General features: G+C 44.1%; 2 protein-coding genes across 7 annotated transcripts; one reads left to right on the top strand and one right to left on the bottom strand.

The window, feature by feature from the left end:
* Positions 1-42,884: 42,884 nt before the first annotated feature.
* ADCY1 (adenylate cyclase 1) lies at positions 42,885-214,751 on the bottom strand. 6 transcript variants are annotated; one of them, XR_009558355.1, is made up of 21 exons: positions 213,912-214,751; positions 156,381-156,530; positions 120,785-120,903; positions 113,908-114,019; positions 106,265-106,392; positions 102,748-102,906; positions 101,744-101,885; positions 89,145-89,300; positions 87,792-87,986; positions 86,466-86,563; positions 83,824-83,908; positions 80,622-80,711; positions 77,962-78,218; positions 77,134-77,260; positions 73,521-73,637; positions 70,820-70,966; positions 66,177-66,275; positions 64,842-64,956; positions 62,672-62,796; positions 48,756-55,473; positions 42,885-48,602 (listed from the first exon to the last, which is right to left on the bottom strand). XR_009558355.1 is itself a non-coding variant. In XM_035101384.2 (20 exons), exons 1-20 carry the CDS (start codon positions 214,659-214,661, stop codon positions 55,135-55,137), a joined length of 3,510 nt encoding a protein of 1,169 aa, XP_034957275.1. In that variant the 5' UTR covers positions 214,662-214,751; the 3' UTR covers positions 42,885-55,134. The 6 variants fall into 6 exon arrangements, 5 of the variants coding, with proteins under 5 accessions (XP_034957275.1, XP_060136520.1, XP_060136522.1 ...); XM_035101384.2 differs by having other exon boundaries at positions 42,885-55,473; XM_060280537.1 differs by lacking the exons at positions 42,885-48,602; positions 48,756-55,473; positions 62,672-62,796; positions 64,842-64,956 and having other exon boundaries at positions 66,177-66,294.
* A 41,183-nt stretch (positions 214,752-255,934) lies between these two features.
* On the top strand, positions 255,935-257,373 carry LOC118077664 (small ribosomal subunit protein eS21-like). Its single transcript, XM_060281083.1, has one exon. It carries the CDS (start codon positions 256,557-256,559, stop codon positions 256,818-256,820), a length of 264 nt encoding a protein of 87 aa, XP_060137066.1. The 5' UTR covers positions 255,935-256,556; the 3' UTR covers positions 256,821-257,373.
* Positions 257,374-281,088: the final 23,715 nt, after the last annotated feature.

Raw genomic sequence — 281,088 nt, 5'->3', positions numbered from 1 at the left:
AATATCGAGGGCGAAAGCAACAATTGGACTTGCTGGTAGTTAAGGGCCCCTACGTTAGCTTACTGGGACTGGCATGGTTTGGACCTCTGGGGCTAGCCGTTACCGGGGTGAACCGCACTAGCTTACAAGTGGACGTGGACGCCATATGCAAAGAGTTTCCAGGGGTTTTCGATGGGGCATTGGGACGATATACAGGACCCCCCATTGCCCTACAGCTGGACCCCGCTGTACGACCCATCAGGCACAAGGCCCGCCGGGTCCCGTTCGCCCTGAAACCCCGCATAGACGAGGAATTGGACCGGCTCGTGGAGCAAGGAGTGCTGGAGCCGGTGCCCAACGCCCCCTGGGAAACTCCAATTGTCACACCCGTCAAGCCTAACGGTTCGGTCCGCATCTGTGCAGACTACAAATGCACCATAAACAAGGCTCTCACGGCCCATGCATACCCAGTGCCAGTGGTCAGCCATGTCCTCGCCACCCTGGCTGGGTCAAAAATCTTTGGCAAACTGGACTTGGCCCAAGCGTATCAACAGTTGCCTGTGGACGAAGCCACAGCAGAGGCTCAGACGATTGTGACGCACAGAGGGGCATTCAGAGTTAAGCGGCTGCAATTTGGCGTTAGCGTGGCACCAGGCATATTCCAGAATCTAATGGACTCTCTCCTTAAAGGGATTCCTGGCGTCACCCCCTTCTTCGATGATGTACTGATCGCCGGGCCCACACCAGAGGAATTTGAGGACCGCCTCCGCTCCGTCCTGCACCGTTTCCAGACGGCGGGCCTCAAGGTGAAGCGGGAAAAGTGTTTACTGGGAGTGCCGCAGGTGGACTTTCTGGGATTTAAGGTGGACGCAGAAGGGGTCCATCCAACCGGTGACAAGGTACGGGCCATTTGTGAGGCCCCAGCGCCCAAGAGCAAGCCCGAACTTCAGTCATTCTTGGGACTATTGAACTTTTACCATGCCTTCCTTCCCCATAAGGCAGCGGTAGCGGAGCCCCTACACAGACTCCTAGATAAAAGGGCCCCTTGGGTGTGGGGCCAGCGACAAAGGGCCGCATTCCAGGCAGTCAAGGACTTGCTCGTCTCGAACTCGGTCTTAGCACACTTCGACGAGAGGCTGCCAGTGGTGCTGGCATGCGACGCCTCTCCCTATGGCATCGGCGCTGTCCTGGGACACCAACTCCCGGATGGAAGAGAGGTGCCGGTGGCATACTTCTCCCAGACGCTTGCTGCAGCCGAACGAAACTACTCACAGATTGACAAGGAGGGTCTGGCAATCGTGAAGGGCGTAAAAAAATTCCATGATTTCTTGTACGGGCGGCCCTTTACCATAGTGACTGACCACAAGCCGTTGCTTGGCCTGTTTGCCCCTGAGAAGCAGACCCCCCAAGTGTTGTCTCCACGTGTCCTCAGGTGGTCAATTTTCCTTGCCGGCTACCAGTATGCACTAATCCACCGCCCTGGGAAGGCGATGGGCCACGCAGACGCCCTCAGCAGGCTACCACTACCAGAAACAGGCCCCGACCCAGCGCCTGCGCAAGAGGTTATGACCCTGGAGCTGCTTCCCGACCGACCCATTCAGGCACAAGAAGTTGCGCACCATTCCACAAAAGATAGGGTCATCTCCCGGGTCCTGGACTGGGTGTGGCGAGGATGGCCCAGCAGCAGCCCCGGGCCAGAATTCGCTGGCTACACAAACCGCAAACATGAACTGTCGGCCCACAAGGGGTGCCTGTTATGGGGAAGCAGGGTTGTTGTTCCCCAGCCCCTCCGCAAAAGGGTCCTCACAGCCCTACACGAGACACACCCAGGGGTAGTGAGGATGAAGGCCCTTGCCAGGAGTTATGTGTGGTGGCCGGGGATTGACAGAGAGATAGAGGCCTGGGTCCAACACTGCCAGACCTGCCAAGAATCCCGCCCGGATCCCCCAAGGGCCCCAGTCCAGCCCTGGGAGTCCGCCCGACATCCATGGTCACGCTTGCACGTGGACTTCGCTGGCCCCTTCCAGGGAAAAACATTCTTCATAGTGGTGGATTCCTACACCAAATGGCTGGAGGTCGCACTGGTACCGTCCACTTCTACGGCGGCAGCCATCCGGGTACTACGTAAGCTGTTTGCAACCCACGGGCTCCCTGACACCCTCGTCTCGGACAATGGAACCGCATTCACGTCAGAGGAGTTCCAGACCTTCACAGCGCAGAACGCCATCCGCCACATCCGCTCAGCACCATTCCACCCTGCCACCAATGGCCAAGCGGAGCGCATGGTGCGGACCACCAAGGACAGCCTCCGCCGCATAACACAAGGGGACTGGGAATACCGCCTTGCCGCATTTCTTCTAGCACAGCACAGCACCCCAAGCACAACGACGGGCCGGAGCCCAGCTGAACTACTCATGGGCCGGCGCCTTGCAACTAGACTGGACCGACTTCACCCCGACAGAGCTCAGGATGAGGTAGTGGTGGGGAAAGGCAGGAACCCCCGGACATTTGTGGCCCAGGACCCAGTGTATGCAAAGAATTTTGGGGCAGGCCCAGCATGGGTACCCGCCACAGTCACCAAGGTGACCGGTCCCGTGTCGTACGAGGTACTAACGGAAGGGGGGCAATGTTGGCGCCGCCACTGCGACCAGCTACGACGACGATTCCCAGGAGGAACCCGGGAGGAGAGCGGGACAGAGGGGTCCCAAGGGGACAGCAGGGCAGTGAGGCCTGTAGAGCGAGAGGGGTGGGCAGGGGAAGCAGAAGCAGTAGGCACAGAGGGGCGCCCCGAGGCTGGAAGGACACCGGAACCAGAGCTACAACCTAGTGGTTCAGTGGCGCCAGACCAGACAGCCCTGGCACAGCCAGCAGCCTCGGAACACGAGCCAGAACCAGAACCCCTGACCAAGGAACACCCCAGGCCACAACGCACACGGAGGCGGCCAGCAGACCTTGGGGACTACGAATGCAACTTCCCGGGCAGGACTGGAACTTAGAGGGGAGGGGTGTTATGTACTGAGCTGAATCCTAGAACAATAGGATTCAGAATCAGCGGGAGCTACCCAATCCAACTCCAGGTGGAAGTGAATCCGCAACCTGATTGGCCTGCTGGAGCAGCCAATCAGGCGGCTGGCAGAAGTGAATCTGCTACCTGATTGGCCTGTAGGAGCAGCCAATCAGGCTGCAGGCAGAAGTCAATCCATAATATAATTGGCCCACAGGTGTAGCCCTGAAGTAGCCAATCACGCAAGGCCCATTGTGTAAATAATGTATATAAGCAGATGGTTTGGGGAAAAGAGCCATTCGTCTTCTCTTCTCCTCCTTGATGATTATGAGCTGAATAAAGAGCATGAAATTCACTCTTGACTCCGAGTATATTTCATGCACCTTTGCAGCATCTTTGCTGAGGGGGGCACAGAATTGCAGAGGGTTCCAGGCGCTCACCCAGGGTTGGAGGCTGTAGTGTCATTACCATATATGGTTTAATTGCACATATTTGCTCCTGAGTTTAGATAAAGGGGGTGCAGATCTCCTTGCATTGATATCTAAAGAGCAGATTATTCTTCACAGCAGCCCATCATTGCAGACAGAGCCGTCCTAAGTCCCATCCCTTCTGCTGCCCTCCAGCCCCTGTCTGGTGTTCTCCCCAACTCCTCATCCTTCCTCCCAGAACCAAATGCCGCTCCTCCCCTTGGGCCTCAGCCATTCCAAGCTTGGTGCAATATGGACCATTTTCCTGTGGCATCAGGCCTGTAACCTTGACAACTTCCCCATCATCTTCCACACTTCCTAGCCAGTTCCATACAACTGTAGTTCTGCTGATGGTTTCTCTCTGGGACCCCCGTTAGGTTCATTGCTTCCTGCTGGTCCTTCCACCCAGTGGCTTCCTGGTCCCAGACAACCACTCTCACCAATATTGTAGCACATTGAATTCTGCCCTCTGCAATGCAGGAATCTCAACTAGATCATACATGACAGGGGACGGGGGGGGGGAGGACTCAACTGGAAAAAGAACCACCCCCTGCCTGTCTTTTGCACCCTGGAGACTCTCGGTGGCAGGGAGAGTTCTGGGGTGCGGGAGGAGGGAGGGAGTGGAAATGATAATAAAATCAAAATTAACAAGAGTATATAAATATACTATGGGTAGTATATAAATATAAGTTCAATGAGATTGGAAAAAGGTTTGGAAAAACTATAAATGAAAACTGTTAAAGGTGATTTGAAAATGAAAATCAGTATGGGGAGGTCTGAGTAAGCCCATGAGACAATGTTTAGGAAAAATGATAAGGTATATAATTTTTGGTGGTTAGTGTTTGAAGTGTGTTAGTATTTAGTGTGTATTGTTCGGTTTGTTTATTGTTATGTGTATATATTCTTACAAAATCAATAAAAATTATTGGGGGGGAAATAGATCATACATGACAGGTGATCTGCAAAGCTCTTCCTGTCAAAGCCGGCACATGGCTCTACTGTTGTGATGCTCTCTCTCCACGTCCTCACATTTTAGCAATAACCAGCCCAGTTCCTTTGAGAGTCATTACTCTAATGAGGACGAAAGTAGACAATTCATCCCTCCTGGGCATCCTCGGTTTAGGAGGACATCAATTTATATTTGACCTCATCTTTAAAAGTTGTTTTGTGGACCTTCTTTAGCCTCCCACTCCCATCTGCTGAGTGGGTGTCCCTGCGATCTCCGCCCTTCATGTCTCATAGAATCATAGAGTTGGAAGAGACCACGAGGGCCATCCAGTCCAACCCCCTGCCAAGCAGGAAACACCATCAAAGCATTCCTGACAGATGGCTGTCAAGCCTCTGCTTAAAGACCTCCAAAGAAGGAGACTCCACCACACTCCTTGGCAGCAAATTCCACTGCCGAACAGCTCTTACTGTCAGGAAGTTCTTCCTAATGTTTAGGTGGAATTTTCTTTCTTGTAGTTTGAATCCGTTGCTCCGTGTCCGCTTCTCTGGAGCAGCAGGAAACAACCTTTCTCCCTCCTCTATATGGCATCCTTTAATATATTTGAACATGGCTATCATATCACCCCTTAACCTTCTCTTCTCCAGGCTAAACATACCCAGCTCCCTAAGCCGTTCCTCATAAGGCATCGTTTCCAGGCCTTTGACCATTTTGGTTGCCCTCTTCTGGACACGTTCCAGCTCGTCAGTATCCTTCTTGAACTGTGGTGCCCAGAACTGGACACAGTACTCCAGGTGAGGTCTGACCAGAGCAGAATACAGTGGTACTATTACTTCCCTTGATCTAGATCCTTTTCACATGTACTTCTCTCAAGCCAGGTGTCACCCATCCTGTATTTGTGCCTTTCATTTATTTATTTTTGCCCAAGTGTGGTACTTTACTGTTAAAATTCATCTTCTTTGCTTTGGCCCAGTTGTCTAATCTGTTAAGGTCACTTTGAAGTGTGATCCTGTCCTCTGGGGTATTAGCCACCCCTCCCAATTTGGTGTCATCTGCAAACTTGCTCAGGATGTCCCCAAGTCATTGATAAAGATCAGGGCCTGGCGCCGTGGTGCGAACTATCCCTCTGGCGCCCCCCCTTTCCGAGCGCAGCGCCCCCCTGGCAACCCGGCACCCTGGAGCATTGCGCCACCCAGCCTTGCCTTAGGGCTGGCCCTGATAAAGATGTTGAATAAGACTGGGCCCAAGACAGAACCCTGTGGCACCCCACTAGTCACTTCTCTCCAGGATGAAGAGGAGCCATTGATGAGCACCCTTTGGGTTCAGTCAGTCCACCAGTTACAATTCCACTGAATGGTAGCATTGTCTAGCCTGCATTTTACCAGCTTCTTTACAAGAATATCATGGGGTATCTTGGCCACCTCATGAGAAGAGAAGAATCCTTGGAAAAGACCCTGATGTTGGGAAAGATTGAGGGCACTAGGAGAAGGGGACGACAGAGGACAAGATGGTTAGACAGTGTTCTCGAAGCTACGAACATGAGTTTGACCAAACTGTGGGAGGCAGTGCAAGACAGGAGTGCCTGGCATGCTATGGTCCATGGGGTCACGAAGAGTCGGACACGACTAAACGACTAAACAACAACAACAACAACAACAATCTTGTCAAAGGCCTTGCTGAAATCAAGATAGGCTATATTAGGCATCCCCAAACTTCGGCCCTCCAGATGTTTTGGACTACAATTCCCATCATCCCTGACCACTGGTCCTGTTAGCTAGGGATCATGGGAGTTGTAGGCCAAAACATCTGGAGGACCGCAGTTTGGGGGTGCCTGGGCTATATCCACAGTGTTTCCCTTCATCTACCAGGCTTGTAATTCTGTCAAAAAATGAGATCAGATTAGTCCAACATGACTTATTTTTCAGAAACCCATGCTGACTTTTAGTGATCACAGAGTTTCTTTCTAGGTGCTCACAGACTGTTTGCTTAATTATCTGCTCTAGAATCTTTCCTGGTATTGATGTCAGGCTGACTGGGCGGTAATTGTTTGGGTCCTCTCTTTCCCCCTTTTTGAAAATAGGGACAACATTTGCCCTCCTCCAGTCTGCTGGAACTTCACCTGTTCTCCAGGAATTTTCAAAGATTACTGCCAGTGGTACTGAAATCACCTCTGCCAGTTCTTTTAATACTCTTGGATGTAGTTCATCTGGCCCTGGAGACTTGAATACATCTAAACTAGCCAAGTATTCTTGTACTACCTCCTTACTTATTCTGGGCTGTGTTTCCCCTGCTGAATCATCTGCTCCATATTCTTCAGGTCGGGCGTTGTTTTCTTTCTTGGAGAAGACTGAGGCAAAGAAGGCATTGAGGAGTTCTGCCCTTTCTCTGTCCCCTGTTTGCATTTCACCATCTTCTCCTCTAAGTGACACCACTGTTTCCTTGTTCTTCCTTTTGCTACGGACATACCCATAAAAGCCCTTTTTGTTGCTTTTAACCTCTCTAGCAAGCCTGAGTTCATTCTGTGCTTTAACTTTTCTGACTTTGTCTCTACACATGCTGGCTATTTGTTTGAATTCCTCTCTAGTGGTTTCCCCCCTTTTCCATTTTTTTGGTACATATCCCTTTTAAATCTTAACTCCGTTAAAGGTTCTTTAGATAGCCACCCTGGCTTCTTTAGGCCCCTTCCATGTTTCCGTCTCATTGCTATTGCTGGAAGTTGTGCTTTTAATATCGTCCCATCCGAGAGACATTGCTTTCACTTTCTACAATTTGGAGCTGAGAGGTTTTACTGAGATGGTGCGACAAAGATAACTGCCAAAAGTGACTATAGTGAGGTCCCTTTTATTTCTTCCTTTGCCAATATCTTTCCTCACACGAACATTTACTTCATAGGTTATCACTTTCTGAGCCCATGTGTATCTGTGCGAGATTCTTTTGAAAGACAGAGGGTGACCAACTCTAGGTCAGGATGTTATTTCTACTGATCTAGAAGATGTCATTGCAACCTTGCTAGAGGCTCTGGGGAGTCCATTCCCTGGAGTACCCGGTTACTCTGGTATTTCTATGGATGCAACTGCTGTTGATTTGTGTGTGTGTGTGTGTGAATGGTCTGTGCACAGACTCATCTTTTTCTCTTCCAACCAATCCCGCTCTCACACTTTGCTGTGCTGAGTCTTTCTCTCTCTTTGGTTGCCTGTCAATTGACTGGGCCTGTTCCATGAGCTCAGTGACAGTGATCCGCTTCTCTCTCCTGCCACCTGCCAGCTGCTCCTTTCCCCTCTCCACTGCTCTTGGCGCCTCCTAGGGCTCCCTGTTCCATTTCCATAGGAACAGAAGAATTGCCTCCTGGATCAGGCCAATTGCCCACCTGGTCCAGCATCCTCTGCCCACCAGATGCTTGTGGAAACCAGCAAACAAAACATGAGCAGAAACTCCCCTGCCAGGGTTTCCAGCAACTGGTGTTCAGAATCATTGCTGCCTCCAGCTGTGATGGCAGAACAGAGCCATCTTGGCTAGGAGCCATCAATCGCCTTCCCCTCCACGAATTTGTCTAGTCTTCTTCTAAAGCTATCCAAGTTGGTGGCCATCGCTGTCTCCTATGGGAGGGAGTTCCACAGTTTAACTCTGCACAATGTGGAGCACTTCATATCCTCCAACATTCCTCAGATGAAAATAGGAACTCACTCCCCCCCAACTGACCCTCCTCAAACCCCTTGTTGCCCCTCCCCCATAGAGCATCTCCTGTCAGAAGAGGGACGAGTGCCACCACCACAACACCAACAGGACCCAGCACACACGCCCTCCACCATCCTGAGAAAACTCCTTAATCCCAATTTTATTTCATTCTTTGGTGGATTTACAAAAAGAAAAGCACACACATGTTAGAAAGGGGCAAGATTAGATGTGGATACACAGAGCTCAGGGCGGCCCCATACTCCCCACTCTGCGGCCCTTACTAGAGGGCAATTGCATCTTATGCACCATTCAGCCAAATGCAGTTGAAGTCTGCTGATTGAAATCCTGCATGATAAATGCAAGCCAAGCACCTCAGCAACACAACCCGTATTTATTTAAGTCTATCTGTCTAGTGGTCATTCCCATTCACCGACACACGATGGTTCCCACCTTTTAGCCCGTTGAGTGAAACCCAATTAATGTGTCACAGAACTACTTTCCATCACTAACTTTCTGTGGGTTTTTTAAAGGTGTGTTTACAGGTCAAGGTCCGAAACGGCTATTTGCTTGATGTATGAGTTAGGGGCTATAGTTTCCACATTCTTTTGCTTAATTTGGAGCTATGGGCTCAAAGTGCCTGAAGACGTCCAGTTTATTTTATTTTATTATTTTAGTTTCCAACAAAATAAGAACCACCAGATGAATAGAGGGAAAATCTATAAATGCACTGTGTCATTAATATTTAGAAGGGTACAATATTTGTTTAAAATATTTATATGTCACTTTTCCTGACATGATATGATCAATGTTCCTGTAAATCTCAGAGTTAACAGCTACAGACAACTCTTTTTAGATGGCATCAGCACTGAAAAATGATGGTTCAATTATCAGTAATTGCTAAAGGGAACTTCTTGAACGAGGCACATTTTAAGAATAGTCATATATACAGTATGTGGTCTGAAATGATTGCCCAACCTTAGACTGTACTTTCATGTTTGGAGAACATTTTTAAAGTAACTGAATGATCAATTAATTTTAAGCATGTCAGCAGGGTTAGATTTTCTGAACAGTGTTGCACTTTATAGTATAAGAAAGTTTGGGATTTTGAACACACTAAGATAAATCTCTCTTGTCTCCTGTGGCTAGATATTTAAAACAATCATTTACTTGTGAGGACAGAGATATTTTGTAAATCAGAGCCCATTCGTAGGCCTTGACCCTTCCTGAGGAAAGATGCGCCAGCTTCAACATCTGCTTTGGGGGCAAAAGATTAAAACATCATTCATGTTTTAGTAAGTCTTTGCCTCCATGCTCCCTGAGAGCGGGGAGCAGAAGGTGATGACAGAAGCAGGCTCTTCCCATTGGTGGCTCTCCATTTATGCAGGGGTCTTCCTAGGGAGGTCTGCCTGCCTGCCTGCCTGCCTGCCTGCCTGCCTGCCTGCCTGCCTGCCTGCCTGCCTGCCTGCCTGCTGCCATTACTATCTATTTTTAGGTGACAGGCAAAAATAATCGTAATTCACCCAGTCCTTTGGAGGTGGAGTCTGATCTCTTTTTACATATATTAACTGTGCATTTTGGTTGCTTAACCTGGCTAAGCAAATCAGCATAATCAGGGGTCCATTTCCAAATCTATAGTCCCATAGATCCCTTTTCAATGTGGTCTGAGGGCTGCAACGTCACTGCATATTAAAACTGGAGGCAGCCATGTTTTCTGCCTAATTATCCCTGAGATATGGCACACATTGTCATCAAGTCCCATTGTTCCCACTGAGACTTGCATGCGGCAGCAAGGAGCCCCACTTGCTAACCATTTCAGATTGCAGGAGGCTCCACGGCAAGAACCAGGTGGTGGCTGTTTGCCAGAGCAGAGAAAGCACTCCAGCCCTTGGACCCCTGAGCAGCCTTGTAAGTTGTTGTCTCTGACAGCCAGGCAGGCCCCAAGAGGGAGACGCTGTGGGCCAAAGGGGCCGGCTAGAATTCCCTCCAGATAGTAGCCGTCTGCAGGGCCAAGGGGAGCCAGTAACTCAAGGCTTTGGGGTTTCTTGCTGCTGGGAAGGATACACTGTTCTCAGGGCCGGCTCCCACCCTGCACCCACCCACCCGAAGCAACAAGAAACGGGGGGGGGGGCGCTGGAGCGATCTCCACACCACGGCGCCCGGGCACCCGACATGGTTGAGACGGCCCTGACTGTTCTACTGGTGCCAGTTATTTTTTAATCCCTCTCTCATAACACTAGAACTTGTGGGCAACCCAGGAAGCTAAAGATTCAGGGCAGATAAAAGAAAGCCCTCCTTCACACATAGTCACTATGGAACTTCCTTGTCCAGGAGGCCACGATGGCCAACTGAGATGGCTTTAAAAGAGGACTGGACAAATTCATGGAGGAGGAGGAGGAGGAGGAGGAGGAGGAGGAGGAGGAGGAGGAGAGGAGGGCTATCAGTGGCTAGTAGCCAGGATGGCTCTGCTCTACCTCCACAATTGGAGGCAGCAAGGCTTCTGAATCCCAGTTGCTGGAAACCATGAGTGGGGGGTAGGGCTCTTGTGCTCATATTCTGCTTGTGGGTTTCCCGCAGGGATCTGGCTGACCACTGTGAGAGCAGGATGCTGGACAGAAGGGCCACTGGTTCTTTTTTGAGGAGAAGCATGAGTTGGAGATCCCCAAGAAGTACTGAGTTCTCAGACCTCATGGAATCCCTGAAGGGGGTATTGTCCACATAAAGGAGAGGAGACCAAGGGGATAAAAGCTCTTCATACTCTGAAGCCCAACCACAGAGGCCACACTGGGCCATGAAGTAACAGCCAGTCAGACCTGAATATAAGGACTGACAGGACACTATTGGTGTGCTTGTTTTCACAGCTGCTCCACTGGAAAATTCAATCCGTGTTTGGATTCAATGGAAACTGGGTCTCCTGAGGTTCTCCTAGTGCCAGAGCGGTTAAAAAAGAGAGACATGTGTGTGTGTGTGTGTGAGAGAGAGAGAGAGAGAGAAGAGAGAGAGAGAGAATCCTCCCTCACACTGGCAGAGCTTTTCATGAAGGAGGACAGATTGTGCCCTACACTATTTTACTAAACTGCTTGTTAAGTCCATTTAATAGCATTCTCCACCAAAAGAAACCCAGACACACATTACAGGGTTACAAATTTATGAAAGTTTTGCCATTATTTTTAGTGGTGCCATATTCAGTATCCTAATGCGAGATTTAGAAAGTATTATTTGTTTTCAATTAATTCACAACTATGTCTCAAAAAGCACAGTCATCTTCACTCCAGAATCCCTGCTTAAGTCACCATTAGCAGTTTAGATCGCTTACAAAATGTACTGAAATATAATACTTGGGTCAAGGTCACCATTTAACTTATGGTATAGAAAAGCTGTGCAATGAAGTGGACTCGCCCTCGGGAGAGCTGTTTTGAACCACAGAAAAGAAATTAATGTTCAATAAACCAGTACAGGGGTGTGAAGCAAGAACTTGTTAAAATAAAGATTTTGCTCAGACCATATGTCAGGAAATCTTGCAACATGGAAACATTGGGCCAAAGAGTACAATTTTCACAGGGTCCCGAGGCAATGAAATCACTGACCTTTGAGTTTTGTTAATGAAAATACCAGCCAGAATTTTGTGGGCACTAAAAACTGAGCCTTAAATACGTATGAACACATCTGACTGCTGATCCACAGTACTTGGGTGGTGAAATACGACAGAATCATTTCACCCCATGTCATGAGTTTCCCACAATTATCACCGTGCTTCCCAGAAGTGCTTTTACTGAAATCCCACCAGAAACTCTTTAAATTCTAGCATATTACTAAAACTAGCCCAGGACAGGATGTATACCAAAGAGAGATGCCTTGAGAAAATTTGCTAGTTAATAAATTTTTGTTTGCCTCCTCCCTTCCCCAAATTCCTTACATGTTCATCCCAAGCAGGAATCTCAAAATGTTGCTCTAGGTGAGGTAGAGTGGCCATGCTTGTCTTGGTCGTATAAGCTTTGCTTATGGTCTAGGCTAGGGGTAGCCAACCTGATGTGGTGCTGGAGACTCCTAGTTCCCCTCAGAGACCCACCAGGCAGCTGGTCACCTCAGCACATCTGCAGCCCAAGCCCTCGGATCTATGTCCTTGGACTCCACAACCTCCTTCTCCTATAAGTCAACAAGATATTGAAGAACCTTAGCCAGGTCAGATTACGGCACACAGATGTCTGGCTCCTTGTCACGAGGCCTCATAGATACTAAGGCAGCACCTTCTAGTCAAAACAGTGTCGCTGGTAACTCTGCAAGGTCATACACTGTGGATATATGAAAGCCACCAAACTGGGAGGGATGGGGAGACAGGAAGTTTAAAACAGGGCAAGTTCAATGGAAAACAACCCAGCCTTAAAGTATGCCAAACAAGGCCATTAATTAGTAATCCACCAAAGGTTGTCCTGTTGCCGGTGCCTCTTGCTCTTTCCCCATGCTAACAGCAAAAACATTCCCCATTGCATCATTTGTGATTACTCTATAGATAAAGATAGTTTTGCCAAGAGAGGTTATTTTGCAAGCAGCCCAATGGATCTGTGTTAATTGTCACAGCCATTGATGATTCTGCAAGTGAAGTACATTGTGGGTAGACACTCAGCAGGTAGCTGCATGCACAGGCTACAATGTCACGCAGGATCAGGATGTGTGAATCTTACTTGCCCTCACTTGTCATCGTCTTGTTACGCTGCCCCTCCCACCTATCATTTGTAGAAGTTGCAGGTAATAGGTAGGGAGCTTGCAAGTTCAAATATCTTCAATCGTAAGTTCATGGGTACTTGCTTCTTCAATGTTTTTTAGCTGACGCAATTCCCACTCTCTTAGTCTATTTTTCTGAAATATAGAGAGAAAAGGGGTTTTTCCCTCCCCATAATTTCATAAATAAATAAATGTGCAAAGGGTTTGGGGTCAGCATGCAAGCATTAGGCAAGAATGGGTCATATGCAGCAAACCTTTTAAGGAAACACATCTCTCAGGGAAAAAACATTTTGAGGAGTGGATAAAAGGAGGGGTTACATCTCATGAAAAACCAAAACCCTCTTTTGGGGGTTTGGGCAAAGATCCCTCAACATATCAACCAGTATCATTGTTGCTGCTGTTGCTCTTATTGTATCTATTAATTAGATTTCTTACCTGCCCTTACCAGCTGTGAGGGACAGGGGATATCGCGAAGTCCCTCCCCTCCTGAGTTCAAGCCCATCCCCGAGCACAGGGGAAAGCAGAGAGAGTTCCGATTCCAGTGGGGAAGCAGGAAGTCGTGTCCGAGGCTCAGGCAAGGTAGCGGAGCCAGGGTCCCAGGTGGGACAGGAAGGGGCAAATAAGGGGGGGAGACCCATCCCCCCAACTCCGGAATTGCGCAGAAAGCGGAGAGGAAAGAAGATGGGTCTACCCAGGCTTTTGTGTTGGAGAAAGACGCGCCAAAAGCCATTCGGAGGTTCTGAACCCGACTGAACACATAGCTCCGTGTAAATAGTAATGACTTCAGCACTGTAAATACGCAGCACCAATAAAAGAATAAAATGCAGAGCTGTGTAGAGTCGTTACTCTGAAGTAGCCCGCTCCGACCACTGTGACAGCAACCTCCGAATCTTTTTTGGGGCTACTTTGGAGTTGCCGGGATGAGTGCGTCAGAGGCGGAGAAATGGCGGCAGATCGCGGAGAAAGCCCAACAGGACCTGCAGCAACTGGCGCTGCAGGCACAGGGGGAATTAAAGGCAGCTAAAGAAGAAACCAAGAAGGTCCAGGAGGACCGGCTACAACTTGCGGAACAGGTGAGAGCGCTTCAGGAAAAAGAGCAGCAATTAAGGGCGGTGGCGGTAGAGCTCCAAAACAAGTTGGATGCCGAGAAAAACAAGGCGGGAGGGGCCCCCCAACTCCAAGTGCTGCCAGGAAGGAGAGCGGGGACCCTAGTAAGCAAGTTCAATGGAGACCCGAGGGAATATCATGGCTTTGAGACTGAGATCGTGTATGCTCTTGAGCTGCAGCATGATGAGTTCCCGGATGATGAGCACAGGGTAGCGTTTATTGTGGAACACCTCACAGGGGCAGCCAGGGAGTGGCTAAGACCGTTAATCGCGACAAAAAATCCTTGCATGAAGAATGTCAAACTATTTCTAGAGGCTTTAAAAACTATGTATGCGTCCGATAGCCATATGGACCAGACCAAGGAGGAACTGCATAATTTAAGGCAAAGAACAATGACAGTTCGCGAATATTGGGCGAGATTCACCATGCTAGTACACAGACTGGGGTGGGAACTGCACTCGCCTCCGATGGAAGCGGCGTTCTACCTGGGGTTGAATGAGGATGTGAAAGATGAGCTCTCGAGAGGTCCAAAGCCCAGTAATATGGATCAGCTGAGCAAAGCGGCTCTGGCGGTGGGGGTGAGACAGGAATCCCGGTGGAACGACAAGCAAGCAACGTGCGCAAAGCGGGCTTGGTTCCCATGGTCGCAGGAGAAGCCACTCCCCCAACAACCCTTCCAAGCCACGCCTGGGGCCAGCCAGGACCAGGAACCCATGCAAATTGATAGCGCGCGCGCGCGGGCTTTTCAAACCCCAGCGGCGACAAGACGCAAGGAGGGAAGGGGCGGGAATTGCTTTCTCTGCAACTCCCCCCAGCATCTCGTCAGAGACTGCCCACATCGCAGAGAGTGGCAAGGAAAGGCGGGAACGGTTGTGCCCTCCCCCACTGACGCAGCACCACAGCAGGGAAACGGGAAAGCCTGGTTGCAGGAGACAAGGGGCAGCAGCCAGGCGCAGTCAGCAGACAACAGCCCCAGCCCGCCCACCCGCACAGCGCGGAGCAGAGCCAGCCCACCCCTCCCAGAGCAGGAGTGGTTCTAGAAGTGACACTAACGCTCCCAAATGGCTATCCCCTGACGGTCCTCGCCTTAATTGACAGTGGTGCATCAGCCAACTTCTTCTCGAGAAACTTTGCAGAGGAGCACCAGATCCAGCTTCTGCAGCTGGACTTTCCCCTGCACGTAGCCACCATTGACGGCAGGGAGTTGCTGGGAGGGGCCATCACTCATCAACCCCCCCCCCCATGAGAATGACGGTGGGAAGGCACTCAGAGACACTGGCATTCAACGTCACCACCATCTCAGACCCCCCCATCGTCTTGGGCATGAGCTGGCTGGCGCGCCACGACCCCTCCATCAGTTGGCACCAGAGATGCATCACGTTTGGGTCGGACTTTTGTCTGGAACATTGCATGCAGCACCAACCAGGGGAGGGGCCTCCAATAGCCACGGTGGCCACCATGCACGTCAAAGGGGGTGAGGCGATACCCAAACCATACTGGGACCTGCAGGAGGTCTTCAGCGAAGCGGAGTCCGACCACCTACCCCCACACAGGTCTTTTGACTGCCAGATCAACCTGGTGCCAGGGGCAACGATACCCCCAGCCAAGCTGTACGCCATGTCAGACCAGGAACTGGAGGATCTGCGTGCGTTTATAGACAAGAACCTCAAACGGGGGTTCATCAGAGAAAGCAAGGCAGCAGGGGGCAGCCCGGTCTTCTGGGTGGACAAGAAAGACACGCAACAGCGCCGTCTTGTGGTGGATTTTAGACGGCTCAATTCAGTGACAGAGCCAGTGGCTTTCCCCATGCCCAGAGTGGACGATCTCCTGACAGCGGCACGCAGGGGCAAGATTTTCACCAAGCTAGACCTGAGGGGGGCGTACAACTTGATCAGGATCCGGGAAGGCGATGAGTGGAAAACCACGATGTTCACGCCTCTGGGCTCTTTTGAATATCTGGTGATGCCCTTCGGGTTACAAGGCGGCTCAGCATGCTTCCAGGCCTTCATGCACCACGTCCTGGGGTCCCTCCTCTTCAAGAACTGCTTGGTCTTCCTGGATGACATCCTTATCTATTCCAATGACCCAGTGCAATATGTGAAGGATGTCAGGGAGGTGTTGCAGCGCCTGAAGGAGAACCACCTGTATGTGAAGCTGGAGAAGTGCAAGTTTCACACCAGGGACATAGACTTCCTGGGCTACAAACTGTCAGACAAGGGGCTAGCGATGGACAAGGACAAGGTGCAGGCCATCCTGGACTGGCACAGCCCCAGGACGCGCAAAGATGCCCAACGCCTCCTAGGCTTCGCCAAATTCTACAGGAAATTCATCAAGAACTTCTCGCGGGTTACGGCTCCCATCACGGACTGCCTGAGAGGCAAGCAGAAGTTCAGGTGGACACCAGAGGCGCAAGCAGCGTTCGAAAGCCTCAAGAGGGTGTTCGCTTCCGACCAGAACCTGTTCCACGTGGTGCAGGATGCGCCCCTACGTGTTGAAACCGATGCTTCAGACAGGGCTTTGGGAGCGATCCTGTTGCAACTGGACGCCAACAGAGAGTGGAGACCTTGTGCCTTCTTCTCCAGGAAGCTGACCCAGCCGGAGCGCAACTACACGGTGTTTGATAGGGAACTTCTTGCGATCCACGCTGCTTTCCAGCACTGGCGACACTTCCTGGTGGGCGCCAAGCACCCCATCCAGGTGTGCACAGACCACAAGAACCTGGAGTTCTGGAGAACAGCCAGGGTGCTCAACCAGCGGCAGATACGGTGGGCAGAGTTCTTCTCGAACTTCAACTTCTCCATCCACTACATCCCGGGGGAGCAGAATGTCAGGGCGGATGCCCTCTCCCGCAAACCAGAGTACATGGAGCAGGAGTTGCCACCAGCACCCAGGCACATTTTCCCCCCATCAGCATGGTCCTGCGGAGCAGCAGTGGTGAGCGAGGCAGAACTCACAGCACTGACAGCAGCTGATGAGTTTGCCACCCGCATTTTCAGAGAACTGAGAGGGGGGAGGGAGCAGGCAAAAGACTTTGCAGAACGCAGGGGGCTGCTTTTCTACAAGGGGGCACTGTACCTGCCCACCACCCAGCTTAGACGTAAGGTCCTCAAGCAGATGCACGACAACCCAACGGCGGGTCATTTTGGAAGGGACAAAACCGCTCACCTAGTCATGAGACACTTCTGGTGGCCAGGGGTGCAGGAAGATGTTAGAGACTATGTACGGGGCAGTGACACCTGCCAGCGGGCAAAGGTAGTCAGAGCAGCCCCAGCAGGATTGCTGGAGCCCTTAACCACACCACACAGGCCGTGGGAAGTGGTGTCCATGGACTTCATCACGGACCTGCCTGCGTCCAGGGGCAAGACCGCAGTGTTGGTGGTGGTGGACCTTATGTCCAAAATGTGCCACTTTATACTGTGTGCCAGGGCGGTCTCTGCAGAAGAGACAGCCAAACTGTTTGTGGACCACGTATTCAGACTGCATGGATTACCTTTAAGGGTTATTTCGGATCGTGGCCGCCAATTTGTTTCCAGGTTCTGGAGGCGGCTCATGAACCTCCTGCAGGTGGAGGTCAGCTTATCGACGGCTAGACACCCGCAGACCAACGGACAGGCGGAGAGGGTCAACGCCATTCTGCAGCAGTACCTAAGATGCTACGTCAGCCAGAGACAAACGGACTGGGTGGATCGCCTGCCACTGGCGGAATTTGCCTACAATAATGCAGTGCACGTCTCCACAGGGGTGTCGCCCTTTAAGGCCAATTATGGGCGCGACCTCAGATCTTTCCCGGAGAGGGAGGGGGAGGAGGAGGAGGAGGGCCCACTGGCAGAGGATTGGGCAGAGGAACTGGAGACGGTGCACCAGCAGCTCAGAGAACACTTGGAGAGGGCCAAGGAAGCGTACAAGAAGTGGGCAGATCGCCACAGGCGACAAGGGGAGGTCATCAGGGTGGGGGACAAGGTTTGGTTGTCCTCGGAGGGCCTTCCCATTAGAGGGAGGTGCAAAAAGCTGGCGCCCAGACGGCTGGGCCCCTTCACGGTCACGCAACAGGTCAATCCGGTGGCCTTCAGATTGGCACTACCAGAGGACATGAGGGTGCATCCAGTGTTTCATAGATCGCTGCTGTCGCCGTACAGGGAAAGCAGCAGGCTCCGAGACAGCGAACAAACCCCCGAGGGAGGGGGGGAGAGGGAAGGCAGGGAGCAACTCAATGAGGCCACGGCCACCCTTGATTCACGGAGAGGGGTGGGGGGCCTGGAGTACCTCATGGCATGGGAGGATGCTCCACCGTCACAGAATAAATGGGTCCCAGCCACTCAGATACAGGAGGAATTCTTGGTGGAAGAATTTCACGCCCTCTTTCCCCACAGACCCAAGCCCTGGCACATGGAAAGGGAGGGGGAGGGGAGGGGGAGGAAGTACTGGAGAGCAGTTCACCATGGGGATGGGAAGCGGAGTTTGAGGAACCAGAGGAAGAAGTATGGGCGTCGCCGAGATCCACCCAGTCAGAGGAAGAAGCAGACTGGCAGCACATTTTTACCCCCACCAGCTCTGACGCCACGGACTTTTTGGGATTCCAGTCCTCCCAGGCGGAAGGGGGGGGCTCGCAGGACTGGGGGGAGGTGTTCACACCAACGGGCTCGGAAAGTACTGAGTTCTTAGGCTTCCAGTCGTCACCGACACCTGGGGGGGACCTGGGGAGGGGAGAAGGGGAGCTTGGGAGGGGGGTGGATGTGAGGGACAGGGGATATCGCGAAGTCCCTCCCCTCCTGAGTTCAAGCCCATCCCCGAGCACAGGGGAAAGCAGAGAGAGTTCCGATTCCAGTGGGGAAGCAGGAAGTCGTGTCCGAGGCTCAGGCAAGGTAGCGGAGCCAGGGTCCCAGGTGGGACAGGAAGGGGCAAATAAGGGGGGGAGACCCATCCCCCCAACTCCGGAATTGCGCAGAAAGCGGAGAGGAAAGAGGATGGGTCTACCCAGGCTTTTGTGTTGGAGAAAGACGCGCCAAAAGCCATTCGGAGGTTCTGAACCCGACTGAACACATAGCTCCGTGTAAATAGTAATGACTTCAGCACTGTAAATACGCAGCACCAATAAAAGAATAAAATGCAGAGCTGTGTAGAGTCGTTACTCTGAAGTAGCCCGCTCCGACCACTGTGACACCGGCATTCAAAGAAATTACACTCAAGAGAACAGGGCTTTTAGAATCATAGAATCATAGAATCATAGAATCATAGAGTTGGAAGAGACCACAAGGGCCATCCAGTCCAACCCCCTGCCAAGCAGGAAACACCATCAAAGCATTCCTGACAGATGGCTGTCAAGCTTCTGCTTAAAGACCTCCAAAGAAGGAGACTCCACCACACTCCTTGGCAGCAAATTCCACTGCCGAACAGCTCTTACTGTCAGGAAGTTCTTCCTAATGTTTAGGTGGAATCTTCTTTCTTGTAGTTTGAATCCGTTGCTCCGTGTCCGCTTCTCTGGAGCAGCAGAAAACAACCTTTCTCCCTCCTTTATATGACATCCTTTTATATATTTGAACATGGTTATCATATCACCCCTTAACCTTCTCTTCTCCAGGCTAAACATACCCAGCTCCCTAAGCCGTTCCTCATAAGGCATCGTTTCCAGGCCTTTGACCATTTTGGTTGCCCTCTTCTGGACACGTTCCAGCTTATCAGTATCCTTCTTGAACTGTGGTGCCCAGAACTGGACACAATACTCCAGGTGAGGTCTGACCAGAGCAGAATACAGTGGTACTATTACTTCCCTTGATCTAGATGCTATACTCCTATTGATGCAGCCCAGAATTGCATTGGCTTTTTTAGCTGCTGCATCACACTGCTGACTCATGTCAAGTTTGTGGTCAACCAAAACTCCTAGATCCTTTTCACATGTACTGCTCTCAAGCCAGGTGTCTCCCATCCTGTATTTGTGCCTTTCATTTTTTTTGCCCAAATGTAGTACTTTACATTTCTCCTTGTTAAAATTCATCTTGTTTGCTTCGGCCCAGTTGTCTAATCTGTTAAGGTCATTCTGAAGTGTGATCCTGTCCTCTGGGGTGTTAGCCACCCCTCCCAACTTGGTGTCATCTGCAAACTTGCTCAGGATTCCCTCAAGCCCATCATCCAAGTCATTGATAAATGTTTTAATGTTTAGGCTGCTGTTAAAAAGCTGCCAGAGCCTGCTCACTTTTTCCAATGTGGTTGAGAAGCCTCCAAACTGCCCACGCATCCGGAGGTGGGTCCAGAGATCCCACAATCAGAAGGGGGAGGAGAGTCCCACCAGGATTCCCCCTTCAGTCTAGAAGGACTCCTGAACCACAGGGGCAGGGTCACAAGGGGCTGGGGGAGAAAGCTGGGGGAAACCACCACTGCCCCCACAAGCAGGGGTCTCCACTAGGTGGCAGCTCTTTCTGAGGAAGAAAGAAACCCTTCTCCACATGGAAGGGCTACTGTGGACCTAAGGGATTGTCTTTGGGGACATGGCTGTCCTAGCTGAGGGCAAGGACCAAGATTCCAGATCCCACAGGAAAGCACTCTGCAGGGGACACTTGAACCTCCATGGAAAGGGGTGCTGGGGAGCTAATATTGTGCCTTGGTTTGCATGGGGATACCCAAGCTCTGAATCCGCAGTCTGCCATGACACTCCCTGGGACACCCTGGACCACTCAATTTATCTCAGTCCAACCTACCTCAGCCAACTCAGCCAAGAGCATTAGGTCAAACAGATTCCTCACTGGCCTTGCAGACAATTTCATTGTCCAGAAAGTGGGAGAAGCAACAAGAGGATCAGCCATTTTAGATCTGGTCCTAACCAATAGTGATGGCCTGGTTAGTGGGGGAGAAGTGGCAGGATCATTAGGTGGGAGTGACCATGCTCTTCTGGAGTTTATTATTCAGTGGAAAGGAGCAACCAAGCATACTAAGACTCAAATTCTAGACTTTAAGAAAGCCGACTTCAGAAAACTTAGGGAAACGCTGGGTGAAATCCAGACAGAAATACTAAAAGGGAAGGGAGTTCATGATAGTTGGGAGTTTGTTAAAAGGGAGATATCAAAAGCACAACTTCAGGCAATACCAATGAGACAGAAACATGGAAGGTGCCTAAAGAAGCCAGGGTGGCTATCTAAAGAACTTTTAACTGAGTTAAGATTTAAAAGGGATATGTACAAAAAATGGAAAAAGGGGGAAACCACCAGAGAGGAATTCAAACAAATAGCCAGCACATGTAGAGACAAAGTCAGAAAAGCTAAAGCACACAATGAACTCAGGCTTGCTAGAGAGGTTAAAAGCAACAAAAAGGGCTTTTATGGGTATGTCCGTAGCAAAAGGAAGAACAAGGAAACAGTGGTGTCACTTAGATGAGAAGATAGTGAAATGCGAACAGGGGACAGAGAAAGGGCAGAACTCCTCAATGGTTTCTTTGCCTCAGTCTTCTCCCAAAAAGAAAATAATGCCCGACCTGAAGAATATGGAGCAGATGATTCAGCAGGGGAAACACAGCCCTGAACAAGTTAGGAGGTAGTACAAGAATACTTGGCTAGTTTAAATGTATTCAAGTCTCCATCCAAGAGTATTAAAAGAACTGGCAGAAGTGTTTTCAGAACCACTGGCAATAATATTTGAGAATTCCTGGAGAACAGGCGAAGTCCCAGCAGACTGGAGGAGGGCAAATGTCCCTATATTCAAAAAGGGGGAAAGAGAGGACCCAAACAATTACCACCCAGTCAGCCTGACATCAACACCAGGAAAGATTCTAGAGCAGATCATTAAGCAAACGGTCTGTGAGCACCTAGAAAGGAATGCTGTGATCACTAAAAGTCAGCATGGGTTTCTGAAAAATAGGTCATGTCAGACTAATCTGGTCTCATTTTTTGACAGAATTACATACCTGGTAGATGAAGGGAATACTGTGAATATAGCCTATCTTGATTTCAGCAAGGCCTTTGACAAGGTGCCCCATGATATTCTTGTAAAGAAGCTGGTAAAATGCGGGCTAGACAATGCTACCATTCAGTGGATTTGTCACTGGCTGACTGACCGAACTGAAAGGGTGCTCATCAATGGCTCCTCTTCATCCTGGAGAGTAGTGACTAGTGGGGTGCCACAGGGTTCTGTCTTGGGCCCCGTCTTATTCAACATCTTTATCAATGACTTGGATGATGGGCTTGAGGGATTAGACAACTGGGCCAAAGCAAACAAGATGAATTTTAACAAGGAGAAATGTAAGGTACTACACTTGGGCAAAAAAAATGAAAGGCACAAATACAGGATGGGTGACACCTGGCTTGAGAGCAGTGCATGTGAAAAGGATCTAAGAGTCTTGGTATTCCACAAACTTGACATGAGTCAACAGTGTGATGCAGCAGCTTAAAAAACCAATGCAATTCTGGGCTGCATCAATAGGAGTATAGCATCTAGATCAAGGGAAGTAATAGTACCACTGTATTCCGCTCTGGTCAGACCTCACCTGGAATACTGTGTCCAGTTTTGGTCATCACAGTTCAAGAAGGATACTGATGAGCTGGAACGTGTCCAGAGGAGGGCAACCAAAATGGTCAAAGGCCTGGAAACAATGCCTTATGAGGAACGGCTTAGGGAACTGGGTATGTTTAGCCTGGAGAAGAGAAGATTAAGGGGTGATATGATAGCCATATTCAAATATATAAAAGGATGTCATATAGAAGAGGGTGAAAGGTTGTTTTCTGCTGCTCCAGAGAAGCAGACACGGAGCAATGGATTCAAACTACAAGAAAGAAGATTCCACCTAAACATTAGGAAGAACTTCCTGACAGTAAGAGCTGTTTGACAGTGGAATTTGCTGCCAAGGAGTGTGGTGGAGTCTCCTTCTTTGGAGGTCTTTAAGCAGAGGCTTGACAGCCATCTGTCAAAAATGCTTTGATGGTGTTTCCTGCTTGGCAGGGGGTTGGACTGGATGGCCCTTGTGGTCTCTTCCAACTCTATGATTCTATGATTCTATGATTCTACCTCACCGGTAAAATGTGTTGATATAATATGATTGACTAAGGAGCTTTTTGCATAGCTGCCAAGTTTTCCCTTTTCTCGTGAGGAAGCCTATTCAGCATAATGGAAAATCCCTGAAAATAAGGGATAACTTGGCAGCTATGTTTTTGTGACAATTTGGTACCTAGCTCTTGCAGCAGGTCTTCAGGGCTGGGGCAGGGGAGGGTCATCTGCCTGCCTGCATGATTTTGATCACAGCCATTTTTGTTGTGGTTTTGCTACTAATCCCGTTTGTGAAAGTATTGGCCACCAAAGTGTCCTGGCAAAGTGGTCTGCCAAGCTTCTGGCATCTCTTGGTAGGATTTTTTTTGTTTTGGTTTTTAAAATTAATTTCCCTTTCATGCTTTTAAAAAAAAATAAAATAAATAGATGCTTAATACTTGACTGCTATTTGACAACATTTGGCCAATCAAAAAAGCTGTCAGTTTTTTTACCACTCAAATGGCAATTCTAAGCACTCTATAGAGATCCAAAGCCAGGGTCTGAGAAAGGTATTTACCACAAGTTGTTTATCAGTGGCTCCTTTTCTTCTCCTTTTCAGAGCTGATTTTTTAAGAGGTGTTGCATCTTGCCCTTTGCATCCTTCTTCTGCAATGGCTTCCTTGCTTTTGCCAGGCAACTCTTCAGGCTCTCTGGTTCTTTTGACTGGTGATGTGGGAAGGGTGGCAGTTTGGTCCAGTTCTCCCGGGGATCCCTCTGAACCAGTTATAGTGGAGAGTCTTCTTCTAATAAAAGCAAACCGGGAGCTGCTGCCAGGTTCTTTGCTGGGGAAAGACATGACAGGCAGCCTCCCCTGTAGCAAATCCAAAGCACTCTGTGTCTGGGGCTGCCAAGGCAACTCCTCAAAGGATGGTATAAATTCAAAGGACTTCTTGGACATAGGAAATAAATCCCGTGTAGAATTCTGAGGCAGCATTGACAGCTCTGATGGGGTGCTCTCGCTTGGCAGTCTCTTGACATTTAAGGAAATGTATTTTTCTTCAGACATCCTAGTAACAAAATGCCACCTATGGAGAAAATATAATTAGTCCGGGGAATCTGTCAGAAGTATTGTTTGCAGACAAGATTTAAAGCTATTCATGTCTTTAAAATGCTGTTGCAACATTTCCATCAAGCCACCTTCTCCTCTGTGTTTGGCCACCTAGCTAGAAAACGATCTTTTGTGTTCTTCAGAAGCCTGGGGCTCCTTGGGAGGCCCCCCGCCCCCTATATGGAGAATGACAGTATTGGTGGGCTAGGTTCCCTGAAAAATGGCAGAAAAAAACCAACCATTACTGAGGTTTCTCTGCAATACATGGCCATAAAGTGCCCTGTTGGGTGAGCACAGCATGAGCAGAGGATGATGATAATAATGATAATGATAATAATAATAATAATTTATTGGCCAAGTACCAACATATTTGGAATTTTGCTTCGGCTACATTGCAATGTAAACATACCTTATACAAACATTGTTCCACATACAATACAATAGCACGGCAAACCCCACCCATAACTGGGCTCCCCTTCCGCTACACAACTACGAATTGAACAATTTGATGGCACAAGGGAAAAAACTGTTCCTGTGCCTAGCCATTTTTGTGTATAGAGACCTGTAGCGATGTCCAGATGGAAGTAAATCAAACAGATGATGAGCGAGATGCAAGGGATCTGCAACAATTTGCACTGGTCTCTGCCTAGCTCGGATAGTATAAAGTGTCTCTATTGTAGGCAAACTAGCACCAATTACCCTTTCTGCAATTCTTACTGCTCGTTGGAGCCTTTCCTTGTCCATCTTGGAGGCTGTGCCATACCAGGCAGTAAGAGAATTACAGACAATGCCCCCCCCCCCGAACATGCTCTGGAATCCTCGCTCAGCCTGCACAATGGCGGTGCCCTCCTAGGACCTGGCAACCCGGGAGGAAGTGCTGGAACTTCTGCAGAGGGCAGCCCCACAGATGACACCACTTGATCTCCAGCACAAACTGTTATAACTCAGTGAATCCGACCCAGGGCCGTCTTAAGCATATCTGGCGCCCTGGCGACGTGGTGCGAAGATCCCTCTGGCGCCCCCCTGCCCCATTTCCCAGTGCCCGTTGCGCGCCCCCCGGGCGCCCTGCGCCACCCAGCCTTGCCATAGGGCCGGCCCTGGAGCTACCATTACAAACTGGGGCTATTCCGATGGAATGGAATGGAATGTAAATCCTGCAGCATGGGTTTCCTGTACAAACTGGGCTGCAATAAAATAAAGATAAGTCATGCTGCTTTGCCCACAAATCTTTCCCTTTGCCACCTACTAAAAATGGAATTTGTTTTTTTAACTCCTGCTCACTGAATATCTCCATGTAGCTACAGGCAGCCCCTCCATGAAGCCTGTCTTGTCTCTAGTTTAGGGCTAATCCACCCTTCCTCTTGATCCACTGCTTCTCAGGGGGAGGGAGGAGGCTGCTCTTTAGCGCTCAATCAGAGCATTAAACATTTCCCCCAAATTGAAGTTTGTTCCAATTTACAACTGGCAAAGGGGGAACTGCTTGGACCATGCTGAGAAGGTGCAATTCAAGCAGAAAACCACTCAGACCCATGCTTTTTAGGCATGGGACAAGTGGGAGTGTGGATGAGGCCTTTGTCTGATTTGCTTTTAAAATTGATCCCACCTCTGAATTAGATCTCACCAGTGTTGCTCTAGTAAGAAAGAGGCAGACCCTCAAGCACACTCTTATCGCATGGTTGGTCTCCCCTCTCTCTCGCCTACTTATTTTCATAACACCTGCCCACAAAACAATACAAGAGATTGTGTAATGCCTTTTTTTCAGCCGCTGCAAAATTATAAAGCTGCCCTGACAGAAAAAATACCGTAGCAGCCTTCTGATACTTGGTAGGATGATCTACCATGTCTGGAAATCTCACCAAATATTTATTCATCAAATAAAGTTATAGAAAGTCCTTTTAAAAAAGGTCAAATTTTAAGGCGCCCAGCACAAAAGTAGGGGAAACCACTCTGAAGCAAACTGCAATGCACTTTTCCTCTAGTTTGGCACTAAAGAGTGGGTTTTCTCTGGGAAAGGAGCAGGGAAAGGGGGAAACAAGTGGAAATGAGAACAAGTCCTACATTTGCAAATTTAATCCACTTCGTCAAAATGTGGATCTTATTTTCTGCATAATGGATTGACTTGGTTTTTCCAAATCTATTTCTGCTTCTGCCCTGAGCAGCATCCTAAGGACCTCTGATGGAGGCAGGTTTTTCCCCCAAAGCACAAATCTGGAATCTGAACCAAATCTTGTGATCACTGGACACCTCTGGGATTCAATTATTAGTAAATGTGGTTATGCATTTTGGGGGAGTGACTCCTTCAGAATATTTACATCCAGGTACTGTAAATAAGGATGTGACTGAGTTGCGAGGCTGCAGTTCTAAGCATGCATACTCTGGGCATGAGTAAGTCTCAGTGAGCATGAGGGGACTTACATCTGAGCATGTCTATATCATGCTGCAGTGCTACAATTTTGCTGTTAAAACCAGTAGTAATTATGCTTTTGTTTTCGCTAGGAACAGGATTATTGTTGGTTTTAGGTACGGTATTTGGTAAGACAGAAAGGAGAATTCCCTGGATGCCTAAATCCAGGTTTGGGCCAAGTACTCTTTAGTGGGACAGCTCCAGAAGAGATTTAACGTCACAAAACATGCAAGAAAATAAAGCATGGAAGTATTTCTTTAAATATCTTTAAAATATCCCCTTCTAAGTTGTTTCCAAAATTACCCACTCCCCTTAGCATAGAAAGAGGCCACATGCTTACCAACTTTTCAAAGGCCAGATTCATGAACTTTTCTATACAGCAGCAAGAAAAGCCAGACAGTTTAACTTAGTTTCAAAATGGTGAGTGTTTCTAAATCATTTGTATAGAAACACAAAGATGGTTTGCTAAAGCCAGGTGGTCTAAGTTTGGAGCAATCAGCTTAGACCTCCTTACTGATTGGGTTCACCTGGTGGAAGAGTGAGAGAACAAAGAGTTGAGTAACCCTTCCTCTCAAGGTGGGGAGTAGTAGCCTAGTGAAGCCTGGCAAGGCAGCTTATTGGATGGTTTTAATCCCTTCATGCATTAATTAGTGTTAAACATGTTGGTGAAAGGAGGCTGGGTATCCCACAATTACTACTGAGTGATTACTTTTTTTCACTGGTCCTGTACCTGCCTCTAACAGCAGCATGATACTCAGAAATCTCACAGGTGCTGCATTTGGTTCCAGATTAGAAAAATCTTCACTTCCTTCAATTTCCAGACACCCTTTTCAGGTGGTTGCTCAAGACCTACAGGACGAGGAGGACCAGAAAGAAACTCCCTTCAGCTCCCCAATAAAATATTTGAGCCCCACCCCCAAGTTAATGGGCATTGTTATTCAAAAGGTGTGTGTTTGCCATGTCATGTGATTCATTATGTGGGGCAGGGCTTACCTGTGTGTGGGGGGGTGTATTTTATTCAAGTTGGCCCCCCTGGTAACCACAGCCTTTCTGGTAAGCCCCCCAACCCCCCAAAAAAACCTCAGTTTTCTGCTGCCTGTAGAGAGAAAAACTGGGAAATGTTCTCCCACTGTGGGGGCCTGTGGGTGGGGCTGGGGAAACTGGCATGGCAATCTTTGCTCTGCTCTCTTTAATTTTTAGTTCCTTGGCAACTAATACAAAAGGGCAGGCAATTTCTGCTTTTACATTTCACTGTGGGTGGGGTGGGGGTAAAGGTAAAGGGACCCCTGACCATTAGGTCCAGTTGCGAACAACTCTGGGGTTGCGGCGCTCATCTTGCTTTACTGGCCGAGGGAGCCGGCGTACAGCTTCCGGGTCATGTGGTCAGCATGACAAAGCCGCTTCTGGCGAACCAGAGCAATGCACAGGAACGCCATTTACCCTCCTGCCGGGGTGGTACCTATTTATCTACTTGCACTTTGTTGTGCTTTCGAACTGCTAGGTTGGCAGGAGCAGGGACCAGACAACAGGCTCTTACCCCGTCACAGGGATTCAAACTGCCGACCTTCTGATCAGCAAGCCCTAGGCTCTGTGGTTTAGACCTTGGGGGTGGGGTAACCAGGTACTAATTCAGCAAAATTAAAAAGTTCCCTTTCCCCCATTGTCCTCCTTATTATTTATTTATTATTATTAAAGGTTCTCTTGGTTTACAAAGATATGTGCAATGTCTCTTGTAACATTTTTACAAATCAGTTTCATTTGTTGAGACATTGGGAAGTGTTATGTACTGAGCTGAATCCTAGAACAATAGGATTCAGAATCAGCGGGAGCTACCCAATCCAACTCCAGGTGGAAGTGAATCCGCAACCTGATTGGCCTGCTGGAGCAGCCAATCAGGCGGCTGGCAGAAGTGAATCTGCTACCTGATTGGCCTGTAGGAGCAGCCAATCAGGCTGCAGGCAAAAGTCAATCCACAAACTGATTGGCCCACAGGTGTAGCCCTGAAGTAGCCAATCACGCAAGGCCCATTGTGTAAATAATGTATATAAGCAGATGGTTTTGGGAAAAGAGCCATTCGTCTTCTCTTCTCCTCCTTGATGACTATGAGCTGAATAAAGAGCATGAAATTCACTCTTGACTCCGAGTATATTTCAGGAAGAAAAGAGGAAAAGAGGTAGATGGGGGGAGGGTGTATGGGGGGTGGGGTCGGGTGACAATGTTTCTGTTTTGCTTAATATATGTGGGGTTTATTGTCAGCGTCGCTTGTGTAGGTTCTCTGCTGTTCGCTTGTGTTCCTTTGGTGGTGAGAGATGTTGGGGTTGGCCTAGGATATGGTTGTTCATTTGTGGTCTTTGTTTCATGTGTGAGTGGGGTGGGTGGATGTTTTGGATCAGGTTAGCCATATTGAATTGTATGCTGTTGGTGGATTTTTGTCATTGTCTTGTTGGGCTGTGATATGTGATAAAGGGGAACCATGCTGGTCCTTATTTTGAGCCAGCTGTTCTCTGTGTTGTCTTGTCTGAGCATCTGCAGCAGTAAGGTTTCACAGAGCTCTGTTCTGCAGGACAAGGTTTGTTTTGGTGCTTCCTGCCAAGGCCAGAAGTTGTGTTCTGCCGTCCCTGCCTTGTACATTAAAGCAGTCCATAGAAGGAGGGGTCCTCCTGTGGGTAGAGAAGAATTCACACAAGGAAGGGCCCTTCCTGGTGGGGTCTCCGTGGTGGGTGCATTAGTAGTGCTGTCTGGAGGGGCTAATAGCACAAGGAAAATGGACTTAGTGGGACTTACACTGCAATCTTAATCATTTTTACTCAGAAGTAAGACTGCACAGCCTTTGCTCAGTTACCTGGGAGCAAGCTCCAGACGTCCCAACTTCCAAGGAGTGAAGCTTGTGAATCGGCCCTCGTGGTCTCTGAGCCTTGATTTAGGAAGTCCTGGTTGTATTCCTGGGCCTTTACTCACACAAGAGTGTGCATAGGGTTCAAAACCTCTCTACTCATTAGGAAATGGCTAGGAAAAGGTAAAAGGTAAAGGGACCCCTGACCATTAGGTCCAGTTGTGACAAACTCTGTGGTTGTGATGCTCATCTCGCTTTACTGGCCGAGGGAGCCGGCGTACAGCTTCCAGGTCATGTGGCCAGCATGACAAAGCCACTTCTGGCGAACCAGAGCAGCACACGGAAATACTGTTTACCTTCCCGCTGTGTTGTTGTTTAGTTGTTTAGTTTTGTCTGACTCTTCATGACCTCATGGACCAGAGCACTTCCCGTTGTAGCGGTACCTATTTAACTTCTTGCACTTTGACATGCTTTTGAACTGCTAGGTTGGCAGGAGCTGGGACCGAGCAACGGGAGCTCACCTCGTCGCAGGGATTTGAACCGCCGACCTTCTGATCAGCAAGCCCTAGGCCCTGTGGTTTAACCCACAGCGCCACCTGGGTCCCTTAGGAAATGGCTAAGCTTTCCTAATTAGCTGTTTAACTATAGATAGACAGTGATATATTTTGCCTTGCCTATGAAATGTAATTTAACAGAAAACAGCTATTGTAATTTGAAAGAGAAGGCAGGAAGGAAGGATCAGGAAATGAGAAAAAGAATGAAGGAAGGAAAATGGGGGAAGATGAGGAAGAGAAAAAAAGAAAAAAAGAGGAAAGGAAAAAGAAAGAGAAAGGGATGAAGGGAAGGGGGGAATGAAGAAGACAGGGAGAAAGAAAGGGGAAATGGGAGAAGGAAAGAGTAAAGATGGGGAGAGAAGGAAGGAGAAGTGAAAGAGGAAGGAAAGGGACTGGAGAAAGGAAGGAAGGAAAAGCAGGGAGAAAGGAAGACAAAAGAGAAAGAAATGAGAGGGAAAGGAAGAGAAAAGGAAGGGACATTGGGGAGGTGAGAAGGCTTGGGGGATAAGGACACTTTTGGGAAAAAGGCAGTGAATTTACATTCAGCACCAAGTGCAAGCTCTGCAAGATGGGCTTTGCTTGGCAGCTCCTGGCAGAGCTGCCAACTGAACAGACCCCTTTCCCAAGCAGGGCTGGCTTTCTTCACAGTCGAAGATGCTGCTGGACCAAAGTCCCCTCCTTCCTGAACACTGGCCAGGCTGGAGCCCGATATTTGGAGGGCCACAGCAACCACCCCCACCCGGCTTTGCATTTACAATTCTGTGCCCCCAAGGAGCTGAACTTAAACTTGGGAAATGGAAATCCTCTACAGTCATTTTTTTTAAAAAAAACACGCCATACAAGTAAACATCCTGGAAATAGTCTATCCAGGGAATGTTATTTATTTGCTATGCACCTAATGGAGGCAAAACATTGAATGAACTTAAACTATTTAAAGATATTTGTGGCCAGACTCCCCCCAGCCACCCAAAAAATCAGCCTGAAACCCTCAGTCCTTTGTAAACACAGAAGAGGTAGACCAACCCTTACCTCATTTGGAGTATTAGTAGTTGGTTTGTCATTCCAGAGTCGCTGTGGCTTGAGGAAACAAACCACGCAGCTCCATTATATGAACCACTTGCATAGCTGACTTGCTTATTCTTTATATAGCCCAGAGCAGGGAGCAATGGCAGGGAGCAAGAGGAGATTTGCAATGTCATGCTGTGTCGCCAGGCTGCAACATCAGGTCCCAAAGCAGTCTCTTCCCCTCCATTTCTAATGAAAGGGCATTGCCAGCTCCATCAATTTGAATCCTTCAAATTCAACCTGCCTGCCACACACCATATCAAGGTATATTATTTTGTAAAATGAGTCTGAAGATTTTGTGAATTTATGGATGTAACACTACAGTGGTGGTACCTCATGTTACGTACTTAATCTGTTCTGGAGGTCCGTTTATAACCCGAAACCACCTGTAACATGAGGCGCGCTTTCACTAATGGCACCTTCCGCTGCTGTCGCACTGCTAGCGCGCGACTTCTGCTCGCATCCCGGGGCAAAGTTCGCAACAAGGGGCATCTACTTCCGGGTTAGTGGAGTGCGTAACCCAAAGCATTGGTAAGGGGTATGGTACGTAACATAAAATACCACTGTATTTGTAATAGTATCAGTTCAAAAATTGTATGAATGACAATGAATGAGTGATAATATTGGGATGAATGGGAGCTCTTTGCAAGGATTACCAGAGAGAAACCATTGTTGATAGCTATCTTAAATAAATAAGGAGATATGAGGAAAAAAAACCTTCCTTGGAGGAAGAAGAATGTGGCCTCTTTGCCTGGAGGCCTCTAGGGGAATCTGGAAGGCTTGCACTTCCAAGGCCTGGAAGCACGAAGAGGGGAGGATTGATGCAAAAGGGCTTGCAATCCCACCTTGCTCTGTAGTCCTTGAAATTGAAATGAGCGTCTACAATGGACAAAACGCTGAGCAGAAATGGTAAGAACTGTGGTGTCACAGCCACCTTTTGGCAAGCCTGTGCAACACCCCAAGGAGCAGGATGGAGCTCGGACCTCCTTCCACTCCACCATCTCTCTGGGCCACTAGACTTACCGCCAATCCATCCCAAGTGATTGTAGCACTGGCAGAGCAGGTGTGAATGTGTTGCATGACTGAGAGCTCTTGAATAAATGAAGGGAATAAATACTTTTGGAAATGGGCCCCAGTGCCTTGACTTCTGTGGCTCCTTGCTCCAATCATGAGCTGTGTCTACTGCACCATGGAGCGCAGAGCATTGCTGTGGTCTCAACACAGCTGGGTGGTGAGGGCTGGTCCAAAACCATGCAGGATCTCTTTTGAGAGCTGGATGGGATTTGAATCTGAATTCACAAAAACCAAATCAACCACTCAAGAGAGACCCTGAAGACCACAAGTGGGCAACCTTACCCCTGTGCCACATGCTGCCCTCCACACCTTTGGGTTGAGGCCCCAACCATCGGTGCAGCTGGGGGGGGGCAGGAAGGGGCTGCTGCCCCCCAATCAATAAAAAACAATAAAATACACAGCAAACTGAGGTTCTGGTTCTCCCTAACAAAAGGCCTGCTCCCCCAACCCTGAGGAATGACAAAGACAAAGACGAAGGAAGGAAGGAAGGAAGGAAGGAAGGAAGGAAGGAAGGAAGGAAGGAAGGAAGGAAGGAAGGAAGGAAGAGTGACTGGGTGAGGGTTGCAGCTGTGCATAGATTAGTGTGTGTGTGTATAGATATGGATGCAGGTGGCGCTGTGGGTTAAACCACAGAGCCTAGAGCTTGCTGATCAGAAGGTCGGCGGTTTGAATCCCCACGACGGGATGAGCTCCCGTTGCTCGGTCCCAGCTCCTGCCAACCTAGCAGTTCAAAAGCATGTCAAAGTGCAAGTAGATAAATAGTTACCGCCACAGCGGGAAAGTAAACGGTGTTTCCGTGTGCTGCTCTGGTTCGCCAGAAGCGGCTTTGTCATGCTGGCCACATGACCCGGGAGCTGTACGCCGGCTCCCTGGGCCAATAAAGTGAGATGAGCGCCGCAACCTCAGAGTCGGTCACGACTGGACCTAATGGTCAGGGGTCCCTTTACCTTTATGTATAGATATAGATATAGATATAGGAGGTTGCATGTGTGTGGCTGGATAAGAGTGAAGGGAAGGAAGAGTGAAATAGGTAATCCGTGATGTTCATCCCACTTGCAGCTCTACCCCACCTGCTGCCACCACATTGTGTCTCTTGGCCACTTCCTCACAAGGGGCCCCAGACCCTCAAAACATTACCTCCCCTTGCTCTACACCCACATATGTCCCCACAGAAGAATGGGCAAAAAGGTCCTGCCTTATTGTGATCTTATTTCAGGTAATCATTTTTGTTGAATTTGGGGGGTCAGGCAAAATCTGGGGATGATAGGCAGGAAGTTAATTTGAACAGAATATTTTATTTTATTTGTATACTGCCCCCCAATCCCTCAATCTCATGGGCTGGACACTTTGGCTGCCCTAACCCTAACCCTAACCCTAACCCGTGTGCTGCTGGGCACCAGAGATCTTCTCTTCGTCCAGATAGGGGAAATGTGGAAGCCGTGCTTAGCACAGATGCGAAACTGCTAATGCAGACGAGTATAGGCAGTATGCAGAGCTGTACGTCTGTGGTTCTGGTCAGATCACGGACAAGAGCATATTTGAAGGGAATGCAGAATAGGCTGCTGCTTTGGACGTGTGATGCTGGGAGCTCTGTGGATGCAGCTGTGTGCTGCATGGTGGCCTCTCTTCGTCAATCTTTGCTAAATGTACAAAGTCTTCAGCATACTGTGAGATACAAGCCTTATGAGGAATGGTTGAAGGAGCTGGGTATGTTAGCCTGGAAAAGGCCAAATATCTCAAAGGCTGTCACATGGAAGAGGTAATATACTTGTTTTCTTTTGCTGTGGAAGGTTAGGACTCGAACCAATGGCTTCAAGTTACAAGAAAGGAGACTTCAATTAAGCGTTAGAAATAAGTTTCTGAGAATAAGAGCTGTTTGGCAGTGGAACGGTTTCCCCCAGGAGGTTGTGGACTCTCCTCCTTCAGAGGTTTTTAAGCAGAGGGTGCTTAAGTTGAGATTCCTGCATTGCAGGGGTAGGTGCGCCATCTCCTAGGGGCTGAGCCGTGTGCTCCGCTCCCCGATATTTTTTGGGAGGGGACTGCACCCCCAATGCTCAAAGCAGGTGGAGGAGGCCAAGCATGGAGCTGAGCCTGGCATGGCTTCAGTGGCCAGCTCTTTCCCTTCCTCCTCCTGCTGTGGAGGGGAAGGGGTGGGGAAGCAGCCCCCAGCTACCATCGGTAGCAAGAGGAAGAGGAGCTGTGGCCACTGAGGCCTCACTGCCACCACATTGCTGCCATGCTTGGCTCTGCTCCCAACTCCTACTGATGCCCTGACATCACACACCATGCAACACCACGCCCCCCATTCTCCCTTGAGAGTTGGGACCTCTGGCACTGGGTTGGACTAGATGACCCTCAAGGTCCCTTCCAAGTCTAAAATTCTATGATTCTATGAGTCGTGTCCAAGGTCCTGGTTTGAAGGCATATGATATAGCAGCACTGCTGAAACTAAGCAGGTCTGTGGTTTTTTTAAGACCTGGGTAGATCTTTTAGGAAAGTCATGTACACTGTTTTGGTTTCCTAGAAGAAATTGTGGTTATCAAAAACAAATAAAAGTATAAATAATTATTGAATTATTTTTCTACCCTCACTTTATAGATCATAGTTAAAGCAGGAAAATGGTGACAAAGTATTGGGAACTAGTGAGAAGTTCTCATGCGTGAAGCAGGATTTTTATTGCACAATGTTCCCTTGGAGTGTTTGCTAATCAAGGAAAAACTGCATATATATCTCTGAATACCAATTATAAATGTTCCCAAAATGTCCATTTCATGAACAATAATAAACTAGGTGTGTTTTAGCAGCTGTGGAGGTCAATAAACTTTGCAATAGCAATAGGTTCCCTGCTTGTGCAATGACGTCAATAACTCCTTTGCATAAAAGTCAGCCAGCTAGTACATTGCTCATCCATTACTGCTGTAGCCCAGTGCCACACTGTGTTCTGTCTTCACAGTGTTTATGCATTCGCTGGCCTCCTATGCATTCTGCACACGCAGAGTTCTACATCCATTTCAGTTAATATTCAACAAGGAAACCTTCCTCAAATGTGCAGCGTATGTTCTTTTTGACGGCTTCAATCCCTCCTGGGGATGTTGGTGTGCTGGATGCTACTGCCAACGTTTGGCATGCACAGTAGCTACAAGGCTAGAAAGAGAACAAGTGATGGAGAAGGAAGAGAATAGGCATTCAGGCACAAAGGTATATGCTAGCAAGGCACACCTGGTGTTCGCTTTAAAGGTAAAGGTACCCCTGACCGTTTGGTCCAGTTGCGGACGACTCTGGGGTTGCGTGCTCATCTCGCCCTATAGACCGAGGGAGCCAGCGTTTGTCTGCAGACCATTTACCTTCCCGCCAGAGCAGTACCTATTTGTCTACTTGCACTTTGACGTGCTTTCCGCGTCACGGGGATTCAAACCGCCGACCTTCTGATCAACAAGCCCTAGGCCCTGTGGTTTAGACCACAGCGCCACCCGCATCCCGGTGTTTGCTTTACTGGGGCTGAATTTCCATTAGCTCCATTCAAACTATAAAATTAGTGAATGAAATGAAAAATGCCCACAGATGCAGTGCACAAATGCACTCTTTTTTTCATCTAAGGCATTTGCTTAAAGTGAACAAGAGTGCAAACAGGAGCTGGACAAAGTTTTATTGAATGAAAATATAGGGGGCTGGTTTTATCACAGGAATTTCTTTGGCAGTCACAAATTCTTTTGCGTCTCCTTCCTCCACTCATGACTCCTCATTAACTTTTTCTCCCTTGTTTTTGAGAAACCCATGCTGGGTCTTAGTAGTCACAGTAGTCACAGCATCCACAAACCAACTGTTGAGTTATCTGTTCAAGGACCTTTCCTGGTGTTAGTGTCAAGCTCACTGGTCGATAGTTACCCGGTCTTCTTTTTTCCTCTTTTTGAAGATGGGGACAACATTTGCGCTCCTCCAGTCTGCAGAGACCTCACCTGTTCTCCAAGGATTTGCAAAGATAATAGGCAGAGGTTCTGAGATTACATCCACAAGTTCCTTTAGTACCCTTGGATGCAGCTCATCTGGCCCTGGAGATTTGAATTCATTTAAAGTAGTGAGGTCTTCCATTACCACCTATTTTCCTAGCTTGGGCTGGAGCTCCCTCTTTCCATCATTTATTCTGTTACCATCGTTTATTCTTTTATCAGCATTGCTTTCCTTTTGGGTGAAGACAGAGGCAAAGTACGGTAGGTGTTGAGTAGTTCTGCCTTCTCTCTGTTCCCCAATAGCATTTCTCTGTCTTTTCCATGCAGAGGGCCAAACACTGGATTATTCTTTCTCTTGCTTTGAACATAGTTGAAGAAACCTTTATTATTATTATTCTTAACCTCTCTTGCAAGCCTGAGCTCATTCTGGGCTCAACCTGCTTGACCCTATCATTTGTCCATTAAGACATTATGCACAATCATAGTTAAGCTTCCTCCATCATCGCATGTCATTATGCCTGCAGGGACTGTTTGCTGACATGCAATTTATTTATTAAATATAAACTGCTATTCACCAAATATTAGAGTGGTTTACAATAACCATACAATAAGAAGCATAGTAAAAAGTTGAAATCAGAAATCAGCTAAGTATTGTAGGAAGGTATCTTCTTCATTGCTCACATAAGTCTCATGGAGTGGGAACTTTGGGAAGTTGTGGGCTTTGAAGCAGAGGTTGGGTGGCTATCTGTCATGGAGGCTTTAGCTGAGACTCCTGCATTGCAGGGGGTTGGAATGGGCATTCGTTGGGGCCCCTTCCAACTCTGCAGTTCTATCATTCTACGAATAGAAAAGTTTTCAGTAAATGTTAAACAGTTTAAAAGTGTTTAAAAGTTGGAATAGCTGAATCTCTATTGGCCAAGTATTCCACCATACTGAGCCAATGGCATTTAAAGGTTTGGTTTCCTGTTGTCAAATGAACCTCCCCAACTTGGGGAATGACCATTGATGTTCCTGCAGACTGTGTCCGTGACTGAGCTGGGATAAAAGTGCTCAGGGGGTCCAACTTTGGACCCAAGTTGTTCAGGGCTTTGTAATACAAGGCCTTGCCCCTGGCTCCATGGTGGATGGGCTGCCAGGGCAAATGCTCGCACAAACAGTGTCCCATATGGTCAACCAGATGCACCCACCAGCAAACTGGACACCACATTCTTCATCGCCAGGTCCAAGGGCAGCCCCACACAGAGTGCATTGCAGTAGTCCGTCCTCAAGGTTAAGAATGCATGGACTACAGTGGTCAGTCTATCCCTGTCCAAGAATGACGGTAGGTGAGTCAGTCCAGGAGGGCCCCATGCCAATGGGATCAAAATCCACTGAGAGACGGAGGAGAAGGAAATGGATTGACATTGGTGACCTGCAGCTCTTTTCTCAGGGATGGCAAGAGCAGCATCAAACCAGAAAAGGGAAAGTGCTGTAAGATTCTCAGATTCTTTTGCGTCTGAACATTGTGTTCCCAACCAAGGGCAGCAAGGCTTCAGAAATGGCTGCTGTTATCTGGATGGAACTGGCCTGCTATGCTTTGGATTTGGCCCACAGATAGTCAAGTGTACATAATGTTCTCTATTATTCAGTCAGAACACTTTCATAATCATACCAATGTGTTTGACCTTCCGTTGTGCTATTCCACACCACTGTTGATGAGGCCTCCCCATTCTGAATAAATTACCTGGGGATATGAACCTCTTGCAAATCAGGCTCCTGCCAGAAGGACCTCATACAGGGGCAGACGAAAGAGTGTGATATTGTACCATTGATGCCATTCATGGGTGCAGTGAGGCAGAAATAAGCTGTTTCAAAGTAGCTGAGCAACAGCAGCATGCAATCTAAATCCACCCCCCAAAATTGCAGCTTTGAAAATGTGGAAGGTAGAGAGGTGAAGGAGAATCGACTGCAACATCCAATTCAGTTAAGGTTAGCATTACCTGGACTTTCCATTGAGGACATCCACTCAGCAGATTTTGTTTTCATTTTGGGACTTATTCACCAAGCCTCATTAGACTGGGTAGGCTGTGATGTTTCAGAGAAGGACATCTGATGGACAGGCCTGGGAAAAAACTGGGGAAAACCCAGTTTTTTTCCTGTTTTTTCCCCAAAGCCATTTTTTTTCCTGGAAAAATTGGGGGAAAGTGTGTGGAATATTCAAACTATATTATACAGCGGTACCTCGGTTTATGAACACAATTGGTTCCGGAAGTCTGTTCATAAACTGAAGCGTTCATAAACTGAAGCGAACTTTCCCATTGAAAGTAATGTAAAGTGAATTAATCCATTCCAGATGGGTCCGCAGCATTCGTAAACCAAAAAATCGTAAACCGAGGTGTTCGTAAACTGAGGTTCCACTGTATTTTCCTCCAGAAAAAAAAAAGGCATTTGGGAAAAACTGGAAAAACCTGGTTTTTCCAACTTTTCCATCCCCCCCCCCAGGCCTTCCCAAAAAGCAAACACTTCTTGGCAAATCAAGTTTTGCTATAGAGAATGAGTCCAGGAATTCCCTGTGGAAGACTGATGCCATTTCTGCTGGTGAGAAAACCCTCTGATGCTCCAAAGACCTTCTCTCTGGCACAAAGGTAGTAATGACACAATTGAAAACCATTTGGTTTGTGGTGAGGTAAGGGATGTAGACGTTCTGTTGCCATTATGAAAAGATGAGTTTGCCCTTGTTGAAGGGGCTAAACAACAGTGTTTCTCCAAGGTGACTTTGGGCCATTTGGACTGTAGTGAGACCCCAGTGAAATTGCAAAACATTTCTAGAGCAATTTTTCAGCTTTCACAAAAGTAAAAAAGTACCAAGAATGGGAGGTGGTTGGATTTTGTGCACACAGAGCAACAGTTAAGAAAGGACAAGATTTACTCTGTTCAAGTTCTGCAACAACAGAGTGCTATTTTGGGCTGCAGGCTCAACAGGGTTAGCAAGCACAATGTTGATAAAATAAACTTCAGCCATATTTATTCAAGCAATTTGTTTCCTTTATTAATTAAATTCCAGAAATGATAATTGTGCAAACACTCAGTATAAAAGTTGCAGTAAGAAATGTACATTCACAAATTTAACATTTCAATCCACTCACTTCTCCCCCCCCCCCAACATAAAAACAGGGCAAATATTCCATTGCTCTTTTCAACTCAACATTCCTGAAAAAGACTGGAAGATACTCTACAATGTTTTATATACATAAAAAGAGACCCGTATTATTTATGCAAATTTCTCATTCCAAGTTACCCAGTGTTAAGTTATTGTACTGAAAAGAATATATTTTCCCCTCTTTGATTAAAAAAAGCTGTTGGGGGTGTGCACATTTAAGTGGGAAAAGTGACACCGAGGAAAGATTTCAGCAGTGTTTGCCTTACTCCAAACCTCTGCTTAACTCTTGGAAGATGCTTTTCATTGCTGGAAAAAAAATATACAAGTCACTGTGCTGCAATTAGCATAGGCCTGAAGCAGTGAGGGTTTCACTTTTTGTTTTTAAAATCTATTAGGATATTTGTAACATAATGGACCAGATCTCAGCACATCAAAATAAATGATAATTGTCATCCATTGAATTCAGAGGGAAGTAGACCCCAGGATCTAAACCTCCTTTATCAAGATCAAGAATGCTGAAAGAGCATGATGGCATGAAACAAGTTCACACATAACATGAAACTGAGCCATGGCTCAAGGGGAAGGGACTTGCATAGAGGGACTTGCAGTAAAGCCCATGGCCACTGCATTCCTCCTCCAAACCTGCTGCCGCCACGCTGCCTGGTTTAGCAAACGATTTCATCCTGTCTCCCTTGGCAAGCCAAGAACAAAACTTTGTTGCAGATTGTGGTTTGTTTGGAGAGTGGCAAACCATGAGCCCAGATTCAGGCATAACGCTGCGGCTGCATGCACAGCACACTGCGCCTCTAAAGCACACACAGAGAGATTCCTTCCCTCAAAGAATCCTGAGCACTCCAGTTTGTTAAGAGTTGCTGGAAACTGCAACTCTCTGAGGGGTAAACGACAGGGCCCAGAATTCTTTGAGGGAAAGAAGGTGTTTTGAATATGCTTTGATGTGTCCACAGCCCTAAGCCATGGCTTGGCTCTGCGTGGTGCAGCAGGAGCAGGACTGGGGAAGGGGCACCCCAGGGGACAAAGCTTTCCCTGAGGGGACTCAGGCATAGCTATGGCTCACTTTGTGTGCCAAGGAGCCAACTCTCAGTAAGACCAAATTCAGCAAGACGGTTTATAGTATATCCTCAGCAGAATCAACGGCTCATCCATGCTTCCACTTGTCCTGCTGCTCCCCCCTCGGGAGAAACCCGCTTTTCCTGCAGAACAAACATCACTGAGTTTTTCTGCAGATTGATGCTTGTTCCAGTTCAGCAGTAAACAGAGGATTTTCTCAGGGAAAGTGGCGGCGGGTCAAACAGAAAAGCTCTTGGAGATCTGTGGTTTCTAGCCAGGGGGCATGCAGAAGTGGGGAGAAGCCCCAAGTGGTAAAACTTTGTCTGAATTGAGCCACTCGGGCAGTGGAGGGAGGGGGCCACCTGCACGTTTGAAATCTCCCACATCTAAAACAAACATCACTTAACATACAAAGCTACCTGCAAGCTGAAGTGACACCTCCAAGACAGGTTTGCTGGTTGGTTCTGTAACATAAACTGCCTCTCAACTTAACCGGATGCTCACTGCTTTGGTGCAGACACATCCTTCCAGCTGCCCTAGGAATGTCAATCTGGCAAATATGTTTTACAAATCAAAGTAAGTCTTCAAAACAATGCCATTATTTTCTTCAGAAATCTAAAGGTGCTTGTGCAGAAGCTTTTTATAGTGCCTTCTAAAAGCTTAAGATCTGGAGCTCACTTCTTTCAAGTTTATAATTATGGAATTTTAATTTTTTCATACCTTGAATGCACACAGTCAACTCTCTGTATGTTTATGTGTTTATTATTTAAATGCATGTATGGATTTACATGGAGCTACAACCACCTGCAATTCACATGCCCTTCGGGCTCCTCATTTCTTACTACTATCTTAAGAGTTTTGTAAAAACTAATGGGGGGGGGATGAGAAGATGCCCTTGATTTCCACCTGGACAGACAGGCTGGGATTCCTCTCAGTGGCCCAGGCAGGTAGTTTTAGACCTGGGACTAGACAGCCTTATTGATGTTGGGGGGCACAACTTTAGACCCTCTGGCCCCTAGGAGTTGGATCCTGTGGTTGTGAAACACACAACTGACTTTTCTTGTCTATGCACCTCCATTCCCTACTTCACAGCAGCTCCTGCATTCCTGATATGCTGGAGCAAAAATCTAAAAAAGATCAATCTTGTTGAAGAAATACTCTGAGCATGTGCAATTCCTGATTTTAAAAACTCACTTAGATCATAGCACCAACCTGACTGCTGGCGTAAAACAGAGCTTCTTTCTGGTAACCTGCTTATAAGCACATTTGCTGGGAAAGAACGAATTATTGGTTTTAACTACCGTACACTGTTCTTAATTATTCTGTATTTTATAACTGATGTTTTTAAATGCTGCAAGCTGCTTTGAATCCCAATTCCATGTGGGGAGGGAAACCAAGCTTTATATTACTTTTTACAGCCTCTTATCAACACCCCCTCTATATTTTATATTATCATAGAATTATAGAGTTGGAAGGGATCCCGAGGGTCTTCTAGTCCAACCCCTTGCAATGCAGGAATCTCGGCTGAAGCATCCATGACAGATGACCACTCAACCTCTGCATAAAAACCTCCAAGGAAGGAGAGTCCACCACCTTCCAAAGGTGTCTGCTCCCCTGTTGAACTGCTCTTACTGTCAGAAAGTTCTTCCTGAGTTTATTCCTTTCCATGTCTCTTCTTCCTTTCCCATCCTCTCCCTCTAGACTAGTTCTACCAGAACCATTAGCTGACCTCATTGTGGCCATTCTGACTGTCCAGGCCTCCATTGTTAAATGTTCTGCAGATGGAGGCTGCAGCGACATGTGACTGGCTGATTAGATTATCTGTCTGGAAACTGTAGAAATGGCTCCCTTTCCTTTCCTAAAGAAAATGCAGAACTGTGAGTTGAACCCCATAAAACAGGATTTTTTTTCTTTGCAAGGTAAGCTCAGCAACTTTGAGCTGATCCTCAAAAATGGAGCTTTCCCCCTTTGCAAAAAAGCTGCAGAACTGTGAGCTGATGCTCAAAAAATGGAGCTTCCCCCTTTGCAAAAAAAACTGCACAACTGAGCTGATCCACCCAAAAATGGGGCTTTTCTCATTTGCAAAAGAAGCTGCACACCTTTGAGCTGATGCTAAAAAAAATGGAGCTTTTTCCTTTGCAAAAAAACTGCACAACTGTGAGCTGATCCCCCCAAAATGGGGCTTTTCCCATTTGCAAAAGAAGCTGCAAGAAGCTGCACAACTTTGAGTTGATCCCCAAAAAAACAGGACTTTCCTCCTCTAAAAAATTAGGTGCGTCTTTTGGTCAGGTGCATCTTATGGAGTGAAAAATACGGTAACTGTTGTCAGAATGGTGCAGATTGAGAGAGCAGGGAAGTGGTAATGTTAGAATATCCCTGTGTGAGCTTGGGAAAGCTTTTAATCGTTGCTCTGTCACTATAGGTTGGTATGTTCTGATGGCCCTAGCATGTCACATTTATACAAGAAAAAGAAAATAATATGTTATATAGCCATTCTTCAAGGGAACAGATTTAGCTAAATTTTTAGGCTCCCATTATAGTAAGTTTTGCAAATTCACACTCTCTGGCTGTTATGCCTCTGGGTATTAAACAGGCTTTCCACCTGCATTCTGTTCTGGTCACATTATATTACTGACATCCTAATACATTTGTTATTCCATACTAGATTCAGATATTCAGATACTACCATTTTAATAAATTGGGCTTGCTTTGCTCTTTTTGCATTTTTCAAACAAAATAAGCAAACAAAACAAGCAAGTTGTGTAATAAAACTTAAAATTTAAGGAAATAATATCCATCACCACAATTAACGGCATATTTGCATTTGTATATCATACTTCTGGGTATCCAAACCCTCCTTGTAAGAAAATGAATGACAACTTTTGAATAGCAAAATTTTGTTCATCAGGACATCCTGCTATCATATTATCATTGTAAATGACATTAGGAGGAACCTCAGGAGCAATAACTGGAAGTGTTGTTTCTGGTTTAACTGGAAGTGCTTGGGACTATAGCATGCCCACTTACTGAGACATACATGTTCAGAAGCATGACTGAGATTGAAGTCCTGAAGTTTATTTAGAAAACTCCCAGAAAGCAAAGGAAAGAAAAGGCAAAATGAAAATCTGGTATTATTTTTAAACCCCCCAGTTCAGCACAGCGCTTCATTTTTGGTACCACAGTTCATTTTGGAACTGTATGAATCAAAGAAATAAGGCATTGACTCAAAAGTATATTCAGCAATCTATAACATCCGAAAACAATTTCTTCATATATTTTGTATCGCGGATACAACAACTAGTAACAATTATTACCACTTACACAAGCATTTGGGTAACTTAAATGGAGCTATTTCTCCCCCTCCCCATTTTCTTCAATGCAGTTCTGCCTGCTTGCAGCTTGATGGAACTAAGACCTTGACCTTCCTACCTCAAGGTCCGTCTTGCAGGACCTGCAAGGCCCACAGCCTTGGAGGGCAAACTCGCCATCTTTCCATGGGGGTGGGGGGAAGCCCATAGCTTAGTGGTAGAGTCCATGCATTGCATGCAGAGGCTACCAGGTGCAATCCTTGACATCTCCAGGTAAATGTAGGTAGCAGAGCTGGGGGGAATCGGAGGCTGCTGCCAAACATTGAAGTGAATGACCTGACCTGCTGCAGGTCAGCTTCATTTGATCCAAAATTCCTAACTTGAAGGGCCGAGGGAGCAGCACGAGAAAAGACTCCTGCTTGAGAACTTGGGGGAATTGCTGCCAATGAGAGTGTTTGGGATAGACAAAACAGTGGTCTCAGTCCAAGGCTTCACCCACACATCCTCTTGTCCCACTGCTTCTCACCCTGAGGCAAACCGCTCTTTATCACTCAAGTGGAGCAAAATGGCAATTGGGGTCCCCATCTCCCCAACTGCCATTTGTTCTGGTCTATCCCTCAAGAGCAGGTTTTCCTTGGGAAAGGAGCAGTTGAACCCAGGCTTCCTAGGCACGGGACCAGCAGACGTGGGGGCAGACCCCAAAGCAGCCTCATGACTACAGACAGAGACAATTGTGTGCTCTGGCATTTGGGGATTTCCCAAAATCAATCAAACATTTACTTATACCATCAAGTCAAACAAGATAACAATCAGTACTGAATGTGTATGTGTGTATGTGTATATATACATATACACATACACACACACGCACACACACACGCACACACACAACAGTATATGGAGTTTAGTTTATTGCTTCTAATAAACAAAGGTAGCATAGATGCTGAGAGCACATTTTAGATACTGTATACTGTAGACAGAGCAACACTGAGGTTGGCAGAACATTGCAGGTGGTGTTGCTTTGTAATTTTACGTTTGCTTTGCAGTATACACATGCAACTAGTAGTGCCTTAGAAACAATGTGTTAAACTGATATGTCAAAAACATCTAGAAAGATACTTACTCTTTCACTTTAAAAAAAAAACTGAAGTCAGGCATGAGTGGCATGCAGTAAGTAGGTTGCAGAAGAGAAGCAAAAGTGTTTATAAACTTCATGCACAGGTAAAACCTCTGTTTACAAAAAAACCCATTAGCATCTGTTAAAAGTGTGCCTTTTTAAAGACTCGTAGTTTACATGCAACAAACTTGTCATAGCTAAGAGTATTTACAAAATTTCATACATCCTTTAAATAAAATATTAATTAATAAGACTACATGAAAGGCCAATATGTAATAGTGTACAAGATTAAAAATAAATAAGGCGTTATAATACAGTTTTATTTTAAATTTGAAAAGTTACTTGCCACTACAATATAAAACTGTAACTTGAAAGAATATTTATGGCTAAATAGTCCTCTGGTTAGGACTGGAAATGAAAAAGAATTTGGATTCCTAATGCTGGGTTAATGTTTTAAGGCTGGTTCAGATGAGACTCTTAAGAGTACAGAGAGCATGTACAGTGAGAAACTGGAGCTGCTCCTGCCCTGCCCCGCTTGAATGGGCTTATTGCCTCTGGGTGGGGCGTAGGTCCAGGCATTGAAGGCAACATTTGCACAGGGCCTCCCAGGCATGACATCCCATACCCATAAACCCTAAATGTGCAGCTCTGAACACAAATAAGGTCCACTGAACAATTACCGCACACGGGGGTCTCGTGCCCCTAGGCTAGGGGTAGGAGGTGCTTCCCAGGTGCCCTGAGGCTGCCAGTCACTTGAGCCATGTTTTCCTTTGCCCATGTGGTTAGAAATCAATGCATGCCTTTGCCCAGCAATCAAACCACCACTGCAAAGGCAATGGGCCTGCAAGGGATGAGGATCAGCTTATTGCACAGAAGGAGAGTGTGGAATGAAGACCCCACTGAGCCCACCTAGTCCCACAAACAGGAGCTTCCCCACTGCTGCCCTACGCCAATGCAGTTCAGGGACCTGAGACATTAAAACTTTGGGTCCATAGGGTGGAAGGGACCCCGGAGGTCATCTAGTCCAACCCCCTGCAATGCAGGAATCTCAACTAAAGTATCCATGACAGATGGCCATCCAGCCTCTGCTTGAAAACCTCCAAGGAAGGAGAGTCCACAATCCATAACCTCCTAGTCTTCTCTCCCAAACCCCTTCAACTGTTCCTCATAAGGCTTGGTTTCCAGACCCCTGATCATCTTTGTCACTCTCTGCACATGTTCCAGTTTGTCCAAGTCCACCTTAAATTGTGGTGCCCAGAACTGGACACAGGACTCCAGTTGGGGTCTCACCAGGGTAGAAAAAAGTGGTACTTCACTTGATCTGGACAGATCCCTTATTTTGATTTGGTTACCATTTTATGTGATTAGAGATCCAGTTTTGCTCTGAGTTCAAGGCAATGGAAGTTTCCTCTCCAAGCCTTTCTTGTGTGTGTGTGTGTGTGTGTGTGTGTGTGTGTGTGTGTGTGTGTGTGTGTGCATGTGTGTGTCCTATTCGCATTCTATTTGATTCTGTGATGTGAACATTACATCCAAAGATTGGACTTGGGGGCAGTGCAGTGCAGGAACTTCCCGTGGAGGCATTGCACTCCATTTCACATGCATTTTGTACCCTTAGAGTCTTGCTCAAATTGGTACATACACTAACTAAAGTCAAGCAATTGAACGAGTGACAGCGATTGAGACTGGATTGTAGAGTCACAACCATGCAACTGCTAGGATACCACTTTAAGCAGCCAAGGCTTCCCCAAAAGAATTGTGGGAACTGTAGTTTGTTACGGGTGCTGGGAGTTGGTATGAGACCCCTATTCCATGCTCCCCAAGAGCTACAATTTATTTCCTGAAGGGGGGTTGTGGAAGCACACTGGGAATTGTAAATTAGCAGGGGGTGGGTCCTAAGAACTCTCAGCACCATGACTGTTTAAAGGGACACTATGGTGCTTTAAATGCAGGGGGGGGGGCTTACTTCACCTACAGTGGTACCTTGGTTCTCAAACACCTTGGTTCCCAAACGCTGAAAAGCCAGAAGTACGTGTTTCGGTTTTTGAACATTTTTCGGAAGCCAAACGTCCAATGCAGCTGTCGGCTATTGTTTCCAGGGCACTTGCACCAATCAGAAGCTGCGCCTTGGTTTTCAAACATTTCGGAAGTCAAACGGACTTCCAGAACGCTTTTGTTCTGGCGCTTTTGTTTTTGTTTGGCGCTTTTGTTTTTGTTTGGCGCTTTTGTTTTTGATATTTATTTTGTGTTTTTGTTTTTGAAGCTTTTCCGGTTTATTTCTTTTTGTGACTGTGTGGAACCCAGTTCAGCTATTTATTGATTGATTGATTGATTGATTGTGTGACTGCAGAAATGGATAAAAGCCCGCCACCCAAACAATGACTATCATCAGTGCAGGTAAGAAAAAAAATAATTTTAATTTTTATCATCTACAATACTGTCTTATTTATTTTATAGGGCAGTACATTTATTATTGCTTTAATTTATGGATTAATGGTCTTGTTAGATAGTAAAATTCATGTTAATTTTTTAAGGGTTGTTTTTTAAAGTCTGGAATGGATTAATCTGTTTTGCATTATTTTCTATGGGAAAGCGTGCCTTGGTTTTGGAATGCCTTGGTTTTGGAACGGACTTCAGAACATATTAAATTTGAGAACCAAGGGGCCACTGTACTTAGGACCAATTCACATAAATGGGGCTCTATTTATGTGGTGGCAGAATGAGATTGTATAGCGCACACACACACACACACGCACACACACACCATGCGAATAGATGCTGGGCATTATGTAATTATACACTTGGGTTATGTTTTACACATGTTATTGGCTCTTGTGGGAGACCTGGTTTGTCATATCAGTCTTTTGCTCTTTATACGTTTAGAAGTATAGATCCCATTTGTTTACCATTAACTTGGAATAGCCTAGGGCTAAACAACAATAAGGATTGATTACCACATGATTACTCATGTAATGTACAACATGAGTGCTTAAGCCAAGGTGCAATTTGTGCTATTAAGAGGTGGCGAGGTGGAAGCTGTGCACAAAGGGAGCCGACATGTGGATGGGCCCAGACAATGCTCTTCTTTCTCATACTGCTTCCCCTACCCAGTGGGGAAGGAAGGCACACACCCTCCTCCATTACATGCACAAGAGCTTTGAGGAGCTTGTGTGTGAGCCTGGCCTCTGAGGCGGATGGCATGGCACACACCATAGGCTTTCTAAATAACACTGTTATTTCCTCGCGTTATTTCCTCATCTGTATTGTCAAGGCAGAAGATGTGAACCCAAACCTGCCTTTAATGCATACTCTCACCATTCAAATATAAGACCAACAGCAGATTTTGGAACTCCTTGGAATCAAAACTTAATCCTCAATATCCCCAGCACTGGAATCATTTTCTTTTTTAATGTGTGGCTGATTCAAATGTGCAAGTACTTAACTAATAATGCAACTCAATGTCTGTTCAGAATCTCCAAGATAAGAATACAAAAAAGTTACCACAGGAATGTTTGCAATTAGTTTCCCCAAAGACCTCCAATGAAAGACTTTTAATTATTACAAATACCTTATTAAGAGAAAAATTGTGCAACTCATGTGAAATATTGTGCTTGCTATTGACAGACCCCTAATAAATAGCTTGCCAAATGACAGTATTTTAAAACAGCAGCTCACATGATTCCATATTCAATGAAGATGGCTGCTCTCATTATGAATCTATTTGCTCTGACTTCATTAAAATGGGAATCACATCCATGCACTGCAGGAAAGAACCAGCTCCTTTATGAGGCATTACAAGCTTTCTCTTAGGACATGGACCGGAGAAGCACACACACACCAAGTCATCTTTCCCATTAGAAATGAGCCAAATGGGGGAAGCAAACATTTTCATGCCACTTTGTGAGGAGTCTTGATCCATTAAGGGTGCGTGGGTGGGTGGGTGTCAGTTTTGCCCCTCAGGGCCTCTAAAAATTTAAGCCATGCCCACCTGCCAATCACTTGGATGGGGGCTGCAATGACAACTGATGGGTGGGGGTGGGGCTTGATTCTGTGTCAGCTGCGAGCACAACTTTCCCAGCTGGGAACTGATACATGTAGTCAAAGCAGCAGGATTTAACCACTGCTGATTAACTGGTTACATCCTGCTCAGTTCTCCTGCTGGGATCAGGTACATGCAGCCAATGGCCAGCCCTTTTGCAAAGAGCCTCATGCTGCTCTTGAAACCTCTGGTTTTCATAGGTTCCACGGGGAGCTGTTTGCAAAAGGGCTTTCCAACAGGCCAGTGCTGCTCTTTGGACCTCCAACAACTGGAGGTAGGGTCTCCTCACCAGAAAAGGTGCCCCACCACTAAGCCAGTGCCATTCGGTAGTTTGACTGGGTGGAGCCTGGTGATGTTGTTTTGATCTTGTTATTGTCTAGCTTCCTAGCTGATATGTTTTCTATGCCATCCATGACATGTGCCCAAAGCCAAGTTTTAAACCCACAAATTCCTAACAAAACAAAAGGTATTGGTATAGTTCCCTGCAGCAGAATTCTTCAACTTTAATAATTATGCATCATGCCCTGAACTGGGGCGGAGGGGGAGGGATGGGACGGGACGGGACGGGACGGGAACAGGACCACATTTTCTTGCTCTCACCGAGTTATAAATCTCCAAATGGAGAAAGAAATAGTACAAGTAAGTTCATCATTTATATAGTGAAGAAAGAAGTCAGCAGGAATGTACTCCCACAAAGCTCTCAAGAAATAAGGGAAGAATTTGCAGAGTTTTATCAATCTCTATATAAAGAAGAAAATAAAAATATTAGTAGGGAAAGCTTGGAGTCTAAAATTGAAGAAAGTGATAGATTAAGACTGAAGGAGGAAATATCATTGGAAGAAATAGAGAACGTAGTGAAATCATTCAAGAGTAAGAAGTCACTGTAGACTTTTATAAGGAAACAATTGATATCCTGGGTTCAGAAATGAAAAAAAAAGTATTCAACAATATCTTAGAAGGGGGGAAAGCCCCAGACACCTGGAAACTAGCTGAAATAGTAGTGATTGAAAAACCACAAAAGGACCCTACAGAGGTGGGGTCATACAGACCAATCAGCTTATTAAATCAAGACTTTAAGATATTTACTAAGATCCTGGCAAGACGACTGGAACAGGTACTACCCAAAATAATTAAGGAAGATCAATATGGATTTGTCAAGGGTAGACACAGAGACCATCCTATAAGAAATGTCCTAAATGTGCTAACAAGTAGGGACAAAGGCCTTAAAATTGGTGGTCTTAAAATTGGATGTGTATATGTGGAATATCATGCGGGAGGTAGGATTAGGAGAGAATTTTGTGGAAGCAATTCGAGAATTGTATAGAGAAGGGAAGGCAGTAGTCAGTGTGAATGAGGGGGTTTCAGTTCAATCAATATACAAAGAGGAGTTAAGCAAGGATGTTCACTCTCACCACTGCTATTTGTATTGCGGATGGAGTATCTGGCAGACAGGATACGAAACTCTGTAAGGATAAAAGGATACAAGAAAGGGAAGGAAGAAATTAAGTTAAACATGTATGCGGATGATATCCTGTTATTATTTACCAACCCCCTCAAGGGTATAAGAGAACCTATGATAATCCTAAAGGACTTTAAAGAGGAGTCGGGATTGGGAGTAAACTTGGAGAAGTTGGAAATTTTATTTTGGGATGTAAGAGGAGAAGAAGGAAATTGCAAAAATGACAAGGATGGATATCAACAGGGAAAAATTTAAATACTTGGGGGTAAACATTATTAAAAATATTGCAAGGATCCCAGATGTAAATTCAAAGAAGCTTGGAGAAAGATTAAGAAGGATATAAAATCATGGAAACATAAGAATTTATCCACCCTAGGGAGGGTGAGAGCAGTGAAAATGTTTCTAGTACCGAAATTGTTATACTTATTTCAAGTAATTCCACTACCCATCAGGAAAATACGGTTTAAAACATGGAATAAGGCATTTAAAAATTGGATATTTGGGAGCAAAAGAGTGAGAACCCCAGACATAGTAAATTATGCACCGCAAGATGAGAGGGGATGGGGAATACCGAACTTAGAACTTTATTTTGAAACATTCCAATTAAAAAACTTAATAGATATTGGATATAAAGATGGGATTAAATGGATCAGGCTGGAGAACGAAATAAACGAAGGAATAGGAAGAGAAGGGATATTTAATAGAGACATCAACACGGCTTGGAAGAAGACAATAGGCCCAAGAAAAACTGGGTTAGGAATTTGGAAAAAATGGAACATGGAATGGATGCCATTATATTCAAGGTGGATGCTATTAAAATATATGCAGAAGGGTCAAAGGGAATCCGGATGGTGGAATAAATTAGAAGACCAGGGATTTTACAAATTGAGGAAAAATTGATACAATGAGGACAGAAATGAAAATAGATATGGTGTTAAACAAAAGACAAATAACAGAGAAAGGGATAGCAGGGCTGATATATAAACAAGACAGAATGGCAAGGATAATCCAGATCAAATGGGAGCAGGAAGGTACGATCCATTTAAACACAGTAGAAGAAATGATGAAGAATATAAACAATATTAAAATAGGAAAGTATAAGGAATTAAGTAGAAGTTTTTTTTACTAAAATGGTATAGAACATCGGCACAAATGGTGTATATAGTGAAAGGGTTTAGCCCAGGCATCCCCAAACTGCGGCCCTCCAGATGTTTTGGCCTACAACTCCCATGATCCCTAGCTAACAGGACCAGTGGTCGGGGAAGATGGGAATTGTAGTCCAAAACATCTGGAGGGCCAAAGTTTGGGGGTGCCTGGTTTAGCCCCAAATGCTGGCATTGCGGTCGTGAAAAAGGACTATACTCACACATGTGCTGGGAATGCAACTTGGTTAAGGAATATTGGCAAAAGATCATAAAGGTAATTTCTGGACTATTCCAAATGAACATAAAAATTAATAGGGACTTGCTATTTTGGGGAATACTGGGAAATAATAAAGTAAAAACTAATAACCAAGAGCTGTATAAGATCATGATTTTAGCTGGAATGGCAGTTGCTCTAGGATGGAAGATGGAAAGAAAAAACTAAATGGAATATGGAAAAATGGAATGACTATGTTTTTGAATACGTGCAATCAGAAATATTTGCACAGATAATGGTAGAGGATAGATGGGGAAATAAATGCCAAAAAAAATCACAAATAAGTGGGCATTTTACAGGAACTGGCTAGAAAGGGGGGAAGCCAACCCGAATATACAAGCACGAATGAATAGACTGTGTACACGGCTAAAAATCTGAAGAAGGAAGGCCTGACCAGGGAAGAGGGTGGGAAGGGAGGGGGAAGGATTCGGGGAGAAAAATGGACTTTGTTATGTAAGTTTTTGTTATGTAAGCCTTTACAGGAACTATATACAATAATGTTATATTGTTATGCATTGTATGAAAATTATTCTTTTTTAAAAAAAAGAACAGAAAAAAAGAAAGAAGTCAGCAGTGCAATGAGAGGAATGTCACTGCTTTGTTGTGACTGGAACAGATGAATGCCCCACCTACATGAGAGTAGTGGAAGACTTGCCACAGCAACATTTCCTACCCCTCGCTGGATTTCATGCCCTCTTTGAGGGACTGAGCAACACCACCTGCACATCCTAGGGAGCTCATATCCAGAGAGAGACATGTTCTACATTAATGCCATCCTCTTAAGAACATCTTGGCTGAGAGGCTTCTAGCATTTGTGTGTAAAGATATATACTGTATAGACAGAGTCTATCTTCTGTTGCCTGTGATCTGTAGTGTCTTGGCTGCTCTGAATTACTATCCCGTTCCCCTGCACTATCAATGTGAAGTTCTACACTTCCCCCATAAAATCTTTGACCCAAGGGGGGAATTTATTCCAAACTGGGGAGAAAAGGAAACATATTTTTGTGGGGGGGCGATGACGACAAATTAACCTTTTTTGAAGTGAAAATGTTTGCTCCCCCAAATCCACCATATAACAATTTTAAATAATGTCAGAGGTGTGATATTGGCTCAATGGAACTAAGACTTGATTTGACAACAGATCTTCGTATTAACCCCCAGGTAACAGTTGTCATGTCCTAGATCACGGATGTGGAACATGGACTCCCCTGAGCCAGCCTAGCCAATGGCCAGCGATGAGGTCAGTTGCAGTCCACCAGCATCTGGGGGACCAGATATTCACACACCCCATCGTAGAGCTCAATGAAACAGGTGTCAGTCGTTCTATCCAATTGTTATAAGCCACTTCAGAAGTCTGTTTGTGCTAGCAATAGTGACGTACGCATTTTGAAATTAAGATGAACAAGATGATGACCAGACTGAAATGACTGTTCTAAAAGTGGGCAAAAGCTGTGGATTCACCCAGAACTTCTGGAAAAGCTCCAATGAAATGAATGGAAACCAGGCAAGAGAGCAGTTTGGTGGTGCCCCTAGACTATTTTGAGACACCAAATTATTGCACCAAGCTCTCCAACATCTTTTAGCAGCTTTAGCTAGAATTCTACTGGTTTTAGCACATTGTTGCTTCCAACTTCCTGTGCATACAAGAAATAACTCACTAAAAGTCAATTAAGAAAGTTTCCCAAAGGTTGTTTCATGTAGCTGTTCTTGAGATGTGCCAAACTACAACATGAGGCATTTCCTCACAGTAAAAAAAGAAAGTGGTAGTTGTTTCTAACCAGACTATAGTTCCTGTAAGTACCGTAATGCTGATGGGGATTAAGACAAATGCAGTTCAGGGGAGGAGGAAATATAAACAACAACCTCTGGATATTCTCCTTGCCAGGTTGTCCGCTGGGGAAAACGGACTCTAGCAAGGGAAAGCTGGCTCAGGAGAAATTGGCACTGGGCAAGGTAAGGGTTGAGCCCCTTCCCCTTGCTGTTTCCAAATCACTCTCTAGTCACACTTTAGCAGGGAAGCTGGTTCTGGGCTCCCAGACCTTGCACCTCCTGCTGGTATTTGATCTACTGCAACCATCTTACTGAAGAGCAAGCGCAAAAACAGGCCAAGCATGGGTACTGTGGCAATAAGTGTGAGCTGCAAAGGAGAACTTTTGCTCTTGTGCAAATCTCTCTCGTATTAATAGGGCTTCCCAGGTGAGCCGCACCCAATGGCATGAAGTAATACTCATGAGATCAGAAAATGGGTAAAGTATGCATCCATGTGCAACACACAAACATACACAACCCATCCTGTGGGCTGACATTCCCCTAAATAGGTCAAATTTGCAATGTTATTATGAAAAGATATTACTTCCATTCAAGACACCCGGATCAATATTGTGCAAAAAGATGTGCTGGTACATTATTGAGTCACCCAATGAAAATATCAGGTTAAACATCTGATCTAAAAAACAAACAAATGAAGTCTCCACTCCAAGTTTGCCAGTGAGAATCTCCAGATGGCAGGTGAGAGGAACCCTTGCGCAGAAACAGAGTTCTGCAAAACTCTGGCATCAAACAATATGGAGAGATCCAAATGTTCCAAATTCTGTTCATGAGCAGAATTCTCCTATTCAGTGGAACTGAATCACCTAAATGCATATGTTGGCAAATGCTTCCAATGAAAGACTGTACCAATGGCCAGCTGTTTGACCTGCTGAAAAGGCATAAACCCTCCCTTAAGACTCTCTTGGCATTCCTGGGCCTGCCACTTTGCAGCATTTATCCAGAGGCAAGTTAGGCTTAGCCCAGAAATCACCTGGAAGCTCCAGTCACACAGACCACCCCTTAAGAGCGCAGCAGCTGCTTCTCTAGAGTGAGGATGAAGTCTTACATAGCTAGATTCTGATTTATTACAATAGATTCCAGTGAATCGACCTGTAGCCTGATCAAAGACTCATTGTTAAATACTTGAAAAAACACATATTTTAAAGAATTAGATTTGTTTACCTGAGGACTTGCTACTTCCTATATTAAATTGCCAAAAAATTCTTGTCCCCCCCCCCCAAATGTTGTGCGAAGGGACTCTACACTGCTTCCTTAAACCTCGGATATGTCTCATTTGCCCTTACACGCCCTCCCTCAAACATCAGCTACAGACATTTTAGATGCAACCACACTGGATATGATTATAAGAGCATTCTCTCTCTTTGCCATTGCAGGACGTCAATTTTCTATAACTATAAACCTCTCCCATTTTAATATAGGAAATATATAAATACTTTTATATAGATGTGTGCATTAGATGTCTCTCTCACCTGTGCTGTGTCACTATTATTTCCAGCATTGCTTTTATAGTTTTCTGAATGAATACTGACAGTCACCAATGACAGGATTTGCCAAAATTTGACATTTTCTGTCCGTCTGTCTGTCTGCCTGCCTGCCTGCCTGCCTGTCTGTCTCTGTCTCTCTCTCTCTCACACACACACACACACACAGCCAGTCTCACCATGACTTTTTCTGATAATTCATTTACCCTTTAGATTTGCTGATAAAATATTCCTTTTCTTCAGAAAATCAGCAGTAGACTTTTCTTAACAGAATTGCTAGCCCTTATTTGATCCACAAATTCATATATGGTGTTCCCAAGTTCTCTTTGGTTGGATTGTAGACATCTTAGTTGACACCAAATCCTGTAGTCTTCAGCTTCCTTGTGAAAATCCAGGTGACTCTGCTCTCTGTGATCACTGCAATGGCCCAGCCACAATCCTCATGGTTCTCATGCCTCTTTTATGGCTGGCACAGAGGGAAGATAGTGCAGCGTCAGATTGGCGTGGGTGGGCGGGGCTTGAAGTGTCCCAGCAACGGCATTTGCTGAAAGGCTGGGAGACGAGGACATAGATGGGCTAATGGTGCCCAGTTTAGTCTGAATGTTTGCTCGCCCATAAGGGTACATTTTCCGCTCTAAGTTTATTGACCGTGTTAGCGAATTGCTTACATTGGCCTTTCCCTCAAGGAAATAGGTCAGCATTTCACCTTTGCCTTTGACACTGACTTTACCCCGACATACAAAGTCATAACTGCACCTCTTCAGTATCCTCTGGACTTCTTCTGTAACCTGTGAAGAAAAGGAACAAGAATCATTTGTGACATATTACACTACGGTGCACTGAAGCTTGTGGCCCATATGTTTTTTTTGCAAGGTGGCAAGGACCCAGGTGGTGCTGTGGGTTAAACCACAGAGTCTAGGGCTTGCTGATCAGAAGGTCAGCGGTTCGAATCCCTGCAACGGGGTGAGCTCCCGTTGCTCAGTCCCAGCTCCTGCCCAAATAGCAGTTCGAAAGCACATCAAAGTGCAAGTAGATAAATAGGGACCGCTCCGGCGGGAAGGTAAACGGCGTTTCCGTGTGCTGCTCTGGTTTCCCAGAAGCGGCTTTGTCATGCTGGCCACATGACCCGGAAGCTGTCTGCGGACAAACGCCGGCTCCCTCGGCCTATAGAGCGAGATGAGCGCCGCAACCCCAGAGTCGGACACGACTGGACCTGATAGTCAGGGGCCCCTTTACCTATGCAAGGTGGCCAAGATGCTTCCATCATCATTTTTACTTTGAACAAAAAGCTTTCTTTCCTATTGCTCCTAGTGATGGTGGCAAGACACTCCTCTGCTTCCTGGCTAATGATGCTGCAGGAGGAAGATGTGCTTTTTCCCAGAGGGATTCTTGGGCAAAGAATGCCCTTGCACCTACAGGGGAAAGAATGCCCTTGCACCTTCACATTGTTCCCGTGGTTATTCCGGGGGGGGGGGGGGTTTGGAGCAGCTCTGGTATTTGAAGTCTGAATTCTATGGCACATTCTCTCTCTATAAAAGCGAATTCCCCAAAGAGGGACTTTTCTGTGGTACACCCTCCCAGGAGAGCTCTGCTTGCTGCCTTCATAGGTAAAGGGGTAAAGGGACCCCTGACCATTAGGTCCAGTCGTGACCGACTCTGGGGTTGCGCGCTCATCTCGCATTATTGGCCGAGGGAGCCGGCGTATAGCTTCCAGGTCATGTGGCCAGCATGACAAAGCCGCTTCTGGCAAACCAGAGCAGCACATGGAAACACCGTTTACCTTCCCGCTGTAGCGGTTCCTATTTATCTACTTGCACTTTGACATGCTTTCGAACTGCTAGGTTGGCAGGAGCAGGGACTGAGCAACAGGAGCTCACCCCGTCGCAGGGATTCGAACCACTGACCTTCTGATCGGCAAGCCCTAGGCTCTGTGGTTTAACCCACAGCGCCACCTGGGTCCCTGTTGCCGCCTTCATAGTTAACCCTAAAGGGCCAGAATAAATATATCTCAAGCTTTTGGTAATATATTAGTTGTAAAGGTTTATCTCTGCTTTTAGTATTATTTTCACCCTTTGCCTTGGTGGTAATAGAGAATTATTTTCTGCTGCTGCTTGCTGTAGTATAACAGCACTCTGGGCGGCTTCCAACAAAACAGAAATTCTAAAATACAGAATGGATGTAGCATATCTTGATTTCAGCAAGGCCTTTGACAAGGTGCCCCATGATATTCTTGTAAAGAAGCTAGTAAAATGTGGGCTAGACAATGCTACCATTCAATGGATTTGTAACTGGCTGACTGACGGAACCCAAGGGGTGCTCATCAATGGCTCCTCTTCATCCTGGAGAGAAGTGACTAGTGGGGTGCCACAGGGTTCTGTCTTGGGCCCAGTCTTATTCAACATCTTTATCAATGTCTTGGATGATGGGCAAGTTTGCAGATGACACCAAATTGGGAGGGGTGGCTAATACCCCAGAGGACAAGATCACATTTCAAAATCACCTTAACAGATTAGAAAACTGGGTCAAAGCAAACAAGATGAATTTTAACAGGGATAAATGTAAAGTACCACACTTGGGCAACAAAAAATGAAAGGCACAAATACAGGATGGGAGACACCTGGCTTGAGAGCAGTACATGTGACCACAAACTTTGTAGACCACAAACTTGACATGAGTCAGCAGTGTGATGTAGCAGCTAAAAAAGCCAATGCAATTCTGGGCTGCATCAGCAGGAGTATAGCATCTAGATCAAGGGAAGTAATAGTACCACTGTATTCTGCTCTGGTCAGACCTCACCTGGAGTACTGTGTCCATTTCTGTGCACCACAGTTCAAGAAGGATACAGACAAGCTGGAATGTGTCCAGAGGAGGGCAACCAAAATGGTCAAAGGCCTGGAAACGATGCCTTATGAGGAATGGCTTAGGGAGCTGGGTATGTTTAGCCTGGAGAAGAGAAGGTTAAGGGGTGATATGATAGCCATGTTCAAATATATAAAAGGATGTCATTTATAGGAGGGAGAAAGGTTGTTTTCTGCTGCTCCAGAGAAGCGGACATGGAGCAATGGATTCAAACTACAAGAAAGAAGATTCCACCTCAACATTAGGAAGAACTTCCTGACAGTAAGAGCTGTTCTGCAGTGGAATTTGCTGCCAAGGAGTGTGGTGGAGTCTCCTTCTTTGAAGGTCTTTAAGCAGACACTTGACAGCCATATGTCAAGAATACTTTGATGGTGTTACCTGCTTGGCACTGGATGGCCCCTGTGGTCTCTTCCAACTCTATGACTCTATGATTCTATGAAAATTTTGATTAATAAGAGATTAGGGAGTCAATATATTGCATCAGACATTTTCAAAAACGTGGAATTGCTTTGTACATAAAACATGCACTTGAACCACAATTAATTCAAAAGGATGAGAAGAGGAGAAAATTGATGGTCCGAATTAAAGTTCCATGAGGAAAAATAATTTTGGTAAGGATCTATGCGCCAAATGAGAATAAATCATTCCCCCCCTCCAAGAGTTAGAAACAGAATTACTAGATTTTGCAGATGAGAAAATGATAGTGATGGGGGACCTTAATGGAGTCCCATCACTAGAGAAGGATAGGGCGATCAAGAAAAAAGACACGAAAGAAGGTAGGCTTCCCAAAACTTTTTTTGAAATGATAGAAACAGTAAAATTGATGGATATCTGCAGAGTTAAGCACCTGTTTGAAAAACAGTTCACTTTTTCCTCTCATGTTCATGGAAGCAGTGCCAGACTAGATGCGGTTTGGGTTTCTAAGGAATTGGAGTCAAGAATTTAAAAAAATTGAAATAGATCCAAGAACATTGTCAGATCATAATTCTATAATTATGGAAATACAAAAAGACACTCACAAAAAGTCCACCTTTCGATGGAGACTGAATGAAGAAATATTGGATGACAAAGTTTTTTGGGAAAAGATAAAAAATACAGTAAGAGAATATTTTGAACAAAATTTGAATAATGAAACTAAACTCTAAATAGTCTGGGGTGCTAGCAAGGTGGTGATGAGAGGCCTAGTCATCCAACTAAATTCAATTAAAAAGAAGATAAGAGGGAAGAAAAGGAGATCTTAAATAAAATAGCAGAAAAGGAAAAAGAACTTAATAAGAGTACCAAATAAAGAAACAGCAAAACAGGCGATAAAATTATTGCAATCACAACATGCTACGGTAATTAATGAGGATATAGCATGGAAAATTAAGAAAACAAAACAGATTTTTTTTTTGAAAATGCTAATAAACCAGGGAAACTTTTGGCACGGCAATTGCGAAAAAGTGAACAAAACAATTATGTGACTCGGATAAAGCTTAACAGCAGAACAACTGAGAAAGCAAAAGGTAAAAAAGACCAGAAAATTTCACGATGATAGAAGATTATGTTAAAAATAGTAAGCTACCAAAGATAACAGAGGAGCAAATGAGGATATTAAATATGAAAATTTTATCCCAAGAAGTAATTGAAGCAATAAACCAAACAAGGGTAGGGAAGTCCCCAGGGCCAGATGGAATAACAGTCAAATATTACAAAAAACTGAGTGAGCACCTTGTGAACCCTTTGAAAGATACTATGAATGAGGCCTTGAAAACGGGGGAAGTCTGGGAAACATGGAAAGAGGCCTATATAACTTTGATACCAAAACAGGATTCAGATGTAACATTGGTAAAAAATTATAGGCTGATTTCATTATTAAACAATGATTACAAATTGTTTGCATTTGTTTGGCCAAAATGATTTTAAAAATTCGAAAAGATTTTATTCATCATGATCAATCTGGATTCCTTCCAGGCAGACAAATTAAAGATAATATTTGAAATGTACTGAATATTATAGAACACCTGGAAGTGAGAAATGAGGGGAAAAGCAGCATTAATGTTTATAGATGAAGAAAAAGCATTTGATAATGTTTCTTGGAGCTTCATGAGGAAGGTGATAGAGGAGATGGGGTTTGGAGTAAACTTCAATAGGGGAATGCAAGCTGTTTATTCAGAACAAAATGCAAAAATAATTGTAAATCGGGTGATAACGGATGAATGCAATATCCAAAAAGGAACAAGACAAGGATGTCCATTGTCACCACTGTTGTTCGTTCTGGTACTGGAAGTTCTGACAAGAAGAATAAGAGGAGATAGAGAATTAGTAAGAATAAAAGTAAAGAAAAATGAGCATAAATTGAAAGCATTCACGGATGATTTGGTAATAACTGTGGAAGATCCAAAAAATGCTCTCCCAAAAGTAATGAATATAATACAAGAGTTTGGTCAAGTGGCAGGATTTAAATGAAATAAAAGCAAAACCAAATTGCTATTAAAAAAACCCCTAAAGAATCGGAAAGGAAAGAAATAATAGAGATGGTAGGGATAGAAGCATACAAAAAAGCAAAGTATCTAGGAGTATGGCTAACAACAAAAAAATATAAACATTTTAAAAGATAATTATGTAAAAAACTTGGCATGAAATTAAAAGAAATTTGGAAATATGGAATAGGATGAATCTCTCTCTAATGGGAAGAATTGCAACTATAAAAATGAATGTACTTCCAAGGATGTTATTTCTCTTCCAAACTTGATGGCAGGATTTAAACACTCACACCTTTACTAACAAAAAATATGTAGAAGATAAAGAAATAATATAGTGTATTTTTTAAGAAACAGCAGTGTGTAATAAGGGAAAAACAAAGCAGAAGTGGAAGTTGGGGGAAGCCCAGGAGGGGAGGGGAGAGGGAATGTAATATAAATGGTATGAATATGAGATGTATGTAATGATAGAAAAAGAAAATTGAATAAAAATTGAATAAAAAAAGAAGAAGGTGCATAGCACCTGGACCAGTGGAACTGAAACGTGTTTTGTTGTTTAACGTGTTTTTCATTCCAGGTCGGAATCGCAGCATGTGGATGGCATTCCAGCTGACGCAGTGCGACTGTTCTATTTCAGGCTGTAAACAGAACGCAACCATCCAGAAGAACGAGAGCGACATTTTGCATTATGATGTTTATTGTGTAAATGGCTTGTTCTTGCTATGTTATAATGTAAACATAGGGGGTGGTGGAATGGTTCAAAAGACATGTAATGTTTTGTCTGTCAACCATGTTTTTCATGCAGGTTGTAAGCATGAAGCTCCCAGATTGCTGGTGCCTAACACGAAGATGGGCAGGTGTTCTAAATGTGTTCGAGGACAAAGCAACGGGGGAGACAGTATGGGTATCCTAGAAAGGCACCCTATTGGTGACAATGTTTCTGATGGTAAAGAAACAGAGTCAGTGTCAGAAAAGTTTTCTGATGGGAACTGTGACAAGATAAACCCGGAAAAAGAGGCAGGGAGCATAGATTCTTCCTGTGGTATGGAGGCTTGTACAGAGTACTAAGGCCTCATACCAAGCTGATGTTGCTCACTAAAGCTGTTGAGAGCAGTGAAACAAGGGTATTTTCCAAGGCTACCCCACTGCAGAAGGCTCTGCTGCTGATGCTAACACTGAGGTGAGTTCCACTGATAAAGTGGAGGAGATGCGCCAGATGCGCAGATCAGGAGGGGTGAAATGCCTGCCTGGTATGCTCAGGAGTTTGCTAAGATAGCTGTTGCAGATTTAGCTGTGGTTAGTGGCTCGACACAGGTCTTGGAGCCCAAAGTCTTGAAAGGGGTACAGGGTTTGTCCTCAAGGGACGGGAAACCACACCCAAAGGCTGTTTCCTTGGAGAAGGAAGCTAAATCGCATCCAAAGGCCATGTGTGCTAACACTGATTCCTCAGAAAGGAACACGGCTAGGGTTCAAGTTCCAACAAAGCCAAGTGTGAGACTTCCTGATAGTCAGAAGGGCTATGGCGCCAAGACTAGTCAGAAGTGCAAGATGGTAAGGCCCAAGGCCAGGCCAGTTGCAGGTAGTTCCAAGGGTGGAACGGGCTATATAGGGGTATACTGTATGTATGACATATGTATGGTTGTTGCAGTTACACTGATGACTGCAACACAGTTCATGAATTGGGAGAGGTTGTTGGAGATTCATTCCCCGCGTCTGCAGTCATGGGATTGTTGTTTATCACATGACGCTGTATGTTTTCATTCCACAGAGTGGGACGTGACGGAGACAGGATGTTTGTGTTACTGTGTTCTGTGAAGTGTGACTATTGAGATCCAGCACCGAGGGCCTTCTGGAGGTTCCCTCATTGCGAGAAGTGAGGTTACAGGGAACCAGCCTTCTCGGTAGTGGCACCCGTCCTGTGGAACACCCCCCCAGCAGATGTCAAGGCAATAAGTAACTATTTTACTCTTAGAAGACAACTGAAGGCGGCCCTGTTTAGGGAAGTTTTTAATGTTTAATGCTGTACTGTTTTAATATTCGGTTGGAAGCCGCCCAGAGTGGCTGGGGAAACCCAGCCAGATGGGCGGGGTATAAATAATAAATTATTATAATATTATTATTATTATTGTCCTTTGTTCTTTCTTTTTGCTGTCTGATGCTAGAGAGGGAGCCATGTTGCAATGCTCTGTGGTGTTTATATGTAAATGAAGTAGATTAGCCAAATGCTGAGTTGCTGGGGTCTGTAACGCAAACTGCGAACACTCTGCAGATCCCTGAGTGTGCTGATGTCTGTTGGCATCAGTTGCTGTGATGTTCAGACAGAAGAAAGCTTTTGAAGCTCCCAAATGATTAACCAGGTGGGAGAGGACATGCCAGTCGGGCATGTGTCTCTGGCCAGGGTCCTACTTGTAAGTAGTATGACTCCTAACAGTGGAACCTCACAAGTAGCCTGAAAAGGAAGCCACTGTTTAGCTCTTCTATATAGACCAGGCATCCCCAAACTGCGGCCCTCCAGATGTTTTGGCCTACAACTCCCATGATCCCTAGCTAACAGGACCAGTGGTCAAGGATGATGGGAATTGTAGTCCAGAACATCTGGAGGGCCGAAGTTTGGGGATGCCTGATATAGACTGATGTAGTTTTGAAGGATTATGAAAACACTCACCTGAATTTTACCTTGCACTCCAGTACTATCCATTCTACTGGCAACATTTACAGTGTTACCCCAGATATCATACTGCGGCCTTCTGGCACCAATGACCCCAGCCACTACAGGGCCCACGTTAATACCTGGAAAGGGAACAGTGGCCATTCCTTTATTTAATGTTTGCTCCAATATCTATTTCATATATCTACAAAGCATAGCCGGTGCTAAACAGAATGTTCCCCATTTGTACACTTCCCTTTCCTGCAGTGTTTTTTTAATAAGATGTGCTAAGGCTCAAGATTTCTTAGAAGATAAACCATCAGACTGGAAGCTGAGCTACTTACTCCTAAGTAGACCGAACCTGGAGAGGGTAAATGAAATGGCACATGCTCACAGGCATTTTCTTTGCTACTATTTCACACCTTCCAGGAGCTTGGCCATAGATTCTGGGACAGACAGAGACATCATTTGGTGCCGTAAATTACTATACATATTTTGATACCACAAATTGTTTATTCACACAATTAAGCTGTCACTTTGATAGCTACAGGTAGAATCATAGCATCGTAGAGTTGGAAGGGACCCTGAGGGTCCTCTAGTCTAACCCTCTGCAATCAGGAATCTCAACTAAAGCATCCATGACAGGTGGCCCTCCAGCCTCTGCTTCAAAGCCTCAAAGGGAGGAGGGTCCACCACCTCTCAAGGGAGTCTGTTCCACTGTTTAAGAGCTCCTACCGTCAGAAAGTTCTTTCTGATGCTTTGTCAGAATCTCATTTCTTGTCACTTGTGAATGACAATTCATGTCACATTATTATTATTATTATTATTATTATTATTATTATTTAAATTTGTGTACTTCCCTTCTGAAGATCACAGTGCAGTTCACAACATAAGAACAAAACAAAATGGAATCACAAAACACATAATTCATGACACAACCCCCCCCCCCCAAGCAGACCAATACCTCCTTCCCACCAACACGTTTCAAAAGCCATCAAATGCCCCTATTCTCCCACTTGGGATGGTCCTTCTGGTGTGTCTGCATTGGGGGGGGGGGGCTGACCTCACTACCGCCTCTCCCTCCTGGCCAATAAGCAGCAGAGGGAGGCCAGAGCACGGCTTCTGCCCCATCTAGCAACTGCCTCTGCTGCGCTGGGTATCCATTTGTGAGTGGCATTGTCATGCGACTAACAGAGGGTGGTGGCTGTAGCAGAGGGAGGGAAATGACATGAGAGCGGATTCGTGTCTGGTGCTTCTTCAATGAGAACCTAATATCTTAAAAAGCCAGGTCTTCAAAGCATTTAATAAGAGAGCATCTAGGGAATTTGTTTATTGAAAAGCAATTCTGAACGGCTTAATGTTTTTTAAGATGTTTCTAAGTGATGCCCCTTTCTTTGCTGCTTGTGAACTTCTCCCTATCTCTGGATCCCTGTCCCAGCCATGTGACTAAGTCTGAAATTCCTGTTCTGAGAAGTGATTTTCTTCTAATTTTCCCTTCCTTGTTTCCAATTAAATTATCAGTAGCTTGTTTATATTACAGATTTATAAACTCATGCACACCCAAAGCTGTGTAGGATTGTTTCCCAGGAGTCTAGACATGCAAAAGAACATAGTTTAGATTGTGCTGCATAACACTTCAATATTATTTCAAAAGTTCTTCTGTTTGTACACCTCTGCCGTGAATTCTGGCATCAGCCCCAGCAACAGCAGCCATACAGAATTAGGGCCCACCCAGACATCATTTTTATTGAGCATTCATGATCAATATAAAATCACTCTTTCAAAACCAATTGCTCCTGTAAAAGTTTCAGGGTGGCCATACTGCTTTGTCAGAAGTACATTTATGTCCTGTCACTTTTCATACCACAATTACTGTATATTCCTGCGTATAAGACTACTTTTTAACCCAGGAAAATCTTCTCAAAAGTTGGGGGTCGTCTTATACTCCAGGTCGTATTTCTTATACGACGAGTATATCCCAAACTCTATATTTTAACTGGAAAAGTTGAGGGTCGTCTTTTACGCCCAGTCGTCTTATCAGGCTCAAAAAGAGGGGGAGCATTGCAGAACAACAAATACAGCAACAGTGAGTGTGGGTGGTCCAGTATAAATTCACCACTAAAACATCATCAAGGGCATGCTACAAAACCAACCACTCAACCCCTAATTCCTGAAAAATATGACTTACCAACCCGAAGAACGAAGTCATTGTAAGACTGATAGTTAATTTCATCGAGAACATCAAACATTTCTACTGCAAAATCAGCCAGTGTACTGAGATGGGAATAAACTGATTTCTTTGCCTAGATTTTTTTTATAAAAAAAGGTTAGACATTATTTATTTGTTCATGTGCTTTCCCTGTCATTCTCTGAAGTGAAATCAAGTGGCTTAAAACACAATAAGCTATTAAGTTAAAAGCACATTTTAAAACAAAAAAATAAACAAGAAGCACATTACTATTTTTGAAAAATCATACAAAGTGTCTGTCTTAACAACATTTTCTCTGAGACCTCCAGATGGCTTGAGAACCCCTTCCTGTTCCACAAGACCTGCCCCACTATGGATAAGGATGGTGGCCATGGGCCCCACACATAGAGGCCTGATTTACCAACAGCTAGACTGCCTCACCCCACAGGGGCCGACTCAACCACTTTGACTGGAGGAATTGCTGCTGCTGCTGCTGCTGCTGCTGCTGCTGCTGCTGCTGCTGCTGCTGCTGCTGCAGGTCCCCATAATGCCCCTTCCTGATCTTTTCACCTGGTGACCATTGAACTCCCTGCCAACGGAGAGAGTACACAGGCCTCATGGCTAGTAGCCATTAACAGTTATATCTTCTTGTGAGGATATCTATTAATGATACTCCACAATCATAAGATTAAGTGAGATGCATCCCAAATGGAGCCTAATAGCTTGTTAGGTGTTACATTCGTGGAGTTGTGTTTATTTTCACCATTTAATGCTATTATTACTCTCAAAGAGTTCGTGGGTTTCCAATATTAGTGGTACCACTGAAAAAATACACCATTAATTGAGAACCCCCAAATCCTCAGAGGGAACTAAGGGAAGGATTTTGAGGATATTTACCGAGAAAGGTCTCAAATAGTTCAGGACAGTCTCACTCTTTTCTGGCTGGTATCTGAAGGGTTTGGCCAACTTTTGGAAGGGGACCATCAAATATTCAGGGTGGAAGAAGCTGCTCTGAGTCTATCTGAACACTGTGCACTCGGACCAGGCCATTGCCCTCATTTCCTTTGGACAGCAGCACCATATAAAACCTCAGGTTCTTAGGGGAAATCTTGTAGCCTCCTGAACTGGAACAGGTCTCTGTTGAAAAACTCACAGGCCAAACAGACCTATGAATTCTCCAAGAGAGGCTTCCTGCCTTGCTTCCTGTTTCCGGTTTCCTAAATCTGAGCAATCCGTTAGTATAAAAGTATACCAGCCTAAATGAGTTCTAATAGCATTCTTAGCATCATTTGTGAAAACGCTTAGAGAAGGCATGAAGAAGTAAAAACACATTACCTTGGTGCCAGTAGTTGGTACAAGTCCCACAGCTGCCATGTATGTGCTGCCAATCGTCTTGATTTTTTCAATGTCTTTATAATATTCTTTGTCCATAAGCTTTGTTTAAAACATAAAACTGTTAAACATTACATAATATTTTAGGCAAGAAAGAAAAGTTTTGTGTATCATTTCCAAGCCTTTGTGCTGTCTCACATTTACAACTAATTTCTTAAGGACTTAAGTGAGCTCATAATGAGACGCTAGGTCATTTTCAAGATACCTGATAAGATTTTCAATATCCTGATGTGATTTGTAATAGGCCTAAATTGTAAGAATTTGTTATTTTTTACTGCACAATTAATCTTACAATTAATCGTGCTCATGGAAGACGAGAAACAGACTCCACCTGAGGATCTCTCCCTCATCACAGTTGATGAGGAATATGAAGACGAGCAACCAAGTCAGTCCTCTGGGAATATGCAGGTAACCTTGGAAGGGACAGCACATGGAAGAATCCCAACCAAGCCTATGAAGAGGCGAGTAGTGGTGATTGGGGATTCCCTACTGAGGGGTACAGAAGCAGTAATCTGTGGGCCTGACAAGATGTCTCGAGAGGTGTGCTGTCTACCTGGGGCCAAGATCAAAGATGTAACAGAACGGCTGCAAGGAATCATAAAACCCACCGACAAATACCCCTTCCTTTTGGTGCATGTGGGAACCAATGACACTGCAAGCCATAGCTTACAGAAGATCAAAAATGATTATGAGGCTCTGGGCAGGAAGTTGAAGCAATTAGATGCACAAATTGTCATCTCTTCTGTCCTCCCAGTTGAACGACATGGCCCAGGGAGAGAGGGAAAAATAGGGGAAGTGAACAACTGGCTTCGCAAATGGTGCAAACAGGAACGGTTTGGATTCCTAGATCACGGTCTGCAGTTTCTTGAAGATGGACTTCTGGCAAGTGATGGACTGCACCTCACAAAAGTTGGGAGGAATGTTTTTGCCACGAAACTCAAAAACCTCATCAGGAGGGCTTTAAACTGACTTATGTGGGGGAGGGAGACAGTGGTCCTGAAGGTAGGAGTCTATCAAATGCTGAAGATGATCATCCGAATGTCAAGGACCAAATGGAGCAAGCAGCATGCAGACCTAGTGGTGGGACGAAAATATCCTTAAATAAGAGACATGGGGGAATGATCAACGGTCTTCAATGTCTGTATACTAATGCACAGAGCATGGGAAATAAACAAGATGAACTTGAGCTCTTGGTACAGCAAACTAAATATGACATAATAGGCATCACTGAAACCTGGTGGGATGAGTCTCATGACTGGAATGTAGTAATAGAGGGATACAATCTATTTAAGAGAAATAGACCAAACAGGAAAGGAGGAGGAGTAGCTTTATATGTTAGGGATATGTATACCTGTGAAGAGATCCAGGATTTAAAACTTCAAAGCCAAATTGAGAGTATCTGGGTCAAAATTAAGGGAGAGAAAAACAACAGTGATCTCATTGTGGGAGTTTACTATAGATCCCCAAGCCAAACTGAGGACACAGATGATGCCTTCCTGGAACAGATGGCCAAGCATTCCAAAGGAAGTGAGATAGTAGTAATGGGGGATTTCAACTATCCTGATATTTGTTGGATGTCAAACTCAGCCAAGAGCATAAGGTCGAACAGATTCCTCACTGGCCTTGCAGACAACTTCATTGTCCAGAAAGTGGGAGAAGCAACAAGAGGATCAGCCATTTTAGATCTGGTCCTAACCAATAGTGATGACTTGGTTAGTGGGGTAGAAGTGGCAGGATCATTAGGTGGGAGTGACCATGCTCTTCTGGAGTTTATTATCCAGCGGAAAGGAGCAACCAAGCATACTAAGGTCCAAATTCTAGACTTTAAGAAAGCCGACTTCAGAAAACTTAGGGAAACGCTGGGTGAAATCCCATGGACAGTAATACTAAAAGGGAAGGGAGTTCATGATGGTTGGGAGTTTGTTAAAAGGGAGATATTAAAAGCACAACTTCAGGCAATACCAATGAGACGGAAACATGGAAGGTGCCTAAAGAAGCCAGGCTGGCTATCTAAAGAACTTTTGACTGAGTTAAGATTTAAAAGGGATATGTACAAAAAATGGAAAAGGGGGGAAATCTCCAGAGAGGAATTCAAACATATAGCCAGCACGTGTAGAGACAAAGTCAGAAAAGCTAAAGCACAGAATGAACTCAGGCTCGCCAGAGAGGTTAAAAGCAACAAAAAGGGCTTTTATGGGTATGTCCGTAGCAAAAGGAAAAACAAGGAAACAGTGGGGTCACTCAGAGGAGAAGATGGTGAAATGCAAACAGGGGACAGAGAAAGGGCAGAACTCCTCAATGCCTTCTTTGCCTCAGTCTTCTCCAAGAAAGAAAAAAACGCCCGACCTGAAGAATATGGAGCAGATGATTCAGCAGGGGAAACACAGCCCAGAATAAGTAAGGAGGTAGTACAAGAATACTTGGCTAGTTTAGATGTATTCAAGTCTCCAGGGCCAGATGAACTACATCCAAGAGTATTAAAAGAACTGGCAGAGGTGATTTCAGAACCACTGGCAATAATCTTTGAAAATTCCTGGAGAACAGGCGAAGTTCCAGCAGACTGGAGGAGGGCAAATGTTGTCCCTATTTTCAAAAAGGGGAAAAGAGAGGACCCAAACAATTACCGCCCAGTCAGCCTGACATCAATACCAGGAAAGATTCTAGAGCAGATCATTAAGCAAACAGTCTGTGAGCACCTAGAAAGAAACTCTGTGATCACTAAAAGTCAGCATGGGTTCCTGAAAAATAAGTCATGTCAGACTAATCTGATCTCATTTTTTGACAGAATTACAAGCCTGGTAGATGAAGGGAACGCTGTGGATGTAGCCTATCTTGATTTCAGCAAGGCCTTTGACAAAGTGCCCCATGGTATTCTTGTAAAGAAGCTGGTAAAATGTGGGCTAGACAATGCTACCATTCAGTGGATTTGTAGCTGGCTTACTGACCGAACCCAAAGGGTGCTCATCAATGGCTCCTCCTCATCCTGGAGAGTAGTGACTAGTGGGGTGCCACAGGGTTCTGTCTTGGGCCCAGTCTTGTTCAACATCTTTATCAATGACTTGGATGATGGGCTTGAGGGAATCCTGAGCAAGTTTGCAGATGACACCAAATTGGGAGGGGTGGCTAACACCCCAGAGGACAGGATCACACTTCAGAATGACCTTAACAGATTAGACAACTGGGCCAAAGCAAACAAGATGAATTTTAACAAGGAGAAATGTAAAGTACTACACTTGGGCAAAAAAAATGAAAGGCACAAATACAGGATGGGAGACACCTGGCTTGAGAGCAGTACATGTGAAAAGGATCTAGGAGTTTTGGTTGACCACAAACTTGACATGAGTCAGCAGTGTGATGCAGCAGCTAAAAAAGCCAATGCAATTCTGGGCTGCATCAATAGGAGTATAGCATCTAGATCAAGGGAAGTAATAGTACCACTGTATTCTGCTCTGGTCAGACCTCACCTGGAGTATTGTGTCCAGTTCTGGGCACCACAGTTCAAGAAGGATACTGATAAGCTGGAACGTGTCCAGAAGAGGGCAACCAAAATGGTCAAAGGCCTGGAAACGATGCCTTATGAGGAACGGCTTAGGGAGCTGGGTATGTTTAGCCTGGAGAAGAGAAGGTTAAGGGGTGATATGATAACCATGTTCAAATATATAAAAGGATGTCATATAGAGGAGGGAGAACGGTTGTTTTCTGCTGCTCCAGAGAAGCGGACACGGAGCAACGGATTCAAACTACAAGAAAGAAAATTCCACCTAAACATTAGGAAGAACTTCCTGACAGTAAGAGCTGTTCGGCAGTGGAATTTGCTGCCAAGGAGTGTGGTGGAGTCTCCTTCTTTGGAGGTCTTTAAGCAGAGGCTTGACAGCCATCTGTCAGGAATGCTTTGATGGTGTTTCCTGCTTGGCAGGGGGTTGGACTGGATGGCCCTTGTGGTCTCTTCCAACTCTATGATTCTATGATTCTATGATTCTAACTTTTGCTTTACCAGCTTGCTACAAGGAAGTCTGGGGGGATGTAGAAACAGTTTAATAACTGCAGCAAAGAATATCTGACCCGCCATGCTATATAAACCCAAATTCCTTCCCTACCAGAATGTTGTAGTGGTGTTTCTGCCTGGCTGGATCCTGTGCTACTCTGGGAGATACCAATTTGCACTAAGAGGGAGGAACACTTTGGCAGGCAGATAAAATATTACAGCTTGGGTACAGCCAAAATGGTGTTTAGGACAGTATGGAATAAAAAATGGTACATAATGTGATCTCTCTCTGACTTGGTCAGCTACTGAATCATTGAGGAGGCTTGGCTGGAGAAAAGGGTCCCCAATGGAGAAGGGGGGTCAATGTATGCCCCTTCAATCAGAAGCTAAGATGATAGTTAGTTTGGCCTAATTATGAATAATTTTCTGTCTTCATAAAACTAGGAACATTTCCGTTTTTGCCTGGATCACTTGGTAATGCCAACTCAATTAGAATGAACTGTAAACTGAGAGATAATTGTTAAGAGTGTGACCTTCTCAACATGATGAGGAGCTTACACAAGTATTCCTGAAAAGGCAGACTGAATGAAAGAATGCTTACCTCATCAAAATCTGCAATAATTTCATTTAAGAGGCGTAAACATTCAACTCCCATGTTATTGCCATCCAGTTCAATGTAAAAATCGTTGAAATTTGGGATGGAAGCAAACATCACTCCCACTTGTGAATAGGACTGGTAATACAGGTCCTGAAATTTTCAAATTATATTTTCTGTTATAGCAAGCTAATACTTGGATCCAGCCTAAATAAGCACTTAGTTTCCAACGAATTTAATCTAATCATAATAACTTTTCACATCAATTTCAATGGGACCTGTGTAACTAAATTAGACTGGATAGGTAAGGTAAAAGGTAAAAGACCCCTGGACGGTTAAATCCAGTCAAAGGCGACTATGGGGTGCGATGCTCATCCCTCTTTCAAGCCAAGGGAGCCAGAGTTTGTTCACAGACAGCTTTCTGGGTCATGTGGCCAAGCAGGACTAAACCACTTCTGGTGCATGGAGCACAGTGACGGAAACCAGAGCGCATGGAAACGCCATTTACCTTCCCGCCTATTGATCAACTTGCCCTGGTATGCTTTCAAACAGCTAGGTTGGCAGAAGCTGGGACAGAGCAATGGGAGCTCACCCTGTTTACCTTTATCTTTAGACTGGAAGAAGCCCAATTCAAGACAACACTGTCAGCAACAACTTTAAGGTTGTTGTGAAAAAAAGGAAGTTGTAAGATTTTGAGCCAGGGTGCTCAATTGAGGGGAACAGTTTGGCTTAGTGTGAAATTGTGAAGAAAGAAAGAAGCTAGTTAATGTTTTGAAGTGAGATATTTATTTTTGTCTTTTGGAGAGGCCCAGGGCTGTTGTGGAGGCGGCCTGGTTCGTGGGGGTGGTTTTATCAGCAGTGGCAAGATCCGTGGGGGGGGGGGATCGGTGTGATCTCCGGTGTGGGGGTGGGTCCCGCGAGGTGGCAGGATCAGCGGGGGTGCGATCCGTGGGGTGTGTGGGTGTGGAGTGGGCTTGCTTGGGGGGGGCGCGGGAGGTTAAGGGATCGGGGGCGGGATCTGTGTAGTGTGTGTGTGTGTGGAGTGGGCTTGCTCAGGGCAGGAGGGGGTCGCGGGAGGCGGTGGGATCGGCGGGGGTTGGATCCATGCGGTGGGGTGTGTGTGGAGTGGGCTTGGTCGGGGGGGAGGGGGTCACTAGTACGTGATCTCCTGGGCGGGCGCAGGTCCCTGGGGAGCGGCCTGGTCTTGGGGCGGTTTGCTCTCTGTTGGAGGCGTGGTCTCCAGGGCGTGAGAGATTGTGAGAGTATGTTTGTCCATTGTTCGTTGAATGTCCACTGGGGGCGCGCAGTTTTTTTGATCACAAATCCAGGTTTATACCTGTCTTAGGTGTGTCAGCTGGTCAGTATAAGTGCATGATTACATGCTCACATGTGACTCTGAGGTTGTGGCCAAATTTCAGGATGATCGGGTAAGTGCTTGTGGGAGAAAAGTGGGGAATAACACACATGCACCTTAATAATAATAATAATAATAATAATAATAATAATAATAATTTATTATTTATACCCCACCCATCTGGCTGGGCTTCCCCTGCCACTCTGGGCGGCTTCCAACAAACATTACAATACATCAAATATCACAGATCAAAAAACTTCCCTAAACAGGACTGCCTTTAGGTATTTTCTAAATGTCAGGTAGTTGTTTATCTCTCTGACCTCTGATGGGAGGGTGTTCCACAGGGCGGGTGGAATATATATAGATTATTAAATTAATTTAATTTTATCCTGCCCCTCCTCCCATTGGAGTCAAGGCAGCAAATGATTTGTATAATCTGCCTCTGTTTTGGAGCAGGATAAAAATTAAATCAACAAGCAAATATATTCAAATACATTGTGTATGTTCTGACTTGCTTTAATCAGGGTGGAATATTATTCTTTAATGACTACAACAACCCACATCCGTCATGAGACTGTGATCTTCACAAAGCCACATTTTAAGAATTATTATTCAGCACATCTACGCATAAGCTGATTTTCCTCCCAAGAGGGGAGGGTGGCAAATCCCACTTTATATTGTCTATACGCCTGTGAAGTTGGCCAGGCTGAGACATGATGATTTGCCCAGACCATGCTGTGAGCTTCATGGCAGAGCAGATGTGAACCTCGCTCTCCTCATTCCAAGATCAACTCTAGACAGACAACAGGTAAACTGGCTTTCTCACAAATAATGCAGCTGACACTGTAAGTTTTTTTAGAGTTTTACTGCAGATTTAAAAAAGGTTTGATAATGGCAACAGCACTGACAGTTAGGTAGTTTTGGGCTGCAATTTGAAGAGTTAGTCATCGCTTTTAAAGCACTGAACAATTTGGGACCAGGAAACCTCAAGGGATGTCTCTAATAGGATTCTACTCATCCACTGAAGTATGCAGACGAGGCCCTTTTATGTGTCTCTGCATGGCTGGTGGGAACAGCATCAGGGCCTTCTCTGTGTGGCACCCAGAACCCTGCTGCCCTTGGATATCCATGCCAGGCATCCCTCCATCTTTGTGTGTGTCTTACCCTGTTTCAGTATGCCTTGAGCATGGTTCCTGTATGATTCCTCTCCCCCCCCCCCCCCCCCGGAATTTATATGCACTTTTCCCTTTGCTGTTATTAATATGTTTTAAAAGTTTGATTTTGATCTGATTTGTGCTTTCAATCTATTGTTGTTTGTTGCAGGACACAACCCGGAAAACTCATATTCCTTACCATGTTCCTTGGATTAGACATGAGAAAATGCTGTGCAACATGTGCTGGCAAAAGATTGAAGAGAATTCTTTTGTTATCCAGTTTCACTCTTTCCATATCATCTCTCTCTTCTTCTGCCTACGAAAATAAAATGTGCTTTAAATAATAAAAACTGCAGTCCTGAACACACTTTGTAGAGAGGAAATACCACTAGAGAGAGTTCTGGATCTGGTTCACATAACTTGCTAAGTCAACTGATGGGTTACTGGGACCCTGTCAATTTGTTGGCTCCCAAGCGAGGAGCAAGAGGCTGCACTGCTTCTCTCCAGCTTCTTCTTTTCCCCTACTGTGCTCAGCCAGTGCTCACCGTCATGCTCTTTCTTCACCAACCACAAGAATTAATGAACAAAATGGAAGAAAGACTTATGCAAAATAAACCTGCTGTGGTGGAACAGAAAATTCTGGGTGAACATGCAAAGGGATGTTGGAATAGATTTGGGTATGTTCCTACATCTTTATTCTTCATAAATCAAACTGTAAGAATATAAGAAGAATCAGAATCATATAAGAAGGCCAATGGCTCATCTAGTCTGGCATCCTGTTCTAAAGTGACTGGCCTGTGGGAAACCAGTCACTGGAACAGTGGACTGGGTATCTGGCTGCTAACCAGAAGGTTGGTCTCAACTAGGGCCAGGGCCTTTTCAGTGCTGGCCCCAACTTGGTGGAACACTCTCTCACAGGAGACCAGGGCCCTGCGGGATTTGACATCTTTCCGCAGGGCCTGCAAGACGGAGCTGTTCCGCCTGGCCTCTGGGTTGGACTCAGTCTGACCCCTATTTTTTTCCTCCCTATGGTTTTGATTTGGGCTATTTTAAATATAAGGCTGCATTTTTAAAATTTTAAACTTAAGTTGCATCTTAACCTGTACTTTAATTAATTGTTTTTTTTCTGTCTTATTGTAATTTTACTGTGTCAGCCGCCCTGAGCCCGGCTTTGACTAGGGAGGGCGGGGTATGAATAAAATATTATTATTATTATTATTATTATTATTATTATTATTATTATTAGGTTGGTGGTTCACAGTTGTATCCAGGGAGGACTGTGGGGAGCATTCCTGCATTGCAGGGGGTTGGACTAGAATGGTCCTCAGGTCCCTTCCAAATCTACAATTCCATGATTCTGATTCTATTTTGTTGGTGCTGAAATACACACAGAAGAGGAGTAGAGACTTCAAGATCCTCTCCTCTCTGGGAGCCCACCTAGGAATACGAGAACAGGTCTGTTACTGCTAGTCCATGAGCACGTATGTGAAATTAAGATTTTATTGCCCTGGCAAACATCTCTGCAATACATTAAATTGACTTTGGCATTTTACTTCCCATTCACTTAGTTTGGAGAGATCCTTTTGGAACTCTTCACAATATCTTTTTCCTGTAACTTTTTGGTTATAGGAGAAAACAATTTTACAAAAGGACCACATTCTACTTTACAAAGTCATCATTTAAAATAGAACGACACGGTTGTTGTTTTAACTGCAAAGCTACATTGCTTAGCATATTGTGCCAAACTTTTTCAACACTTTGGCATTTTACTGACTAGAAATGCAGATCCCTTAAATATTTATTTCTGCCCTCATCATTTACTTTTGAAATAAGCTTTTAGTTCTTGCTGTAATTTAGACAGGAGATCTCAGGCAGAATCAAAAGGTGCACCACAGGGTTAGATGAATAAGAATGTTATTTATTTGTATTCTAGGCTAAGGCCATTGTCTGCCATCTCATAGATGTTCTTGACATTTTGTTTGTTTATAGTTTGCTCTCATTCTTCCTACTCAGTTTCCAGAGATGCAAATGTTACTTTTCCTTCCGTTATTGGGAGTGGGGGGGGGAGCATTATTGGAGGTCATGTGAAATGATTTTTTAAAATAAAAAAATACAAAATTCAGATGCTCAGCAGCAAAAGGGAAACCTCACTTGGCAGACTGTCAAAAGCTGGCTTCTACGCTACTGTCTAGGATCTAGGAGTCTTGGTAGACCACAAACTTGACATGAGTCAGCAGTGTGATGCAGCAGCTAAAAAAGCCAATGCAATTCTGGGCTGCATCAATAGGAGTATAGCATCTAGATCAAGGGAAGTAATAGTACCACTGTATTCTGCTCTGGTCAGACCTCACCTGGAGTACTGTGTCCAGTTCTGGGCACCACAGTTCAAGAAGGATACTGATAAGCTGGAACGTGTCCAGAAGAGGGCAACCAAAATGGTCAAAGGCCTGGAAACGATGCCTTATGAGGAACGGCTTAGGGAGCTGGGTATGTTTAGCCTGGAGAAGAGAAGGTTAAGGGGTGATATGATAACCATGTTCAAATATATAAAAGGATGTCATATAGAGGAGGGAGAAAGGTTGTTTTCTGCTGCTCCAGAGAAGCGGACACGGAGCAATGGATTCAAACTTCAAGAAAGAAGATTCCACCTAAACATTAGGAAGAACTTCATGACAGTAAGAGCTGTTCGGCAGTGGAATTTGCTGCCAAGGAGTGTGGTGGAGTCTCCTTCTTTGGAGGTCTTTAAGCAGAGGCTTGACAGCCATCTGTCAGGAATGCTTTGATGGTGTTTCCTGCTTGGCAGGGGGTTGGACTGGATGGCCCTTGTGGTCTCTTCCAACTCTATGATTCTATGATTCTATGATTCTATGATTCTACTGTGACATTCACAGCTCATAGGCTGTGTGCTGTTCAGTGTGCTGTGGGATCAGGTACAAGAAAGAGGACCCACTCTCAATCTGAAAATATGAACATACTGGTTTTTTAAAACAGCAACTTTTCAAGAACTCTTTTTAAAAAAAATGAATTTTAATTGATTGGTGCTGTCCTTCATTTTGTGATTTTTGGTGGTGGGGGAGAGGAAGGCTGGACCCCCAGCTTCAAGCAGTACTTTCCCTGAGATCTCCAAGAAGGCTGCAAAATGCTCCTGCTGAAACCCTGGCATGTCATTTCTGTAGAAGGCATGTTCCTCTCTTATGGGGATTTGTGGGGAGGATCCTAGGCACCCAGCCAGCCTCTGGTACTAAAAAAATCTGCTTTGTACTAAATCTCTGGTACTAAAAAAATAACGGCTTTGCTTCATTGAAGGGAGGCAGTAGCATCTTTACAATCACCTGAGGCTTATTTGCATATTCAGCAATGAAAGCATGTCATACTGAGTAAATGGGCAAAACCAACTATGTTGAATAGGATTGGAAACAAAGGATCGAGAATAAAAGTGGTCACTCGCAGATGAGCAAAAACCAGCACAGTTACTGCTGCGAGTGCAGGACTCCAGGAAGCAGAAGACCAACATTAATGGAAACCTAATCCAAACAAACCCCCTCTTGACTAGGCCCGTGGGGAAGGATGGAGCAGCTGAGGCTTCTGGTAGAGGTCAGGCTCTCCAATGGCGGGAGCAAAGCAAAGCTACCTGGGAAGGCAACTTGGGGCTGGCATGCAACTACTCACGCAGGTACAGCCTAGGTCTATTGCCACATTTCCACACCCATTTCTTGCTAAATTAAATGGTTTTTAGAGCCTTGTATACAGTAAGAGGCAACAGTAAAGAGGGACTTGACATTGTGCTTTAGAAAGGGGAAAGGTTTCCTTGCCTGCATAGCCCAGAGGTAGTCGAGACGTAGCTTCAAATCCACCTGCCTGGAATGAAGTGCCAAAGCACAGGCAAAGAGCAAGATGGCCAAGATGGGTTCATAGCCACGAATATAAAAGGAGCCACCCCTTGAGAAAGAAAGAAAATGTGCACATAAGCTTCCCTTTTCTTTTACAAAAAAACCAATGCCATTTTCAAAAAGTGCTTGAAAACAACGAACCTCCATAAAATCCTTTGTACACTACAAGTCTTGAATGCCAACCATCTTAGAGGGAGGAAGCAGGGGCAGCAGCCATCAAAGAAGGCAATTTGTGGAGAAGGGAGTAGGAACCCCCTCACTTCTCCCAAGTGCGCCTGCCTCTCTCCTGATTCCTCTCCTGTCATCTTTCGCTTATGCTAGGTTGAAATGCAGGAGGAAGGAAAGGAGGAGCTGCACTGAAGTCTTTGACTTCAACAATAATCCCAGCTTAAAGCAGTGCTGGAGGCAGATACCAGACACACAAAACCATTATTAAGATTATTCATAGAGTGTCGTCAGTATAAAGGTGCTTTGCATAGTTAATACATGAAACAGAGAGCTGCTTTGCACCAAGGACCTTACAACCCAAATTTAGACAGAGCATGGGGGGAGGGGAGAGGCAAGGGCAAATGCAGTTTGCATTGATGTGAACTTTGTTTTGGTTATGAATGAGGATTATGCACATAAAGGCTAGTTTAGGCCTGGACTTCAACATCTCCCACATCCATTAGAATCTCTACTTTGCACTGAAGGTGTGGGGGCAAAATATGAAAACAACAAAACTCTTCCTTAATTATGCAATGAACTTACCCCACTGCTTTTCTGTATCCGCTGAGTTCCAAAATGACTATGTACAAAATTGTAACAAAAAGCAGGAGGATCATTTTTGGCAAGGAAGATACGCGTAGAAATATTGCCAGGGTCAGAGTCCCCACAACGCAGGAGAGAAATGCATAATGGGCTGCATCACATGGAAGCTCACTCATTGTCTTATTTGTCCCACCCACAGAAATGATAACTATGGAGCTGCTGGAATTAGTACTCCAGACCCAAGGCATACATCCAACCTAAGGGAGAAACAGAGTTGAGAGCTGAATGAAAAGTTCACACAAAAACACATGTCCTGCATTTGATGACAACAGCATTAGGGGTGAATCTAGAAGTGATGCTAAATGTGTCATTTGCTATCAAGTCTTTTAAAAAACCAGTTAAATTTCTATAGCACCTTTCATCTGAAGATCACAGGGCAGTTTACCAATACAAAAACACAAAAATACATAACATGGTAGCAAACAAACAAAAAAAGGTTTTATGGACAGTTTAAAAGTTGATAAAGGTAAAGGACCATTAGGTCCAGTCGTGACCGACTCTGGGGTTGCGGCGCTCATCTCGCATTATTGGCCAAGGGAGCCGGCATACAGCTTCCAGGTCATGTGGCCAGCATGACAAAGCCGCTTCTGGCGAACCAGAGCAGCACACGGAAACACCGTTTACCTTCCCGCTGTAGTGGTTCCTATTTATCTACTTGCATTTTGACATGCTTTCGAACTGCTAGGTTGGCAGGAGCTGGGACTGAGCAATGGGAGCTCACCCTGTCGTGGGGATATGAACCGCCGACCTTCTGATTGGCAAGCCCTAGGCTCTGTGGTTTAACCCACAGCGCCACCCATGTCCCTTAAAAGTCCATAGATTGTTTAATTAGCCAAAGGCCTGGGAGAAGAGGAATGTTTTCACCTAAAGATATGTAACAAAGGAGCCCGATGAGCCTCCCTGGGGAAAGCATTCCACCAATGGGGAGCCACTGCAGAAAAGGCCCGTTCTCATGTTGCTGCACTCTGGACCCCAGAAGGGCCTCAGAGGATGATCACATCATGTTTATTTCTTTAATGGAGGACATTCACAAGGTTGGATGCAAATCAATATGAATTTAATTAATAGATTACATTCATTTGTGAAGCAGAACCTTTGAAACAAGATCCTCAAAGTTCCTCCATTACTAAAACTATGAACCCTTCAATTCACAAACAAATTTAGGAAATGTAGTGACTGGCTGCACAGGATGATGAACTGCACTCCACCCCAGAGGTGAGATGCACCCGCATTTCAGACTTCCAGGTGCCACCAGAATGGCAGGCGGAGCATGAGCCTGTTCTCTCTGACAGGCTTGATCTTCGCTAGGGCTTAGGGGAAGCGCAAAGGTGATGTGCACCCCTTAAAAAATCTAAAAGGGGATTTTTAGGTTCTTCGGGGTCCTGCTGCCTGAGACGCAAGCTCTCTTGTGCTCCCCAGCCACTCTGAAAGGGGGGGGGGGAGAGATTGAGTTGCCAGGTAAAGGCTCCATTCCAACCCAGTGAAGAAAAGGAACTTCCTGCAGCCAATTGGAAGCCGTGCCTTGGTTTCCGAATGCTTTGAAAGTCGAACGGACTTCTGGAATGGATTCCGTTCGACTTCAGAGGTACGACTGTACTAATTAACACATTTAGTGTACTACTGGATAATACAAACAAGCGAGCAGAGATAACAGAACCTTTCTTCTAACTTTGATCATATTCTACATGGAAAAGATTTTTTTCTTATAAAGCAGCAAGTAAACACATTAAGCAGTAAATGAAAAGAAGTCTTGCGTACATCCTTGCTGCCCCATTGTACTGGCACTTGCACACATTTATGAACAGGCGTGTGTGTGTGTGTGTGTGTGTGTGTGTGTGTGTGTGTGGCACCCATGTCTTTCACATGCAATAAACCAGTTAATTTAAACCTCTGCTCTATGTTTGTGAAGCAACTAAAAAAACAAAAAAACCTTCCATCATTTCAGTGATCACTTGTAATACCCACCATAGAGGCAGAATCCCCAGTATTTATGACTCAAGGTCAGTAAAATGCAGCAAAATCAACTGATTGATTGATTGATTGATATAGCACCCTTCATCATAAGATCTCAGGGCAGTGCCCAGAATAAAATGCAGGAGAATGTGGAGACGTTTGACTGTGTTGAGGCTACAGAGTTGCATGCTTATATGTTTCCCATGAAATAAGTTCCTTATGTACAAAAAAAACAGCAAGTCAGGATGAAAGCCTGGCATCATGCTACTTTTCTAGTTGTAGGGAATCTTCTTCCATGGTGAAGCATTCAAAAGCTTGCAGTGCCCACTTCCATGTGAAATGACATTACAAGTCCAGGAAAAACATTACAACCAGATTTTGCTGCATATATAAACTGGTTCTTGGCAGCCAAAGCCAAAGTGAGGAATAAAATGTAGATTGATTTAGCTTTCTTGGACTTAGAAGAATATAGGTTTTCAGTTTCAAAAAGAAACAGCAATTATAGTCAGCTGTTTATATGATGAGGCAATTATATATGAGGCGGGGGTTTGCATGCTAATGGAAATGATCTAAATGACTTAAATCAGAGCAAACTGAGGGAACAGTAGGTCTCTCCATGAATTAGGCAACCATTCCTATACACTCACCACACAGCCTTGTGCCACTGAATAAATTAATATTACAATAAAAACACATAAAATTGTTCGAATTTGTATTGTCAGGCACCCTGGAAAACACTGAAAGACAAAAACAATAGAGTCTTTGTTAATTCAAAAACAAGGTAGGCATGTTATTTATAAAATAGTAAAAAACAACAAAAAATGAAACTGATGTCTTACATTTCATTTGGCGCAATAAAATTTGTTTGTTGTACGTTCACACAGATATATCTTCACATTCAAGCAAGCTAATTCTTATTTCAGCAGACTCCTATTCATAATAAGTTTGACATTAGCGATTCATTCTCCCACTTGGAAAAGGAGTCTGGGGAAAAGCCTCAGGACTGTGATTAAAAAACAAACCAACTAACTTAGGTCTGCAGTAAAACTGTAAAGGGTGAATGCAAGAAACGTGTTTGCAAGTATGTGAACATTAGGATAATGTTATAAACCTTTGGCTTTCCGGATGTTGCTGAACTACAACTCCCATCAGAGCAAGCAAGCATGACCAATGATCAGGGATGATGGGAGTTGTAGTTCAGCAACATTGGGTTAGCCAAAGGTTCCCTTGACCTCCTATAAAGGTTGCCTCTGGAGCCTCCTTCTGCTTTGGAGAAATGTGAAACATCTCTCTCTCTATGAATGTAAAAAGGGCATGTGGGTTTGTGTCCACTTTTCACCAAAACCACTTGACCGATTGCGTTCAAATTTTGACACAACGGCCCAAGCGAATGTCCGAAGGTTCTTATAAAGTTTGCTAAGACAGATGTCACACATGTGGTAGGTAAAACACCAAAAAACCCGTGTATCAAAACACACCACTCAGACGAAAGTGCATGTTGGGAAAATAACTAGGTTGCAAACCATCGTCCTCTAGTGGTGGCTACACTGGTACTACACCTATAAAACTTTTCCTCTCAACAGCACCTTGGCTCCCGTTTACATACTAGGCTGAAGCCTTTATAGACTAGGCTGAATAGAGGTACTGACTTGCCTGGGTGGGGGTTAGGGAGAGGAGGGCACGGGATAGCTCAGGACACGGTGGGACCACTCCAGGGATAAACCGAGGGTGGGGGGAGAAGGGGGTGTGATACGTCATGGGTCAGGACAGGGAGGGGGGAATCACAGGGATAAGCCAGGGAGGGGAAGAGGGGCCGGGGAGGGGAAATCACAGGGATACGCCAGTCTAATAATAATAATAATAATAATAATAATAATAATAATAATAATAATATAATATACCCTGCTCATCTGGCTGGGTCTCCTCAGCCACTCTGGGCGGCTTCCAACAGAAATATTAAAATACAATAATTTATTAAACACTAGCTGGCCCGGCCACACGTTGCTGTGGGTTTTTGTGTTAAATGGACCTTTTTCTGTTAAATGGACCTTCAGAGTCTCCCTTCAGAGTCCCCTCACCTGCCCTGTCCCAACCCTGACTCCCCTACTGTAAGTTTCAAAAATAAGACTCCCCCACCCACGCGTGTTCCTGAAAATGTCCCCACCACCCACTGTTTTGGCTAACTCAGGGTCCTACCTCCCCCCATGGCTATGTGTCCCCCCTCCCTTTGTTGTGCCTCATCCCTGTGATTCCCCCACCCTGTGAAAGGCCCATACAGTGGTACCTCTACTTACAAATAACTCTACTTACGAATGTTTCTACTTATGAACGGAGCTCCGTCCGCCATCTTGGATGCGGTTTAGATAGGATTTTTTCTACTTACGAAATTTTAGATAGGGTTGCTTTGACTTACGTTTTTTTTTGACATCTGGTGAGAGCCCAGGGGTCCGAACACTCACCCCCCCCCCCACTTTCTGAACACGGCCCAGGTGGAAGGAGCAGAACCACTGTATGGCAGTGCGCCCAGCTCCCAACCCCTCTAGACCTTTGTCCCTAGCCCGCCGGAGATCATCGACCAGTGGGACCAAGGCAGTTTCAGTCCCATGATGAGGCCTGAATCCCGACTGGAAGGGATCCAAATGGTCTGCTTCTTCCAGGCGTGCCTGGAGTTGTTCAGCAACCACTCGCTCAATCACCTTGCCCAAGAATGGAAGATTTGAGACTGGGCGATAGTTGGCCATATTGGCTGCATGTAAAGATGGTTTTTTAAGAAGCGGTGCTGTGCATAAGAGAAACCTGGTGGACAAGCAGCAGTAAGGGCAGGCCCATCTGCTTCATCCAACCAAGTCTCTGTCACACATGCCAGGTCAAGTCCTCCATCCACGATCAAGTCATGGAGGGCAGTGGTCTTATGAATCATTGACCTGGCATTGCACAGCAGCACCTTCAGGTCATGTGGGTATCCCTTGCTGATTCCAATATCCTTCCAGTCTAGACCAGACCCGGAGGCAGGGATAGTCCTCAGACAACGACTAAACCTGCCTCCTCGGTAATGACATGGTCTGGTCTTAGCGTAACTCCTCCTCCTACCCATGATCATGGAGATCGGTTGACCCAGTGCATCCCCCCCCCCGTGGAACCTCCCCCAGGCATTCTGTTGGCCAAGACCCACTCCCAAGCAGCCCTGACCCCTCCCTTAAGAACAAAATAAAACCTATATAAGCACAGACACAAAAAACCACAGTAAAACAATAAAACCAAAAACAATAAAAATTACAAAGGTGCCAAAATTAAACAAATTCCCAAACTCAACTAAACATCCCTCCCACCACCCACACCACAAAGAATTAAAAAAGGTTTAAAAGCATTTATTTATTTATTTATTTATTTATTTATTTATTTATTAAAAAACATTTTAAAAAGAACTCTGCTGCAGCAGTCCTTTTGAGGCCTGTGAGGCCCCGCCCTGGGCCAGATGGTGAGAGGCAGGGACAGGACCTGCAGGCACTCAGGCAGGGGAGTCCTCCTGGGCAGCAGCAGCGTTAGAAGCAGCAGTCCTTTTGAGGCCCACCAGGCCCTGCCCTGGGCCAGATGGTGGGAGGCAGAACCCGCATAAAACAGGGGGACTCTGAAGGTGAGGGGAGTCTGAAGGGGGACTCTGAGCCTCCATTTAACAGACTGAGCCACAGCAACACGTGGCACGCATATAAACCTTGCGCTATGTTAGGTGCTGTACACTAATAAAATGAAACAGGTTCCTGCCTGGCGGAGATATCAAATGAACACGTATGCAATGCTTAGTAGATCTCTTGCAAGAATCAAGAGGCCACGGCATTTGAGATCACTTACTTGTACTCGGGTGACATGCAGGTACATGATACATGCCACCAGGAAGCATATGCAGAACACCAGAAGGACAAGCACGATGGTACTCCTAGGAGGAACACGCAGAAACCGAGTCATTGAACATACAGAAAAGCACCATCTCCTCACTGGAACTTGGCAGGTGGATTCTGGTTAACTATCAAGCATTTCCCCTTCTTGTTCAAGCATGAGACATAGGCTATGTACACCCTAGGGCAGGCATGGCCAACAGGTAGATCGGGATCTACCGGTAGATCCACAGGATGTTTCTGGTAGATCGCGGGTAGATTGTGGGTACCTTAGTGATCGCCAGCCTAAAAGAAAAGAAAGAGCTCTCCCCCTAAAAAAAACCCCTCAATAACTCTTGTCTCTCCCCCACAAAAAAGATCAATAACCATGGGAAATTGCAGGGAGAGCTCCTTCCCTCTTCCCGATACTGAGCTTACCAGTATGTGTGTGACTGTGTTAGTGCGTTGCACAGAATAGCTGGATTGCTCCCTGTCCCTCTTGCCTGCCTAGAGCTCCCCGGCTCCTCCTCCCTCATGCCGGCAGAGAGGGAGGGTTGTGTGTGAGTTTTCGTGCGTGGGAGGAAAGTGGGAGCCACGACTCACAGAGGGATTTCCCCCCGTCCCTGTCCCTGTCTCATTGAGCCACTGGGAGCCAGAGAGAGAGAGAGAGAGAGAGAGAGAGAGAGAGAGAGAGAGAGAGAGAGAGAGAGAGAGGTGGGTGGGTGGGTGGGTGGGTGGGTGGGTGCCCCTAGTTGAGGGGGTGGGGGAGAAAGAGAGAGAGAGGGAGGTGGATGGGTACCCCTAGTTGAGGGGGTGGGGGATAAAGAGAGAGAGGGAGGGAGGTGGATGGGTTCCCCTAGCTGAGGGGGTGGGGAAGAAAGTGGGGGGAGGGAGGTGGATGGGTGCCCCTAGCTGAGGGGGTGGGAGAGAGAGAGAGAGAGAGCAACATTCAAACATGGCAGATGAGCACCTTAAGGATTCCCTGAAGCTGGCCCTGACACAGTACTCGTCTGATATTGAACAGTTGGTTACCAAAATGGTGATGCAGGTGTCACACTAACAATGGATGAAGGCATGTATTTTTTAAGAATTCTTGATAGGTAGGTTAATGGAGTGGGTAAAGGAGTTTGTGCAGCGTACAGTTTTGTGAGTGCTTTTATGCAACTCTCTCCCAAGAAAGCTCTAAAAGTTTCTGTTGTCTCCCGTAAGAAAAGTATTTGGGCAGTGCTCCCCCCAAAAACAAAAAGGCTACCCCCCTTTCCTTCTCCCTAAAAAAGCTCAACAACTTTGAGCCGAACCCCAAAAAATGGGGGTAGATCACCGCTAGATTTTGATTCTGAAAGTAGATCTCAGTCTCTTGGGAGTTGGCCACCCCTACCCTAGGGCATTAAGGTGCCTGTGGCTCATTCTTTCTGGGTGTGCCTTTTCCCACCTTCATCCACAGAAAAGTGCTTTAAATTTTATGACTCTGAAATCAATCTGTCCATGTGGGTGGTGCTTGGGGAGATGCATTTGTGCTGTATGTTGTCTCCTCCTTTATTACTCCCTGACCACCATAAATTGTGTAAATCTGAGGTTATTTGCCTACCAGTGTATGCACACCTTTTATTTTCACTGCATAATAAATACATCTAGGAGCTGCAGTTCCTTGCAAAATGACCAGGGTCTGGAACAACCAGCTTGTGATGAAACATACAACATTTGTGATTTTTTTAAAAAAAAAATTAGGAAAAAATATACAACAGAAGTGTATAAACTCTGCATGGTGTTAGGAAAGCAGGTGGAGATAGGCTTTTCTCCCTCCCTCCTAGTACTGCAACCAGGGGCCATCCAATGAAGACAGACAACAAAAAGGAATTCTTCATTCATCACAAAGTGAAGCTGTCACGGAGGTTGCTGGCTACCCTCGAGCAATGACACTCCAAACCATCTTGTCTTTAAGACTTTTATTGTGAAACTTATTTACAGTGCAAGAGCTTCATGAAAACCTGTCTACTCAGTACTATCAGATTCTCCCAATGGCTCTTTTTGGCTCCTCCACCAGCAGAGTAGTTTGGGGACCCCAAATCTCCTCCCCCTGAGTTTGCGAGCCGCTGATCGCCTCAGTTCCGGGGTGAATTTGAAAGGACGCCCCTCTGCTGTTTCCCCGCTAGAACTCTCTGCTGGCCCGTAGGGCTCTTGGATGCTGCCTGAGCCCGGCCCCACTCCGCTCACTTCCTCCTTCCTGTCTCCTGCCCCTCCGCTGTTGTCTGAACCATTCGAAGAGCTGGATTTGATGAGGGGTGGCTGTTCCCTGTAAGCCACCCCCTTACAGAAACTATGGGATTCGCTAGTGCGGGATGCCATGGGGGCCACTGATAGAGACAGCTTGGAGAGGCTCTTAGACCAACGCAGGGTGGGGCAAGACAATCCATGGCTCCTGGTGGATCTGTCCTGGTGGATCTGAGCTCCTAGGGTGGGGGAGGAGAATCCAGTTCTGAACCTGCTCTCTTGATTTTGGGGGGTGAGTAGAATGTAAGAAATAAAGTTTTCTAATGAATCCAAAGTTTGCCCAAGACACTCCAATTTCATAAAAAAAATTACTTGTCATTTAATTTAAAATACTGAGAAAGCACTTACTGTGGGATTATTAAAAGGTAGACGAGGCCAAATAAGGCAGCTAGAATCAGTGACAAGACGACAGCACTGGTGAAATATTCATCCTGAAGCTGGTGATACTGTGGGAAAAAGAGACATAAATACAGTTATTGATCCATACCCGTCACACCTCCTGGTTCTAAAGACAGAAATACAGCATGCACAGCAGTAATCTGTAAATGGGCTCACCAGATTAGCCCCTGATGAGCACATCATTTCTTTCTGAGTTTTCAAAGTCAGTGTATGGTCAGGAAAAGTAGCCAGAGTGCTTGCAAATCCAGCATGCGCTCCCTCCCCACCACCCTTCAAAATTTGGAGCTGGGGAGGAAGCGTGCTGGCCTTGGGACTGCTAGAGTGGTGGGCCTGGGCCTCCTTCCCCAGCTCAGAAGTGGAACCAGGAAAGATTGGAGGGGCCTCATCCTGAGGTTTGGAGGTATTACAATCAGTCCTTTTCTTCAGCCTCAGCATAGTTCCATCATCTCTCAGGTGGGTGCCATTGCAGGAAAGCACTCCCTCACCTGCGTCTTGCCTTTACGTACTTCTGAGATTCCCAAAACGAACATTTCCAAGTCAAAACGGAAACTGGCCAGTGTGTGCAACTCCACACTTTTTATAAGATTGATGACTCCACCTAGTTCCTAGCTGCTCCTAGCCATGATTGGTCAATTCATATTTCCTTTGCCTGGATCCCTCTCCCAGGTAGTGGTGGTGGGCTTTAAGCTTTCCAGGCAGGCCTCTACCTTTGCGCACATGCGCGTTTGCGCAAGGGCCCTTCTGTGCTGAATCAAAGAGAACGAGGGAGGAGGGGGCACCCCAAAACCAGCTGCTCTAGCACAAGCACTCATTTACAATTACTACTGCCATTTATTTACAAAACACTTTTCTATTTCTTTTTTAGAAAAGTACAAAGCTTTATACAATATAATAAAATACTAAAAATAAAACCGACCTGGGGGGAAAGCATCTCTACACAGTAGGAAAAAAGCAAAAACAGCTAATAGGTTCCGGGTAACCTGCAGGAAGAGGAGTGCCTTCTGATTTTCAGTGTTTGAAAGGAACAAATTACCATTTGCTGCATTTAGACATAATGGGAAACTTCATGTGAGCAGTACACTTCCTCCCTTAGCATGCGAACGAGGAGGGAAGGGGACCTGGGGCAATATATTGACAAAGGCTCCATGAAAACGGAAGCCAATACTTCATTAAAAATATAAGAAAATGAAATCCTGAATGGGGGAAAAACAACAACAAGCAAGTGGTAGTTTCTCTTTTTATTTGACTGATAAACTTAGCAAAAGCCTCACTTACTTTTTGCTCGCGCTCAATCTGTTTGTACCTCAGGGTGAAAAAATGTAGGTCTGCCATCTCCGACTCAGTTTGCCGGGCCTCTATTAAACGGCCAATGTATCGATTCACTCGAGTTCCAGGAGTGTTATACACAACATTTGTAGAAAAAGAGGAACGGTTCCTGAGTTTTTCTGATGCTGTCCTTAATGCCCTCCTCTGTCAAAACCAAAAAACAGTAGGATAAGCTTTTTTATATATAAAAATGTTTTATGTAAGATTTCTTGTATTACAAAATACTTTAGGTGTGTTTTGTTTAATTGCATCTTTATTTTTAGATCTTAGTTTAAATTTGGTTGTACTTTTTGATGTGTTTTACTTATTGTTTACAATTGCTTCTGTTGTGTTTGTTATTATGTAAATGTTTTCATGTTGCCACTTTGAGCATGGTTTTACCATGTGCTTATTTCCTAAAAAACACCCCCCCCCCTGATTCAAGAAAATCACAATTTTATAGTTCAAATCAGGGAAAATAAATACAGTAAATGGACAAGAGTTCAAAGATTCACAAAATGTTTAGGGGTATGTGTACCCCTGCATACCCCCCAAAAAACTTCCATGGGTTTTACCCATGGAAAGGCACTATACAAAGAAGAGGATGGTGATCTGCCTTAGATGCTGTGCAGCCCTTTCTGGCACAGCTCTTCTCCTCAAATGAGGCCAAGTGGGCAGTCCTGGGTGGAGGAGTCCCAGGCTGGAGGCAAGCGCAAATGAAGGCAGAGAATGGCTTGCATGGCACATTTCTTAATGGGGGGGGAATAATAAACTGGCCACCAGGGTAATTTAGAATTAGTGCATGGATTGGGTGCAGCCCAGGGACATGTGGAGGGATCAGCACCACTGCTCCATTTCTTGAAAACTGCATGTCAGAGTTAGGGAAAGGAACAGATCACAAAGAGGATAGTTTTCTGCAATGACACTGTGTGTGTGTGTGTGTGTGTGTGTGTGAGAGAGAGAGAGAGAGAGAGAGAGAGGTGGAAATTTTGGGTTGAAGATGTTCAAATCAGGACTCTTTCACCCTCTTGTTTCAGCAAGAGACTGAAACCTGCAGATGTGTTTTAAAAATACCAGTGAAGTGAGCTTTTTTTTTCTTATGGAGTAACCATAGAACAGCACCATCTAGTGGCAAGGAATATATTGTACTTTATTTAATGCAGCCCCGGGCTCAGCCAGACTTCCTTGTGTTTCTGGGCACAGCTCCGCAGTTTGAAGCTCTGCCCAGGAGTACCTCTTTATATACCAAAAGGCCCAGTGAAATGTGAGGTGAGGGTAGATACCACACATTTCGACAAAGGACCTTGCTTTGCCATACACTACCTTGTCGTCGTCTTCACAAGTCATCACATTGGAGAAAGGGATCTCAGCTTTGAACATTTTGCGACAATGCATAAGTTGAACCAGCAGATAACATACAGTCTTGAACTTCATTCTTTTGGCAGGCTTTATGTCAGAGAGAATGAGACCAGGAAATATCTGTAAGGATAATAATATAAATATATACCTTAGAATAATTAAATATATAAAGCAGCTGTAGTTTATGTATTACAATCAGAATAAAGGTTGGATAGGTTTAATGAACACAAAACAAATATTTGGGACACATACCTTGGGTTTTCATAAAAGAGCAAAATAAAACCATAAAAGATCACAGGGAAGTTCACAACATAACAATACAAAATGCCTGCCCATTGACAGGACCCCCCCCTATGCCCCCAATAAATGGAAAAGCAATAAATCCCCCCACTTCTTTGACAATCAACTTCAACTGCATTTCCAACTGTATTTCCCTAAAAATCCCAACATGCCAAGAGACAGATGATAACATTGGACTATGCTGCAGGCCTGCCATATACTGGGGTGGTGAACCTTGAGCCCCACCTCTCATGGGCCAAATGTGACAGGCAGGTGGGGCAGCCTTGCTCCAGGATCACAAAGGGGGCTGCAGCAAAAGCCCTGCCAAGACAGAACCTGGTGCACACCCTGGGGCCTCTTATTGGTGGCAAAATATCTTGTGTTGGTCCAGCTGCTGAAATTTTACTGCCAGTACAAAGCTGACTAAATATCCACTTCCTATAAGCACTTTCTGATGAACCTACCAAAGTCAGTCATGGGAACTAGTTCATTTAGAGCAGCACTGCCAGTTCTAAGTAGCAGAAGCTCTCCAAGGACTCAAGCTGAAATCTTGCCCAGTCCTGCCCCCCCCATCACCCTCTAACTGGGAATGCCTTGGTTTGTACCTTCACACACAAATCATGTCAAGTCTTTGTCCATACAAAAATGCTGCATATATTAGCCTGCTGCTGTTTATACAGTTGTGACTGTGGAGTTTTATGGGGAACTTCTACAATAATTGTTTTATTGTTTAAATTTTGGGTTAATTTTGATGTGGTTAAATTTGTTACTAGAAGCTGTCATCAGCTTGGTTTTATCACAGAAAGGAGGCATACATATGACCAGATAAATGGGATCGCCCACCAACTTATAACCCCTCTCCATAGACAGGTTCCTGCGCAAAGGAATAACTCCATGAAAGCGAGAGGGGTCCTTCTGTGGAGACAGCAGAGAGAGAGAGAGAGACGTTCTGAAGCGCAGCCTAGTGTCATCACGTGTTTGTGATCAAAGATGAGAAGCCACTTTATTTAAGTTGGTCTTACAGGATCTGTAACTCTGCCTCCTGTCTGAATCAGTGATTAACTGAAGAGTGCGCCTAGACTGAAGAGGAGGTGTGCATTTCTTCATTTAAGGACTATACTCATGAATGATCAGAACGGCCCAGATCCAAAAGCAGCCTCTCCCAGTCTGAGGTCCCGTAGATGTTTGGGAGTTCAATTCCCATTGGCCTCAGCCATCATAGTCAACGTTCAGCCCCAGGTTCAGCACCACCAGGCCTCAAATAAAATATTTAAAAGTGGTGAATATTTTAGAATCTGTCCTCATTTCAAAGTGTAAATGGTACATGAAAAAGCTTTTATACCTTATTGTGTTCACTCTAGATTTAATGAGCCTGCCTTGATGAAGGAGCTTGTTGTCAGAGCCGATTATAAGAAAATGGGTGTTACATATAATCCTCCTTTAAAGCAATTGTGGGGCTTGGAAATAAAGGGAACACATTCCCTGCCATCTGTTGCTGCTAACATTGAGTTTCATTCTTGCTGAAGCCAGTTCATGTTAACATCAAAAAGAACAATGCACAGAGAATACAGTGATTTGGCCACATTTCAACATTTAGAGGCTCATGGGGAAATAATGCTCTATTAAATCAGCAAGAAATGTGAATGTTCAGGCCATGGCTGCTGTGTCTTGCTCAATATACAGTAAAGGAAGAACAGTTCGGTCTCCTACTTCTCGTGATATGATGAGGTAGAAGAATAATTAAAACAGATTACATAGAAAAACTAAGGAAGTTTGGAAATCGGTCCGCAAGAGAAAAAAAACTATGAAAAGTCTTGGTGCACTGGAATGCACTGCTAAGTGACACTAAGGCTCAGTGGAAAAGCCAGTCAATAGACCAGTAGAATTCAGGCAGCATCCTGCCTTGCCAGCTTCCCAGACACTTCATTGATGCATCCCAGAGATCTAATGCTGTTAGCCAAGCTGCAAAGGAACATCTGTCGCTTCAGTAAATCAGTTGCTGACACACTAATGGAGAGGCTGCTCTTTGCTTTTCTGCAGTGATGAGAGATGACAGCAGCAGCTCCTCTCTGGGTGGGGTGTGCATTCCTCAGAAAGAGGAAGAAGCTCAGGCACAGATCATCAGCCCTTTGACCCGTGCACAAATAACAAACATGGGGGGGGCCCTTGGTGGTGTCTTCTCATGGTGCATCCTAAGCTATTTCCTTCAGTCCCACACCATTCAGTCTCTTTGTCTTCCTTCTTTCCATGAGTTTCTTGTGGCTCCCTTATTCTTCAAGTCTCCTCTGCTTTTGTCATTTGCCTCTCATCTCTGAGACCCCCAAAATAACAGGCATATAATTCCAACTACTAGCCTGGACTAGCTTTGTACTGGCCCATCTGATTAGGCCCATAGTGGCCAAACTTGGTCCTCCAGATGTTTTGAGACTACAACTCCCACCATCCCTAGCTAACAGAACCAGTGGTCAGGGATGATGGGAATTGTAGTCCCAAAGTATCTGGAGAACCAAGTTTGGCCACTACTGGCTTAGGCAAATCTGTGTCAGCTAAAAGAAAATTGGAAGCATTTTTTTGAAAAACTCCTCTGTCTGACCACTTGAAGGTGATTCCTACTTGCTGTAATCAATCAGGAAAGCAACTGTTTACAGACCTTGATATAAGATAGGATCAAAAGCGAATAACTTAGGCATTCTACATAAAAATACATGGCAAAATTAAAACAAGGCCTCTGTCTGTCTCCACTGACACCTACAAAAACTGTGTTGTCTGCCCTACAGCAGCTTATGCATAAACCCAGCCAGATTACAATGCAATACAATACAATACAATACAAATACCTTTATTGGCATTACAAGTTGTTGTTGTTGTTGTTAATTATTAATTATGGAAAATTTTGCAATGCAAAACCTCAGATAGTCAATATTAGAATTGTACGTCCCCATGAAAAAAGCTTACAGCCAGCCATATAGTATCTGAAATTGCAAATGTGCTTGCCAAAAAGGGCTGGAATTTCAGAAGTACAACTCCAATCTTTCTCAAGGAATGCACTTCAATTAAGCTTTAGTACTGGGGAGACAAGGAAGTTAGTCTAGTTATCAGTGCTGCCATTAGGGATATAAGAAGACATCATTTTTCATTCTGCCCTGTATTTGACACATGTAGCACTGTTTTATTCCACCAAAGTTCATATATCACCCAAAGCTATATTATTTGACACACTCTTTGTTGTGGAAAAATAATGCAACTTTGTTGTTGTTTAGTCGTTTAGTCGTGTCCGACTCTTCGTGACCCCATGGACCATAGCACGCCAGGCACTCCTGTCTTGCACTGTCTCCCGCATTTTGGTCAAACTCATATTCGTAGCTTCGAGAACACTGTCCAACCATCTTGTCCTCTGTCGTCCCCTTCTCCTAGTGCCCTCCATCTTTCCCAACATCAGGGTCTTTTCCAGGGAGTCTTCTCTTCTCATGAGGTGGCCAAAGTATTGGAGCCTCAGCTTCACGATCTGTCCTTCCAGTGAGCACTCAGGGCTGATTCCCATCAGAATGGATCGGTTTGATCTTCTTGCAGTCCATGGGACTCTCAAGAGTCTCCTCCAGCACCAAAATTCAAAAGCATCAATTCTTCAGCGATCAGCCTTCTTTATGGTCCAGCTCTCACTTCCATACATCACTACTGGGAAAACCATAGCTTTAACTATACGGACCTTTGTAGGCAAGGTGATGTCTCTGCTTTTTAAGATGCTGTCTAGGTTTGTCATTGCTTTTCTTCCAAGAAGCAGGTTTCTTTTAATTTCGTGACTGCTGTCACCATCTGCAGTGATCAAGGAGCCCAAGAAAGTAAAATCTCTCACTGCCTCCATTTCTTCCCCTTCTATTTGCCAGGAGGCGATGGGACCAGTGGCCATGATCTTGCGTTTTTTGATGTTGAGCTTCAGACCACATTTGCGCTCTCCTCTTTTACCCTCATTGAAAGGTTCTTTAATTCCTCCTCACTTTCTGCCATCAAGGTTGTATCATCTGCATATCTGAGGTTGTTGATATTTCTTCTGGCGATCTTAATTCCAGTTTGGGATTCATCCAGCCCAGCCTTTCGCATGATGAATTCTGCATATAAGTTAAATAAGCAATGAGACAATATACAGCCTTGTCGTACTCCTTTCCCAATTTTGAACCAATCAGTTGTTCCATATCCAGTTCTAACTGTAGCTTCTTGTCTCAGGAGACAGATGAGGTGATCAGGCACTCCCATTTCTTTAAGAATTTGCCATAGTTTGCTGTGGTCGACACAGTCAAAGGCTTTTGCGTAGTCAATGAAGCAGAAGTAGATTTTTTCTGGAACTCTCTAGCTTTCTCCATAATCCGGCGCATGTTTGCTATTTGGTCTCTGGTTCCTCTGCCCTTTCGAAATCCAGCTTGCACTTCTGGGAGTTCTCGGTCCACATACTGCCTAAGCCTGCCTTGTAGAATTTTAAGCATAACCTTGCTAGCGTGTGAAATGAGCGCAATTGTGTGGTAGTTGGAGCATTCTTTGGCACTGTCCTTCTTTGGGATTGGGATGTAGACTGATCTTCTCCAATCCTCTGGCCATTGCTGAGTTTTCCAAACTTGCTGGCATATTGGGTGTAGCACCTTAACAGCATCATCTTGTAAAAATTTTAATAGTTCAGCTGGAATACCATCACTTCCACTGGCCTTGTTATTAGCAGTGCTTTCTAAGGCCCATTTGACTTCACTCTCCAAGATGTCTGGCTCAAGGTCAGCAACCACACTACCTGGCGTGTACTAGACCTCCATATCTTTCTGGTATAATTCCTCTGTGTATTCTTGCCACCTCTTCTTGATGTCTTCTGCTTCTGTTAGGTCCTTACCACTTTTGTCCTTTATTATGGTAATCATTGTATGAAATGTTCCTTTCATATCTCCAAGTTTCTTGAACAGATCTCTGGTTTTCCCCATTCTATTGTTTTCCTCTCTTTTTTTGCATTGCTCATTTAAGAAGGCCCTCTTGTCTCTCCTTGCTATTTTTGGAAATCTGCATTCAATTTCCTGTATCTTTCACTATCTCTCTTGCATTTTGCTGTGTATTCATAAGAGATTTGATTTAGATTGTGTCTTACTAGATGTTAATTTGTTTATGTATGCCACCACAGCTGCGAGGATTTTAATTGCGAAATATTGGAAAAAAGAGGAAATGCCCTCTCTACAGGAATGGCAAATGAAAATGTTGGACTTTATGGAACTGGCAGAATTGACAGGAAGACTCCGAGATCAAGCAGATGTAAGAATGGAGGAAGATTGGAGAAAATTTAAATTATACTTAGGGAATTATTTTTGAGAGTTGAAAGTCTGAACATCTAGGGAAACACAGAAGTTAAGGCAATAGGGAGAAAAGAGGAGATTATAAAGTAGGAAAATTGAGACATCAGGATGATGAAAATTAAATGTAACGAAATAGAAACTGTTACAGATGTACCTAAAATGAAAATCAGATAGAGGGGAGTTGGGGAAGCAAAAGGGACAATGAGTTAAAAAGATGATATAAGATGATGTATGTGTTTTTTTGTTTGTATTGGTGTGTTTTTGTTTTCTTTTTGGTTTTGGTATATTGATGTTTTTGATGTTTTGTTGAGCTATTTTGGTATGTTTTTATGTTATAAAAATTTTCAATAAAAATATTTATATATAAAAAAAGATTGTGTCTTACTGGCCCAGTGGTTTATCCTACTTTCTTCAGCTTAAGATTGAATTTTGCTCTAAGAAGCTGATGATCTGAGCCACAGTCAGCTCCAGGTCATGTTTTTGCTGACTGTCTAGAGCTTCTCCATCTTTGGCTGCAGAGAATATAATCAATCTGATTTCGATGCTGCCCATCTGGTGATGTCCATGTGTAGAGTTGTCTCTTGTGTAGTTGGAAAAGAGTGTTTGTGTTGACCAGCTTGTTCTCTTGACAGAACTCTATTAGCCTTTGCCCTGCTTTGTTTTGAACTCCAAGGCCAAACTTGCCAGTTGTTCCTTCTATATCTTGATTCCCTGTTTTAGCATTCCAATCCCCTGTGATGAGAAGAACATCCTTCTTTGGTGTCATTTCTAGAAGGTGTTGTAAGTCTTCATAGAACTGGTCAATTTCAGTTTCTTCAGCACTGGTAGTTGGTGCATAAACTTGGATTACTGTGATGTTAAAAGGTCTGCCTTGGATTCGTATCGAAAGCATTCTATCATTTTTGAGATTGCATCCCAGTACAGCTTTCGCCACTCTTTTATTGACTATGAGGGCCACTCCATTTCTTCTATGGGATTCTTGCCCACAGTAGTAGATATGATGATCATCCGAACTGAATTCGCCCATTCCCGTCCATGTTAGTTCACTGATGCCCAGGATGTCAGTATTTATTCTTGCCATCTCTTTTGATCACCACCAGCTTACCAAGGTTCATGGTTCTTACATTCCAGGTTCCTATGCAATATTTTTCTTTACAGCATCAGACTTTCCTTTCGCTTCCAGGCATATCCACAACTGAGCGACCTTTTGGCTTTGGCCCAGCCACTTCATCAACTCTGAATCTACTTGTACTTGGTCCTCCACTCTTCCTCAGTAGCATGTTGGACGCCTTCCGACCTGAGGGGCTCATCTTCCAGCGTCATAACTCTTATATGCCTGTTGTCTTTGTCCATGGAGTTTTCTTGGCAGGGATACTGGAGTGGCTTGCCAGTTCCTTCTCCAGGTGGGTCATGTTTAGTCAAAACTCTCCACTATGACCTGTCCATCTTGGGTGGCCCTGCACGGCATAGCTCATAGATTATCTGAGTTATTCAAGCATGACAAGGCTTACAGCCAGCCATAAAGCTTACAGCCAGCCATATAGTATCTGAAATTGCAAATGTGCTTGCCAAAAAGGGCTGGAACTTCAGAAGTACAACTCCAATCTTTCTCAAGGAATGCACTTCTCAATTACCGTAGTACTGGGGAAACAAAGAAGTTTAGTTATCAGTACTGCCATTAGGGATATAAGAAGACATCATTTTTCATTCTGCCCAGTATTTGACATACTGTATATTCCTGCGTATAAGACTACTTTTTAACCCAGGAAAATCTTCTCAAAGGTCGGGGGCCGTCTTATACGCCGGGTCGTATTTCTTATACGGCGAGTATATCCCAAACTCTATATTTTAACTGGAAAAGTTGGGGGTCGTATTATATGCCCAGTTGTCTTAAATATGTACGTAGCATAAATTACATTGCCATTGTGTTATTCAATCCCATTCAATTTGATGCAAAGGAAATTATGGAAATAGGATGGGGAAAATACTAGATTTATTTCTGTTCCCAGGTTACGTCTTTACCATTGAGGGTAGTGGCACAGTGCCAAGGTCCGGAGGGTGCCAGAGACCTTGGGGACAGTGTGGGGAGGTAAGCGAGGCGGAACAGGGGCTTGGTGCCTGCGCGCCTCCAGCGCCAGGGTCATCCCTGCCGGTGGGAAGGCTCCGGATGCTTTCCTGCAGTCCGGAGCTCTCCCCGCTGGCTCCGCGGTGGTGATCTGGCCACAGGTTGGGGCCGCTCTCTCTCTCTCTCTCCCCTCCCCCCACCCCTCCGAGCTCCTTCCACAAGAAAGGATGAAACGGAGCCTTGTTGTGTGCATCCGTCAGAAATTGGCAGGAGGCGGAGAAGGTGAGTGGAAGGGGGAGCCGAGGTGAAGAGGGAGGATGTAAAGGAAGAGGTGGTCGCAGGGCGCTCAGGTGCTGGTGGCAGCCCCGGCCTGGCAGGAGGCATGGAGGCTGGTTCCCCTCGAGGGGCTTCCCTTTGCTCTTTCCTAGCCAACTTCGCCTCAGAGGTGCAGTTTGGAAACTCCCACCCTGGCCACCGTTCCTTGGGCTGCCCTCTTGCCTTCCCACAGCCCCCTCAGTGTACACTCAGTTTCTCCCCTTTTCCCCCAACCATAAACAGGAATGCCATAGGTATGGGGGGGATTGTTGTGTTGGCTTACTGCATGTATTTCAGGGGAATTCCCACCTCACAGTACACAGATCTGTTCTTGTCCATACAAACATGCCGAAAGCAGGAGTGGTTTTTCAGGCAAGGAGGAAGGAGAAACAGGCTTGCAATTTGAATGGCAACCTGTGCCTTGATGCAGCTTGGTTTCAGGCCATTTGAAAACAACAACAAGGCCCGTTTTCATTTGGGTGCCTCCCCATTGCTGCCTCCCCCTTGCTCCTGACTCAGCCAAATGAGGGAAATGTGGGCTGTGGAAAGGTGCACATGTTTGCGCTGGTCATTGGTTACCACAGCAGCCCTGTTGGGTGGTTGGAACTAAGCAGCAACTGAAACGTAGGGAGCGGAGGAGTTTGTAAGCGCAGCAAAAGACACCAACTTAGAGCCAGCAGGAGATGTACTAAATATCCCCGGCCGGTGTTCTCTGGTGTGTGTACATAAGGAGGAGGCCTGCTGGCTCAGATCAATGGTTCATCTAGTCCAGCATCCTGTTTCTCACAGTAACCAACCAGGAGCCTATGTAGCCCAGAAGGGGGGATGTGAAGGGGGATCAGAGGCACAGGTGGGATCTGCAATGAAAGGTTCCAGTGCTTAATGCTCCTGCTCACTATTCCATTCAGTTAACTATGCCCTTTTCCATGATAATTTAGGCGACAGGTGAAAATGTTATATGAGATGACCCTCGGGGTCCTTTCCAACCCTACAATTCTATGATTCTAACAAGGCCTTTGGCTGATTAAACAATTTATGGCCTTTTAAATGTGTTTGTGAGAAGGGCATTATCAGTTTGTTTTTCTGATGTGTATTTTGTGTTCTCATTTTGTATTTTTATGCTGTAAATTTCTCTGTAGTAGTAGTAGTAGTAATAATAATAATAATAATAATAATAATAATAATAATAATTTATTATTACCCCACCTATCTGGCTGGGTTTCCCCAGACACTCTGGGTGGCTCCCAACAGAATTGATGATGATGATGATGATGATAAAGCAATAGAACACCAGACATTAAAAACTTCCCTAAACTTCTCTGTGATCATATCTATCTATTCCATTCCTCTTCCAATCTGATCTTCTGTTTCCACTTCATCTTTCAGCACTGCAGCTTCTCAGTATTCCTAGTCCTCTCTGCTTTTGGAGTTTCTTTAAGGTTTTTTTAAAAAGGAAGAAGAAGTTTTTTTTGTATTTAGGAAATCTGAGGATACCTCTATCCCTCTTGTATGTGGGTGCTGGTGATTTTGCTACAAAAGCAATGACACTGACATCTGAACAATGAAGATAAAGGAAACGGGGTGGTCCTACAACAAAATGTTATGTGTTTCTGGGGGGAGCCTTTGAAAGTCTCGCTTCTTAGGCCTACAACTAAAAAAAGGGTCAACAACTCGGGGAAATTGGGGGGGGGCAGAGGGATCTTTGTTTAAGACAGCCCTGTCTGTTCTAAACATGGGCAAATAAGCAGACACTGCCAATTTCCATGGGCAATTTCCTGTTTCCATTTTCTTCAGAATTTTTTGACATCCCTAACTACAATAACAGCCTTGGTTCAGAAAGAAAGTACCATACATGTTCAGCATCTCAATGTGGGTATCTGTGAGTTGTACTATACCATTTCAGGTAGGGGAATCAAATATATCAAATGCATTTCGGGGGCAGTTTCTGCTGCTGCTGCTTCAGCAGCCAGAACTTCCACTACCGTATTTTTCGTTTTTTGTTCCATAAGACACACTTTTTTCCTCCTAAAAAGTAAGGGGAAATGTATGTGTGTCTTATGGAGCAAATGTGTGGTACCTGGAGCCGAATTGCCCAGCAGATCGTGTGTTTTTTTAAAAGAAAGAGCTAACAAGAGGGAAAGAGGAAGGTGCTCAGCAGCTGATTGCAAGAGATCAGGGAGGGAGATAAGGGACGCTAGCTCCCTTCCAGCCCGCCCCCTTGCCCAGGCCTCCATTGTTGAATGTTCTGCAGAGGGATGCTATTTGTTTCCCTAGCATCATGTGAGTGGCTGATTGGATTATCTGGCGGATTAGATTATCAGAAGCTGCAGAACAGTGAGTTGAAAAGAATTTTTCCCTTTGCGAAGTAAACAACTTTGAGCGGATTGATCCTTTAAAAAATGGGGCTTTTCCTCTTTGCAAAAGAAGCTGCACAACTGTGAGCTGATCCCCCCCAAAACTGGGCTTGTAGCGCAATCCCACGGACACAGGGACTGGACGCAGAGACACTTGCACTTTATTATAGAGGATGCATCTCTGGGTTATTTGTGGGGCATGGGAATCCGTTCATTTTCCCCTCCAAAATATAGTCCAGCCCACCACATGGTCTGAGGGACGGTGGACCGGCCTACGGCTGGAAAAGGTTGCTGACCCCTGATCTAAACTCAGCAATATACATTGAAAGGCTCTCTTGGGCCCTTGTTATGTTTGCAGAAAGGATTACATTGTGCTGTCTCAAATGGTTTGGGGGAGAAATACCCTTTGTAAGACAGCCAGGACATCATTTAAAGGTATATTAGCAAGTTGTGCTGGTGCTATTTGATTGAATGTGATGCTGAACCCAGGTTTCCTAACCCTGCAACTCCCTTGGAATGCTAATACAGGGGTGGCATTTGCGTTTGAGAACACACATTCCTCAAATTAAGGTAGCTTTGTCCTCAACCACAGGGGAGCTTTGTGTTCCCCCTCCCACACCGTAGTTTCCTATGAAAAGGCGTCGCTTAGCAGCCAGATAACTGAGAGAGGATCACATAGCACATAACTGACTGCCTTTTGGGGGCTAGGCATATTTCTACCAGGGGTGAAACTGGGCTTTATTTCACCCGGGTCAAAGACCCAGTTTGGTACCCCCTCCCCACAACTGTGCATTTGCACACAGGCTGGGAGCCTCAATGGTGCCCCCTGTAGGCTTCACGAAGGGCAAAAAGCCTAGCTAGCCCCCCAACAGCTACAGCCCTGTTTTTACACATCTATGTTTACCCAAATCTTTTCTCATCATCAAAGCAGAATTTACACACACCTCTAAAAGTTTTCCAAACCATTAGATAGCTAAAGATATGAAAAATAGCATTGTAAAGCACGGATGAACAGAGCAACTTCCAGCTGAAAGACAGGGCCATCCAGGCCAGGCAGCATTGCTTACAGAAGCCTCAAAGGAAGCTCCCCCCCCCCCCAGGGGCAGCTATCAGAACACTCATCACCCCAAAGGTCAGTGGTCCAAACACAAATATTTATGCAATACAAACAGCCAGTCTGCCCAGTTCCTTACTCATAATTGTACATAATTGCTGCAGATGAAACATCATTTTAAATGTTTTATGTTCTCTATCCTTACAAATATCAGAAAGACTTGAAAAGACACCATGCTCGCATGCTGAAATGTAAAAACAATGGTAATGATAATGATGATAATAATTGTTATAATAGTTTTATTATTTGTACCCAGGGCCAGCTCTAAGGCAAGGCTGGGTGGCACAGGGCGGCAGGCCACCTGGGGCGCGCTGCGCCCACCCGCCAGCCACAGTGGGAAACGGGGCAGAGGGGGCGCCGGAGCGATCTTCGCACCACAGCACCAGGGCGTCCAATATGCTTTAGACGGCCCTGTTTGTACCCCACTTGCCTCAGCCACTCTAGGTGGCTTCCAACAGATATAAGAACACAATAAAACAGCTGCCTTCAGATGTCTTCTAAAAGTTGTATATTTATTCATCTCCTTGACATCTGATGGGAAGGCCCGCTGCCTGGTTCCCTGTAACTTCACTTCTCTCAGTTTGTAAAGATATGAAGTCAACATTTAAGGGCACAATGAATGATTTCAGTGTGGTTTGCACAAGAGAACTTTCAGGTAAAGTGTTCTGTAGAATACTAGTCTAATAAAAAAAAGGAAAATGATGGATGAATGTTAGTTACTAGCATCATGCTTATTTTTTATTTACATTTCAAGTATTTATAGACCGCTTTTCATCAGAAAAGATCACAAAGTGGTTCACAAAGAAATCAAACAAGTAAAACACAATATATACTCCCACTCACCCAATAATCACACAAATTCCATGCCATTTTATTTTAGACTGAATACTTTTTTGTTCAAATGTCCCAGTTCTCTAAGTGTCCACAGTGTTCACAGTGAAATAGATTGACCATCTATCTGACATGGAGTGTTTTAGCTCAGCATTTCCTGTTCAATTCAAGTAGAAGTTCAGCTCATAGATGAAAATGCACGTGAATCGTCTATGATGTCACAACACCATAGAAGAATCAGACCACAAAGCCTATGCAGTTAGCAGCCAGAATGAAAGACATACCTTCCTCCGGTGAGATGGCACAATGAAAAAGGTCTCAATATTATGCTTCTTCAAAAAACTGTTCCTTTCATGGCCAAAGCCTGGTTCGACCTCGTAGTCCCCATTGAGGCACTCTAAGGTGGTCTTTGTAATATGCACTTTCCTAGAGATTAGGTGGGAGGAGGCAGGAAAAAAGACAAGTTGTCAGTGCCTTGAAACATCTGCTAGGTCACCATTTTTTTCTAGCCTATGTGTATACACACACACACACACACCACACACACAGGGTGAAGAAGGGTGTTTGCTAAACCCCAATCCAAATCCTCAACAGGTTTGGCTGGGGAAATCTTGGACATTCCCAAAAAGATTGTCTCATCCAGTTTGGTCCTAGCACCAAATCAATAAATGTTTGCAATGTATGCCCTTTCAACAGAGTTGGTGGCATATTAACACACTGAGTGGCATGAAGTCTTGCCATGGTGCTGACAATGGAGCGACCCCTCTGACATTTGCAGATGCCACAGGCTTTTCCTGCAAGAATTCACCACCCTTCACTGGGGCCCTGAATACCCTTCAGCAAAGGCGCAGCATGTGTCAGTGGTGCCTGGGGTGCATACCACTGGCGCTGCTGGAGTGACTCCCTGCCACCCAGCAGAGCTGCGCTGCACACCTGCCCAAAGGGCATACCCACACTGCCCTGCCAACTCTGTGCTGTTTTGCAAGGTTGCAAGGCTGCGTGAAGAGGCTGCAGGAGGCATGTGCCATTCTGGTTCTTTTCATGCAGCCCTGCAGCATCGCAAAACGGTGTGGGGCTGGCAGGGCAGCATGAGTGCGCTCCTTGGGCACATGTTTGTTGTGCCCATCAAGGGCCATGGGGGGCAGGAGCACAGTGGAGCAGGGCTGGCAGGGCAGTGAGGAGCAAAATCACCCACCCCCAAAAATGCACCCTCCCAGGGCACCCGCCCCTCTGCCCCCCCCCCCCCGACACCACTGGGTGGGTGGCAGAACTTCAGGCTGAGACTTACCCAGGCAAACCTCCAGCCTCCATGACATTAGCCAGAGTCACATCATTTGACCAAACATCATACTGCCATTTGCGAAGGCCCAGGACACCACAAAGCACCCTTCCTGTGTGCAGGCCGACCCTCATGTTGAGATCTACTTCAGTGGCTTCAGCTACTGATCTAGAAAACACAGAATCAGAATGCAGTACATTAGAGAACATTTATTATCATCTTTCCTCTTTCTGTTCCCCACAAGGGTAAAAGCTCCAGTGTATACAATACTGTAAGGCCAAAACACCCGGCTTATTTTCAATTCCTTGGATGTGGACCACTTAGTCATGAAGATTAAACTTTGTGTTATCTTTTAATCTTTTTATGATGGCCACAGCATTTCAAGACTTGATTACTGCAATGCACTTTATGTGGGGCTACCCTTGTGCTGCATCTAAACGGTTGATAGGGACAGAAACCTGGCTCCATGATAGTACCACCTGAGCCCTTTTATCCCTTTGGGGGCATGTCTGTTGGTGGTCCTCCAACTAGAAGCTGTGCATGCAGGGTTGTGGGTCTCTTGATTGGGATTAGACAGACACTCTCTTTGCAGAACTTCAGCTGCATGGCAAGGACTTTCTTCTCCCCGTGGGCATTTTAAGGTCGTGTTCCATCTGAAGGCAGCCCTGTTTAGGGAAGTTTTTAATGTTTGATGTTTTATCGTGTTTTAAATATTCTGTTGGGAGCCATCCATTATTGTTATTATGTCTCTCTGTTGCTTTATTCTCTGTATGCTTTGTTTTTATGCACATTGCTTAGAAATGCTAATGGTTAAGTGGTATATAAATGGCATAAACAAATAAATGACATCACACCAAAGACAGCAAAAAGCAGCATGATCTTGTAACAGAATGGCTGAGGTTTTTTCACCTGAAATGTATGAGGTTACAGCACTTCTTCATTGTAAAGCTGTTTTTAGGGCACCTGTTGATATCCTCTCCTCTCTTGCACAGGCTTCTCAGGTTGCTTTTGGTCAGTGCACAGGGGGTCCAACTTGAATAAAATGGGAGGTAAGCCCCACCCTGCATAATCGATCCCGTGATATGGTGCATGCACACCATTTGAAAGGCAATGCCCATCAACTGGAGGGGCAGCCCCCTCAAATATTTTATGGGAGGAGCTGGCTCATATGCCAGTGCAGCATTGTCTGCTGAGCCGCCTCACTCAGGAAACAATGCTTCCAGGCAGAGGACGAAAAGCAGGACCTACAGGCAGAAGAGCAGCAAGATCTGTGGTGGAAACCGCAAGCAGCAGCTACTGGGGGTGGGGGCATTTGGCAGCAGGGGCAAGTACACAGGGGATTGCCCTCCAAATTTTGTTTTAAGAAATAGCAAAACCAACATATACCTTGAGTACAAGCCCTTGTGCAGCCAGCTGCATTTGCCCCTTTCATATCACTTTGGCAGCTTCATTATAAAGCAATCTGAGGGAAGAATTCCTCCTTTACTCTCTCAGTGCCCATCACTATAGGAAGACACAGTGAAGGCAGGCCTACATGACCTGCAACTTTCAATGCCAAATACAAATTTGAAGGATGCACAACCCTCCCCCCCCAACATTGGCTAACCAATATGATCTTTTGAATTCATATCCTGAATTTCCTTTATTTGGACTCCCAGGTACCACCTGTGATTCATGGGTGTCCCATGATCCCTTACACCAGGGATGTTGCTGAGCTACAACTTCCATCGACCCCAGAAGGACATCCCCAAGGACCAGGCATGATGGGAGTTGCAGTTTAGCAACACCTGGAGGGTCAAATGTTCCTCAGACCACATAAGAATGAAGGAAGAGCCATACCAGATAAGACCAAAGGCCAACAGCATCCTGTTCTCACTGGTGAACCAGATACCTATTGTAATGATTTCCAGGCAGGCTTCCAAGCCCAGAAAATAATTAACGAGTCTCTGGCAGTTTTAATGATTTCATTTATTCACAATACAATCAGAGCGGTAGCCTTCGGCTCCATAGATATCAATTGGTCACTCTGAGAAATCACTTGTGTCACAACAGGAAAAAAAGCCTTCCCCCTTTTGCACTTCTGTTGCAAATCTACACTGCCCAAGGACAAGCTCCCAGTCCTCTGCCTATCTGATTGTTGCTTAGTAACCCCCCCCCCCCCGTGCCCCTCTTCCCCTCCCTCCTCTTGCGAGCTGTCTGTGTCTGCTCTAACTAACTCAATGAACTCTTGGGGAAGGGGGGCTGAGCCCACTTCCTCCTGCTGCAATTAAAGAGTCAGACTCTTTTTCTCTTCCATCTCCTTCATCAATCACTTACCGTATCTCGGCATGCTCCTGACACCTATAGGAAGCCTGCAAGGAGGACCTGAGTGCAGCCCCATTCTCCGCACTTGTAATTCCCAGCAACTAGTTTTCAGAAGCCCATTGCCTCTCTTACTGTCAGGGAGTTCTTCCTAATGTTTAGGTGGAAACTTCTTTCTTGTAGCTTCAACCCATTGCTCTGTGTCCGCTTCTCTGGAGCAGCAGAAAACAACCTTTCTCCCTCCTCTATATGACATCCTTTTATATATTTGAACATGGCTATCATATCACCCCTTAACCTTCTCTTCTCCAGGCTAAACATGCCCAGCTCCCTAAGCTGTTCCTCATAAGGCATCGTTTCCAGGCCTTTGACCATTTTGGTTGCCCTCCTCTGGACACGTTCCTCCAGGTGAGGTCTGACCAGAGCAGAATACAGTGGTACTATTACTTCCCTTGATCTAGATCAGACATCCCCAAACCTCGGCCCTCCAGATGTTTTGGACCACAATTCCAATCATCCCTGACCACTTGTCCTGTTAGCTAGGGGTCATGGGAGTTGTAGGCCAAAGCATCTGGAGGGCCGCAGTTTGGGGATGCCTGATCTAGATGCTATGTATACTCCTATATTTCTACTGTGTCAGACCAAGACGGCTACCTACCTGAATCTGGAAGATAGTTTACATTCTTGTAAATAGGAAAGGATGTAGCATATATGACCCGTTTCTTTAAAAGGTTTGGAAGCTCTCCTTCCTCCTTGGATGGGTGTTGTTTCCTCCTTAATCCAGTTAGAATTGGCTTGGCCATGGGTGCTTCTGTGTGTGTTGTTACTGAACATTTCTGAAGCTCCTTTGATCCCTGCTCCTTCTTGGTCTTAGGGTAGGCATGCAGAAACAACATCTCTTTCCTCTGGACCCACATCAATCAATAAGGAGATGCTACTGCAGGGGGAGGCAGGCTATAGTTTCCCATGGCTTCTGAATGGGAGCAGCTCCCAGCTCTGCTGTATCAGCTGGCGAGGGTGGAGAAGGAACTTCTCACTCCCCTCCTGGAGACCCTGAAAAGGGCTGGGTGTGTTCTGGTATGCGTGGGAGTGTGGGGTGTGGGGTGACCACACTCACCACTGACATGTGGCCCCTGGGCTGCTTGCTATGAAACAATGTGGCCCTTGGGCCAAAAAAGGTGAGCCACTCCTGCTATGGAAGCATGCAAGCCCGTGAAGAACTTACGTGATAGTGTCAATCATATCCAATCCCATTTCCACACAGCAGTGGGCGTGGTCTGTTTTGGGCTGGGTCAGTCCTGACACACAGTAGTAACAGTCCCCTAAGATTTTTATCCTTCTGCAATGATTTTCCTAGAAAGAGAGAGAGAGAGAGAGAGAGAGAGAGAGAGAGAGAGAGAGGTTTTTACTGCGGCAGTACATGTCTCTACACTTCTGCATAACATGTTCTCTAATAGTATTTCCATAGCTCTATCACAACCCCCCCTGATGTGTGCAGCCTTTGGCTTAACACATTAGAGCTCAATTACTACTGAAACTAACAGACAGGTTCCACATACTGCAGTGTCATATGGGTACCGGCACCTGTGCATATTCAACCTACGAATTTTAGGATTCATGTTTGCCTTCCCTTTCTCTTCCTCCTTAATTTCCCTTTGGTTGAAATTTAAATTGTGAGCTGTTTGGAGCAAAGTATATGTACACAAAAACTTTGGCTGTGGCTCTTTTTTAGAGTATGGGGCTATTCCAACACTCCTCTATTTTTCTACAAGGATTGAGGAGGAATAGCACAAAACTTCTCCCCTTTAGGCTCACTTTGCAAGTTTAGCAATGACAATACAATTTTTCTGTATCAAAGTAGTTTATTGCATTAGCCATATGACCATAGCACATGTACAAACAAACAGGTCACTGTCACACAGCAATAAAATCTAACAAATACAGTTAGAACATTAAATATAAAATCCAGGAGAATGCGACTGATTAGGTAAAGGCGAAAGCAAGGCATGTTGGCTAAAAGTTTAACAGGAATTTACATAGGACTGGGGCTGGACTAGTTAGCCAAGAAAGCGGCTCTGAGTTTAAGGGCCTGTAGAATGTAGATAGCTACGTCACGTGAAACCAGGGGGTTGGCGTCCACCAGTAAGTACTTCATGTGATCGATGTCCCGTGCGATGGTCGTCGGGATTAAAGGAAGAAGCCTGGATCTTACAGAATCATAAGGAATGCAAAGTCTGGAATAATTGCATTTGCAACAATTCGTTTCTCACTGCAAGTTCACATCTTTTTCAGGGCAGTTCTAACATCTTTCTCGTTGCTGATACCATGCATGGAACTAAGTAGCATATATTCTGATGGTATATAGAGATCTCTGACTTTGATATGCTTGACCTACCTTCTGAGTCAGGATTGCCAGTGCTCTCAGTGCTATGTTTATGCCAGCATGTCATTATCCTGCCAAGGGCAGCTTGGTAGCCACATGTGAAGGGAACAGAATGTGCCACACTAGGAGGACAATTGTGAGAACTGGAGATCATTCACATCCTATTACTGCGGTATTAATTTGTGTCAAGAGCTTTGGAACAATACCAGGAATCTGTAAATGCACTGTTGCAGAACTGGAGATGATTCCAGTTTGAAGAGGTGCAAACCTCCTTGCTGCAATGCATAGTTCTTCAAAAATGTGTAAGCAGATTTTCCTATTTGTCTTGGGAAAGGCAGTCTACCGTCCTCTTGCCCTCCTACTCACAAGTCTTTTTGTTCCTTCCTGAGTATGGAGACCATTTTTGCATTTTGTGCAATATCACTGCATGGCTAGGGTTCTCTCCTCCCATTCTAATCTGGAATTTCCAGCAATAATTTGAGCAAGTACAACACCAATTACCAGTAGTTCCAGGTAAAAATGGAGAGGAGCTAATTTTCTTAAATTAATTTTTATGTTCATTTGTATTTTTTGTACACCACAGAACTGTTTGTCTTAGGTGGTTTAGAAATACTTTTCAATCAATAATGAATAAATCAAAATGTCGACAAGCAATTCAAAGTAGTAAACAACCAGATTTGGGGAATTTATATTAGAGAACAGATATTCTTTTCATGTAGTTCTTTTGGAAGCACTTCAATGTGAATATCAGAAAATATTTATTTATTTATTTATTTATTTATAACCACCCATTTGGCTTCCAACAAAATACTAAAATACAGTAGTCCATAATAATAAATTAGAATTCTATAGAAATTGGAAGAGAAACTATGGGAATTCGAGAATGGTAATATAATACTAATGGGAGATTTGAATGGTGTTGTATCTATTGAAATGGATAGAACCAATAGAGAGAAAGCATTGAACTCAGGCAGACTACCACTCTCCTTTTTTCAGTAGACAGACAATTTTAACTTGTATGATACCTGGAGATTAAAATATCCTACTGAGAAGGATATTACCTATTTCTCCAAAGCTCAAAAATTCAGGAGGGAGAATTGATGCAATCTGAACCTCGAAAAAACTGACTGAGTTTGGTGAAAGTAGAGATTTTGAATAAATCATTGTCCAGTAATGATATATATGAAACTTAAAAAACAAACCAAAGGAAGGTGGAGAATGAATGATAATTTGTGGAGAGACGAACAAAAGGTGGATAAAATAAAAGAAATGCTGAAGGAATTTTTTGATATAGAATCTATAGATGAGAAACAAGGGACAGACAGGAAAATAATTTGGGACGTGAGTAAGGCATACATGAGAGGCATTGGAATACAACAAATGGGGACAATAAGAAAAAATAAAGAAAATAAATAAACGAACAGATAAGGGAGAGAAAAAAATGGACAAAAAATCCCCAAAATGAGAGAATATTACAAAATATAAAAATTGTACAATCCCATCTAAGCAATTTAATAAATAAAGAGGTAGAAAATAAGATTAAATGAACAAGGCAAAGGTACTTTGAATCAGCTAATAAACCCGGTAAAATGCTATCCTGGCTAACACAGGAAAGACAAGCAGAAAGAGTTATAAATAAGATTATAGAACAAGGTAAGGAAACCACAGGCCCAGATCAAATAAAGGTAAAGATCAGAAATTTCTATTAAAATTATATGAATTTGAACACAAAAAAGAGACTAAAATTAAAATAAAAAATTCCTTCAGTAGCACCTTAAAGACCAACTAAGTTTTTATTTTGGTATGAGCTTTCGTGTGCATGCACACTTCTTCAGATACCGAAAGCTCATACCAAAATAAAAACTTAGTTGGTCTTTAAGGTGCTACTGAAGGAATTTTTTATATTTTACTTCGACCCAGACCAACACGGCTACCTACCTGTAACTAAAATTAAAGACTATGTCAGAAAAAAATAATTTTCCGGAAATTGAAAGTAGTGAATATAGTTATTTAAATTTGTGTATAGAGACTGAAGAGATTTTAGAGGTAATTGAAATTGAAATACTTTATTGTCACTTGTACAACTTGTATACAGTGAGATTACACGAGCACCCCCACTCAGCTCTCTTAGTCTTAATTCCCCTCATTTACTGACGCACACCTACCAAACCCGAAAGTCAGTTGCCCTGTTGTTATCTTTTCATTCAGCAGCCTAATAGCCCATGGATAGAAGCTGTTCTTTACCCTGTTGGTGCGTCTAATCACGCTTCTATATCTTCTGCCCGAGGGCAGGATATTTTAAAAAGTGCCGGCCAGGGTGTGAATCATCCCTAAGAATTTTTCCTCACTCTCCTGAGGCAACGGTCTTCCACGATGTCATCCAGCTGTTTCACGGGGCAGCCCATAATATCTTGTGCTGTATTCACCACCCTCTGTAGGCACTTCCTATCTGTTGATGTCAAGCCAGCGTACCACACCGTGATGCAGTATGAAAAGACACTATTGTAGAAGGAGATCATCAAATGTTGATTGACATCATTCTTTCTCAATATTCTAAGGAAATGGAGTCTCTATTGGGCTTTCTTAACCACCTGGGTTGTATTGATTTTCCAAGTAAGGTCTTCACTGAGATAAACTCCTAGGAATTTAAAGGAAGAGACTCTCTCCACACAGCCCTCCCTGATGTGCAGCGGGGCTAGTTCTCCTCTCTTCCTCCAGAAGTCCAACACCATCTCCTTTGTCTTGCTGATATTAAGGTGCAAGTTGTTCTCTATACCATGTAGATATTTTTGGGACCTCCCCTCTATACGCTGATTTGTCTCCACCTGTTATTAAACCCATTATGGTGGTGTCATCTGCAAACCTAATAACTGCAGTAGACGGGTCAGATGATACACAATCGTATGTATACAATGAATACAGGTAGGGACTTAGCACACATCCCTGTGGTGTGCCAGTGCTGATTTTTTTAAGGAATTAGATGTTACTTGTTCAATCCTCACTGTTTGTGTCCAATATATCAGAACGTCTTTAATCCAGCCACATATGGTAGAAGAAAAGTTCGTGTCAGTCAGCTTTTTAATGAGGATGTCCGGAAGGATGGTATTAAAAGTCGAGCTATAATCAATAAACAACATCCTGACATAGTTCTCCAGTTTCTCTAGATGACTTGCTGCAAGATGAAAGGTGGTAGCTATTGCATCATCTGTGGACCTATTTCTTCTAAAGGCAAACTGATGTTTATCAAAGTCTGGTGGAAAGCAAGTTCTAATGAGTTGAAGGACCAGTCTTTCGAAGCATTTCATCACTACAGATGTTAATGCAATAGGTCTGTAGTCATTCAGGCAGGTAATTGCCATTTTCTTTGGAACTGGGACAATAGAAGTTGCTTTCATGCTGGAACACAAGCCGTTTGCAGGGAGATGTTAAAAATCTTTGTCAGGACCCCTGCTAGTTGATCAGCACAATTTTTGACCACTCTCCCAGCATCCCATCTGCGCTAGCTGCCTTCCTGGGATTCATTGCCTTCAATGCAGCTTTCACTCGATGATCATATAGAATGAGTGGCTGAGAGTTTGAAGGCTGGCAGGCAGGGGCTAAAGTGTTCAATCTTTTAACCTCGTAGCGAGCAAAGATGATGTTCAGCTCCTCTGCCAACGTATCATCAGCCTTAACCATGTTCCTCATATTGCCCTTGTAGTTGGTTAGGTGCGGCAGTCTTTGCCATACTTGTATCATGTTGTTATCAGCTAAATAATTTTCCACCTTAAGCTTATATTGTTCTTTTGCTGCCTTTACTGCCTTATGAGATTTGTTCCCTGTCTTAAAGGCAGAATCCTGGGTTTTCAGGAGTGTTCTTACCTCAGCAGTCATCCAGGGTTTACAGTTCCCATAGACTCCAATGCATCTCTTCGATGTTAGGTTATCGGCGCACACTTTAATATAGGAAAGTGTAGCATCTGTGTATCTATGCAGATTTTGATCTTCAAACACATTTCAATCAGTGCTCTCAAAACAATCCTGGAGCTGACTAAGAGCACCTTCTGGCCTTCTGAAATTTGCAGGTATGCATGTGTTGAAGGACAAGGTTCACGGGAGTAGGAAGAGACAAGAATGAGACATTAATTTGGTAGGAAGCGGAAGAGACTTGGGGCACAGGTAGTCTTTTCATCACTCCTTCCCGTTGAAGGTTGTGGCCCAGGAAGAGAGAGGAAAGTAGTTGAGTATGAGTATACCACTGGCTGTGAAGGAAGGGTTTGGCTTCTTGCAACATGGTCTCCACTTCCTTGAAGAAGGACTTCTGGTGAGAGATGGGCTGCATCGCACAGCAGTTGGCAAAAATGTGTTTGCTAAGAGTCTCATGAACCTAATCAGGAAGAGTTTTATACTAGATCTTGAGGGGGAGGGAGACAACGTTACAAACAACAGAAGAACACCTAGTACTGGGGAGAGTAGCTTCACTGATGCACAGTAAATTGAGGTGGTATTCCAGATACCTGCTAAAGGGCAAGAAGAAAGCAGCTTGAGGGAACAACTCATGGTTTCAGTTTTCTCTAAATACACAGAGACAAGCAAGACAAATTGGAGCTTTTAGTACAGCATGACAAATATGACCTGGTAGGTATTACTGAAACCTGGTGGGATGAGACTCATGACTGGAATGTAGGAATTGAGGGGTATAACCTGTTCAAAAGGAATAGACCAAACATGATGGGAGAAGGAGTAGCATTTTATGTACGTAAAGGATGTGTACACTTGTGAAGAAATTCATGACTTGGAGCATGGAAAGCAGATTGAGAGTATATGGGTAAAAATTGTAGGAGAGAGAAACAACGGTGACCTTACTGTGGGTGTCTACTTCTTCCACCTTCTGGGCAATGAAATTGTCAGTGAGACAATGAATGAATTTGTTGGACCTTACATTCATAGCCAAAGAATTGATGCTTTTGAATTATGGTGCTGGAGGAGACTCTTGAGAATCCCACGGACTGCAAGAAGTTCAAACCTATCCATTCTGAAGGAAATCAGCCCTGAGTGCTCACTGGAAGGACAGATCCTGAAGACTCCCTGGAAAAGACCCTGATGTTGGGAAAGATGGAGGGCACAAGGAGAAGGGGATGACAAAGGACGAGATGGTTGGACAGTGTTCTCGAAGCTACTAACATGAGTTTGACCAAACTGCGGGAGGCAGTGCAAGACAGGAGTGCCTGACGTACTCTGGTCCATGGGGTCACAAAGAGCTGGACATGACTAACAACTCAACAACAACATTATTGGCAGAGTTTGAGTTCCAACAGATATTGGGGAAGGTGTAATCTCCCATGACTTCTATTTCTCTCCTTTTTTCATGTTTGGTAATCTGCTCTAAGAAGACATCATCCAAATCTTCCGTTTAGCTTGGCAGTCTATAGCAGACCCCCACTGTATTCATGCTGTAGAGGGCTGGGAAATGATGCAACTTCTCACAACGTTATTCCAGTACTTTGATGGGGATGATGACACTGGCCAGTAATTGTGCTGCCTGATGACGGGCTCTTGGCTCTACACCTTGCCAAACTCCATGCGCTGCAACTAATGCAGAATGAGGTCACTAGAAATCCACTTCAGCCTGCAAGATTCATTACTCCCACATACCACATCCCCACTGTGTGCTAAACGCACAACAGGGAATTCATAGAATCCTCGTAGAGTTGGAAGGGACCATCATGCAGAGATGAGAAAATCCAGACTTGCTGAAATCCTTGCTTCTACACTACTGTTACAGGAACAGAGTGCTTCTCCTTGATCTGGTCACACACACTCAGCTGCACAACATATGAAGTATTTTACCAAGCTTGTCCTGCGTCTTGTGATTTTCATCTTCCATTCATGAGGTGGTGAGTACAGAACTGGCAAAGATTACTTCACCCAGTTCCTAACCTTAAACTCTACCAGGTAGCCTAACTTGCAGGCTCCTAAGACTTGGTGAGGAACTCACCTCAAGAGGCAAGCTGCTGGGAGGAGTGGCAGATCTGGTTGCCATATTTCAAAACCAGGACACCCCCAAAGTTGTTTTTTATTTTCATTTTTTTACAATAACGCCCCGAAACCATGATTTTTCAATTGAATTGCCTAGGATCCAATACAAAACCTGTTGGAATTTCCCAACAGATACCAATTTCGTCTTTGAAATCCCATTAATGGCAGCCCTACTCTATCTGAGACTGGTGATGATGAAACAGTTCGTGATAAATTACTCGTAAAATGCCAGCTCTAGTTTTTTCCCCTTTCCACTTTTTTACCACTCTGTTGCTGAAATCCAAAGCTATAAATGATTTCAAGAAACCTCAGGAATGTGTGGTGATTCATGGGCCTTATTGTGGGAACAGGATTAGCAATCAGTCTAATTCATGCCTTAGATGTGCATAATCTCTGACATACACACAAACCACATGGTTAAAAAATCAATTCAAAATAGTTTATAGAAGGAAAAAGTACATGCTTACAGTGGCCAATTCATCAAACTTCCCAAAGAGTTCATTCAGAAGCTTCACCAATTCTTGAGCAGTGCATTGCGATGCCAAACTGGTGAATCCCACAATGTCCGCAAACAATATGCTACAAAGAGAAGAAAGGAAATGCAGAGGTGAAATGTAAGGCTGAGTAACAGCGCAAATCCCTTTACTTAATTTGCAGTCTTCAATGACTTCTATTGGGGCAAGCCAATGCAATGGCCCAGAGCAGCCTTTCCCAACCTGGTGCCCTCCATATGTTTTGACTGTTGCTCCCAGGATCCCCACCTGTGGGCTGGAGGGAGCTGTCTGAAGTCCAGGAAGGATGGCAGGCTGCCTCATGGTGGCAAACCAGTTGGTGCAAATTACTGCTTCATTATGTGTTACATGTAGCATACACAGATATAGAGACAGAGGTCTGTCCTGGTTCTGGGCTGGAGCCAACTTTCCTGTCCCTTGGTTAATTCCAAAAACAGAGCTGAACAAGCTTGCCATGCCTCATCTCAAAATAACTAGGGTAGGAGCAGGGCAAGAGGGAAACCATTCGGATCAGGGCCATGGGACAAGCAGAGGTTTCATTTAGACAGAGGTTTTTATGTGGCCATTGCTTATAACTTGGGCACCAAACCACATTCCCAGTCTTCTAACGACAGCAGTGAAAGGGGGCTTCCCAAATCAGAATCATACAAATGTCCTCAACTCTCACCACCCTGCTCTCATCTAAAGTGAAAAGGGTTTGCATTAAAAGGATACTCTTTAATCTTCAAACTAGTTTACAGTCTGAACGTCAATCCAAATTTGCCTCCTTGAGCATACCCCTCGCACACAGTTCTCTCTTTTCACCTCCTAGGCTCCCTCCTCTCCTCCAGGTCTCTTCCTGCCTCTTCCTTGAGGGACACGTGAGCCACAGCTCTTCAGTTAAGGAGCAAGCCCTGATCAGATCTCCCTGATCAGAGAGTGGGTCAGCACGAGGATGTCCTCTTTCCCCCAGATAAATCTTAATTAGTTTTCAATTACATTCCAATCAGCCTCATTATAACAATGTCAATTTATAATACAATTATTAATACCAATCATTCAAATACCAAATTATATAATTTAATTAAAGTGGCCCACCAGATGCTAGATTTGATGGCTTTCTGATTTTCTTTATTTCTGCATTCCAAAATCTTATTAGTTTCAATTACATTCTAGTTATAATAACAATCCCTTATTCAACAACTGCAGTATTAGTAACTTCTATTCGTGTTGACACACTAAATGATTTATGAAACTTCAAGTGAGGGGCTTAAACTATATCCTTGTTCTTCCTGTGTGTGGCAATTATTCTGTCCATGATATTTCTTTCTGTCCTTGTAAGATGTTATGTCTTTCTTTCCCCTGTTTGTTACTCCTATCCATTGTGCCTTGGGGGGGAGATAATATTCCATTGTTGTTCTCCATCGCTCCGTCCTGTGCTTCATTGTTTTGCACCGAGAACTTTAACAACAGCTGCAAAAGTTGCTCTGTCCCAGGAAATACACTGTTGTCACTATTTTTTCCCCTCAGCCTGGGAAGAAGAGCGGTCTGTCAGATATATTGCAGACAACTCAATATAGAACCTGATCAGTTCCTTGGCAGCTCACAGAATCCTTTCATCCTTCCAGGTGGAGATATGTGGCTAATTATCCTTCCAATTAAATTAAATTCCAAGTCCTCTTAGCGTTATTCAGTTCACTTTATAGATAATAATGGATGGGGAAGAGTCAGCTCTATGTTTCCATTGTAAATCTTTTGCAAAATAGAGGTTCCCTCTCTTTTCACCTTCTTTACACACACAGTTCCATTTGATGTTACAATCCATATTTTTAATCCAATTTCTTCCATCCTCACTTGTACAATTTGAACTAACATTCAGGGGAGGGTTGCCGAATCATAAATGTAGAGATAAAAACTTTAAATAAACAAACCGTAGGCTCCCCACCCCCATTGTATTTTGCACCAAATGAAGTCTTATCTCAAATTCAAACCTTAAAATCATTGCAGTTGGTTTGTTCCACAGTTTGTGATCTCATCTCTTCTAGCACACACCTGCATTCTAGTCCAATTAAGCTCTAATTAGCAGGGGAACCTCTGCTTCTTAATGGTGGCAGTGGAGGGTTTTTGGCAGGCGAAGTGTTTTTGCACTCAACGCCTCCCTGGCCCCCGCATTCCATGCTGGAGCGGGAGCCAGGTATCGAAATGAACTGCAAGTGAAGTGAAGCCCGTACGCCATCCCTGGGGGCAATTTGCAAGGATAATTACCCTCAATCATCCTGGTTTCTCCATCACCTACGCTCTCCTGCTGTCATGGGGGCTGCCTCCACTAAGGCAGAGCGGAATCAGAAGCCAGCACGAGGCTGTCCTGCAGTGCTGAACATCAGAGCACCTTGCAGCAGGGATAAGTTGCATACCATCCTGAAGGACACTTTGAAGGAGAGGAGCTGGACTTGCAGACTAAGGGCCTAGGTACACATTACAGTGGTACCTCGGTTAACAACACAATTGGTTCTGGAAGTCTGTACTTAACCTGAAGCGTACTTAACCTGAAGCGAACTTTCCCATTGAAAGAAATGGAAAGTGGATTAATCTGTTCCAGACGGGTCCATGGAGTACTCAACCTGAAGCGTACTTAACCCGAGGTATGCGTGTAATTGGTTCCGGAAGTCCGTACTTAACCTGAAGCGTACTCAACCTGAAGTGAACTTTCCCATTGAAAGTAATGGAAAGTGGATTAACCAATTCCAGACTCAAACCGAGGCGTACTTAAACCGAGGTATGACTGTATAATGCAGCCATGTGTAGCACTAGCCAACCACCTCTGTAGGCAAGACCAGGTGGGGGTGTCACTTGCAGCAATTTTATTTCTTCCTGCCACTTTTACTGCAATCCTTCCTCCAGGCACTTTTACCCCATTGGTGTTCCAGACAGATAAATGCTCACCTCGTAAACATGAGTCTGGGAGCCCATAGGGGGAAATAATGTGAGAGAGATTTCAGGGGGAAAGTGGCAGGCCATATTTTCCCACTGCAAATCTCTCACTCTCACTGCAAAAGGCTACTTTGTTTGCATTGAAGAAGCAGCTACTGGGCAAAAGCTACAGAAATGGTACAGAAGGCTGTGCTGCAACATGCAATTTTAGCCCTTTAGCTGCTTAACAAAAGTCCTCTGGTGAGGGAAAATTAGAGAGGAAACACATTTTAAAATATGCACAGTAAACTCGCATTATATATACTTATATAGCATTGGCAAAGAATCCCAGCAGAGAGGTTAATAAAGTTCACCACACACATTGTGGAAATAATCACATCTTTCTAGTTTTATCCTCTCAACTATCAAGATGTGGGTTTGTGTAATTTATGATTTGCCCATTATTGTAGCCTGCTTAAATCCCAGCTATGCAGCTCTTACATGTTAATGATGAATATTATCATGGACACCGAAGAGAGGAGTAGTTTTCAAAGTTTGGAAAACCATCACATCATGGTCAACCACAAAAATTCTTCCAGAGCATAATCTGCATCCTGTTTACATAAGTTCCGCTGTGGGAGAAACCATCTGTTGTATGTGATTTCACCTTTACTGCTGCATCTGTTCCTAAGAGAGAGACTTCTACCACTATTTTGATTTCCTGGGAGTCAGGAAAGAGCTCCTTGCATCCTCTAACTGAAAAGAAGGTAGGAACACTGGCCGCAATGGGACTTACTTTGAAGATTGCCAGCATTTCTTTACTGGTTTTGCTGCTGGGCTTAAAGGAAGCAAAACATACAGAAATTAAACAAGCGTACTGTATCTCAATGCAAGACTTTTAACTCCATGCAAGGAAAAGCTCCATCTTCTTTCTTTTGTATGTCAAGCTGACATTTAAGCCATGGAACATCAACAGCCAAGTGTTAATTCCTGGAGGTGGACTACAGTAGTTCTAAACTGTTTTGGATGATGCATTGCCCAGCCCTAGACTCAGTGACATGGTGAGGTCGGGCGGGTGGCACTGTCCTTGGCAGAGCACATCAGTCATGGCACCACATGCAAAAGAGGAGCCCCAGGGCACTGCTGGCCTCCCCAGGCATCAGCCTCCTCAGAGCCAAGGGCATTTGCACCCTGGCCTCTCCCCTTGGCTGCCTACCAGCAGCCCCCCTCCAGAGCACTGGCTCCCACTCATGGGAGGCACCAGAGGCTGCACCATTCCTCCTTAGCGCTGTGGTGCTGCTCCCCCCTGTGCCAATCAACCACAGAGGCAGCTGGGGGACTTGCAGGATGCAGCCATGCCTCCACTTCCCAGCAACCGATGCAAAGAGGAAGGGAGGGAGGGAGGAGGCAGGCCACATGCTTGGCCAGCAAAGGAAGCGACGGCACTGGCAGGTAGGAGGGTGGGCGACAAGCAAGCAAGCAAGCCAGCGCACACAACTGGTAGGTGCAAGCATGGCTGGTGGAGGCAGGCAGGGGCAAAGCTCCTTTTCGGGCTCCTGAGGCCAATGGCTGTGCTGCACAGGGAGGGAGGGAAGGAGAGAGGGTGGTAGTATTGGGTGGCTTTTCAGGACACAAACTGTGAGGAGAGCTGAGTAGGCCGCATGTGAAATGCTGGCGACAGCCGAGAATGAAATGCATGGTTCTGGAGGCAGCTAACAGGGTGAGTGGGGATTCACTATATATTGCCAGTTCAAAAATTCTGAAATAAAACAGGGTCAATCTAAAGGGTCAATTTTACAGCTAGCCTCTATTATCTGATAAGGTTCCTGTGTATAATACCAGTAGAATAGGCAGAAATTCAGCAGATAAAAGTTTTACACAGTGTGTTTGCAAACAAGGAAAAGAGATCCAGCTTCTGAATTCCTATGTTCCTGGACTTCCCACCATTGCACCCGGAGTTATTACTTGCTGCTCTCGAAGAGCCATTATCTCAAGCAGAGAACTGCTGGTGATCTGGGTTCCTGTCATGGTGGTGGTGGTGGTGGTGGGGGACAGCTGCAAACGGTCCTGGAAACTTGATCAGCCCCAGAATCTATTTGCAATACCAGGACTAAATTCTGGAAGATAGGAAGGGATTGTTTTCAGACTGTTTCTCCGCAGGTTCAGAGTGTCTTTTCCTCCCTGTTGAGTAACTACACACTTCGGATTAAGGAGCACAGCTTTCAGAGGTGATTGCTTGGGGGTCAGATGGACTTCAAGTTCTCTTCAGACTGATGTTTTAAACCAATTCCAAATTTGTTTTATGTGCATAGACATGTGAATCTCTGACACACATATTCATGATTAGATTGAAATATATAGGCTCCTGTCTAGAGCTTCTTGGGCAATTATTCTGGCTCCAGTTTTCATGTCAGCTTTTAGCTCCTTGATCTTTCTCTTTGAGAGCCAGTGTGGTGTAGTGGTTAAGAGCAGTAGACTTGTAATCTGGGGAACCGGGTTCGCGTCTCCGCTCCTCCACATGCAGCTGCTGGGTGACCTTGGGCTAGTCACACTTCTCTGAAGTCTCTCAGCCCCACTCACCTCACAGGGTGTCTGTTGTGGGGGGGGAGGGGAAAAGGAGATTGTTAGCCGCTTTGAGACTCCTTCGGGTAGTGATAAAGTGAGATATCAAATCCAAACTCTTCTTCTTCTTCTTTTGATATGGTGCTCTGAGGCTTTCATGGTCTTTGCAGCTTTACTACTGAGAGCAGAGGTGATTATAAGACTTCTTTCCTGTATTCTTTTTGCATAAAACAAATAGATTTGAGTTCAAAGACATTGAGAACCAAACCACAGAGTTCGTTTTGAGTAAACAAAACAACAGCTGCAAATAATTCTAATTGGGAGCCCTATGCAGCCATAAAGTGAAATTCAGCAGAACAACCTTCATAAAAAGAACTTTAGGAAAACCAAAGAAAGAAGAACTCAAATCCTGTGTACAGAATAGATGGGTGCTTTGATACAGAAGTGGTACATATCAGGATTGTTACCTACAGAGAGTTACACAAGGGCTGTTTCAGTTTATTTGTTTTTGCAGAGATAGGAATAATAATAATAATAATAATAATAATAATAATAATAATAATAATAATTATTTATACCCCGCCCATCTGGCTGAGTTTCCCCAGCCACTCTGGGCAGCTCCCAATCGCGTGTTAAAAACAATACAGCATTAAATATTAAAAACTTCCCTAAACAGGGCTGCCTTCAGATGTCTTTTAAAAATAGGATAGCTGCTTATTTCCTTGACATCTGCTGGGAGGGCATTCCACAGGGCGGGTGCCACTACCGAGAAGGCCCTCTGTCTGGTTCCCTGTAACCTCACTTCTCGCAATGAGGGAACCGCCAGAAGGCCCTCAGCGCTGGATCTCAGTGTCAGGGCAGAATGATGGGGTTGGAGACGCTCCTTCAGGTATACAGGACCGAGGACCGTATACTGTATATGCCTTTGTATGTGAGCAAAAACGCTCCACCGGTGCTGCTTGGCATGGGGACAGGGTGCGTTTCTATTCCAATGGCACTTGGGATCCAAAACAGGGCCAGAAGTGTTTTGTAGTGGGTTTCTGGGCTATTTCCAGAGATGGTCTGCGAGGCTGGAGCTGCACTAGGGCACGGTGTTGCATGCTCTATGGCATGCACAAAGTGAGGTTAATAGCTTTGAAAGAAAACTTATTCCCCTATTCCCCTAATAATATTTTTTTTTACTGATTCAGACCTATTCTGCAGCACCTCAGCTTGTGCCTGTGCCTTCACTCCTCCCCCTACAATGAATTAGAAGCAAAGCCCCCACTCCATCTTTTGCACTCTTGCAGCCCCAGAAGAATCAGGTAAGACAACCCTTCACTCTATGTGCGTGTGAGATGTCTGTTAGACTTTACATTTTGCAAGCTTGCATCAGTCCTACCTAACATTGTCATGTCTCTGAATGTAAATTTTATGGAAAATCCTTTCAGGTGGCTTCAGGAAATCTTCCTTCATTTCCATGGCAACATTCCTGGGCAAAAGACTCATCAGAAGTCGCTCCTAAAAGTTAAACAAAAACAAAAGCATAGTTGTCAAAACTGCTATTAAACTGGAATAGTTCATCTGATCAAATTTGTATGCAGGATAACATCGACACAAGGAATCCCAATTAGAAAAAACTCAAGCATCTAAAATGTTGAGCATAACACTGAGGCATTTAATATTTCACAGTTCCATCTAAAGATCTAGCTTAGTGTGAACCCCCAGTTTGCTGGGGAGAAGAATGTTTTAGTGATTTTTCAGGGTATAGAGACAATTACAAACTGCCCTGGAGAGGAGATTGTTACTGCTGTGCGCCTCCCTTGCATAGCTGCCAAGTTCCGGCCTGAGAAATAAGGGACTGGCCAAAAGTAGCAGGCCAAAAGTTGTGCTGCCGCCATTTTAGAACTGGGCGGAGCATGCTCAGAAGCTACTTTTGATGCTGCTCTGCCCTGTTCCAAAATGGCCACCGCACCAGAAGTCGCGCTGCAGCCATTTTGGAACTGGGCAAAGCAGCATCAAAAGTCGCTTCTGAGCATGCTCTGCCCAGTTCCAAAATGGCCGCCGCGCCAGAATAAACTGGGGAAAAACAAAAAAATCCGTTTTTTCGGCTGGGAACAGCCGGGAAAACAGGGGTTTCCCGGGAGACTTGGCAGCTCCCTTGGTCCTGCTGCCTTGCTACCTAAGTCTCAGTCCATCATCTGAACTTGGGGGCTCCAAAATGTTTTTGCACTGCTACTGCTATCCTTTCTAGCTAGCGGGATTAGTGGTCAGGAATTATGGAAGTTGTAGTCAAACATCTGTGGACCCAAGGTTGAGAGAGTTTGCTCTAGTGTCTGGTCTGATACTGTCTCTTAGGAATATGAGGTTGTGACCTTGAAATTAAAAATTACATTTCCCCTCCCGCTAGCCCTACATAATGTACTTCTCCTTGTGTAGACTTGTTTACACATATATATGACATAACAGATGTATGAAATCTGATACACAGTAGTATCCAAAAGCTCCAAAGACAAAGTGCCAAATACTCATTTTTACTGATGACATGGTGCTGTCTTTCACTGATACATGTTGCGGTAAGTATCAGAAAATTAACCCTTCTGGCCTGGACATGGCACCATAAGCATTGACCCCTCTCCTGTCTGCTAAGTATTTGGTATCTGAAGAAGTGCGCATGCACACGAAAGCTCGTACCAATGACAAACTTAGTTGGTCTCTAAGGTGCTACTGGAAGGGATTTTTTTTAAAGCATTTTCAGGACAGCTAAGTTTCCAGACTGTGTGAACAAAGACTTTCACTAATTGGGTAAATATTTTATTTGCTATTCCACGCTACCCCTAATCTTGAAGAGGATTAATTATGAGCACTATGAATACCAGAGTTAAGTAAGAAACGGGGGGGGGGGGGGGGAGAGAGATATACTTCAAACCCAACTGCGCAGGAAATGGCTGAGCCAAAAAAAAGATGGTGGGGAGGCTGGAACGGATATAAATCCCAGTGCCTTACAAGAGATTAAAAAAGAGATATGGCTGAAGTAAAAACAAAGCTTTCAGAGTTGCATAAAAAAAGAATGAATTTGAACAACATTTGAATATGCATGAGAATCAGAGTATTGCAGATAAGCAGATCTCACTCTTGGAATCCCAAATACAGAGTAACTGGCGTCAGATACACTCCTTCACAAAGAGAAGCACTTGAATTTATGGAAGACTTCTTTCTCTGCCGGAAAATCAAAGCATTGAAATCAAACAATCAAGGAGTCTGATGGAGTGTGGAGGAGAACTAAAAGCCTTCTGGAACATAAAACCTCCTTATGGTTATCACATAAACAAATATGCAACTCAAATGGGTTAAATAGAGCGATTTAAAGCGTTTTCAGGACAATGAATGTGAGCTTTAAAAGTTCAATGAAATATAAAACTCAGTGGGTAACTGGTTCCAATATTATAAATGAAATGAAATATATATTTTAAAAAAGATTTTAAAAATGGATTTGCAGAGCAAAGGTCAAACTTTGAAGTAGGTTTATGTGAAATTTATGAGAAATTACTGTAATTGGAAAGGTAAGGAGTCATTCTATCATAGATATGTGGTGGACCTGCGGAAAAGCAAAGACCTTTGGGGACATGATATTAATGAAATTGCAAGGGGGAAAAATCCCCTAAAGCCAGCAGGGCCGTCTTAAGTATATTTGGCGCCGTGGTGCGACGGATGCCTCCGGTGCCCCCGCCCCGTTTCCCAGCGTGGCGGGCGGACGGAGCTGCGTGGGCGGGCTGGCGGGCGGGCACAGCGCACAGCGCAGCTGCCGGGGTGCAACTCTGTGGTGGGCGGGTGGGTGCAGCTGTGCAGCGGCCCCCTGGCAGGTGGGCGCCCTGGCACCCTGCACCACCCAGCCTGGCTGTAGGGCCAGCCATGAAAGCCAGGCAACTGGAAAATTTCACACTGTTCCCAGCAAAATTTTGCATAAAAATATCAGGATCAAGCTCATAGGTTTGAGATTTCTGAAAATGCAGAAGCATTTCTGAATACAATCAAATCTACAATAGGTTAAACATCCCCTGCAGAATGCGAAAACATTGAGAAATCTCTTGCAGCAGCCCCCTTCTCTCTTTCCACTTTGCATCGCAAACAAGTCTTCACCATTAGGGAAAATATATCCACAGACAGAAAAGAGAAAAGAAAGCAAAGAAAATAGGCAAACTTTGAAGCGCTCTGCCATTACCGTATCAACTTATCAAGATAGTCCGGGAAGAATTCCAGAACAAGCTTTGTTTAAGTATTTTCAAGGACTGGACAATATTGTATCTAAATTATTGCCAGCTAGGGAACTTATCCTTAAGGCTCAGAATTACTCTCAATATTTTGACATCGAAGAGGCGACACATTCTGGAAGTCATATATTTATTTTTCATTTCTCTATTAAATCCATCACTTATTTAGTTTTGTTCTATTTTTCATTGTTTAGCTATAATTAAGTTTTTAGTTTTCCTTTTAAAAATATTTTCCTTTCTTTCTCTTACTTTCTATTTCCTTCTTTTTTATCAAGTTTGTTTTAGCTTTTCTATTTTTTCATATATAATTATTTTGCATTAATTTAATATATAGTTGTGTTTCTTATTTTTTATTATTTTACAATTGTTATCTCAGACTTATTGGTTGATTTGGAAATAGACTATATACATAGGTAATATTTACTGAACTAGGATTTAAATACATATGATAGATTCTTATCCACAAATATGATTGAATATGATCCAGACTTGAATTGATTAATAGATTGAAAGAAAAAAGTAAATATGAAGTTTGATATACGGACGTTAAGAAATGATTGGAACAAAGAACTGGAACTTTCAATATTATCCAGACAGTGGGAAAGAGTTTTAGCCTCGGTATCAAAGGTATCAATGGATTTTAAATTAAGACTTCTATAACAGAAAATAATATTTAGAATTTACTGGACTTTGTGTTTGTATAAAAAAAGGAGTAGCTAAAGTAGCTCTTTGTTGGAGATGTAATAAGGACAATGCCTATTGGAAACATATGTTTTCAGAGTGTTCCATACTTACTAAGTTCTGGGAGAAAGTGTTGGATATTCTTTTGAATGGCTTTGCAATCTAGCAAAGATATCTGGTTGCTCCATTTTGAAGAGCGAGAAAAACTGAAATAAAGGAATAATGATCAGACCTACCAGGGGGCCTAACAGCATCTTGAGCTCCCTGTAGAACAGTCAGGTACCGTTGTGATCACACACACACACACACACACAGAGTTAGGCTTTGCTTGGAAGGAGAAGGGATGAAAACAACCTTTTTTCCGGAGTAGGGATGAAATCCTTTCCCCCCCTTTATGCTCAGCTTTAGCCACCCAGGTGCTGACATGGGCTGTCGCTATTTCCTTGTGAGCAGAAGGCAGGCACCAGAGCAGCCCCCCCCCCCTGGAGAAACCTCAGCCTCCACCCTTCCTTCCCTGCCACAGTCAATCAGGCAAACTTCCCACTTTGCACTGGCTGCTCCATCACAGCCAAGGCAACTCATTCCCAGAAATGGAGAGTGGATGGGAAGGAGAGAAGGAATCTGGGACATGACTGGAAGGCAGAAAGCAGGAGAAGGTGCAGGATTCAGGCTGGGGGGGGGGGGAGAGAGAGAGAGATTTGCAGATATCCAGGGTGGGTGGCTGGCATGAAGAGGGAGAGAAAGAGGAGAGCTGTCCCACGGCTCCCCCAAGGGCGCTGAGGCACACAGGTTGAAAACATCTGGATTGTACTAATTGTATTACACTGTACTTTCTGCACTTTTCTTTTCACACCTTTTTTTCTTTTTCTATCATTTTATTTCCTTATAAATAAAATTATTTTAATAAAATATTAATAATCAAGTACCAGAAAATTAAATAAAAAAATTCCTTCAGTAGCACCTTAAAGACCAACTAAGTTTTTATTTTGGTATGAGCTTTCGTGTGCATGCACACTTCGACAGATGCCCACCCCAAGCATTTCTGTTATTTCCCACTGAGCTTCCTGTAAATGTCAACATTCTCCAGGTTTCTGACATTTATGAACTACACACACCATCTTACAGCCTGACTGTAAGATGTAAGCAAGCAGAGGCATCCTTTGCCCTGGTGGTTCTTTGCGCCCACAACCAAACGTGGGACCTCTGAGCTACAGCCACAATGCCTGACTTCCTCTGCACAGCACAAAGCATTCTGCAGTAATGGAACAGAGATTTCAAGAGCATGCAATTTCCCCTAATTACGGTTGCCATCATAATACTATGAATAATAGCTTATTGTAGTACCTGTAATATTTGAATGTGAAAGAAAATACGGGATCATTTCCTTTCCTTGTGTCTGCTGCTTGAGAATTATTCAAGATGCTTTTTTGCTTCGCCTACCAAGGCAGGTTACGAAACAATGAGATGGATCTCTCACAAATTTATTTGCTCACCCTTAAATCTGCTGTGTCGACCACAGCAAACTATGGCAAGTTCTTAAAGAAATGGGAGTGCCTGATCACCTCATCTGTCTCCTGAGAAATCTCTATGTGGGACAAGAAGCTACAGTTAGAACTGGATATGGAACAACTGAGTGGTTCAAAATTGGGAAAGGAGTACGACAAGGTTGTATATTGTCTCCCTGCTTATTTAACTTATATGCAGAATTCATCATGCGAAAGGCTGGACTAGATGAATCCCAAGCCGGAATTAAGATTGCCGGAAGAAATATCAAGAACCTTTTAATGAGGGTGAAAGAGGAGAGCGCAAAATATGGTCTGAAGCTCAACATCAAAAAAAACAAGATCATGGCCACTGGTCCCATCACCTCCTGGCAAATAGAAGGGGAAGAAATGGAGGCAGTGAGAGATTTTACCTTCTTGGGCTCCTTGATCACTGCAGATGGTGACAGCAGTCACGAAATTAAAAGACGCCTGCTTCTTGGGAGAAAAGCAATGACAAACCTAGACAGCATCTTAAAAAGCAGAGACATCACCTTGCCGACAAAGGTCCGTATAGTTAAAGCTATGGTTTTCCCAGTAGTGATGTATGGACGTGAGAGCTGGACCATAGCTGCCAAGTTTTCCCTTTTCTCGCGAGGAAGCCTATTCAGCATAAGGGAAAATCCCTTTAAAAAAGGGATAACTTGGCAGCTATGAGCTGGACCATAAAGAAGGCTGATCGCCGAAGAATTGATGCTTTTGAATTATGGTGCTGGAGGAGACTCTTGAGAGTCCCATGGACCGCAAGAAGATCAAACCTATCCATTCTTAAGGAAATCAGCCCTGAGTGCTCCCTGGAAGGACAGATCGTGAAGCTGAGGCTCCAATACTTTGGCCACCTCATGAGAAGAGAAGAATCCTTGGAAAAGACCCTGATGTTGGGAAAGATTGAGGGCACTAGGAGAAGGGGCGTGCTATGGTCCATGGGGTCACGAAGAGTCGGACACGACTAAACGACTAAACAACAAAATCTGCTGAACATTAACACTGTCTTCTCTGCTATGAAACACCTAACAGCAACAAACATTGCATTGTTAGGGCAACATGTTAGACACCACTTCCGTCTGAAACTGATCTTGTAGATGGAAAAAAGACTCAAATGGAAATTCCAGCTGTGAGTGAAGATTAAAACCAGCTAAAATCTAGTCTGGTCTATCAACACTGGAAAGCAAGGTGCCACTTAAAACAAAGGGATAATTTAAAAGGGATTTGTAGCCAGTAAGCAAAATAAAAACAAAGTAAAAGCTAGTTTGCCTCTTTTTAGTTGCATTAGTAACAGTTTTAAAAGAGGGCTTTCAGGAAGAAAGAAGAGTGGCCATGAAATCCCACGAAATCCCTGCCCAGTGGACTCACCAGCCATTCATTGCTCCCTCCCACTTAGGACTCGTCCCCAGTTCCGCATGTCCCATGTCTTTAAGCGGAGGCTTGACAGCCATCTGTCAGGAATGCTTTGATGGTGTTTCCTACTTGGCAGGGGGTTGGACTGGATGGCCCTTGTGGTCTCTTCCAACTCTAGGATTCTATGTCCAAGCAGTTCTGCCTTTGCCCCATTGCTTTCCCCCAGAAAACCCGCTCTTTCACACTAAATTGAAGCAAATGACTATCTGGAGAAAACCCCAATTGATGTTTGCATTGATTCTGCAGTAAGTTTCCCGGGGGGGGGGGGGAGGAGGGGAAACCTGAAGTGTGGATGAGCCCTTCCTCAGCTCCCATTCTCCACTCCTCAGTGTCCAGTCCAGGGTTCAGCAATCTTTTTCAGCTGTGGGCCGGTCCACGGTCCCTCAGACCATGTGGTGGGCCGGACCATTTTTTGGGGTGGGGTGGGGTGAATGAACGAATTCCTATGCCCCACAAATACCCCAGAGATGCATTTTAAATAAAAGCAAACATTCTATTCATGTAAAAATACCAGGCACGCCATACAAATAACCCAGAGATGCATTTTAAAGAAAAGGACACATTCTACTTATGTAAAAACACGCTGATCCCCGGACTGTCCGTGAGCCGGATTGAGAAGGCGATTGGGCCCACGGGCTTGAGGTTGCCTACCCTGCTCCAGTCCAAGGGGCTAAAATGGATGTGATCTCTGCTAAGCTCACCAGTAGCTAAGAGGAACAAACTAGCCATGTCACTTGAGAGCAATGGGGCAAAGGGAGGTCAGGAGCAGCAGGAAGGCCCTGCTGATAAAGTATCTGGGTCCCAGCACACCACTCTGCCCATCTTTTCTTTCACTGAAAGAAAACAAAAAAAAATTCAATAATAAATAAAAAGATAAATTTAATAACTAACTTCTCCCTCAGATCGACCCGCATACTTGAGAATTAGAAAGCAGTCAATTTGACACCAATTTTTTTAAGGGGTCCTGAAAATTACAGGTTAGTTAGCACAACATCTGCCAGAGGGAAACTGGCAGAAAGTTTTGTTAAAGACAAAAGTTCTACGCTTATAGATTAGAAGAACAAGGACTGAGTAAGGGTTAGGGCTAGAGAAAAAGAGTCAACCTGATAGAGGTTTATAAAAGTATGCCTGGCATGGAGAAAATGGACCAAGAACAGTTTTTCTCCCTCTCATACATATAACACTAGAACTCATGCACACCCAGTGAAGCTAAATATTGGAAGAGAAAAGAAATTAATTTTCTTTTAATTATCGAAAGGAGCGATAAAAGAAATATATTTTCTGTGTACCACATAGTTAAACTATGTAACTCACTATGCAGGAGGCAGTGGTGGCATTGGATGGCTTTCCAAGAGGATTTGACAACTTTCTGCTGTCATCTATGTTCTGATAACCTCAAGGTTAGATTCTGCAATGTGTAATACCTAGCGCTGCATCTGAAGACGGTTCAGAAACTTCAGCTAGTGGCAGAATTCAGTGTCCAGGTTGCTCACCAGAGCAAGACAGCTTGAGCATATTTCACCGATTCTAGTCTTACTGCACTGGCTGGCAGTTAGCTTCCAGGCTCAATTCAAAGTGCTGGTTTTGACCTATAAAGCCTTAAACAGCTTAGGACTGTGTTGTGTGTTGAGTCAGAGGATTTTATATATGTATTACTATTGTCTGTATTTGCTTTAGGGCAAAGTAACTGCCTTTTGGTTCCAGAAGGTACAGCTACTATTGGTTCATTGAAGCTGCTGTATTTGGATCCTCTGTCTTATTGGTTCCCTCCAAAAGGCAGCACTGGGATTGCCTGATATTGTTCCCTCCAAAATGTCTCCCTTTCTAGCTAGTCCCCTGTCCCTATAAATGTAGCTTTCCTGTCCTCAGAGTCAGTCTTGTCTTGTTGCCTTAAATAAAGAGCTGTTATCATGAAGATGTTGTCACTGAATGACTACTATTAAGAAACCCACGACACAACAGACTGCAATACCTCTAGGACTGCCTCTTTCCATATAAACCTACCTGGACCCTAAGACCAACTTCTGAGGCCCTTCTTTGTGTGCCTCTGCTACGAGAAGTCCGGAGGTTGGCAACACGGGAATGGGCCTTCTCTGCAGTGGCTCCCCATCTGTGTAATGCTCTCCCCAGAGAGATTCAGCTAGCATTTTCATTATGCACCTTTAGGCGCTAGGCAAAAGCATTTCTCTTTAACCAGGCCAGTGTGATGTAGTGGTTAAGAGCAGGAGACTCATAATCTGGGGGACCAGGTTTGCATCTCTGCTCCTCCACATGGAGCTGCTGGGTGACCTTGGGCTAGTCACACTTCTCTGAAGTCTCTCAGCCCCACTCTGTCACCGCAACCAAACCTGGTGGCTGCCTCTGCCTCCCCACCATCATGCTTGGTTGTGCCCGACCCGCCTTCCTGCGATGCTCTCGGGTGCATTTAGAGCCGCGGTGACACTGGTGAGCGAGCGTGAGGCTGAGCGGTCATCGGCTGCCTCAAATGTAAATACCTCAGCTAAACTACACGGGGAATGTGGCTTGCGTTTTCAAATTGGATGGAAGTGGCTACTCACTTCTTTCTTGGGTGGGCGGCGGTTGTGGCCCCTCACCCTCGGCCACTATCTCCAGCAGCCAGAATACATGTGTTGGGCCAGCCATTTGGGAATTTCTCTGGTTGGCAGGCTTTCTGCCAAAAAGTTAAGTTCAAATTGGGCCAATCAGAGACCCCACTGATGGACTGTGCCTGGCTGGCTGACCAGGCATTGGGTGCTATCAAGCTGGGTCCAGCAGCGATGCAGAGAAGCCAGTTGCACATGCCTCTTGCACCACAGTCAGCAGAAGATCAAACCCTCCTTCCCTCCCTTATCATTCATCATTTGCTACATGCTAGGTCAATTCTTTATCATGTAATTTAAGCCTCTTTTGCTTTCCTGGTTGCTGCTTTATCCTTGCTTTATTCCCTAGGTGTTCTGCTTGGCGATGTCAGTAGATCAGAGTCTTGGGGATGGCCATAATCCCTGGCATGACCCTGAAAAAGTTCCAGCCCTCCAATAGGAGGCGAGGCTGAAACAGATATATACTCAATGCCTGAGCCAAAATTCCACCTGCATCAATCAAGTTTTCACCATCTTTAATCAAGATTGTTGTCTGCTTGAGTTTATTGTATCACACCTGACTTTAGTGGCACTGTGACTGGGATAGCAACTGGTTTGACTGAGGAGGCAGCAGCAGCAGCATTTCTCAAGAAGCTACAGGGTGGATAATATAGAATCATAGAATTGTAGCGTTGTCCCATGCTGGGATTGAACCTGCAGCCTGACATAATCAGCACCAGGCTCTAGCCAACTGAGATATGGATTGTGGTTGGCATCAGGACAACTGGGGGTTAGGAAGATGCTCCGTCCACCACCATGCAGGAATGGCATTAGCAAAAAGCAGCTTCCCCTTCCCAGTCTGCTCTCCCAGTCTTTGGTCTTGTAGAAAACTTTTGTTTGTTTGTTTAGTCGTTTAGTCGTGTCCGACTCTTCGTGACCCCATGGACCATAGCACGTCAGGCACTCCTGTCTTGCACTGCCTCCCGTAGTTTGGTCAAACTCATGTTCGTAGCTTCGAGAACACTGTCCAACCATCTTGTCCTCTGTCGTCCCCTTCTCCTTGTGCCCTCCATCTTTCCCAACATCAGGGTCTTTTCCAAGGATTCTTCTCTTCTCATGAGGTGGCCAAAGTATTGGAGCCTCAGCTTCACGATCCGTCCTTCCAGGGAGCACTCAGGGCTGATTTCCTTAAGAATGGATAGGTTTGATCTTCTAGCAGTCCATGGGACTCTCAAGAGTCTCCTCCAGCACCATAATTCAAAAGCATCAATTCTTCGGCGATCAGCCTTCTTTATGGTCCAGCTCTCACTTCCATACATCACTACTGGGAAAACCATAGCTTTAACTATACGGACCTTTGTCGGCAAGGTGATGTCTCTGCTTTTTAAGATGCTGTCTAGGTTTGTCATTGCTTTTCTCCCAAGAAGCAGGCGTCTTTTAATTTCGTGACTGCTGTCACCATCTGCAGTGATCAAGGAGCCCAAGAAAATAAAATCTCTCACTGCCTCTATTTCTTCCCCTTCTATTTGCCAGGAGGTGATGGGACCAGTGGCCATGATCTTGGTTTTTTTGATGTTGAGCTTCAGACCATATTTTGCGCTCTCCTCTTTCACCCTCATTAAAAGGTTCTTTAATTCCTCCTCACTTTCTGCCATCAAGGTTGTGTCATCTGCATATCTGAGGTTGTTGATATTTCTTCCGGCAATCTTAATTCCTGCTTGGGATTCATCTAGTCCAGCCTTTCGCATGATGAATTCTGCATATAAGTTAAATAAGCAGGGAGACAATATACAACCTTGTCGTACTCCTTTCCCAATTTTGAACCAATCAGTTGTTCCATATCCAGTTCTAACTGTAGCTTCTTGTCCCACATAGAGATTTCTCAGGAGACAGATGAGGTGATCAGGCACTCCCATTTCTTTAAGAACTTGCCATAGTTTGCTGTGGTCGACACAGTCAAAGGCTTTTGCATAGTCAATGAAGCAGAAGTAGACGTTTTTCTGGAACTCTCTAGCTTTCTCCATAATCCAGCGCATGTTTGCTATCTGGTCTCTGGTTCCTCTGCCCTTTCGAAATCCAGCTTGCACTTCTGGGAGTTCTCGGTCCACATACTGCCTAAGCCTGCCTTGTAGAATTTTAAGCATAACCTTGCTAGCGTGTGAAATGAGCGCAATTGTGCGGTAGTTGGAGCATTCTTTGGCACTGCCCTTCTTTGGAATTGGGATGTAGACTGATCTTCTCCAATCCTCTGGCCATTGCTGAGTTTTCCAAACTTGCTGGCATATTGGGTGTAGCACCTTAACAGCATCATCTTTTAAAATTTTAAATAGTTCAGCTGGAATATCATCACTTCCACTGGCTTTGTTATTAGCAGTGCTTGCTTACCTCTATTCATGGTTCTTACATTCCAGGTTCCTATGCAATATTTTTCTTTACAGCATCGGACTTTCCTTTCGCTTCCAGGCATATCCGCAACTGAGCGTCCTTTCGGCTTTGGCCCAGCCGCTTCATCAGCTCTGAATCTACTTGTACTTGTCCTCCGCTCTTCCTCAGTAGCATGTTGGACGCCTTCCGACCTGAGGGGCTCATCTTCCAGCGTCATAACTTTTATATGCCTGTTGTCTTTGTCCATGGAGTTTTCTTGGCAGGGATACTGCCAAGTAGAAAACTTACAGTAGGCCTAATGCCCTGAAATGCTGCCATCTTGTGGGCACTGAAGTAAATTGTGACATTTATGTGCAGTTGCTTTGTTACTGCTGTGCAATGGGTGTATGGTGCTTTTATTTGTTTTCCACACATTAGTACATTAGTTTATATTGGAAACTGCAAAGTTAGACTCCTCAAGTATCCCTTCAGAAGAAACACATTCATCATTTTAAATGAAAGGTTTTTGGATATTAGTTACTCAGTCTGCATTAAGATCATAAAAGATTCTTGTGTGTGTGTTCTGTTCAATAACTGGAGAATAAAAGAATCTGGAGTTTTTAGCTATAAAGCTTACATGCAACATAAGATGGGTCAGGACATTTGCTCATCTAGGGCAGGATCCTGTTCTCACAGTAGCTGGGCGTCTGGAAAGAGTGCAGGCTAGACATGAGCACAAAAGTACGTTGCCCATATGTGATTCCCAGCAATGGATATGCAGAGTTATCTTGCCTCTAACAGCAGAGAAAACATAACCATCATGTCCAGTAGACATTAAAAACCATTATTAAAAGTTGTTGTTGTTGTTGTTGTTGTTGTTGTTGTTGTTATTATTATTATACTACGAGGTGTGCCCAGAAAGTTCGGTGAATGGTCACAGAAATCGGACAGCAAGAAATATTCAAACCTACATGCCTTACAGATCGTCAAAGGAGGCCCCCTCTGATACAATGCACCATTGACAGCGTTCACAGAACTGTTGGGAACTTCTGGAGAAGTCCTCTTTTCGTACTGCTTTCAGTTTCCTCGTCACAGCAGCTTGGACGTGTGAAATGTTGGAAAATTCTGTGCCCTTTCAGTGCAGATTTCAGTTTTGGAAAAAGAAAGAAAACTGGTGGGGCCAGATCGGGAGAATATGGAGGGTGGGACAACTCAGTAACCTCAGTAACGATTTCATGCGGAATATGCAATTCTTCTGCCATCATTGGGACGGACAAACACCGATCCTGCATCAATAACTCACAAACTCTGCTGACATTTGCTGCCGTTCTGCTCATTGACGGTCTGCCAGACCAAGGGTCATCTTCGATGGTTTGCTGCCCTTCACAGAAATGCTTAAACCACTCATACACTTTGTTTTGAGTTACAGCTTCATCTCCGTAGACAATTGGGAGCATTTGTGGGTTTCCTATGCTGATTGTATGTTCAAATATTTCTCACTGTCCAATTTCTTTGACCATTCACCGAACTTTCCAGTCACACCTGGCATATATACCGCCCCATACCTGCAGGTATGGGGTGGTTCACAGGATAAAATCAGAATATAAAACCTCAAAGTACGTAATCAAAATAACAACATCATCATCAACAACAACCCAATAACCCCTCCCCACATACAAATAGATTTTAAAAGGGCATAGGATGTCAATCAAATCAACCAAAAGAAGAAGAAGAAGAAGAAGAAGAAGAAGAAGAAGAAGAAGAAGAAGAAGAAGAGTGGGATCTGCTACATAGCAGCCATACAGGAAAGAGTCCTGAGGGCAGTGCATCTCGCTTTGGGAATGTCCAATCCTCTGAGATGCAGTTGGTGCTGACCATGGCCGTAGCTAGGGGGTGGCGAAGTGGGCCGCCTCCAGGGGCACAGGCAAGAGGGGGCGCAAAATCAAAGTCAGTGCCTTTCCTGAAACTGGCACCCCAGAGCTGCAGGAGGCTCTGGGCCGCTTCCGGCATAGTTGCAGCGCTGCTAGGGCACCATTTTCACTCTCGGGGCTGCACTAGGGTGTGGGGTGGGTGGCGGTGGAGGAGAGGAGGGCTCACGCCAGGCAACCGCCGCTCCGTCCAAAGCCTGCAGCATAGCCCCAAAAGCCAGGGGCTCACACCAGTTTGTTTTGTGTGTGTGTGTGTGTGTGTGTGTGTGTGTGTGTGTATATATATATATATATATAGATTTTACAATTTAATATTCAACACATTTATCATATTAAAAAATGAAATGAAATGAACCCCCACCACCACCCTGTGACTTCCCTCAACTTCCTCTTCTGGTTCTTTAACAATTTGCTACTTCTGCTTAATTCTATTTATCGTACTTTTTGTCTTTTAGCTAAATGCTCTTATATTCATATCATTTTTATACCAGATTTTCTTCAAGTTACATTTTACATTGCATTAATTTCCATACTGTTATCTCTTAACCTTTACACTTGTTTTCTTAGTTGTGTTTACTTGAACCCTGCTAGTGAGTCCATTTCTTTACAGTATTTTTGTAAATACAGCATGTACAGTTCCCAGACTTTTTTAAAAGTTTGTCTTGTCATTGTCTCTGAGTCTTCCCATGAATTTGACCATTTCCATGAGTTCAACCTGCCAATCTTCCATGAGTTTAACTTGCCAATCTTCTTTCATTGGTATCTTATCTTTCCATTTTGGGGCTAGTAAAATTCTAGCCGCTGTTGAAGTGTACATGAATAACTTCTGCTTTTTTGGTAATTCCTGCCTTGTAATACCTAACAAAAAGGCTTCAGGTTTTTTTTAACAAAAGTTATTTTAAACTCTTTTTCAATTTATTATATATCATTTCCCAATAATTTTTGGTTACTTTCCAGTTCCACCACATATGATAAAATGTACCATCTTTCTCTTTACACTTCCAGCTCTTAGTGGAACTTTTTCTGTCCATTTTTGCGAATATAACAGGAGTCATATACCATTGATACATCATTTTCATATACCGTCATTCTCTTTCAAGCTTATACAATCAGTAAATTTTAAATCCACTTTCCATAATTTCCCCCAATCTTCCATTTGTATATTGTGTCCTAAATCTTGTGCCCATTTAATCATTACATATAGAATAGAATAGAATAGAATAGATCTTTATTGTCACTGTCCCCTCGCAGGAACAATGAAATTCCTCAGTTGCTATATCAACTCAAATAAGACATATAATTGTATAATTGTAATATATAACTGTATTTAATAAACCAAAATCTATTTGACCAAACCAAACCAAAAACCACTTATTTATCACAAAGTGCCCAGAGTTGTTGAGCTTTTGGGGGGAGCTGCTAACCAAAGTTTTGGAGGTTTTTTTGGGGGGTGCAAAAATTGCTTTGCTTTTGGGGGGGATGCCCCAAAGCTGCTGAGCTTGTTTGGGGTGAAAGAGAAGAGAAATAAATGACGAATAATACCTTCGCTGGAACTAACATGCAGCACTGACATAGTTTGCCAAAGTGCCAAAAAACCCAGCACAGAACAGGTTAAAAACGAATGCTGTTACACCCAATCATAATCTGCCCAAGCGCCAGAAAAAAACAGCACAGAAAGGGTTAAAAAACAATCTTTGGCTACTAGCAACAGCGGAGACAAGCTGTAACAGAGACAATCTGGAGGAGCGGGAGAACAAATGGGGGAAAACAACAACAACAGCGTGAATGGGCCGATGGGGCGCATGCCAGCAGTGAGGGCTCTGCGTGTCACGTCTGACACGCGTGTCATAGGTTCGCCATCACTGCTCTAATACAAACACATTCATTTACTGGAATGCCTCTGTGTCTCCCATCTCTATAAGCAGAGTTTATTGTGTTTAATCGTAACTCTGTAAAAGCTTTCTGGAGTTGTTCAAAAGTCAACTCATTAAAATACGTATGTTCGTGGGCCTCTCTAAGTTTAAAATATAATGGAACGTATGTGAATGAATACATGGAATCTACAGTGGTACCTCGCAAGACGAATGCCCTGCAAGACGAATTTTTCGCAAGACGAATGTGTCTTGCGATCTGATGGTGACTCACAAGACGAATTCGTTTTGCGAAAAATTCATCTTGCAAATCGCGGTTTCCCATAGGAATACATTGAAATTTAATTAATGCGTTCCTATGGGCAAAAAAGAAATTTCAATGCATTCCTATGGGAAACTGTGATTCGCAAGATGAATTTTTTGCAAAACGAATTGACTCGCGGAACGAATTAAATTCATCTTGTGAGGCACCACTGTAAGTCGTTTTCACGAGACAGTGTCCTTACGGTACATTTGAAAAAAAAAATTTGAGCATGTAGGGAAAGTTCCTTAAGCTCAGACATTGAGAGATCATATTTGCCCATCAGTTGTGCAGTGTGATGTACCCAGTTTTTGAGGGGTAATCCATTCACAAGCTCAATCAGGCATTTTTTGGGTAACCTATTGTTGTCCATCTGTTGAACCAGTAGAAGAGGATTCTTTTATCTATTTGGCTCTCTATGCTCAGCATACGAGTTTCCAGCCTAACCATGGCAGATTGGGCATCTTTGGGAAGGCCTAAAAGGGCTCTTAAAATTAGTTCTGTGCGGGTTCCAGACCAGAAACTTTTGAAGTACCCCAAACCTCTGCACCATATAAAATCTGGGCCATTGATTTTGCTTTGTTATTTCCATTTTGCTTTGTACACTGATAGAGCTGGATTGACTAGGTCATAGCTGCCAAGTTTTCCCTTTTCTCGCGAGGAAGCCTATTCAGCATAAGGGAAAATCCCTTTAAAAAAGGGATAACTTGGCAGCTATGGACTAGGTTCCCCCCATTGCAAGCAGCAAATTTCAAAATAGCTTTTGCCAATTTAAAGGCTTGCAATTTAATATTGGACAGCTGTGCATTCCAAGATGCCGTTTCTGAATAAACCAGTCCCAGGTATTTGAACGTCTTTACTTGGTTTATTATGTGTTCGTCCAGGTGCCAAACATGCTTTTTAGGGTGCTTCCCAAATACAATGACCTGTGTTTTATCGTAATTTATGGATAAGGCATTCCTCGTACAATATTAGCTTATTTTTGCAAGCAATCATCTCAGACCCACCTGGGTTCTAGATACAAGTACTAGGTCATAGGCGTACATTAAAACTGAGAATAAAAAAATTCCTTCAGTAGCACCTTAAAGACCAACTAAGTTTTTATTTTGGTATGAGCTTTCGTGTGCATGCACACTTAAAACTGAGAGTTTTTGATCAAGAATTGTGACAGGGGCAAACTGCAGGCCCGCCAGTTCTTTAACTATGTCATTAATATAAAAATTAAACAAGAAAGGCGCCAAAATACATCCCTGTTTAACACCAGTAGTGGTCTTAATTCTTGTAGTGAGATGGCCGGCAAGATCCACCTTTACTTGTATCGATGTATCAGTATACAATGTTCTGATAAGAAATAATAGACGGCGATCTATATTTGTCTTCCCCAATTTCTGCCACAATGCGTGTCTCGGAATCGTATCAAAAGCTGATTTTAGATCAATAAAAGCAACATACAGTTTTTGCTTCAAATTATGGATGTATTTACATAGCAGAAAGTTCATCACAAAGCACTGGTCCAATGTGGATTTCCCTCTTTGGAAACCTGCTTGGGCTTCAGATATCACCTTATTTGTATCTGCCCATTCTTCCAGTCTCCAAAGGAGGAGTCTGGCATACATCTAACAAACTAATAGGTCTATAATTAGCAGGATTTTTCTTATCACCCTTTTTATATATTGGGGCAGTTATGCTCAGCTTCCACCCTTCTGGTATGCGACCTGAACTGTTAATATACGAGAACAGCTTTGCAAAAATGGGTGACCAGAAATCCAGTCTTATCTTATAAATCTCCACTGGGATCATGTCTTCTCCTGGGGATTTATTGGCTGGTTGGCTTACGATTAGCCTCTTAATTTGGTTGGGCGTGACGTCTGGCCATTCTGGCAGTTCTGATAACTGAATGTGGTCAACTTGTGAGGGTGAGTCGGAATCGGGGGCCATATATTCCTGTAAAATATGTCACCCAATCCTTTCCTTGGACTGATTCTTCTAGCAAGTAGCCCAGCCCATTTGTACCTTGGGTGACCATATGCCAAAATTTCCATGAATCATTTTGAAGTGCTGCATCTCCCAATGCTTTCCACTGTTGCTCATAATATATTTGTTTCTTGCTTGTAAGTAAGTAGTAATTGGGCTACCTCAGCTTGTATAACAAGATTGTGCTTATCATGTTTTAACTTCAATTTTCTGAGTTCCCTAGATAAGCTTTTTTAACTATTCTGACACTCCTTATCAAACCAGGTATGTCTTTTAAACTTTTTATTTTTATCATACTAGTTGTGGTCATCAATGGGCGCATTCTGTTAATTATGTTCTCATACACACCAATTACGTTTCCTGTTTCTAACAACAATTCCCCCTTTAATGAAACAAATTCATGGGAATCCAGGATCTGAATCATTTTTTCTTGGTCCTGTGCATTCCATTTTCACCTCTTATTTCCAAGTATCAGATATTCCATTTCATCCAATAATTTAGGAAAAGCAGGAGAAACAAATGACGTCAGAGATAACTCAAGTGGGAAGTGGTCACTTTCAGCTCTGGGAATTATCCTAAAGGTGTCTCGGTTAATTGGCACATTATTAGATGTTAGAATATAATCTATGTTGCTGGTAAATCCTCTGGGGGAGATAAAAGTAAAATAACCCTCTTGATCCCCTTGACTGTGCCTATTGCATAACAAAAGGTTAAGCTTAATTATAAGTTCACAGATATTTCCCTGCGCGGTTAGAGATGGTATCCATTGCTGCCCTCTGGTAGATTTCGGGTTCATCCTCCAAGTTTAGTCCAGATCACGTATTTTGTGGGGAAACAAGGCCAATCTGGGCATTGAAGTCGCCTCCCAAAACAAGCTGAGGGTTGGGAGACAGAGAGTCTATACTTTCAAGTAGTTGGTCAAGTTTTCCCCAATATGATCTCAGTTCCCCACAAGACTTTACTGGAGGTATGTACACACAGATACAATAAATATTTCTCTGGAGACTATCAGAAAGGACAACACTAAAAAATTAGGGGTGGTCAGTGAGGGACACTTTTGAATTGATACATGTTGATGTTGAAACCAGCAGCACCAGCCCCCTGGTAGGCCTTCCATACTTTACATTTTTAAGAGCTGGTTGAGTGTAACTTGTAAAACCCTGTAGCCTAGTAGAGGAAAAAGTTAACATAATTTTTTGGATTTGATTTGTGATGTTCAAGGGTTCAGTTCCAACTAAGTCGATCTCTGTGAGTCCAATACCAAGTAAGTCTGATAAATGTTGTTTGGAATGCTGGACACCTTTCCAATTAGGGGTTTGATCTAGTCTACCAAGAATTATCATGCAGATCTTTTTTGGTTGGAAGATTAAATAGGAAGATTTTGTTTTAAAGGCCTCTACGCGTTCTCCGTTGAGCTTAGGGGTCTGCTCTTCTTGTAGCTGTTTCACTTTGGTGCTTTGGTGTTCTGCTAGTGCCTGCTTGTTATTAGTTGATAAACTGTGGACCTCTTTAGATAACTGGGTTATTTGAGAGGCAATACTCTAATTTGTTGGAAGATATGCTCAACCATTCTTGCAATTAGAGTTAATTGGGTGCTCTCCCAACTTGTTATTCCTTCCTCGCTTAAAGGCACAGGGTCAGCTTGCCCCATCGTTGGATCCAGTTCTGCGCTCCCACCCTGAGTATTCTCCTCATCCTCACAATCATCTTCAAGGGGAGAGAAATGGTTTTTTGTTGGGACTGTAAAAGCAGATTTGTTAAAGAAGTCCTCCAATTTAGATTTCTTGGAAGCGGGTAATGAAACTGCTTCCTCTGAGTCCCTGTTGTGTTTACTAGCAGGCATAGTATTGCAGTGGGAAATAAACAAGGAAAAGTTTCCTTAACCAAAGAAAAGAAGAGGTAGAAAGCACTCAGTTTGTTCAGTTTAGGAGCTTCACTGTGGTGACTGCCAGGAGCAGCTGTCGGCCTGCCCAGGATACTTCACGGAGCTTGCCCAGGGTGTTTTTCATAGCATAGATAAGAGCGTGCTGATAAAATCTTAGTAGGCTGGTGAATTTAAAAGTTTAAAAATAGAAAATAAAAGAGGAAAATTTACTTCCCTGGGTGGCAGTTGATACTATTTACAGTCCTATTATCAGCAGAGCTCTGAAGCCTGCTTGCTACTCCGTTGCCATCTTGACTCCTCCTCCAGAAGACATCTGAAGGCAGCCCTGTTTAGGGAAACAAAATAAAAAAAAATTCCTTCAGTAGCACCTTAAAGACCAACTAAGTTTTTATAAAAACTTAGTTGGTCTTTAAGGTGCTACTGAAGGATTTTTTTTATTTTGTTTCGACTCAGACCAACACGGCTACCTACCTGTAACTGTTTAGGGAAGTTTTTGATGTTTGATTGTTTTTTAAATATATTTTTTTGAAGCGGCCCAGAGCGGCTGGGGAAACCCAGCCAGATGGGTAGGGTATAAATAAATTATTATTATTATTATTATTAATTATTATTATTATTATTATTATTATTGGTTTCGTTAATTCTCAGTAGCCAGGTATCCAAGACCTACAAAACCTGCTCATTCTCAAGAACGCGCTCAGCTGTTTCTTTGTTTGGTGCAACAGTGCCCTTTCTATAATCTCTATTCTGTCTGACATAAGTGATCAGGTGCCAGTTCCCAAGACGTGCCCTAAATACTTCAAATTCTGTTGGCAATACTGGAGCTTTTTTGGAGAGACCTTATGCCCCTTGTAAGCTAAAGAAGTGAGGAAGTATTTGGTGTCCGCCTGGCTGTCATCGTGGGTCTTATGACATATCAGGAGGTCATCAATACAAATCAAAAGGAAGCAGGTGGTAGAACTATATATTGCAAATCCTTGTGGGGGATTGAGGAAAAATAGTGTGGCTTTCTTCATATTCTTGGGGCAAATGGCTTCAGGTTAGTTGACTGGCATCCCAAGTGAAAGCGAAGAGGAATTGGTTTTCTTCTGCGATGGGGATTGATAAAAATGCAGAACACAAAACAGCTACTGAATACCAGGCGGTGCCAGTGGGCCCTGCACTTGGAATACTGTGGGGGTTGGGAACCACAGCCTGTCTGGAGATGACAAAGTCCTATGAGTCTTAAATCTTGCACCAGCCTGTACCTGACAGGGTTCCCCCGGACCCCACAGGTTTTTTCATGGGCAATAAGGGAGTGTTGCAAGGTGAGGCACAGAGCAGCAAAATCCCCTTGTCGTCTTCTTCTTTGGCGATCCCTCGTAGCCGAGTAAGATTGTCTTCCATAAACACGGTTTTAACAATGAGTCCGTAAGTGACTGTGGAGGCCAATTCCGGATCCCCACATTGGTAGCACCCTCTCAGGGGGGGGTCCACTTCTTGGCATCCCTTTCTATGTCTTCTACCTTCCCTTCCTCCCCAGGTGGTGGATGTGTGTGGGGTCCATTAGGGCTAGAGCAAAGACAGGTGATTCCTTTCTTTCCTTGTTTTGCCTTTTTTGAAGACTTTTTGGTGATGGCCAAAATCTGTAATCTCACCAATTTTCACCTCCAGGGAACTGAGACAATTTTCTATATATGAAGCATTACCACATACAATTCAAAGCATGGACATACGTGTCAGTATTCAGATAATATATTTTCTATGTAGTTCAAGGGCCAGCAATATCACACACCAAGTCACATGGAAACAAAGGGAAATCTGTTCAGTGATACTTGCCAGACTTTGATAGTAGATGTCTATAATTTATATGAAGCTGATACTGGCAACGACTATTGATCATCATATGCTGTTAAGATATTTTCACATTGGTTAGATGGGATGTTCCTCTAATTAATGGTTCTTATATTCATTTAGTTAGCCGACATGGAAAGCAAACATTTAGAGAGTGTTCCTGGGCTTCATCATCTATAATCAAATCTAGAGACAAAAATTAATTCAACTCCAAACATCACAGCTTTTCAGAGAGCAAATTATGAAGCTGCTTCAGATTGTGTGAAGGTGTTGATGATATGCTAATAATTGGGTTCTGCAAAAAGAACTCCCTGATCCTAAGAAATTATGAAGCTGCCTTACACTGGATCAAATCATCTGTTCATCTAGCTAAATATTGTCTACTTTTACTGCTATTGACTTTCCCAACTCTCGGGCAGAGAGGGGTGTTTTTTTTTTATCTAAGAGCCATTACCTCATTGCTGGGAATCTCCAGTCTTTGGGCCTAATTTGGCCTACAAAGCCCTTTTACCCAAACCATGGAAAGAAGCACATTCCTTCAAACTACTGTCCAATTAGCCTACTGAATATAATTAGCAAATTTTATGCCAGACACTCCAAACTTGGGTGGAACATGGAAATATTGCAGCTGATGAACAGGCTGGATTTAGAGCAGGACAATCCACTATGGATCAGGCATTAATACTGCAGCATTTGGGGGAGAAGCATACCAGCAAGCCCAGAACACCTCTGCTTGCACCCTTTGTTAATTCAAATCCATCAAATGACGACAGACTGCAATCCCACTCCACATTTGTTCAACTTATTGGACAATGCATGTGACCACCCTAACAGCCATCCATCCAAGCTGTCCAATAGGTGCCTGCCTACAGTATGCTATTATACGCTGCAATCATGATTATCACACCCCCATATCCTATAGCACAGGTGTCAAACCCAAGGCCCGCGGGCCAAATGCGGCCCGCCAGACCTCCTCATGTGGCCCGCCGAGTGCCCCAGCCAGCAGGACCCAGCAGCGGGACCTTGCTGCTGAAGCGCCGCACCGACAAACAGGCCGCTATCTGGAGGCGCGCGGGGAGCGCTCCGCTTGGAGACTACAGCTCCCAGGGGCTCCTTTCGGGAAACCGTTCTCGCCTCTTACTCTCGCGAGATGGCCCGCCGCCGCTCCCTTCCCCAACCCCACCTCTCGCAACTTCGCGCTCGCTTTCGGCGCGGTGGTTGAATGTGGGGCGGGGCGGTGGCAGCGATGACAACGCGCTCCGCTGCCGCGTCGTCTCCTCCGATGAAGCTGTCCTTGTCGCCGTTCGTCCGGAAGCTCCGCAAGTCCTCCAAAGTCCCTCTCCCTTTCTGGCTAGAGGAGACAAGCGCGCTGCAGCCGCAGCTGCGGCTTCCAGGGGCGCCGAAATGAGCGGCAGAGGCAGGGCTGGCTGCTGCTGCTGCTTCTCCCTCTCGCTCGCTTGCTCGCTCGCTTGCTCGCTCGCTCTGAACTACCCAATGAAGGGTTGCTTCACTGGGAGGGATCAAAAGAGCAGCAAGGGGTGTGGGAAGGGAGAGGGTGGGAGAAATGCAACAGTGGAGAAACTGAGGTCGGGCTGCCTTTAAATGGGAGTTTAAAAAAAAGGTTTCAATCCAAGTGGGGGGGGGGGAAGAGAAGGAAAAAATCAACTCCTCCTGATTCCCGAGGAAATCAGAAGCAGATTTCAAGACATTTAATCACACACAGGGTGTCACTCTTGTGCGTGTGTGTGTGTGTGTGTGTGTGTGTTATGCTTTTCAAAATCTGCTTCACCCAACAAGGACAGCGAATTTGGGTTTCCTGTAAATTTCCCAAATGGAGAAGGATTGATTGGCGAAAAAGGGGAGGGGGAAGGGGTGGGCGGCTAGCAAAGGAGCGGAGAAGAATGGCATATTATCTGGCAGGGGAGGGGTGGCAGGAGGGAGGCAGCCCTCCATTCCTCCCTGGATAGTTTATATAGATCAGGGGTGGCCGACTCCAGAGAGACTGCTTGAGTTGTTGAGCTTTTTTTAGGGAGATATATGGTCCGTTTTCTGAGGAACGAACAGAAGCAGCCACTAACGTTACGGAAAGGGTTAAACTCCGACTTCACTTCTGCACAGGGAGAGGGGGCGGGGCCAGAAGGGCAGAGCCTCGCAGGGATCGACCAATAGACTAACTTGCAGGCTGCAGCTAGCTGCAACAGAATATTCTAAAGTAGAGCGGTTTGAGAATTTGTTGAATATAAAACATTTTTACTTGTCCTAGATACCTGCGTGCTTTGCTGATTACTGGATCCATGGTCCCTTGTGTTCACATTAATGTTTGCATATCGTATGACTTATGAGGCTCAACCCAAGGCTGCACTTCCACACCCATTTATACAAACCTATGCTCCATTGGGTATTAAAGATACATAGGCTTGCAGTGCAGAGAATTCTTACATTTGCCCTCTGCTCCATGAAGCGCCAGAGCAGGAGCCCCACCCAGCCCCCTTCTGCCCCCCCCCAACCAGCAGGAATGAGGAAGGGCTGAAGGCTTCCTCACTCAGCCCCACACCCAAGCCCCTCTCCCCAGAGAACCCTGTGAGGCGCAGGGGAATGATGGGGGACCCTTGTAAATCCATCTTCCTGAACAGCAGCTCCAAGCGTTTGGCAATATTTGTATGTTTAAAAAAAATACTGTCTGTTACCAAAAATCATTTTTCAATAAATTGTACAATAATTGTACATTTGAATATCTACTTGCCATTATTCTGACTATTTTTCTGCTTTCAGAGCTAGTTATTACTTACATTATTACAAAAAACAGTAATAATTGAATGCAGTGACAATAATTTATGATAATAAAGAGTGGACACATAGTCCTACAGATGCAACCGGCCCTTTGAGGGTGACCAAACTACTGATGCGGCCCCCGATGAATTTGAGTTTGACACCCCTGTCCTATAGCATACCCTCTAACATTTCTCCAATTAAAATAGGGATGTCCTTTTCCATAATAATAATAATAATAATAATCCAAAATAATAATTTTATTATTCCAAAATAATAATTTTATCATTTATACCCCACGCATCTGACTGGTAGCCCCAGCCACTCTGGGTGGCCTCCAACATATATTAAAACATAATAAAAATTAAACAAAAAAACTTTGTTATTCAGGGCTGCCTTCATATGTCTTCTAAAGGCTATATAGTTACTTAGCTGTTCCTTGGCTGTTCAACAGTGGAATTTGCTGCCAAGGAGTGTGGTGGAGTCTCCTTTGGAGGTCTTTAAGTGGAGGCTTGAAAGCCATCTGTCAGGAATGCTTTGATGGTGTTTCCTACTTGGCAGGGGGTTGGACTGGATGGCCCTTGTGGTCTCTTCCAACTCTAGGATTCTATGTCCAAGCAGTTCTGCCTTTGCCCCATTGCTTTCCCCCAGAAAACCCGCTCTTTCACACTAAATTGAAGCAAATGACTATCTGGAGAAAACCCCATTGATGTTTGCATTGATTCTGCAGTAAGTTTCCCAAGCACCCTGGTACGTTCCAGAGAACGTGCTAGTGCTTCTGTATCAGTCTTATAATTCTGCCTGTATAGGGTGAGTACTCTGATAGGTCTCAGATGTACGATCTGCGAGTGAAGCTCACTCCCCCCCCCCCCCGTCCTGGGGGGAGCTTGCAAAGACAATTATCCTCAAATCATCCTTGTTTATCATTTGCAAACAATCTCCACTAATGTGGGAACAGCAGCCATTAAGGCAGATCAGCACCAGAAGTCGATTATGTACAATAAGTTTGATGCTACAGGTTAAAATTGTTGCATTCCAGAGTGCAAATAACCTTTTGTGAGATTTTGCAGAAATGAGCAAACTTCATCATATAGCATTTGAATGCAGAAAAAGTGTTTTAAGATACACTAGTATCTTGTTCTGATATGATTCCCCCCATCTTCAAAATTGTCCCAAAGAGGGAGGAAGAGCAGGTTGTGCTCCTGCTTCACTCTCCACTTCATTCATCAGGAAACAGAAAGGGTGACATCTTGAAAGAGAATTTTATCACAGGGACACCCCCCACCCCCACCCCTGGGAGCAAGGTCTGGGCCAAGAAGAGGAACTCAGTGGACAAGACAACGTTATGGAGTTTAAAATGGGCACAACTTTATTCATTCCAGATGTAGGTTGGATTTGGCTCAGGCATTGTGTGTATACCCCTCACAGCCCCTGACTCAGCCAGATTGGCCAGAATTCAAATAAACCAATGGTGGGAAAGCGCGCCAATCTCCAGAAGCCAGCCTGGGAATTTCCCATGGCCCGCAGCCTAGCCCCGATGTTGCTTCCAAGGGCGAGGGGCCCAGCATGAAGGGTTGAAACAGCCCTCCACTCTGTGTCTGGGTAAGCAGACATTATTCAGAGGAATGTGAGATAACATGTTTAAAATAAATATATTCACCTTTTTCCATGGGAGGAGAAGAATCAGGACAAAACCAATCACAATCTCTCCCTCATGATGATCTGCTGGTTGAATAAGGTCTGAACAGGCTTCAGGAAACGTCAGAAAAATTGCCCTTCCCATGGAATAATGAAGGCTGAATCCTCAGCATGGTGGCGCACCATCTGCTCTCCGACTCACTCAGCTGCTGTCACAGCAATCAGATTGTTGCATGCATGCATGGACAGGCCTGACAAATGCACTTCGCTGGCAGGCTGGGTTTGCTATCCTGCACAGTTATGTCTCATTGAGCTTTGTACAGAACTGTAGCCAGTGGGCACAATTCTGTAACTGTGTTCAATATCCATGTGTGCTTGTTTACTTAGCTATCATACTACCAACTTTACTGTACGCTTGTGAAACATGGACCACTTATAAGCGCCATCTCCAACTCCTTGAAAGATTCCATCAACAGTGTCTCCAAAAAAATTAACACATTATTTTGGAAAACAAGCGAATAATGCCAGTGTACTGGAAGTAACAAAGATCGCTAGTGTCAAAGCAATGATTCTTCAACTTTGTTGGGACTAGTCATGTGGTTCAGATACCTGATTATCATCTTCCAAAGCAACTACTCTGTTCCAAACTTAAGAATGGAGAGTGAAATACTGGTGGACGAGAAAAGAGGTTTAAAACTCTCTCAAGGCAAATATTTAAAAATGTAGTATAACCACTGATAACTGGGAAACATTGGCCTGTGTCAAGGTGGTGTTCCTTCTTTGCAGTAACAATCCAGTACACTCAGCGTGATATTTACAGTCTTTATTACATATATACAAAAGAACAGCTACAGTTCAAAATCATGCGTCCGAACCTGTCAAGTCAGATTCAGGGAGTGGCTTCTTTTGATTTTGGCACCAGCAAAGTAGGCGTGGAAACCTCGTGAGACGTCTTTGATCTTTACGTTTCATTTCCCTCCTTGCCTGTGCTGATGTGAACGCCCCCCCCCCTTTCTGAGTCTGAACTTCCTTCTCTCGACTCTTAGCCATCTCTGACCGCCTGCTCTGCCTGACTACACTCCGCCCCCTGTTCTGCTTCATGCGTCATTTCCCTGTCTTCCTCTTCTGACAGTTCCTGCTCAGAACCCTCCCCTGCTACTGACGAAGCGGCGCATCCTGGCTCTTCCCTGACAGCCTGCAAGCGCTCCAATTGGAAAATAGCCTTTACCCAAGGTGTTGTGGACTTTGAAGAAGCACAAACTCAGGAAGAAAGGGAGAAATGAGCTAAGAGGAAGGCAGCTTGGCAAATCCTCACCAAGATCAACTCCCGCCCAGAAACCTATGTCCCCACTGTGGAAGGATGTGTGGATCCAGAATTGGCCTCCACTGTTACCTACAGATACACTGTTAAGACTGTGTTCATGGAAAACAATCTTACTCAGCTATGAGTGATTGTAAAAGAAGAAGCCGAGTACATTTCCTTACATCTTTCCCTCCCTCAATATTAACTACCAGTATTGAACTGCTGGATTATGTCTTAGATTTTGAGTGGGGTGAACTGCTAAATAGTTTGACCATTTCACAGGTGGCACAAGGGAGCTGCCACTGGGGATATCTAAGAACAGCCCCCTACTTGGATGTTGTGTGTAGGGGCTTGAGACCCCTGTTTTTGAATCTATTAGTTTGTATACCCTACACATTTCTTGTGTTTCTGTTTCTGAGAGAATTTTAATTCTGCTTAGCATCTGTTAGACTGACACTTGACTAGGGCTAAAAATATAGAAGGGTTCACAGCATCATGAATCCTAAAATCACTGACAAAACCTCACTGCATGTAGCTATTGAGATGGTATCCTTGATTGATTGAGGGCCAGGGGGAAAGTTGCCATGCAATCACAGTCACAAAGGGAAGTCCCGTTCATCACCACTATGCAGAATCTAGTTACATATGATCACAGCTTTCTGTCTCTCATAGAATCATAGAGTTGGAAGACTCCACAAGGGTCATCCAGTCCAACCCCCTGCCAAGCAGGAAATACCATCAAAGCATTCCTGACAGATGGCTGTCAAGCCTCCACTTAAAGACCTCCAAAGAAGGAGACTCCACCACACTTCTTGGCAGCAAGTTCCACTGTCGAACAGCTCTTACTGTCAGGAAGTTCTTCCTAATGTTTAGGTGGAATCTTCTTTCTTGTAGCTTGAATCTATTGCTCCGTGTCTGCTTCTCTGGAGCAGCAGAAAACAACCTTTCTCCCTCCACTATATGGCATCCTTTAATATATTTGAACATGGCTATCATATCACCCCTTAACCTTCTCTTCTCCAGGCTAAACATACCCAGCTCCCTAAGCCGTTCCTCATAAGGCATTGTTTCCAGGCCTTTGACCATTTTGGTTGCCCTCCTCTGGACACGTTCCAGCTTGTCAGTATCCTTCTTGAACTGTGATGCCCAGAACTGGACACAGTACTCCAGGTGAGGTCTGACCAGAGCGGAATACAGTGGTACTATTACTTCCCTTGATCTAGATGCTACACTCCTATTGATGCAGCCCAGAATTGCATTGGCTTTTTTAGCTTCTGCATCATGCTTTGTATGGCTGATAAGAATAACCATTATAACAAAATCTATCTACACCTGGACACTACATATTTCTGCGTTCCCTGTTCTCCCTCTTTTTTCTATTGATGGTTCTCTGGCATCCATTGGGAAGCCCACTTTGTTTTCCCCATGTGGCAGTGGGCGAGGGAGCTGGCCAGCCCAGGCACTGGTGTGCCCACGTCAGTGGACATTGCCTGTGCCATGGCCTGGCCTGTGCCCAGAGAGAACTTTCTTTGGGCAGCCCAAGATGCTAGAAAGCAGCAAGGAGGGTCAGGAGAATTTTAATTGTGCCACTGTCCCTATGATGCGCTCATCACTGCTCTGCATGGAAGTTAGCTTCTGGGAAGAAAAAATATGTTAAAAGTGCTGTGAACTTCTTGCCTTCCTCATACACCTTAATAAATGCATTAAAAAACACTTGAAGTAATGGGTTTGGGGGAGACGTCCGTAGAGGTATAAACACAATTTACTCTGAACAGCTAGCTAAACTGATTATAAATAATGATATAACAGAAAGTTGTAAAATAATTAAGGGAACAAGACAGGGGTGTCCACTGTCCCCATTACTATTTATACTAGTCTTGGAAACCCTGACAAGGAAAATAAGAGCAGAGGGTATAAGGGTAGGAAATAAATCTTTTAAACTAAAAGCATTTGTGGCTGATCTTATAAAAACAACAGAAAATCCAAAGGAAAGTTTGCCAATAGTTCTGGAAAAGATTATGGAGTCTGGTCAGGTGGCAGGTTTCATACTCAACAAAAATAAAACCAAGTTGTTGGTGAAAAATATGGTAGAACAAGATAAAAAGGAGGTACAAAGAATTACTGGTATGACAAGAAGTAAAAAAGTCAAATATTTAGGAGTATGGATTATGGTGAAAAATATTAACTTATTTAAAGACAACTACCTAACAACATAAATAAATAAAAAGAAATCTGGAGATCTGGGGCAGACTAAATCTATCATTCTGGGAAAGGTTCTCTATGATAAAAATGAACGTGCTACCAAGGATGTTGTTTTTGTTTCAATCAGTTCCGGTGATCAGTGGGGCAAGTCCCTTCAAAGATCGGCAAAGAGACATTTCAAAGTTTATTTGGTAGGGGGACGGACCTAGAATTAAACAGAAATTACTAACCAAAAGGCTTCTCACTACCAGATCTAAAACTATTACGAGGCATCCTGCCTCTGCTGGATCAGGGAATGGATACTTTTACAAAACACAGATATGCTAGATTTAGAGGGTTTCGGCAACAGATTCGGTTGGCACACGTACTTATGGTATGAAAAAGGCAAAGTACACAGAGGGTTCCTGAATCATGTGATAAGACGATTATTATGCATGGTATGGAATAAATATAAAGATTTGCTAGAACAAAAAATGCCCTGGTGGCTATCACCGCTTGAGGCAATTTCAGTAAAGAAAATGAACATGAGCAAAGACTGGGCAACCTCTAAAGAACTTCTTAAGGAAGAAGAGAACTAGTTAAAATTAGGGGGAGAGAGGAAGTAAGAAACTGCTTAACTGACTGGTTATAATATTACCAGTTGAATGATATATTCAAAGCAGATTTTTAAAAAAGGCTTCACCACTAAGTTATCGAGATTTGAGAAGTTAATACCAAGTAAGGGGAAACTACTTTCCACAATGTATAGGATCTTGCTAGATTGGTTGGTGAAAGATGAAGAAGTAAAATCAGTGATGATTCAATGGGCCAGAAATTTTGGGTATAACTTTCAAAGAATGGAATGGAATGGAATACTTTATTGTCATTGCGCATAGTACAACGAAATTCAATGCCATCCCATAAAAAACAAAATAAAAACACAATTACAGCCTGGGAAAAACTCTGGAGAGAGTACTTAAATTTTACGGCATGTTACACTTTGAAAGAAAACTACATGAAGATGCTCTGTTGCTGGTACTTGTCACCCTGTAAGCTAGCGAAAATGTACAGAACCAGCTCCAACTTGTGTTGGAAATGTAAAGAAATAGAAGGAACTATGTATCATATGTGGATAAAATGCAAAAAGATAAAGGAATTTTGGGAAATGATCTACAACAAGCTAAAAAAAAATGTTTAAATTAACCTTTCCCAAATAGCTGGAAGCCTTTCAGCTCGGGATCATAGGTGTAGAGATACCAAAAGACTTAAGGAGATTGTTCATGTATGCAACTGCAGTAGCGAGAATGTTGTAAGCCCAATGTTGGAAAGGAGACAAAAATGGAATGGCAGACGAAATTATCTGAGTACGCTGAAATGGCAAGATTAACAGGGATAGATTAATAATTCAACAGAGAATGGGATAAATATAGACAAAATGTAAAAAGTTCACTGTAAGCATGTAAAATCTTTGTTGGGCATTGAATGACTTCTGCAATGTGAAATAACTCTAAGACGCATTGGATAATTGTAAAATAGATGCTGTTCAATATGCAGTTGATATAGTTACGCAGAGAACCCAGGTTGGGGAGGAGGGAAGCCTCAATATGGGGAAAACCTTATTTTCTTTCTTTCTTTCTCTTTCTTTCTTTCTTTCTTTCTTTCTTTCTTTCTTTCTTTCTTTCTTTCTTTCTTTCTTTCTTTCCCCCACCCCCCTATGTATACTACTAATGGAGAGCTAGAACTGTGATCCACTGTACAAAATCAATAAAGATCAAAAAAATAAAATATAAAAAATTAAAATAAATGCATTAAATTGTCAATGCTTTCATTGCGGGTAGCAGAGGCACCGGACAGGATTAATAGTCTACTGGGGGTCTTGCACAACAGTGGATGATCAGATCCCCACACAATGTCATGTCAAACTCTGGTAAGATGTAACCAAGAGCAGTTGTCACCCATTTTTACCCCTGTTACCAGAATTTATGGAAAGTTTGGGGGGTTGCCCCTCCAGCGGACATCATACACACACAGCCCAACTACCGAAATCAACAAATCACTCTTGCAGATGTCCCCACAAAACACTTCATCACACAGTCCCCCCCCCCCCAATCTCTATTCAAAGGGCCTCCGCTGCACATGATCAAATGTAACAATTCACTGATAAATGCATCTATGTAATGGCTCAATGGGAAAACTTTAAAGTCATATAAAATTGCTCCAGTATAGGATTTTCGCTGTTCCAACTTTGTTCTGTTCAGAAAGTAAACGGCTACAAAGGGGGGAGCCTGGGATGTGGGCAGGGGCAGCCATAATCCCTGAAGCCTGAGAGCATGTACTCAGCAGCTCCTTTCCTAGGTGTTAATTGCTGGCATCCTGGCCCCAGAGTGGCAGGCAAGTGGCCATCTCAAAGACAATGGTGAACCCAGCCAAAATGGATTGGGGACTCAGTCAGAACAAAAAAGTGTACTTGAAACAAATAATTTATTACGGTCGAAGACCAGCTTTTGAAAAACACATTTGGGAGAACAATCCCGAAATACAAAACATATATATAGAACTTTATACAACAATAAAATTAATATTTATAAATGTAATGAGCATAAAAATACTTAAAACTTTTAAAAAGCTGTCATGGAGAACTGGCGCTGGGTCGCTCGGGGAACCGGAATTAGGGACTTTCAAATGAGCTGGTTTGTCTCAGGGGAAGGTCTATGTCTGCAGATCTGGACACAGAATCTGGCGACCGCCCGGGTTGTCTTCTGGTCTTTGCCAAACAGGAGCAGGTCATATCTTTGCTTTTCCGGGAGGTCAACTAACCTCACCAGGATGGAATCCAAGGTCTCCCTACGTGCCTCTTCATAGAAGGGACATCTAAAGAAAAAGTGCTCTGGGCTTCCTATTTCCCCCAATGAGCAGATGCAGAGTCTTTGAGCATATGGAACTTTTTTGTGAGCTCCTTCCAGGACAGGCGTGGGCAGGGCTGAGCTTCTGGCAAGTGTGAAAGCCCCTCTTGCCTTTTTGGCTAAGAGAAAAAAGAGGTAAGCTGCCGGAGCAGCTATATATCTCCCAGTTTCTCCAATTTTATATTCGGGGCATCTTGAGCAGTCCTGTTGTCTCTCAATGTCTATGATTCTTTGTCTGACCGTGGCCTTTGCTTGGCTCAACCCCAGACTTAGAAGGGCTTGGGGAGCAAAACCCATTTTCTGGAGAGTGTTCAGGACTGCTGTTAGCCAGCCTGATCGCAGAGGATCGATGGAGCTATTCCTCGGGGGAGCAGATTTAGTGCCAGCCATTTGTAAATTGATGATAGGCAGATGAAAGCCTCCACTCTCATCATCCCCATTTCTAGTCTAACCCATGCGTTTGAGACGCATCTGGGGACATGTAGGAGAGCTCTAAGAAATTTAGATTGCACATGCTCCAGGGGGGAGAAGGAAGAGGAAGGTGGAAACAGAAAGGCTCCATAAAGGAGCTGTGCCAGTGTTTTGGCCTTGAATAGTTTAAGGGCTGCCGGGGGGGGGGGGAACCCCTTGGGCTCTGAGAAATTTGAGGATGCAGTTTGCAGTTTTTTCCATGGAGCTCCCAGTGGAATTTATGCGAAGTTTGTTGGATCGTGAGGCCTGTACCACCCTTCCGAGATATTTATAGTTTGTGACTTGTTCTAATTTGTGGCCTTGAAGTTCCCAACTTCTAAGCTTTGGTTTTTTCCCAAAGGCTAATATCTTGGTTTTTTGATAGTTGATTTTGAGGCATTCGGTTTCACAGTATATAGCGAGCTTTTTTAGTGCCCTTTTGAGTATAATAGGGGTTCTGGATAGAATTACCGCATTGTCGGCATATAACAAAACCGAAATACGGCGGTTTGTGAGCTTTGGTGGATGGAGTTCTCAGTCATTTAGTGCGGCTACTAAGTTATTTAAATAAAAGTTGAATAGCAGTGGAGCCCAAAGGCCCCCTTGCCTGGCTCCCTGGTAGGTATTAATGGGGTCTGTTAGGTGTCCTAGGCGGCCGCACCTGACACTGAGAGCCGTGTTTGTGTGCAGTGCCTGAATTAGTAGCAGAAGCCGTCTATCAACTGAGGTGCCCTGTAGTCTGTCCCAGAGTCTGGTTCTGGAAACTGTGTCAAAGGCTGCTTTTAAGTCTACGAAGGTGGCGTATAGTTAGACCTGCCCTCTTGACTTATATTTACCTACTAGTTGGCCCTGCCATGCGTTGCGGTGGCTCAGTTTGTTAAATGGAGCCTCAGAGTCCCACTTCAGACTCCCCTCACCTTCAGAGTCCCCCTGTTTTTCGTGTGTTATGTTTACATAGGTGCATCCCTGTGTCTCCCCCCCCAACCTGTTCTGTCCCTCCTCCCCCCATCCCCCGGTTCATCCCTGTGATTGGGCCCAACCTGTCCCAACCTATGACCTATTTGCCCCCACCCACCCAGGCAGGCCCCTACCTCCACTTGGCCTACTCTGGAAAGTGGCCTAGCCGAGGCAAGATGCTGTGGAGAGGGCAGGTTTCATCCCTGTGTCTCCCCCCACCCTGTTCTGACCCATTACCTATCCCTGCCCCCTATTCGGCCCCCCATACTCCCCGGGCAGGCCCCTACCTCCACTTGGCCTAGTCTGGAAAGCAGCCTAGTCTGCTGCGGCCTATTCAGTCTGCCGGGCAATGTTGAGCCTTGTTGCTGCAAAAGGCCTGTTTTCAGTTGGTTGCTGTGGAATTTTGTGATGTCATCTGGTGGTGCGGCTTTGGAGGCAGCAGCGTGCAATCTGTCTTTCTATTGGATGCTGCTGGAGTCTTCAGAGCTTTTGCTGGTGATGTCTAATAGGGACACCACTTTTTTGCATTTAATCATTATTTTAGGTGTGAAAGGTGTGGTTTTTTGATAATTTTTTTATGCCAGATCCCTCCCTGATGGGCATGGAATGCTGTGGCCAAATTTGTTGGAATTCAGTTCAGCAGTTACGGAGGAAGGGTGTTACATAGATGAGATGTTGTAACGTTAGGCAATGATCTGTTGTGGACCTGCCTGGGTATCAAAACTCACAGAAGTGGTGGCTCAGTAGAGGACAAAACTTACCTCAGGAATAGTGGCGACAGTTTGTGTCTTAGAGTTACACGGAGGAGGCTTAGGAGGATAACCTGGGGTGCCACAAAGTTGCCAGAGTGGAAAGGGCAAACTTTTGCAGTGGGGAATCAAACTGAGTGAGACCCTTTACTGTAGGCAGGAGGTTATTCCGTCAAACAGCCTAGAGTTTCTCAAGATACCAGGCCACGTAAGCTGGAAGACTCTCTTTACTAAGAAACCCAAGTAACAGGGGTTTATTTTAAGGCGGCAGGAGAAGAGGGAGGGTGGTTTCACCCCTGGATTCCTGTGTCGCATTTTTAGTAATAGAGAGGGAGGACATTTCGTCACATAATTGGTGGCAGCAGATCCCCTAAAGTTTAGTGACAACGCCGGGACTGGGTTTGTCGAATATTAATTGGTGGCAAAGTCCTTGGGTCTGTCGCAGGGGCAAACCTGTTGCTCAGGTTTCTGCTGGAAACCCCTTCCAGATTGTGACTTAACTATGACGTATTTGTGATATATGCATGCATGATGCGTCACTAAGGGTGTTGTGGGTAAAAGGGGGGAACTTATAAAAGAAGGAGCCATCCTTTGTTCAGGGTTTCTTCCTGCTTCTTCCATGTGGTGGGTGAAAGTCCTGTTGCAACAGTCTTTTGAATAAAGATCAGGCCTACTGGCTGCTGTTTTGCTCCTATATTCTTGGCTGGTGTCTTTGTTTGGCAATCCAAGTGAGCCCAGGGATTTTCCTATAACACCCCTAACAACACACCTCTCTCCACGTGGTGTGGAACTCAATACTCTTTGCCTAAATTTCAAGCTGCAAGTGGCTAAGGAGTAAGTGGACCATTAACAGGTCCACTAACAGATAATATAAGGTTATCTCATCTGCAGCTTTACCTGAACAATCTTGTTGCAAATTCAAGACTATGCATTCATAATAGCATCCGCTAAGAAGACTGCTTACTGGATTTAAATTAGTTTTAGTACACCAGTGTAGTTTGGCCCCTGAAAGTATTCTCCCCACCATATATATATATATATATATATATATATATATATATATATATATATACCAATGCTAGTAAAGAGAAGGCAAGAAGAAGCATGACTCTGAAATCCAATTTACAAATTAAAATATAATTTGCATTTTGGGTTAAGTGCTATCTTACTCGAGGCCAAGTGAAGATTCTCCCATTTCTCTGCTTTATCTGGAGCTTATGCTAAATATGGAATCAGTGCTGCCTGCTGTGTTTTCATTGTTGATAAGAAATCAAGAGTGGGGCAACTGCGCTTGCAAATGAAAATACACTTTGCAATGAGATGCTTTTCCTTACAGATCAGACGCTTGTCCTACAGGATATGTGCCAATATGATGCCAAAGAAAGACAAGGGGGGGAAAAACAAAAACACATTTCCACTGACCTGTTTTTCATTTTCATCCTCCAGCTTCAGCCTGTCCTCTATGCAGTTCCTGGCCTGAAGGAAAGCCTTTCTTTGCGCCCTCTCTGTCAAAATCCTCACAAAGACCCCATACAAATTTACACTGACAAAAAGGATAGCATTGGCCACAAGCTGTAAGGGAAAAGAAGGGGACAAAAGAGAGATATTATAATTCAGACACTCTCACATATCACTATCAATCACCATTCTGACTCAAATCCAGTTTATTTTCACAGAATTAGTTTGCAATAGATCTGTCTTGCTGCTGGGTCAGATCACTGCTCCATCCAGTTCCCTCTTGTCTTCCTCGACTGACGCTACTTTGTCAGGTCCCCAGGAGTTTCCCCAGCCCCTTTCCAGTGATTGCACGTGGGCAGTGGCAGAGTGTGTTTTAACCGCGCCCAAGGTGCAGGGGGCAAAAGGAGCCCACCGTGTGGCAACCCAGCCCCAAACTGATCCCAGTATCACGAAAGGCTTGGGGGCTGGGGTTGTGTGAGGAGGCTGAGATCCAAGGGGGCATGGAATCCTTCTCACACCACTCTCCCCAAGTCACGTTGAGAGTCTGGGATCTGTGTTTTTACATTGTGTATTTTTATAGCATCGTCCCTCCCCCGTCGCTGCCACCAAGAATGAATGTATCAGGCTGCAACTTAACTGACTGCGGATGAGGTGGTTGGCACAGGCATTGGGTGAGCATTCTAATTTCTGCGCTTACTGAAAATGACACCAGAGTGAACCCGGCAGTGGAGATTCCCATGGCTTACATCAGATTGGGGGATTGCCACCTCTAGGAGCACTGAGGTCCAAGCCCCCCATCTGGGCAAATGGACAGATGCAACTCCACCACGGAGCCCTTTAACAGGATACCCTATTTCTGGAGGGGAAAGTGAGAGTACAACAACCCCCACCCACCCAAGGCTAAGGTTACCCAATGCCTAAACTGCCAAAGTTGTGGCAATTGCTACGAGGTAGGCAAAACCTCCAGCTCATAGCCAATTCGCCTGCAATATACTCGGAGTCGAGAGTGAATTTCATGCTCTTTATTCAGCTCATAGTCATCAAGGAGAAGAGGAGAAGAATGGCTCTTTTCCCAAAACCATCTGCTTATATACATTATTTACACAATGGGCCTTGCGTGATTGGCTACTTCAGGGCTACACCTGTGGGCCAATCAGGTTGTGGATTGACTTCTGCCTGCAGCCTGATTGGCTGCTCCTGCAGGCCAATCAGGTTGCGGATTCACTTCCACCTGGAGTTGGATTGGGTAGCTCCTGCGGACCAATCAGACTGCTGATTCTGAATCCTATTGTTCTAGGATTCAGCTCAGTACATAACACGCCTGACAGGCAAATTCCTACCCGGCCCCAAAAATATGGTGACCACCGCAGCCATAGCAAGGTCAATTCAATGAGTAAATGAAAAATTACAGGAGTGGATAGGTAGGTTAATCCAACGAAGAAGAGCTTGGTGTTGAAGGCTGGTGTGGGCTGCGTCAAATCCCCTGGGAGCAGACCTGAGGGAAGCCTGATTGTTTCCTCTACCCCCCCCCCCCCAAGAGCCCGGACCATAGCTGCCAAGTTATCCCTTTTTTTAAGGGATTTTCCCTTATGCTGAATAGGCTTCCTCGCGAGAAAAGGGAAAACTTGGCAGCTATGACCCGGACCTTTGTGCCAGCCTGACATTGGCCAATTCAGCAGGCTGCATGGAGCAGGATTTCAAGCCAGGAGCACAAGCCAAAGCTCACGCTCTGGCAGGGATGAGACCCTGACACATAGCCCTGCTTCATTGGGGGGGGGCACTGTCTGTCCCACAAACCAGCCACACCCCTAGAAGGGGGTAAGCAGACCTCTAGAGACAGATAAGCAGAGAAATGTAGTAGAGTGGAGGCCACAATTATATGTGTGTCTGCAAATAACAAAAATATATACCTCAAAGAAGCTGACATTTTTATGTGGGGAGCAGATAGGCACGTCACTTCTCAACTGCATTGCTTTTTCTATTCCTTTCAAGACATGCTCTGCAGAGAGTTTATAATCTCCTCTGGCTTTATCCCAGTTAGCAGAATGAGTTAATTCCTTCAGATGCATTACCTGAGGCTATAATTAGAGTGCATTATACTCTGCAAAATGTTGTTTTGAAATGCATAAATAAATTCCACAATATGAGACTAAAATTAGTTCTGGCTTCTGAAAAACATCCCAGTCCTTCATTTGGATATGATGCAGAGGCAGCAGCAGCAGCACATTCATAAGGATCTTGGGATCTTGGGGTCAATTCAAGGAGGTTTTACCAGGAGAGCCAGGGCAGGGTTTGTAGGGCAGCCAAGAGATTTCAGCAGAGGGCGCACAGCTTACTCCTGAACCCCAAAGCAGAACTGGACAGAAGCCGTGGCCAAGAACTTTGGCTGTACTGTAGTTAAAATATGATACCTCACAATATAGAGAAATATAGGTGATACTGAGTCCTAGTTCCAGGACTAGGTTCAATGACAGTATTATCTTCAATTATAGTACATCTAATTGCAGTCTGCTTATGGCATGTATAAACTACTCCCTTTCATTTGGGGCCAGATGGAGCTCATGAGAACCAGAACAGAAACATGCAAGTTGACACCCGGGCACCAGTTCATGGGGTGGCCGTGGTCTGGGCCTGGGTTCGAGGGTGAGGCAGCCCTCATCCACAGGGACTCTGGACTGGGACCAATCCTCTCATGAGTTAATTGGGCCATGGAAGGGCAATGATAAGAATGATACTGTGATTCAAGGAACAGAGGAAGGGATGCAATGCTAACACCACCCATTCTGAGGAGAGGGGGGGGAGTCCAACTTTCCAAAGTTTCACCATGACTGAAGCATTTAGGTCACAGCTGTTTCATTTTCCTATTCTGAGGCGAGGCGAGGCATGGTTGGGGCCATGCCTTGCCTTCACAGAGCTCGGATGTTGCTTCAGCAAGAAATAACCTGAAACCTAAAATAATAATAATATTTTTTTTTGTACCCCACCCATCTGACTGGGTTGACCCAGCCACTCTGGGCAGCTTCCAACATATATAAAAACATTATTCCTTAAAAAGCTTCCCAATACAGCTTTTAGATGTCTAGCAGCAACATCCTAGTTGTTAGTCGGTGTTGTCCCCTCAACAGGAAGGTGCTGCTTTAGTTCAAGGGGTCCAGCCCTCTCCTGTAATCTCCAATGGCAATGGGACAAGGGCTCCTCTGGCCTCACTTCTGGGCCCGAGGGGGGCAGACCAGGCAGGCTTCTGCAGTAGCTGCACTTCCAGGGCTGACTCTGGCAGCCATTTCTGAAGGCCAGAAACAAACCATTCCCACAACTGACACCCCCCTCCCCCCCCAAAAGCTCACATAACTGTCACATTAAGCCTGCTAATAAATTCATGGATGCAGTTAACACAGTGCGTCCCAAGAAAATGAAGCCAATTCCATAAGGAAGCCAAAGAAATTTGCAGAAAATATGTGTCTAGTATTCTTTTTTGGCTCCTATCCACCTTGGCCCTCAAACACTCCACTGCCTTCCTGGCCTCTGAAAAAGGCCTAGGACCATCTTGCTCTGGCATCCAGGGCAAGCTAGGCAAGGAAATGCCTGCACTGCTGCTACAGTTTCCCACAGGGGCTAGAAAGTATTTTTTTAACGTGGAATTTTTTGAAAAAGCTTTTTAAAAGATCAATCAATCCTAGCTGCCCTGGCAAACCACAGTGATGGCACAGGCCTTCTCCTGGCCTTCTTCGAGTAAAGGCAAGGAAGAGGCAAGTTTATAAAATAATGCATGCCATGGAGAAAGTGGAGAAAGTTTTTCCTTTCTCTTAATAGTAGAAGCCATGAACATTTAATGGAGCTGAATGTTGGAGGATTCAGGACAAAAGATAAAAGAAAGTACGAATGTGAAACTTTCCCCCACAGGAGGCAGCAATGGTCACCTCACCAGCAGAGATGCTTTTACACAGGGCCGCCCTATGGCAAGGCAAGGCTGGGTGGTGCAGGGCGCCCGGGCGCCCGGCCACCAGGGGGGTGCCGCGCTGCTGAGCCTGCAGCAGCCGCACTGTGCGCTACACCCGCCAGACAGCTGCACTGGGAAACGGGGCGGGGGGTGCCGCCGGAGGGATCTTTGCACCACAGCGCCAGGGCACCGGGTATGCTTAAGAGGGCCCTGCTTTTACAAGTGGATTACAAGTGGATTAGGCAACTTCATGGAGGAGAGAGCCACTGCAGGCTCCTAGCCAGGATGGCTCTGCTCTGCCTCCAAAGTCAAACACAGTCAATCCTTTGAACAGGAAATCACAGGAGGAGAGAGGGCACTTGTGCTTGGATTCTGAGTTGTAATTTTGAGTTCTTTTACATTGTTTTACTGTTGTGGTAATGCTGTATTTTAATATTAATGTTGTGTTTTAATCATTGTCATCTGCCCTAGGACCTTAGAGTGAAGGGCAGGGGTTAAAGCGCAATCATCATCATGCGAAAGGCTGGACTAGATGAATCCCAAGCCGGAATTAAGATTGCCGGAAGAAATATCAACAACCTCAGATATGCAGATGACACAACCTTGATGGCAGAAAGCGAGGAGGAATTAAAGAACCTTTTAATGAGGGTGAAAGAGGAGAGCGCAAAATATGGTCTGAAGCTCAACATCAAAAAAACCAAGATCATGGCCACTGGTCCCATCACCTCCTGGCAAATAGAAGGGGAAGAAATGGAGGCAGTGAGAGATTTTACTTTCTTGGGCTCCTTGATCACTGCAGATGGTGACAGCAGTCACGAAATTAAAAGACGCCTGCTTCTTGGGAGAAAAGCAATGACAAACCTAGACAGCATCTTAAAAAGCAGAGACATCACCTTGCCAACAAAAGTCCGTATAGTTAAAGCTATGGTTTTCCCAGTAGTGATGTATGGAAGTGAGAGCTGGACCATAAAGAAGGCTGATTGCCGAAGAATTGATGCTTTTGAATTATGGTGCTGGAGGAGACTCTTGAGAGTCCCATGGACTGCAAGAAGATCAAACCTATCCATTCTGAAGGAAATCAGCCCTGAGTGCTCACTGGAAGGACAGATCCTGAAGCTGAGGCTCCAATACTTTGGCCACCTCATGAGAAGAGAAGACTCCCTGGGAAAGACCCTGATGTTGGGAAAGATGGAGGGCACAAGGAGAAGGGGACGACAGAGGACGAGATGGCTGGACAGTGTTCTCGAAGCTACGAACATGAGTTTGACCAAACTGCGGGAGGCAGTGGAAGACAGGAGTGCCTGGCTTCCACCAAAGAGTCGGACACGACTAAACAACATCATCATCATCTGGTTGTCTATTGTGAGAACAGGATGCAGCTCTAGATGAGCCTCTGGCCTGATCCAGCAGGCTCTTCACATGTACACTCCCTTAAAAATTACATTTAAGTATAGATTTTAGTTTTTTAAAAAGTGAGCAAATACCAGCTGTGTTTGGCTTTCCAGGGTCCGGAAGCACAAACACCTTCTTTGATATTCTGGTAGCATCTGCTGTTTACTTGGTCTGAGAATTATTTCTCAAGGGAAGCTCAAATGCTGGCTCAGCTCAGCCAAACCGTAACTGCTGGCTCAGCTGTCAGTCTTGCCCTTCTTCATTTGAGTCAGGCAGATTCTCCGTATTTTAATTAACGAATGTTTAAAAGCACTGCAAACATTTATCTGTTCATTTGCCACCTTATTCCTCTAATAAAAGAATATTTCATCTGTGCAAAATTCCTTCAGATATTGAATGGGTGGGATTTCTTGGTGACATAACTGGGGGGAGGGATGCATTAGCAGAATGCACTGCTAGTTCAAAATTGCAGAATAATTTTGTTCTGTTTTCCCACACCTCAACCTTACATGGGAGAAGTACATCTTGAATAAACTAGGTAATGGCATATCCAGGTCAGCTCCACTGCTCTGAATGTTTAATGGATCTTCACCCTACTTTTTATATTTGCTGGCACATAGCCTTCAAGACTTAGGAGTGTACAGTAGTTTAGTGCTTGCTCTTGTCTTTCCGCTCATAACAAGCTCTTTCTTGTACCGACTGCTTGCCACCTTAACTGCTTTCATTTAATTTCATTTCACTGTTAATTTGTATACCGTCATTCCTTACAGAAGGTGGCTACAAGCTTAAGAAACCAGATCTGAAACCAAGAACACGCTTCTTATAACAATACCCTACGCCAAAGGATAACCCTTATAACCCTACGCCAAAGGATAAATGGACATAAATCTGACATCAGGAATCACAAGACAGAGAAACCAGTAGGAGAACACTTCAATCTCCCAGGACATTCTATACAATATCTCAAAGTAGTTGTCTTATTACAGAAAAAAATCAGAAACAGCCTGGAAAGAGAAGTTGCTGAATTGCAACTCATTACCAAGCTTAAAACCATGGAGAGATCTGGTCTGAATAAGGACATTGGATTCTTATCTCATTATACATGATAAAGCTTTCTTATGCCATCTCACCCCTTGCTTTTTCCTGCAAGACCAATTGCAGTCGTTAACAGTCATCAACAGGTTTACCACTCCTATCAGCCAATCACCCATTCCCACCACCCTTCTGAGTAATACCCCTCCCCACCCTCTGACTATACATAAGGGTCTGGTGACTTCTGTTTCAGTGTATCTGAAGAAGTGTGCATGCACACGAAAGCTCATACCTATGACAAACTTACTTGGTCTCTAAGGTGCTACTGGAAGGATTTTTTAATATATTTTTTGTTTCGACTACGTCAGACCAACACGGCTACCTACCTGTAATTTTACTTGCTAGTAACTGTGATAGACTATCCTTTCCTATTGGAAAGGGTAGCTGATATATAACCACTGGGGAAATGAGTCTGAGCCTTCAATCTTCTGGACTTACCACCTCTCTGGAAAACCATTTCTTCTCTTGAAAATATCCAGGTAACTCTCTTAATTTGTATGTGCCTTCATGAGGTCTACAGAGGTGGCATCAGGATGGTGGGAGAAAGAGCAGGAACACACAAGCACCTGAGATTGCTAAAACCACTGATTTTGAGTCCAGAACACTAGGATACGATTGGGAACCAGGCAGAGGGCTTTCTTGGTGGTGGCACCCGCCCTGTGGAACGCCCTCGCATCAGATGTCATGGAAATAAACAACTATCTGACTTTTAGAAGATATCTGAAAGCAGCCCTATTTGATGTTTTATTCTGTTTTTAATACCCTGTTGGAAACTGCCCAGAGTGACTGGAGAGGCCCGGCCAGATGGGTGGGGTATAAGTATTAAATTATTATTATTATTATTATTATTATTATTATTATTAAATGAAAAGAGGACAGTCATTAAACACTGCCTTGCTATGGAAAGTAGGATAAGCACAAGAGATCCATGAGAACCTATCTGGAAATTTTCTCTCCCTTTTTAATAATTTAAAAAAAAGAGAATTGCTTTTCTAAAAAATGGTGGGAAATGGTAAAAGAAAGTAAGAGAAATTATTAGCATAGCACAAGACTGTACTCAGACAGGTAAGCTCAGATTTCAGTGCAGGTAAGCAACTGGCCATCAAATTATCCAAGATAAATCAGTGAGCAGGTCCAAGTGTCACATAATCATCCATTGTAGAAGTGAGGCCCATGACCTATTTGCTCTCAATATCACCCAGTATCTATATATATAAAAGTGTGTGTGTGTGTGTGTGTGTGTGTGTGTGTGTGTGTGTGTGTATACACTGCGTGTGCAGAGGTAACACCCTTGCACCGTAACCGCTGAAGCGAATTGCATCAAATTAGGGCAAAGCGTACCTTGCCCATCAGGGAGGGATCTGGCGTATTAAAAAATTCAAAAAACCACACCTTTCACACCTAAAATAATGATTAAACACAAAAAGTGGCGCCCAAATTAGACATCACCAGCAGAAGGTCTGAAGACTCCAGCAGCATCCAATAGAAAGGCAGATTGTGCACTGTCACCAGCAGAATCTCTGAAGGGCGGCGCCAAATAATGATGTCATCAACCGAGCAACTGAAACCACAAAGGCGGCCATTACCAGACAACCCACAAAGTCAGGCTAGGGCCAAGGAATGAAGATACAGGGCGGAGCCCTTGGCTCGCATTTAAATACTAGCCCAAGCCAAGGCCGACAGACTAGGCTTCACCTCTACTTTAAAGCCTACAAACTAGGCCTCGGCTCTACTTTACAGACTAGGCCTCGGCTCCACTTTACAGACTAGGCCTCGGCTCTACAGCCTACAAACTAGGCCTCTACTCTACTTTAAATACTATCCCGAGTGGGAGTGGGGGGAGGGGCCCGAATAGGTCATGGGCTGATGTAGGGTGGGGGGAGGGGGATGGGATACCTCATGGATGGGAGTAATCACAGGGATGAGACACAACAACGGGGGGGGATACATAGTCCAAGGGGGAACGGACACATCCTCCCCATTTCCTGGGAAACAAGGACCCTGAGTCAGGCACAGCAAACAATCATAAGAAAACAACAATAATTATAACAACAAAACCGAGGTCTCTGGCATCGCGAAGGGGGGGGGAATCCGCGGGGGCATGCGGATCCCCGTAAAAAACCCTGGTAGAGCGTCCAGGGGGCATACCTGCCCGGCGGAGCTCCAAACGCGACTCCTCCGTTGCCCGGGAAGCTCAGTAGAGCCCCCGAGAGCCAGCGGAGTGGCAGTCGCGGGAGCCATTTTGGGCACCATTGTTACCTCCAGAAAGCGAAGCTCCGAGCCTACAGTCTGCAAGCGGTGGATTCTTCCTAAAAAAGTTAAGACCTGGACTAAGTAAGTCAAAATTTATTGATTGGGATCAAGAATTTGGCACCGGGAGGAGGCGTAAAAAGGAAGTCAGCCCCCCCCCCCAACTGAGTATGGAATGAAGCAGTAAGCTTTGGAAAACCCAGAAATACAGTTTTAAAGAACTTTTTCCTGATGCAGAGTAAAGGGAAAAGTTAAATGTGTACTTAATCTCTGCAAAAGACTGAGATTTGACAAGAGAGAACCCCCCTGTGAACTTGGAGCCGGGTCAAAGGAAGTATCAGCTAGTCCTCTTTGTGGCGTCACAATAGAAAGGAATGTGTCTGTCTGAGAGTGAGAGACTGAAAGCTGCAGACAGATAAAGAGGATTTCTTTTAAAAATAACTTTAAGGCTGCTCAGTACTGACTTTGAGTTGGATAGTCAAGAGAAAAAGAAAAGAATTAGAGGTGGGATCCAGACCAAACTGGATTTTATTTTTTTTCTATACCGGATAATACAAGAACAACAACAATACCACTTCCTGTCTGCTACAAATATGGAGGAGGAATGTGGCAGTGGACTGGGAGAGAAAGTTCTGGATGGTGGTGAGGAAGACACACAGTTGGATTTATTGATACTGAAAACAATTCTGGAACTGACAGAGTATTTCTAAACTTGACACATGGCTTTTGGTGGATAAGACTGTGGAAGTACCAGTATTGAACATTGAAACAGATGAATCACTTGAACTTAGAAAGCAAGAAAAGGGAGAAGAAAAAAGACCAGAGGAGAGTGTATGCGCTGGTGTGACTTATGGGGGAATCCCAGAAAGGATAGAGGAGAAATACAACCTTGAAGGACAATTTGCTGAACCAACAGACTTGATATTTGAGATAGAGGAAGAGGAAGAAGAAATTACTGTTTCACCAGTGGGAGAGGTGGAACAGGGAGGGTATCAAGAAGAAACCACTGTTTCACTGGTGGGAGAGGTGAAACAGGGGAGGGTGGGAAGGAGGTAGTAAGGAGGTAGTACGAGAATACTTGGCTAGTTTAGATGTATTCAAGTCTCCAGGGCCAGATGAACTACATCCAAGAGTATTAAAAGAACTGGCAGAGGTGATTTCAGAACCACTGGCAATAATCTTTGAGAATTCCTGGAGAACAGGCGAAGTTCCAGCAGACTGGAGGAGGGCAAATGTTGTCCCTATTTTCAAAAAGGGGGAAAGAGAGGACCCAAACAATTACCACCCAGTCAGCCTGACATCAATACCAGGAAAGATTCTAGAGCAGATCACTAAGCAAATGGTCTGTGAGCATCTAGAAAGGAACGTTGTGATCACTAAGTCAGCATGGGTTTCTGAAAAATAGGTCACGTCAGACTAATCTGATCTCATTTTTTGACAGAAATACAAGCCTGGTAGATGAAGGGAATGCTGTGGATGTAGCCTATCTTGATTTCAGCAAGGCCTTTGACAAGGTGCCCCATGATATTCTTGTAAAGAAGCTGGTAAAATGCGGGCTAGACAATGCTACCATTCAGTGGATTTGTAACTGGCTGACTGACGGAACCCCAAGGGTGCTCATCAATGGCTCCTCCTCATTCTGGAGAGTAGTGACTAGTGGGGTGCCACAGGGTTCTGTCTTGGGCCCAGTCTTATTCAAAATCTTTATCAATGACTTGGATGATGGGCTTGAGGGATTAGACAACTGGGCCAAAGCAAACAAGATGAATTTTAACAGGGAGAAATGTAAAGTACTACACTTGGGCAAAAAAAATGAAAGGCACAAATACAGGATGGGGGACACCTGGCTTGAGAGCAGTACATGTGAAAGGATCTAGGAGTCTTGGTAGACCACAAAGTTGACACGAGTCAACAGTGTGATGCAGCAGCTAAAAAAGCCAATGCAATTCTGGGCTGCATCAATAGGAGTATAGCATCTAGATCAAGGGAAGTAATAGTACCACTGTATTCTGCTCTGGTCAGACCTCACCTGGAATACTGTGTCCACTTCTGGGCACCACAGTTCAAGAAGTATACTGACAAGCTGGAACGTTTCCGGGGGGGGGGGCAACCAAAATGGTCAAAGGCCTGGAAATGATGCCTTATGAGGAACGGCTTAGGGAGATGGGTGTGTTTAGTCTGGAGAGAAGGTTAAGGGGTGATATGATAGCCATATTCAAATATATAAAAGGATGTCATATAGAAGAGGGTGAACGGTTGTTTTCTGCTGCTCCAGAGAAGCGGACATGTAGCAATGGATTCAAACTACAAGAAAGAAGATTCCACCTACACATTAGGAAGAACTTCCTGACAGTAAGAGCTGTTCGACAGTGGAATTTGCTGCCAAGAAGTGTGGTGGAGTCTCCTTCTTTGGAGGTCTTTAAGCAGAGGCTTGACAGCCATCTGTCAGGAATGCTTTGATGGTGTTTCCTGCTTGGCAGGGGGTTGGACTGGATGGCCCTTGTGGTCTCTTCCAACTCTGATTCTATGATTCTAACTGATACCTGTAGTAGCAGCGTTGTGGAGAGTCAGCCTACACAGCTTGCCAGCGGGCCAGTGTGGACAAAATGCAGGGGCTAGAAATGAAAGCAGCTCAGAGAGCGGGAAGGACCATGGAAGTACATTCTCAGAGAATGAGGAAGGGGTGGGAGCTGACCCCCTGAGTCCAAAGTCTAAGCGTATCTAGGGGGTCTTCAAGACAGAATACATCACAAGAGAAAGTTTGGCTGTTTCTGGTCTCACCGGAAACACCCTCCTTAAAAGGGGCATCTTTGATTTATGGACGGACGGCTGTGGTGGCCACTCCTATTAACTCTGTTGTTTTTGCAATAAATCTTTTTAATTAACTATGCTCATTTGTTATCAAGACTCCCTCACAGATGTGGGCCAACAAACTGAGGTTGAATCAGAACAGGATGGACATGTGGTGGGATTAAATGGGTTGCACTACAGAGAAATCCAATACAAGTTGCACTAGTGGAAACTCATTCTGCAACAATCTGCTTTTGTGCAACAAAGTTATCAGCAACCTGCTAATGCATTCTCTAGCACAACAATGCTCTTGTTATCACAAAACATTTATACAGCAGAACAAGAAAACTGTAAAATGGCGCTAACTTAGCACTGCATTAGAGAGAACGGCAAGTATGCTGTTTGAGAGTGCTCCTAAGTTTGTTTGTACACTGGAATACACTTCTGTCCTTTCTGCAAGCTGATAACTGGATAGGTGAGTAAGCTCCATTTGAGGGCTAATGATCAAGACCAAGCTGTACAGTGAAGCTCTCGTTTAGTGGGAAAAGCACTTGGAAGTGTTCTCTTCTTCTTCTTCTTCTTCTTCTTCTTCTTCTTCTTCTTCTTCTTCTTCTTCTTCTTCTTCTTCTTCTTCTTCTTCTTCTTCTTCTTCTTCAGAACAAGTAAAAGATTATACATAAAGCATGGTTCTGACAGCCTCCATATTGCTAAACAAAGGCATGACCATGTTAGGAATAAAATGGTGTCTGGGTCAGTTTCTTTCTTCTTCCCACATTAGGACAGATTTAGCTGGAGATATAGTGGCCACACTCTCTGCTCCGGTTATCAGAAACAGTTAATGAATGATGCCCAATTTGGTCAAAAGTCCTTGAAATATGAAAGGGTTTGCCTTGAGCAAACTATCAACAGCATTAATTTTCATGTTCTGTTACAATAAGCCTATCTGCTTTTTGCTCCAATTGCATTTTGTGAGAGCTGTCTCCAGAGATGATATGCTTTTCTTTTTGCAGGGAGATTTTAGCACTGGCATCTCCTGTCAGTCCTGCCACTTGTGAACTCCAAAATTCAACCCAGTTTATCTTTCCTAGAGAGGCTGAGCTCTTAATTATTGCCCTATTTGCCACCCACAAATGCTTTTGGAGGAAGAGTGGAATAGAAATTTAGAATCAGAGTTGGAAGAGACCACAAGGGCCATCCAGTCCAACCCCCTGCCAAGCAGGAAACACCATCAAAGCATTCTTGACATATGCCTGTCAATTAATAATCAGTTAATGATTTTACATAGGTTGACAGGCATATTTGCATTTCCCTGCGTGTCTCCACATTAAACCCTGTTCAATATTGTTAATATGTGTGTTATGGCATATAATATATTAAGATCAGGACAGGGATTTGAAGCAATTGTATAAACCATTTAGGCCAGATAGGGCTTGCTGATCAGAAGGTCAGCGGTTCGAATCCCTGCAACGGGGTGAGCTCCCGTTGCCCGGTCCCTGCTCCTGCCAACCTAGCAGTTCGAAAGCATGTCAAACTGGAAGTAGATAAATAGGTACCGCTACGGCGGGAAGGTAAACGGCGTTTCTGTGCGCTGCTCTGGTTTCGCCAGAAGTGGCTTAGTCATGCTGGCCACATGACCCAGAAGCTGTCTGAGCACAAACGCTGGCTCCCTTGGCCAGTAAAGCGAGATGAGCACCGCAACCCCAGAGCTGTCCACGACTGGACTTAACAGTCAGGGGTCCTTTACTTTTACCTTTACCTTATCAAGACCTTTAGATCTTCCATATGACTCTCCACAGCAGCCCTAACACACTCACATAACTGTTGCCTCAAGACTTCAGGACTACGAAGAGAGAATTGGGGCTGACCTGCCAATGCTACTGGTCATGTTGTTCAAATGCCTGATTATCGTCTTCTAAAGCAACTACTCTATTCCGAACTTAAAAATGTGAAGTGTAAAGCTGGTGGTCAACAAAAGAGGTTTAAAGACTCTCTCAAGGCAAATATAAAAAAGTGGTATAAACATTGACAACTGGGAAACACTGAACAGCCTTTACCAAAGGTGTCATGGGTTTTGAAGACGTTCAAACTCAGGACGAAGGGGAGAAACGCGCTAAGAGGAAGGCATGCTTGACAAACCCTCACCTTGATCAACCCCCACCCAGAAACCTATGTCTCCACTGTGGAAGGACGTATGGATCCAGAATTTGCCTCCACAGTCATGTACAGACTCACTGTTAAGACCATGTTCATAGAAGACAATCTCACTCAGCTACGAGTGATCACCAAAGAAGAACTGCTGTGTGTCTCAATAGCAGCATTAAAGGTAAAGGTAAAGGGACCTCTGACTATTAGGTCCAGTCGTGACTGACTCTGGGGTTGCGGCGCTCATCTCACGTTATTGTCTGAGGGAGCCGGCGTACAGCTTCCAGGTCATGTGGCCAGCATGACAAAGCCGCTTCTGGCGAACCAGGGCAGTGCATGGAAACGCCATTTACCTTCCCGCCTTGGAGTGGTACCTATTTATCTACTTGCATGTTGAGGTGCTTTCAAACTGCTAGGTTGGCAGGAGCTGGGACCAAGCAACGGGAGCTCACCCCATTGTGGGGATTCAAACCTCCGACCTTCCGATTGGCAAGCCCTAGGCTCTGTGGTTTAACCCACAGCGCCACCTGCGTCCCAGGCAATAGCAGCATTACCTCCATGTCAATATCAAGAAGCCAATTCCAATGAAGGAAGAAAGAAGGAAGTCCTTTCCCTTTTCCCTCAGAATGTTTTCCTAAGGATTATAGAAACGTCCATATTTCCCTGTGGTTACTTGAGTGTAGCCAAATGCCAGGCATTAAAGGCATTTCTGGCCACAGTCACTTTTCCATAATTCTGTTTCACACCATTTCCATATTAATCCATATTAATCAGTGTTTTTCTCTATCTCTATATATGATTTTAAAAAATTAAGAACGCCATCCACAATCCACATTCGTTCATTTTATGGTGCCACATCATAATCCTGGATTTGCATGAAGTTTGGGTGGGGTAAGGAGCAAAAGTGAAGGCAGGTTGCAGAACTGCAATGCCCATCAAATGGCAGAAAGAAGGAAGGAGCAGGGGACATGAAAACAACCGAAGACTGAGTAAAATAGGGATGGAGGAAACTGAGAGAAAAACTGTGGTTTTAAACAATAGCAGAGGTTTGAATAAAGTACTAGGGAATATCTGGGGCTTCCACTTCATCTCTCTGACATGAGGCAGCTGAGGAATGGAAGAGGGAAGAGTTTGACTTCAGTGAGCATAGTGAGAAGGGAGAGGAAATAATAGTACAGTTGTACCTTGGATCCCAAACGCCTTGGTACTCGTACGTTTTGGCTCCCCAGATTACGAGTCTACCGCTCTTAACCACTACACCACCCAGGAGAGCATTCCACAGGGCAGGCATCACTACCCCAAAGGCTCCCTGCCTGGTTCCCTGTGATTCCACTTTTCATAGTGAGGAAACTGCCAGGAGGCCCTCAGAGCTGGACCTCAGTGTCTGGGCTGAACCAATGGGGTTGGAGACGTTCCTTCAGGTTTACACACCAAAACCATTTAGGACTTTAAAGGTCAGCACCAACACTTTGAATTGTGCTTGGAAATGTACTGGGAGCCAATGTAGGTTTTTTTACTGGTGTTATGTGGTTCCAGAGGCCACTCCCAGTCACCAGTCTAGCTGCCACATTCTGGATTAGTTGTACAGAAGTTTCCAGGTCTCCTTCAAAGGTAGCATTGCAGTAGTCTAAGTAGGAGATAACTAGAGCATGTACCACTCTGGCAAAACAGTGCGCAGGCAGGTAGACACACTCAGCTGGCACACAAAATGGAGCTAGTAGACAGCCGCCCTGGGCACAGAATGCTGAAAGGGGTGGAAGTGGCTGCTTTAAACAACAACACTCTCAGAGACTGGTTGGGTGATGCAGAGCTGTGGGAGACGCCAGCCCAAGAACCCTCAAGGATGACACAGAGAAAGATTTAGACCTGGAACAGTGGTGGTAGGACACTGAGGAACAGTCTGTGGAAGGGACAAGCTGGGAGGTGATAGAAGCAGGAGGTTTGAGTGAACATGGGGGCTCAGAAGCAGAAAGCCGTTCCAGGACAGGGCAGAATCCAGAGGGTCTCAGTGTTCTGCTGGATCTCCTCCTGCTGGATCTCCTCCTCCACTGACATCCAGATCACAAATTATTATAATTTATTTATTTATTTATTTATACCCCACCCATCTGGCTGGGTTTCCCATCTGGGCGGCTTCCAACAAATACAAAAATACATTAAATCATTAGATCAAAAAGAATATTGAATGTTGGCGAGCAATGGACCAAAATGCAACTATGTCTGATTTTAAGTCTGAGCTGTAGACTGCTGTTGGAGTATTGCTGTAGAATGGATTTCATGACTGTCTGCTGTGAATCTGTTGTTTTAATCGAACTATTGTGATAGCTTCAATACTGATTATATTGTATGTATTTTTTCTTGCAACCCACGCTGGGATCCTGAAAGTGATTAAGTTTGGGGTATTAAGTGCAAGCAAGCACAAGCAAGCGATAAACAAACAAACAATAAAATTAAGGCACCTGTCAGAACTGCCTTTCCTGGGTCTTCTTCTACCCAGCATGCTACAGAGCAGCATACAAACACTGGAAGGGGAGGTGTCTCCTTCCCTGCCACTTGCCACTTGCCTCCTACTGCTCCTACTTGCCTCCTAACTGCTTGGAAAGGAAAGGAAAGGAAAGAAGGAAGAACTTAAAGACTCCCGGGTGGGAAGGGGATGTTGGCTGGACGGGGGAGAGTTTGTCCAGCCTGCATTTCAAAGTGAACTAACTTAGCCTTGCACTTCCAGGACTTATGCTTGGATCAGAAAATTATAATTAAATTCTCTGAATTTTGTGATTCAGCTCTCAGCTCAAAAATGTAGATTTTTACATATATTTAAATGTGCACTTAAGACAAAATACACGTAGAAATGTTACACTGAGGTAAAATACCTATCTATTTACATATGAATTTCAGTTTTAAATTTATTTTATTTTAAAAAAGAAAACACCCCGCAGATTACTGTGGAAATGAGGACACATGTGCAACTAGCATGAGCTGGAAATAGAGTGATCTGCGCAGCCCTCATGAAAGTATAAGAGATTGGATACCACTGCATCCCAGATTTCAGTGGGGTGGGGTGTAAATCAATTTGGCTTGACAAAGATTAAACTCCCAATTTGGAGTGTGTAATAGCTTGCTTTAATCTCCCCTTAATCTAAAACAATCCAATTCAAGCCTGAGGTGCTCACCCATGATCATTAACACATTTTAAAATCAATTTTTGCAAAAATTAATTGGAATATGGAATGAAAATCTGTAAAGACAGCAGCTTGAAGAAAGCATATTTTGCGGGAATAGACACCCATATAACGAAAATGGAAATTTAATAAACTCCAGAACAATTTAGAGTTCACTCAAGAACTCATGTAAAAGCCAGAAATAGAATGAAGGACATCCTGAGTTCTATGATTTCTTTCACAGAAACAAGCTGTGACCCAGGAGGCAATGGCACTTCACAGAACCGCAGCGGGTGGAGGCTGGGGAGCTGGCTAGACATTTGGTCTTCGCAGTCCTCCTTGTTCTGAGCAGGGAGCAGAGCAGATGGCAAGGGGTGGGGAGAACAGGAATAGAAAAAGAAGCAGTAAGAGAGGTGGAAGTATTCTCTATGGGGGATTTATCCAGCGTATAAGGAATTCTAAGGCATCACTGGCACTAATACTTATGGCCATTCCCAACATAACATTTGCCATTTTATCCCCTAAACCTAAACTGGGGCTCCAACTATGTTTTCCATATGTTTTCCAAATCTTCTGAAGAAAGGCCCTGATCTGCCCCACCATTCCTCAAGCTGAGAGGGGGGCTGAGAGATGTGAGGGACTGGAGGCCTCTGGATCTCCGTGGGCAGAAAGAGAGGAGACTTATGAAGTGTAGGTGCCCTCAAAGCATTGCTCCCTCTCATCACCAGCCATCCAGAATGGACGTTATAGGAAGAAGAAATGTCTCTGTTGCCTACTTGTGGGGTTGCCACCTATCCCTTGTAATAAAGGGATTGTCCCTGACTTCAAGTACAAATGCAGCGTCCATTAAGGGATGCAGTTTGTTCCATTTTTCTGCCTCACTTTCTTCTCCCCCCCCCCTCTTTCTCCTCTGCAGAGGCGAGCGCTGGGCTCAGCACCACCCCCCCGCCTCCCATCTCTACCTGCGCACTTGCCTCCCTCCTGCCTCCCTGTGTTCTCTTTCTCTCTTGCTTCCCTTTCCCTCCCTGTTTCACTACGGTAGATCCAGTGAGTGACACCTTTGGGGATGGAATTGTAGGGGCGGGACTGAGAAAGCTTTGAATGGTTGGCGTTGGGAAGGGGGAGGGGAGGGGAGGGGAGGTTGGCCGGCATGAGTGTTGTGCGCACCCACCTGAGTGTGTCTTGTTCAGTTTCTGTTAATTGGTTAATTGGTTCTCATGGGAAACTTACAGATTCTGGCTTCACACAATTAACTCAAGGCAGTGTCAATTTACTCTTGGCAGAAAGCCAAGGTCTGCCTGACCTAGAAACTACTCTCTTCTGATTGGTTAATGACCAGCACTGAACTCTGTTATCAAGGAATGCTAGCACAGTTGGTTTTTGTTAGGTGTTAGGAGTAGAAGTGCTGTGTATATGGTTGGAGAGAGAAAGAGTAAGGATTTATTTTGCTTTGCTTTGTATGCAGAAACTCTGCTACTTTTATTTTCTTTTAATAAATCCTGTAAATAGTTATTCTGCGTCTAGCCGACTAGTCACTTCCACCTCAACTAGCTTCTGCGCTGTGCAGGAAAACTCTGCTACGTTTGGGCTAAAGCCACTAGAGCTATGCCTGACACTTCAAAATTCTAAGATGTCTCACATGAAAGCTGGCAGTTCCTTTCCTGCAGACCAGGGAAGCAGAGGATGCTAGGCTGCTGCGTGGGTCCTTATTGCTTTTACGTGTTTCCCTGACCCTGTTCCTTTATAGAGGGGCAAGGTGGATATTGCAATCCTATTCTTTAGGTACCAAAGAAACCTCCTCCCCCACAAAACCAATAGCTTCTAAAAGTGCTTTAAATGTGTACTGCAGATGAGGACTCAAACTCCCTTGCAAGAAACTGTCACAGTCCTAAATTCACTTTAAGCCTGAACCTTTGAAAATAGAAGTACAGTAAGTCCCAATTAGTTCAGTTGAATTTATTTTCAAATAAGGATTTTCAAATAAGGATTGAAGCCTTTAAAGGGTTGTTGTTTTTACTTATTTAAATAAATTGATGCAAAATATTGTATAAAGGACAGGGTCAAAAATGAAGCACACATGTAACCCTAGTGGTCAGATGAACTTGTTTGAATAGGATGATGTGTGTGGATGTGTGTGCCATTAGCAGCTGCATGGAAAGGGATATTGGAGGCAAAGCTCTGTGAGCAAGAGAAACAGAATTTGTTGCTATCCTCACCCCCTTTCTCTTTTTGGATGGGTTTCTACATTTACCATTCTTCTGACGTGCAGAAATTCAGCAGGTGGGAAGGATGTGAGTCATTGAAATTAATGTGCATTGCTAACTTAGATCCATAAAATTCATTGGGTCTCTATGAGTATGGCCAGCACTGGAAACAAACCATTATAATGGATGATTTTGAAGTCATTTCTGCACCAGGTAAAGTAATTTTTAGCTCCCCAATTCCCCCCTCCCAACTTGTTCCATATTTTGCCCTACCTACTTGTAAGTAGACCAGAACGACTATGTTGTAATGCATAGGCTAGGATTAGTCCTATTTTTAGAGCTACAGTGCTCTGGTTTATTTTGTATTCTGTTTCAACCTTCTGCCGGCTTTTCCTCAACCTTTTATTGTTTAATAGTTTCACAAGTTCGACGTGCCAGTCTTGTGGGATATAATCCACTGGAGCAGACAAGTACAACATTACCTGTGTTGCTAGAGTTGACATGCAGGGGATGTTGGTCCAGCCAGTTGAACTTCCTGTTACACCTGGCTGGAGCACCCTTCCTTTGCATGTGACTAGTAGTGTGGGATCACACTGTGCTGTGTCTGATCACGAGTAAACGTCTTTTTGTTACTTATTAATAAGACTGTTGTGTCTTTATTCTTTTAGGAGGGATAAAAGGGGTCTTTTAGGAGGGATAAAAGGGGTCTTACCAGGAATCTTAAGAGATTCTAACGAATCTGCAACTAGCTTCCTGCTGTGTAAAGGGGGAATGCACTCTGCTGTATGAAGAAACTGGCTAGCACGAGTTAGGAAGGATAATAATAATCAATATATCCTCTCCTGTTACCCACAACATTCCCACAAGTCTCAGGGTTCAAGAATCCCCACATGCCAGAATGCTTGGCATTCAGGATACTGGATGTTTAGGATCAGAGTTTTCTCAGAGTTCCTAAGATCTACACTGGAAGGAAGCCATTTTGATGTGGAAATGTTCATACAGAGTATCTGGGATGAAATGGAGAAGTCTTGAGGATAAATTGCGGGTAAATTCTGTGTATGTGACTGGCACCCCAAAAGATCAATTGATGCATATTCCAACATATGCATTCTTGTAATTAATATGTCCACACACAAAAAAGGAAGGGAGAAGACAAATTGCATGCATTATGATCCACTAGAATTTGTTCATTCATGGGTAGGATAATTGTCAAAACCAAAACATTCAGGGTCTGCTCCTCCATTTGCTGTTGTCCTGATCTAGCTTTTTTACAAATAGTGGCAAATGCCCCCCCCAAAAAAAATACTATCATCATCATCTGATTATACCTTTACATAACAAGGTAATAGTAACATTCCCCAAACTCTGACCATCCACAAGTAAGTAAAGGTAAAGGTAAAGGGACCCCTGACCATTAGGTCCAGTCGTGACCGACTCTGGAGTTGTGCGCTCATCTCACATTATTGGCCGAGGGAGCCGGCGTATAGCTTCCAGGTCATGTGGCCAGCATGACAAAGCCGCTTCTGGCGAACCAGAGCAGCACACGGAAATGCCATTTACCTTCCCCCTACTTTGACGTGCTTTCGAACTGCTAGGTTGGCAGGAGCTGGGACCGAGCAACGGGAGCTCACCCCGTCGCAGGGATTTGAACCGCTGACCTTCTGATCAGCAAGCCCTAGACTCTGTGGTTTAACCCACAGCGCCAGTCATTAACAATCAGGCTATGATTAGTACAAATAAATTATTAATTCTTGTAATTTTACTTAACTTCTTCATCCAAAACATACTAGAAAACTATCAGAAGGGTCTTCAGTGGTTGTAAAATAGCAGTATGTTCTATGATATCTGTCAAAGACTTGCGCTTTAAAGAATGGCTACAGTTATAATTTTTTTCAGAAGCAAATTGGTAAAACATTATTACTTATATACATATCAGATGTGTTCAGTGGAGTGGAGTCTCATTAATAGATCTTACAAAACTGCAGAACCTTGAAATATTTAACTGTTAAAAAGGCAACAATTGGGAGGGGAGGGGGAAGCTTTTCTTTATTTTGTCTTTATTTTCTATTTAATGAAGATTATGCAGCATGCCTGTAGGATCACCTCAGAGACCCACTGTGTCTTTCTGCTCCATTTCGGTTTCTCCAGGGTGAATCCACACACAGGACACCTGCTTTACTATATGAAGGGGAAATGATTTTGCTCATATTCCTAGAATTGTGTTGTTCTCACTGGAATCAAAAAGTGAAGTGCCATCTGATGCTTTAGAGGCTGGCTATTTTATAAGATAAAAGGTAAAGGACCCCTGACAGTCCAGTCACAGACGACTCTGGGGTTGTGGCGCTCATCTCACTTTACAGGCCGAGGGAGCTGACGTTTATCCACAGACAGTTTTTCTGGGTCATGTGGCCAGCATGACTAAGCCGCTTCTGGCGCAACGGAACACCGAAACCAGAGCAGCGCACGGAAACGCCGTTTACCTTCCTGCCAGAGCGGTACCTATTTATCTACTTGCACTTTGGGGCATGCTTTCGAACTGCTAGATTGGCAGGAGCAGGGACCGAAGAATGGGAGCTCACCCCGTCACGGGGATTCGAACCACCGACCTTCTGATTGGCAAGCCAAAGAGGCTCAGTGGTTTAGACGACAGCGCCACCCGTTTATAGGATAGTCAATACTTAAACCATCAGAAGCAGCTGCTTTATCCAGCCTCTCCCTAGAAAATTCCCAAAAGTAGGACTAAATCCTAAAAAGCAACTCTTCATCAAGCACCACTGTTTGCAAACTTTCTTTTAAAAACACAAAAAAAGAGGCTACTGTGACAAGACGCTGCTTGGTGCAAATCAGAACATGGTGCCCTCCATGTCTCCTGCCACTCCCACCCCCTGAGATGACATCACTGGGACAGCAAAAGGAGGAGGGGCAAAGGATGTGAGGTTTCCCTCTCTTTTGGGAGCCACAGCCCCTCCCAGCTCTCCCCAGTCTGAGGCTAATGGGTGGGCCAAACCGAGCAGAGAGCATTAGACTAGCCAGGCAGGAACAGGCTAAGGCAGCAACTCTTTGAATTCTTAGCTTACATATGCAAAGGTTCAGGCTGCAAAATTTTAAAACCCCTTCAATGTGCTTAGAGATCCATCTGATTGCCTGTAGGCTAAAACACTACATTGAACTGTAAATAGGCTAGTTTCTCCCAGCAATCTTCATAGGCAGAATATTCCATATATATTGAAAATATTTCAATTAAATGAAATAAATTGAAGAAATTAAAAGGAAACAGAAAGTGTATAAAAAGTATGAAAATAAAATAAAAACCCTGAATTCACAATCTCAGAAAATTAGAATAGCGTTTAGCTACTCAATCCATAACACCTGCAAAGGGTTCCTGAGCCTTTAAATGGTCTGCTTCAGTACGAATCACAATCATGGGAAAGGCTGCTGACCTGACAGTTGTGCAGAGGGAAAGCCTCAAAAGGTAATTGCAAAAGAAGTTGGATGTTCCCAAAGTGCTGTATCAAAGCACATTAATGGAAAGTTATGTGGAAGGGGAAAGTGTGGAAGAAAAAGGTGCACAAGCAGCAGGGATGACCGCAGCCTGCAGAGGATTGTCAGGAAAAGACAATTCAAACGTGTTGGGGACTTTCACAAGGAGTGGACTGAGGCTGGAGTTAGTGCATCAAGAGCCACCACACACAGACGGATCCTGGAGATGGGCTTCAAATGTCATATTACTCTTGTCAAGCTGCTCCTGAACAAGAAACAACATCAGAAGCGTCTTACCTGGGCTAAAGAAAAAATGAACTGGTCTGTTGCTCAGTGGTCCCAAGTCCTCTTTTCTGATGAGAGCAACTTTTGCATCTCATTTGAAAACCAAGGACCCAGAGTCTGGAAGAAGAACTGAGAGGCACACAATGCCAGATGCTTGAAGTCCAGTGTGAAGTTCCCATAGTCTGTGCTGATTTGGGGAGCCATGTCATCTGCTGGTGTTGGTCCACTCTGCTTCATTAAGTCCAGGGTCAACGCAGGCGTCTACCAGGAGATTTGGGAGCACTTCATGCTTCCTTCCGCAGACGAGCTTTATGGGGATGCTGACTTCATTTTCCAGCAGGACTTGGCACCTGCCCACACTGCCAAAAGTACCAAAACCTGGTTCAATGCCCAAGGGATTACTGTGCTTGATTGGCCAGCGAACTCGCCTGACCTGAACCCCAAAGAGAATCTATGGGGCATTGCCAAGAGAAAGATGAGAGACATGAGACCGAGCAATGCAGAAGAGCTGAAGGCCGCTATTGAAGCATCCTGGTCCTCCATAACACCTCAGCAGTGCCACAGGCTGAGGGGCGCCTTCGTGGGTGCCCACCACGCCACCAAAACGCGCACCACACCCCCGGAATGCACACCACGGCCCTTCGGGGGGTGTGCCCCACCCCCAGACATAGTTATCCTGCTGCCAAGTTATCCCTTTTTTAAAGGGATTTTCCCTTATGCTGAATAGGCTTCCTCGCGAGAAAAGGGAAAACTTGGCAGCTATGCCCCCAGAACATGCGTTACGCCCCTCCGGGAAGCGCGCCACCGCTCTGGAACGTGTGCCCTGCCCCTCCGGGAGGCGCGATGCTCTGCCCCTCCGGGAGGCGCGCCCCACCCCCGGTGCCGGAGCATGCAGCTCCGCCACTGGGCCCAAACCAAATACTGAGCACATATGCATGCTTCTACTTTTCAGAGGTCCACTATTGTTCTATTTGCAATCCTTGCTTTATTGATTTCATTTAATATTCTAATTTTCTGAGATTATGAATTTGGGGTTTTCTTCAGCTGTACGTCATAATCATCACAATTACAACAAATAAAGGCTTGGCATATCTCGCTTTGCATGTCATGAGTCTATCTCCTATATTGGTTTCACCTTTTAAGTTGAATTACTGAAACAAATGAACTTTTTGACGACATTCTAATTTTTCGAGTTTCACCTGTACTTGCCTAGTACAAAGGTATATACAGTAAGTGAAAATATTATTCCAATACATTGATTTATTTATAACTGACTATATTTTTAGTATTCAAATGTCATTATATTTGTCCATACACAATCTGTCTTTTAGCAATCTGTTTGTATGTTGCAAGAGTTGTCACATCTTCTATCCATTAATTAAAGAGGGCCATAGGTTTTTATTTTCAGTGAATCAAGGCAGACCATCCCAGCAGGATAGAAGCCGCTGCTCTTCTGCAGGATTCCATGGCTCTGTGTTGAACTTATACAATTCTAATCATATAGCTTTTCAAACTAAGACAATGTGTCTCCCAAGAAAACCAGCCTGTTGGTTTGTCATGAAATGGTTGGAATCTTGCACCTGCTAATTACTATTGGTCTCTAACTGACTAATTTAGGTTTTTTTAGCATGAGTACAGAGCATATGTTTCTCACCTTCTCTCAGTCTTCAGGTGATTGCTTCAGTTCTAAAAAGCCCCAACCTTGATGCCATATGGCTTGTGCTCATCAGCATGATTAAAAAGAAAAATCTGAGCTAATCAGAAACAAACGCATGGTGCCCTCCTTGTGCAAGACATCATTGTTGCATCTGACTGCATTTGGAATCTCATCCCTTTTTAAACCTTCCCTCCCACTGTCCTGATACAAATGGTCCCCTATGCTGCCTTGAAGCTTAGGAAAAAAACTCAATAGCAGCATAGAGTCAATCAACACTGGAATCACAGAGGAGAGAACAAATTAAAAAAAATAAAAAATTGTCCAGTAGCACCTTAGAGACCAACTAAGTTTGTCATAGGTATGAGCTTTCGTGTGCATGCGCACTTCTTCAGATACACTGAAACAGAAGTCACCAGGCCCTTATACCTGTATATAGTGGGAGGGTGGGGTGGGGTTTTTCTCAGAATGGTAGTAGGAGATGGATGATTGACTCAATGGGTATGGTAAACCTGTTGATGACTGTTAACAACTGAATAAGTCTTACAGGAAAAAGCAGTATGCAGATGACCAAAAGTAGCTTTAGCATATGTAATGAGACAAGAATCCAATACAGTATCTCTTTTCAGACCAGGTCTCTCCATAGTTTTCAGTTTAGTAATAAGTTGTAATCCAGCAACTTCTCTTTCAAGTCTATTTCTGAAATTCTTTTGTAATAAGACAGCTGCTTTGAGATCCTGTATTGAATGTCCTGGGAGACTGAAGTGTTTCTCTCAGCCTACTGGCTTCTCTCTTGTGATTCCTGATGTCATATATTTATGTCCATTTATCCTTTGGCGTAGAGTTTGACATGTTTGTCCAATAGAGAGAGCTGAAGGGCACTGCTGGCATTTGATGGCATCCACAATGTTAGAAGATGAGCAATAAAATAGTCCTGAGATGGTATGTTGGATGTTGTTGGGGCCAGTAATAGTGTTGTCCGGGTATATGTGGCAGCAAAGTTGGCATATGGGTTTATTGCAGGCTCTGGTACCAGTGTCCATGTTAAGTCTGGTTGCTGTATTATTGTGGGTGTAAAGGTAAAGGTAAAGGGACCCCTGACCATTAGGTCCAGTCGTGACCGACTCTGGGGTTGCGCGCTCATCTCGCATTATTGGCCGAGGGAGCCGGCGTACAGCTTCCAGGTCATGTGGCCAGCATGACAAAGCCGCTTCTGGCAAACCAGAGCAGCACATGGAAACGCCGTTTACTTTCCCGCTGTAGCGGTTCCTATTTATCTACTTGCATTTTGAGGTGCTTTCGAACTGCTAGGTTGGCAGGAGCTGGGACCAAGCAACGGGAGCTCACCCTGTCACAGGGATTCGAACCGCCGACCTTCTGATCAGCAAGCCCTAGGCTCAGTGGTTTAACCACAGCGCCACCTGGGTCATTATTGTGGGTGAGGAGTTGTTTAAGATTGGGTGGCTGTCTGTAGGCAATGAAAGGTCTTTCTTCCAGAGCTTGAGAAAGAGAACTGTTGTTGTCTAGGAGAGGTTGTAAATCTCTGATGATGCTTTGAACTGTTTTAACTTGGGAGCTGTATGTGATTACCAGTGATGCTCTGTTATTTTCTCTTTTGGATCTGTCTTGCAGCAAGTTCTCTATGGGTATCAGTCTGGCTTTGTTGATCTGTTGTTGAACTTCATCAGATGGATATTTTAGTTCCAAAAAGGTTTGCTGTAGATCTCTTAGGTGAGAATCCCTGTCTGTAGAGTTGGAACAGATGCGGCTGTAACATAGAGCCTGGCTATATACAAATGATTGTTTGGTATGGTAGCTGGAAGCATGTAGATGTTTGTCAATCAGTGGTTTTCGGTATAAGGTCGTGTCTATGCGCCCATCCTGTTGAGAAGTGTCCCCCCCAAAAATATGTATTTCTTGCATAGATTGGTTCATTCTTAGGTTGATGGTGGGGTGAAAGTCATTGAATGTCTGGTGGAAGGTGTCCAGGGTCTGCTGACCATGTGTCTAGATAATAAAAATATCATCAATTTATGGCAGGTACAAGAGAGGTTTGAGTGGGTAGGAGTTTAGGAAGTGTTGTTCCAAATCTGCCATTAAGATGTTGGCATACTGTGGGGCCATGCGGGGGGCCCATTGTTGTGCCGCTGATCTGAAGGAACAGGTCATCTCCAAATTTGAAGTGGTTGTGGGTGAGGACGAAATGCCAGAGTTTGGTAGCAAAGTCCACTGTGTTTTTATCTGAAACTAGCTGTACCCGGCCATGCATTGCTGTGGCTCAGTCATGGGCCTCCTCCACTCAGCGTCCCTGTTCCCCACTCCAGCCGCATGATGTCGAGACACCCGTCTCTGGCCCCCCCACCACGTGATGTCATCTTCCTCCCGCATGATGGCACATGGCACCCCAAGCGCTCTCTCTCTCCCTCTCACATGCGTGTTCTGGCAAATCCCCCCGCCCCCACTTTGCAAAATCATTGCAGGAGATCTTGGGGCTTTATTAGGCCCCAATGGTGTAAGTGGTTTCGTTAAATTATGAACCATATGAAAGTCTGCTGCTGTTTTCTGTAGATGCAATAGAGGTGGTAAAGAAGGTCCTCTTTACCATCGCTATCGCCACTTGGTAGGCTAGATGTTGAGCTCTAACTTGTGTGCGGTCCAATTCAGAATGAGTTTTCCACCACCAGCACTCTAGACATCTCAATGATTTTCATTGCCCTCAGCTCTGGGGACAACCACGGGGCTGCCCGGGCTCCATGCAATCAGAGAGGGTGCTTTGGAGTCAATAGCCCTGGTTAACTCTGCATTCCAGGGGGCCACCAGGGAATCAGCTGTAAGGCCATCAACGTGGGGAAAAAATATCCCCTACCACTCTCTGGAAACCATTTGGATCCATTAAGTGGTGGGGGTGGACCATCTGAATCGGTGCCTGCAGAGGGGAAGGGTTGCGGAGAAGTCCAGTTGCACCAAGAAGTGATCTGACTATGACAGTTCTTTTGTTTCACTTTTACTTAGTGTCAGGTCACCCACATTCATAAAGATGAACACCAGGTCTAAGGCATGCCCATGCTATGAGCTGAGCCAAACTTATTCAGGGACAGCCGCATGGAGGCCATGCTTTCCATGAAGTCCCGAGTGGCCCCTTGTAAGGTCGTGTCGGCATGGATGTTAAAATCCCCTAGGACAACCAAACTAGGTGTCTTAATGAGCACATCCGCCACGACCTGAAGCAGCTTGGCGAGGGAACCCTTCATGCAGCAGGGGGGGGGTGGTACACCAAAAGGAATCCTGTACTGCCCCTATTGCCCAACTTCCAGAACATGCACTCAGAGAACTGGTCTTCCAATAGGACACCTGGTGCAAACTAATGACTTCCTAAAATTACTGCAACCCCCCCCTCCCCGCCCACAGGGCCTGGGTTGCTGGGTGTAAGAGAAACCTGGTGGACAAACAGCTGCAAGGGCAGGCCCATCTGCTTCATCCAACCAAGTCTCTGTTACACATGCCAGGTCAAGTCCTCCATCCATGATCAAGTCATGGATGGCAGTGGTCTAATGAATCATTGACCTGGCATTGCACAGCAGCACCTTCAGGTCATGTGGGTATCCCTTGCTGATTCCAATATCCTTCCGGTCAAGACCAGACCCGGAGGCATGGATAGTCTTCAAACAACGACTAAATCTGCCTCCTAGGTAATGACATGGTTTGGGCTTAGCATAATGCCTCCTCCTAACCGTGATCACTGAGATCGGGTCTCCCAGCGCATCTTCCCCTGTGGAACCTGCCCCAGCCATTCTGTTGGCTCGGGCCCACTCCCAGGCAGCCCGGCCCTCTCCCCTTAAAACCAAAATACAAACTAAAGAATAGAAACTAAACAAGAAACAGAAACAAAAAACCCTAAAATTAAACTAATTCCCACCCTGAACTAAATATTTGTCCCACCCTCAACATAAAAAAGCCCAGCATTTAAAACGCCAAATACCCTGTTTCCCCTATTTTAAGACGTAGTCATAAAATAAGCCATAGCAGGATTTTTAAGCATTCAAGGAATATAAGCCATACCCCGAAAATAAGACATAGCAGCAATGTCGGCCGTGGCAGGAGGAGGAGGAGGAGGAGGAGGAGGAAAAAAATAAGACATCCCCTGAAAATAAGCCATAGTGGGGGGGTTTTGAGGAAAAATAAATATAAGAAGGTGCCTTATTTTCGGAGAAACACGGTACTAAAAACTATTTAAAAACATTTTAAAACATTCTTGCTTGCTACTGCCTTTCAGCAGGGAACAGCTTCCTCCACACTCACAAAGCAATATGGTGGTGAATATAATGGTCTGCACAATTCTATGGGAGGCTGGTGAATGTCCACAAGGGCCAGTCATTATCCACATTAATTACTACAGTGGTACCTCGCAGGACAAAATTAATTCGTTCCACGAGTCGTTTCGTGTTGTGATAATTTCATCTTGCAAAGTGCTGTTTCCCATAGGAGCAGTGGGAAAGGCTGTGGAGAGTTGACCTAAAGTTCACCGCCTGTAATAATTTGAAGGAAAACATCTTTAAAATGATGTACAGGTAGTATCAAACACCTGATAAATTAGCCAAAATGTATAAAAATCAATCATCTAGGTACTGGAGGTGTGATGCGGAAATAGGAACACAAATACACATGTGGTGGAAATGTCCAAAGATGTGTAAATACTGGAATGAGATTTATGAAGAACTAAAGAAAATGATAAAACTTACATTTAAAAAGAAACCAGAAATGTTTCTTTTAAATATAATTCCAGAGGACCTCAAAAGTGCCAATAGAACGCTGTTAATGTATGGAATAGTAGCGGCAAGAGTACTAGTCACAAGAAATTGGAAAAGCAGAAACACACCAAGCATACTAGAGTGGCAGATTCTAATGAAAGAATACTCACAGCTAGCAAAATTCACTGGAAGAATCAGAGGGCAAACAAAACAAAAAATTAAAAAGGAATGGAGGATTTTTGATGATTATATATTGAATAATAAGATATCCAAAATCCAAATGGCAAAACATAATTGAACCCAAATTGAAGTTAAAGGAAAGATAACAATGTAAATAGAATAAGAATTGTGTGATATGGTAAGGTTAATATTTGTAAATTACAGAGAGGAAAATTGGAAGTCAATGTAGAGAAGAGGTAAATGATTGTCTAATTAATTATTGTTTTTGTTTTTGTCTTGTTTTCTGTGTTTTTTTTCCTACTGTAAATGATTCTTTTGTATGTAGAATGTTTTTTTTCCTGTAAACATGCTGTGTGCTAGCGTTTTTAAAGAAAGAAACCAATAAAAATCTAAGGAACGCATTAAAGTTTAATCAATGCGTTCCTATTGGGGGGGGGAGTGCAAAAAAAGGCGCCGAGTCACCCGCCACAGCCGGACGTTTTTCGGGGGAAGCAGGAGGAGGGCCAGGGAGAGGCTCCCTCCCTCTTTCCCCAGCAGCCGGACCCTCGCGCCCAAGCAGGCAGGCAGCCTGTTTGTCAGGAGTATGGGCAGGAGTCAGGCTCTGGGGCCTGTAGTGCTTTGCAGGACTGGGGCCTGCCTCAGCGTGTGCTGGAGAAGCAAGGCGTGGCCACACAGGTGAAGACCTCAGCTTGTGCTGGAGAGGCAAGGAGTGGTCACTCAGGTGAGGCCACTTGATACCTCACTGCACCTGGAGACAGGAGCTGGGAGGGATAAAAGCTCAGCATTTCCCTTCAGCTCTTGGCCACAGCAACGCTATCCCTGCCTGGTTGCCTCTGGCCTCTTGCTTTTTGGACCCTTGCCTTGCCGATGTCTTGATCCTTGCTCCGTGGACCCTTGCCTTGCCGACATCTTGATTCTTGCTCCTTGGACCCTTGCCTTGCCGACGTCTTGATTCTTGCTCCGTGGACCCTTGCCTTGCCGACGTCTTGATTCTTGCTCCGTGGACCCTTGCCTTGCCAACGTCTTGATCCTTTCTCCTTGGACCCTTGCCTTGCCGACGTCTTGATTCTTGCTCCGTGGACCCTTGCCTTGCCGACGTCTTGATCCTTGCTCCGTGGACCCTTGCCTTGCCGACGTCTTGATCCTTGCTCCTTGGACCCTTGCCTTGCCGACGTCTTGATCCTTCCTCCGTGGACCCTTGCCTTGCCGACGTCTTGATCCTTGCTCCTTGGACCCTTGCCTTGCCGACGTCTTGATTCTTGCTCCGTGGACCCTTGCCTTGCCGACGTCTTGATCCTTGCTCCGTGGACCCTTGCCTTGCCGACGTCTTGATCCTTGCTCTGTGGACCCTTGCCTTGCCGACGTCTTGATCCTTGCTCCGTGGACCCTTGCCTTGCCGACGCCTTGATCCTCGACCCTTGTACCTTCGCCTTGCTTCTTGTACCTTCGCCTTGCTTCTTGTTCCTTGAACCTTCGCCTTGCTCCTTGCTCCTTGGACCTTCGCCTTGCCGACGCCTTGCTCCTTGACTCCCAGACCTTTGCCTCTGCCTTGCTCCTTGACCCTACGACTGCCTGCTGCTGGACCCTCAGCCCTGCACCTGTTCCTGCTTCTACACCACCATCTTGCCTCTGGTCCTGACGCCCGCCGACCGGACCATGACACTGTTTGCACGCAGGCAGGCAGGCTTAAGGTGAGTGAGGGGGGATCCGGCTGCTGCGGAAGCTGCGCGATGGCGGGTGGCGGAAGCACGAGGCGGCCAGGACTTTCGTCTTGCGAAGTTTTCCAAGTCTGCCAAAAAATCGCAAAACGTTGTCTTGCGATTTTGTGCCGCGAGGCATTCGGCTAGCGAGGTACTACTGAACATTCCCTCCATTTACAGCTTTTTAAAAATTGCTATTATCTTGTTACTGATTATAGAATGCATGGTGTATTTTTCACTCCATAGGACGCACCTGACCGTAGGATGCACCTTGTTTTTAGAGGAGGAAAACAAGAAAAAATATATTTTGCATTCTTGAATTGTCCTAGGCATAGGAGCCAACTCCTAGAGGCCCATGTGCCTTTGCCCCCCCCCATTAAATATTTGAGGAAGCTTCTTTTGCAAAGGGGGCAAGCTCCATTTTTTTTTAGTATCAGCTCAAAGTTGTGCAGCTTTTTTAGCAAATGGGGAAAGCCCCATGGGGGGGGGGGTTCTGCTCACAGTTGTGCATCTTTTTTGCAAAGGGGGAAAGCTCCATTTTTTAGGATCAGCTCAGTTGCTGAGTTTCCTTGCAAAGGGAAAAAATCCTGTTTTTATGGGGTTCAACTCACAGTTCTGCAGCTTCTCTAGGAAAGGAAAGGGACCCATTTCTACAGTTTCCAGACAGATAATCTAATCAGCCAGTCACATGTCTCCCTCTGCAAACAACAATTGAGGCCTAGGCAAGGGGCCCGGCGGGGCCCGGACGGGAGCTAGCTCCCTTATCTCCCTGATCTCTTGCAATCAGCTGCTTAGCGGGTTCCTTTCCACACTCTCTTTCCCTCTTGTTAGCCTTTAGCTCTTTCTAAAAAGAAAAAAGAAAAAGCACGATCTGCCTTTCGCCCCTGGGCAATTCGGCTCCAGGGACCACACATTCGCTCCATAAGATGCACAAACATTTCCTCTTACTTTTTTGGAGGAAAAAAGTGTGCCTTGCGGAGCAAAAAATAGTTTCAGTAACAAGATAATAGCAACACACACACACACACACACACACACACACACACACACGGATTGCTTTCTTATATACAACTGCATATTACAGATATTAGAATTCTGGTATATTGTTAACTTGAAAATAAATTAAATGAAGGGGGGAATAGAATAGAAATGCAGAGAGTATGCAACCCTAATGTTTGCTGGTTATGGACACAAAGCTTCTATGCCCATAATTTTATCTACAATACACTCTGACACTCATTCTTTCCACCTCCGCTTACAAGCTGAGGTTAGAAATTTCTTCTCCTGGTTTGTGCTAACTGGAGCTTGTAATTTTGTCTGAACCCAGCAAACTATGGTTTCTGTGCAAATTATAGTTTGATGGGTTAGCAGGTCTAACAAGTAAAATAAGAGAGCAAGAAGACCAAGTATGTAAAGAGGAGTGGAAAAACTGTGGTGTATTTGGAAAATAATTGCAAATAAGTAAAAACGCTAGCAGCATTAAGGTAAATTTAACAGTATAATAAAGGAAGAATAGGGGAGAAACTGATTTAAATGGATGTATAAGAATATGCAGGAATGTTGGGAAAATTAAAAGAACCTGGGAAGGGTGAGAAGGGAAGTCACTGAATGTTTTTATTTTAAAAAGCTATTAACTATGGAAATGTATATTTGAACGTGAATGTGATTTTGGAAATGGTAATAATGAAAATTATAAAACGATAGATGATAGATGAGAGAGAGAGAGAATAACCAGAGCATGCACCACTCTGGCAAGACAGTCTGCGGACAGGGAGGGTCTCAGCCTGCGCCAGATTTAGCTGGTAGATAGATGCCCTGGACAAAGAATTGAAGTCATACCCCGAAAATAAGCCATAGTGATACTTAATAAATAAGCCACCGTGTGGTTTTTTGAGGAAAAATAAATATAAGACGGTGTCTTATTTTTGGAGAAACACGGTACATAAAGAGAGAACAAAGAGTTGCATAATCCAGTAAGGACATGATAAATAATTGCTAAGAAGTCTTTTAAAATTATAGTGGGAAAACAAAGTACGGTATCTTTCTGGTTCCAAGCGTGATCCCTACTGAAAAACTGATCTCCCAAGATCAAGTGTGTGCTTGAAAACCTGAATCATTCATACCATTAATCATTTTAATGTAACATGAAGATCAGTTATAACTTCAAAAACCAGTTATACCCAGGTTGGTTATTAATGATATGTTTTTAATAGCATAAATGTTTTCTGTAGAATAACATGCATTATTGGAAACATTCTAAATTTCATGTAAGCTATGAATGATGACATGATCTCTTTAATGGGTTTGTGATTCTTTTGCACTGGTTTGTAACTTACGGATAATTTGTTTTTTCTTTTTCTATTGTGAGATTAAAGTGCTGCTTAGTAAATGAGTTGGGTTTTTTGTGTAACAACAATACAAATACTGCATGACAAAATGGCAAGAAAAGATTCTGCCACAGCTTTTGTGAATATTGAGGGTTTTATGTACATCTTAAAATAAGAACTGTGCTCCAAAAACTATGGATGTGGTTTCATAATTAATTTTCCAGAATTATAAACATCAAATCTATGACATATATGAAATATTGCCAAGACAATATTCCAGGAGGTGTTGCCTTATGTGTAAAAAAAAATCAGTGTTTCAAGACTGGGTGCAGAACTGAGCAAATAATAAGCTAACTTTCATTGATTTTTTCCATACAGAAATACAATGGATTGTATTTTTAGTATCCAGTGACACCATTTGCTGAGTACCTGCTGCAATAATTTGGAGCCCAATTTAAAGAATGTGCCAATCTGTTATTGAATAAACCCTCAAATGGCAGTTTAAAGCCTGGAGGATGCAATGAATTCTGTTCACTCATCCATTTAGTTTCATTCCTTTGTAAGTTATCTGTGTTTACATTGACATGCAAATAGTTGGCAGGAACCAAAAAGTATTTGCTACAGTTCTGTCAATACATAATGCAAGCCAGCACCAAAGTAAACAGATATTGACATACCACAAAGGCAATGTTATTTGGCCATCACAAATAGAGAACTATGCATGTCTATTCAGAAGTAAGTTTCAATGAGTTCAGAGAAACTTACTCCAAAATAAATGTCTTCTTAAAAGTAAGTCTTAATGTGCTCAGTGGATCTATCCCCTGGCCTGTACTGTATAAGTGGCTAGAAGATGCGATGAAATCCAACTGGAAGTGTAAGAGCTTTTCATCCATTTCAGCTAGGTTCTTCCCTTAATGTTAAGAGATACCGGTATTTACAGGCAGACAGTCTCTCTCTTAAATGTCTACTGTAATTGTGACAGCAATTCATTGTAGGCAGTGGGTTCAGAAGAGTAAATGTAATGATGAAGAAGACTGTTCTCAGGTCCCCACATCAGTAAGAATACTCTTTGTAAAATCTTGCTGAAATATGGAGAGGATGAGTGGTTCATTGCGCAAAGCTATTGACAAAAGTGTGAGTCTGCTATGGAGTGGGGAATGTGGAATATACACCAGAGTAAATACCCTTTTGTGTCCCAGTTCAGTTGCCAAATGCACACGAATTCTAATGGAATGTCAATAAATGAACCTCAATTGGAAGCAACTGCGTGGTCTTCTGTCGAGTAGCTGTCCTAGCTGAGCTTCCACATTTCCTGGAGTTTTCTGGAGTTGGCATAGGACACTTTTATTCACGCCTTCTTTCCGTGGCCTGGGCAGGGTAGAATAATTTAGCAATGTGTTCTGAGCCCTAAGGGGCAGACAGAGGTGAAGAGGGGTTTCCTTTGAATGTGGGACAGTAGACCAGTGCCTGGCACTAGAAATCCAGAGCATTCCTTAATGCAGCGCATGGCAGATGAGGGAATCTCTGAAGGTGAGCAAGGAATCCCACAAGAGCCAGCTCAAGAACTGATGCTTGGGAGCATTCAGTTCACCTAATTACTATTTGATTAGTGGGAAAGTTTAATGTCTAATATCCATGTCATGTAGTTCATATGTGACAGATCTGCTGAGAGTACCAGAATCAAAATTGTACATGTTAATCTACAGTAAAGCAAAATCCCTCTAAAAAGTACCGGTAATAATAATAATAATTTAATAACAATCTATTATTTGTACATTACCCATCTGACTGGATTGCCTAGTAGATACAACTGTGTTTTTGTACACACTCTATTCCCAGCATTGGATTCTGCAGCTGCTTGTGATGAAATAGGGGAAGGTATGTTCAGTGCTTTTAGACACAGTGCTTTTAGTTCAGTGCTTTCTGGCACCATAAATTTGAATTTCACTTCAATTTAATAAGTTCTAAATCCCCCCCAAAATCAGGAGGCTGGGTCAAGCCTTTAGAATTTACTAACTGCAATTGGATGATAGTCTTTGGTTTTTATATATATAATGCACCAAAATGAATATTTTTGAAGCATCTAATACCATCTCCATTTTAAAAGGGAATTGGTCAGAAACATTACTGTGCGCTTTCTATATAATGCCAAAATAATCCTGTTATACTGAGGGCTCTAAAATAAACTGGGTTAGACAACAGTTAAGTTACAGCTGTAGGACTCTTTGGAGGGTAATGTCTGTTTTCTGTACAAACACTGTTTGTTTGAGATAATTACTGTTAAAAATATTAACTGTTACGAGTGTCGTGCTAATTTGACCTATAAATTCTCGTTGCCCCAGAGCATACAGTTCAGCTATACTCTTGAAACAAATGGTGCTTTGAGGGCTTATCCACACTTCTTCTTTTCATCTTCATATAGGCAGCCTTCTGTGAGAGATAGTTAACTTTGCTGCAGACATTCAATCTCATAGTCTTCTTATCCAACAGGTTTCTTCAGTCCCCCTGTTAAGCTAATAGATACAGAAATGCCCTCCATCATTGTCTGGTTGGTGGAGAATCGGGTGAAGAATGTTCTTTTCGCCCTGGTGGGAACCTGGAGCCTTTGGATACATGTGGCCCAAAGGTCCCTCACTAGTCTCTCATGTGTTCTTAGGTCCCTCTTGGCTTACTCTGGGCCCTTTAGATGTCTTATGCCCACTCTTCGCTCTCAGACTTCAGCTTAGAGCCTTGACATGTGCACACAGAGAAGCAAACTGCAGCTGAATCCAGAGTTTGTGGAAAGAGCAGGAGACGGAGGTTACAGCTGCCCGATTGGTTCATGCATATTGTGCCGGCATGTTACCTTTCTGTATTTTGCACACACAGCAGCAGTAGCTCCAGGGAGGGGAGGAAGGTGGCACCCAAGAAGCTGCTGAATCCATGTCTCAACTCTTGGTGCAATTAGAAACCAGCAGTGATTATCGCAACCACCTCCTAAACTCTTGCACAGAGCAAGTGCTTCTGAACAACTGCCCCTCCCTCAGTTTCTCCCTTTCTCAAAGAGACTGGAGAGGGAGGAAAGAGAAGGGGGAGAGGAAGAGATGTGCGACAGAAAAAAATAAGTGTGAGAGAAAATGGCTGCCTCTGGCTCTGCCAACAACTGAGTTTTCCCATGGGTCAGTGGCTCCCCAGTGGCACTGCATCCTTTGTTGGCATCCAGGCGGGTGGGCATGGGGCACAGGGGGGAGACGGATGGCCAATGCAGCCCTTGGTAGGTACATCCCCCCCCCAACGCTGGCCAGATGGCCATTCAGAAGAGGAGTTCAACGGGGGCACAATGCTAGGCAAGGCCTGGCTCCAGGGCCCAAGTGGTCTTTTTGAATGGATTGCCCTTCCTAGAACAAAGGTGGAGCACCTTGGGCAGCTCTTCTGGAACCACGTGCCCAAAGTGGGTGGTGCCAGAGGAGCAAGAGCTTTGCACCTTGCAAAATAGCCTACATCCATTTCTCCATCCTCCACCCAGGCAAGACCCAGGTTCAAGCACAAAACCATACAAGAGAGCATGGAGGAGGGCAAGTAAGATCATGGCCTGGGTAGAGTCATGAGCGCTAGATAAAGATGCCTGGCAAGCTCCCTTCTTCCTTGCTGCCCTAGGACTTATTCCAGAACCCTCTGCATCAGGCCAGGCTTTCATAATAATCTACAAAAATGCAAATGCAACACGCTGGCTGGTAACTGTTAATGATATATAATCAGTTATGATGTCATTCAAAATATACGAATAAGCCACTTCAAAATGGTATATATATCATACAACACATGTAACTAATCAAACAAATCAATGAATAACGAGGTACACCAAGCTGTCTCTCAAAGGAAGACGTCTCACAAAAGTCTCAAAAGGACAGTATATCTGGAATAGTTCAACTGTTTCGGAATAAAGTTTTCATCGGCTGGAAATGGAATATAAGGCATTGCAAGCAATGAATGACAACAAAACTGAGCAACCTGCATATAAATTATACAGTAGAACAAAATATATAAAGAGCTACATACCAAATATTCTGGATGACAATACCACCTCCTTTGTCTGCTGGTTTAATAATTATATTGGTGTCATTAGAAATGTTATTGAGACAGGTACATTGTGACTTCGTTAGATTGTCCCTAGTTCTAGGTCCCTTCTATTCTAGCTTTTCCCTATCATGGATAACTAATTGCTAGAATAATAAGATAGAAGGAACTATTCCGGATAAACTATCCTTTTGAGACTTTGTTAAATAGATAATAAAACACAATTATAGAGTTCCAGCCTCAACATTCCTTAGTTATCTTTTGTTTTCTCGGTGGCTGTGCTTTGCAGAATAAATCTCCTTCTTTGTCTGAAGCATGTCCACGACTCATATCTAATTTCTCTCTTAAGTCATGGAGCCTGGAATCGCTCGTAGAATCAGCGTCCAGGAGATCCAGACTCCCACGGGGGCTTTCCATCCAGTGCCCCCAGCCCCTCCTTCCTTCCGAAGTCGAAGCTGGTGGTGGGCATCTGCGGGTGAGACTGCGTCTTCCTGTACCCCCTGGGAAGATTTCGGGAGGCTGCATACTCCCATTACAGCCTCGTAAATTACCCCGTGGGGGGCCAGAGAGATGGTATTTTCAGCCATCTTCTACGGCGCCCGGACGGAAGTCCTGACTATGCGATTCTCAATCATGTCAGAAATCATATATCCTTTCATCCATCGAGTACAGCTTTATTTGTGTATATATTCAACTGTCTATTTGCCAGTGCAGCTTTTCCTGACTTCATTCCAATTTTCCAATCCAGGCTGTTGTCCAAGTCTATCATTTGAAGTTTAATGATGCAGCAACTCCCAAATTGTTAAATTATTCCAATCTGGGCTGTTGTCCAAGCCTGTTGTTTAAAATTTAATGACGCAGCAACTTCCACAATGTTAAGTTGTTACTGATTTTTCCGCCGTTAAATTATTTGAGCATACTGTTTACAATATTGCAATGTAAATGAACTGTATCCCACAGATATAAGTCATTTGGCGATCGATCAGCTTTGCCAGAGACCACACAATTCCCCCTCCCGGGCCCTAGAAAGGGGGTTGCTAGACACCTATTTAGCCTTCTCTCTCGCTCATAATGAAGAACTTCTGCAAACAGATGCACTGTATGTTATTCCAAATTGTTGTCTTAAGTCATTATAAAGTCAGCTAGCAAGTATTTCCTACTTTCCTCAAAAAAGGGAGGAATTCTCATTTTTCTGTGCTGCATCATATTAACAAGCACCATCTTGTTTCTTCTTTTATCTTTATCAAGTCTTTCAAGTCTAAGCTGTGCAATTGAGCACTTAATTATAAAAAGAAGTCCATCTGTACTTTTCAACAACAACAAAAGGTTTCTTAATGAGGCTTGGCATAGAAAAACAATTGTAGGTATTGAGAAGGGGGGGGGACGTACCAATTACCTCCGTAATCCAAACACCATGATGAGAATTTCTTTGAATTTTCACAGTCTTCGGTCCAGACTATGTCTGCTTATTGTCCAAATCTAATTATTTTATCAAACAGATATTTCCGGCTATGAGAGTGACTTCGGAGAGTGCCAGCCATGTTGTGCTCTGGGACCCAGCATCCTGCCACTTGCACCTTGATGCAAGCTGACAATTTCAAACGGTCTGCGGGTCTACGAGACAGTCCTCCCCCACCCTGGGGAGTCTGCCAGGGCTAATTGCCCCCACATCAACCCTGATATACACGGCTGAAGTCCAATCGTGTGGGAGTCAGCCATTTCTCACTACCAGAAACAGGAAGCTGATAACTGGGAAACATTGGCCTGTGAGTGCTCCAATTGAAGAACAGCATTTACCAAAGGTGTCATTGACGTTGAAGAAGCATGAACTCAGGAAGAAAGGGAGAAAAGAGCTAAAAGGAAGGCACATTTGACAAATCCTCACCATGATCAACTCCTGCCTGAAAGCATATGTCCTCACTGTGGAAGGATGTGTGGCCTCCAGAGTCACTTAAAGACTCACTGTTAAGACCACATACATGGAAGACAATCTTACTTGGCTACGAGTGATTGCCAAAGAAGAAGATCAATTAGCAGAGTGAAAAAGATACACTTTAACCCAACCCTCAACAGTCTGAAAAACCCTTGAGTTCACATCAGTTGATACTGCAGTAAGTTAAATTAATTTGCTGTCTTTTCTGTTTCCCAAAATGATTAGCAGTAGTGCTTGTTTTTATTTGTTTGCTTCTCTCTGGTGCCTTGTCAAAGTGGAATCTGTAAAACCTCAAGTTCAAGTTTGGCCAGAGGACTCAAACTAACTCAGCACATGAAGTACAAAGATCCTCTACTTCAGTTAAATTTGATAAGAGATTTTGCACTGTGTTATTTCTTGAAATATCTGCCTGGAACACTTACATAAAAATAGCCTCTCAGGTTTAGAGGTCTTGGTCTTAGCTACAAGCATTCCAGTAAATCCACAACAAGCCCATCTAGTGACTGGGAATACCTAAGAGCACAATCCCATACTCAGGATCTTCCAACTAAGTAGCCCTAGAGTTCACTGGAAGTACACAACACTAGCAGAACAACAGCTACGCCACCCCATGACAAATATGCTAGAATGATAATCCAACATCTCAGATAATCCAACAGAATGGCTGAAATGGAGTGGAACAGTGGGTCGAATGTAGGCAGCAGGGCAGAGGAGCACATTTACACTGTGTCCTTTACTCCTTCAATCCATGACCACGCTCTTAACAATTTTATACCAGCACGCATTTCCCTCTCACTGACTTCAATGGAGGGAGGATTATGGTACCTGCCACCACACTGGTGACCACCCCACCTACATTGCCAAAACACCAGATGTAGTGTAACCTAGTACCTAATCATAATGCACCCCCATGGTATAGAAACCCCATGTAGGATGGTCATAGCTCAGATGATAAAGCATCCAATATGCTCCTACATTTGCAGGTCAGACACACAGAAATTGGACAATGAGAACTCTGGAGAAGTGAAACTTGGTGCACAAAAAAAGGAAAACTTTATGCAAAGCAGTCTGGCCTCGCAATACATGTGGGAGCTTGAACACATTGCTAAAATTCTAGAACCCTAAGGGTTAATTCAACTTGGGACTTCCAACCCAACCCTCTTCCACTCTAGCAACTGCTACAGTGCCAGTTGCAACCATTCTGTGAGATGTCTGATCTGGCCACATGGACACATGCCTTCGTTACATCCCGTTTGGAGTTCTGCAGTGCGACCAACATGGGACTGACTTTGAAAAGGGCTCAGAAACTTCAACTGGCTCAAGCAGCTGCAGCCAAATTGCTGATTGGGGCTCGTAATAGGGAGCAGGTGACTGCCTTGCTAGAACAGCTTCACAGGCTCCCGGTCTGTTTCCAGGCACAAGTGAAAGTGCCTGGAAACATTTTGTGATAAAAATTTCCATATGGGGCTTTTTAAAATAAATAAATCACAGATTAGTGTGAAAACAAGACTCGCCCACCTCTGTCAACTGGAATGTTCTTCAATCAACAGCATAATCTAGACTGATTCCCCAAAGTCCTTTCCACCATCTCTGGGAACTTCGGGAACCATGAGTAATGCTGCCTATAGCTTCTTGCAGTCCTGGAAAAAGCAGAACAAAACTCCTGGAACTTTCTAGGGCATAATGAAAGCCTCACCACTAAGGCCTCCCTGTAGTCATTGTTGGGAGATTCATTCCCCGTCTGCAGTCATAGGTTTATTGTATATCACATGACTGTATGTGTTTTCATTCCACAGAGTGGATGTGACATAGACAGGATGTTTGTCTTACTGTCTTCCTAAGTGGGACTGTTGTTCCTTTGTTCTTTCTCTTTACTGCCTGTGATGCTAGAGAGAGGGAGCCATAATAAAAAAGCTCCAGGTCTGTTTATATGTAAATAAACTAGCTTAGCCAGAATGCTGTGCTACTGAGTCTGTTTCGCAACTGCGCAAACCTATGCAGATGTGGAAGGTGTGCTGGTGCTTCATCACACCAGTCACTGTGATGTTCGGGCTGAAGAACGCTCCAGAAGCTCCCGAACGATCTCCCAGGAGGGAGGGAACATGCCAGTCGGGTATGTGTCTCTGCCATGGCCTTACTTACGAGTAGGCACCCTCCTGGACATGCCGACAGTCATCAGCAGGACAAATCGGAACAGAGACGGAGTAGTGAGGACCCTCAGGTGGCAGCTCTTGTAGGACCATTAAAACACAATAAACACTGATTGCTTTGTTTATTGTTATAATTTACCACCAGTGAGCGGTGCCATTTAGATTTTTAACACTACCAATTTCTAGCACCCTTTCTATAAACATGGATGTTCTTGTTTGGAGTGAGGGAATCTGTTTCTATCCAAAATCCCAGCTTCTTCTATAATAAACCAAGTTCATTTTGTTCATCAGTAAGGGAAAAACAGCACATAATTTCAGACACTAACATATGCAAACTGTGTTTACTTGAGAGCTCCACTAGCACCCAAGAAAAGGAGTATCCGAGTCCTCTTGTGAATCAGGAATTGGTTAAGGTGCAGGAAGCAGAGAGAAGGAATAAATGGAGAGTTCTCTGAATGGAGAGCTGTAGAAGTGCACTCTGCCAAGAAGCAATATTAAGACCTGTGCCTCTCAATTTGTTCATAAATGAGCTAGAGATAGGTGGCCAAGATTGCTGACAATGCTGAATTCTTCAGGGTCATTAAAACATATAGAGGTTGTGAAGAGCTTCACTAGATGTCATGATTCAGGACAGATAAAAGAAATTCCTTCTTCACACAGCACATAGTTAAACTATGGAACTCCCTCATGAAGGCCACCAGCTGGGGTGGCTTTAAGAGAGGCTAATGAGAATGCTAGCGATAATGGCTCTGCTCTCCCTGCACAGCTAAAGGCAGCAATGCTTCTGAATACCAGTAGTTGAAAAGCACAGGAAGGGAGAAGATTGTTGTGCTCTGATCCTGCTTGCTTCCCAGAAGAGGCATCTGTTTGGCCATGGGGAGAGCAGGTGCTTGACTAGAAGTGGTGGAAGAATAATATCAGTAAAACAATTTTCTTCTTCTTCCTCTTTCTCACTTGGTTGAAACACGTTTCATCTCCTAAATGCATGGGTAGCCTTAATTCAAAACAGTAGGAAATCACATTGAGAACTTGAGTGACAACTAGGGCAAGAGGTCAAGCCTACTAAGGCAGATGGAGGTAGAAGAGCCAGAGGCGGTGGAGGTGGAAGCAAAGTAAATTTATTTTGGCCACTGGCCCATATCAAACATCAATTCAACATAAAACAGCCAAAGCAATACAAATTTTACAATTTAGGCAATACCAGCTTAACAACCATTAATAATCAGTTGAGATCAATAAAATTACTCCATATATTGAATAAAATAATCTATCTATCTAAAACTTGGTTAAGATCTATCAGATAATTTTAATTTACAGCATAGTTTTGATTCCTCTCAGTAATTCTTAGTTTTAATTGAACTATCAAAATCGTGCAGTGATAAGGACAACCTCAAAGTAGAATCTTACCGCCCAATCTCATTAATAAATCAGGATTACAAGATATTCACATCAATCTTGGCCAATCGCTTAAAAATCTTCCTAGGCAATTTAATAGTCCCAGACCAAACCGGTTTCGTCCCTGGTCACAATATTACAGACCCCATCAGGAAATTACTAAACTTAATTGAACACAGCAAGGCAACCAAACTTCCACTGACAATTATGTCCCTAGATATCCTCAAAGCTTTTGATTGCTTAGAGTGGAAATACTTATTAGCGGTACTAACTAACATGAAATTTGACCCCAACTTCCTTCAAATTCTCAAACAAATATATTCCCAAGCCTCAGCAAACTGCAGAATTAATAATATGGACTCAAACACCATAGCAATCCAAAGAGGCACAAAACAAGGATGCCCACTGTCTCCATTCCTGATTATCCTGGCTTTGGAGCCCCTAGCAATCCGAATCTGAGCAGCCGCAGACATCAAGGGAGTGGAAATAAAAGGCAGAAATTATAAATTAGGGCTCTTTGCAGATGACCTAATGGTCACAACATCAGACCCCTTAAATACAGCAACCTTCCTAATCAGAGAACTCGACTCATTTGCAATGGTATCGGGCTTACAAGTAAACTTTGGTAAATCAGAAGCCATGTGCTTCAACACACACACCCCACATCCAAAAAGAACTTACTAATATCACCAAAATAAAACTTTGTCACACCAAATTCAGATACCTAGGAGTACAAATAACAAAGAACCTCAACAAATTATACCTCCACAATTACAAGCCCCTGTGGCGACAAATAAACAAAGATCTAAAGAGATGGGACAGTATGAGTTTCACTCTTTCAGATAAGATAGCCATGGTCAAAATGGTCACCCTCCCAAAGCTAACCTACCTATTCCAAACCCTCCCAATTTGGATCCCCCCAACCCAACTTCGTAAATGGTAGGGAAAATTACACTCTTTTATTTTCTCACATAAAAAACCAAGGATTAGCATCAAATACCTTCACCTCCCCACCTCAGCAGGAGGATGGGGAATCCCCAACATAGAAACATACTACAACGCCAACCAAATACGCCATATAATCCCATATATACTTGAAGATGAGACAAAACAATGGGTACACCTGGAGAGGGACTCAATTGAAAATATCTACACCACAGCATACCCATTCCTCCCAAACAAACTAAGGAAGATTCCCACAACACTCAACAGATACACACAAACCATGTTCAAAGCATGGAAAGCAGAAATTAGTAAATTATCTCCAACCCCATCCCCATTAATTCCCCTGGCTTACCATCCATTGTTCCATCATGCAGCACAAAACCTTCAGATAAAAACCTGGCGAACCAAAGGTCTACATCGCTTAATGGACTTCTATAAAGACAACAGACCTTTGTCAACACAAGAAATACAGGACAAACTAGAAGACATCCCAATGCCCTGGTTAGCACAACATCAATTACATGCCTTTCTGAATAACCCAACAGTAAAATCGGCAGCAACTAGACCTCTGACAACTTTCAAGAGCCTCCTCCAAATGTTAAAAGGACATGGAAAAGGGACGGTATCTGCAATATACAAAATACTACTCCAAAATCCCACAGACCCCTTGGACAACCTAAAAAGACAATGGGAGGATTGACATAGGATATGAAATCAACCCTACCCAATGGACTAGAATGTGGTCGAAACCCCCATTCAAATCTATATCAATGAAAAGAAAAGAACTCTCATTGAAACTAACTTATAGATGGTACCTGACTCCAAGGAAACTAGCACTAATACGTTCAGGAACCTCATCAAAATGTTGGAGAGGATGCACTTCCATAGGCACATATCTCCACATGTGGTGGGAGTGCCCTAAAATCCAATCATTCTGGATGACATCCATGAAAGAAATCTGTAAGATAACTAAGCAAGTGCTAGATATTACCCCAGAATTGGTTTTACTAAATATCTTTCAAGATAACAACGCTCATTCAGATCACAAAGGACTTATAATCCACCTATTGTCAGCAACAAGAAACATCATAGCCAGGCACTGGAGGGGCCTGTCAGGAGTAAGCATGGTCCAATGGTACCAAGCTGTATGGGAAACGGCCCTACTAGAAAAACTAACCAGTAAGCTGAAACTGACACGGGGACAAACAGAAGAAGACAGCTTCACCCCAGTATGGTTCCCTTCATCACTTATACAGCCCAACAAGACAATGACAAAAACTTACTGTCAGCATACAAATCAATATGGCTAACCTAATCAAAACATCCTCCCTCCCCACTCACACGAGAAAATGAAGACCATCACAGCCAACCACAAATGAGCAATCACACCCTAAGACGAATCCCGACCTCTCTCACCAACAGAGAAGCACAAACAAACAACAGAGAACCTGCACAAACGACGCTGACGCCGAACCCCTACACATAACAAGAAAAACAGAAACATTGACAATCCACCACACCCAACTCCCCATCCCACCCACCTCTTTCCCCCCTCCTCATAATGTCTCAACAAGTAAAATTGAAGTGTAAAACTGATGCATGAGACACTGCACTACCTTTGTAACCCCAAAAAATCCTTAATAAAAATAATTATTAAATAAAAAATTAAAAAACCGTGCAGTGATCTGCTTCTCTTCTTATGAAATAAGACATTAATCAGGAATCTAACGACCGTAAGGGATCTGCTCAGTTCATCATCATTCAATAAATTAATTTATTTGGTTTCCTGCGTCTTGTCAGCAATAGTGGATACAGGAATCTGGACCGAGCAGCCGAATGAACTGGGCAACAAAAAAGTATGTGGTGTAGAAATTCTACAGAGCCACTGTTACAGTCGCATAGAAGGGAGATCTGGCCGTTGGAGAATCTGTTACCCATAACATTTGGTGGAAAAGCATTGAATCTGGCCTTTATAAAGGCATACCTATGCGTCGCCACAGATAAAGTTGTTAGATAAGATGGTAATTTCATTGAGGGTGTTAAACCAAGATTTATCAGAGAACAGGTGCCACAGCCCATCAAGGTATTGGACTGGAGATCAATCTCCTTTAGTTTTTGAGTGACAGCTCTCTTGGCTGAGACTAAGTCCAATTCCAATAGTTCAAATGGGGATAGCCCAAGGGACACAAGTTTCGAGTGTGTTCCCTTTGCCCAAGGGCTGGGAAAATCATCTCTCCAGAGACAGTGAATCAGGTGGAGATTGGGGAGTCTATGCCATAATGCCAACCAGTAACCGAAGATGCGTTTCCAAAGAGGGTTTTCTAATGATGTAACATTAAGTTCCAGGCGTATAGCAGAGTTGCTTACACACCGGGGTAGTTTTAGTAACCTTCTCAGAAACTGGTTTTGGATTACTTCCAAAGAGAGTAAATTTACAGAGGACCCCCATAATGGGATTGTGTATGCTAATGTCGCAATCACCTTGGCATTGAAAACTTTTAGCACAGATGGAACGTGGGCAGCTCCGTCTGAAAAGAAAAAGCACAAAAGTGCAAAGGAAAGGGCTTTAGATCGGTTTGATGCATAGGTAAGATGGGCCTTCCAGCCCATATTATTTTGTAAAAAGACACCTTAATACTGAAATTTGAAGACCTGCTCAATAGATTTTCCATCTATTCTCTAGTTATAGGTTCTCAGGCTTTTTGAGAAAATTAAGACTTTGGATTTGGCATGGTTTATTGTAAGAAAACTGGATTTGCAGTATGAACCAAAAATTGTTAGTGCTCTCCTAAGACTGACTCTTGTGAAGGATAGGATCACTGCATCGTCTGCATAGAGTAAAAGAGGACAACAATATTGGGCAAGGCGTGGGGCATGAATAGTTTCCTGTGATTCTATCAGAGGCATCCTCATATCACTGATAAAAAGAAATGGGGCAAGGATACATCCTTGGCGCACTCCTCTATTAATAGGTACTGAATTTGTGAGGTCGCCAGCAGGGGTAAGTCTTACCCTGGCAGCTGACCCATTATGCAGTTGAGTTATCAGCCACAAAAGCCTTTTGTCAATTCCCCATCGGGCTAGTTTCTCCCACAATAGTTCTCTGGGAATACTGTCAAATGCAACCTTTAAATCAAATAAAGGCCGCACAACGTTGGCCTCTGTTTGGGGAAGAGTATTTCCGGGCTAGATGGTTTTATGCACTAGAACATACTGAGCAAATATTTGGTTTTTCTTCAGCTGTGAATTGGAAACACAATGCTCATCATTTCATGACCAAAGGGGCAGAGAGTGGGGGTGGTCAGAGACATTGTGAAAAGTAGGGAAATACCTCTAGGGTGCCACTACATCCATGCACAAAACAAAATGACAGATAATAGAATCATAGAATTGTAGAGTTGGAAGGGACCCAAAGGGTCATCTAGTCAACCCCCTGCAATGCTGGAATCTCATCTAAAGCATCCATGGCAGATGGCCATTCCACCTCTGCTTAAAAACCTCCAAGGAAGGAGGGTCCACCACCCCACATGGGAGTCCATTTCACTGTCGAACAGCTCTTAGTACTGTCACTGAGGAGTTTCCTTCGATGAAATTGACCAGGCAATGGCTTGCAGTTAAGCAACTTAAATCTTGCTCTGGAACTGGCTGAGAATGTTTTCAGACTCATTACGGTGCCTGCCACATGGCTGTGGGAACAGCAAAGAGATCCACTGCATCCCCGGCAGAGTTGTTCAATGTGGCCTGAAGGCTGGTCATGCCTGACCTGGAGCATGTGATGGCTACCTGGAATTGGCTGGCTAAACATTTTGAAGATAAAGTTGCTTGGGACTGCGATGGTGCAGATGCTGCTCCTGTGGGCATGCCAACTCAGGTGACCAACATTTTATCAAAGCCACTGTTGAGGGATCAGTTCCAGTTAATGCAACCTGGCTATAGGTGTAGGATGCTTGCAATGATACATCCAGATCCAGCCATCTGCTCATTAGGTACTTGTCCGCCCTGGCTTATGAAACGGAACTGAAATGGGGTGGCTGATGGCCTCAGAGGTGTGGTAGTCATAGCTTTGCATGATAGTGTGCTGCTACCTGATCTGAAAGAGGCTTTAAAAGCCCACTCTTTATCCAATGGAGTGTAATAACTATAGACTAGTTGGTGATTATAGCTCAAGAAGCATCCCAATACGTAGAGAACAAACAGGCAAACCACTTTTCAAAATATATAGTTTGTTTTCTAGTTTTAATAGCTCCAGCTGCAACAACATAAACCTAAAATCTGACTAAAATAAATATTGCTGATCTATTTAATCCAGACCTTTATTTTTTCATGGTCAAGCTCTTAAAACAATGTGTTATGCAAATCTTTAGCAGACACAATTTGTGGATAGCACCAATAGGCTCTCACCTAGGAACATTTCTCCCAATCCCTAGAATAGTTTTGTGTTTAATTGAAAATAATAATAAAGTGTCAAATGAACAGATAAAGGAATACACATACATTAAAAATCATTAAAAGATTAATGGCCCATCTGAAGAATGAGGACAGGGGCAAGGCTGACACATAATATTGAATCGAACTTTGTTGCTGTATGTGTGAAAACCTGAGAGAAGACTGGGTTTCTTGCACATTTGAATAACTTGTTATAGGTTCTATTTTTATTAAAGCTACCATAATTAATAAAAACCATAGCTGATTGATAAAACTAACATATTATTAATCAGAAAATTACATGATTAAACTTGTCCTAAAAAAATTGGGCAACTATCTATATACATAAAAATGTAAAAGGTGCATGTTTGTACTTGATGACCTGTCTCCAAAACCACTTGACCGATTGCGTTGAAATTTGGACACAACGTTCCAGTCCAAATTGCAAGTGTTTGCATAAACTTAGATTACACAGATGTGACACCTGTTACAGGTAAAAACATGATTTTGTGAAAAAAAAGCTCCTTCCAGTGGATGTCAAAGGAACAGACTGTGATGGCCTGGGACTCGGGCTCGGACTCAGAGCTGGAGAAATCACAGCCTGTACTGGATGAACCTAGTCTGGGGCCTGTTCCTGAAGAGCCTCAGTCTGCTCAGGTTCCCCCTCAACAAGCACCAGCTGGGGCCTGAGCCTGTCCTGGCTCCAGGTGCTGAGAATACCTCATTGCCAACAGCTGGTCCACTACCGGCTGGGTCGGCTCCTGGGTCCAGTAACCCTCCAGCGTCTCCCGAGCTGCAGAGACTCAGGGCTGAGAGGAGGAGAGACCTGAGTACTCGCAGGAGGAGTGCTCGTCTTCAGGCGAGGCAGAGTGGTGAGTCATCGGGGGATCGGGATCGACCATTACCTTGTCAGAGATAAAAGGCGGTCAGACCCTGCCCCAACATTGCTGCTTGCCAGACCTTGCCTGTGTTCCTGCTCCTGACCTCGCCTAGTTTCCTGCCCGGCACCCTGCCTCAGCTTCATCAGACTGACCCCTTGTTAATTCCTTAGACTTCAGACCGGTCCTGGACCTTGCCTCTGACCAGCACAGATGCCATTCATGTAGTAACACCCCACCCCACCCCACCCACCCCTCCTACTACTACTACCTCACCAGGCTGTCCCTCCCCCACCTCCAACGCCGCCTCGCCAGGCCTCCAGACCCATGGCAGGTCCCAAAGCTGCCTTAGCCACCTCCAACGATGACACGAGAGGCAGGCAGCCTGGACCCTGCCACCACCGATGCCCACGCCACCTCCACAACCAGGCCAGGCCTCGAGAACCAGGTCAGCCCTCCAGACCCAGGCCACTCCCTGAAACCACCTCTGCCATGGGGGAAATGGGAGACCCTCCCCAACATGACCTACAGGTACCCCCTACCCCCTCACCCACCAGGATCCACCGGGGGACCTGCACAGAACCTCCCTGAACTGCAAATCCTTATATGGGGGGGGGGGACAGATGGGGGTCGGGGGTCATATCCTCCCCCTGTCCTGGGAAATGGGGACCCTGACTGAGCCACAGCAACGCATGGCAGGATACAGCTAGTATTAAATGAAATTAAAGTAATAAAGGGATACAAACTACAATTAGATTAACCAAGTATATTATTTTGGCGACCTAAGTCTAACAAAAGACACAAACATGATAAAATACCATTTTGGTAATGATATGGATAACAATCTGTGCAAACTGGGAAACTAATAACCCAGTTGTGAAATTCACCAATATGGCGAAGGTTAGAAAAGCAGTTTTTTGAAAAACTTTTTTTAAAAAATGGAACAGGGTTGTTAGGTACTGGTTGAAAAACCGGGGGGGGGGGATGTACATTACTGGATCCATTGTAAAAGGAGTAATATTGTATCTAATACAATTATGTTAAATTGTTCTGATGCTCCACTGCTGATAGAGCAGCACTAGTTACCAATTTGATACTGGGCCAGGGTCAAGGTTTTTGTGCTAATTCACAGGGTCCAAAACAATCTCGGTCCAATCTGACTCCCTAATAGAGGTTTAGCAGGAGTCATCCCTGTATTGTTCAGGCAGGCCTTTGGAGCTTCAGATTCTTTGCCATCCAGCTTTTACTGTGTTTGATGTTCCTATTGTTTTTTGTTGTAGTACTGTGTTTTCAGGCTGTATTCCACCTTGCAATATTTTATATGAAAGTATGGTTTTAAAATATTTAAACAAATAAATAAAATACATACAATTCAAAAAATATTAATTGCATGAGTAAAAACAAACATTCTGGAGCAAAACTTGCTCTGTTTCTAAAAGCAGGACACATATGAGTTGATTAATCTAACTGATAAAGCACAGAAGTCCTACATAGACATTTGCAAGATGTGGAAAACTTACATTAAAGCAAGTATAGATTTCTGTAATTTTAAATATCACACCCAAGTCATGTGAAACAAAATGGATTAAAATAGATTTTAACATGAATTGATCAGATCAAATGCTATCTTAGAATCCTAGACAGGTCTTGCGCCCTCCACTGTTACATATGCTTTATGTCACCTTTCTACTGAAAGCAGATTTCATGTCCATTAAAGGTGAAACTTCCATATCCTACAAATCCAGACACCATTTCCCCTGTTTAGGACTACAAGCTCAACCTCAGAATGCAAGACGATCCTGCATAGAAAAAATAGTCCATACTCCTTTCAGAATTGGTATACATGTTAAGGTAGATTAGGTATGGGGAATACTTTCAGTATACTAGTTGATTTCATAGAATCGTAGAGTTGGAAGAGACCACAAGGGCCATCCAGTCCAACCCCCTGCCAAGCAGGAAACACCATCAAAGCATTCTTGACATATGCCTGTCAAGCCTCTGCTTAAAGACCTCCAAAGAAGGAGGCTCCACCACACTCCTTGGTAGCAAATTCCACTGCCGAACAGCTCTTACTGTCATTTACCTGACAGGAAAATATTGTTAATCTGTCTAGCATTTGATTGCACTCAAATATTGTGTGTCAAGGCCCCATGACCCACAGTTACCTAGCGACAAAGTATTTAGGTTTATGGGTTCAATTAGACCACAACTTTACTGGTTACTGGTGTGAGTGGATTGGTTTAGGCAATGGGTGAAGTCAGGCTATATCACGACTCCCATCCATCTGCAGGGAGGTTGTTAAGGTTAAACCACCAATAGGGGGAGCCTGATGGCTTACATCAAATAGGGGCACCCCGAGGGGTCCCCGTTAGGGTCATGGCATGCCCCTAGCTCACGTCCGGGCATCAGACAGGACCCACACCCCCAGATCCCCAGGATACCCTTAATGAGGAGGGGCAGACAGAGGCTACAACTTCACTCCAACCAAACAAAGGCTTACCCAATGCCTAACCACACAAAGTTGTGACGATTGCTACCAGGTAGGTGAAAACCAAATGGTTGGTGCCAATTTGCAAAGTGGAAAAAATTCCTCAACGGCCCCAACAACTTGGCAGCTGAAATTTGTCCACAGCAAGGTCATGTCAGAGCAAATCAAGATAAAAGATCAGGTGGATTGGAAGATCCAGCAAAAGGACGAGAGAGGAGGGGGCCCCAGCCGCACCACAGTTGAATTTCCTCTGGCTACTCCCCCACCGGTGCTGATTGGCCAGCGGGGCCACACGGGGCTTGGTAGCGCCCAGTATCGGTGATGGGCAGGGATGGCACAGGGGGGGCATCAACTCACCACCCTCACACCAGATCACTGCAGGGGGCCAGATGCTTGGCTGCAACACCGCCCACCGAAAAAAGTGAGCAGACTTGTCAAATATGTCGTGAAGCCAAGAATGCCCATGTGTAGGCAGTCTTTCTTTCTTTTCTTTTTTTTACTGTCTCATATTGTCAAACTCAAGTAAATGTTTCTTCTCTCCAGGTTTGCTGATGTCTGGAAGCACACAAACCATTTTTTTGGGGGGGGGGGTCTATTAAATGTGCTATGTGTGCATTAGTAGTTAAATTTATTTTTTTATTTTAAAAAAAATCATAGTGGTGTGAACTATCCAAAGGATTCAAGAATAAAAGCCAAGACTAACTGTTCAATGTCTTGAATATTATTAATATACATTTATATTCACATAACACTTTTGACAAAAATAGTTGATCACAATAGTGTAGAATTTCATATCATTGTCTCATAACAGTTAACTAAATTAAGCTTAAATCTTAAAAAAATACACTTCTTCTAAACTAACAGGAATAATTACGTGCCAACATCTGACTACTGCCTGGTTAAAAATCAAGTGTTTTTGACCAGTTTAATTACCAATGTGAACTACATGATCCACAGATTCCCCTCAATCCTGCAATTCTTTTCAGAAAGAAAATTATTTCAGGGGCAGAACTGCTACCGTAACTTGTGTATTCCAAAGCCCTATACAGACTCTAGTTGCCACTGAGGAGGAAATCAAATCACAAGTCAGAAAATAGCCATCATGACTGAACATCATCACAGTTCAAGCAGCTGAATGAAAATTAACAGATATTTTGAAAAGGATTCTAAATATAAATAAGCAAGCAGTGGCATTTTTTGGGGAAAGCAAAAGTGAATTTGGAAAACGCAGCAGTAGTTGGGCTTTCATTCATTGGAACAATATTTCATTCTTTCTTTCATGGGCAACATCAAAAACTTAACAGTCTTCCCCCTCGTGCTCAGTGGAGTAAAGGATAGTCACACATTTTTGCACAGCATGAAAGACATATGAAAACAACAAAATAAAAGCCTTGTGGTGTTGTGTGATAGGCGTGAGAGATTCAGTGATTATATAGTCACCTATTATACTGGATGCAAATTGGAGTACCAATTCAAAACAATATATGTGATTATAGCATTAGATTTAAATTCTTGTCAGCTACCTGAAGCAATGCCTTCAACAACATTTTGCCAGTGACATCCTGAACCATGGTCTCAGCCTGCAATTTAACTCTTCTTGTAACACAGTTGGGGGAAATGCTAATCCTGTGACAACACAAAATGTATTACATTATAGATTATTCTTGCTGGGAGTGTGTTAACTAGGAAACATTGCAAATCAACATTTCCTTTCATTTTAACAGGCTCTAAAAGCTGCCACCTCAATCACTTGATAGGTTATCACATTTTCATCTTGTGACAGGCATATTCTTTATTCAGTGCTTTAAACAAAAAGCAGAGATAAACAGTAAATTGCAAGAACTCAGGCCAGGATTCCTGGCCCAAGTTCTTGGAATTTACTGTTTATTTCTGGACTTCACCAAGAACTCCAATTTCTACAGTTAAACAAAAAGCAAGCAACAGAAGCAGAGTTGGATATACACAGTCAAATACAAAACAATTGACTATTACTGTACAATGTCATATCAAAAAATACATATATCTGTTCAATGGGATATGGCAGACACCTACATTTTGCCACATTCCTGGTGTAAGTTTCTGGAATGCTATTCATCTAGAAATTTCATCCTCCTTGGTAGAGAGAATCTTCAAAGAATTCAAAAGCTGTTTCTTTAGTACAGAACAGTCTTTCCCCCCAATGCATTCACTCATCTCTCCTGATCTCACAACTGCCAAGAGAATCTCTCAATGCCACAAAATACCCCTGCCTACTGCTTTGCCCTCTAGCCACATCTTTGACTGATATTTACCCATCATCCTGTTGGTTTGCTCTAAAGTTTGTCTCTATAAATATCTAAAATCCTTTCAAAGCCGCATTTAATGCAATCAGTAACCCAAGTAAATGCTATTAGGACATGGATATCTGCTGACTCTTCCACATGTATCCAGTTTGCATGTACAGGTTCTTTATAACAATGTAAATTATCATTGCAAACAGTGTCGGCTCCAGTGTTTAGCAATGCCAGGCATTTGCCAGTGTTGTAATAGCATCAAGGGACCCACATCACAAGCAGAGATGCCGCTCTCACTTTACACAGAACCTCAAAGAAGGCCAGATACAGGAGGATACTCAATCTGCATGCTCAATTGCTCATGCCCTATGTCTTCCAGGTAAAGAGAAACCTCAAAATCATGAAAGCTACACCAAAATACATTTAACTCATACAGCTCTTTATTTAACCAGGGATTATATTTGGATAACCTTGCCCTGTTTTGGATGCTAAATGGGACATACACCCATTAAAACTTCCTTTTAGATGCCTCTCTGGGCTTTCTGATTACATGTGAGGAAACAAAATAAGCTATTTTGTTCCTTTAAAGTAATTCTTCTCCTTTAAAGCAAGTTATGTTCTGTTTTGTAATTCTCACTTAAAATGGGTTATTTTCTTGGTCAGAAAATGATGACTTCATTTACTGAGCTGGTACACAAGAGTGCAGCCCTCCATATAACAACAGAGGTAACTAAAAACAGAATGGAAAGACAGTTAGACTGATGAAATGGTTCCATGATACCAGCCTGACATAGATGGCCTTGCTTTTGATTAACTCAAATATGTATAATTTTTGCTTTTCTATATAGTACATGTGGAAGACTCCTCATTATTTCAAGGCACCCAGTCAGCTACTTTCAATTGGATTGTGCCAATTGTTTCCTGTCTAATGTAGTCAGAGGAAATTACCATTCCAGAAACCCTCTCCCTTTCATAATGTGAGTAAGTTCAATATTTATACCTTGAGTAATTTATAAAAATGCTTACACCTTGCTTTCAAAACATTATAGGAAACACTAGCTTCCAGTAATAACTTTTAGCCCCAATGCAAAATATGTATACTCACAAATAAGTTACATTGATCTAAATAGGATTTACTTCCAAGTAAGTTTGATAGTTTGAAGCCTAAACACTTACTAGGGAGTTCCATTAATCTCCTGAATAACCTGAACAGAAGACAACCATGCAGACAATAGAGTTGGAAAACTGTTAAGTACGATAATATATATATATCCACAGGAAACGGTAGAGAAATTTTGCTGCTTTGTTCATTTTTTAAAAGAGAGCAGATGCAATTCAAGGCTGCGCACTCACACCTAGGTGTGGAGGAGAAATCTGAAGCAGTTCACATTTAAAGAACCCATCCAACTGACATTTTGGAAACAACAGGCAACCAAAACACAGCCATCCGTTGACATTTATATTAGGAAACAACGGCAGGCAAAAAGGTAGATTTGACAAAACGATATTCAAAAATGTGTTTATTATGAGAAATGCACACTAAAATGCTGGCAAATTTTCATGAGGCTTGAATTTAAGATTGGAAAAATCAGCAACCAGCATGTGAACTCCTGCCTGTTCTTATTATAACAAGCTTTTGAGAACTGACAGCTTTTAATGAAAGGCTGGCTGCTGTTCTGTTTTTATGGTAATTGTCTTCATGTTTTAAAAAGTTATTATATTTTTATATATAGCATTTATTCTATAAATGCTTAATTTTTTTATTTATTATTGTTCTCCCTAACAACCCCCCCAATGTTTTTAGCTGTTCCAATTTTATATGTAAGCCGCCATGAGTCCCTTTCAATGAAAAATGTAGGGTATAAATAAATATATAAGAATATCAGAAGAAACCGAGAGAACACAGATTCCTCCATCCCCACCCACATGACTTGAAAAGCATGTCCCTTTGGGCACAAAATGTTGTGGGATTTCATAAATATGTAAATTTTATTGTACAACTGAAAACTGGGCTGTTGGCACGTGCTTTGGCACAGAAATCTATTCTTTGAAGTTCAACTGTTCACATATTTTCTCTCAACCTCTCAACCATGCACTTAAAAATAGACTACCAGATAATCTGGGTAAATCATAAAGCTCAGCTTATCCCTCCCCCCATGCTTCCCTCCCTCCCTCCAAACACACAATTTATTTTGTCCACCAGCTCAGTAGCAGTGAGCCAAGAGTAATCTTGTAAGCTGTCTACATGCGTCTCCTTATGTATTTGGTGTGAGCACATATATGTGATCCGTGAGCATGTGTCCAAAATCCAGAAAGATTCAACCACAATAACCAGCCAGTATAACTTCCCCTCTTTCACTGTGGGTGATGTTTGTGTGTCATGACAGTCTTAGTCAGCCAGAGAAAATAGAATCAGAAAGCACCATGGAAGAAAAAGGCTGTTTTGTTTCCACCTATATTATTATTCTGAAAATTAGATTCGCCCAAGCCAACAGCATCTGTGAACTGCCAAAACAACAGACAAGCAAACCATCTCCCACCTGCATCCTCTCTCTTCCCCCCAGCAAAGATTCAGAAGAGCAGACGGGGGCCTCAAATCTTGAAACCTCCCCTGCTCTCTTCTCTCCTTTCCAGCTCACGTCCGTTAGGCTGCGGACACCTGAGGAAACCCTGCAGAGCCATAAATAGCGGCCGGCGGGCGGGGGGGGGGGCGGATTTGCAACAGCACATTCCTGAAGATGCTGTAGAGCAGCAGCTCCGCCACGGGATTAATGGGCGAGAGAGAGAGGGAGGGACGGAGGGAGCCTGTGGGGGGAGGGCGGCGGAGAGAGGCACGGGCAGCTGCTATGGGGAAGCAGAGAGAAGGGGGGCTGAATGAGAGGGTTCCCGAAAACATCCGCTTGCCTATATGGAATTAGAGATGGGAAGACAAAGGGCTCCATCAAAATATCTTCTACGCGATTTAAATTAAAAAGAAACTTTCCCCCCCTGTCCAACCTCATTCGCTGTCAGCTTTCCGCTGTCCATGTTTATCCCATTTAAACTACGAGTATAACTCTGCTATCTCGTTGAAAACTTGGCGATATATGCCTTCTCTCTCTGCACATTATACGGTGTCCGTATCATCTTGGGCATAGATAAGCTGTTTTCAGCAGTTCCACAAACAGCAAACACTTAATAAACCACACACATTTTAAGCACCCTGTTCCTCCACAAAAGCAGCCATGTGCTGCCAGACATTCATTCTCTTTCTCCTTCACCCACACAATTCAGCGCACCCATTTCCCACTGTATCAGCTATAGGCAGAAAACACGCAGCTCGAGCTATTTTCTCGACCCCCAAGCCCAGTTTGCAGACCCCAGGGGCATCTTCGAGCGAGCAGCATCCCCGACAGCGAAACCCGGGCGGGGCAGCCCAGATAAGGCCATGTGCAAAGCCAGCTCTTTGGCGATGCCCCGGGAGGCGCCCGCCATCTCAGCCCCGGACTGAACGGAACTTCCTCGGCAGCTTTCTGGAGAGGCCCTTGCGACGAAGCGCAGCCCGGCCGTGCCCCGTCGGTCCTCCTCGGTCCCTGCCCACCCGCCCGCCCGCCCGCCGGGCGCACGCACTCACCGTCCTCCAGAGCGGCTGCCTCTTGGCGCTAGCCGAAGTGAGCGCGACGATGAGGTGCGAGACGGCCACGACGCCGCCGAAGACGATGGCCAGGAGGGTGCGCACGGGCAGCAGCGCGTACGAGAGGAAGGTGACCAGCAGCAGCTGCCACATGCCCTGCTCGGGGGCGCTGGGCGGCTCGGCGCCGTGCGCGCTCAGCGAGAAGGGGCAGCACAGGAAGGCGAAGGTGAAGCTGAAGAGCAAGGTGAGCTTGACGATCTGCTGCAGCTGCGTGACCTGCAAATACTTGACGTTGGTGACGATGAAGAGCGAGAGGAAGATGATGCAGTGCACCGGGTGCGAGCCCTTCGAGATGGTGAGTCCCGGCGCCGACAGCAGCTCCTGCAGCGCCAGGCTGCCCGTCAGCGCGATGAGCACGGCCAGCGCCTTCAGCGTCGACGTCTGCTCCAGCTTCAGGTTGTAGTTCTGGAAGAGCGACTCGAGCTCCTTGCACGAAAACTGCTCCTCGCACGCCGACGCGCCGTCCAGCAGCGCCGCCGCCGCCGCCCCTCCGACGGCCGCTGCCGCTCCCGGGGCGCCGCCGCAGCTCTGGCTGCCCGCCGCTGCTGGCGCTGGCCCGGGAGGAGAGGAGGCAGCGGAGCAGCGGCGGCGGCAGCAGCAGCAGCAGGAGCCGCAGCTGCGGAGGCACTTCTTCTTGCTCGCCTTCCTGGCTTTCTGAAACGGCAGGTCCTCCATGGCCAGGCCATTCATAAACCCGGCGGGGAAGAGAAGCGAGGCTCTGGGGCCGCCGCCGCCGCCGCCGCTGCCGCCGCCGCTCCCGTTCTGCTCATGGAAGAGGCGGGGCGGGCGGGGCGGGCGGCGGCCTTTCGGCGAACGCGGGAAAACGGCAGTGACAGCGGCAGCAGCAAGTCAGCCCCTCCGAGCCGCTGCGAGGAGGCGCCAAGGGCGAGGGATCCCGCGCCGGACGCCTCTTGCGCGACTAGCGGCGTTGGCGCTGCGCGCGCGAACGACCACCCGCCAGGAAAATCCTCCGGCTGCCGGCCAGGCGCGCATCCGCAGGGTGGGCAGCATGGGCAACGCGGCCTGAGAGCAGCGAGGCGGCGGCTTCGGCGGGAGCCCAGCAAGCGGCTCCCGGAGGAGGCGCGAAGAACGAGCGGCCCCTGAGGCGACCCGGACGGCGCTGCTGGCTGCGGGGAGCGGAAGACGGACTGGCCGAGGGGATTCCCCGCCGGGCGAGGCGAGGCGAGGCGAGGCGGCCAGGTGATCACGGCTCCGTCCACCAGCCTCTCGGCGCGGGGCACGGCCTGCGCCTGCGCGCTGCCGCCGCCACCGCCGCTGCTGCCGGAGGAGCCCGACGCGTTTCCGCACGGAGCGGATTGGCGCGCGCGCCGCGTGGTCGCTGAGCCGCACGGGCCGGCCGGCGGCGCGGGAGCCCGCGCGCTCCTCTGCGCACCAGTCCGCGCCCAGGCGCGCGTCCACGGCTGTCTCCAAGCTCCCAGGAAAAGGCTGCGCGCTCAAAGGACGAGCGGGATGGGAGCGAAAAGCACGGGCTGAGCGGCCGCTCGAGCGCGAGGGCGATGGCGATGGCCGGGAGAAGCCAGCAAACGGGACGGGGCGGCCTGGTGCTTTCTCTGAGTCTATTCCGCTCACCCTCAGTCTTTGATTTTGACCGGCCAAGGAGATTTCCTTAGCTCACGATTCTACACAGAATTGCGTGAAAAGGTAACTTTGTAAAATCTACCAGGTCTTTCAGTTCTAAGCTAAGGTCTAAGCGTGGACAGTGCTAGAACCCGGTGTGTGTTTTCCCTTGCATTTCCAGACTAGACCAGAACCCCAGCAAAGCAGACCATAAATCTGTAATGGGATCTATGGCGCGCTCTCACACCTGCAGCTAGAGGTGCTGATGGTGAGCAGGGCTGGGTGGCGCAAGGCGTCAGGGCGCCCGGCCACCAGGGGCGCAGAAGGAGCGCCGAACGGCTGGTGTCTAGGAGCAGCTGCTGCCGGCGGCCCCCCCCCCCCCCCAGGTGGCAGTAGCGCCTGGCCATTGAGCTTCCTCCACTGTCGCGTCCCAGAGTGGCCACTGGAGGGAGGGTCCAAGGAGGGGCCAATCTAGGGCGGGAGGCCGACCAGCCCCTGCAAGGTGGTGCGCACCGTCCAGGCTCCACCACCCTCCATCTCCGCCCCTCAGCCGCGCACTACGGCCGCTGTGGGGGAGGGGCATTTGGAGGATTCCTGAACCACGGCGCTGGATACCCTTAAGACGTTACTGATGATGAGAGGGGGCTTCAACCCTTTCAGCAAAACTGAGTTTCAGCACTCCAGCCCTACAGTTATTGTCTGCCCCTCGATGAGCCATTTGGATCCCCTCCAGTTGGGATTCAGGCCTCATCATGGGACTGAAACTGCCTTGGTCCCACTGGTTGATGATCTCCGGTGGGCTAGCGACAAAGGTGAGAGCTGTTTCCTAGTTCTGCTGGATCTCTCAGCGGCTTTTGACACCATCGACCATAACATACTTCTGGACCGTCTAGAGGGGGCACTATCAGCTCCATCTGGTATGCAGACTGAGACCCTACCTGCCTGCAGACTGTCTCGCCAGAATGGTGCATGCTCTAGTTATCTCTTGCTTGGACTACTGCAATGCGCTCTACGTGGGGCTACCTTTGAAAGTGACCTGGAAACTACAACTAATCCAAAATGCAGCAGCTATTTGGATTTTTTTTTTAAATGCGGCAGCTAGACTGGTGACTGGGAGCAGCTGCCACATAACACCAGTCTAGAAAGATCTACATTGGCTCCCAGTACGTTTCTGGGCACAATTCAAAGTGTTGGTGCTGACCTTTAAAGCCCTAAATGGCCTCAGTCCAGTATACCTGAAGGAGCGTCTCCACCCCCATCATTCTGCCCAGACACTGAGGTCCAGCGCTGAGGGCCTTCTGGCTATTCCCTCATTGCAAGAAGCCAAGTTGCAGGGAACCAGGCAGAGGGCTTTCTCGGTAGTGGTACCCGCCCTGTGGAACGCCCTCCTATCAAAGAGAAAAACAGCTACCAGATTTTTAGAAGACATCTGAAGGCAGCCCTGTTTAGGGAGGCTTTTAATGTTTAATAGTCTGCTGTATTTTATTTTTCTGTTGGAAGCCGCCCAGAGTGGCTGGGGAAACCCAGCCAGATGGGGGGGGGGTATAAATAAATTATTATTATTATTATTATTATGAAAGCCAACAAGCAGCACCCAGGGCTCCAGACCCTGCTGAGCAATAAGCAGGTATGGCCAGATTCCCTGATACTCTGACAATAAGGCAAGAGCTCCAGCTCTCCCTCACAAGAGCAACACGCTAGACAATGGCCACAGCTGCCTTGCCCCAGCAGCAGTCCTTTGCACCTTGAAGATATGCAGCAAACCCATTTTGAAATGGATCCCATGTCTTGTGTACCAATCCTCTTAAAAGGTATTGACTTCTGCTACCACCTAATGATAACTATATTCCATTCTGAACGAATGATAAGACTCCCCTTCCATCAAATGTCAAATACATTTATCATATGTTTTTCTAGTCTCATATGATCATAGTCCAAACAATTAGCAGTCTGGTGAGGAACTGCAATGGAGAATAAACTATTTATTATGGAGCTACTGGGGGACATCCCATGATCAGAATATTCAAAAGAGAAGGGAGTGCAAGATGGATGGGAGTTTCTGAAAGGTGAAATACTGAAGGCACAAATGCAGACAATTCCAATAAGAAAGGAAAGTGGGAGGCATCTAAAGAAACCAGGGTGGCTTCATAAGGAGCTTATAGATAAGCTTGGATTTAAGAAGGGCATGTATAAGAAATGGAAGAAAGGAGAAATCACAAAGAAGAAGTATACATAGAATCATAGCATCAAAGAATTGTAGAGTTGGAGGGCTCACTAAGGGTCATCTAGTCCAACCCCCTGCAATGCAGGAATCTCAGCTCAAGCATCCAGAACAGGTGGCCATCCAACCTCTGCATAAAAGCCTCCGAGGAAGGAAAGTCCACAATCTCCCAAGAGAGAAAGTTCCACTATTGAACAGCTCTTACTGTCAGGAATTTTTTTCTCATGTTTAGTTGGAATCTCCTTTCTTGTAACTTGAAGCTATTGGTTCAAATCCTACCCTCGAGAGCAGGAAAAAACAAGCTAGTTCCCTCTTCCATGTGACAGCCCTTGAGATATTTGAAGATGCCTCTCATATCCCCTCTCAGTCTCCTCTTTTCCAGGTTTGACATACAGTGGTACCTCTACTTACGAATAACTCTACTTACGAATGTTTCTACTTACGAATGGAACTCCGTCCGCCATCTTGGATGCGGTTTAGATAGGATTTTATGTACTTATGAATTTTTAGATAGGGTTGCTTCTACTTACGAATTTTTTCTCCCAATGCATTCCTATGGGATTCGACTTACAATTTTTTTCTACTTACAAATGTGTGTTTGGAACGCATTAAATTCATAAGTAGAGGTACCACTGTACTCAGCTGCTTCAACCATTCCTCCTAACTCTAGACCCTTGATCTGGAATGCCTTCTTTCTCTCCAGATTCTCTGTGCATTTGCATGTTAATCTCAAGCATGTGTACCTTGTGTTAGGCCATTGGGACTGTTTGGAGAATCTGTTTGTGTACCATGCACCTCTTTGCCCAGTGAAATCCTTGCCTGAACTGACTGAGGTAATTTTGGATGTGGTGTTGAGGATGGCAAAATTGTTGTTTTGGGGGATAGCGACATGCACACTGAGATTGATTTCTCTGGGGCAGCTCAGTATTTAATGACTACCATGAAAACTATGTCTCTGTACCAAAATGTAATTGGGCCAACACATATAGCAGAACACCTCAGAGATCTAGTTTTGTTGGCTGGGCAGGTGATTTGAAGGTAGGAGACTTCACACAGGCTTTATTGTCATGGTTAGTTCACCTCCCTTGGCAGAAGTAGGAGGAGTGTGGGAATGTTCAGGGATGCAGGAGATGATATCTTGTTTGATTATATCCTTTCCAACTTGTGTTAACAAGTTCTACAATTTAGCAGAGTAACATTCCCCTTTTTAAACTTGCACAGCGGATGTGTTTGCTCAGGCTCGCTAAAGCCTCTAAAATAAGTTACCTGGTAATTTTCCCGTTAGTCCCTCATAAAAGAAATAGACATGAGACAATCTTCTATAAAAGTATAAAAGAGTTTACTCACTCACATTCTGTTCACAGATGGATCCTAGAAGGCAGACTTAAGTTACAAAAGTAATATACCTGGAATATATCCCATAAAGAGCATCTTAGGCTAAGCAGATGTTGCTTCTTTCATGAATGTAGTCAGAGAGAGAGAGATGGTGGCCATTCCTATTCTTTTGTTACCTGCACAGGTGAGGCCATGCCCACCTCTGGTCACATGTAGAGGAAGTCTGTCCCAGCCTAGGGGGAAACAGGAAGTTCCAACTGGCTGGTCCAGACATCCCCTTTTATGTCCACTCTAGGGATGTTGTACTTGACTGCTCTGTGTTTCACATACCACAAGGAGTACTAAAAGAAAGGACCCGGGGATGGGTAAGTCTACTTCCCAGCTCCTGCCAACCTAACAGTTTGAAAGCACACCAGCAGAGTAGATTACTACCGGTAGGTACTGATCCGGTGGGAAGGTAAACAGCATTTCCATGCACTCTGACACTCATCACAGTGTCTCCTTATGCCCAAAGTGGTTCAGTCATGCTGGCCACATGACCCAGAAAGCTATCTGCAGACAAATACAAGGAGTACTAAAAGGGTCAATGGAGAAGCAAATGGATCTGGATAATTTGGAGAGGGCTTGGTGGTGGTCAGGTCTGACTGACATGGATGGCTCTCCTATACAGACCTTAGTCCATCTGTGGAATGAGCGTAGGTGACACAATAGCTCCTGTGTGCCCTCTCCCACACAGTGCCTCAAAGAGCTCTATATTACACTCCAAAGCTGTAAGCAATGAAGTGGATGGTTACTGTAGAGCAGATTTCTGATATTTTTGGAACATGAAGGAACTTGAACTTTGATTTTGTCACAGTAACTAGCAAACTGGCAGAGAATGGAAATTTTGAAAGTTTTGTATGGTATCAGTATCCTGTCCCCACAAGGAATTTAGCCAATGCCCCTACTGGAATATAACAAATTGGTTTCTGGACCTGAAACTCTGGGGCTATAGGACTTAGCCTTTCGATTGGACAAGTGTACTCAAGGTGCAGTTAGCCTTTTGGAGCCCCTTTGGAAGGTGAGAAAGCAATTTACCCAAGAGTGCAGATCAAGGCAAGATAAAAACTCTCACAGAGGATGGCAAGGGGTGAAGACAATTCTCTCAGGACGTGTCAACATTTGTGCCAGTTGGGAGACTGATGATGATCAATGAAAGCCCTTCCACATGGATTCATTAAAGGGGAATTGTTGTTGTGGAATAACAAAGATATCGGGTCCAGAAGACTAATTTGACACTGGGCACAAAAGTAAACTGATGGAAGAAAAACTTCAAGTTTCTTTATAAATAGATCTTCCTGCTGAGTGTAAAGCATAGCAAGGGAGAATACTTCTCCCAAGGTTCTTAAAAGTCTATCAATGATTGAAAGGACTCTCATCTTTGAATCAATGAGGTTGGTCTCCTTAGATTAGTTGGATCAAGGAAGCCTTAAAAGGGAGGTTATTAATTTTCATCTCAGTCATTCACTGTATTGTATTGTATTGTTATGCTGTGATATTCAATGCTTGTAAAAATGTGTTAATAGTTTTGTAAATGCCCAATAGGTAGATTGATAACTTTGATAAGGTGTGATCATAATGATATAAGAATTAGAGACCAGATGTATATTTTTATTATTTTAATAATGTTTCAATGTTTCACTTCAATTGCATTTAACCTTTTAGAATGCATTAGGCTTGATTTTTGTGTGTTCTGCATTTGTGAGTCTCTCCTATTCTGCATTCCATCTATCCTTATCTACCACTAAAAGTGGCACAAATGGCAGGATGATTTAGCACCAGAGTGTTTATCAGCTATCCTTGAAGCTATTTGAGACCGAGGAAGAGGATTTTAAGATGCTCTTCCCTCCCACTGAAGGCTAGGCTGCCAGGGTAATGTCAGACACCTGAGACCTAAAATCGTCAAATAGTCTGGGCAAATTGGGGCCACTCCAAGGTGGTTGCAGGGATGAAGATACCAGTATGGAGCCATGCATGTTTTACTTCTTTTATGGCTCTTTGTTTGCTGTGTTTGAACTACTATATAAGCTTTTGTTCTGAAGTGCCTCGGGGCAGACCTTCTCAACTGGCACGTTGAGTTGAGTGAGCTCTGTCCTGTTGCAATAGCTATAATAAACACTGGGTGCCTCCCGAATGCTGGACTCAAATTAGTCTCCTTGCTTCTGTGGTTTATTCAAAAGGTGGTTGATCCTCATCTGGGTAATGAAGAAGGTGGTGTACAGGTGAATTCTTACCACAGTGTTCCACACTACCTGCAACCCGACCATCCTCAACATAGAACACAGTGCAGTGATCCAAGTTTGAAGTTACCAATGCATGGGCATCTGTGCTCAATCTGTCATGATACAGAAGCAGTCATAGCTGTCTGACTGGCAAAGTTGGGAAAAGGCACTCCTAGCCATTGAAGACCCTTGCACCTCCAGTGATGCAGTTGGATTTAAGAGTGTCCCCAAACTATGTACCTGCTCTTTCAGGGAGAGTTGCAACCCCATTGCCACAGGAGTGTGGCACAGTTCAAAGTTGGAGTTATTGGCAAAACCACAATACCCACAGACTTGGTTGAGTGCCAGGTCAATTGAACAGAGCAGTTTGATCCAAGTGATCTTAAGCCATGAAATTCAGCTGCTGAGACTGAAGGTTCCTGCTTCCTCACAGCCAAGCAATCAGAGACTGTGCCTGCATGAAGCCAACCTCTCCTTCACTCTCTTCATGCCTCTTCTGGTTCTGGAAGACCAGAAGGGGAGGGAAGCTTGTTGCAGCATGACAGAGAGACACCTCTTCACCAGCCTGACTCATCTCTGCCTCTTGGCCTCCCTCATTCCACTCTCCTGTTTCAACTTCTGCCCCTGATTCTGGACTACTCTCTGCCACAGACTCTCCCAGCTCACTAAACCCTGTTACCCAGTCAGCTTCCGACACCATTTCCCTCCAGTCTTCTCCCTCATCTCCCTCTGCCCATCGTTGTTCCACCACTACTCCCTGGGCTCCGAGCCTTCTTCCCTTGGGAGTTCCCCAGCTGGTTTCTCCCGCCATTCCTCTGCACCCAACCAGTCCATGACACCCAACCAGGGCGGGCAATTTACCAACTTCTTGGAGCTGGGATCCACTAACACAGAGCTTCCATCTTGCCAATATTCTGTTTATTTCTCTTTGTGCAGCCTCTGAAGTGTTTATTTCACATTCAGTAGCAATAATGCAATTGAAAATGAAATATTCTAGAAAGCAGGATGTTACATTAATCCTATGTTACAGGTAGGTAGCCATGTTGGTCTGGATCGAAGTAAAATAAAAAAAATTCCTTCAGTAGCACCTTAAAGACCAACTAAGTTTTTATTTTGGTATGAGCTTTCGTGTGCATGCACACGAAAGCTCATACCAAAATAAAAACTTAGTTGGTCTTTAAGGTGCTACTGAAGGAATTTTTTTTATTTTACATTAATCCTATGTGTTATCAAGTAACCATAATGAAGCAACTGGTGCAATATTGTATTGTCCACACCTGACATGTATTCTCTCTTCTTTTATTTCATGGTCAATAGAGCTGAAGGTTGGTAAAAGCTAATTCCTTCAAACTATTCACTTGAAATGAATTCCATATGTAAATATGGAATTTCACATGTAAATAAAACATTGTGCTTTTTCTGACAGATTATCATCAGAGGATCACAGCATGTTCAAAGTGTGAGAAAGATGGGATAAAGTCTGTGTTATGGCTCTTGGGTGAAAAAAAAGGAATGGATGGGGAACCACCTGCTGCAAGGTTTCCTATGGTGCATGGGGCTGCTTGTGCTGTTGCGCAGACTGGGCCTGGTGCTTGCCTCCAGCTGCCTGATTTGCTGAACCTTCTGCTATTGCAGCTCCTTGCTCTTCTTGAGAAAGTGTATTGTATTGTATTGTATTATTATTATTATTATTATTATTATTATTATTTATTATACGACCCTCCATCCATAGATCTCAGAGCAATTCATAGCATAAAAATATAAGATTAAAAAACAACAACATCAACAGGCAGAAAAACTATGAACAATTTCTTGGACTGACTGCAGTCATATACAATACATATAAAAGCAGATAAACAAGTAACTTTATAAATTAGAAGCTGCTCAAGAAGCGTTAATTCCAGGATGTACGCAAATAATCTTAGTAAGTAGAACTGAATTTTCTTCAGTTTCCTAAGTCCACCAAGTCCAATCACATATGGATACTTAAACTCACCTCTCTTGCCTTGTGTAAGCTTTCTGAGCAAATCTGAAGCATTCATGACCTACTGAAACAGGGGTAGACAACCTCAGGCCCGTGGGCCGGATGCAGCCCAATCGCCTTCTCAATCTGGCCCACGGACGGTCTGGGAATCAGTGTGTTTTTACATGTGTAGAGTGTGTGCTTTTATTTAAAATGCATCTCTGAGATATTTGTGGGGCATAGGAATTCATTAATTCCACCGCCCCCCAAATACAGTCCGGCCCACCACATGGTCTGAGGGACGGCTGAAAAGGTTGCTGACCCCTGTAACTGAACCTATCTGCTAATAATAGCGTATCTGCCCAGCAAACAGGAAAACACTTGTAGTTTCCTTCTTGAAATTTTAATTGATTATCAGGAGGAGGGACTTAATCATTCCCTGTCTACTTCACTCTCCTCTCTACCGTGTTTCTGGTTTTAAATATATCTAAATGTTCTGCTAATTAGGTGGAATGAGGTTTCTTTCCCTCTTCACTTCTGGAATATCTTCTGATGTACCAGCTGTGCTGTACATACTTCTTTTCCCCCCTTCCCCATTTTTCTGTACCTTCCAAATAAGGGCCCAGGCAGGGAGAGATTTTCAAACCTGAAGTAAGGTGAAAACACTATTCTGTCAATGGTTGTGTACACATGACAATTTAAACTGCATGCTTGTCTTGAAGGTACCATAGGACCTTCAAAATATTTCACTGGAATATTCCAGAATTTCACACGAGGGACCAGCACAACCCAAGGTTGCTAAAAAAATTCACATTTCGTGGAATCCAAAACAAATGTTGAGGTACTTCCTCAAGCAAACCAACTGAGAAAAGTGACAAGAGTTTCAATAAGACTAGCAGAATTTTGCACATCCATTCTTATAGCTGATCAGTTTATATTTTAAATCAGAAAATGCTTGGTTTTGGTTTACTTGGGTAAATCTTGAGGGTGGGGTGGGAAATCATGTTACCTGAGTGAGGGCTGCCTTTTAGCAGTAGGTGTGCCTGCACACACTGCTTGAATTTTTGCTATTTTGATAATTTATTTTATATGTGGTTAAACAGTCATTTAAAGATCAAAGATGTAACAGAACGGCTGCAAGGAATCATAAAACCCACTGCCAAATACCCCTTCCTTTTGGTCCACGTGGGACCCAATGACACTGCAAGCCATAGCCTTCAGAAGATCAAAAGTGATTATGAGGCTCTGGGCAGGAAGTTGAAGCAATTAAATGGACAAATTGTCATCTCATCTGTCCTCCCAGTTAAATGACATGGCCCAGGGAGAGAGGGAAAAATAGAGCCGCAAGAATTCTACTTGCAAAGAATTGGAAGAATGAAGAATTACCAACAGTGGACGAATGGCAGAAGAAGCTGATAGAATTCATGGAACTGTCTGAGTTGACCGGGAGACTCCGGGATCGGAGTGAAGCAGCAGTGGAAGAAGATTGGAAGCAATTTAAAATATATTTAAAGAATAAGCATATAATTGACTAGAATTAGTGGAAGTGAGGGAGATAAAATAGAGGTTGTAGTTAATACAATAGTGTGAAATAGGTATTGTTAGAAGTTAATGATAATTTAATTAAGAAGTAAGATATAGACAGAATATAAAAGGATAAGATGTAAAAGATAGAGAAATAAGGTAATATTGAACTAATAATTAGAAATTATATAAGATTTAGAGTTTACTACAGATGATATGTAAAGAATTGCAGAAAGAGGAGGAAGGAGGAAGCCAATAGATTAGAAAAAAGGGTTATAAGTTAGAATTTTTTGTTTTTATATTTTTTGTATTTTTTGTACTTTGTATTTTTTGTGTTTTGTATTTTCTTTTTGTGTTTTGTATATTTGTATGTTTTTGTTGTTTGAAAATATTTAATAAATACATTTAAAAAAATAAAAAATAGAAAGAGAGAGGAAAAAATAGGGGAAGTGAACAACTGGCTTCGCAAATGGTGCAAACAGGTCTGCAGTTTCTTGAAGATGGACTTCTGGCAAGTGATGGGCTGCACCTCACAAAGGTTGGGAGGAATGTTTTTGCCATGAAACTCAAAAACCTCATCAGGAGGGCTTTAAACTGACTTATGTGCATAGCTGCCAAGTTTTCCCTTTTCTCGCGAGGAAGCCTATTCAGCATAAGGGAAAATCCCTTTAAAAAAGGGATAACTTGGCAGCTATGCTTATGTGGGGGAGGGAGACAGTGGTCCTGAAGGTAGGAGTCTATCAAATGCTGAAGATGATCATCCAAATGGCAAGGACCAAATGGAGCAAACAGCACGCAGACCTAGTGGTGGGAGGAAAATATCCTTAAATAAGAAACATGGGGGAATGATCAATGCTCTTCAATGTCTGTATACTAAGGCACAGTCTCATGATTGGAATGTAGTAATAGAATATTTAGCCACACTGTTAAATCGCCACTCCTTTTCAATAATTTTTTTCCCCATGTCCACAGAGCCTTATGTCCTAATATAGCAGTTTTCTCATGATGGCTTCTCCAGGAAGTATTTTCCCCCCATTTTCCAAGTGTAGAAGCTGCCCAGCTTGTCCGGCATTTCGGGTGGGTTGTCATCAATATGCTGATGACACCCAACTCCAACTGTTGATGGACAGCCGCCCTACCTCGGCCCCAGACACACTGACCAGATGCTTGGAAGCTGTGGCTGGATGGCTGCGTGGGAGATTATTGAAGTTAAATCCTCCAAAGACAGAGGTCCTCTGGCTGGGTCAGGACGACATGGGGTTAGGGGGCCAACTCCCATCTCTTGCGGGGGCTGAATTAGTGACAATGCCTTCTGTTAGGAGCTTGGGTGTAACCTTCGACGCCTCCCTTTCTATGAAGGCGCAGGTTGCAACTGCGGCAAAGCTGGCATTTTCCCACCTCCGGCGTACTAAACAGCTGGTCCCTTAGCTCTCTCGCCCTGATCTCACCACAGTGATCCATGTGACGGTCACCTCCAGGCTCAATTATTGTAACTCGCTCTACACAAAGCTGCCCTTGAAGCTGACCCAGAAACTCCAGCGGGTGCAGAACGCCGCAACGAGGCTGCTTACAAGGTCCTTGCTGCAGGACCACACTCATCCAGTGCTACACCAGCTGCACTGGCTCCCGGTGGAGTACAGGGTCAGGTTTAAAGTGCTGGTTTTAACCTTTAAAGCCCTATATGGCCTAGGACCCTTGTACTTATGGGACCGCCTCTCCTGGTATGCACCGCGGAGGACCTTACAGTTGTGATTTATGGGTTCCCACCTAATTTTATTTTGATTTAAGATGTGATTTTGAACTGTATTTTAATCAATCATTTGATTTTGTGTTTTTAATGTATCATATATTTGGTGTTAGCCGCCCTGAGCCCGGTCTTGGCTGTGTTAGAATATGGGGGTGATAAGTCCTATATTCTTACTTCTGCCACTGGCTTCGGTAAAGAAGACAGCAAACAACTGTAGCTTTTAACTACGTTTATTAGAGAGCGATGAGAACAGTGTATTCTCCATCACTCTCAGTTAGAAGTGAAAGTAAGAAGGAACAAAGAACATCACATGACAGGAGATCAGGTTACAGTGTCTCCTGTGGGGGGGAAAGTTACAGCAGTCACACATCAAACAGTAAACAATTATCCTGTCTCGCATGCAGCTGGGCAGTGGACAGAATTGAATATGCTAACAGGCTGGGGAGGGCGGGATAAAAATTATTATTATTCTTATTATTCTTATTATTAACACTTTCTTCAGTGTTTGGCATGAGAACAGAATGAACATAGTGCTAAAGCAGACACACTATGGCAACTTTCCACTTAATAGTCATAAATTTTCCATCATGATTTGCCCATGAAACATAACCCAGACATACACAGAAAGTCTCAACATGAATGGAAATAACATTTGCATAGGACTTGGTGACCAATGTCCAACTGGACAAAGCTAAGAATAAGTAAAAGCTTCTTGTCTTTATCAGTCAAACAAAATACAACAAGGATACAGCAACAAGTTGTATCCAACATTGCACAAGCTTGCATAATGTGCAAGTACATAATTGTACAGTACTTACATAATGGATTTTCCTTTTCCCTCCTTCCCCTGCAGTCATGGCCCCAAAGTCACGGGAGAGGGTTGAGGTGGAGACTACCCAACTGTGTGAGCTGTGTCATGTGGGCATACAGTGGAAGGGAGGAAGGAACTGAAATCAAGTAGAGGAATCTCATACAGTGCTGCATACAACCAGCTGTCCCCAAAATTACAACACTTAATTTTTCCATTTGGAAATTTCAGTGTTTGTGTAATGGAAATCTTCCTTTAAAATTAACTGAATGTACAGAGTTAGTGTTGGATTTGGATTGTTAGAATCTCATTTAAAAAATAGGGGGATTAATTAAAAAACTTGGATGGGTTATTCATCATGTATGCAACATGCGCACACAAATGAGTAGGGTATGATGATGTCTTGGCAGACTTTTCCCATCCAGCTCCCAGGGCACAAACTGAGGCAGCCCCTCCACTGGGGGAAAGAAATAAAAAGCCTCCATCCAGCTCCAAATACTCCCCCAAATGTCACTTCTCCCACAACTAGTAGTGACACCAGAGACTTTGGGGCATCAATCCAGGATCCCAAACAGCAGAATAAGCAAGAGGGACCCTAAATGCAGCAGGACTGGCTTATGACATTTGGAAGTAAGTGATTACCATTTAAAGATGGCTGCTTTACAAGAACATTAAGTCCAGAGTTTAAAATGACCTAAGCACACAGCTGCCCACAACTGCTGCTTGAAGATTGAAGCCTGATTGAAGAGCAGCATAGAAATAGCAGATTTTTAAAAATAAAAAATAATAAAAAGTCCCCCTCCCCCACACCACCCTTGTTTGTTTTCACTGTGTTATGGCATACCGTGTTTTTATTGATGATTATTGTTTTTAATCATTTTAGGCCAGCTGCTTTGTGAGAGCTGACTGAAAAGCAGCATATGAATACCTGAAATAATTAATACATAAGTACAATACGGTACCTGACGTGTGAATGGAACAAACCCTGGAAGTGAAAGGAAAGTCCAATGCTGTAAAGAAAAATATTGCATAGGAACCTGGAATGTAAGAACCATAAACCTTGGTAAGCTGGATGTGGTCAAAAATGAGATGGCAAGAATAAATATTGACATCCTGGGCATCAGTGAACTAAAATGGACAGGAATGGGCGGATTCAGTTCAGATGACTGTGGGCTACTACTGTGGGCAAGAATCCTGTAGAAGAAATGGAGTGGCCCTCATAGTCAACAAAAGAGTGGTGAAAGCTGTACTGGGATGCAATCTCATAAATGATAGAGTGATCTCGATACGAATCCAAGACCTTTTAACATCATAGTAATCCAATTTTATGCACCAACTACCGGTGCTGAAGAAAGTGAAATTAACCAATTCTATGAAGACTTACAACACCTTCTAGAAACGACACCAAAGAAGGATGTTCTTCTCATTATAGGGAATTGGAATGCTAAAGTAGGGAATCAAGAGATAAAAGGAATAACTGGCAAGTTTGGCCTTGGAATTCAAAACAAAGCAGAGCATAGGCTAATAGAGTTCTGTCAAAAGAACAAGCTGGTAATGACAAACACTCTTTTCCAACAACACAAGAGACGACTCTACACATGGACATCACCAGATGGGCAGCATCGAAATCAGATTGATTATATTCTCTGCAGCCAAAGATGGAGAAGCTCTATACAGTCAGCAAAAACAAGACCTGGAGCTGACTGTGGCTCAGATCATCAGCTTCTTATAGCAAAATTCCAGCTTAAACTGAAGAAAGTACAAAAAAACCACTGGGCCAGTAAGACACAATCTAAATCAAATCCCTTATGAATACACATTGGAAGTGAGGAACAGGTTTAAGGATTTAGATTTGGTGGACAGAGTACCTGAAGAACTATGGATGGAGGCTCATAGCATTATACAGGAGGCAGCAACGAAAACCATGCCAATGAAAAGGAAATGCAAGAAAGCAAAGTGGCTGTCCAATGAGGCCTTACAAATAGTGGGGGAGAGGAGGCAAGCAAAATGCAAGGGAGATAGGGAAAGATACAGGAAACTGAATGCAGATTTCCAAAAAAATAGCATATCAAGGAGAAACAAGAGGGCCTTCTTGAACGAGGAATGCAAAAAAAAAAATAGAGGAGAACAACAGAATGGGAAAAACCAGAGATCTGTTCAAGAAAATTGGAGATATGAAAGGAACATTTTGTACAAAGATTACCATAATCAAGGACAAGAGTGGAAAGAACCTAACAGAAGCAGAAGACATCAAGAAGAGGTGGCAAGAATACACAGAGGAATTATACCAGAAATATATGGATGTCTCGTACACCCCAGGTAGTGTGGTTGCTGACCTTGAGCCAGACATCTTGGAGAGTGAAGTCAAATGGGCCTTAGAAAGCACTGCTAATAACAAGGTCAGTGGAAGTGATGGTATTCCAGCTGAACTATTTAAAATTTTAAAAGATGATGCTGTTAAGGCTACACTCAATATGCGAGCAAGTTTGGAAAACTCAGCAGTGGCCAGAGGATTGGAGAAGATCATCTACATCCCAATCCCAAAGAAGGGCAGTGCCAAAGAATGCTTCAACTACCGCACAATTGCGCTCATTTCACATGCTAGCAAGGTTATGCTTAAAATTCTACAAGGCAGGCATAAGCAGTATGTGGATCGAGAACTCCCAGAAGTGCAAGCTGGATTTTGAAGGGGCAGAGGAACCAGAGACCAAATTGCAAACATGCACTGGATTATGGAGAAAGCTAGAGAGTTCCAGAAAAACATCTACTTCTGCTTCATTGACTACGCAAAAGCATTTGATTGTGTCGACCACAGCAAACTATGGCAAGTTCTTAAAGAAATGGGAGTGCCTGATCATCTCATCTGTCTCCTGAGAAATCTCTATGTGGGACAAGAATCTACAGTTAGAAATGGATATGGAATAACTGATTGGTTCAAAATTGGGAAAGGAGTACGACAAGGCTGTATATTGTCTCCCTGCTTATTTAACTTATATGCAGAATTCATCATGCACAAGGCTGGACTGGATGAATCCCAAACCGGAATCCCAAGCCGGAAAGATCGCCAGAAGAAATATCAACAACCTCAGATGACACAACCTGGATGGCAGAAAGCGAGTAGGAATTAACCTTTTAATGAGGGTGAAAGAGGAGAGCGCAAAATATGGTCTGAAGCTCAACATCAAAAAACCAAGATCATGGCCACTGGTCCCATCACCTCCTGGCAAAAAGAAGGGGATTTCACTTTCTGGGGTTCCATGATCACTGCAGATGGTGACAGCAGTCACAAAATTAAAAGACGCCTGCTTCTTGGGAGAAAATCAATGACAAACCTAGACAGCATCTTAAAAAGTAGAGACATCACCTTGCTGACAAAGGTCCGCATAGTTAAAGCTATGGTTTTCCCAGTAGTGATGTATGGAAGTGAGAGCTGGACCATCAAGAAGGCTGATCGCCGAAGAATTGATGCTTTTGAATTATGGTGCTGGAGGAGACTCTTGAGAGTCCCATGGACTGCAAGAAGATCAAACCTATCAATTCTGAAGGAAATCAGCCCTGAGTGATATTTTGGCCACCTCATGAGAAGAGAAGACTCCCTGGAAAAGACCCTGATGTTGGGAAAGATTGAGGGCACTAGGAGAAGGGGACGACAGAGGACGAGATGGTCGGACAGTGTTCTTGAAGCTATGAACATGAGTTTGACCAAACTGCGGGAAGCAGTGGAAGACAGGAGTGCCTGGCGTGCTATGGTCCATGGGGTCACGAAGAGTCGGACACGACTAAACGACTAAAAAATAACAAAAGCAATAGCATTTTTTCACCTTATAGTAGATGTGGTCACCTATACCTTTGCCTCAGAAGTATCCTCAGGGTTTTCATTCCCAGAAAATAAAAGCATGCTTGATAGTGATATTTATTCTTCAACTGTTATGCTGAGGAAGTAAATTCTCTGTCTCCTCTGTCTTTTAAAATTGTTTTATCTTAGTTAAGTGACATAGAATCACACAGTTCGTGACCTATGTTTCTATCACATTCGCTTCAAAGTCTGCTGCATGGGTCCCTCATGGGGTGAGACGTTTTGATCCCACCAAAAGACCTTAGTAACCCTCTGGCAACTTGTGTCAGTGATGGGATTACAAGGGCAGGACTACTGGGCTGCTTGCTTGCTTGCTTCTCTGAACTAGTGTCTGATGTGGCTAGCAAAATGTAAAGTCCATATTTAGAACATTATTGGGAACTGAAATACTTGTTTTTAAAAAGGGATAAGAGGGGATTTCTTTTTTCAAAGCTGCAAAGCCAATAACAAAATAGTTGGCCTCAGCTCCATTGAGGTCTGCAATTTATAACCCAATCCACAGCCTGTTTATGATAAAAGACTTGGATTTAGACTCTGAAATCAATTGAATTAAATTCTGCTTTATACCAAGCATTTGATCTGAAGTGGAAGGTGGGTCAGGCAAACTGTCAGATCAGGCTGAATGTCAGTCACTGTGCTTAGCATTAAGTTTAGATGCTAATTGTGTGCATGCACACAAACACTTCAGAAAGTAAAAAAATTCCTTCAGTAGCACCTTAAAGACCAACTAAGTTTATATTTTGGTATGAGCTTTCATGTGCATGCACACTTCTTCAGATATCTGAAGAAGTGTGCATGCACACGAAAGCTCATGCCAACATATAAACTTAGTTGGTCTTTAAGGTGCTACTGAAGGAATTTTTTTATTTTGCTTCGACTCAGACCAACACGGCTACCTACCTGTAACTAGAACTTCAGAAAGTAAACTGTTCAATTTTTTAAAACTATGTTTTTGAAGTCTTCTGTTGCTCATTATCCATATAACAGAATACTAATTAAACATTGGAAGGAAAACAGACGTTTTGCATAATGCAGAATGTTTGCCAACCAAGTGGTCAAGGTACTTGTAGCTCAGTCTCTGGCCTGGCCAACATAGGCACTGGAACTTCAAAATTAACTACTTTATTAACCTAAAGGTTAACATAATTTCTGTGCCTGGCATTAATAATGCATAGCATTTATACAATGTATTTGGAAGTATTCAACACATTCTGTATACATTTTCTCAGTAATTCTTACAACATCCATAAAAGATAGGTCAGCCTGAGAGATGATGGTGAAGAGTAATGGTGAGCAAGCATGTCATGTGATTTCCCCACTTCAGCATTATGGCTGCCCCTGTGAGATAGAGAAATGCACATTGTGATGACATCACGCCACATGTCAACTGAGCCTCAGGGAGAAGATGGGGATTGACAGAGAGCAGCTCTGTTTCTATCGATGGGACTTGCTTCTGAGTAGACATGCACAATTTTACTCGTTGACGGTTTTATTTTAAAAGTTATTTATTGATTTGATTTTTATACTGCCCTACATCATAAGATCTCAGGGCAGTTCAAATAATAAAATGCACTTCATTTTTATGATTAAGTATCTGTATTAAAGCAAATTTGCAGGAAATAGCACAAGACTTATATCTTTAGGGTGGCTCTCAATGACTTCCGCTAAACTGTAAGGTGCTATTTTAATTAGATTTATTTTTTATTTTAAATATAGCTTTATGTATTTCTTTACCTTTCAGTAATGCAACTTGCTCAAAGCAAAATGGGACTAGAAATGTATATATATTAAAATATCAGCACAGAAAATATGTTTGATTCCGGGAAATTTCTCGCAACAACATGCAGTTGTGCACCAAAAATCTTAAAAGGCGTTGCCTGTTGAATCAATCATTATGGAGCCATCAACCCTGAATATTATTTTGCAGAGGCAATTAAATGCCAATGTAAAGGCCACATTTTTCATCTGCTATCATTAAATATGAGTTAATTGATATAGTGCTATCAGTCTTAATTATCTCGCAATTCTGCTTGTTTGATATGATATTAAATTCAGTATTACTGTTCCTGGGTCATCTTTCAAGTAAGAGGAAAGGGAAAAGAGGCAATTTTACTTACTCTTATACACATTCACTCCAAAATATCAGGGTTCAGCCTCCCAGTGGAATAATCAGATATCGTCCTATGCTATGTTTGATCTTTGCCAAAGGCTAAGGCTGTATCTATGGGATGTAATCCACTGGCTTGTTTAGCTAGAGCAGTGTTTCTCAACCTTTTTTGGGCCACGGCACACTTGTTCCATGAAAAAAATCACGAGGGACACCACCATTAAAAAAGTTAAAAAATTTAACTATGTGCCGCCCTATATTGATTATATAATTATGACTGTAAGAAACACTTGCCAATTGCTGTGTTGGTTGCAACCTCCTGTAATAAGGCTTCACAAGCCACTGATTTCTCTGCCAGCACAATCCTTTGCTCAGCAAGTTTCAGGTTGAGCTCATCCAGCCAGCTTCTTTAAGTTTGTCTAAAACCACCCTCCCGTGGTGGTGGCTGTTGAGAGCTGCGCTCGCCCCGCGTCATGACCCGGCCGGCTTCCTTTCCGGCGGGTCAGCATTGTTTATTGGTGGCCGCCAGGCACGTGACAATGCAAATCGCCCTTCTCGTCGCCGCACGTCGCGGCACACCAGCCAGCGTCTCGCGGCACACTAGTGTGCCGCGGAACAGCGGTTGAGAAACGCTGAGCTAGAGTGGGCATGCAAGGGAATGTTTGGTCCAGCCAGTTGAAACTTCCTGTTCCTCCTGGCATGGAGCATGCTTCCTTGCATGTGACTAGTGGGTGGGCATGACCTTTCCAGACTTGGTAAAAGGACATGGCATGCTGCCACCCTATCTCTCTTTTCCATCTTCCTTTCACCCTGCGAACTTCCTGGAATGAACTGCTGGCTGCCAGCCAAGCAGTCCCTCAGGTCCTCTCCCTTATGGGGCAAACCTGTTTTTATACACTTGTAACTTTAAGCCCAAAGCTTGCCTTCAGGGATCACACTGTGCTCTGCCTGATCGTGAGTAAACTTTCTTTTTATTGCTTATTAATAAAACTGTGGTGTCTTTATTCTTTTGGGAGGGATTCAAGGGGTCTTACCAGGAAAATATTAGAGCACATTTCAATCTGGACAAGCCAGACTGAATTGTGTATTGTCTTAAGAAACTCACACGAGTTTGCAACTAGTTTTCTGCTGTGTAAAGGGGAATGCACTCTGCTAAGTAAAGGAACTTGCTAGTGCAAGTTAGGAAGGATATTAATAAACAATATATCCTCTCCTGCCACCCTGAACATTCCCACACTGCTGTCTATCTATCTATCTAACCCCATGTAATGAGATTCTTTAGTTTAATTCCTGGAAATAGTAACAACTAATTAGGTCAACTTAACTGCACATATGTGCAGTCTAACTTCAAGATAGAACAACCTTTTCTGTGAAGGCTCCACTGGAGCTTACTTTAAAATACTTTAAAACTCGCTGTTTGGTAGGTTGTTGGCCTCCATCTCCAAGTCTTTGTTTGATCCCAATAAATAGGTTTGTTGTTTCGCCTTTTAGAGCTTTTCTCTATCTATCCAAACAATTTGCATGAGCTCACTTAATTTTCTTTTTACTTTAGACCTCATTGTTACTGGGCTATCCTTTAGAGGAACAATTCTTCTCTTCTTCTCCCTTCCTCAGACTGTGCAGTAAAGCAAAAGCAAAACCCAACAAGCGTCACTGTACTCAGAAGAGAATCAGGTCCAGCTTAATCTCTGCTTAAAGTACAATGAAGTTGCTGCACAGAAGGGAAGATATTTACTTGTGAATTCACATGTTGCTCTTCTATTGAGGAAGCACATATATTTGAACTTCCCCACACTTACTTTGTAGAAATGAAGAAGGAAACAGACTCCCTTTCACTTTGCTGCTTTGGCCAGAACTGGGGGTGCCACGTCTATCTCCGCCAAGGGGTGGAGCCTCATAGGCCAAGAGGTAGAGCCTAGATCAAGCTGGTGGAGAAAACTACCTTATGGAGCAGGGCAAAGGCTGAGGAACATGGATGCAGAGGTGATAGCAAGAGCTCTAAATCCAAGTAGAAAACAGTCTGCTGCCTGGGACTCCATGAAATGTTAGTCCCCTAGAGACCCTGTGATGCAGACCAAAACCTAGGATATGGCAACCATATACAGAAGACATCCAACAAGAAGACATGGATGGTTCTTTCCAGATCACAAACAATTCACAGTAAAGGGGATTTCATCTGCTGGAAATCTAACCGTCCAATGAATGTAACATCCAATAAAATACACACTTGCTTTATTGACAACTACATTCCTCAACAAGAGGCAGAGTAGGGAACAAGGGCACCTGCTACCCTTGACCTAATTCTAATCACCGGAGAACAAATGGCTGAATAAATGGAAGGGGCAGCAACATTGGGCGGAAATTAGTGGTAATGTCACCATGGAATTTATGATAGTAAGGGGTGTGAAACGTGAACATAGGCAGATGCACTATAAGAAAGCTGATTTAAAAGAACTCAGAGAAAAGCTGGGAAGGATGTTATAGCTAGAAATTCTGTGGATGGGATAAAACTGACCAAACAGATGGAAAATTCTGAAGAGTGAAATTGTTGGCATCCATCTGTCTCAAAAGACAATGGAATGTGCCTCTGGGAGCAAAGTCAAACTGCTGGAGAATTACAGCACAGAACAGTAGGTTGCAACTGTGTTAGCAGCACCAAAGTGACCTCCCCAGGGCACAAACCTGGGCTGTATGTCTGGAGGTTCTGGGGCACCCAGACAACAAGACTCCCCTCTTGGCCTTGCTGATGTGGTTCAAAGGAAAGGAAAGCAGTACCTTTGGCACCAGCTTGGCATACCATGCAACCGTCTTAGGGATTCCACTCCAGATTTGTGTACATTTTACTCTTTCACTTTTTATTCTCCTGAAGATATTGCTCAAGGCAGTGGAGGTTTAGGACCAGAGTTTGTCTTCTACTAGGTGGGCTACTTTCCCAGGTGAACAAGCCCCATCTGCCCCTCACTTCCCACAGGATGGGAAGAAACTGCAAAAACATTGTTAGACACCATATTGACTGTTGTCATTTTATAGCAATTATTGGATGAACAATTAAAAGAGATTAGGGCTGAGATTGATGAAATGGTGAATGAAAATGGACCAGAGGAGGATGAAATGGAAAATGAAATTAAAGAGGACACAGTTTCTTGCTCCCTTGGCATGGAAAGCAGCATCAGAGGTTAGTCCCTGTTATCTCTGTTCCTCCAGAAATAATGCAATAAGTAGGATTCATGGCTTGGCTATCATTAATCACCACATAATTATCTCTGTCGAAGGGGTGTTGACAAGAGATGACTAATATATTAGGATTCCTCCCCAAAAATTCGATATAATAATAATAATAATAATAATAATAATAATAATAATAATAATAAATTTCCCATCCATCTTACTGTGTTGCCCCAGCAACTCTGGGCAGCTCCCAACAGAAAATAGTAAAAACACAATACAACATCAAACATTAAACCATTGTCATAACCATTGTCATTTACCAGAGTAGTTACTAATACAATATGAGGAGAATGAAATTAAGGACACATTTACCTCTCAAACTCATGCTAGTTTAATAGTCAATCCCATACTCTGAATAACACGGCAAACCCCAGTTCTCTCTGGGAGGTAGTGGATATCTAACAGAAAAACACCAAACTTGGCAGACAAGAGTTTGTGGGGAGGGTGTTACAATAGTTACAACATTATCATCCAATGAGAATTTGCAGTATACATTTGCAATACTGGGCAATGCAAAATCTGACTGATATTTTTTATAATATCTTACCTTTCCTCCAAGGAGTTCAAGGCTGTTTGGTTCTCTCTGTGCCCCATACCCTCTCACAACAATCCATGAGGTAAATGACAAGGAGAGGTAGCAATGGGCCCAAGATTACACAGAGAGTTCATGGATTATTGTGTCTCCTTCATCTTAGTCCAACACTTTAACCACTACACCATCTTGGGTATTCCCAGCTTTTGTTACACTAACAACTTGATAACACAGGCTTGGTGTGGCATGAAATGCAAAGGTGGCATGAGATACAAAGCCACCATACATCAAGACCCATAGAATGAATAAAAATGAATGATGGATGCCTTGAATTGGGAAGAACAGAAAAACCAGAAAATCCAATTGACACTGGAAAGACATGCTTGAATATCAAATCACAAAAGCTTTTGCATGTAATTCATTTCTATAGTACTAAACAGAAAACCAACTGATATGTATGCAAGTTGGCACAACTGACATTTATCCTTTCCTTCCACCCCCAGATCATTTGCTTTGAAATACCACCAGGTGTCTGGAAACCTTCCTCTGGATATCATGCAAGGCTTGTTGACAGAAATCTGAGACAGATGGCACACAACCCAAAGAGGGATGAACAAAACTTCTGGAGATAACTACCAGTTAAAACATAATAACAAATGGGCTTTCTTTGCACATATTATTAATGGAATAATCTAAGTATCTCAGAATGAAAGTGAAACCCCTGATATAAGTGTGTCAAATTGTGTCTTCATAGAGGAAGGGAGAGAGAATGAGTTAAGGCATATTTTCAATTGCAAACACTAAAAATTATATGCAATTCACATATGCTTCTTACTTTTAAAATGTAAGTTTGGCAGCAGGTCTTCATGCCAACTGCGTGTGCAACTCCTAAAATCTTCAAATCATGTTCTTAAGAATAATAAAATGAGGTCTGGATTTCACATAAATCACAGTAATAAAATAAGCTGCACCAGACCGCAAGTGAAGAATCACAACTTTGAATACTCTAACCTGTTAAAAAAATTGCAAGCAGAAATTAAAGATAATTATGAAACCACCTGGAAATTTTTAAAAAAAAGATTTGGAAAATTGGAAAGTTTTGGGGAAGAATGACCGTGATCAAAATGACCGTTCTCCCTAGATTGTTGTTTCTCTTTCAGAATATCCCAATAATAAAAGGAATTGGACAGTTTAGGGATTGGCAAAAAATATTATCGAGATTTGTATGGCTAGGGAAGAAACCAAGGATCAAATCAAAAATTCTAGTGGATAAAAAGGATAGAGGTGGATTTGCAATGCCCGATTTGAAACTATATTACGAAGCATCTTGCCTCTGCTGGCTCAAAGATTGGATCAGGGCCGCCCCTATGGCCAGGCTGAGTGGCGCAGGGCACCACGACGCCGGCCCGCCATGCTGGACGGCCGGTCCGCCACGCAGCTGCACCCACGGCACCCACGCTGTGCCTGCCCGCCATGCAGCAGCGCCTGTGGCAGCCGCGCTGCACCCACCCGCCCACCACGCTGGGAAACGAGGCGGGGGGCACCGGAGGGATCTGTCGCACTACGGTGCCAGGGGCGCTTAAGACGGCCCTGGATTGGATCCCGTTAGAAAACACGGACATTCTAGATTTAGAGGGGTACCAAAACAGATTTGGGTGGCACGCCTACCTATGGCATGAAAAGGTAAAAGCCCACAGAAGTTTCTCAAATCATGTATTCAGAAGGTCGATTTATGAAGTGTGGGAGCGAAACAAGGCTCTATTAGAGAAGAAAACGCCATGGTGGGTTTCACCGCTTAATGTGTTGTCAATACAAAAACTTAATATGGAAGGGAAGGGGTCACCTATGAAGAAATTATCATTAAAACAAAAGATGAGTATAAATTAAAAACGTATGAACAAATCCAGGACCGACTTGCAGGATGGTTACAATATCATCAAATAAATGATTTGTTTAATAAAGATAAAAGAAATCTGGGCTTTGAAGAAAAGAAATCCAAATTCCAAATTGAATTGCTAGGAAGTAATCAAAAATTGCTGTCAAAAATGTATAATTTGCTATTAGATTGGTACACTATGGATGAGGTAGTGAAAGAATCAATGATCAAATGGCCTATTGATTTTGGGCACAATATAGAATTTGATGCATGGACAAAATTATGGAAGGAGAATTAAAATTTACGGCTTGTACAGTTTTAAAAGAAAACGTAATGAAAATGGTATATCGCTGGTATCTGACACCTGTACAGCTAGCAAAAATGTATAGATTACAAAATAAGGCATGCTGGAAATGTAAAACATCAGATGGTGAATTTTTCCACATGTGGTGGGGGTGTACTAAGATTAAAATATTTTGGGAATCAGTGTATAATGAATTTAAAAAGATACTTAGGTACACCTTCCCCAAAAAACCTGAAGCCTTCTTACTGGGGCTGATGGATAAAGAGATTGCAGAATCAGACCAAAGGTTTTCCATGTATGCCACTGTGGCGGCCAGAACATTAATTGCCCCAAAGTGGAAATCACAGGAGATACCCTCAATAACGGAGTGGCAAACGAAGACGCTAGATTTCATGGAGATGGCCAAATTGACCCGCAGAGTCCGGAACCAGGACAATGAGAAATTTCAGAAAGAGTGGAGTAAATTTGTAGATTATGCTAAAGATAATTATAAAGAAATGAAAACACTAGCGGCTATGAGATAAATCCTATATCTTTGATGTTAAGTAAAAATTGGATAATACGTGAGAGGATTGAATTAATTTACCTGCTGGGGGGAGGAGGGAAGTCAGAGCTGGGGGAAAAATATGTTGTACAGTTGTCAATTACGCATTGTATAAATTGTTAAAATTGGAAAAAGAAATCAATAAAAATTTATTGGCCAAAAAAGAAGAAGACTGGGCCAGAAGCCTGTTCTATTTGAAGGGATTATTATTATCATGGTGAAAAACACATCTATTTGTGTGTTAGTGTATATCATACACACACAATCTGTCATGGATGCCCAAGCTGAGATTCCTGCATTGCAGGGGGTTGGACTAGATGATCCTGGGACTCCCTTTCCACTCTACAATTCTAAAATTCTAATCTAATATTTAAAAATATTATTTAAGGAACATTTTCTTTGTACTTAAAAATGGATATAAACTCTCAAGGGATTTCCTTTCCTGCTTCATGGAGTTTGTTTGGCTCCCTGGCATACTCCAGATCTTAGGGCAAGGAAACAAGCTGAACACGAGTAGAGGAAAAATCTGGTTGAATGCAACTGAACACTGGTGAGGGCTCATCATCTAGCCTATGTAGTGGCAGAGAACGCTGCAAAGAAGTAATAGTTTTCTATCTCTTTGCATCCTCATTGTGCTGTCCAGCAGAGGTTTTCCGGGCAGTGTGGGGCCTGTTACAGTCTTGTCCAAAGGAGGTGGCAGAACCAACAGCTGCTCTCTGTGACTTGTTTGCAAAGCATTTTGAGGATAAAATTGTTTGCATTCACTGGGCTCTTGACTCTGCTGTTATAGCAGAGGAATCTCAAGGGGTGTCCAGATCACAGTCTAGTCCTGTTGTGTTGGCTGAGTATCAGTTGGTAAGCCTCAAGGATGCAGACAACTTGGACAAGGTACTTGGATTGGTCAGGGCGACCATTTGTGCTCTGCACCCTTGCTCCTCTTAGCTAATGAAAACTAACAGGGAGGGGACAGATGGCTCGGCCAGAGAGGTGATCAATGCCTCCATACAAGATGGAGTGCTCCCCGTGTGCTTGAAGGAGGCAATGGTAATAGCACTCCTTAAGAAACCCTCCCTGGACTTGCAAAATCTAAGTACCTACCAGCCAGTTGCTAATCTCACCTTCCTAGGCAAGGTTCTTGAGATCCAGGTGATCTTGGAGGAATTGATTTTCTAGAACTATTTCAGTTGGGGTTTAGTCCCAGTTTTGGCACAGAAACTGCTCTGGTCAACTTTGTCAGGCCAGAGATGGGAAATATATCTTTGTTCATTCTTTTCAACCTCCTCATGGCTCAATTTTATCCCCTATGTTATTTAACATCTACATAAAGCCATTGAGTGGGGTAATCCGGAGTTTTGGAGTACATTGTCAGTAATATGCTGATGATACACATCTCTGCTTTTCCTGTAAGCAGTGAAGTCTTGTCTCGGTAATTGACTGAATGAGCTCCAACAAACTGAAGCTCAACACAGGTCAGACTGAGGCATTGTTCGTGGGTGGTTCCCTAGATCAGATTGGTGGGAGGTGGCCTGCTCTTGGTGGGGTTTCACTGATCTTGGTGGTGTGGAGTGCAAATTCAGTCATTCAAACTATTAGTCTATTGACCTGACTAAGGCTTTCGACACTGTAAATTGTAATGCCCTGTGGACTGTCCTTCTGAAAGTTGGCTGCCCAGATAAATTTGTAAACATCATTCGGCTCCTCCATGATAATATGACAGCAACAATTGCAGATAATAATGGCTCTCAAAGTGAACCACTCACAGTGGGATCAGGTGTTAAGCAGGGTTGTGTTATTACTCCAACTCTATTCATTATTTTCATTGCCATGATCCTACTCTTTGTCGACGGGAAACTCCCCACCGGAGTAGAAATCATATATCGAACCAGGGGCGTAGCCAGGATCAAAACTAGGGGGGGGCAAGCCATGGTCATTCAGGGGCGGGGCCCCGAAGTGGGAACGTGGGCGGGGCTACAGGGCCAGCAGGCCTGATGATATCGTGGCGGCGGCAGCGGCAGCGGCCACCTTGTGCTTCTGGGGCTGGCAGCATCGGCGGCTACCCTGCTTGGCTGGAGAGGACAGGAGGGTCGGGCAGGCGAGAGGGGGTGACAGGGCGGGCGAGGGCGAGGCAAGGCACAGCCGCAGACACGACGGCTCCATGGCGTTGCTGCATATCAGCATAATATTTCAACCATGTTGTGGGTTCAAGCCCCACCTTAGGAAAATATTCCTGCATTGCAGGGGGTTGGACTAGATGACCCTTGTGGTCCCTTCCGACTACAATTCTATGATTCTATTGATATATAGCCATAGCATATGCATCATTCTGCTTTCTTGAATTGTCCTACTCCTAGGCATAGCAGCCAACTCCTAGAGGCCTAGGTGCATCTCCCCCCCCCCAATTACTGGTAAATACAGTGGTACCTCGGGTTACGAACGCGATCCGTTCCGGGTCACAGTTCGTAACCCGAAAAGTTCGTAACCCGAAAAGGGCCCGAACCGCCGGTGCATGCACAAACCGAACCGCTTTGTGCATGCGCAAAGGCATGCGGCGCTTCTGCGCACGCGTGCACGGCGAAAATACTTCCGGGTTTGCGAAGTTCGTAACCCGGGTTGTTCGTAACCCGAGGTGTTCGCAACCCGAGGTACGACTGTACTGTATTTTAAAGAGTCACCCCCCCCATGTTGATGGGCTTTCTATGTGGGGCTTTTCCGCCCCCCCCGTATTTTATTAAGGATGGAAGAGGGAAGGAAGGAAGAAATAGAGAGAGGGATAACTCATATTTGTGGGTGCCTCTGGGTGATGCTGTGATGCTGGAACTCTGCAGTAAGAGGATGGGAGGGTCGGGCAGGCGAGAGGGGGTGGCAGGGCGGACGAGGGCGAGGGAAGGCACGGCCGCAGTCATAATATTTCAACCATGTCGTGGGTTCAAGCCCCACCTTGGGAAAAAGATCTTGCATTGCAGGGGGTTGGACTAGATGACCCTTGTGGTCCCTTCCGACTACAATTCCATGATTCTATTGATATATTACCATAGCATATGCATCAATCTGCTTTCTTGAATTGTCCTAGGCATAGCAGCCAACTCCTAGAGGCCTAGGTGCCCCCCCCAATTACTGGTAAATACTGTATTTTAAAGAGTCACACCCCCCCCAATGTTGATGGGCTTTCTATGTGGGGCTTATCTGCCCCCCCCCCGTATTTTATTAAGGACGGAAGAGGGAGGGAAGGAAGGAAGAAATAGAGAGAGGGATAACTCACATTTGTGGGTGCCTCTGGGTGACGCTGTGATGCTGGAACTCTGCAGCAAGAGAAAGATACTGGTACGCCTGTACAGGAGCCTTGCAAGCAGCTTTCTCTCTGCTTGATTTACAGCAGGCATGTCCAACAGGTAGATTGTGATCTACCAGTAGATCACTGAATGTCTGTGGTAGATCACTGCTAGATCACTGGCACCCCTAAAAAAAGCTCACCCAAAATTTTCCTCCTCCCTAAAAAAAAGCTGAACTATGACCTGAAGCACTAAACAAAAATGGGCCTCCCTTCCTCCTAAAAGAAGCTCAACAAGTTTGACCTAAACTCAAAAAAACAGGGCTTCCCTTCCTTAAAAAAACTCAACAGCTTTGACCTGAACCCCCCAAAAGGGGGTAGATCACTCCCAGTTTTTAACTCTGTGAGTAGATCAGAGTCTCTTGGGAGGTGGCCACCCCTGATTTACAGTATACAGATGCAGGAGGAGGGGCAGACTGGAACACCTCTGCTTTTTATAAACATCACTGTGTCTATCAAAAGCTACAGCCCCCCTTTTCTTATTCATTTCCTTTTAGCCTTGCAGAGCCACCTTAGTCAATGCACCCTCATTAAATCACCAATAGAACTCTTAATGTGATCCCTGAATGCTCATTAACAACTACCACTGAAGAACAATAGGGTGAATTGGTCAGCTATCAAACCTTGCCTGAAGGGATTTTCTGCTCCATTGTCTTAACTGCTTAAGTACCGGTAGCCACTTTGCTTTATTTATTTGATGTGTTTTTGTTACAGCTGTGTTCCTGCCCCCCCCCCAGCAAGTGGAGAGCTGCTCTCGCTAAAGCAAAGCCCTTTCCACTTCAGTTTTTGGAGGGGAAAAGTGCTGGTTATGGTCTGTAAAATACAATAATTTTTTGCTTCTAGGGGGGGCAGCTGCCCCCTCCTGCCCCCTGCCTACGCCCATGTATCGAACAGATGGAAAGCTCTTCAATCTGAACAGGCTGAAAGCAAAAAGTAAGGTCACCGTAACTTCCGTCATAGAGCTTCAGTATGCTGATGACAACATAGTGTGCGCACGCTCAGAGGATGACCTCCAAACCATCCTAAATATCTTTGCAGAAGCTTACAAAAAGCTTGGCCTATCACTCAACATCCAAAAAACCAAAGTGCTGCACCAACAAGTACAAAATAACCCCTCTGCAGCGCCACAAATCCAACTCAGTGGTGTAACGTTGGAAAATGTTGATCACTTCTCCTACCTAGGCAGTTCCCTTTCCACAAGGGCCAACACTGATGCCGAAATCCAGCATTGCCTGAGCTCTGTGAGTGCGGCTTTCTCCCGATTGAAGTGCAGAGTGTTTGAGGACCGGGACATTCACAGGGAAACCAAAATGCTTGTTTACAAAGCTATTGTACTACCAACCTTACTATATGCTTGTGAAACATGGACCAGTTATAAACGCCATCTCCAACTCCTCGAAAGATTCCATCAACGGTGTCTCTGAAAAATTTTACACATCACTTGGGAATACAGACGAACTAATATCAGTGTACTGGAAGAAGCAAAGATCACCAGTGTTGAAGCAATGATTCTTCAACATCAACTTCGTTGGACTGGTCATGTTGTGCGGATGCCTGATGATCGTCTTCCAAAGCAACTACTCTAAAAGGTAAAGGGGCCCCTGACCATCAGGTCCAGTAATGTCCGACTCTGGGGTTGCAGCGCTCATCTCACTCTATAGGCCGAGGGAGACAGTGTTTGTCCGCAGACAGCTTCCGGGTCATGTGGCCAGCATGACAAAGCTGCTTCTGGCGAACCAGAGCAGCGCACGGAAGTGGCGTTTACCTTCCCGCCGGAGCGGTCCCTATTTATCTACTTGCACTTTGATGTGCTTTCGAACTGCTAGATGGGCAGGAGCTGGGACAGAGCAACGGGACCTCACCCCATTGCAGGGATTCGAACCGCCGACCTTCTGATCAGCAAGCCCTAGACTCTGTGGTTTAACCCACAGCGCCACCTGGGTCCCCGAACTTAAAAATGGAAAGCGTAGTGCTGGTGGTCAACAAAAGAGGTTTAACGACTGTCTCAAGGCAAATCTTAAAAAATGTAGTATAAACACTGACAACTGGGAAACCCTGGCCTGCGAGAGCTCCAGTTGGAGAACAGCCTTTACCAAAGGTGTCATGGGCTTTGAAGAAACTCGATCTCAGGACACAAGGGAGAAACGTGCTAAGAGGAAGGCACACTTGGCAAATCCACACCGCCTGGAAACCAATGTCCCCACTGTGGAAGGACGTGTGGATCCAGAATTGGCCTCCACAGTCACTTACGGACCCATTGCTAAAACCGTGTTTATGGAAGACAATCTTACTCAGCTAAGAGTGATCGCCAAAGAAGAAGAACACCACTCTAGCATGGTGAAAGGCCCCCTGTGTCACAGATCCTGAGCTCCCAGGAACTCAATGGGGCAGAATCGTGCCTTGAACCCTTACACTTTGGTGGCCTCCAAGTATGCGGTCCCATTTTCTCTACAGGGCAGGGAGATGCTATGATTTTTATAGATGCAGAAGAGCTTCTGGTTCTGATTTTCACTCACAGAATTTGAACCTCCTTATGGCAATCATCTGTCACCATCTTCTTCTGAGTAGGCTGCAGGGTACTCCCTCCCTCAGACTCAGGCGCACCAACTCAATGGGGCTCAGGCCTCAACAATGCCCCCCCCCCAAAATGTCTGGTGGGATAGAGCTCAGCCACCCCAATCTTGAGGGGGCAGAGGAGGGCTGGCACAATGTTGCCCTGTGCTGTGCAGTGTTTCCTCGTGCTGTGTAGTCTGGCAGGAAGTCAGCAGTGGCCGCACAGCATTGGGAGACATCACATGGACCAGCTCAGCCTGGTGGGCAATTGTCTCATTGGAAGGACCTGGTCGACCTCTACCGAAGTAACAGTCATCACGCACGCAAAGCACAATACTCATGCACACACACACTGTGCATGTGATATCAACCCTTCCAATGCTGGGTACAACTTGGCATCTGTGCTCAGGGTCCCCTTGACTAGGTGTACAGAGTGCCCAAGGAAGTCCTTTTCACTGAAGGATGGAAGCAGGGGTGCAATGAGAAGAGTGACATGTCTCATCAAAAATATTTTAAGGTTAAGTGAGAGCAACATGAGAAAGCACTTTATGTTGTTCCTATTTTACACCCTACTAACAGTTAGTCAGCTTACATAAAGCAAAGTGAACTGTGCCCATCAAAATTGCTTGCAAGAGTTATTTTGCTAAGTTTAACTCCTTTTTGCTTTAATATTTTGACAGTGGAAACATTGTCATCATGAGGAAGAGCAAGCTACTCAGGGAGAGAGAAAGCAGCTAAAATTAGGAAACTTAAGGAATCTAGTTAGCTATGATGTCATAGAAACATAGAGTTGTTGATTTGGAAGGGACCCTGAGGATCATCTAGTTTAACCCTCTGTGGCGCTGTGGGTTAAACCACAGCGCCTAGGGCTTGCTGATCAGAAGGTCGGCGGTTCGAATCCCCGCGACGGGGTGAGCTCCCGTTGCTCGGTCCCAGCTCCTGCCAACCTAGCAGTTAGAAAGCACGTCAAAGTGCAAGTAGTTAAATAGGTACTGCTACAGTGGGAAGGTAAACGGTGTTTCCGTGTGCTGCTCTGGTTCGCCAGAAGTGGCTTTGTCATGCTGGCCACATGACCTGGAAGCTGTACGCCGGCTCCCTCGGCTAATAATGTGAGATGAGCGCCACAACCCCAGAGTCGGTCACGACTGGACCTTTACCTTTAATGAAAGAACCAACTAAAGAATCCATGATAGACAGCCAACCAACCTCTGCTTAAAAAGCTCAAAGGAAGAAGAGTCCACAACCTCCTGAGGGAGACCGTTCCACTGTCAAACAGCTCTTCCCATCAAAAAAAGTTCTTCCTGATGTTTAGTTGGAATCTCCTTTCTTGTAACTTGAAGCCATTGGCTCAGGTCCTAGCCTCCTGTCACAGGGGAGCTGGCAGCAAGCACACTTGATGGATAGCAGAAAGAAACAAGGCACACAGCTCACTTCAGCTAGCAGCTCTTTTATTAGCGCCAACACAGAAACACACAAAGATTCATGAAGTATACTCCCTCATGGAGAGCTGTTGCCCAGAGTGGCTAGATCCTCCCATCCAGTCTATTTTCTATGTCTCAGACCCCTCCTTCTGCCCACTGAAATATACTTGGAGTCCTGCAGTGATTTCATGCTCTTTATTGCAGCTTGTAAAACTGTGATTGATTTTTTTCCCCAAACCTCAGGCGATTATATACATTATTTACACAATGAGTCCTGTCTGATTGGCTGATTCTGCTTCCCTCCTGGAGCCTGATTGGTCTTCTCCTGCAAGCCAATCAGTTGTTGCATTCTAGGATCCTACCTGCCTATTGTTCTAGGATCCAAGCTTAGTACATAACACCCCTCCCCTCTAAGTTCCCATTGTGCCCGGAAGGTTAGCATTCGTACTCTTCAAGACATGTGTTGTGGTCTCAGGTGTCTCTCAGTAGGGGTTCCTGGTTCTGGCTCTTGTTCTAGGGCTGCTGGCTGTGATGGGGCCATTGGGTTGGGCGCCACTGGTCCACTCGGTCATGGTTCTGGTTCCTGTGGCTGCTCAGCCTCGGGGGTCACCTCTGGACTTCCTAGTTCTGCCTCACTTACACGCTCCTCCTGCTCTATGGGCCTCACCCTTCTGCTCTCCCCTTGGGATTCCTCTGTCCAGCCTTCTTCGTGGTTTCTCCCTGGGAATCATCACTGTAGTTGATCACAGTGGCGGTGCCAGGCTTGCCCCCCTCCATTAGCACCTCGTACAACACGGGGCTGGTCACCCTGGTGACTGTGGCGGGTACCCATGCCGGGCCCACCCCGAAGTTCTTTGCGTACACTGGGTGGTGGGGCTGGAAGGTATGGGGGTTCCTACCTTCCCCCACTGCTGCCTCATCATGGGCCCTGTCGGGGTGAAGGCAGTCCAGTCTTGTTGTGTGGCACCAGCCCATGAGGAGTTCTGCCGGGCTCTGGCTGGTCATTGTGCTGGGGGTGCTATGCTGGACTAGGAGAAATGCAACAAGGCGGTACTCCCAGTCCCCTTGCGTCATGCGGCGGAAGGCATCCTTGGTGGTCCGCACCATGCACTCTGCTTGGCCATTGGTTGCGGGGTTGAACGGCGTCGATCATGCATGGCGGATGGCGTTTTGCATTGCAAAGGTCTGGAACTCCTCTGACGTGAATGCTGTTCCATTGTCCAAGATGAGGGTGTCAGGGAGCCTGTGGGTTGTGAACAGCCTACGTAGTAGTACTCAGATGGCCGCGGCCATGGAAGTGGACGGTACCTGGGTGATCTCCAACCATTCCTGGAAGGGACCTGTGAAGTCCACATGCAGCCAGGACCATGGTGCTCAGGCGGACTCCCAGGGTTGGATGGGGGCCCTTTTGGGGGATCTGGGCGGGACTCCTGGCAGGTCTGGCAGTGTTTAACCCAGGCCTCTATCTCCCCATCGATTCCCAGCCACCCCACATAGCTCCTTGCAAGGGCCTTCATTCTCACTACCCCGGGGTGTGTTTTGTGTAGGACTGCGATGACCTTTTGGCAAAGAGGCTGGAGAATGATCACCCTGCTTCCCCATTACAGGCACCCCTTGTGGACTGACAGTTTGTGTTTGCGGGTCGTACAGCCCGCAAATTCCAGCCCGGGGTTGCTACTGGGCCATCCCCGCCACACCCAGTCTAGGACCTGGGAAAACACACAGGTGGATCTCACCATTGGAGGCGAAGGCCCATAAAAGGTTGAATATGGAAATAGAGATTTGTTGTTGAAAATGGAGAATAAATTAAAATTAAAATCATATGACCAACTTAAAGATAAATTAGATGATTGGTTACAGTACCATCAGATTAATGAAGTGCTCAAGTTGGATAAGAAAAATCTAGGTTTTCAGTCAGAGAAATCCAAACTGGAAATGGAGTTGTTAGATACAAAAACAAAGAATCTTTCTAAGATGTATAATTTATTGCTGGAATGGCATACAAAAGATGAACAAGTGAAATCAGTAATGATTGATTGGGCCAAAGATGTGGCCCATAATATTATGTTGGAAGATCGGGAGAAGATGTGGAAAAGGGGGCTTAAGTTTACAGCATGTAATGTACTGAGAGAAAACATGATGAAGATGGTATTTAACACCTGTTAAATTGGCTAAAATTTACCATACACATGATAATAAATGCTGGAAATGTAAGGAAAAAGAAGGAACTTTTTACCACATGTGGTGGACGTGCCCCAAAGTAAAAGACTTCTGGGAAAAGATTTATAATGAATTAAAAAAGTGTTGAAAAACACATTTATTAAGAAACCAAAAGCCTTTTTACTTGGAATAGTTGGGGAAGAAATTCCCAAAAAAGATGTTACCTTTTTTAGGTATGCCACAACAGCTGCAAGATTGCTACTTGCCAAGAATTGGAAGAATCAAGAGATACCAACTATAGAAGAATGGCAAATGAAGATGTTGGACTTTATGGAACTTGCCAAACTGACTGGAAGACTTCGTGACCAGAAAGAGGAGACGGTGGAAGAAGATTGGAAGAAATTTAAAATATATTATTTTTAGAAGTGGATTTAGGCTATTGGTTTAGAATTAGTAAATAGTGTTTAGTGAAATGTGATTATAGGAATTTTATAATAAGAGAATTTAATGATATTGCTATTAGGTGAGAATGGTTAAATTTATAAATTATGGGAACTGCTAAAAATGGTTAAAAATGAAAATCAGTTAGGGGGGACTCGAGGAAGTCACCCAAAAATGTTAATGAATATGTTAGAATGAGAGGATCTTATTAAGATTGTTTGTATTTTATATTTGTATGTTTTCTATTTTTTGTTTTGCATTTATATGTGCATGGTGTTTATGTTGTTATAAAAAGAATTGAAAAAAATGAAAAAAAAGAACTGCTGAATTCCATGTATAAATCCATTTAAAACAGATTCTACAAGAAATGTGAAAAAGAGGCCAGAATGAAAGTTGCCTCTTATGCAGCTCCAATAAAGAAGAAATTCATCATCAACATCAAAGAGAGGGCAAAAGAAAACACATATTTGCATAAAATGTACACATGCATACACAGATAAATTAAGAAATAATTATTATAATTCAAAAATAATAAACTGTACCATAGCAAAGAACTGACCAAGTGACTTGTGTGACTGCTCAATCTACTGCTCACGGGCAACTTCAAGTTTCCAAACCACTTTTCTCATGGTTATTTATCCACGGCAGGCCCAAGAACTTGTGGCGCCTGAGGCAAGACACACTGCTAATGCCCCCACACCCCACAAATCCAGGCCCATGACCCAGCAGGATGGGAGGAGACCAGCAGGGGGGGAGGGGCCTCAGCAAAAAGGAGATACTGTACTCTGCAAGGCTGCAACTTAACTGAAGCTGAGTTGGAAGCTGCCGCCAATGAGGCCAGAGGGGACTACAGTTGGAATAGAAGAAGCGAAGGTTCGGTGCCAGGGGGCCAAATTGAGATCTCCTGCCCCCTGTAGAGTCTGCCATCTGATTCAGGTGAAAATGCTTATATTAGTGAAATTAGCCTATGAAATCTCATTATATTAGGGAAATTGCTTTGTAAAAATGTGTATATTTGACAAAATTGCAGACAAAAAATATGTATACTGTATTATGAGAAATTTGTACAAAAGTGATCGTGAATTCTCATGAGGACTCTAAAAAATTGCAAACTGATGTGGAAATGTGTTTAATGTGGAGAATGAAAATATGAGAACCTGAGAGAAACTGAAATTGACAGATTTGCTTATCTCTACTGATTAAAATAACCTTCTCCTTCTCCTCTTTCCTTTGTCCAGATGTTTCTTTGTTGTATTGTTGGGTTTTTCTTTTCTTAGTTGTAAGGGTTCTCATCAAACATGTTTCAGCAAATCCATTTTTACATGCCAAAAGTAAAGTAGGCCATACCCATACAGAATGGGTAGTGCAGCTGCTGTTAAACAATTTCTATTATGAATAATGAATACCCTATCACCCCCCCTCACCAAAACACCACCAGCTTATTTCAAAGCTAATATTGAAGTACAGAGCATGTGGGTAGTCAAATCCTTCCTTGGGAATCTCTGAGGGCTTCAAATGGTTCTGAATATTTTATGTGCAGACCAAATTAAGCTGCAACAGTGAGAGGAAGCACGAAGCTTAATTGAACCACGTGTCCTACTTTACAGAGAACAGTCCTCTGGAGGTACAGTGGGACCTCGGGTTACAGATGCTTCAGGTTACAGACGCTTCAGGTTACAGACTCTGCTAACTCAGAAATAGTACCTCAGGTTAAGAACTTTGCTTTAGAATGAGAACAGAAACCGTGTGGTGGTGGTGCAGCAGCAGCGGGAGGCCCCTTTAGCTAAAGTGGTGCTTCAGGTTAAGAACAGTTTCAGGTTAAGAACGGACCTCCGGAACGAATTAGGTTCTTTACCCGAGGCACCACTGTATTCTTTATTTGAAGGATTGTATGTTCCAAGTTCATTGTAAAGGTAAAGACATGGGCTAGATTCAGTTAACCTAGGAGAAAAGTTAACCGAATAAGATGTCCACATTGATCCTAGTAGAATGTGGTCTGGAAGCAATACTCTTACAGAAATATGGTGATCACTGGAGACCCATAGCACATGTTTCTAGGGCCTTAACAAAAACTGATTGTCAGTATGCTCAAATTGAAAAAGAAGCTCTAGCCATAGTGTTTGCATTTTAAAATCATGTTTTTATATACAAATGACCAATATTGGCAGAAACACAAGTTGTTGTTGGCAACCATTACAAAATGGGGGATAGCAGATATGCCTCTCAGGTTGCAGAGACTGTTTTTAAATTACAATTATAGGATTTCTAATTGGGACATAGTCCTGGCAATTATGGAGATTTTGTCCAGGGCTTATGATGGGACTGAGGTTGAAGCAAATTCTTATTCTGGAGTAGTACATCCCAGAGTCTGAACAGATGTGGTCCATAGCTGAGGATATTATTCCAAGGCAAGTAATACAAGCAAACAATATGTGGGAAACATATACCAAATTCTTCTAACCATTTCGAAGGGTGGTAGTTCACAGCTCTTTAAGGGAAGAGATGCTGAAATGGGTGCATGAAGGACACCCAGGCATGGTGAAAGACAACTGGCAGGCTTGAAGTCTCTTATACTGGCCAAACATGAATTTCAATATAGAAAAACTCATTCAGAACTGTGGCATGTCAAAAATACAGAAACTATCAACAAAAGCAACCTATGGTGTGGATTCTAGAAACCTGTGGTTCATGTTCCAAGTTGTGCATTGATTTGTTCTTTCATGCCGGACAAAACTATGTAGTGGTTCTGGACTACAATTCTAATTTTCAGGAATTGTAGTGTTACACAACACAAATGCCCAGCCTGTCATTTTGCATCTCAAATCTATTTTTTTCAATAATAGAAGGGAGGGGGAGTTAATTGTTTATTGTTTTGAAAATATTTATGTTTATGCTTCTATTATTTTTCTTGGATATTAATAACATATATTTAAAATATGAGGCACAAATATTATGTAAATTCATGGGAAAATAAAGAGAAGTCCAGACGAAAATTCTATTGCAATAGTGGCTCAAATTATCTTAAACAGGCATCCCCAAACTGCAGCCCTCCAGATGTTTTGGCCTACAACTCCCATGATCCCTAGCTAACAGGACCAGTGGCCAGGGATGATGGGAACTGTAGTCCAAAACATCTGGAGGGCCGAAGTTTGGGGATGCCTGATCTTAAATAATATTTTCAATTGAGTGACTATGTACGAAAGGCTATAGCTATAGCAGGCATCCCCAAACTTTGGCCCTCCAGATGTTTTGGACTACAATTCCCATCTTCCCCGACCACTGGTCCTGTTAGCTAGGGATCATGGGAGTTGTAGGCCAAAACATCTGGAGGGCCGCAGTTTGGGGATGCCTGGGCTATAGTCACTCAAGAAACAGTTCCTCAATCTTATGAGATGATGAGTGAAAAAGGTGTAGGAGAAACAGAAGATATCTTCAACTGATTCCTAAAAAGATTAAAAAAAAACAGACCTGGCTACAGATAAAGCAGAATCAAAGACATCAGGTGGTAGACATGGAAAGAAGTGACCAAAGGAAAGGAAAGTTGAAATGCTAACTACACCTCATAGATCAGGCATTCCCAAACTGCAGCCCTCCAGATGTTTTGGCCTACAACTCCCATGATCCCTAGCTAACAGGACCAGTGGCCAGGGATGATGGGAACTGTACTTTGGGGATGCCTGTCATAGATCTACAAGGCCGAGGAAGACAACCAAGAGGCTAATAGAGAACTGTTGGTTCATATGTTCCTTTCTTTGTGGAAGGGAAAGATGTGAGGATACTGTCACATCAGTTCAGTTGTGCCTAAGTGTGTCATGTAAGACTGGAAGGGGCTTCTGCCTCCTCCGTGCCTCCAAGGGGTTGTCTGCCATCCTTGGAGGATAAATAAAAGGCCTGTATATTTTCTAACTTTCTATTCAACTTTTTCTCTCTGTAAAATCTATGTATTTTAATTTTATGGATATAACAAAACATTCAGACAGATTAAACAAGTAGAAAAGAATCACAAAAACAGACTTAATGAATTCCCATGAGAACATCCTATGCAACAAAGCAGATCTGTTCAATGAATCATTTATTTCTCTTTTGGCAATTTTTTTTACTGATTGATGTTTTAAATCTCTTTGTAATTGAATAAAATTGGGAGGGGGAGCCAGAAAATTGAAAGACTATAAGGATGTATAATGCACATGTATACTTAATAGAGATGTTTTTGGGCTACAAAATTACTAACTGATTAGTTGCCTGTCTTGTAATCAATAAATATATTAATTTATTAAATATATAAATACATTCTCATTTTTTAAAAAACTTTTGAGCTACTAAAAAAACTGTGAGATATTCTACAATTTAATTAATAAAAACATGTGGAATGTATCAGCTGATTTCTCCTGTTGTATCTGCTTACTTCAGACAGTGACAAATCTTCTCAAATCTGATAGTCCATTAACATATAAATGGAGCTGATGCCAGATTTCCCTGGATAAAGAGGTTAGATGGTAAGATGAGGCTCCCTCAGATGGTGAATTGCACCTTTGGGTGAGCAGCATTCCATCATGTGAAGATGCACTTTCGATATGATAATCAAGCGTATGGAAACCAAGCCTTATAAGGAACAGTTGAAGCAGCTGCGTATGTCAAACCTGGAAAAGAGGAGACTGAGAGGGGATATGAGAGGCATCTCAAGGGCTCTCACATGGAAGAGGGAACATGCTTGTTTTCTCCTGCTCTTGAGGGTAGGATTTGAACCAATAGCTTCAAGTTACAAGAAAGGAGATTCCAACTAAACATGAGAAAAAAATTCCTGACAGTAAGAGCTGTTCAATAGTGGAACTTTCTCTCTTGGGAGATTGTGGACTTTCCTTCCTCAGAGGCTTTTATGCAGAGGTTGGATGGCCATCTGTTCTGAATGCTTTAGCTGAGATTCCTGCATTGCATTACAACAGCTCAAGATCCCCATATTACTCTATGCGGACGACATGGTGATACTTTCATTAACCAAGCAGGGCTTAAACAACATGCTCAGAGGGCTCATGACATATTGTGATACCAACTCCCTCAAAATCAATTTCGCCCAAACCAAAATTCTTACTTTTGGCACGAAAACTCGGAAGTCATTCTGGAATTTTGAGGGCCACCCCATTGAATATTGTTCAGCATTCAAATATTTGGGTATCACTTTTCAGCATGGGCTTAGCTGGTCAGCTCACCTAAATATGACCATCCTAAATAGAACCATCAAAGCCTTGGAGAAATTCCTCTATGCAAAAGGCGGCCAGTTGGTTCCACCAATTAGAAAAGCATTTATCAGCTAAGTCCTCCCGATGTTACTGTATGGGGTTGAAATTTGGGGGTGGAATTTAAAAATACTACAACGGCTGGAGATTCTACAAAACTCATTTGCACGAAAGATACTGGGTCTCCCCAAGGGCTCAGTTGCTGCACAGTTAAGAACAGAACAGAACTGGGCCTCCCCTCCATTGTTGCGAGAGCCCACATTAGAATTATTTGTTTTTATTGTTAATTAATAACTGCCCCAGGTTCCCTATTAGCCAGGCAAGCCTTTTTAACTTGTTCCCATAGCAATAAATGGGCTAAGGGCATGGAGACTATTATTACACGCTACTCCCTCCCAGAATTCGACACGCTGTCATCCTGGGACCAACATAAAATCCGGGCCTGGATTCTTACAAGGGACGAGGCCATGGACCGGGCACGGTCCACCACAGCCCGCCTCTCTATGTGGCTTCCTAAAGTGAAAGTGGTAAGATCACTTGCCAACTACTTGGTAGACCTGACGGAGCCCAATTTGAGAAGAGCGTTTACTATGGCCCGTTTCCATTCTATACTCACGGCCTTCCGGCAGGGGATTTACTCTAAGACCTCTATTACTCAGCGTCTATGCCCATGCACAATGAATGAAATAGAGGATTTTCTACATTTCTTTTTCTACTGCCCCATTTATGAGCCAATAAGATCTCAGCTCCTCCTCTTGATCCCATCCACCATTACATCTAAGGAAGACTGTTTGAAATTGCTTCTTGTGGACGCACATCCCCTAATTTCACATGGGGTGGCAATCTTCATAGTGCAGGCTCTGAAACTCAGGGCTACCTGGACAGGGTAGTGTGTCCTAGACCTGGACTTGTTTTAATTCTCTCTATTTCATTTTTAACTGAATGTGCCGAGCCTATTTTGGGCTATTTTATGCTTTACATATATCTGCATATTAGATTTTTGGTGCTGGCACCTAAATCTTTGCGTTATTGTTTTAGGGTAATTTAAATGTTATTACACCAGCAATATCGCCTTGAATTATGCTTTGTTGCTTGTTTCTGGCATTTTGTATTGTTTTTATTTTGCTATGGCTGTATGCTAACGCAATAAGGGTTTGATATTGAACTAAACATGAGAAAAAAATTCCTGACAGTAAGAGCTGATCAATAGCAGAACTGTTTCTCTTGGGAGATTGTGGACTCTCCTTCCTCTGAGGTTTCTATGCAGAGGTTGGGTGCCTCCACCTCTCTCGGCCGAGCAGTGGCAAGAGTCCATGGGATTCTAGGCATTCACCCAGGGTCCAGGGTCCTTTGGAGAATTCACCTATTTACAACTTCATGGAGGGAGTCCAGATCTCACAGCATGGTCAGCCTTCAGCCAGTCTATCCAAGATGGATCCTCGTCTTTCTGCTTCTCTTCACCCCCCCCCCCAGCTCTGTAGTCATCTCCGAGTGATTTGGTCTCTCTGTGTGAGGAGGAATTGCCTGTTGCAAGTCACTTGTGGCAAGACCCTAGAAAAACACAATGCAGAATGACGCTGGGGAATTTGTGGATCTCTATGTTCCTCGCAAATGCTCCACTAGCAACCAAATAATTGGTGCTAAAGACCATGCTTCCATCCAAATAAGTATTTCTGGCCAATTCAAAACTTATGCAATTTGTGGGGCAATTTGTAGGATGGGAGAATCTGATGACTCTATTCTGCGCCTTGCAAAGAAGGATGGGATAGTTTCCCAGAATTTCCAAAGCATGAAAAAGCAGCATGATCTGAAATTTGTTATAAAATAAAAGAAAGAAAGAAAGAAAGAAAGAAAGAAAGAAAGAAAGAAAGAAAGAAAGAAAGAAAACTTTCGGACAGAAAGTACAAAAGTCTTTTAGAGAGGAAAACTCCTTTATGGCTTTCCCCTATAGAGGCAAGTCCACAAAAAGGTTTTTTAAAATATACAGGTGAGCTGGAGTACCTATAAAGATATACTTATCTGTATGGGAGGTAGATGGAAACTTTAAAAACAGGATGAAATACAAGACTGTATGGCAAGCTGGTTGCAATATCATCAGATTCCTGAACAGTTTAAAAAGGATGTGCCGACTGGTTTAATGAACAAAAGTCTGTCTGATTTTGAAATGAGACTGTGGAAAATAATGAGAAATTAATTTCCAAAATGTATAAACTGCTGTTAGAATAGAAAAGAAAAGATGAAATGGTGAAGTCAGCAATGATACATTGGGCTAAATATTTATAATATAGAGATGACCGTATGGGAGAGACTATCGAAGACAGATTTATAATTTACTGCGTATTATACATAGAAAGATAATTATATGGAAATGGTAGATGGTATTTAACATTGTACAAGCCAGCAAAAAAAATATAAAAACATACCTAATATGTGCTGAAAATGCCAACAGGACAGGTCATGCTATCATATGTGGTGATCCTGTGAAAAGGTGAAATGTTTTGGGGAAATAATATAAAATGAATGGAAAAGGATGTTCAAATTGACAATCTCTTAAAAAAAACCTGAAGCCTTTTTACTAGGAAAAAGGGGATGGAGGTCTCAAGAAAGCTTACTAGTTTATTTATGTATGTGACAACAGCAGCTAGAACTTTTTATACACAGAAGTGGAAAGAAGAAGGATTACCAATCAAGGAGGAATGGCTTATGAAAGTGAGGGACTCTGCTGAAATGGAGAAATTGACGGCTAAACTAAGAGGTCTGGGAAGTCAGGAAGTTATGTATGTATATTTTAAAAACTATATGATGATGAATGTTTTAAAATATCTCTATAATAACAACTGTCGAAAGAAAGAGAGAGATAGAGAGAGAACTCTCCTTCCTTGGAAGTTTTAAAGCAGATTTTGGGTGGTTATCTGTTTTCGATACTTTAGTTGAGTTTCCTGCCTTGCAGGGGCTTGGACTGGATGACCCTTGGGCTCCCTTCCAACTTTAAAATTCTATTGTCTATGTGAAAACCCCAGAAATTATGGACATTTTTGTTTTCCAACACAAGTCAATGGGAGAACCAAAGTTTGGTTTTCTGAATGCCATTTTGGAGTTGGGGGTCTAAGGTGGGAGACCCCCAAAGTGAACTGAATCATAGAATCATAGAGTTGGAAGAGAGCCAACCCCCTGCCAAGCAGGAAACACCATCAAAGCATTCCTGACATATGACTGTCAAGCCTCTGCTTAAAGACCTACAACAGGCTACAACAGGCTCAGTCTGAAACAGCAAAATGGGTTTTGAAGTAAATAAGAGGGGAGGGGAGAGCTTGTGTAGTCCAGGTTTTTCTTCCCCTTCCCTTCTAGGAAACAGGAGAAGAGAGGAAGGAAATATATACCCCTATCCACCTTGGGAGGAAATCAATGACAAACCTAGACAGCATCTTAAAAAGTAGAGACATCACCTTGCTGACAAAGGTCCGTATAGTTAAAACTATGGTTTTCCCAGTAGTGATGTATGGAAGTGAGAGCTGGACCATAAAGAAGGCTGATTGCCAAAGAATTGATGCTTTTGAATTATGGTGCTGGAGGAGACTCTTGAGAGTCCCGTGGACTGCAAGAAGATCAAACCTATCCATTCTGAAGGAAATCAGCCTTGAGTGCTCACTGGAAGGACAGATCCTGACGCTGAGGCTCCAATACTTTGGCCACCTCATGAGAAGACTCCCTGGAAAAGACCCTGATGTTGGGAAAGATTGAGGGCACAAGGAGAAGGGGACAACAGAGGACGAGATGTTTGGACAGTGTTCTCGAAGCTACCAACATGAGTTTGACCAAACTGCGGGAGGCAGTGGAAGACAGGAATGCCTGGAGTGCTCTGGTCCATGGGGTCACGAAGAGTCGGACACGACTAAACGACTAAACAACAACAAATCCACCTTTCTTTCTCCTCTTTGTGGCACAAGTCCAGGCCCGGCTCTAGATATAGTACTGGTTGCGCGGGGCGCCAGGGCATGGGCGTACCCAGCATGGGGTAGGGGGGCAGCTGCCCTCCCCTAGAAGCAGGGCAGCTGGAGAGGACAGGCAGGGGCGCTGCCTGCTGTGCTCCGCCTCACCCTCATTTGCCCAGGTCCAGGTCCAGGTTTTTTTCAACGGAGGCAGCTTTGCTGCCGCTGCCATTTCGCTTCAGCCAAGCAGGCTGAGGCGGAGCACAGCAGGCAGTGCCAGCGAAACTGCCTCTGTTGAAAACAAATGCATGAAGTGTCGTGGAGCATTGTGGGGCAGCACTTTCTGTGCTGTGCTCGCTGTGACTTGAAAGAGTGTGGGCTGAAGTTAGCCCCGGTCCAGGTCCAGGTTTCCTTCAATGGAGGCAGCTTTGCTGCTGAAGCCTCTTTTTAGTCACCGCTGCCATTAATGGAGCGGGCGAGGCAGGAGTGCAAGCACGGGTGGCTCTGTGTGCTGCCTTGCAAATGGCCCCCTTTTCTCTGGGGGGCATGCATGTTGACCATGCCTCCTGGGGGGGATCCTGGCCATGTCATTGCCAGCTAGCCAATTGGGTGGGTGGGGGGCATGGCTGGTGTGCCCCCTAGCTTTGATCCTGGGTACGCCCATGCGCCAGGGCGCCAGGCTGGCAGGGGGGTGCTGCATGGTGAAGCCGCGCTGCGGGGGCGCCGGCACGATCTCCACGCCTCAGCACCAGGGCGCCCGACCTTCTTGAGACGGCCCTGCACAAGTCCAGTACCTGCACAGCCTCCCTTGATTCAGATGCTGCATGACATCAGCCTACCTGAAATCCCCAGATAACAGCTTCCCATGGTTTCACAGAATCATTGAATTGTGGAGTTGGAAGTGACCTCAAGGGTCATCTAGTGCAATCCCATGCATCATAAAGATATGTTGAATAGGAGACAAATTGGGAGGTTACAGGAGCCTACAATTAAAAAGCCAAGATGCCAAGCAATTGTCTTCTGGGACTACTTTTTGGTAACAACCTTGTGGAGAGGAGTGGAACCACAACAACGGAGTCATCAACCTCCCACTCTCACATACTCCAAATTATTCCAGGGGGCATGCAGCGGGTGGAGGATGCACAGCCTTCCAATCACCAACACACACACCCCAGACATGAGTATGTGTAAAGTTTTAGCCAGCAAACAAAGCCTAGGCAAGGGCAGATGACCACAAGGGCACTTGGTCCACCCTCACTCCCACCCTGCCACTGAGAGGCCACCATAACTTTGGGTGTGGCAGTTTGTTCTGTTAAATCCCCCCACCCCACCCCAACCCATTCATCCTCCCCAAAGACACGGCCCCCCTCCACTCAGCGCCCCCGTTCCTCTCCCCAGCCCCATTCCTCACCCCAGACGCCACGACACCTCTCTCTCTGCTCCCCCCACTGCATGACATCATCTTCCTCCTGTGTGATGGCACCCATTACCCCGACCCCTCTCTCTCTCTTCCATCCGCACACCCCATGTGCATCCTGGGAAGGGCCGGGCCTGTTCCCCTGGCTGCCATGTTATTGTGATGTCACAAATAGTCTGTAGCCAATGGCAGCAGCTGAGGCATCCTCAGCTGTGCTGCTTTGACATCCAGCAGATGGTGATGTTTTTCTAAGAAAAGAAGGTTTTACCTGTCACAGGTGAGACAACGTTGTGTCAAATTTTCAAAGCAATCAGTCAAGCACTTTCAGAGAGCATAGATTAGTAACAAACAGACATTTACATTTTTATTTATATAGCTGTGCTGTAGAATTTGTGCAGTGAGCCTTTCTTCATATGGGAATCACCACATGGAACACTTATGTATTTAAAAAATGTCACAAAATGATTGCTGGATGTTTGCATGAAACATACAGTGAGCTCTGGTTGCCAGATCTTAGCCTGAAAATTGGATTTTTAAGAAATGAGACTAGAATAAAGAATCCTTAATGAGGAAGGACTCCTGGCCTTGAAACTTCAGCCGCTCCTCCTTCTGCCTCTACTTTCCCCATTGCCTGCTGTTTGCAAGTTCATGGCAAGAGGCGTGCCAGTTCATTCAAGCTGTCTGTCTTTTACAAAGGATCTGAATGAACATGGCTGTGACCCAGTTATTTAAACCTGCCTCTGAAGATTACTCGCTACTTAGAGATCACTTTAGCACATACTGCTTATGTGCCATTTGAGGAGACTTATTTTCAAACTGATCCATATCCCCTAGCAATTGATCTCATACCAACACAAAATAAAAATAAAAAATGGAACAATATATGTTTGGAAAGAACCAGCAAAAGAATGCAGATCTTACCAGCAGATTGCTGCCCTTTTTGGTAACTTACTCAGGTTCCTAAGCAAATGCTTAATGAGAATGATTTGATTGTAGGAATCATCATTAATTTTGCATCTCTTGAAGAGGGAATATGACTTTGTGTAAGAAATTGAAGGGGCGGGAAGAACCTTCTTCGTGAACAATCAATGATGAAAATATCAACTGATAATCATATCTATCTTTCATAGAGAGAGGTTTCCATTGCAAACCACAAGTCTGCTTGTAAGTGTAGCAGAATATTATATACACCTCGCCTGAAATTTATCTATAATCCCCAAGAAGAATGTAATAATTTTGCACTCTATAATGAGCAGCTTTAGATGCAGCTCTTCCTGGAAAATTCAACTGGACAGGAAGGCACCAATCCCCTTTGCCAAAAGAAAATAAGCTGCAGGGGAAAGCCTCTTTTTGATAAGCTTCTCCTACACTGCATACATTTCAAAAAATAAATATTCCACAATAAACAAAACTCTGCCCCAACCTCCCTTTGATGGCTTATTTTGAAATCAGTGAGCCAATGGAGAAGGCTTTGATTGCAAGCATGTAGTTTGAACAAAAATCTATTCATTCTGACTAAATTATATTTCTCCCATTTCAATCAAGGTTTCTGGTTCATTCAACAGTAATTGCTATAGTCAACTGCTGAATGAGTAAGAGCCACAGACTAAGAGCCACAGAAAGTGTCCTATATCATGTTCTTTCTTTCTTATTCCTCACTTTCAAACAGGGGCGTACCCAGGATCAAAATTAGGGGGGGCAAGGGGCGGGGGCAAGGGGAGGGAGGGGAGGGGACACAGTGGGAATGTGGGCGGGGCTACGTGGCCTGCGCCCTCCCAGCTCTTCTGAGGAGGCGGCCCCACGCGCCAGGAGCGGAGCTTCAGAGGCGTGCGGGGAACGTGAGCCTATGGCTGCCTCCTCCGTGCCTCCCAGGTCTTCTGAGGAGGCAGCCCCAGGCTCCCGTTCCCGGCACGAAGCTCCAGAGGCATGCGGGGAACGCGAGCCTGTGGCTGCCTCCTCCACTTACGCTCCCCGCTCCCGCTTAGCGCTTCCTCCGCTTATGCTCCCCGCGCGCCTCTGGAGCTTCGCGTCGGGAGCGGGAGCCTGGGGCTGCCACGCCGCGCCCCTTAGCCTTTTGCTTCTAGGGGGGCAATTGCCCCCTCCTGCCCCCTGCCTACGCCCATGCTTTCAAAGTGAGTGAAAAATTTATTATCTCTCCTAAGCAAAATCAGGTGTGATTACACACCATGAAATGCCCTAAGAAAACAACTCTTTTGCACAGGACTGTGGACAGGATTTCTGTCCCTTTATTAATTTGACCGGGGGGGGGGGGGAATCATGCAAGATACTAAAACTTGTTTGCACTTCAAGACCCCCAAGCCAGCTCCAGGAGAATAAACACACAAGGACACAGAATTTAGGTTAATGTTAATGGGCGGAGGAGAAAAACAGGTGTGGGGAGGGGAGGGGAAGACATCTCAAACCTGGCTGCGGGGCTGAGTCTGTTCCTTGAGAATGTCAAGCAGTCTCCATTTCCATGTGTTACAGCAGGCATCCCCAAACTTTGGCCCTCCAGATGTTTTGGACTACAATTCCCATCTTCCCCGACCACTGGTCCTGTTAGCTAGGGATCATGGGACTTGTAGGCGAAAACACCTGGAGGGCCGCAGTTTGGGGATGCCTGTGTTACAGTGTGTTATCTAACAAAGTGAGGGCTTTGAAGTGATTAATTTGTCCTGCTGATGAGAGTCACAGACATGTTGAAAAGAGATTTTGCCCTCCAAAATGGAGGAGTTTCTAGTTGGCTGAAGAGGGCTCTACTGAATCCAGAGTGAGTGATATCCCTGACTGTCGTAACCTATTCTGGAGATGAATGATTGTGTAGGGTTGTGCAAAAAGTGTTTCAAAAAAGTATTTGAAGTTGACAGCAGGGGTGAGGTACCTTTGGCCTGAGTCCAATCCTTTCAAAACATACCCACTATCCCATCAGCTGACATCACCCAAAGCCATTAGCTGATGGGCAGGGATAAATTCTGCATTGGCTGTGCATGCCACAGGCACCCAATGTAGTAGCATGATTTAAGCCATCTGCCTGCAATCTGAAAACCTTTGAATGAATTAATAAACACCAGTATGAAACTATTTTGGATTCATGAATATATTTATATTGGTTACTTCAAACATTCATTGTCTTGTTGTTGTTGTTTAGTAGTTTAGTCGTGTCCGACTCTTCGTGACCCCATGGACCATAGCACACCAGGCACTCCTGTCTTCCACTGCCTCCCGCAGTTTGGTCAAACTCATGTTCGTAGCTTCGAGAACACTGTCCAACCATCTCGTCCTCTGTCGTCCCCTTCTCCTAGTGCCCTCCATCTTTCCCAACATCAAGGTCTTTTCCAAGGATTCTTCTCTTCTCATGTCTTACAATGAACTATTTTTTAAAGCAATAGATTATAAAACCAGAGTACATTTGTTTTCATGATTAAATTTCCACCATCCTACATAACTTGGGTCATATTCAAATTTTGTATAGGTGGCTGCATGCCAACAAAGAAGATGGAGAATGACAAAAGGGCAATGTGATGGGCTGGAGTTGCAAGGAGTTTTTCTCATGAAAGGCTTCTTGCCAAAACTGTAAATATCTGTCTAGGTAGAAATTCCACTTTGACCTAATGTGGAGCTATGACAGCAGATTGTAAAGAATAAATTAGGTTCTTTTAACTGTTTGGGTGTTTTCATAGTTAAAACCCAGTAAGCTCTAGCGAGTAAGCAGTCAGACAACCAATATATTGGAATTTCTACATAACATTGCTTTATTAACAAACAGAACACATAACAAGACAAGGGAACATGCACTCAGTCACTCACACAAACACACTTCAATCATACTCACCACCTTTCCCCTGGGTTGGCCAGACCTAGACACACACCCTTCACTGGAAAGTCTCTTCTTATATAGGCTTTTTTGGTGTTCATCTGAATATGGGCATTTCTCATAGCCTTTGGCATGTTCTTGGCATGTCACAACTTGCATTGTTTGTACCTGGTCTTCTGTAACTTTTTGCCACGGTACAATACTCATTGTTTGCAATTAGCATTGCAGAGCCATTCTTTACACTTCCTTGCAGGTACAGTACTTTTGCCAGAACATGAACATTCCATTCACTCTTTGATCAGCCCAGTTCATTAATAACAGCATCCATTTTGTGTGGCATTCTTAAGCCCTCTTGCTTCAGCCATCTTGTGGCCAATTCAAAACATGGCATTCATTACAAGATTCATTAGAAGATTCATTAGAAGAAAATATGTTTGGCCTTAGCATGCACATATAAAACAGCTTTTAATTTATTGCACTGAATTTATTGCACAGCAAGTACATTGAAATAACAGATGTCTTTAGATCTTAATTGGCACATGTAGTTGTTATTTTTGAGGATTAGATGTCTCTCATCTTTGCAGAATGAATGGCTGTAATATGGGTTTTGTGTTATGCTACCAGGAACAGAGAACTCTTCTTGAGCCAGGACAATTATTGTTGGTACTGTGAGAATTTAATTTATTTATTACTAGGACTATCCCCCGAAGCATTTCCTAATGAAGCTAAGCAAATGCATTTAGCTGACTGGCTAAAAACAGTTTGTGGGGTACAGAGATTTCAGAGGAAATGCTTCTATTTCTGCTCACCTGAACTACTTGAGGGCCATGTTCCACATAGGCTTCCTTTGGGAAGCATGGTTCTTGGAAATGTTGTCTAACACTTTAATCTGATTTGCATTCCTCCTCATAATGGACATATAAAAAGGTATAGTGTAAAGTGCTACACTTGGGCAAAAAAAATGAAAGGCACAAATACAGGATGGGTGACACCTGGCTTGAGAGCAGTACATGTGAAAAGGATCTAGGAGTCTTGGTAGACCACAAACTTGACATGAGTCAACAGTGTGATGCAGCAGCTAAAAAAGCCAATGCAATTCTGTTCTTTGTTATTAAACTTTATTGAAGTTCAAATCAAAACAAACAAAACATATAATTTGAAGCTAATACATAAATCAAAAATCTCAAATAACATTAATCATCAAACGAACTTTACAAATTAAATTATAATATTGACTTCCCATCACCTCCCGTAGCGTGCCTTGTCTTTATTGCAATGTACATACTTTCCTCTTCGTCTTATAATCTTTTTTATACATCAAAAATCCAATCATACCAACAAATCTTATAAATTATAAATTTATGTTTTAAGCCAGTCATTCCAAGGCTGCCATGGAAATTACGTTGTAACTATTATTTTCTTGCAGGTATCTTTTAAACATATCCAATTTTTTCACAAACGCCTGTTTTGTATTTCCCCTTAAATTATCTGTTAATTGAGCCAATTCCACAAAGTCTAACAATTTATTTTGCCACTCTTTTACTGTTGGGGCTATGTCCCCTTTCCAACTTGCAGCTTTTAGCAACCGGGCTGCGGCTGTCGCATATAGGAAAATCTCCCTATATGTATGCTGGATTTTTTGAATAGTCAAGTTACTTTAGAGCCAGTCTAATGTAAATACTTTCTGTTTAAGAGAAACAGGTGCCGGTGTTTCTGTTAATTGCTCACAGGCGTGGGCTCTGCTCCTTGTATATAAGGCTCTGCCAGAAAGCCTTCTGTATCTTAGTTAGATCTTTCAGCTTGATTCATCTCGTAGTAGATCACTCTCTCAGTTGTTCTCAGTTTAAGAGATTCCTTAGTTGAATCTTAGTATGATTGCTTAGTTATAATGCTAGTTTGCTGTTAATTCTTGGGTAGTTTAATGGGAGTTTTGTGGGAGGTTTGGAATGTGGGAGAAAGCATTTATCTTTAGTTTGAAGTCTCTTTAGATTCAGTTTGTTTTTCAGTTAAAGAAACCCAACCGTTTGTATTTTCATCTGCATACTTTTACAAGTGTGCAGCTAGTAAGGGGTTTCACATAAGGGAAATAATACCCTACGTTCTTGGTGGTGTTTTCTTAGCCAGGTCAACTTCTGACTGTATATACTCTGTGTGAAGCGTACTTTAAAGGGCCGCTGGAAACTGGGATATATGATTTAGATTAAGCAAGTTTCAATACCCAGTTTTCTCCTATATTATTATTCTTATATATTATTTTTCAATAATTTAACAGGTATATCTTTACTGAAGATTCCCAGAAGAAATGCCTCTGGCCTTTTTAGAAATGTTGTTCGAAAATTCTTTTTCATTTCTTCGTATACAAAATTCCAGAAGTCTTTGACTATACAGCATCCCCACCACATATGCATAAAATCGCCTCTCGCTTCCCCACACCTCCAACAACGATCTGATATACTCTTGTACATTTTTGAGAGTTTGGAAGAGTTTGAACATGTTTTCTTTAATGGTATAGGACACAGTGAATCTCATGTTGTTCTTCCTGCGGGTTTCCCACTCATCAATCATTATCATACGGCCAACATCCTGGGACCATTTTATCATAACTTCCTTCACCGCCTCCTCCTTGACGTCCCAGTCAAGGAGGAGGCGATACATAGAATAATAGAATCATAGAACCAAAGAATCATAAAGAGTTGGAAGAGACCACAAGGGCCATCCAGTTCAACACCCTGCCCAGCAGGAAACACCATCAAAGCATTCTTGACATATGTCTGTCAAGCCTCTGCTTAAAGACCTCCAAAGAAGGAGACTCCACCACATTTCTTGGCATCAAATTCCACTGTTGAACAGCTCTTACTGTCTGTCAGGAAGTTCTTCCTGATGTTTAGGTAGAATCTTCTTTCTTGTAGTTTGAATCCATTGCTCCGTGTCCGCTTCTCTGGAGCAGCAGAAAACAACCATTCTCCCTCCTCTATATGACATCCTTTTATATATTTGAAAATGGCTATCATATCACCCCTTAACCTTCTCTTCTCCAGGCTAAACATACCCAGTTCCCTAAGCCATTCCTCATAAGGCATTGTTTCCAGGCCTTTGAACATTTTGGTTGCCCTCCTCTGGACACGTTCCAGTTTGTCAGTATCCTTCTTGAACTGTGGTGCCCAGAACTGGACACAGTACTCCAGGTGAGGTCTGACCAGAGCAGAATACAGTGGTACTATTACTTCCCTTGATCTAGACGCTATACTCCTATTGATGCAGCCCAGAATTGCATTGGCTTTTTTAGCTGCTGCATCACACTGTTGGCTCATGTCAAGTTTGTGGTCTACCAAGACTCCTAGATCCTTTTCACATGTACTGTTCTCAAGAAAGGTGTCTCCCATCCTGTATTTGTGCCTTTCATTTTTTTGCCCAAGTGTAGTACTTTACATTTCTCCTTGTTAAAATTCATCTTGTTTGCTTTGGCCCAGTTGTCTAATCTGTTAAGGTCATTCTGAAGTGTGATCCTGTCCTCTGGGGTGTTAGCCACCCCTCCCAATTTGGTGTCATCTGCAAACTTGCTCAGGATGCCCTCAAGCCCATCATCCAAGTCATTGATAAAGATGTTGAATAAGACAGGGCCCAAGACAGAACCCTGTGGCACCCCACTAGTCACTACTCTCCAGGATGAAGAGGAGCCATTGATGAGCACTCTTTGGGTTTGGTCAATCAGCCAGTTACAAATCCACTGAATGGTAGCATTGTCTAGCCCCCATTTTACCAGCTTCTTTACAAGAATATCATGGGGCACCTTGTCAAAGGCCTTGCTGAAATTCCACAGCGTTCCATTCATCTACCAGGCTTGTAATTCTGTAAAAAAATGAGATCAGATTAGTCTGACATGACTTATTTTTCAGGAACCCATGCTGACTTATAGTGATCACAGCGTTTCTTTCTAGGTGCTCACAGACCGTTTGCTTAATGATCTGCTCTAGAATCTTTCCTGGTATTGATGTCAAGCTGACTGGGCGGTAATTGTTTGGGTCCTCTCTTTTCCCCTTTTTGAAAATAGGGACAACATTTGCCCTCCTCCAGTCTGCTGGGACTTCACCTGTTCTCCAGGAATTCTCAAAGATTATTGCCAGTGGTTCTGAAATCACGTCTACCAGTTCTTTTAATACTCTTGGATGTAGTTCATCTGGCCCTGGAGACTTGAATACATCTAAATCAGCCAAGTAATCTTGTATTATCTCCTCACTTATTCTGGGCTGTGTTTCCCCTGCTGAATCATCTGCTCCATATTCTTCAGGTCGGGCATTGTTTTCTTTTTTGGAGAAGACTGAGGCAAAGAAGGTATTGAGGAGGTATTGAGCCCTTTCTCTGTCCCCTGTTCGCATTTCACCATCTTCTCCTCTAAGTGACCCCACTGTTTCCTTGTTCTTCCTTTTGCTACGGACATACCCATAAAAGCCCTTTTTGTTGCTTTTAACCTCTCTAGCAAGCCTGAGTTCATTCTGTGCTTTAGCTTTTCTGACTTTGTCTCTACACGTGCTGGCTATTTGTTTGAATTCCTCTCTGGTGCTTTCCCCCTTTTTCCATTTTTTGTACATATCCCTTTTAAATCTTAACTCAGTTAAAAGTTCTTTAGATAGCCACCCTGGCTTCTTTAGGCACCTTCCATCTTTCTGTCTCATTGGTATTGCCTGAAGTTGTGCTTTTAATATCTTCCTTTTAACAAACTCCCAACCATCATGAACTCCCTTCCCTTTTAGTATTTCTGTCCATGAGATTTCACCCAGCGTTTCTCTAAGTTTTCTGAAGTCGGCTTTCTTAAAGTCTAGGATTTGAGTCTTACTATGCTTGGTTGCTCCTTTCCACTGTATAATAAACTCCAGAAGAGCATGGTCACTCCCACCTAATGATCCTGCCACTTCTACCCCACTAACCACGTCATCACTATTGGTTAGGACCAGATCTAAAATGGCTGATCCTCTTGTTACTTCTCCCACTTTCTGGACAATGAATCTGTCTGCAAGGCCAGTGAGGAATCTGTTTGAAATTATGCTACTTATTACTACTATCTCACTTCCTTTTGAATGCTTGGTCATCTGTTCCAGGAAGGCTTCATCTGTGTCCTCAGTTTGGCTTGGGGGTCTATAGTAAACTCCCACAATGAGATCACTCTTATTTTTCTCTCCCTTAATTTTGACCCAGATACACTCAACTTGGCTTTGAAGTTTTAAATCCTGGATCTCTTCACAGGTATACACATCCCTGACGTATAACGCTACTCCTCCTCCTTTCATTTCTCTGAAATAGATTGTATCCCTCTATTACTACATTCCAATCATGAGACTCATCCCACCAGGTTTCAGTGATGCCTATTATGTCGTATTTAGTTTGCTGTACCAAGAGCTCAAGTTCATCTTGTTTATTTCCCATGCTCTGTGCATTAGTATACAGACATTGAAGACCATTGATCATTCCCCCATGTCTCTTATTTAAGGATATTTTCCTCCTGCCATTAGGTCTGCATGCTGTTTGCTCCATTTGGTCCTTGCCATTTGGATGATCATCTTCAGCATTTGATAGACTCCTACCTTCAGGACCACTGTCTCCCTCCCCCACATAAATCAGTTTAAAGCCCTCCTAATGAGGTTTTTGAGTTTCATGGCAAAAACATTCCTTCCAACCCTTGTGAGGTGCAGCCCATCACTTGCCAGAAGTCCATCTTGAAGAAACTGCAGACCGTGATCTAAGAATCCAAACCGTTCCTGTTTGCACCATTTGCGAAGCCAGTTGTTCACTTCCCCTATATTTCCCTCTCTCCCTGAGCCATGTCGTTCAACTGGGAGGACAGATGAGGTGACAATTTGTGCATTTAATTGCTTCAACTCCCTGCCGAGAGCCTCATAATCACTTTTGATCTTCTGGAGGCTATGGCTTGCAGTGTCATTGGTTCCCACGTGGACCAAGATGAAGGGGTATTTGTCAGTGGGTTTTATGATTTTGAAAATAATCTTGTTATTGTTATCCATCAAATCTTTTTCCAATCTGGAAGGTTGTAGATTAAATCCTTTCTTTTTATCTTGCTTAAATGTTTCGTTTAACTGATGATACTCCAACCAACTCATTAGATTATTTTTGATTTCTTCATACGCCCTTAGTTTAAATTGATCATCTTCACTCGTCAACAGTGTTCTATAAGTTATCCAATTTTCTCCCATTTTTTTTTCTTTACCCCTTGGCCTCCACAGGGGAGAGCGACAATGGTGTTTTTGACTCCAGTAATTCCTTATATTTTACCCAAACCTTAAATAGAGAGCTTCTTATTATGTGGTTGGTAAATCCCTTATGAACCTCATATCCTTCTAAATCCAAGAGGTCCACTCTTTGAAGCAGGAACCAATCTCTTCGCTATGAAAAACATGCGGCTTCATAGCATAATTTAAGATCGGGTAGCCCGAATCCTCCCCTCTCTTGAATGTCAATATAACCATCCCGCCACATTCCAAGATAGAATGTGAAAATAGGGTGAGGGTGGATATAGTGGCAGTCAATCTCTTTTCCGGTGGTTTGAGGCTCCTGGGTTAGGCTCACAGTTTTTGTAAGTTCCAATTTTTTTGTCATCACCTCATTTATCTTTCTGGTTAGTTCAGCTACAGTTTTTGCGTTTCCATTTATTAACTCTCCAAAGGTATCAAGCTTCTCATTCATATCATTTTTCATCTCCACAAATTCTCTTTTGAGACTTAAAATTAACTCCTTTACATCCATATTAACATGATTATCTATACCTGAGCCTCTTCTACCTAAATTACCAGCATTCCCTGCTGCTGCAGTAGCAAACGTTTTTTTACTCGCCATATTTCAACATTTTCACAATGAACTGTATATAGAGCTGATTCAAAAGATACCGCTCTTTCCCTCGAAAGGCCAATTAATCAACTGCTTCGCTTCCTTTGGTCGGTTGTGTAGCTATTCTTGCATGACACTGTATTTACCTCCAAATAGTTGAGGGAATTTCAAATAATATATTGGTACAGATACCAAGAAATAATACCAATGATATACAAGGGGGATTCAAAAAGGGACCAAAATGAATGAAAGAAAGAAAATTATGAAAAGAAGTAGGGGAGGGAGAAAAAGGAGAGAAAATGAGGGAAGAGGAGAGGAGAGAAAAGAAAAGATACAAAGGAAGAAAAAGAAAGAGGAAGAGAGAAGGAGGTAAAAAATCGGAAAGGACAAAAAAAGAGGGAAGTGAGTAGCCAATGCAATTCTGGGCTGCATCAATAGGAGTATAGCATCTAGATCAAGGGAAGTAATAGTACCACTGTATTTCACTCTGGTCAGACCTCACCTGGAATACTGTGTCCAGTTCTGGGCACCACATTCAAGAAGGATATTGACAATGTGGAACGTGTCCAGAGGAGGGCAACCAAAATGGTCAAAGGCCTGGAAACAATGCCTTATGAGGAATGGCTTAGGGAGCTGGGTATGTTTAGCCTGGAGAAGAGAAGGCTAAGGGGTGATATGATAGCCATATTCAAATATGTAAACGGATGTCATATAGAAGAAGGTGAAAGGTTAGAGAAGCGGACACGGAGCAATGGATTCAAGCTACATGAAAGAAGATTCCACCTAAACATTAGGGAGAACTTCTTGACAGTAAGAGCGGTTCGACAGTGGAATTTGCTGCCAAGGAGTGTGGTGGAGTCTCCTTCTTTGGAGGTCTTTAAGCGGAGGCTTGACAGCCATCTGTCAGGAATGCTTTGATGCTGTTTCCTGCTTGGCAGGGGGTTGGACTGGATGGCCCTTGTGGTCTCTTCCAACTCTATGGTTCTATGATTCTATGAAGCTTGTGAGGGGTACCATTTGGATTACATTATTTTGCTTTTCTTGTTGCATTTTTTGTTCGATTTGTCTCTGGGAAAATCACTGAAGTGAGGAGAGGTAAAGAAAGTGAAAGTGTTTTTAGTGGGGTGATGATGCCATTGTGACTAGGTTGATGCCATCGAGTGGTTGTGAGGCAAACTACAATTGAGTCACCAACAGACGGTTACTGCACCTCTAATGGCACTTGTTGGAATAGCATTTGAAAAATTGTTTATGGGACAGTGAGACCCCTGGTGGTCAGATATATAGTTTTGTTTTCCTCTGTATTATATTTTTTGCTCTGTATTTGGTGAAAAGGAGAGAAGATGGCAGCAAGGAAAGGAGTGGGTACCCCAAGGGAAAGACATCCCTCTAGACAGGAAGAAGGAAAAAAAATTAAGGACTATGGTAATCTAACGTCGGAAATAAGAAAGGAGTTTAAACAGAATGAACATCATATGGAGAAAAATTACAAGAGACTCTAGACAAAAAGTTTTCCTACTTTTTCCTAGTAGTGGGGGAATTAACAGGTAAAATGAAAGATTTATCAGGGAGATCTAGGACATTGGAAGATTCAATGAAAACAACACAGAAAGAATTGTAAGGGACAAAGAGGGAAACTGAAAGAGTCAAAGGAGAGGTAACGGAGCTAAACAAGACACAAGAGGAAATGATGGACAACGTGGCATTATTGGAGATGAGACAGAAACAAATGAATTTGAAATTCAGAGGGATCCCTGAAGAGGCAAATGAAAATATAGGGGCTAAATTAATTACAGAATTAGCGACCTGGCTGGACTTGAAGGAAGAAGAAGTTGGAAATACAGTAATAAATGCATTCAGAGTAAGAGTCAAGTTGGCAAAGGCAAAAGCGAAGAAGTTTCTGGGGGATTGTTTGGTCATGTTTAATTCGATGGACATGAGAAATGCAATCCTGAGAGCGAACTACAGTAAAAATCTGTGTATTGATGGCAAAACAATTATAAATTTTAAAGAGATTCCATCCAGATTTTTGTGAAAAAGAGATGGATACAAACAATTGGTAGGATTGCTGAAGCAATATCGGATTCAACATACCTAGGTGAGAATTCCCAGAAGGAATTTCATAAAGACAAGAGATTCAGACTGAGCAACCGCCAGGAACTGGAGAAATTTTCTAGAAGATATGACAAAGAGGGAAAGGCTTAAAAAGCAAGATTGGGTCTGGACCAGAGGGAGAAGGCGAAGAGGAGGGGAGAAGAGGAGGAGGAGGAGGAGGACACTCAATCTTGAAATACATTTATTTATAAATTTAATCAGTTTTGGAAATGGCTTTGAAAATTTTATCTTGGAATGTGAATCGACTCAATGATAAAAATAAAAGAAATAAAATTGAACATATTTTGACAAAATTGAAATTGGACATAATTTGTTTACAATAAACACGCATTGCAAGGAAACATAAATGAGTTTTAATTAATAAAAGATTGGGGAGAGACTTTGTAACTTCATGTGTAAATAAAAAAACGTGGAGTTGTTTGTATATAAAGGAGAAATATGACCCTAAATTGATTTTCAAGGATGAGGAAGGAAGAGTGTTGATAGTCCAAATCACTTTGCAAGGCGAAAAATTGATTGTAGTGAGAATTTATGCACCTAATGACAAAAAGGCAGACTTTTATTCAGAACTAAATGAAAAACTGTTCGTTTTTATGGACGTGAGAATGATTTTAATGGGAGATCTCAATGGAGTGGTTATGCCAGATTTAGATAGATCAGTAAAACGGAAAGACAGAAATGAAGGCAAGCTACCAAAAACATTCTTTGAGATGCTGGATGCGTTGGGATTAATGGACGTATAGAGACTTTAAAACCCTAAAACAAAACAGTATACATTCTTCTCGGATGGGAATCAGAGTTCTGGAAGAATAGAATATATATGGGTCTCCAAGGAATTGATCCCAAGACTACCCAAGATTGAGATTCTCCCAAGGACATTAGCTGATCATAATTCAATTTATCTGGAATTAAAAGGAAAAGACCAATCATCTTTCAGATGGAGAATGAACGAAAGTTTGTTCAATGATAAAAAATTGTGGAAAAAGCAAAAGAGACATTAGTAGACTAATTTAAGTGGAATTTAATTAAAGGTACACCTATTGAGACTGGGATGCAAGTAAAACAGTTATGAGAGGTTTTCTGATACAAAAGAACAGTCAGCAAAAAAAAGAGGAAAAAGGAAAGAAGAAATTCTGACTCAACTCATGGAGAATGAGAGACTGCTAACAATTAAACCTAAGGATGAATAGATAAAACAAGTTAATAAAATGTTGCAGACTCAGTTCTCTATGTTGGTGAATCAAGAAATAGAGTGGAAGATAAAATTAATGAGGCAAAAAAATTTTGAATCAGTAATTAAAAAGGAAAATTATTGGCGTGGCAGTTAAAGACAAAACAAAGTCAAAACACAGTTAATAAAGTAAGAGATGTAGATAAAGAGATTGAAGAGCCAAAAGAAATTAGTAGAATTTTCTAGAAATTCTATAAAGATTTATATAAGAAAGAGAAGGAATACATTAAGAAAATAGAGAGATATTTACAAGAACATAAAGTGCAGATGATTGCGGCAGAAAAAAATAAGCTAAAATGGACTCATAACCGGACAGTAAATTGAAATGGCAATAAAAATCATGAAGATAGGGAAGGCTCCAGGACCGGACGGCATATCAACAAACTATTACAAGATACTCAGCGGCAATTTGACATCAGTACTTTCTGAAGTTATGAATAATATTTTGAAGGAGGGCAAAATTCCAAATACATGAAAAGAAGTGTATATTATGTTGATCCCAAAAAAGGATACTGATGGTTTGAATGTAAAGAATTTTGGCCCCTCTCATTATTGAATAGTGATTATAAGTTATTTGCAGACATTTTTGGCTAATATATTGAATGACGTGATACACAAGGACCAAGCAGGTTTTCTTCCCAGCCAACAAATGAAAGATAATGTAAAAAAAACATAGTAGATATAATTGTATATTTGGAGACCAGGAATGATAAACAGGCAGCACTGATGCAGAAAAAGCATTTGACAATATTTCGTTGTATTTTATGAAGAAAAAATTGAAAATGATGGGAGTGGGGGAAATGTTTTTTGAAAGGAATTAAAGCCATTTATTCAGAACAGAAAGCAAAATTGATAATAAATAATAATGTGACTGATAATTTTGATATATTTAAAGGCACTAGGCAAGGATGTCCATTGTCACCTTTATTATTTATCACAGTCCTGGAGGTACTTAATAGGAAATTGAGAGAACACCCAGAAATTAGAGGTATAAAGATATAAAGATTGGAATGAAGGAGTACAAGTTAAAAGCCTTTGCAGATGATCTGGTCTTAACACTAGAAGATCCATAATCCAGTGTATAAGAAGCACTGGTGAAAATTGAGGAATTTGGACAAGTTGCTGATTTTAAACTTAATAAAGGTAAAACTAAAATGTTAGTTAAGAATATGGCCAAAGAACAGGTTGGTGAATTGTAATGTAGATTTGGAATCACAGTGGCCAAAAAAGTGAAATATCTGGGAATTTGGTTGACATAAAAAAATATAATTTTGTTTAAGGATAAGTATGAAAACACATGGAAGGAAATCAAGAAGGACTTGGAAATATGAGATAGGTTAAAGCTGTTGTTTTCAGGAAGAATATCAGCAGTAAAAATGAATTTCTTACCCAGAATGCTATTTTTATTTCAAACTACTCCAGTGATCAAGGGGACAGGACAATTTAGAGATTGGCAAAAAATATTATCGAGATTCATCTGACGGGGGGGAAAACCTAGGATAAAGTTTAAATTGTTAATAGATAAGAAAGAAAGAGGTGGATTCGCCATGCCAGATTTGAAACCCTATTATGAAATGTCCTGTCTCTGTTGGTTAAAGGAATGGATAACAATGGAAAATACAGACCTATTGGATCTGGAAGGATACAATAATAGATTTGGGTGGTATTCCTATATTTGGTATGACAAAGTAAAAGAACATAAATGTTTACTGAACCAGTTAATTAGAAGATCAATTAGAAGTATGGGATAGATATAAAAATCTATTAGAAAAGAAAACACCATGGTGGATTTCACCGATTGAGGTGTTGGTGGTCAAGAAATTAAATATGGAAGGGAGGTGGGGCACATATGAAGAACTTACTTTGAGGACTGAACAAGGTTTCAATATTAAACTGTATGACCAGATTGAATAATATTTTACAAGTTGGTTGCAATATCATCAAGTAAATTATTTGTTTAATGCTAATAAGAGGAAAGTAGGATTTGAAAATAAGAAATCAAAATTTCAAACTGAACTGTTGGAGAACAGAGCCAAAGTGTTATCTAAGATGTATAATTTGTTACTCGAATGGTTTACTAAAATGAGGAAGTGAAAGAAGTTATAATAAAATGGGCGATAGACTTTGGGTACAATATTGAGTTTGATTCATGGATAAGATTGTGGAATGAAAATTTGAAATTTACAGCATGCACAGCTTTAAAAGAAAATTTAATGAAGATGATGTATGGGTGGTATTAAGTTAGCAAAAATGTATAGAATGAGGGATAAAGCATGCTGAAAATGTGAAGAATCAGATGGTGACTTTTACCATATGTGGTGGACCTGTGATAAAGTAAAGGGATTTGGGGAGTTGATCTACAATGAATTGAAAAAGATGTTTAGATACACGTTTCCCAAAAAACCGGAAGCATTTTTGCTGGGTTTGATGGGTAACAAAATTGCGAAGGTGAATCAAAGACTATTTATGTACACCACTGTAGCAGCAAGAACTTTGTTGGCCCAAAAGTGGAAGCTGCAAGGAAAATACCTACCATTGCGGAGTGGCAGACGAAGATTATGGAATATGCGGAGATGGCCAAACTGATCTGCAGGATCTGAGACCAGGATGATCAGAAATCCCAAAGAGACTGGAGTAAATTTATTGTATATTTAAATGACAATTGTAAAAATTTGAAGACACTAGCAGGACTGACATAAATCCTACAATGTGGACTACAGTTTAATATTTAAATTGCGTGATTGGAGGTGAAATAAATTACCTGTTGAAGGGAGGGAGGGGGGTCGAAAGCTCGGCAGAGCAGAAAGGTTTTACTGTTTGGTATTGTATTGTTGAGAATGTGGTGAAAGTAAGAAAAAAAATGTATTAAAATATTTTAGTGCACCATTGAATCTAATGTGCACCTCGATTTTCAGACCTTGAAACCAAAAAAAGTATTTTCTGGTGAATGTAAATGTGCCATCAAATCTAATGCACACCTTAATTTTTGCAACGTAATTTGGCCAAGAAGGGTGAGCACTACTAGATGCAAGTGTGTGTGTGTGTCTGTGTCTGTGTGTAAATATAAAAACACAATTTTACCTCAAGTACCAAATACTGAAGGGCAGCAGCAGTAGACCCCTCCTGTGGAGACTGCATTTTAGACATTCCATTCATGTTCGATGTACAGTGGTACCTCGGTTTATTAACACAATTGGTTCCGGGAGTCTGTTCATAAACTGAAGCGAACTTTCCCATTGAAAGTAATGGAAAGTGAATTAATCCGTTCCAGATGGGTCCGCGGCGTTCGTAAACTGAAAATTCGTAAACCGAGGTGTTCATAAACCGAGGTTCCACTGTACGTTTATATTTTGAGGAAGAATAACATTGAATTCTATTTTATATAAACTTTAGTACCAATCCATATATATTATTTTCCTTAGAGCTGTAGCTTGTGGGGTGGGGGGTGCCCTGGGTGAAGCCTCCAGCGAGGCACCATGGAGGGTTCCAGACTGTGCGCACACACACAAATACACATGGGAGGCACCAAACTGGGATTGGGGCCCTGGTGAAATAAAGCCTAGTTTCACCCCTGATTTTGCTTATATCCAACTTTGTGTCCTGGCTTACTTTTTGAGGTTGGGTTTTGCATTTCCTTTGTCAGATATAAGCAGAGCCATTTGGCCCATTTCTATGCCTCAAGATCATTTTATTGTGAGTTTTGTCTCCCTTGGCAGAAATGTCAGCCCACACAAAGTTAATTATGAGCACAGTGCAGTGAAAACTAAATGCTTGAGTACTGTTTTAGAAAAAGTTCAGTGTCTCAGTACTGGTCTTTACTGGCCTAACTAGGTCTAACTGGAAATATGGGGATTAAGCACATAGGCAAAATACTCCTGCATTTCAAGGGGTTGGACTAAATGACCCTTGTGGTCCCTTCCAACTGTACAATTCCATATTCAGTCCTCCACAAACCTCTGAAGATCTAATGATAATATTAATGATTTTAAAAAATCCCTAAGGAAAAAGGAGAGAAGATAAAGACAAAAATGAATTTATACCAGCAATGACAATTTCAGATATTTCACCTAAAACCAAAGCATATTAAATTAGCCAAAACCACATAATTTTAATTTGCATGTCATGCTGATCACCCTTAGGTCTGCCCCTGGTATATGACAGTGTATGCAATAATAACCACACAGACTTTTGTTTTGTTTTTGCTAAGAGTCTGAAGTGACCTTTTAATAAAGGACTGGACTGAATCTCAGACCCAATTATACTGTTAATTAAACTTCTATTTTCTCTTCTGTGATTTCCTTTTGCCTGCAGCTTCATTTATAATTCTGGTATGGTTGCATTTTTATATAGCCCATAAATTCTCTATTTCTAGTCTTTTTTGAAACTACATTATCAAGTGTCTTAAAAATTGTACTGATTATTCTTGAAGCAGTAAGAAACTGCTACTAGAGGCTGTTGTCGGGGATCTAGCAGGGTCTGACTTTGAGAATGAGGCTGGCTCTGAGAATGAGAGATTGCAGCCACAGGCAAGACAAGAGTGGGTTAACTTAGCCCCTCTTTCTTTCAGTCTTAAGAAGCTGGGAGTTCAAGGCTTGAGAATGGGGGGCGGGCGGGGGAGACATCCTGGAAGAGGTTACTAGGCAACCAGGGAGGGTAGAGCTCTCAGAAGAATCTTCTCTGGATAGTGAGGGGGAAGGATGCCCATCTTCTCCTCACAGCAGGAGGGAGGAGAAGGTGAAAATGCTACGTAAGGGGGAAAGGGGAAGGACTGGATCTTGTCGCCCTTTGTATGGGAGAAGCGGAAACTCAAACTGAGCACCTCTTACCAGAGAATGGCACAAGTTTGCCGCGCTCTGTGCTTTTGAACTGTAAATAAACGTACCTAAATCTTCCAGAGGCTCGTTAATTCTTATTGGAGCTGTTTGACTGCCAGAGATCATTACAGAGTGCTCAGTCTGCCAATCCCGCACATCAAAGGCCAGAGAAGAAGGCGAGGGTGTTGATGGGGGAAGGAGCTACTGCCACCACTGGAGCCAAAGCAGGCCAGGAGATGCAAGAATTGGCAGGTAGGCAGATGCAGGTACTATTTCAACAAAACACATTTTGGCGTACGCATTATTGGCGTACAGCTTCCAGGTCATGTAGCCAGCATGACAAAGCCGCTTCTGGCAAACCAGAGCAGCACACGGAAACGCCGTTTACCTTCCTGCTGTAGCGATCCCTATTTATCTACTTGCATTTTGACATGCTTTCGAACTGCTAGGTTGGCAGGAGCTGGGACCAAGCAACGGGAGCTCACCCCGTCGCAGGGATTCGAACCGCCGACCTTCTGATCAGCAAGCCCTAGGCTCAGGTTTATCCCACAGCGCCACCTACACAAAAGCAAACAGTTGGTTAAAATACAGTTCAAAATCACATTTAAAATCAGAATAAAATTAAGTGGGAGTCCATGAATCACAATCGTAGGGGTAAGGAATATTAAATGTTCACCAGGCCCGGCTACTTACATACAGGGTTCCAAAGGAAGGAAGGAAGGAAGGAAGGAAGGAAGGAAGGAAGGAAGGAAGGAAGGAAGGAAGGAAGGAAGGAAGGAAGGAGGAAGGGGGTCAGGTTGGGTCCGGACCAAAGGCCTGGTGGAACAGCTCTGTTTTGCAGGTCCTGTAAAAAGATGTCAAATCCCACAGGGCCCTGGTCTCTTGTGTTCCACCTGGCCTGGGCCAGGGCTAAAAAGGCTCTGGCCCTGGTTGAGGCCAGTCTTACCTCCTTAAGGCCCAGAACCTCCAAAGTATTATTGTTTGTGGACAGTAAGGTCCTTTGCGGGGCATACCAGGAGAGGCGGTCCCATAAGTATGAGGGTCCTAGGCCATATAGGGCTTTAAAGATTGAAAGATGAAAGAATAATGGCCCATCAGAGGTGACCTAGTGAGTTCATGGCAGAGGTGAAATTTAAACTAGAGACTTCCTGACATACAGCTCACATCCTTTGGCACTATGCCTGCTCCTCCCTAGCAGAGTTGAGATGGAGTGCAGCAGCCACCGCAAGTGGCAAGTGGCAGAATCCCTTGCCAGAAGCCTCCTTTGCTACAGCTGCACAACCTCCAGAAGCAGGATTTATGTGGGTGCCAGCGGCAGCACCTCCCTGTTTCCCCTCAGACCATGAGACAGGCTGGACGGCCATGATCCACAGTCACACACACACCCAAATCACAGCTTTTGGAGTCCTGGTCAAATTATTTTCTTGGGGCAATTTATTCTACTAGTACAGAGCCTTTCCACCTACTGGGATTGACATATCAAGGTACTTTTCATTTTAAGTAGGGTTTTTTATATATATAAAATGAACTTTATTGAGGTTAAAATACGTGTACAGAATATAAATAACAAACAAAATAGAAACAACAAAAAATAGAAAAAATAGAGAAATTAAACAAACAATACTAACAAAACTCAAAACTCAGGTAATGAATATCAGATAACCAAATAAAAAAGTAATACTTACAAATAATACTTACAAATTAATACAAACTTATTCTTAAATAAACAAGAATTTAAACCTAAATTTAATAAATTATAAATAAATTATAAATGAATCATATACTGTATAAATGTATATATACATATGTATTTCATCTGTAAATCATATATAAATTTTTATTCTACTTAACCTCAAAATTATGCCTCTAAATCTTTATTCCATCTGACTGCATATATACATATGACATCCTGAAATATAACCTGAGATGAAAAGAAAAT

The sequence above is a fragment of the Zootoca vivipara genome, chromosome 12 (assembly GCF_963506605.1).
Source record: "Zootoca vivipara chromosome 12, rZooViv1.1, whole genome shotgun sequence".
NCBI lineage: Eukaryota > Metazoa > Chordata > Lepidosauria > Squamata > Lacertidae > Zootoca > Zootoca vivipara.
This window is presented reverse-complemented; position numbering and strand designations above follow the sequence as displayed.

Bases quoted from the DNA above. Each gene is read 5' to 3' on its own strand.
- ADCY1 (XM_035101384.2), bottom strand. From the start codon at position 214,661: ATGAATGGCCTGGCCATGGAGGACCTGCCGTTTCAGAAAGCCAGGAAG. The intron at 73,638-77,133 runs GCAAGGAAACCT...TTATTTTCGTAG, and splicing joins ACTACCTCTGGGCTATGCAG to GCAGAAGAAGAGAGAGATGA. The intron at 64,957-66,176 runs GTAATGTGTTTT...AAAAAAATCTAG, and splicing joins TACCAACTACTGGCACCAAG to GCAAAGAAATCAGTTTATTC.
- LOC118077664 (XM_060281083.1), top strand. From the start codon at position 256,557: ATGCAGAATGACGCTGGGGAATTTGTGGATCTCTATGTTCCTCGCAAA.